This window comes from Sorex fumeus, unplaced genomic scaffold (assembly GCF_029834395.1).
Source record: "Sorex fumeus unplaced genomic scaffold, SorFum_2.1 ptg000265l, whole genome shotgun sequence".
Classification (NCBI taxonomy): Eukaryota; Metazoa; Chordata; class Mammalia; order Eulipotyphla; family Soricidae; genus Sorex; species Sorex fumeus.
The window spans coordinates 33,962,691-34,251,048 of NW_026606322.1; positions in this window are offsets into that span (position 1 = coordinate 33,962,691).

Below are 288,358 nucleotides of genomic sequence, written 5' to 3' on the forward strand. Positions count from 1 at the left end.
TTAGGTTGGCTGAGATATTACTATAATGTCAAAACCTCCTGGGTTGCCAGTCAACCTCCTTACAGATTTTAGACTTGCCAGCTCCCGCAATTACATGAGCCAATTCCTTAATGTAAAAAGAAGAAATTGAAGGTAAGTACAATTTTCTTAAAATTACATAATTCATACATATGTTTATATAAATTTACATAATTATACATATTTTACATGTAATCTATATCATTTCCTGCCCCCTATTTCTCTGGAAGATACATCAAGTTTTCTTGGTTTTTAAATCAAAGAACTTTTAATCCACAGGCAATGTTTAGATTTTTAACTTAGACATTTACTGTATTGTTATTCCCCAAATTGATTTGTTTTCTCCTTGGTTCTTAGACCATACCTGGCAGTACTCAGAGCTTTCTCCTGATTGTTCCCTCAAGGATTACTCTTAGCAGTGTTCAGGGCTTTCTTCTGGTTCTGCAGCCAGGGATTTCTCCTGGCTGTGTTCAGGGATAAAGTCCAGTTGGGCTGTGCTCAAGGAAAGCAACCTATCTGCTATACTATCTAATCCAGCCCACAAATTCATTCGTATGTATATATTCTGTTTGGTATTCATTTAATTAACAATTGAAAAATAAACTTTGCAGATTTAGTTTCCAGATGAGAGTATAAAACATACACAGAAATCTAGTTATTCATTTATGTCCCAATTCTAATTTGATCTCTGTAAAATTGATAGAATTAAAAAAAACTATCATCTAAAGTTTCATCATATGCTTCCCACTTTTTTCACCCATTTAATCCCATAGAGGACCCCTTTTAGAGATAAATTTAAGGAGTGTATGATATATGGAATAAAAATAACTTGAATATAAATATTCTTCATAACTGAACGTTGTGATTGAAAAGACTCATATGATTCCTTTCCACTAACGTTCAACTCTGTTTATTGACCCCTTCAGGGGTTGCTTTGCCCTAGATAGTACAGTGTTTTAGTTGAATAAATTCTACCCTACATACTGAAACTTAAATTTTACCTTCAGATTCCAATCTCCTATGTCAGCTCATGTGGAATCTTTCCTGTATTTGTAATTCAGAAAAGTACTGGGGAAAAGCCATTTAACATGCTTGTCATTTCTCTGGTCACTTTTGCGCAGGTCCCTTTCAAACAGGAATGACAAAGGGCTGGTGCCATATAGCTGACCTGTACCTTACTACAAAGTCCTTCAGCTTCAGTAATTTGTTACCCCAAGTTGTTAAAGGAATGAAAAAATATATTATCAGTGGAAACTGGGCTCCATTCTCATTATTTATTTGCTCCTCTTAAATGAAGAAGAAACCCTATAAATGAAGCCTCCACATAGTTTATATCTCAAAAGTTGGGAATTTTCGGGTCTGGAGCCATAGTACAGCAGGTAGTGTATTTGCCTTGCACACGGCTGACCCAGTTCAATTCCCAGCATCCCATATGGTCCCCTGAGCACCACCAGGGGTAATCCTGGGTACAAATTCAGGAGTGACCCCTCTGCATTGCCAGGTGTGAGCCAAAAAGAAAAAAAATCTGGGAATTGTCTTATATTCTGAAAGTAAATAGTCCATATCTCATCATGTAGCAGCACTGTAGCACTGTCCTCCTGTTGTTCATTGAGTTGCTCAAGTGGGCCCAGTAACGTCTCCATTGTGAGACTAGTTGTTGCCGTGTTTGGCATATGGAATATGTCACAGGTAGCTTGCCAGGCTTTGCCATGCGGGCGAGATACTCTTGGTAGCCTCCTGGCTCTCTGAAAGGGGCAGGGGAATCAAACCTGGGTCGGTCACATACAAGGCAAATGCTCTACTGCTCTGCTATCACTCCAGCCCCCAAAAATCTCAACTGGAGCGATAGCAGAGTGGGTAGGGTGTTTGCCTTGCACATGGCCCACGTGGTCGACCTGAGTTCTATTCCTCTGGATCCTCTCAGAGAGCCCGCAAGTTACTGAGAGTATCTCCCCCTTATGGCAAATCCTGGCAAGCTACCCATGACGTATTTGATATGCCAAACACAGTAACAACAATTCTCCTGATGGAAATATACATTACTGGGCCCACTCAAGCAAATCTATGAACAATGGGAGGACAGGACAGTGCGATCTCGTCATGTAGCCCAACTAATATATAAATAATGCTGTCACACACAAAAACATGGTGATCCATGTTGTGCTGGATTTATTTGACTGACAATGACTTTCATTTTACAATAAAAAGTCTATATTATCCAGTCATGATATTTACAACATGGCAAGAACTAATGAAAGCCGAGATGTACGTGATAAGCAAAATATATTTTGTAAAATACACTTCACTAAGTACTTGATTGCTTTGGGCATGTACTGCAAAATTCAAAATTAGATAGATAAACTTGCCAAACCCTTAGATTTTTCCTCTACGAACAATTTAAGAACCGAGGGCTTATTATGTTTACTGTATACAAAGTTGGACTTATTACTACATTAAACAGTAATAAAATATGTGGTTTTGAATTCACAAAATTCACTAAAACAAAATTCCTTTAAACATTTTCAGTTTGCCTTTTGTGGTATCTGTTTGTGAAGTGAGGTGTTTGACCAAAAACTACACACAAATCAAGAAATGAGTGAGAGAAACACTTTCATTAGCCTTAGTGAAAATTCAATCCATTGACTATTGAGTTGAGTAGTCTTGAATTTAAAATTTCCAGTTACTCCTCATTGATATAAAAATGTGAGATATTATTATAACTATATCTGTGGGTTTTTTTTTCTTTTTGGATCACACCCAGCAATGCACAGGGGTTACTCCTGGCTCTGCACTCAGGAGTTACTCCTGGCGGTGCTCAGGGGACCATATGGGATGCTGGGATCGAACCTGGGTCGGCCGCATGCAAAGCAAAAACCCTACCTGTTGTGCTATCTCTCCAGCCCCCCCATATATGTGTTTTATTCAAAATATATTTTTCTAGATTGTTAATAACTTAAGTCATATATATAGATTCTTGACTTTATTTTAGTTTTACCATACATGTTCAGTTTGATAAACTAAATCTTCATTTTCAGAGACTTTGACCATTTTTGTTTTCTTATTATGTTTCCTTTTTACCCATATATAGGAGAAATCTTGTGTGTGTATATATGTATGTGTGTAAAATTGATGACAGCTACACACAGATGATACACATACATACACACATACATAGTTAATCTCTTGAAATTCAAAAATGTTGTAAATCAAATATTTTACTTCAAAAGCGACATCATTTTTTAGAGTTAGGTAAATGTAAAGAAAATTATGATTAATTCTGGCCTAATCCATTTTAGAGCTTGAATAACAAAGGCAAACCCTACAAATATGAAGTCCAATAAGAGTGTAAACTTCATTTAGAAAAACTATCTGAAAAGAATATGACATAGAAAAGAAAGCAATATAATGTAAGTAAGGGCTGGAAAATTTTAGTGAAAGAGCTGAACACTCAATATTTTAAACAAGACCTCAGGGATTACAGCCACATCCAGCATTTTCTCATTTTGAGACTTTGAAATAGTCATTACTCAGACTCAATTTCCTGGTGCTCATAAGGTGGGCATTACAGGATTGTCATAGTTAATTAGGTAATGTATTTTTAACAATATCTTAGGCCACTATTGTAGTTTATTGTAGGTAAGACCAGGAGCAACCAGTAATGCTCCCAAATCTCACCGATTGGGGAAAACTAAAGTGGAAAAATAAAAATACTCTTAGAAAAATGGGAAAATATGAGAGGGTGAGAAGTTACAAAAATTAGAACTAGAACTTTTTTTCTGAAGGGAAATACTATGAAGATTTTAGTGTTCAAAAATAACAAGACAGAAATAGTCCTTGTGAGTCTTTCAGCAAAAATTGGAATTGGCTGCAGCAGAAGACACAGTAAAAACATGTTTAGTTTGGAGTTTACTTGGATTTAGTAAGGAAATCTGCTCAAATAAAGAACAGGAACAAAATAAATGTTACAACACCAGTATAACCTGCTTTGCAAAGTGGTGTTATTCCTTTCCTTTAAAAAAATCATGAAATCAAAAATTAAGTATAGCTTAAATATTTTGTGTTTGTGCATTGTATTTTTGGGAATTTTCTTTGTTTTACTGGTATTTTTTCATTTTAATTTACTATAGTTTAGGTCACATGTCTGCAACAGTGTTAACAGTTATGCATGTTTTCTGTTTTCTTATTTTTAGTTTTGTTGTTGTTGTTTGGGCCACATCTGGTGGTATTCAGAGCTTAATCTGGTCTCTGCTTTCAGGGATCCCTTTTGTTTCTCTGCCGTACAGTGTTTTTGGAATCAAACCCAGGTCGGTGCGTGCAAGACAAACACTCTATCTGCTGTATTATCTCTCTGACCACAATATATATGGTTTTGGTGTACAGTTATCTCATTGTTTTATTCTACTTGGAGACAACCAAGAGGAAGTCCAGGGGATAGTTGATGCTAACTTTATATCTCAAATTTAAATGACACTAAAATGGAGAGAAGTGGTGGAAGTGGACCAGTCACTTCTCTAAGCACTAATTTTGACAATTCCCCTACAAGGTGATTATGATTATATTCACCATTTTACAAATAAAGAAGTTAGCTTACATAGAACAGCCGTCATTTTTTATTATATAAGCAATGGCAAAGAGGTGGCTTTAGTGTTCACATCAAATGTTCTTTTATTTTATAGAATAGATATAATGGCACAAATATCTAGTAGGCTATATATTCAAAAGGTAAGTGTGTATTTTTCCATATGATGTTTCAATTGTTAAAGTGCATATGACAAGAAAAAGTTCACACCAAGAGACTTTCAAACAGTTTTTTGAAATACATTCCCCAAAATATATTAGTCATTTAATGACATGCTGTAACCAAGAAAATTGATTTCTTAGTTTTTTTCCTTATAAAATAATTATAATAGTATTACTACATTAGCATTCATTCCAATATAATGATGAAACAATATTTTCCAAAATCCTAGCACATATCCATGGTATTTGCTTACTAAATCAAAGGTGACCTTCAGTTTTATTTCTTGTGATCTGAAACATTTCAGAGTTACATAGAATTTTGTTTCACTTAAATGTTGAATGAATAAACCTTAAACCATGTACTCTTTTACTCTCTCATGTCTTTTATAAAAAGCATGGATGGAATTTTCTTTACTGATAGAACCTTTCAAATATGTAAGCACACACACACACACACACACACACACACACACACACACATTCTATTGGATCTTTTTCCCAGGAGAAGCCTAACTAAAGATGAAACAGAAGAAATAATCATCAAAATTATCAAAAAAAATTGAGTCTACCTATATTTAACAAATCAATTTTGTGGATATAAATAAAGTGGAAATAAGAGGTTTTTTTTTTGTTTTGTTTTTGGTTTTTTTTTTGCCAGAAATTGGAATTTCAAGTACATCTTAAAGAGTAGATATCATCTGAGTAAAGTTATAAAGGAGAAGATGAAACATGTCTGCAGATTCTGAAGATGAGAATTCTTTGCTGAGGATAATAAAGTTAAATGACCTTGAGATCAAAGAGGACAATGTTCAAGACACAATGAGCTAAACTGACTAATTTGCCTGCATCCACATAAAGAAGAGGCAGTGTTGATGAAAAGATATCACAGATGTGGGAGGGACAAAATCAAAGAGAAGTACTTCAGAAACTATTGGAACATTTGCTTTATTGTGGACGAGTTGGAGAACTTCTAGCTTGGAATAGTGGATGATGTTTCTAAAGATAATTCTGGCTGCTGAGTTGAGAATTACCTTAAAAGTGGGGGCAGAGAAGGTGAGTCTGAAGTCAATGTCAATCTCTTCTATATCATGGGATTTATTGCAAAGTTTACATACTGTGGCAAATGAGTAAGAAGTGCATAGACAGATGGCAAGGGAAGACCATGAATCTTATATTCAATATATAATATTGGCACAGACTGAAGCATATTGTTCATGGACAGTTAAGAAGGGAGGACCAAGAACTAGAGGTTCAATGTATAATATTGGCACAGGCTGAAGCTTATTGTTCACAAGTAGTTAGGAAGGGAGGACCAAGAACTAGAGATGCTCATATGCTTAATTCTTCTCCACTACAGAAAGCCTCTAACAGCAGATTTTTAAAAGTTTTCAAATGATTGATTGTCACCCACTACACACACCACACACACACACACACACACACACACACACACACACCTATCCAAGATAATGTTCTAATTTAAATAAAATGATTACGGTCATTAATCTTCATAAATATGTTCATTACAGCACTGATAATGTTATGGATTGATTCACTAGTAACTGTGGGGAGCTCTATTTCTCTACACAGTGGAGGCTGCTCACTATCCAGCTTTTGTCTCCTACATGAGACCATCACTCTCACTCTTTCTGTCCAGAAGGATACTGGATATTCCTAGAAATGAGTGGAAATAGGCAGAATCTAAAGGGGTCAAGTTGTTGTACCATAAAGATATGATTGATGTAAGAAAGAAAAGCAGTGACAATCATTAAAATGATATCACAAGAAATCAAAAGAGGAGCTTATGCTGGCAACAGAAATTTGTTGCAGATAGGAAAGAGGATGAAATATCTCTTGAAATACGTACTTGGTGGCCCCAAGTTTTGCAAGACTATAAATATCAAAAGAAAGGTAAGGATATTAATAATTATCCAGAACTTATGGAAATTTTTGTTGAATTCTCAGAGACATGAAAAAATTATATATATTTACATACATATATGTGTGTATATATTTTTCATACATAAATATATATATATATATTCCTCATACATCTATATAAGGGCTGGAGCAATTTCTCAGCAGGTAGGGCATTTGCTTTGCACATGACTGACCAACTGGAGTTCAAATCCTCCACCCCTCTCAGAGAGCCCAGAAAACTACCGAGAGTATTTTTACCGCAGAGCAAAGCCTGGCCAGCTACCCGTGATGTATTCGATATGTCAAACACAGTAACAAGTCTCACAATGTTACTGCATCTGCTCGAGAAAATTGATGAACAATGGGAAGACAGTGACATCTATAAAATATACATATTTATATATATGTGTATATATATATATGCATTCTCATTTAGGAAGCTCCTGGGGGTCCCCAAGACCTCTCTCCAGCAAGGGCTTCAACTGTAGCTCTCAATACTGATTTCTAGTTTCCAGAAATATGCACTTAAACACATGAACACAATGATTTGTACATAATTTTCAGTTATCACTACTGCCTTGAAGTCATCAAATGATTTATATTGAGGATTTCTTCAAGTAAATGGGTTTCACTTCCATACAAGGTTTTATGTTTTTTGTTTCTCTTTAAGTTTAAGCATTAAAAGTTTAAAATTGTTGAGGAACTAGAATGTGGTCAGGCCTGAGCTTGGAAATCAATAAAATTCAGTTTGAATCAAAACATTGTGGTCTTCTATGGCTGGGCAATACTGATTTCTTATTCTCTGAGTACTGAGCATGTATTCTAGGATTCTTTGAGGCACATGGATCTATTACTTATAAAGTAAACCTTTGATTAATTGTATGCTCCCAATGAATGTTAATTTATTTTCCCTCTGATATGAGGACAGGAGAGATATTGCAAACTGCAGACAACCAATGAAAGTCCAACAGAAGTCCATTTTCTCCCTCCTTTGAGCTGGCTAAGGGGGACTGAGGCTCTCAATGGGGAAGAAAACTAAAGCTGATGCTGATTCCAGCAACCAAAGTTTCCTTTTCTCAGAAGAAATCTTTCCCCACTAGGAAATTTCTTTTTTTCCCTTTTTTAACTGAATCACTGTGAGATATAGTTACAAAGTTTTTGTGATCGGATTTCAGTTGTACAATGTTCTAGCACCCATCCCTCCACCAGTGTACACTTCCTACCACCAATACCTCCTCCTATTCCTTCTGCCATCTCCCCTTCTTTTTAGCCTGATTCTATGCTCTATGGCAGCTACTTTTCTTCTCTCTGTCTCTCTGTCTCTCTGTCTCTCTCTGTCTCTCTCTGTCTCTGTCTCTGTCTCTCTGTCTCTCTCTGTCTCTGTCTCTCTGTCACACATACACACTATGGTTTGCAATACAGATACTGTGAAGCCATCATGTTTGGTCCTTTGCCCACTTTCAGCACACATCTCCCATCCACGGTGATCCCTTCCAACCATCATTGTCCTAATGATCCTTCTCTATCCCAGCTTCTGTCTCCTCCAGACCTTGAGGCAGGCTTCCAAGTATGGATCATTCATACATTTTGTGTCATTGTCCACAATACACATGGATTAAGAGATTTAATTGGTTAAGCTTCCTCTAACAATCATTTCCCTGTTGTATTTTATCCCACTATGTCTTAAGAACATGAGAGGCCTTGATTTGGCAGATTGTGTATTATTTGGCACTTATCTGCTATTTGTCTTTATTAAATCAATTCATTTTGATACTGAGTTAATACTCCCATATTATTGTGTGTACTTGAAGCTATGGGTGTCTTCTTGACTCTTTGTACTTCACACTACTTTTTTTTTTATTATTGTTTCTGTTATTCGAGAACTTTCTTCTTTCTACAGCTTCAATGAACTGTTTAATACCCAGGGCTTCATCTTTTGTTTATTTGATGTTTAAAACTATTTTATTTAAGCAAGAGATAAGAAAGCATACAATCATCTACTTGAAAGGATGAAATCGTTCGTTTTGCTACAATATGGATGGAATTAGAGGGGATCATGTTAAGCAAAAGAAGTCATCATCAGAAGAAAAACAAATATCCAGTGGAAAGCTCACTCATATTTAGTGTACATAAAAGCAATGCAAGAGAATAGACTATGCCCAATAGAAACAAGTCCTTCTAGTACGACCACAGAACTCAGGTTACTTAGCAGAGAGAGTCAGGTGGAAAAAGGGAAGGATTCTACAGAAACCGTAAAAGAATATAGGCACTTTGGTGGGTGTTGTGATATAATATTATACCCCCCAAACATAAACATTTACATGTCTATAAACCACTGTCACTTCAACAGAAGAAAGTAAAAATGTACTTTGTGAAAAATAACCTCATTGCCTTTCTTTTTTAATTTTCTTTTTGTTCTGAGCCATGCCATGCTGAATCCTGGCTCTGCATTTGGGGATCAGTCCTGGTGGACTCATGAGACCATACTGGATGCCAGGAACTGAATCCAGATTGGTCATATATAAGAGCACTGTCTGCTGTGCTGTTGCTTCAGCCCCTAAAAGGACCACATTTAAAAACTAATTTCCAGTTCCATCCAGCCCCACAATCCTGCTCCCTTGGCACCCGGACAGGGGCCTGAGGACACTCCCCAGAGTTACGGGGCACATGCCCACAAAGCCCCCGCTTTTCCTCTGCATAGGCCCTTGGTCCCAGGTCTGGGGATTAGCATCAGGACCAGCTGGGGGTCTCCACGTACAGGGTACAGCCTCCTCAAAAGTAGGTGTGGCCTTCTCTTAGGCAGGTGGCTGCTCATGCGGCTGCAGATATATTTCCCACTCCCAGCACTCTACTCACATCCCAACCTGTATCACCTAATTCTTTGGAAAAAGTCATAGCCACCTCAAACACAATACCACAATAATCCACTGGCCTACTCCAATTCCAACAAAAGGCCAGTACACAAGAAGTTGTTCAAGCCCAATAAAAAAGAGCACCTACTCCAATGCTTTACTACATACCTATCAAAAGCCACAGATTAATGTCTAAGAAGAAGGAGATATTCTAGAAGGGGAGGAGTTTGAGCACCATCAATTTACCTTATTCAGCATTCTTTCCCACAATAAGAGGGAACACTGCTAGTGAACCTCAAGGTTTTACCTCCATACAACCACAACAGCATGAAGAAATAGCACAAATCTCCACTAGAGGAGAGGATGAAGAAAAGAGTGCCAAACCCTCAACAGGGATAACCCACAAATATGATCTCTCCAATAACAAATTCTGATGAAATGCTGAAGATGTTCAAGGAACTACTGAAAAAGTCAATGCCAAGGGTGGGGAGGTGCAGGTGTTGACTGGGAAGGGAACTCTACAACAATTGAGGAAGAAAATCATCAGTGAGAAGAAAGAGACAGAGAGAAGGAGTTAAAGGGTAGTAAAGCATTATGCATGAAACCCATTTAGCAACAGTACTATGTACCTTAATGTCAAAAGCTATCAGAGAGGTGCCTTCATAGAGGTAAGGGTAGGCAGAAAGAACGTAAGGTTGGGGTGGGAGCATTAATAGAGGGAAGAGGACACTGGTGAAGAAGAGATAGATGTTGAAACATTGTATTGCTGGAACATAAATCATAAATAACTTGGTAATTCATAGTGAAGTAATACAAATATTTAAAATATAAATATATGCATATATTTGAATGTGTATAATAACATCGTATGACTTTACTTCCTGGAGATGAACATCATCAATATAGTAAAGCAACCAATCAGAAACCAGGAATATTGATGTATGCTATGATATTGAGTGACATGCATTTTATATATAAACTTGCAGAACAGTGGTTATAAAAACTATTTGAAAAAATATGTTATAGTCAGTATACAAAAATTGAAATAAATATTTACATGTGGAAAAAAATCAATGGAGCAGACATCAGGAAAATTAAAGGAAGAAATGAAAGAAATAGTGGAATGGATAGTCGAGAAACTACAGGAAGAAAAGATAGCAGAAATAAGAAAGCTACAAAAAGAAATCTCCCAAACAAAGGATTCGGTAGCTGAAAATAAAAATTCAGTGGGTGCCCTCAGCTGTAGAATGTCTACAGCTGAAGACAGAATTAGAGATCTTGAAAATGAGCAAAAGAAATCGAACAGGCAACAGCAAACAATCAGAAATGACCTCAAAATAGCTCTAAGGCAAATCTGACTGGGGATGCCTTAGACATTTAATGTTGTTCCTCTTAGGGATGGTTTCAAGAGGAACAACATTAGAATCATCAGAGTACCAGAAAGACAGGAAGGCAACCCCAATGAAAAAGCCACAGTGAAAGAAATATTTGCTGAAAAGTTTCCAGAGTTAAAGAATGTAGACATCCAGATCCAAGGAGCCAGAAGGGTAAATACTAGTGAATTTACAGCTAAAAGAGACCCTAATAAAAACACTTCAAGGCATATTGTAGTCAGAAAGATGGATGCTGTGGACAGAGACACAATACTGCAAGCAGCAAGGTCAAAGAAAGGAATTACATAAGAAGGAGCAGCCATTTGGTTTACAGCAGACCTATCAGAGGAACCTCTCCAAGACCAAAGACAGTGGTGGGATATAATGAAAAATCTCAATGAAATGAACTCCTCAACAAGAATACTTGACCCATTTAAACTCTCACTCAAAATTGATTGAACAATTTCATTCATTCATTCATCATCCTGTTATTCGTCGATTGCCTCAAGCAGGCCCCAGTAACGTCTCTTTCATCCTTGCCGTGAGATTATATTCAAGGCTCTTTAGGAGAATGAGACCCATCATTGTTACTGGTATTTGGCATATTTGGTGCGCCACGGGGAGTTTGCCAGACTCTGCCCTGTGGGCAGGCTACATTCGATAGCCTGCAAGTATGTCCAAAGTAGGAATGAGATGATAAGATGTCATAAAAAGATGTCCTGATAAGATGTCGCGTGGCCGCAAATGCGGCCGCGCGGTTCCGGGAGCTGGATTTTATAGTCTCTGAGTCTTGGCCACTGATGGGATTACACGGCGCCAGGGGGCCAGGTAGTGGGTGTGACCCCCGCCTACTGGAATTTGGAGGATCTGGGTGGAGGATGCTCAACTCCAATCCGAGTAGGCTTGGAGATCTTGGCCCCGGAACCCACGTGGCTTTGTCCCTCTGCCAGTACCTTCATGTGTGCAGAGAGTGGTCTTGGCATGGTGGTGGCTAGTCCTGGAGGTCTTCGGCTGCCGGAGCCCTGGTCGGGGCGGGGAGGAAAGCTCAACCCGCTCCCCTCCAAGGGACTACGGCGAGGAACAGCCAGGCGCAGGGGCAGGAGACTGCACTGGTCTCGTCCGGGAGCTGGATTTTATAGTCTCTGAGTCTTGGCCGCTGATGGGATTACACGGCGCCAGGGGGCCAGGTGGTGGGTGTGACCCCCCGCCTACTGGAATTTGGAGGATCTGGGTGGAGGATGCTCAACTCCAATCCGAGTAGGCTTGGAGATCTTGGAACAGTACACCATTTTATAAATAAACAACAGTTCAGGAACTTCATAGACTCAAAGCCAAACCTAAAACAAGGACTAAAAGGGCTCCTGTAATTCCAGAAGGAAAACACCCATAAGCACAACAAACCCTTACATAAAGATAGCACAAAACCCATGTCAATAATCTCTCTCAATGTCAATGGTCTAAATGCACCAATCAAGAGACACAGAGTGGCAAAATGGATCCAGAAACTGAAATCAACATTCTGCTGCCTACAAGAAACTCATCTGAACAGTCAGAGCAAACACAGACTCAAAGTTAAAGGATGGAAAACAATCCTGCAAGCAAATAGCTCCCTCAAAAAAGCTAGGGTGGCCATACAGGTATCCGGCAATATAGAATTCAGATTGAAAAAGATTAGAAGGGATAGCAAAGGCCATTTACTATTTATCAAAGGGTATGTATAAAAGGAAGAAATCACACTCTTAAATGTACATGCACCTAATGAGGGACCAGCTAAATACTAAAACAACTAAAAGATTTTAAGGAGGACATTGCCTGCAATACAATAGTAGTCAGAGACTTCAACATCACCTTATCACCTCTGGATAGATCAACAAGAACTAAACTCAGCAAGGAAACACTGGCTTTGAAGGAAGAAATAGAAGAGAGAGGGTTAATAGACCTATAACAGGGCTATTATTATATAGCCCTGGGCTATATAACTCCAGGGTGGGCTACACCTCAAAAAAGAAAGAATACACATTCTTTTTCAGTGCACATGGAAGATTCTCTAAAATAGACCATGTGTTGGGTCACAAAACATACCTCAATAGAATCAGGAAGTTAGAAATTGTATCAACTAACTTTTCAGACCACAATGCACTGAAAATAGAAGCAAATCACACACAGACACGGAGAACCAAATCAGTATCTGGAAATTAAACAACTCAATGGTGAACAATGAGTGGGTCAGGAAGGAAGTCAAGGATGAAATCAAAAGATACCTGGAAAAAATGAGAATGAAGACACAAGTCACCAGAACCTATGCCATGCAGCTAAAGCCGTGTTAAGAGGAAAATTTATAACCTTGCAAGCATTCCTCAGAAAGGAAGAAAGGCCTACATAGAGAACTTGACTTCAAAGCTGAAGATCTTAGAAAAAACCAACAAAAAGGAGCCTAAGGCAGGCGGAAAGAAAGAAATAATAAAACTTAGAGCAGAAACTAACGACATGGAAACGCAAAAAAACTATTTGAAAGGTCAATGAAACCAAGTGCTTGTTCTCTGAGAAAATAAACAAGATTTATAAACCACTAGCAAGACTCACAAAGAAAGAGAGAACCCTAATAAACTGAATCTGAAATGAAAAAGGGGACATCAAAACAGAAGCCAGTGAAATTCAAAAGATTATCAGAGACTACTTTGAGAGTCTGTATGCCATGAAACAAGAGAACTTAGAAGAAATGGATAAATTCCTGGATTCCTACAATCTACCAAGACTGAGCCAAGAAGACTTGGAATGCCTGAATAGACCCATTCATATCAAGGGAATCGAAACCATAATTAAAAGTCTTCCCAAAAACCAAAGCCCAAGCCCAGATGGATTTACTAGCAAATTCTTCCAAACATTTAAAGAAGACCTGTTGCCAGTTCTCCTCAAGCTTTTCCAGGAAATTGAAAAAAATGGAACTCTCCCAAACATTTTCTATGAGGCATATCTCCCTAATACCAAAAGCAAACAAGGACACCACTAACAAAGAAAATTACAGGCCAATATCTTTGATGAACATGGATGAGAAGATCCTCAACAAAATATTAGCAAATAGAATCCAACGACTCATCAAAAAGATCATACACTATGACCAAGTGGGATTCAACCTTGGGATGCAAGGATGGTTTAACATTCGGAAATCAGCCAACATAATCCATCATATCAAAAAAAGTAAAGATAAAACCATATGATCATGTCAATACACGCAGAGAAAGCTTTTGAGAAGATCCAGCACCTGTTTATGATGAAAACTCTCACCAAAATGGATTTTGAAGGAACTTTCCTCAAGACAGTCAAAGCCATCTATGACAAACCAATGGCAAGCATTATCCTCAATGGGGAAAAACTAAGGGCCTTTCCTCTAAGATCAGGGACAAGACAAGGATGCCACTATCACCACTTCTGTTCAATATAGTACTAGAAGTACTTGCAATAGCGATTAGGCAAGAAAAAGACATTAAAGGCATCCAGATAGGAAAGGAAGAAATCAAGTTCTCACAGATAATATGATACTATATCTAGGGAATCCTAAATCCTCTACCAAGAAACTCCTAGAAACAATGGACTTAAAATTAATTCCCAAAAATCTATGGCCTTCCTATATGCAAACAATGAGATAGAGGAAAGTGACATGAAAAAAAAAACCCGTTCACAATTGTGCCCAGAAAATCAAATACCTTGGAATCAGCCTAACTAAAAAGGTAAGGGACCTCTACAATGAAAACTACAAAACACTACTCCATGAAATAAAAGAGGCCACGGGGAAGTGGAAACATATCGAATGCTCATGGATAGGAAGAATTAACATTGTCAAAATGGCAATACTCCCCAAAGCATAATACAGATTCAACACTATCCCTATAAGGATACCTATGAAATTCTTCAAAGAAATAGACCAAGCACTCCTGAAATTCATATGGAGCAACAAACGCCCATGAATAACTAAAAAAATTCTTGGGAAAAAGACATGGGGAGGCATTACCCTCCCCAACTCCAAACTCTACTACAAGGTTTAAATAATTAAAACAGCATCGTACTGGAACAAAGGCAGGTCTTCAGATCAATGGAACAGGGTGGAATATCCATACACACAGACCACAAATGTATGAACATCTAATCTTTGATAAGGCAGCAAGAAATGTGAAGTGGAACAAGAAAAGCCTCTTCAACAAATGGTGTTGGCATAACCAGACAACACATGCAAAAAAAAATAAAATGGGCTTAAACCTCGACCTAATAGCATGCACAAAAGTCTGATCAAAATGGATTAAAATTATCAACATCGGGCCAAAAAGCATAAGGTACTTTGAAGACAAGGGCAGCAAAACCCTCCATGATATTGAGGCTAACAGTATCTTCAAAGACGACACTCCACTGACCAACCAAGTCGAAACAGTGATAAATAAATGGTCACTGTCCTTCTGTTGTTCATCAATTTGCGCAAGCAGGCCCAGTAACGTCTCCATTTTGAGACTTCTTGTTACTGTGTCTGGAATATCGAATACGTCATGGGTAGCTTACCAGGCTTTGCCTTGCGGGCGAGATACTCTTGGTAGCTTGCCGGGCTCTCCGAGAGGGGTGGAGGAATCAAACTCGGGTTGGCCATGTTGGCTGCGTGCAAGGCAAACGCCCTACCTGCTGTGTTGCTTCAGCACCTCAAAAGATACAGTGCCCAGAATACAAAGACACTCTACAGAATAGGAGAGGATATTCACCCAATACCCATCCAATAAGGGGTTGATATCAAGGATATACAAAGCTCTGGATGAACTACATGAGAAGAAAATTTTCATCCCCATTAAAACTGGGGAGATAAAATGAATAGAAACTTTCACAAAGAAGAAATTCAAATGGCTAAAAGGCATATGAGAAAATGCTCCACATCAGTAATCATCAGGGAGATGCAGATCAAAACAACAATGAGATATCATCTCACACCACAGAGACTGGTCCACATCCAAAAGAACAAAAGCAACTGGTGTTGGTGTGGATGTGGTGAGAAAGGGACCATCCTTTACTGCTGGTGGGAATTCAGGCTGGTTTAGCCCTTCTGGAAAACAGTATGGACGATTCTCAAAAAATTAGAAATCGAGATCCAATTTGACCCAGCAACACCACTCCATTGAATATATCCCGGAAAAGCAAAAAAGTATAGTCGAAGTGACATCTGCACTTGTTTGTTCATTCCAGGACTGTTTACAATAGACAGAATCTGGAAAAAACTTGAGTGTCCGAGAACGGACGACTGGTTAAAGAAACTTTGGGGCATCTACACAATGGAGTTCTACACAGCTGTTAGAAAAGATGGAGTCATGAAATTTACATACAAGTGGTACTACATGGAAAGTATCATGCTAAATGAAATGAGTCAGAAATAGAGGGGCAGGCATAGAAAGATTGCATTCGTTGGGGAATATAAAGTAACAAAATAGGAGACTAACACCCAAGAATAGTTGAGATAAGTTTCAGGAGGTTCACTCCATGGCTTGGAGGCCAGCCGCACATGCTAGGGGAAAAGGCAGCTCAGATAGGGGAAAAGGTAGCTCAGATAGGGAAGGGAGCACCAAATAAAGGGTGCTGGGAGGATCCTCCCAGGATGTGAGTTGCATGCTGAAAGTAGACTATTGATCGAACATGATTACCACTCAATCCCTCTTTTGTAAACCACAGCACCTAAAAGGAGAGAGAGAATAAAAGGGAATGCCCTGCCACAGAAGTGGGATGGAATGGGGGGAGGGGAGATGGGGGTATGGGAGGAATACTGGGATCATTGGTGGTGGAGAATGGGCACTGGTATGATCATTGTATAACTGAAGCCCAACACAAAAATGTCTAAGTCTACAACTGTACCTCATGGTGTTTACTAATAAAATTTTAAAAAATCTAAAATTTCCACTATTGAAATATTTAGTGCCTTTACATTTTAGAGTGTTGTGCCCAAGTTTCAGATTGCCAATTGCAGAGTGACCAAGTCCACACATGATAATGCAAAAGCAAAGGGACTTTATTACTAGTGCAAGCCATCGTTAGCTCGAGCATGGGTCCAAGTGTCATCAAACACAGTGAACTCTTGACAAGGACTTCAACTCCTAATCACAAGCGGTTTATATGGCTTCAGAGTTAAGATACCATCTATAAACTGGTCTTTTAGCATTGGACCTATTACAATGGTAGTCAACAATTAGACAATGGTTAGTAACAGTTTCTAAGGAAGGTGCAGTGACCCTTCAAGACCGGCCAGACCCAACTACCCAATTCCTTTTCTAGGAACATTACTCAACTGGGATTCTACCAGAAACTGCAAGTCCTGCTTCGGGGAAACAGAAACTGAGGCTTGGTTGAGACTTAATATTAGCTACAGCTTTTCATGGTTGGTGAATAGCTTGCTTTTGGGCCTTACAAGAGAAGTTGAGTTTATCATAAAAATGCATGAAAAACACACAGGATGCACATATCCTCCTGACCCCACACATGTACACCACCTATAGTGAGTTCCTTCCTAATATGGTTATAGTTGGTAAACATAACAATCCTACAGTATTATCATCAAAGACCACAGTTTACAATGGGTTCCTTTTACGCTTGTACTTGCCACAAGTTTTGATGAATAATTATATGTATCTAGGAGCAAAGCAAAATTGCTCCGGGTAAGTGTTCAGGGGACCATGTAGGATGTCAGGATTGAACCCCTGTTGACTGCATGCAAGGCAAGTATTCTACCTGCCACATTATTGCTCCAGCCCCTCATATTATGAGTAATAATTCCTTCATGATTCTAAGAACTTTCTGATTTCTGCCTCCCCTTAAGCCTTGTGTTGTTGAACTTCTTGAACATCCTTAACTCTTCTTGCTTTGTTCCTTTCTCCTAATGAAACTGGGAAAATTTCACGTCTTTTGTTGTCAGTAGAGTTTTCTTTCTTCTGGAAGGTCATATCAATTGGAATTATGTATATCCTTCTCAGACAAAGTTTGCTCTTTTTTTTTTACTATGTAATCTTTATTTAACTTGACTCCATATGCTTTTAAGACTTGATCACTCTTTTCTGTTCAGTACTGAATAATATTCTGTTTTTATTACCAGAGTTTATTCATTTATTATTCAATAAGTTTCTTCATTTATTATTAAATATCTTACAAGAAGATATTTTGATTGCTTATGGATTTGGCAATTATGGAAAAATTATAATACACATTCATGTATAGGTTATAGGCTGTTTGTGGACAAAAACTATCAACTCATTCAAGAAAATACTAAGGAACATGATGAGTGTTGGGTCACTAAAAGATTTTTTGGCTTTCAATTTACTAAAGGCTAAGTATTTTATTAATTTTATCTTAAACTGAATTTTCATTTGCTAAAATTCTCATTTGGCAGATTATATGAATCTTCCAACACATACATCTTATCAATCAGAGACCGTAATGTTTTATAGAATATTATATTATCCTTTATTTGATATTTATTTTAATCAGCCCTTAAGGAAAAAAGGGTAATGAATTTAAGTGATCTTTCTTTATGACAGTGTGATTGAAAAAGAAATTAAAACATAAATGATTAGTTTTTGGTTACTTTTTTCCAACATTTTATAAAAACATATGAAAAGCTAAGTAGTTTGATTCATCCTTAGAAGTAGAAAGATTTTAATTCAGAAAGACTGAAATAATTTATAAAAACCCTGAATGTCTGTCCACCTCTCTGACACTAGGTCTTTGCTCCATTTTCCGGGCAAAAATACAGAACTGTGAGGAATATTTCTGCTTTATTAGCTTATCTCAGCTCATTTTCCACAATAGAGCTTTTAAATCATAAAGCCCATGAGTCTAGTCCATTTGTGTGAACTTTCTCTGTGGAAGTGCAGGGTTGGGCTGCAAATGATTTCATAATACACATTTCCAGAATCTAAACCATATGGCTGCACTCTATGGTGTACAAAGCAATCATGCTCTCTCTGTATAACAGTAGCAGTACATATGTGATTGCATGTTCATACAGTAGTCCTTACAGCCAGTTCTTACTTGCCACAAAGCAAACCATGACCATAATTATTTAGAAATTGTATGTGACACTCTTCTATTTATTTTTTGCTTATAATATGAAAGTAAATCTATAAAAATGTAGAGTTCTTGGGAATTGAAGACTGTTGCAAATGCAAAGTATGTTAGTATTTAAAAAGTCATAATAATGTTTTTGTAAAAATGAATCACCCAGACCTGGTGATTCTCAGGACTTACTCATGGCTATATGCTCAGAGGTGACTCCTGGAAGTGTTAAAAATGCACATGTGGTACTCAGTATTCAACCCATTATCTACATGCAAGGCAAATGTCTTCACCTGCTCTATTTTTCTGGTTCCAGAATGCATATTTTAGGAAAACTAAAGCACAACTAAATTTTCTATTTGCAGCATATCATGACATTCAAATTTAGAGTTGCTAGAAAAATGCCAAGCAATTCTAAATTTCGATACATTGAAAATTATTTCTAATATCAGAGTAGCTGCCAAATTTTTTCAATCTTGTCTAAATAAAGGAAACTACCTATAACATAAAACAAAAAAGGTAAAATACCCACTTGTGTATTTGGGCATAGAAAGAGATCTAGAAAGGCCTACTCCATAATAGGATTCTCTCTGTGAACGAAATCTTATTTTGTCTGCAAAGAAGAAATGATAACTCAGATTCAACAGAATCCACAAATAGCAACAAACTGCAAAATAAGAGATTTCTACAATAACATGAGTTTGTTTATTTTTTCCCTAGACTTCTTCAAATTCCAAAGACATATCATAAACCTGGAAATAGATAGTCTATATTGAGTGAAGAAACAAACCAAGTATTCTCTAAGATGTTTGTTTGCAAGTATTTTGCAGAATACAATCAAGAGAATAAGACCATCTGTTGACCCCAGAACTGGACCTTGGCAACTGAAGGCCCCTCACGCCTTCCCCTCTAGGAATGTGCATTCAGCTTGCCTTCACTGCTCCAAGAAGCTCCCCAAGGACAAGCCCCCAAGATAAAATGTGGTCTAGAGAACATCTGGATAGTACACATGATTTAACTCAGTTTATTCTCTCTATAGACTTCTAAGATTTGGGACGTGGGTGCTAAAAACTCTCTTGTCATAAAGTCACCAAACACTAGCTCTCATCAATGAGTTCCCTTGATTAAAATTGTTATCTAGAAATAAGAATCCATCCACATTTTTCTCTACTTGCTTTCCATGTATAGGAACAAATGTCAGGTTATAGCTTGCAAGAATTTAAAGATATGGTCCAATAAATGACAAAATAGTAAACTTCTGTGTCAAAATAATAGAGTGACTTATTCAAGAAGTGCTCATCATAAGCGAACATGTTTACAAAAAATTCATGTTCTGGTACACTTTTCCATATTTGCTAAATAAAATAATAGTGTCTTTCAGATATAGTGAGTGTAATACAAATATCAGACCAGAAATAATTGAGGAGTGAGGATTTGCTCCTGAATCTGTGCTTCAGGCTCATTCTTGAGGTTCTCAGAAGACCACAAGGGATGCCAGGGGTCAAACCTAGGGCATCCTCATGCAATGCAAGCAATCGACCTGCTCTAGCCCTGAGCTTATGATTTTATAGTTGCAGAGCTAGTACAGCAAACTCTGTGCTAGTTTCATTTTATTAATTTTATTTTTCATGAATTTTTTCACAATAATTGATTACATTTAATATTTCAACACCAACCCCACCATAATTACACCTTCCCACCGCCATTATCTCAAATTTTCCCACCACCACTCAAGCTTGCCCCACAGGCAAAAGCTAGATAATTTATTTTGTATTGCTTGCTATGAATAGCACGAGATGCCATGCTCCTGGAATTCTAAAATTTTTATTTATTGGGGTCCAGGAGACATCTCTGCTGCGAGCTGCTCAGTTCCGAGATTCATTTGTGAGTTTCTGGATCAGGGTCGTATTAATGAGCTTAAATGGCGCCTGAAGGCAGTTCATGGTCATGACAGCCAGGACCCCTAAAGGGCTGGGAGATAGGAGGGAGTGACACCAGTCCCTGATCCCTTGAAGCCTGGACCTGATCCCTTGAGGCCTGGAGTTTTCAGTCACTGGTCCTGCATACCTGGGTTTTTCATTAGGTTCTGGAGGTTTGCAGTCACTTGAATTTATAGGGGGCAAGTGGAGAGATGACACCTGCTCCTGCCTGAGACACCCAAGGAAATCAGCCTGGTGCAAGGTTGGATCTCTGGGTGAGCTGCTTGGTTCTGAGATTCATATCTGAATTAATCATGGCTGTTAAACTCTGTCAGTTTCTTGAGGACCCTTTACCATTAACCCATGGTCCCTTCCTTTGCCCTTCCCCAGCCTCGCTGTACTAATCATGTCTCAGGGTTTGTTTGCATTGTAGATGGTATAATCGTTGTTTTCAAGAGATACTTCAGTGGAGACACCCTGGAGCACTTGAATAAGTTTTGCCACTGGTTAGATTTGTTGGTAGGACTGTTTACAGGACTAAATATGAGTTGGTGATAGATAAGTTAAGCACTGAGCAGAGGATTTTCCCTAGGAGGCCAGGAATGTGACTCAACAGCAGCCTTGCTTGAGTGAGGCTCTGAGTATGATCACATGCCTGTAGCACAAGAATAACAGCCTTTACCTAGTAATGAGTGCTGGAGTGATAGCTCAGCGGTGGGGCATTTTCCTTGCACTCAGCCACCAGGCCAAGCCGGATTCAATTCCTCCACCCCTCTCGGAGTGCCCGACAAGCTACATCTTGCCCGCACGGCAAAGCCTGGCAAGCTACCCATGACATATTCAATATGCCAAACACAGTAACAACAAGTCTCACGATGGAGACGTTACTGGGCCCGCTCGAGCAAATCGATGAACAATGGGAGGACCTAGTAATAAACAGTTAATACATTAAAATGATGTATAACTGCTAATAAAGTGTAATGTATTTAACTGATAGAGCATTCAAAACTAAAGTAAAAACAAATATTTGGAAATAAAATATTTAACCCAAGAGCAAGTTATAATTTTTGCATTAATTGCATGGATATATTATAAATAAATTTATATCTTACACATTTATAAAATGACCTCTGTTTCTAATGGTCAGGATATTTTGAAGATTAATTTGATGATTTAATTGTAAAAGGTTCCAAAACATATGGATTGCATTTCCCAGTTCCATTACAGTCCCATTGGGTTTTTAAATAATGGGAAAACCTCTAAAACGACGGACACAAAACATATAAAAAATAGCTTGAACATTTTAACAAACTCCAAAGTCAACAGATTGGATCCTCCCAAGAGTATAATTGACCTAAATCATAGGATTTCTGTACAAGTAGATTTTTTGTCACTGTGTTAGATTATCTGTTGGGCATAATAGTACCCAGTAATTTTCTAACTACCCCCCTCAGTTTTTTTTACATAACTGTATAGTCATTTGAGGAAAGAAGTGTTATTTTAAAAGCACTTGATAAATGGAAGATTACACATAAACTCAATAATTTCGGGCCACTCTGGTGATAAATGCTTTAAAAAAATCTATTAAAAGAATAAGGTAAAGACAAATTGTTACTTATTCTTTACCATCTAATTTTTATTCTAAATTTGTTCCCATACTCTGAAAATATTTTATTGAAGTGCAATTACCTTTAAATTTTATTTTCAGATTACCCAAAAAATGGAATTTTGGAATTTTGATAACTTCTACTTTATTTGCAAGAAGTCATTAGGATTCTAATTAGTTTTCATATAATATATTACATCATGTGTAATCACTTGTTAGCCCGTTGTTCATTGATTTGCTCGAGTGGGCGCGAGTAGCATCTCTATTCATCCCTGTCGAGGGCTAGTGTAGACCAATGGCGTCTGCTCGTTCCAGGAACATGAAGAGTCAAATATATTATATAGAAAGTAATATCTATAGATATATAAATCTATTTTTCATATATATATATGTGGAAAAGAGTGACAGGGACCCAATGAGGAAGGGGTGCCCCAATGGTAGAGCAGGTTCAATGCTGTGAGACTGATCTCCAGGACCTTCCACACAAATCATAGTTTAATCCTAATGTGTCTGCTGTTATGCGCCCAGGAAGTGTGGGTTAAAATGGCAATCCCAGAAACAACACCAACCATGAAGGGAAAGAGGGGCAGGGGGTTGAAGAAAAGGAGAAACCACTCAACTTACAATGATGTCCAGACTCCTTTGCTAATATGCTTAGTATCACTTGATCACTTGACTTCCCGTTAATCGTCGATTTGCTCGAGTGGGCGCCAGTAACATCTCCATTTGTCCCTGTCGCGTGCTAGTGTAGCCCAATGGCATCTGTTCACTCTAGGAACACGAAGAGCCTCAAGCCAATCATTCATGATCTTGATGAAGAAGTCTGACCATCTGGCAGGTGGGTGGTCATGCAGTCTTTTGACATCCCATGGAATCCAGACGGTAACAGCTCTAGTCCAGCGAACAAGTGCTTAGTATAGTGCTTCTTTTAATAATCTGGGAAAAAAATGTGTTTATTTTGCTTTGAGTTTAATAAAAGAATATTTTTCTCTTTACTTATGGAATAATTATAACTGTTAGGTAGAGACGGCACATTCATCTTGCTATGGTTTGCTTCTTAAAACTATCACGCATTTCCCGATAACTATGAGATAGACACTCATCACTAGTTTTCAGGTGAATCTACTGTCATCTTGTGCTATCACTTTTTATCCACTCCCCGCTCCCAATCACATTTCAAGGCCTGTTCATATTTCAGATTTGAGAGCTGATATTTCCTTTTTTTTCCTCCCATTGTCACTCTAGTTTATATTCACATCATTTTGTGCTGAGATGCTTCTTTAGAGCTTACACCAAATATTATGATTTACTACTGTTTTAACCTTTGTTCCGGATTGATTTTATCGTTTGGCATAATGTCTCTCAAATGTTTCAAACTTTATAAAAAATGATTTAAATCAAAGTATCCTTTAAGGCTAACTATGTTACTTATCACACCTTAGGTGACTAAGGAAAGAGGAATGAAATACTGTCTTTTCACATATTTTGGATGACCCAAGATAGTTGAATTTGATTTATGATTCTTCTTTAAAATTTTTATCATTCTCATTGACTTATGCAATAGCCTTTAGAAATTGACATTCGACTTTGATATATTTAGAACTGCATAGAACATATAATGCTGAAATCTAGAATTTTTATTAATACTGACAGACATACAATAGTCCACATTAACAACTGTGAAGTTACCCTAATCAAACACATTTGTTTTCATATCTTACTAGGTTTTGTTGGTTGACTTGATGCATCACCTGTACTACCATCTGAGAAATAGCACATTGTCTAGCTGCCTGAATTCTTAAGACCACGAGTTAAAGTTTATCAAAATTGTTAATGGAATGAATATCAAACTGGTTGAATATTTTCATTATATCTTAAGCAAAAGAAAAGAGAAAAATTGTTAAATGCCCAGCCTTTAGATTCCTAAGTCACTTAGAAATACTAAAATGCTTTCAGACTATTTCAGGAGCTAGAGAGATACTGCAGGAGTTAAAGCACTTTCCTTGAGTGTGGCTGACCTACTTATATCTCTAGCACTGCATACCAGGAGCAAGCCCTAAGTATGGTCAGATATACCTCCCAAATCAGTAAAAAAGTTAATAGAATAAAATTATTGTATGCATTTTTAGCAACTATTTGAGCATTTTTCCAACCACTCATAAAGTTCAGGGCCTAGAGTTGTGAAATATAGTACATTTTTATCTTTAACACTAACTGTTATAGATGTTAACACTAACTGTTATAGATGACTTTGAGAAGAACACTCAAAATTTCAGTCCATGCAGATTATAGGGTTTTGTAGACACAATTTCAAGACTTTTAAGCTTCAAAGCTAAAAGATACACTATTCCAAGTCACTCACAATGCCTCTGGAATGTTTTAAAATCATTACTTTTAAGCTGAAGTACCTGTTTGTATGACAATAATCAAGAAGTGTGAGATTGTTGGAGTACACGGAGCTTAGGTTTATCAGGTTGCACCCATCACAGTGCTCCCGAGTCACTCCCATTACTTTGTCTGTCTGTAACCTCTTCTATGCTCTCTTCCCCAACCAATTTGTAAGGTCTCATCCTGCTTAGACACTGAAGCTGTACTGTAAGTTAATATTGCCTTTCTCCTCTCCTTATGTCTTTTGAGCAGTTTACTTTAATGCAATGTCCTTTTGTATAGATACAGGAAGACAATTAATTAATATGCTCGGTAACTTAGGAATTGATTGGCTTTGAATATTATTCACTCCTGGGCATCTGCCTTCTCAACTTAAGCCTCAGTTGCCCTCACTTCCTAGCACCCCAAGGGCAGGGTCCCGACGTGGGACTGGATGGAACCAGGGCAAGCCGGTAAGTTATGTGCTACCCTGGCATCGCGATGGGCCAGGCCTAGGTGCCACGATTCTTAACTATAAGTTAAGAGGTTGATCATAGGCAAATGATGTCATGATCCAAAAGTAACGACGAGACTAGGGCCCTGCTGCTAGGAATAGGAAAGATATCTGGCCTGAGCACTGCAGTCTGAGATCGAGATGGCCCTAGGAGAGCAATTCTAGAGGCTCAAAGTATTTCTCACTGTGTCCATACAAAATGATTAATATTATGTATGCTTATATGTTGGTTGGACAAGGAGAGGAGAAACACGTCCTAGAAGCAGTTTTCCTTTGTGTCCTGACTAGCTTGGATGAGACTGAACTTTCTCCCCTTCAAACTGCCTTCAGTAAATGATTTCAGTATATTGAGGTAGTTTCTCTTATCTCACAGGAACCTAGCTGGCCTTAGGTATACAGATCCCAGGTGCTAAACCAGGCCTGATCTTTGGGATGTAGATGTCTGGCTCCAGGCTGGCTGATTTTGGAGATGTAGATTCCAAACTCTAGCAGACTGGTCTTTGTTGTGCTAATCTAAGTGCTTGTAGTTTGTAAAAAGGTGAGGCCAGGATTACTGGCCTGTGGATGTAAAGAAACAATGTATGTTTTGCCTCAGTGTTCTTTCTGTAACTCCTTTTGATGACATCACTATATTGTGCCCTTTAGAGGTACTATGATCTATATAAGGGAGATTTCAGGGCTCTCTGGGGGGACACGTGCATCAGAGAACCTGGGAAGATGGGGCTGAGGACAGAAGCTGAGAGAACAAAGGCGCACGTGCTTGAGGATTCCTGAGGCCTCCATGACATACATCTCTTCCATGTAATAAACTGCTGCTAAAACCAACCAGCCTGGCCCTCGTTTCCTTCCTTCACCTGACCATCGCCATCGACCTCCCTGGAATGGGGAAACGGCCTGACCGCTGGCCTTTTTATTTTTTGTGTGTTTACACAGAGATAATGCTAGAATCATATTTAAGAGAGGGAAAGGATTCATTGGATTATTCAGCTGGATTTTTAATGTTTTTTCACATCTGCTAGAACAATGAGTTTTTTAGTTATTTGGACAATACATTTATTCTGACTAATATTTGTGGTCCTCTAACAACAGTAAAACTTTGTTTAAATCTGTAACACAAAAGGACCAAACTTACACACACACACATACACACATACAAACACACTCACACAAATATACACACATACACACAAAAAAACATGCACTTCACTAAACCCTACCTAATAATACAGGAAAGAGTAACTAAGAAACAAATTTAGTTTTAATATAGTATACATATTATTTAAAGTACATATAATCTTAATATAGTGTTGGGATCGGGAGTTCCCTAGCCCTGGGAGGCGCGGAGAGACCAGATAGACACAATTCCTGCAGAAGTAAAAACGGGGTTTATTTAGACCAGCATGCTGGGGCTCCGCAGCATACCCCAAAAATGGGCAGTGGCTGAGAGAGCCCTGAACTTCCTCAAAGGGGATCTTATATAGGCCTTCACTGGCCGTTACAGCAAAGCCCGCGCATTTCATAGCCAATAGATTTGTAACAACATATACTTTCTTAACCAATCCATTTAAAAGTACCTCACTCCTTAGCCTATAGATTCAAAGATCAGCATTTATGTACATCGATTGTCAGCACAAGCAAGGTTATAGCTGGAATCATTAAGCCTTAGGTAATCTCCCTTGACCATCCTCTTGAGTTACCCAAGTCTGCAGGGTGCTTTAGTGAGACAATACATTCCAGGAAAGGGCAATTTCCCCCAACCACCCGCATCCTGAGTTATCCTTTACCCAAATCTGCAGGGTGCTTTACTGAGACAATACATTTCAGGAACAGTAAATACACCTGAATCCTGTCACACTTGGTTTAGAAAGAAGTTATGCCCTGTTCACTTTCCAAGTCCCCTCTCCCCCAGCTGCAAAGCAGTCAAGCAGTTTTACAAAAAGCAATGTTGCAAGTTAGCTGAAGTACACAAAAATTTGATGCCCTAATATGGATTCTTTCAATAGATGCTACTTTAACAATAGTAGAATACTTTTCCCCCAGAATACAGATATCCCTTTCAAAATTTCTTCAAACAATATTGGAGCATAAGTTAAAAATGAAAGAGCCGTAGTGAAGTCAAAATTTTCTGAAAATTCTATAAGAAAGTAGACTGCATATTACTGATCATGTGCATAATCAGATTGAAATCATACCATGGCTTGTGTGCATTATAGTCTCTGTCTTGAGGCTTTCTGATTTCTCATTCTGCACTGTTATAGAAAAAATATATTACACGGATAAGCAATAAAGATGAATAATGAACTTGTCAAACTAAACCCATCATCGAAGCATTTGGTGAAGAAAGATGGCTTGTTTACAGAATATAAAGTGGTTCACTGGGATTCAAATGGAAAATGTATGATGTGCAGGATTTTGGAAGATTTAATATGAGTTAATTACAACATGTTGACTAGGAATTAATAATGAATAACCCAAAAGAATTTATAGTCAGAGTTCTGAGACTAGCTGTGGATACAAAAATTCGACAACACTAATCCCCAAAGAAAAAGTAGCAGAAAGAGTATAAGTTGTCACTGTAATGAAATAAAATACTTGTTGCAGATGGATTATTAACTAATATTGACTCTTGTTCTAAAGCTGTCAGAGCTTAGCTATGCAGCACTAAAACAGCTGGGAATGTCCCATCAGAAAATCACAAGAAACAACATTTTAGTCGGTTTTAAAGACAAAGGCTAGATATTTGCTAACAACGTAAGAGCCATGTGTTTGCTTATGGGTCAGACAAAGTAAACAGTTTAAAAACCCATTGTTTGCTTCTTTTACTCATCAAATATTTATTAAACACTTAGAAATCAATAACACTGTAAGTCTGGGCAGTTAAGAAGTAGCACACTAATTTTAACTATTACAGACATTATAATTCAAAAAAAAACACACACTAAGTTGACCATTTAAAGTTTTCTTTTAAGATTGGCCAAAAATTAAAAATGTCTCAAGAGTAAAAGTAGTTTAACTGCTAAAATAGAGCAAAGATACAAAGACTCAATTTAACATGATTTACACTTTGGTTGTGTATCACTCTGGTGAAATGTTTAAGCTGAGGAGTTTACATTCATTCATGTGGCCTTTCATGAATCAACATGTCATTTACTCTGTCAATCCACTTCTTTGTAGGGCTTCTCACCTACCAACAACCAGATTTATAAAGGGACAGATCTCTAAAAGGGCAAAGTCAGTTTTTGCAAAATCGTTGTCCCAAAGTGTCACCTGCCACTTCCATTTACATTCAGTTGGGTTGTGAGTTGTACAATGATTCCTCCATGTTGAATAAGAGGAGACAGAAAGTGTGAATAATTGGTTTGGGCAGCTACCTTCCAGTTAAATTTTATAGTACAAATGAGGGTGTTAGTTTTCAATGAATAGACTACAGTAAGAGCAAAAGAGAAAGAATCATTTGTAATTAACACATCACATTTGAGCTTTCATCAAAAGCATTAATAGATAAAATGATGGCTTACAAAGTGTCAAAACATGATTAAAAAATTACAATGATTACAAAAGCATTGCTAAGTATTTCATGAGGCAGATTTTTGGATCAAGTTGAAACATGAAGCATATTTTCATAGGTAAATGTTTGGTTTGGAAATTTAGATAACAATTATTCCCTTTAAACAAGAGCGTTTCCAACACTAGAATGAGTTTCATAAGACAATTTTAATTTTTTTAATTTTTATTTTTATTTAGTTTTTTTGGGTCATACCTGGCAATGCTCAGGGGTTACTCCTGGTTCTGCATTCAGGAATTCCTCCTGGCAGTGCTTGGGAAACCATATGGGATGTTGGGAATCAAACCTGGGTTGGCCGCGTGCAAGGCAAATACCCAACCCGCTGTGCGACTGCCACAGCACCTCATAAGACAATTTTTAAAGATGTTGAATTCCATAATAAGAAATCAAACAAATACAATAATTTTAAATATAAAACCAAATTTCTATATTTTAGAAATTGCTATTTGGTGGGAAAAATCACTTTACCATCAAAAGTATTTTGTATTATATATCTCTAGACTATCTGTGTGATTTAGCCAGGACTCTGAAGCAGTGATGAAATACATTTACTGCTTATATGTAATCTGGAGTCAATCCCTAGCAACACATAATAAAATAAAAGAAAACTATGATAAAAATGAAAAACCAAGCCATCAGGCAAGTATAGAAATCAAATGAGAAGACCAAATTATAGATATCATATATCTAGAATTGCATCTTCATTTCCCTCAAAGATCTTTGAGATTTATTGAATCCTGCCATTTCCTGTCTATTAATCCATATATTTGCATTAAGTGTTTTATTTGTAAACATCGGTGGCCAAAATCTTGTAGAAATAGAATTACATGTGGAATAAAATTACACACAGCAGTAAACTAATCAAAATATGTTTGCTTGTTTTGGGGGCGACACCTGGCAGTGCTCAGGGGTTATGCCAACTCTCTGCTCAGGATTTACTCCTGGTACTGCTCAAGGGGCCATATGGGATGCCAGAGTTTGAACCCGGGTTAGCTCTGACTTCCAAGGCAAACACCCTACCTTCTGTACTATCACTCTGGCCTTAAGTGTATCACTCCAGCCTTAAGTGATATTTTTTCAATAGACTTATCATTCTATTTTTATATGTGCTAACTTAGCATCTTTTTCAGGAAATAAATATACTAAAACAGGATATAAAAGAGTCAAAATCAATCATGTGATTCTCCCTTTCAAATTATGCTTTTATTTGAAGTTTGGGTGATCTTTCATTATCTTCAAGACCGTGAGCCTTGAGTTGAAGTCCATTAGTGTGAAGTGGGGTAGTGGACCAGATAATAATGCCTTTCTATATTCTTTCTTTAAAACTTATCTTTCTTTAGTTTTTGAGGATATACCAAGAAGTGCTCAGAGCTTTCTCCTGGCTCTGCACTTAAGCATCCCTCCTGGTGGGGATGGGGTACCATATGGGATGTGTTGTGTTGCCCGGGTCAGGTGCGAGTCAACTACAAGGCAAACACTTTTCCCACTGTGTTATTTTACCAGCGCCAAGATTACCTTTTTCTTTTTCTTGCTGCGGAGAAGACTTTTAATGAGTGCGTAGGGCCTCGGGTCTGGAGCAAGTGGTTGGCGGGATGGAGGAGCCTCCTGAATTTTCTGTTTAACTGGATCCGTGATTCTAGGTCCAAGAATACATTATTTGTTAGGACCTTGTGCTGCCAGGATTTGCCTGGGATATCCCAGTGCTACTTGGGGGACTCCAGTGTTGGATCTGGAGGTAATGGAGGTGCTGGAGTTCCCCAGGACTGTATTTGGTGATGTTTTGAGGTCACTGTGACACCAGGGATAGAGTCTGGGTTAGGTATGTATACGTTCACCTCTACCCTATTCCTCTGGGCACCTTCATCAAAAGAGAGAGAACTGAAAAGAAGTCAAGGAAGAACTCTTCACATGTCCACATTTTCTTCTTTGAACATGGATTCTGTTGCTGTATAGAGAGCTCAGAAAACAAGTCTGGACAAATTAATTGGTTTGAGTAATGGAAATTTGTTGTCTTCCATTTTGCAGGCTTAGTGAATGTCAGTGTGCCTAGAATATAGATCTCCTCTGAGGTTTTTGGATTAACAGATCTGCTTTAGACCTTCCTCTCTCCTTGGCTTAGAAATGGTTGTCTTCTCCCTGTTTCACATTTGTTTCTCTCCATGCATATCAGACTTTGTGTCAAAATTGCCTTTGACTTTTATAAAATATTTTAAATAAAACACTTCTAGTATGGACAAGTTAGTGGCCACGTGTTTAGTGGAGTTTAGTTACCGTATCTTTTAGTATTTATAAAATACTTCTACTACGGACAAGTGAGTGAACATATGTTACTACACTCCTACTATAAATACTTCCACTATGGACAAGTTAGTCACCATATGTCTAATGGAGTTTAGTCACCATATGTTTTAGTATTTATAAAATACTCTCTTACTAAAATACTCTTACCATGCGAGCAAGCCGGGTTCCGCAAAGGATTCAGCACCATCGACCATATCCACACGATAACCAAGCTCATTGAGGTTTCTCGGGAGTTCAAGATGCCGCTCTGTTTAACGTTCCTTGATTTAAAGAAGGCCTTTGATTCTGTTGAGACGGAAGCTGTCATTGAAGCCCTAGCCAATCAGGGCATTCAAGCCCAATACATCAGGATCCTCCGTGAGCTGTATTGTGGATTCACTACCAGGATCTCACCATTCTACAAAGAAGTGATCGTTGACGTCAAGAGAGGGATGCTGCAGGGTGATACCATTTCACTGAAACTCTTCAGTGCCACCCTCGAGAACATCATGCAACGACTGGAATGGGAAAGAATCGGAGTGAAGATAGATGGTCGGCAACTACACCACCTCCGCTTTGCTGATGACATTGTTTTAATAACACCAGACATCAGCCAAGCGGCACAAATGCTGGCCGACTTTGACCGTGAGTGTGGAAAGGTAGGACTACAGCTGAATCTTACGAAGACAATGTTTATGAGAAACAGCCTCGTTCCTGACGCCCCATTCGCTCTCAACGGAACGACCATCTCCGAGTGCAACAGCTATGTGTACCTAGGTCGAGAAGTCAACATGACAAATGACCTGGCACTCGAGCTGCGCAGGAGGAAGAGAGCGGCTTGGAACGCCTTCAAGAACGTCGAAGAAATAGCTAAGAGGATGAAGAACCTCCAGCTCCTGGCACATCTCTTTGATTCCACTCTTCTTCCTGCATTAACATATGCCTCAGAGACCTGGGCCCTACGCAAACAAGATGAGAACGCTATTCAGGTCTCCCAAAGAAGAATAGAAAGAGCTATGCTTGGAATATCACGTTTCACTCAAATAAGAGAAAGAATCCGGAGTTCTGACATCCTTTGACGATCAAGAATCAGGGACGCTATCTCATTTGCCAAGGTGTCGAAAATCAGATGGGCTGGTCACGTAATGAGATTTAAAGACGACCGCTGGACAAGAGCTGTTACCGACTGGATTCCACGGGATGTCAAAAGACCGCATGGCTGCCCACCTACCAGATGGTCAGACTTCTTCGTCAAGATCATGAACGATCGGTTTGAGGCTCTTAATGTTCCCGGAGAGAACAGATGCCATTGGGCTACACTAGCACGCGACAGGGACAAATGGAGACGTTACTGGCGCCCGCTCGAGCAAATCGAGGACTAACGGGAAGTTAAGTGATTAAGTGATTAAGTGATGGATGAGTTAGTGACCATATGTTAGTCATCAGATGTTCACTAATTTGCGTCTACGGTTCTCATTTGCCTTCCAATATAAGACTATGAAGAATTATTACGGTTTCCATCCTATATTGACTCGAAGAATATTTGTTTCATTGGTAATATGTTTATTAGTATTGCTGGCAGTACTTTATTTAATCTTTTATTCATTGTTGAATAATGGGATCTTCAGTTTCTCTACTGATTTTAAACACTGTTTTAGTAAAGAAGGGATAGATTTGTTTTACTAAAGCTATAATCACGGTCATGGTCACAGTCCTCCCGTTGTTCATTGATTTGCTCGAGCGGGCCCAGTAATGTCTCCACTGGAGACTTTGTTGTTACGGTATTTGGCATATGAATACATCATGGGTAGCTATAATCAATATTGATATTTTCAATTTATATTCACGTGTAACATATAACACTCTGGACAGTGCTTTATGATAACATTAAATTTAAAATACATAATTTTTCTGTATATTAATGAGCATGCCAAATACCATTTATTAGGAAATGATTATCAAGAAGTATAATAATCCCACTAAGAAAACACATACCATTTATCTTTTAATAATTGGCACTTCAAGAACAATGGTTTGGATCAATTTTTGATCTATTACTAGTGGAGAACAATGTTAAGGCAGAATGATATTAATTCCCTGATCAGGATTTTATTAATTAGAATTTGAAATGACCTTGCTATGCTAACTATTTTTTTAAAAATAAAAATGCCACTGTCCTCCCGTTGTTCATTGATTTGCTCGAGCAGGCCCAGTAACATTTCCATTGTGACACTTGTTACTGTGTTTGGCATATTGAATACATCACGGGCAGCTTGCCAGGCTTTGCCGTGCGAAAAAATAAATAAATAAATAAATAAATAAATAAATTTTAGAATACATGCTGAGCTTAAATGTAATGTAATGCTGAGCTTCCATTATCCTTTTTCTCAGAATCATTTTCTCAGTTCTAAATTTCCTGGATCCCAAGTAAAGGATGTGTAATAAAGTATTTCTGCCAAGCTTGATTTTCCTGTTTGAAATTTAGTAATAGAGCAAGCATTTTTTGATTTGTAGGAATCTGATCTGTAGGAATAAGCTTAGTTTCACTTTACCAGGCAATATGATTACTGCCTAAATCAGAATTATACTTTGGTTAATTTGTAGAGTTCCTTCTAAGTTGACATAAACCAGGGGAAGGGAAACTTTTGTATGCCAAGGGCTATTTTTATATTTATAACATCATATGAAAGCCATATCATATAATCAGATGGACCACAGATAATCAATGAGAAATATGTATGTCTGTCCCATCATGTACCAGGGCCAGGTCACATGATATTATGGGACATATAAGACCTAAGGGATGGATATTCCTCATCCCTGACATAAACAACTTGAAGTTAAGTGCATTGTTTATATGAACAAAGGGTATAATTATACCAGTAAGTAGCTGAAAGAGTTGTCGATATGCCCTTTCATTAATCCCACCACCTCACCCTCTGTTCCTGAGCAATAATTATCTTTTAAAAATTCAGACCAAGGAAAATATTTCAAACCTATCAGTGATAATATGAGACATACAACTACCATGAAGCATAAGCAGAAATTGAGTCATGTCAGGGGGTTAAAATAACAATTGTTTAAAATTGGACCTAACAGTGGTTTGACCATTAAATAAGATTTCTTATGTTTTTCTGTTTTTTCTATCTTCAAAATAGCTTATCAGTTTTATTCACATTATTCATCCCACTTATTATTCATTCCCTTTACTCTTCTTTTCAGTCAAAGTTTTATTTAACTTTCAATAAGTCAAGGCTACCCTATATTTTCTACACATTCACATTACTTATTGGTGTCCACAGCATCCATCCACTAATTCCCACAGTAATATTTTCCAGAATTTACACATAATTCCATATATCTTGACTTATTCAAGTATTGCTACAGTACTGGAAAATGTAGCAACTGAGAAAACGTATCTCCAAAACACTTCTAGAAACCACATAATAACATATGGTTATACGCAGATACACACACAGCCATCTTTCAAACTCTTTTCTATCAAGTTTGAGCAAGTTGAAGACAGACCATGTTAGGGAGTATATAAAATTGTAATTGCAAAGTGCATTTCATGAAGAGATTAATTTTTAAATTTTAATATTATTGCAATAGGGAAAATTGCTATGTTCACAGGGAAGCACAAAATTATATATGTAGACATATATATGGGCTGGAGTGAGAGCACAGCGGTAGGGCATTTGCCTTGCATGCACCCAACATGACCGACCCAAGTTCGATTCCTCCACCCCTCTCGGAGAGCCAGGCAAGCTACCAAGAGTATCTTGACTGCACGGCAGAGCCTGGCAAGTCACCCATGATGTATTCGATATGCCAAACACAGTAACAACAAAGTCTCCAAGGGAGGCATTACTGGGCCTGCTTGAGCAAATCAATGAACAATGGGAGGACAGTGACAGTGACAGTGACAGACATATATACACACACACACACACATATATATATATATATATATATATATATATCACAATCACATTGTGGTATAAATTTTGATAAAGGAATCAGTTCTAGTCATATTGTCCTTAAGCTGTGACATGTATCTTTCCCAAGAACATAGTATTTTATCACCTTGACCTCTCTCCATATATACATAATAACTCTCAATTTTTCTAACATCTTGTGTAAAATGTATCCTTTCTATTTTTTGTTTCAGTTTTCAGTTTTGAAGTTTTTTAATCATGCTTAGATAGCTAGAGCATGTAATAAAATACTTTCTAAACATGTTTCCATAAATTGAATGTTTTATTTTTCACAAGTATTTTATAAGCGCAAATGAACAAAAATAAAAACAAAAAACAAAAAAACACCTACTGATCTATAAGTTCTTTTTTAGCTATAAACAGAAAGCTGAAATGATTGCAGCTTGTTTCTGAAATCCAAATGACAAACATTTGGAAAAACTGGAAGTCACATATCCTGAGGAAAGTAGGTCAACCACTCGAACATTACTGGCATCTGTGAATTTGACATCATTCCCAATGCTTCTTTTAATAAAGTTATCTAAGTAGTAGGAAATACTATCCCTCAGTATTTAGTCATTTTATGGGCTTTGGAAATTTTACAAAATTATTTTGTAAGCATTAATAGATATATTGAATCAGAGATGAATTTTCCAATAGAGTCAGTTTTATTTATGTTTTATATAATTTTCAATTTTTTCCAAGAACTTCTAAAATAATTTTTAATGCCATGGAAGATATTCAGGCCATAGAGGATAACATGTTTTGTTTAGTCTTTGCATTAAATGAGTTTTCCAGCAGCTATACTACTGTAGTTAATACATTTTCCATTTCAAATCAACTTAAGATATAGTTTTGTAATTAATAAAATGCTTTACATACTAAAATGCATACTGAAAACTGAAAAGAATATGGAGAATACAAATGCAGATCACAAATGAACTAGCTTTGTAAGTAATGGATAGAAAAGACTTTTTTTGGAAAATAGATGTGGAACTTCATATAATTTTCATTTTAAAGATCTCTTAGTATATAAGTCAGAATGATATTTAGGGCAATCACAATTGTATTTGTTTAAAACAGGCATACTTTTTATAAAAATTGCACTTTCGACTAGCCAATAGAGAATAGAATATTGTGTTAGTTCAGTCAATGCCAATTTACAACCAATGCTCAACCAACAATTGCTCAGCTGAATGATCTAAAAGCAAAATTATCTTTTCTTTGTGAAATCAGTCTTACTTCCACTAACACCTCACAATTTATTTCTCTTTCTTTTAATAAAAATCATAATTACTTGTTTTAATCATAAACATGGGACTGGAGCTATAGAACAGCGTTGCATGCGGCCAACCTGGGTTCGATTAGCCTTGCATGCGGCCAACCTGGGTTCGATTCCTCCATCCCTATCAGAGAGCCCTGAAAGCTACTGAGAGTACTCCCTCCCGCATTGCATAACCTGGTAAGGTCCTCATGGTGTATTCAATATGCCAAAAACAGTAACAACAAGTCTCACAACGGAGACCTTTCTGGTTCCCGCTCAAGCAAATCGATGAACAATGGGAGGAGAGTGTTATAGTGCTACAATCATAAACATATACAATTCATTTAATTTTTTAGCATATACAATTTAAATGATAATTTCTACAATAGTATCACAATGCTACAAACTGAACATGTATTGTCAGAATTCTTATATTGAAACTTAAAACCCCAAATGGGATGCATTTAGCAGTGGGAATATGGGGAAGTGATAAGATCATGAGGTCAGAACCCCAATAAATAGGGTCTTTGCCAATATTAAAAATGAACCCAGAGACCTAACATCTCCCTTGTCCAATTCCCAATGTGAGGCCATAGCATTTTTAAATGAGGAAGTGAAGAAGTGGTCTTCACCAGACTAGGAATTTCTGATCTTGGATGCTATGGCTTTTAAAACTGTGAGAAACACATGAACTTCCTGTACAAACCACCCATTTGCAATAGTTTGTTATAGCATCTGGAATAGACTAAGACACACAATATTGGCTTCATATTTTGGCATAAAATTCAGGAACTTTCTGTTCATAAAGAAAAAAGCCCTTAAAACAAAGTTCATTATATTTTTTTATGAAAATTGAAGTGCTAGAGATTTGAACAATGCACTTATTTTACCTTAGGTTCTCAATTTACTTTCATTTTCTATTTCTGAAATGTGTGCTTTTATAAAGTAGATATATTTTGTAGAATAAGCATGCATTATATTTATAAAACATTTTTTAGCTAGGCAAAACAGTTGATTGTATTTAAAGTTAAACATTGTTAAGGGAGGCAATAGTTGAAGTGGAGTGCAATGATTTCGGGTCCTCTGAGAAGTAATTAGGGAAGAATAATTTAGATCTGTAACAAGTTATTTCCAAAGCACTTCCATTAAACATGCTGAAATGATTTAAACTTAAAATTTTTCAATTAAAAGTCCATTTTACTAGGCTTTAGTACAAATTCCTAATATATTTACTTTCCTTCAATGTTTATTGTTTATATTGCCATTGTATATGGTTACTTAGTTAAACTCTCTTTTGCTAACATATCTCCGTAATCAGCCAAAAAATGTTTCATCGTCTTTGGCTCCATCCAAAGATAAACCATCCATTCAACCCATTAATCTTCCCTAAATTTGGTCACTCTAGGGACCAATATTTATTGGGTATTTAATATGTCTATTGTATATCAACTAGTTGAGATTGCCAACTTTGATTTTAATCCCTAGCAATGCAAATGCCAGGAGCACCACCAGGATTGATTCCTGAGTGTGGAGCCTGAAGTATTAAGCCCTGAGCACTACCATGTTTGATATAAAAATCTCACCCTACCCCCAGTGCCCTGCCAAGTAATCTACTCTATGCTCCTTTTCTACTTACCCAAACCTATTTTAATTGTTTCCTGTTGTGTTGGCATTGTTCTCATTTCCTTGCAAGACTTTGGAAATAGATCCTGCAAAAGGGGATCATATTTCCTGCCAACTATTTCTTTTCCTAGATAAATCTCTAGTGCAGTAGATCATTATACATTTGTAATTCATCAACAAACAAATATCAATATTCTTTTGTCAAAGTTGTCAATTGACTGTTAGAACACAGTTGTACTTTTAGTTCTGGAGTCACACCTGTGCACCAGGCTTATGTCTGACTGTACTCAGGGTTCAGTTCTGGAGGGCTCATGAGACTCAAGAGAAGCGAGCAAGTGCCATACCCCCCGTACTACCTCTCTAGCCCCCACATTTGTACTTTTACTAACAACTCATTCACCTATTTCTTGGTTTTACACAATAACTTATAATGTGATTGATAAAATTCACAAAGAAATACAATTTGTATATTAACATGTTTTAGTAAAATAAGAGGGCCTTATGAAAACTGTTATGCAAAGCAGGTGACAATATAGCTTATTCCCTGAGAAAATTGTACCAAGGCAAACTTGGCCCAATATCCAAAACTCATGCATTCTGTACATTCTGTAGTACACACATTCACTCTCTCCCCCTCTTCCTCATCTCTCTTTTTTGTGGGGGGGGGAGTCACACACCTTCATGCTCAGGGGTTACTCTTGGCTCTGCACTCAGGAATTACTCCTGGTGGTACTCAGAGAAATATGTGGAATGTCAGAGATGGAACCTGGGTCTATGCGTGCAAGGAACATGTCTTACCTATTCTGTCCCTATTCTGTAGAACTCTTGAAAACCCCATGGAATTATGCAAATACAAATAGAATCAGAAAATTTTCTACTCTAATTCCTTCACCTTCTACTCCATTGAGAAACAATTCTGCTTACTTTGGTACTGAGCTAGACTGTTGATTTAAATGCAAAATGTTCATGTAAATAAGTGCTGTATAAATACTGGTCAGTTTCTACTATAGATTTTTTTTTTATAGACTAGAATTTTTTTTAATTAGGGCGTTTGCCTTGCACGCAGCCAATATGGTCGACCCGAGTTCGATTCCTCCGCCCCTCTCAGAGAGCCTGGCAAGCTACCGAGAGTATCTCGCCCGCACGGCAGAGCCTGGCAAGCTCCCCATGACGTATTCGATATGCCAAACACAGTAACAACAAAGTCTCCAATGGAGACATTACTGGGCCCGCTCGAGCAAATCAATGATCAACGGGAGGGCCTTTGCTTTACTTTTTATTAGTGAAACACCATGAGGTACAGTTGTAGACTTACAAATTTTTGTGCTTGGGCTTCAATTACACAATGATCAAATACCCATCCCTCCCCCCCCCATCCTCCCCATCCCATCCGCCTCTGTGGCAGAGCATTTCCTTTTGTTCTCTCTCTCCTATTGGGTGTTGTGGTTTGAAAAAGAGGCAATGAGTGGCAATCATGTTTGGTCTATAGTCTACTTTCAGCATGCTTCTCCCATCCTGGGGGAATCCTCCCAACACCCTTTATTTGGTGCTCCCTTCTCTATCTGAGCTCCCTTTTCCCCTAGCATGTGTGGCTGGCCTCCAAGCCATGGAGCAACATTCCTGGTACTAATCTCTGCCACTCGGCTGGAGCAATAGCACAGCAGTAGCGCGTTTGCCTTGCATGCAGCCAACATGGCCGACCTGAGTTCGATTCCTCCGCCCCTCTCAGAGAGCCCGGCAAGCTACCGAGAGTATCTCGCCCGCACATCAGAGCCTGGCAAGCTCCCTGTGACGTATTGGATATGCCAAACACAGTAACAACAAAGTCTCCAATGGAGATGTTACTGGGCCCGCTCGAGCAAATCGATGATCAACGGGAGGGCCTTTACTTTACTTAATCTCTGCCATTCTTCGGTGTTAGTCTCCTATTTTGTTACTTTATGTTCCTCAGATGAATGCAATCTTTCTATGTCTATCCCTCTTTTTCTGAGTTATTTCGCTTAACATGATACTTTTTATGTAGTACCACTTGTATGCAAATTTCATGACTTCATCTTTTCCAACAGCTACATAGTACTCCAGTGTGTAGATGAACCAAAGTTTCTTTAACCAGTCATCTGTTCTTGGGCACTCAGGTTTTTTCCAGATTCTGGCTATAGTAAAGAGTGCTGCAATGAACAAACAAGTGCAGATGTCATTTCAACTATACTTTTCTGCCTCTCTGGGATATATTCCCAGGAGTGGTATTGCTGGGTCAAATAGGAACTCAATTTCTAATTTTTTGAGAATCATCCAGACTGTTTTCCAAAAGTGCTGAACCAGTCGGCATTCCCACCAGCAGTGAAGGAGGGTCCCATTCTCGCCACATCCGCGCCAGCACCGGTTGTTTTTGTTTTTGTGGATTTGGGCCAGTCTCTGTGGTGTGAAATAATATCTCATTGTGGTTTTGATCAGCGTCTCCCTGATGATTAATGATGTGGAGCATTTTCTCATGTGCCTTTTAGCCATTCGGATTCTTCTTTGAGAAAGTTTCTATTCATTTCATCGCCCCATTTTTTATGGGTTTGGATGCTTTCCTCCCCGCCCCGACCAGGGCTACGGCAGCCGGAGACCTCCAGGACCAGCCACCACCATGCTGAGACCACTCTCCGCACACCTGAAGGTACTGGCAGAGGGACAAAGCCACGCGGGTTCCGGGGCCGAGACCTCCAAGCCTACTCGAATTGGAGTCGAGCATCTTCCACCCAGATCCTCCAAATTCCAGTAGGCGGGGTCACACCCACCACCTGGCCCCCTGGCGCCGTGTAATCCCATCAGCGGCCAAGACTCAGAGACTATAAAATCCAGATCCCGGACGAGAGCAGTGCAGTCTCTGCCCCCGCGCTTCGGTGTTCCTTCCCGGAGTCCCTTGGAGGGGAGCGGGTTGAGCTTTCCTCCCCGCCCCGACCAGGGCTACGGCAGCCGGAGACCTCCAGGACCAGCCACCACCATGCTGAGACCACTCTCCGCACACCTGAAGGTACTGGCAGAGGGACAAAGCCACGCGGGTTCCGGGGCCGAGACCTCCAAGCCTACTCGAATTGGAGTCGAGCATCTTCCACCCAGATCCTCCAAATTCCAGTAGGCGGGGTCACACCCACCACCTGGCCCCCTGGCGCCGTGTAATCCCATCAGCGGCCAAGACTCAGAGACTATAAAATCCAGATCCCGGACGAGAGCAGTGCAGTCTCTGCCCCCGCGCTTCGGTGTTCCTTCCCGGAGTCCCTTGGAGGGGAGCGGGTTGAGCTTTCCTCCCCGCCCCGACCAGGGCTACGGCAGCCGGAGACCTCCAGGACCAGCCACCACCATGCTGAGACCACTCTCCGCACACCTGAAGGTACTGGCAGAGGGACAAAGCCACGCGGGTTCCGGGGCCGAGACCTCCAAGCCTACTCGAATTGGAGTCGAGCATCTTCCACCCAGATCCTCCAAATTCCAGTAGGCGGGGTCACACCCACCACCTGGCCCCCTGGCGCCGTGTAATCCCATCAGCGGCCAAGACTCAGAGACTATAAAATCCAGATCCCGGACGAGAGCAGTGCAGTCTCTGCCCCCGCGCTTCGGTGTTCCTTCCCGGAGTCCCTTGGAGGGGAGCGGGTTGAGCTTTCCTCCCCGCCCCGACCAGGGCTACGGCAGCCGGAGACCTCCAGGACCAGCCATCACCATGCTGAGACCACTCTCCGCACACCTGAAGGTACTGGCAGAGGGACAAAGCCACGCGGGTTCCGGGGCCGAGACCTCCAAGCCTACTCGAATTGGAGTCGAGCATCTTCCACCCAGATCCTCCAAATTCCAGTAGGCGGGGTCACACCCACCACCTGGCCCCCTGGCGCCGTGTAATCCCATCAGCGGCCAAGACTCAGAGACTATAAAATCCAGAACCCGGACGAGAGCAGTGCAGTCTCTGCCCCCGCGCTTCGGTGTTCCTTCCCGGAGTCCCTTGGAGGGGAGCGGGTTGAGCTTTCCTCCCCGCCCCGACCAGGGCTACGGCAGCCGGAGACCTCCAGGACCAGCCACCACCATGCTGAGACCACTCTCCGCACACCTGAAGGTACTGGCAGAGGGACAAAGCCACGCGGGTTCCGGGGCCGAGACCTCCAAGCCTACTCGAATTGGAGTCGAGCATCTTCCACCCAGATCCTCCAAATTCCAGTAGGCGGGGTCACACCCACCACCTGGCCCCCTGGCGCCGTGTAATCCCATCAGCGGCCAAGACTCAGAGACTATAAAATCCAGATCCCGGACGAGAGCAGTGCAGTCTCTGCCCCCGCGCTTCGGTGTTCCTTCCCGGAGTCCCTTGGAGGGGAGCGGGTTGAGCTTTCCTCCCCGCCCCGACCAGGGCTACGGCAGCCGGAGACCTCCAGGACCAGCCATCACCATGCTGAGACCACTCTCCGCACACCTGAAGGTACTGGCAGAGGGACAAAGCCACGCGGGTTCCGGGGCCGAGACCTCCAAGCCTACTCGAATTGGAGTCGAGCATCTTCCACCCAGATCCTCCAAATTCCAGTAGGCGGGGTCACACCCACCACCTGGCCCCCTGGCGCCGTGTAATCCCATCAGCGGCCAAGACTCAGAGACTATAAAATCCAGAACCCGGAACCGCGCGGCCGCATTCGCGGCCGCGCGACATCTTATCAAAACTTTTCTTTATGACATCTTATTATCTCATTCCTACTTTGGACAAACTTGCAGGCTATCGAATGTAGCCTGCCCACAGGGCAGAGTCTGGCAAACTCCCCGTGGCCTACCAAATATGCCAAATACCAGTAACAATGATGGGTCTCATTCTCCTAAAGAGCCGTGAATATAATCTCAGGGCTAGGATGAAAGAGACGTTACTGGGGCCTGCTCGAGGCAATCGACGATTAACAGGATGATGAAATGAAAATGAAATGAAATGATGTTTTCCTCTTGTGGAGTTCAATCAGTAATTTATATATCCTTGATATCAACCCATTGTAGGATGTGTATTTGGCGAATATCCTTTCCCATTCTGTAGACTGTCTTTGTATTTTGGTCACTGTTTCTTTTGAGGTGCAGAAGCTTCTTAGTTTAAGATAGTTCCATTTGTCTACCTCTTTTTTCACTTGCTTGACCAGTGGCGTGACATGTTTGAAGATACCATTAGCTTCAATGTCATGGAGGGTTTTGCCAACTTTTTCTTCAATGTACCTTATGGATGTTGAGGTCTTTAATCCACTTTGATCTTACTTTTATACATGGCATTAGGCAGAGATCTGAGCCCACTTTTTTGCATAGTTTCTATTATAGATTTCTTGACTTTGCCTCAAAGGATCCAAAGTTCTCCAAGACTTCTGTAATTAAAAAAACAAAGAAAAAAATATTTGGGAGCCAAAAAGATAGTGCAGATGGCTGCATATGCCTCACATGCAGCGGACCCAGGTTCAATCCCCAGCACCTTGTATGATGCCCACTCCCCCTGAGCATCGCCAGAAGTAATTCCTGAGTACAGATCTCAGAGTAAGATGTGGCCAGAGTTAAGTGAGGCTCCAAATCCCAAAAACAAACAAACAAACAAACAAACAAAAGTATATTGTTCTTTGAACAATGTATGTGTTTTTTAAATTAAAAAAAATCATAATCTTGGCCTAAAATAATTTTTCTGACTTTCAAGTCAGTAGGCTTAAAAAATGTAATACCTTTATTTTTCCCACTGTGTTGACTTTTAACTGACCTTCCCGGTAAAAATAAAAAAGCTCTGTTTTATTCATCATATTGCTGTTTTCCCCATTCTTGCTAGTAGTAGAACTTTATGTAATTCAAACATTGAATGCTTTTTGAGTGTGGCTAAATGGAGATGTCCTGGAGATGATTTTCTTCAACTTGAACTCATGATAATCTCATAAATGTTAGTGATTATGGTTCTTTTGCTAATATGTTAGTAACCAAAACTCAATAAATTTAACTCATTAACAACCAGTAAAGTATCTCCTCTGTCAAATTGCAAAACATAATGGTATCTTTGTAACAATATCAATATTTTCTATTGTGTAGTGGTTTTGATAAAAACAGATTCCTGTGAATAAAGTCTCTAGAAAATAAAAGTCGTAGAATTAATCTAACGGGATTCTAGATTATACATGATTAATTTGAAATATATTTACCGATGATTTCAAAAGCTGTGTTATTTCAAATCAAAATTTATACAAAAATCAAAGTTAATACAGAAAATATTCAATTTTTGTCATTTTTGGACCACACCCAGTTTGTTCTCAGATATTGAATATTAACCCCAAGTATTTTAGGCTTTATCAGAGAATTGCCCCTTTCCTTCCCCAAGAGAAACTTACAGTGCTCATACAAGCACTCCTAATCTCGCCCACCCCGAGTTTATCTTTAACCTTTCTTTTGTGCTTTACCTGTCCTGGTGTTAGCTACTGTATTTCCCAACTTAGGCTTGATAATTTATAAAGTGAAACCTTCTGGTGATTCTGGTCTTTGTATCTATAGTGAATTATTTGCTTTACTCTTTCCTCTCTAACCTTTTCATATTTTACTATAGAGCAGGGATGGAGTGATAGCACAGCAGGTAGGGCATTTGCCTTGCACGCGGCCAACCCGGCCAAACCAGGTTTGATTCCTCTGCCCCTCTCGGAGGGCCTGGCAAACTACGGAGAGTATCTTTCCTGTATGGCAAAGCCTGGCAAGTTACCCATGATGTATTGCATATGCCAAACACAGTAACAACAAGTGTCATAATGGAGACATTATTGGGCCTGCTCAAGCAAATCGATGAACAATGGGAGGGCAGTGTTACAATACTACTATAGAGCAATGTTTGCTTAAACACAGAAAGACCTTTAATGGTATGCTCCTGATATTTGGAAGTTGATTGTCTCTGAAACATTTCTACTCCTGGTCATCTGTCAAAATTACTTAACTTAAGCTTCAGTTGCCATACTTTCTACACTCTAAAAAGCTGGGTCCCAAAGAGGGATCTTTGGGTGGAACCAGGGTAGGTAACAAAGCTACACTGGATTTGATATGTGACAGACTAGAGATCATAAAATATGTTCTTGATACAAGCCATAATAACCTAAAAGACAGGACCATGATTAAGAAAAGTTAAAATGGCCTGAGGACTTAGTCTGGGATTTATGGTAAAAACCCAAACAGCTTTTAAGACTTTTAACCTCAGCCCCTGGAGCCCAGAGAACAACATTATTATTTTTTGTTGTTGTTGTTTTGTTTTGTTTTTGCTTTTTGGGTCACACCCATAGAGGGGTTATTCCTGTCTCTGCACTCAGGAATTACTCCTGGCAGTGCTCAGGGGACCATATGGGATGCTGGGAATCGAACCTGGGTCAGCCGCGTGCAAGGCAAACACCCTACCCACTGTGCTATTGCTCCAGCCCCCTCACAGAACAACTTTGGAATCTATATTTCTTACTGCTTTTATCCAAATAATGATAAATATTAATAAGAAGTAAAGTTAATTTTTAATATGTAGTAGCAGCAAGGGAAAATAAAAGCAATATAGATCCTTCTCACCCAAGTGAATTTCTCAGTATAGTCTTAGAATGTTTCCTTGAGTTAATCCCTCCATCCCCAAAGAATTACCTCTGTAACTATTTACCTCTGTAAATAAATCAATCACACATGCTGTCTTATACCTCGAACCCCCTCATCTGATCTATAAGCATGTGATTTGGTTCTGAATTAAATATCCACTGTACACTGTCTATTGGCCTGAATCAGTCTGTTGTCCATCCGTTCATTCCTCCACCAGGAAGGCAAGGGAGGCAGCTCTTGGCCACCGAAAATGTTGTACTGAGAAACCAACCAACTCACTTCTTTTCACATTCAGGAACTATTCCTGACTCTGAATGCAGGAATAACTGTTTGCAAGGCACAAGGGTCTATTGGGGTTGCCAGTGATTGAACCTTGGTTGACTGCAAGCAAGTCAAGTGCTGGATCCACTGTACTGTATCTCCAGCTACAAAATTACTAATATTTTAAAAGTATTATTAGATGTATACAAAAATTTTTAGAAGTAATGTACTATTAATTGTACTATAAAGTACTATGAATATATATCCCACACTTATTTTTAAATGAGCACACCTAATCAAAATAGTTGATAGCCATAAGGAGGGATAGATATATAAATAATTATGTGGAAAGAAAGCACAATAATATTAAACTTGTAAAATCTGTTACAACTCTTTTTTCTTCGAGTCATTACTGGTAATGCTCAGTTTGATGGTGTCAACTTGACTTTCACACCAACCCAGCAAATCTAAATCTCTCAGTACTATACTACATGGTACCTGGGAGCCGAAGGTGGTGCCAGGGCTAAAACTAAGGGCTTTTGCTCTACCTCATTAACTATCTCTCCGAACGCCAATGCATATTTTTATATATGATTTTACTAGAAATGTTTTGCAATGTTTTCCCTTTCTTTTTTTAAACTATTTTGTCTTTTACTTCTTGCTTATTTTTTCAACACTTTTTTCCAAAGACTATGATTTACAAACATATTCATAGTTCAATTTTAGATATACAACATTGCATCACTGATCTCACCACCAGTGTTAACGTCTCTCCACGATTTCCCACCATTATGCCTGCCCTCTTGACAGACACCTTTTTAAGTTTGATGGTTAAATGTTGTGTCTATTGATTTTAATGTCATTGACTACGTGATTTAAAAATTTGACTCTATCACTCCTCAATACCACCTTAGTTACTGACTCAACTGACATGGACCCATTGCTTCTCTTCTGTGTTTCTCTCCCTCTCCAAAACTCTTTTTTTTTCCTTTTTCTCCTCATTATACTGTGGGGCCAAGGTTGATCTGGGCACCCTCCCCCTTTAAAGTATCACATTACTTCATCCAGTTGTTCTAAATACACATATGAGTGATAGCATTCTGTGTTTATCCTTCTTCTAGCTTACTTCATTACCATGTTGTCATCCAGCTTCATCCATGTTGCAGCAAAATGCATGATTTCATCATTATTAACAGCTGTGTAGTATTCAATTGTGTATGTGTACCACATCTTCATGATTCACTTATCTGCCGTGGGACATCTAGGTTGATTTCATGCTTTAGCTTTCGTACTGAGTACCACAGTGAAAACCGGTATGTATATGTTCTAACATATTTTTATATTTGGACATTCTCATTTTTATGAAATACTTTATGAGTATTTCACAATCACGATCACAATCATCCTGTTGTTCATCGATTACCTCGAGCAAGCACTAGTAATGTCTCCTTCATCCTAGCCCTGAGATTTTAAAAAGTGCCACATTCAAGGCTCTTTCAGGGTTAGGAGAATGAGCCCCATCATTGTTACTAGTATTTTGCATATTGGGTATGCCACGGGGAGTTTGCCAGACTCTGCCATGTGGGCAAGTTACATTCGGAAGCCTGCCGGGGGGGGGGGCAGTTTATGGATGTGACCCCTACCTATTGGAAGATGGAGGATTTGGGTGCAGGATATCAGCCCTGAATAATAAAATATTTAAAAAATAGCATTTCTATGTAGTTTATATAAGCCATTTATCATTGTATGTCACATATTTTATTTATTTGTTTGTTTGTTTGTTTGTTTTTTGCCTTTTCGGTCACACCCAGAGATGTAATGGGGTTACTCCTGGTTCATTCACTCAGGAATTACTCCTGGCCATGCTCAGGGGACCATATGGGATGCTGGGAATCAAACCCAGGTCTGGCCGCATGCAAGGCAAAGACCCTACTCTCTGTACTATTACTTCAGTCCCTGTAAGTCACATGCTTTACAGAGATAAAAATCCCTCATATGCACAGGAATCCATACAGAAAAATTCTATAAACATTTAGGTTTGTGTGAAATCATGAACAAGGCCAGAGACCCAGGGATTGGATTGCGCACAGAAGACCCACCCTACCCCTACCAGGACCAGATAAATACCTCACTGGCAGACCTCCACTACTGACACTACCTCCACTACCCAGCCGCTGCCACACTCCAGGACGTTTTCTGAACCCGCGCGGCTGCTCCGGCTGAGACTCACGCATGACTGAAGTCCCACAGAACAAGATAAGCAGAACTCTCTGAGACCTTGGATTCCAGGCTCAACGGACCCAGGGACAGAGATTCTCTGCTTGCTCCCACCAACCACAGGTGAGGAAGGGATTAAAATCAGGAGCCCCACCCTACCCTGCCCTGTCTGCTTCCACCAACCACCAGAGACCCAGCGATTGGATTGCACACAGAAGACCCACCCTACCCCTACCAGAACCAGATAAATACCTCACTGGCAGACCTCCACTACCTCCACTACCTCCACTACCCAGCCGCCGCCACACTCCAGGATGCTTTCCGGACCTGTGTGGCCGCTTTGCGGCCACATGACACATTGTAAGACACTAAATACCCATCTTCCGGAATTGCCGTACCATTTTTGATAGGGTTCAAATATGTAACACCTACAAGGGCGATTAGAGGTCGCCCCCAAAGCCTCTATCACTCTCGGAAAGCCTGGCAAGCTACCGAGAGTATTCTGCCCCCATGGCAGAGCCTTGCAAGCTATCTGTTGTGTATTTGATATGCCAAAACCAGTAATTACAATGGGTCTCATTCCCCTGACCCTGAAGTCTTCACCAATAAGGCAGCATTGAGAAGGATGAAAAAGGAGAGGCTGATAAAATCTCAAGGCCGAACTAGGCTGCCACAATGAAGGAAGACAAAAATGATCGTCTGTATATTCAATGCACATATGCTAGCATCAGATGCATCCATTGAGGACCTGATGGTACAAGCACAAAAGATCAAGTACGACATCATTTGTCTGACCGAGACAAGAAGGCATCAGTCTCATCATGCCGTTTTCGACACTGTAAAAGAATTTTTCGTCAGAACATGCGATAAAAGAGGTGTCAGAGGCGTCGGTGTCCTTGTCAACACAAACTTGGCCATGAGCATTGATTCATTTGAATGCCTAACAACCTGAATTGGATGATTACACGTAAATAGATGTGGCTCACTGCCAGCAGTTTCTATCTTCGTTGTCGACGCACCAACATCTAATTATGATGAAGGAGAAATTGAGAAGTTACACATGGAGCTGGAGAAGTTCTATAAGGACCACACCTTCTACAAGATCATTGTCAGTGACTTTAATGCCAATATAGGACCGAGAAGATCAGCCAAAGAACTTCACATCAGGACCCATGGCCTAGAATGGAAAGAACAGGGTGAGAGACTGTCTGAGTTCATCATGTTGACCAAGACCATCCATGGTAACTCACAGTTCCAGAAGGCCGAATCTAAACGTTGGACATGGGAGTCTCCCGGTGGACGATTCTACAATGAAATAGACCGCATCATATTCAATTGACAGTTTTGCCTGACTGATGTCGCTATTGTCCCAAAATTCCAAACGAGATCGGACCACCGTCTCCTTCATGCAAAATTCTACTTCACAGAGTGGAGAGAAAGGGCTGCAAAGTTTAAAAAGAGAACTCCCAGAACGATCACCAACTGGGAGCTCTTTGGCCCTATTGTGGCAACATGGAAAGATGCCATTGTTGACAATGTTGACGAGGAATACGATCAACTGGTTCAGCACCTCCATAATTGTGTGAGGATCGCCAAGAGAGAGATAGCCACAAAAAAATGCCTGTCTTGGAAACTCTTGAGCTTATTCACCAACGTGGTTTGGCGCATGCCTCAGGCAACCGCAAGTGAATGTCCGAGTTAGAAAGCAGTGCAGAGATGCGGTCAAGGAAGACCTCAAAGAGAGAAGAGCATAAGTGCTGGTAGATGCAGCAGAAGCCAGGAAAAGTATTCGTAACACCCACCTGTCCTTCGCCAACTACAAGACCAAGATGACTGCCCTCCGATGTCCTGATAGATCTATCACATCCTCCAGAATGGCAACAAAGAAGATTATCCATGACTTCTACTCAAATCTCTTTGATAGCCATATCCACTTGCCGACATACCAAATTCCACAGGATGGATATGTCGTTCCCAATGTTCTCCCTTCCGAAATTCAACGCGCCATTTCATCAGTAAAGAAATGAATAGCACCCGGCCCAGATAAGGTCAGACCTGAACACCTGAAGAACCTGCTGTCAGTACTCATCAATATGCTGGCTTGGCTCCTCACACACTACCTGTCTGACTGCAAGGTTCCATCCCAATGGAAAACCAGCAGGACAGTACTACTGTACAAGTAGGGAGACATCCATGACATTGGCAACTATCGCCTGATCTGCCTATTGTCTGTCATCTACAAGTTTTTCACTCGAGTCATCCTAAATAGGATTGGCAGAACACTAGATGAAGGACAACCATGCGAGCAAGCCGGGTTCCGCAAAGGATTCAGCACCATCGACCATATCCATACGATAACCAAGCTCAATGAGGATTCTCGGGAGTTCAAGATGCCGCTCTGTCTAATGTTCATTAATTAAAAAAGGCCTTTGATTCTGTTGAGATGAAAGTGGTCATTGAAGCCCTAGCCAATCAGGGCATTCAAGCTCAATACATCAAGATCCTCCCTGAGCTATATTACGAATTCACTACCAGGATCTCACCATTCTACAAAGATGTAATCTTTGATGTCAAGAGAGGGGTTCGGCAGGGTGATACCGTTTCACCAAAACTCTTTAGTGCCACCCTCGAGAACATCATGGGACAACTGGAATGGGAAGGAATGGGAGTGAAGATAGATGGTCGGCAACTACACCACCTCCGCTTTGCTAATGACATTGTTTTAATAACAGCAAACATTAGCCAAGCAGCACAAATGCTGGGCAACTTTGACCGTGAGTGTGGAAAGGTAGGACTACAGCTGAATCTTACAAAGACAATGTTTATGAGAAACAGCCTCGTTCCTGACACCCCATTCACTCTCAATGGAACGACCATCTCCGAATGCAACAGATATGTGTACCTAGGTCGAGAAGTCAAAATGACAGATGACCTGGCACCTGTACTGTGCAGGAGGAAGAGAGCGGCTTGGAATGCTTTCAAGAGCGTCAAAGAAATAGCTAAGAGGACGAAGAACCTCCAGCTCTGGGCACATCTCTTAGATTCCACTGTTCTTCCTCCATTAACATATGCCTCAGAAACCTGGGCCCTACACAAATAGGATGAGAACGTTATCCGGGTCTCCCAAAGAGGAATTGAAAGAGCTATGCTTGGAATATCACCTTTCACTAAAAATAAGAGAAAGAATCCAGAGTTCCGACCTCTGTCGACGATCAAGAATCAGGGATGCTGTCTCGTTTGCCAAGGTGTCAAAAATCAGATGGGCTGGTCACGTAATGAGATTTACAGACAACTGCTGGACTAGAGCTGTTACCGACTGGATTCCATGGGATGTCAAAAGACCGTGTGGCTGCAGACCTACCAGATGATCAGACTTCTTCATCAAGATCATGAATGATCGTTTTGAGGCTCTTCATGTTCCTAGAACAAACAGACGCCATCGGGCTACACTAGCACGCAACAGGGACAAATGGAGACGTTACTGGCACCCACTCGAGCAAATGGACTATCAACGGGAAGTCAAGGGATCAAGTGGTCATGAATGGGGCTGTGATTTTTAGTTCTTCATCATCAACAATTGAGAGTCAGTTCATTCTCTGAATTCTCTTTTTTTCTGTTTTCAGGGTCCATACTCTGCAGTACTCGGGGTTTACACCTGGCTCTAAACTCGGGAATTATTCCTGGAAGGGCTCAAGTGATCATATGTGGTGCCTAGTGATAAAACCTGAGTCAGCCAGGTGCTAGGCAAACACCTTGTGCACCGTACTCTCTCCAGCCGCAATCTCTAAATCCTTTCATCAGCACTCAGCATTCACTCTCAAGAAAAGTAAATTCATTAGGAATTAGGACAGAGCTGGAAAAAAAGGAAAACTGTCCCTCATGGTTCAACTTCTTGTGAAACACCAATAGAACAGCACAAGACAAGATATCAGTAAGGTGACAGATGTGGGATAAAGGGGAAAAAAACACAGAGAAAGTGAGGTAATGAAGAGGGAGCTATGCCTGCAAAGATTACAGCTTCATTATGGAAGGTGATTAAGTAAATTTACTGTATTACAAGTAGTCACACTAAGATTACTATTAGAAGGAATATAGGATGTACTAGATAAGATGGCATCACTTACCCGTGGTAGAGTAACTGGATGAGGAAATGCAATGGTTTACAGAGGGTATGTATTGATTACTCTTGGCTCCAGCGTATAGAAAAGAGACGGGAAGAAATGTGGGGAAGGGACAGGGAGAAGAGGTAGATAACAAGATTCAGGGGGAGGTACTCAGGCACATTGGTGGTGTTAAGGAATGATAGAGCTAAATATCCAAACCACATAATCAACAACATTGACTTTACCAACAAGACCTAAACTTTCATGACCAAATTTAAAAGATGCCTGTCAAGATGGCAGGCTGGTTTAGGGCAAGGGTCGGGGGTGGGAATAGGAGAGGGAACCTGGTATCACTGGTGGAGGGAAGTTGATGCTGGTGGCAGGATCAGTGATGGAACGTTTTATGTCAAAAACCCAACCATGAATAACTGTGTAACTCATGGTACTTTAATAAATTAGAATTTGGGAAAATATGGGAAGAGATTAAGTTGAAGGTTTTATTAGAGCAATATAGGGGATTCCAAGTTAAAATAGAATATTAGGGGATAAGTCTTAATGTGAAAATATTTTTTTTCTATCTCTGTAAATAGGCAGTCCCTAACTAATTCAGGCCACTGAATTTCTCCCACCAGATTACTCTGGAAGAGAGAATGGGCTATTCAAGTTTCCTTTCTCATCCAAACCCTGACCCATCACCACCCATGTTTTTCTCACTGGACACATACACAATGTTCAACAACTATCCAAAATCTAAGACTTACGTAAATATGTGCTCTGTCAGATTTGAGTTACCACTAAGGGAAAAATTGGTTATCAAATTGCTTTTTTTTAACAAAGTCAGAATTTTCAACTCTTCATAAAAGTGTTACTTAAACTCCTCTAATCTTACAATATATATTTTAAAAAACAATTGGGAAAGCTTGTTATTAAAAACTAAAGAATGGGGTTTAAGTATTTTATATTGGCGAAGGTTCTTAAAGTTCCAGCTCTTTTACTACTAAATGAAACCATGCTGAGTGTTTGAGAAATGGAACTTCATGACAAATTATTAGGCATTAACACTTGCATTTGCATAATGTGTTTGAAAAAACACTCTTATAAGCATATTCACCCAAAAATAATGTAATACACTTCTTATAAATGACTTTTCACAGACACATGAAGTTTTTGTTACACCCTTTGGGGAGTTAACTGAGAAAGTGTTCCTGTTAAGACTCTCAAATATTTGGGATGCATTTTTTTGACATTAATATCTTACTGGCACATGCCTTCTATTACCTCATATGCTTTTTTGCCTAAAACTTGATGATATTTCAGGCGGAGAAGAACAGAGTAGCCTATCTGCTATGTAATATCAAACTTTTTAGTGTTATGAATCAAGGCAAGTCGAACTCTTGCATGGAGTCTTAATAGTGAATAACATGCCAAAAACAGAATACTTAGGGGACTCAAATTTGGGAGAGGATGGTGGATAAAAACCAAGATTTTGTCATATTACAAACATTAGTAAAAGTCAGACATAAAAAAGCAAAAAGGAAAAAGACTTTTTTGGGCTCCCCTTAGTAGCGAAATCTCTGCATTCCAGCTTTCTTTTTCTGGCAGCAAATTTTTTACACTGTGTACTTCAGTGCCAGGCTAGAAGATAACTAACTCTTTATATCTGCAAATTCCTAAAGTATGGACTATATCCAGTTATTTGTGAGGTTTTTGTTATCATGAAATGATTTCAGTTTGCTTATACTTCTCTTTCAGCAAAAGACATGTTTGTAATTTCTTGTTTTGTTTCATTTGCCCTTTTAATGTACGTGCTTTGAGGGCATCTTGCAAAAATCACTTGTGTGTATTGACAAATATATTTCCCTTTAAATTGGACAATGCTTGATCGCTTGTTTCTTTGGCATCAAATAGAAACTAAAACAAATTTCACTCTCAAGTTTAGTATAGTAAGCCCCACCATCAACCCAAATTGAAAAACAAATTAATTTAATTAGGCATAAAGGCAATGATGGAAAGGCCAACTAGACAGGAAATTTGAAAATTCCAACTTTCAAAACAAATTCCAGCTCAACAAACAATAGCTATTACGGTCATCATGTAATAGCTGTGAACTCAGCAACAGAAATGACTTAAATTATTTTCTCCAAGAACAAAATATATGAAACCAAGTGAAATTGAAGTCTACGACAATTTGGATTTTAGCAATTTCTGATGTTAGCAAAGCAGAGGGTAAGACAGGTTCAAAATCTCACTAGGAAAATCAAAGAAAGAATCAAGGCTTCATAAAAATGTCAGATGCTGACTATGAGTTTCCTGTAATTGCTTATAAAATATTTTTTCCTTTTAAACTCTTTTTAAAAAAAATGTGTCAATTTGGAAGTGTAAATAAGGATTCATGTTCAGTAATATAGATAATAAATGATATCTGTTTAATATTTAAAGAGAAAAACACCAAGTTTCCTCCAAGATTCTGTGCTTCAACAAATCCCTGTGACTAGAGATGTTTTAATTTTCTATCAGGAATGGAAATTTTGTAAATGAAAACCAAAGTGAAGGCAATGTTTAGTATTTCTATATGTGAGTTCCAACTCTGAGACCTAAATGAAGTCATTAGTATGGTGTCGATTTTTTATTGTACAGTGCAACGTCAGGTTCTTTGTTCCCAAATATGGTTAAGAAAAACAAAAAGCTTATGAAGGAGGAAGCCACCATTTTTTAGTGATCAGATATTACACATTTCCTCACAGTTTGTGCTTTATATACAAAGTCTTACAACTATTTGTAAGCTCCTGATATAAGTTGTGACATTTGTTTGCCAAATATTGAGGACCTTTTTAAGTTAGTTGGTAGTTTAAAGAGGCCGTGATGGTATATTTTCACAGTAAATAAAAAATGCCACGAATCAGGGGATAAGGGGATATCCCACCATCTCCCAACCCCACCCCAGAAATTCAGTTTCACGATCACGACCACAATCATCCTGTTGTTCGTCGACTGCCTGGAGGAGGCACCAGTAATGTCTCCTTCGTCCTAGTCCTGAGATTCTAAAAAGTGCCACATTCAAGGCTCTTTCAGGGTTAGGAGAATGAGAACCACCATTGTTACTGGTATTTGGCATATTGGGTACACCATGGGGAGTTTGCCAGACTCTGCCATGTGGGCAAATTACATTCGGTAGCCTTCCAGGTTGTCCAAAGCAAGAATGAGATAATAGGCCATCTTTACAGCATACAGCCGAAGAGAAGGGCCACATGGAGGGCTGGCTCCACAGCCCCCCGGAGAAAAAACCAGGTTCCAAAAAGAGCCGAGATCATCAGGAAGTCCCAGATAGGGTAGGTGCCGCATCCCGCCTCCCCCAGATGGAACCCCGGTGACCAGAAGCCTCTACAAGCATAGCTCGAGTATGCGGGAACTAGTACTTTTCCTCCAAACTGCCGGGACTATGGCTCCCAGGTAACCTCTGATTCCGGAAGTCACGCCCACAGCCCGCCCCCCAGCGCCATCTTTACAGCATACAGCCGAAGAGAAGGGCCACATGGAGGTCTGGCTCCACAGTCCCCGGAGAAAAAACCAGGTTCCAAAAAGAGCCGAGATCATTGGGAAGTCCCAGATGGAGTAGGTGCCGCATCCCGCCTCCCCCAGATGGAACCCCGGTGACCAGAAGCCTCTACAAGCATAGCTCGAGTATGCGGGAACTAGGATTTTCCTCCAAACTGCATGGCCACTCATGCGGCCGCGAGACATCTCTCTATATACAAAGTGATCAATGGGAAGTAAATCACCCAATGTTTCTCCCTGAAAATCATAGTTAAGTTTGGAACATGGCCACAGCCCCAGAAACACTAGGACTTAATGCAGAACCCAGCAGCTTGGAGCAGAAAAGTGAACGAACTATGCGTTAATCCAGACCATCATGTCTGCCCGGAGGGGAAAGGGTGTTGCTCCCTTCTGCCCTCCTCCCTCTGGAAAGAAAGATGGCGACCGCATGGGAGCCTTGTGGACAGCAAGTATGAGCTGGGGGTGTGGGGGCAACTAAAACCTCATGGGAAGGGGGGCGTGTCTGTCCGCCCTTCACGCCCTACCGAGGTCACCAGTTGCCCCCCACGAGCGGCTCTCCGGCACGGCCACGACTCCCGAGCACAGAAACCAATTTCTTAATTATCTGACTTTCAGTAGAAATACTTCCAGGGTTAATAAGTAAAATAGCAGAAATCCAAAACCAACATTTAATTCTTGAACCCAGCTGTAGAAAGCAAATCACTTCACAATGCTTTTTCAGCATGTCTGATTTTGGGGGGGGGGTAAACTCTAAATAATAGTGGTGAATCTTTTATTGAAACAATGAACCTAATCAAAGCAGATAGAGTTCTAACTAGAATTCATCTGCCTCACAGGAACTGGGAAGGGTGGAGGGTGGGGTTTTATTGGGGTTCTTCATGGTAAAAAATAAGTATTGGTAAAGGGAAACGTGTTTGATATTTGCATGACTGAGACCTAAACCTGAAAGCTTTGTAACTTTTCCCACAGTGATTCAATAAATAAATAAATTAAAAAAATATATTAAAAAAAAGGTAAAAAAAAAAAGGTAAAGGCCCTCCCATTGATCGTCGATTTGCTCGAGCGGGCCCAGTAACGTCTCCATTGGAGACTTTGTTGTTACTGTGTCTGGCATATCCAATACTCTCGGTAGCTTGCCGGGCTCTCCGAGAGGGGCGGAGGAATCGAACTCGGGTCGGCCATGTTGGCCGCTTGGAAGGCGAACGCCCTACCACTGTGCTATCACTGTGCTATCGCACAGCGGGTAGGGCGTTCGCCTTCCAAGCGGCCAACATGGCCGACCTGAGTTCGATTCCTCCGCCCCTCTCGGAGAGCCCGGCAAGCTACCGAGAGTATTGGATATGCCAGACACAGTAACAACAAAGTCTCCAATGGAGACGTTACTGGGCCCGCTCGAGCAAATCGACGATCAACGGGAGGGCCTTTAGATATTAAAAAAAGAATGAGATAATAAGATGTCACTTCTGGGAGCTGGGTTTTATAGTCTCTAGGTCTTGGCTGTTGATGGGATTACACAGCGCCAGGGGCGGGGCAATTGGTGGGTGTGACCTGACCCCGGCCTACTGGAAGATGGAGGATTAGGCTGGAGGATGCCCCAATCCGAGCAAGCTTGGAGATCTCAGCCCCGGGACCTGCATGCCTTTGTTCCTCTGCTGGTACATTCATGCATGTGGAGAGTGGTCTCAGCATGGTTGTGGCTGGTTCTGGAGGTCTTCAGCTGGGAATATCTACCTATGTTTTTCAAATATTATCCTCCTATTTAGTAGATACATTATTGGCATAAAAGATAATGAGAAAAAATTTCACTACAAAATCGAAAATCTAATGCCATTAGTGAATTCATTAAATGGCAGTTTACTATGGAGTTTGAGAGCTTTTGCAAAATTTAATTGCTTTAGCTTAATTTCCATTTATACAGCATGCCATTTTTTTTTCAGGTAGGAATAAAGCAATGTGTATATCATGTTTCATGTATCCTTTCATTTTCTTTACACAGAGAAAAATATGTTTTAACCATCATAAAAATATCCATAAGTAATAGATTCTCAAACAAATATCCTTCCCAGAAGTTTGGAATTATTTGGGTATTACCACGAAAGACCTATAGAAAGGGATTTTTTTTTACAAATTAAATAAATGTGTCCAGAGAAGTGTGACAATCATAAAAACAAGTTATGTTTTGTAACCTCTTGCTCAAACAAAATTGTCATTGTCCTAGGTTTAAGTAAAGTACTTTTTTTGTAATTATGTCCACGTTGCTAAGTTCATTAATTTATCAGTCAGGATTAATTTGGGTACCAAAAAAAGTCAATGATATATCAAAATGTGCAATTAATTGTCGGGCATGAGATATCCTTCTCTACAATTCTCATAGAGCTGCCTTAAACCTTAAGTTATCTTAAAATTATGAGCATGAATTGGAAATATTTTCATAATATTGCAAGTCTATAAGATTGAAAGAGCTATTTATTCCCCTATTATCTTCTGGAACTATCATTCATAAGCCGATGAGGACACTTACTTTGAGTAAAAAATGCTATACTGAGGTAAATAATTTTCAAATAATTTCATTTAGAGTTGAGCCAGACTTGCTTCAAATAATTTCATTTGGAATGAAAAGAAGGTAAAGGTAAAGGTAAAGGTCCTCCCATTGTTCATCGATTTGCTCGAGTGGGCCCAGTAACATCTCCATTGGAGATTTTGTTGTTACTGTGTTTGGCATATCGAATACATCACAGGTGGCTTGCCAAGCTCTGCCGTGTGGACGAGATACTCTCGGTAGCTTACCGGGCTCTCCGAGAGGGGCGGAGGAATTGAACTCGGGCCGGCCATGTTGGCTGCATGCAAGGCAAACGCCCTACCGCTGTGCTATCCCTACTGAAAATCAAATAACTTTGATCATGAGCGTAAAAATATGACAAATGTAAGTCAGAAAACTGAAGATTCAGAGGAAACTAAATATAAAGTTTGAAATAATTTTAGAAATATCATCTATCTTGTATTATCTTGTGATCACATTAAATACCTTTTATTGTTACCATTTTCTATTTATCAAGGAATACATACAATGAGAAAAAACCACGGTCTTAAATGTATATGAACCTAATCATGGAACAGCTAAATATTTACAACAACTACTGACAGATTTTATGGATGACATTGATAGCAACACAATGTTAGCCAGAGACTTCAACATTGCCTTATCACCACTGGAAAGATCAACAAGAACAAAACTCAGCAAGGAAACATTGGCTTTGAAGGAAGAAATAGAAGAGAGAGCGCTTATAGACCTATACAAGGCTTTACACCCCCAAAAGAAAGAATACAGTTCTTCTCCAGTGCACATGGAATATTTTCCAAAATAGACCACGTGCTAGGCCACAAAACATACCTCAACAGAAATAAGAAGATAGAAATAGTATCAACACTTTTTTCAGACTACGATGCACTGAAGATAGAAACAAATCACACGCAGACACGGAGAAACAAATCAAACATCTGGAAATTAAACAAGTTTAATGTTGAACAATGAGTGGGTTGTTCAATGTTGAACAATAAGTGGGTCAGGAAGAAAGTCAAGGACAAAATCAAAATATACCTGGAAACAAATGAGAATGAAGACATAGGCTACCAGAACCTGAGGGACACAGCTAAAGCCATGTTAAGGGGAACATTTATAGCTCTGCAAGCATTTCTCAGGGAGTAAGAAAGGGCCCACATGAACAACTTGACTTCACAGCTCAAGATCTTAGAAAAGGACCAACAAAAAAAGTCCAAACCAGGCAGAAGGAAAGAGATCATAAAACATAGAGCAGAAATCAATGGCATGAAAACAAAACAAAAAAAAAAAAACAATTTGAAAGATCAATGAAACCAAGAGCTGGTTCTTTGAGAAAATAAATAATAGATAAACCACTAGCAACACTCACAAAGAAAGAGAAAGAGAACCCAAATAAACCGAATCAGAAATGAGAAGGAATATCACAACAGAAACCAAAGAAATTCAAAAGATCACCAGGGACTACATTGGAAGTCTGTATGCCACGAAACAAGAGAACCTAGAAAAAATGGATAAATTCCTGAATTCCTATAATCTCCCAAGATCAAATCAAGAAGATCTAGAATACCTGAATAGTCCTACTAACATCAAGGAAATTGAAACTGTAATCAAAAGTCTTCCCAAAAACAAAAGCCCAGGTCCAGATGGATTCACTAGTGAATTTTTCCAAACATTCAAAGAGGACCCACTGCCAGTCCTTCTCAAGCTTTTCCAGGAAATTGAAAAAACAGAACCTCTCCCAAACAGTTTCTATGAAGCCCCTATCTAATACCAAAAGAAAATAAAGACACCACAAGAAAAGAAAACTACAGGCTGATATACTTGATGAACACAGATGTGAAGCTTCTTAACAAAATACTAGCAAAGAGAATACAACAACTAGTCAAAAAGATCATACACCATGACCAAGTAGGATTCATCCTGGGGATGCAAGAATGGTTTAACATTTGGAAATCAATCAACATAATCCATCATATCAACAAAAGAAAAGATAAAAACCACATGATCATATCAATAGATGCAGAGAAAGCATATGACAAGATCCAGCAGCCATTTATGATGAAAACCCTCACCAAAATAGGGAGAGAAAGGACTATCATCAATATAGTTAAAGCCTACAGCAAGCATCATCCTCAATGGGAAAAAACTGACAGTCTTCCCTTGAGATCACGGACAAGAGAAGGATGCCCACTCTCTCCTCTGATGTTCAATATCATACTGGAAGTACTTGCAATAATGTTTAGGCAAGAAAAGATATTAAAGGGCTTTCAGGCAGGAAAGAAAGAAATCAAGCTGTCACTATTCACAGATGATATGATACTATACTTAGAGAACCCTAAAACCTCCACCAAGAAACTCCTAGAAACAATAGTCTTGTATAGTAAAGTTGCAGGCTTTAATATCAATACCCAAAAGTCCATGGCTTTCCTATATACAAATAGTGAGAGAGAAGAAAGTGACATGAAAAAAATAATCCCTTTCACAATTGTACCCCAGAAAAATCAAGTACCTAGGAATCAGCTTAACTAAGGATGTAAAAGACTTGTACAAAGAAAACTACAAAACGCTATTTCAGGAGGTAAAAGAGGACACAAGGAAATAGAAAGATATCCCCTGCTCATGGATTGGAAAAATTAACATTGTCAAAATGACAATACTTCCCAAAGCATTGTACAAAATCAATGTGATCCTTATAAGGGTACCGATAACACTGTTCAAAGAAATGGAGCAAACACTCTTGAAATTCATATGGAACAATAATCACCCACGAATAGCTAAAGAAATTCTTGGGAAAAAGAACATGCAAGTAATCAAACTCCCTAACTTCAAACTCTACTACAAAGCGGTAATAATTAAAACAGCATGGTACTGGAACAAAGGCAGAGCTGAAGACCAATGGAAGAGAGTTGAATATACTGACATCTCCCCCAAACATATAATCATCTAATATCTGATAAGGCAGCAAGAAATGTGAAGTGGAACAAGGAAAGCCTCTTTAACAAATTGTCCTGGCAAAACCAGAGCTACATGCAAAAAATGGGCTCAGATCTCTGTCTAACACCATGTACAAAAGTAAGATCAAAATGGATTAAAGACCTTAACATCAGACCAGAATCTATAAGGTACATTGAAGACAAGGTTGGAGAATCATCCACGACATTGAAGGTAATGGTATCTTCAAACATGTCACGCCACTGGCCAAGTAAGTGAAAACAGAGATAGACAAATGGGACTATCATAAACTAAGAAGCTTCTGCACCTCAAAAGAAACAGTGACCAAAATACAAACAGAATCTACAGAAGGGAAAGGATATTCACCCAATACCTATCCAAAAAGGAGTTCATATCAAGGATATACAAAGTACTGTTTGAACTCCACAAGAAGAAAACATCCAACTCCATCAAAAAATAGGGCAACGAAATGAACAGAAACTTTCTCAAAGAATAAATCCGAATGGCTAAAAGGCACATGAGAAAATGATCTACATCATTAATCATCAAGGAAATGCAGATCAAAACAACAATGGAATATCATCTTACACCACAGAGACTGGCCTACATCCAAAAGAACAAAAGCAGCTTGTTTTGGGCAGATGTATTGAGAAAGGGACTCTCCTTTACTGCTGGTGGGAATGCCAACTAGTTCAGCCCTTTTGGAAAACAGTATGAACGATTCTCAAAAAATTAGAAATTGAGTTCCTATTTGACCCAGCAATACCACTCCTTTGAATATATCCCAGAGAGGCAAAAAAGTATAGTCGAAGTGACATCTGCACTTGTTTGTTCATTGCAGGACTGTTTCCGATAGTCAGAATCTGGAAAATCCCGAGTGTCTGAGAACAGATGACTGGTTAAAGACGCTTTGGTACATCTACACAATGGAGCACTATGTAGCTTTTTAGAAAAGATGAAGTCATGAAATTTATATACAAGTGGTACTGTATGGAAAGTATCGTGCTAAGTGAAATTAGTCAGAAAGAGAGGGACAGACATAGAAAGATTGCATTCACCTGGGGAATATAAAGTAGCAAAATAGGAGACTAACACCCAAGAATAGCCAAGATAACTACCAGGAGGTTTACTTCATGGTTTGGAGGCCAGCTGCACTTGATAGGGGAAAAGGCAGCTCAGATAGAGAAGGGAGCACCAAATAAAAGGTGTTGGGAGGATCCTCCCAGGATGGCAGATGCATGCTGAAAGTAGACTATAAACTAAACATGATTGCCACTTAATGCCTCTTTTGCAAACCGCAGCACCCAAAAGGAGAGAGAGAACAAAAGGAAATGCCCTGCCACAGAGGTGGGGTGGGATGGGGCTGGGGGTGTGGGAGGGATACTGGGATCATTGCTGGTGGAGAATGGGCAATGGTGGAGGGGTGGGTACTCTACCATTGAATAGCTGAAACCCAAGATCAAAAATTTGTAAGTCTACAACTGTACCTCATGGTGTTTTACTAATAAAAATTAAAAAAATAAAATAAATAAACCCCAGCATCTCATATGGTCCCCTGAACATTACCAAATGTTGTCCTTAAATAATCAAGACACCAAAAATACCTCAGTAATGCATTTAGTACTGAAATGTGAAATGTAAAATAAATTATTAAAGAACTATGATTTATAAAGTTATGGATAGTTGTTTTAGGTATATAATATTTCAACACCAATCCTACCACCAGTGTCAATCTCCCTCCACCAGTGATTCCATATTCCCTCCCCACTTCGATCCCCAACCCTTCTGTCCACCTGACAGATACATTACAAAGTTTCAGTGGCTGAAGATTATGTCTCATGTTTTTAGTTATGTTGAGTTTGTGCTTTGGATAGATGGCTTACCTCTCACTCATATCACCACCATAATTGAAGCCCTGATGCCTGTTCATCCATTACTTTTCATTTCTTCTTCCCTCTTGATTTCTTTCCTTCTCTGTCCTCCTCTCTTGTACACTAGGATCAAGGGTGATATAGGCATGCCCCCTTTAATATAATACATGAAGTGTGAAACTTTAAAAAATTGGATTTTGGTAAAAGTCCCTTATGAACAACAGCATTCATTTGAGTTCATGCTCTCTTTGCTACAATGCTAACCTGAATGAGTCATCTTATTCCAAAGAAAACTAATGTTTTCAAAATTTGTTCATAATTTCACCTTCTTAACATTACCCAATCACCCCCAATCCAGTGGAACAAGATTACATGAAATGTATTTTTGTGAGATGGAAGTTCAATCTCTAGTTTAAAAGTTCCATGGGAAAATCATTATTGGGGTATGACTCATTTGAGAAATCTTGGTTTTCTCATTTTTAAATTGACTGAGAAAAAAATTGATAGTTTCCTACAACTTCTGGACAGAGAATGTATTGAGTTTCTCACGCTGCTGAAACTCTTGGCATTCTCAGCTTTTTGTTCTCAATACTGTTTGATACGTGGAAGCCAAGGCTTGAAGCCAAACTGTTTCTAACACAAGTTAGAACACAAGTTTGGCATTTTTAATAGACCGAGGTATTATCCTGAACCACTGTTTTAGACTATTCGATTCAACATTCTGTAGAGCTTGATTTTGATATATTCTTCAGCCTGAGTACATTTGTCTTTTTAGAGTTACTTTTTAAAGAAAAGAAATAAGTGCTGGAGATTATGATACTCACAGATATTATTTGTGACCTTCTAAGTTGGAAAGGCTGTCAATAGTTATCTAGTTTTTCAGTAATTTGTAACTTACTTCGGAATAAATGATGTACCAGGCAAAGCTGATAACTTCCTGTAGGATTGCTGTATCAACTTCAAGTCATGCATCATTATAAGAATATTTATTAAAATGAATAAATTTGGTTTATTTTTCTACTAATCTAATACAGTAATTATCTTGTGTTGTCTATGAAGTGCATTTGAGATGCAATTTGATTTTATGCTCTCCTTGCTACAATGCTAACCTGAATTATCATGAATACATGATGAAGAAAATATTAAACCTTACCAGTGGCACTATACAGATTGATTAGAAAGACCTGTGGTTAAAGTACTTAGGAGGCAGGAAACAGATATAAAAATAGGGTAAGAAAAGAGAATAATAACAAGAATCTATCATGATCAAAGAGGGATGATCAAACATCTAGCTTATGTAGTCATTTTGACCATATTTTTTGCTGAAAAATATGGGAAATGGGTTGTTTTCCTGCTCCCCCGACCAGGGCTCCAGCAGCCGAAGACCTCCAGAACCAGCCACCACCATGCTGAGACCACTCTCCGCACACATGATGGTACCGGCAGAGGAACAAAGGCATGTGGGTCCTGGGGCTGAGATCTCCAAGCCTACTCGGATGGGGGCTGAGCATCCTCAACCCAGATCCTCTAAATTCTAGTAGGCGGGGGTCACACCCACCAACTGACCTTCTGGTGCCATGTAATCCCATCAATGGCCAAGACTCAGAGACTATAAAATCCAGCTCCCGGACATCTTATTATCTCATTCCTACTTTGGACAAACTGGCAGGCTACCGAATGTAACCTGCCCAACACGGCAGAGTCTGGCAAACTCCCCATGGCGTACCCAATATGCCAAATACCAGTAACAATGATGGGTCTCATTCTCCTACAGAGCCTTGAATATGGCGCTTTCTTAAAAATCTCAGGGCTAGGACGAAGGATACGTTACTGGGGTCTGCTCGAAGCAATCGACAGATTTTTTGCTGAAAAAATGAGAGAGCCCTTTTCCAAAAAAGGAAAAGGCTAACTCACATATCCAACAAGTGGCTGACTATTTTATTTGTTGCCTTACTCTTTGTTTTGTGTATATTTCATGTGCAAACCAGAGCCACATGCAAAAATATGACCTCAATAAACTTAATAGTTTATTAAGCAAATGATATTTCCTTTCATTATGAATAGTTTCATTGTAAAAGCTTAGTTTTAGGATGACTTACAGGTCTCTTTTTTCCAATATAGTGATGATTCAATTAGCATATTTTAGGTTAATTCACTGGAAAGTTCCTTATAATCCTTTCAGCCAATGTGCACACCAGCTTTTGGAAGTAGAGCTAGTGAAGTAAGTGATGCCACCCAGAAAAGGAAAACAAGCTCAGTGCCAGATTTTGGAGGAAGAAATAAGCGTATTTGTCAAGAAGCATGGAAAAAAAGAAAGACAAATGAGAGTAGAGGGCAGCCAATAGGGAATTCCAAGGTTAACGAATGAAGGGAAAAGAAAATATGTCACATTCATAGTATACTTCCCGGAGTCCTGCAGAGAGATTTCTCTCTCTCTCTCTCTCTCTCTCTCTCTCTCAAACACACACACACACACACACACACACACACACATACACACACACACAATAATGGTGCCTTTTTTATTTCTACCAGTAATAGGTCATTGGCCCAGGAATGAACTGAACATTAAATCAAGTACTGACAAATTCTGAACTGACCAGAATATTCTTTTGGGTAAAATTGTACAAAAACTTTTGTTAGATTCCTATGATTAAACTTCATCAAAATGTTCACAATTCTAAATTCCAGATAGTGAGTAGTGACTGAAGACAATGTAAGAAAAGCGACAATAGAAATCAGGTGCAAATAAAACCTGATGATCCTTTCAGAAATACTGACTGCTAAGACAGAAAGGAGACAGACATCGTATTTGAAGAGAGCAAAAAAAGAAGGAGGTTATGTGGTCTGGTTCTCCTGATGAGATAAAGCAAAATGTTGCATCTAGGTCTAAAATTAAGTTCTATGGAAAGCAGAGAGATAAATGACTTTTCTACAGGTAGTGAAGTGCAGAATGATTTTGAAAATAGCTCCATGTGAAGGAGTCAAAGATAGAAAGCTAAGCAGAGCAAAGAATTAAAATTTTATGTATTCACAACAGTTTTCATGATTTCTGAAAACACATGGACCCTTCAATGTTGTATTTGAGGCAAGAAGCCAATATTTTGGTTTTGGTCAAGAGAGAGTATCTCCAGTATGTTCAAAATGTTCCCTCTTATAGCTAAACATCCTTCGAAATAGCACAACAGTTTTAAGGAGAGTACATTTGAAACACAAAACAGGAACTGGAGAGACCTCGGGGAGTTGAGGTGCTTAACGTGCAAGGAGACCGACCCGATTTCCATCCCAGGCATCCTCAGTCCTGCATCTTCTGGCCTTGAATTAAAAAAGTCACTGGCCAGGTTGGGTGAGAATTATTGGTGAAGTCCCAGGATTTTGCTGAGCACTGTCTTCCATGAAACTAACAGTTGGCTGGATGCTTATTTTAATGTATCCTTATAATTAACTCAATAAATGGAGTTAAACAGATGAGTTTTTTAATAATTGCTATATTTTTGATATCATACAAATCATGCATTACTTTATTATCAACATATTAATGAAAATTTATGAAATTTTTACTAGGAGATGATGTGTTGTTTAAAAAGGTAAAAGGTGGGGCTGGAGATGTAGTACAAAGGGTAAGGAGACCCCAAATGGATCCCCCAAAGCACACCAGGAATGATTCCCAAATGTTCTCAGATGTGACCCCAAAACAACAATAACCAAAAAAGATAAAAAATAAAACTGTTATTAATACTTCTGTAATTCTTGTTGAAATTATATACATAAAATTTTCCATAAGTGTTATTTCAGATTATACATATATAGTTTATTGATTTCAAGAAACTAAGGGAACAGAACTATTAAAAGATGTGCTCTATAGATAACTGAAGAGAGTCTGAAAATCACAAATATAGGTCATAGATATTTTTTGCTAATTAATTAAAAAATTAGCCGGCATCTAAACCAGTATTTTTCAAATGTCAGGAATGTCAATTAGTGGTACATTTTTAAAATAGTTTTCTCTTTTTTTAATGCTTTTCTGTTTTGATTATATATTTACAAATTAGATTTTAGCAAATTAGCAAGTTGAAAGATTTAGGTGCATCTTGCAAATATGTGAAAAAGAAATAATTGGCTCCTTTTATCATAAGCATAACATATATTTCTTCAGATGACAGTTATGAGAATATATTTATGTATTCATTTTAAAACATATTCATTCATTAAAATGAAATTTTAGAGTTTATTAATGATATATATTATAATATGTCTTAGTATTTCAAGAGTTCAGTTGTTTGCATTTTCACAGACTAAATGTTTTCTTATCCTTAAATGGCAGATACCTCTAGGGTATTTAGGTTTTCTGGGAGCCATTTTCATCCCCTTGGATCTTCATCAGATATTGAGTATCCATCCAGGATGAGACATTAAGAATCTCATCCTGGATTCAAATGTATATGAATAATATAGCATCACTCTTCTACATAAAACTTTTTAAAATTCACCATTGTGTTCATAATGATCCTCCATTACTTCTGTGTATTCTATTTAATAGTTTTTTTTTAATTTGTAGGCTACTCCAACTGTGCTCAGGGCTCTACACTCAGGGATCTCTCATGGCTAGCTCATGGACCCTTTAGGGTTTCTGGATTGGAACCCAGCTAGACTTCTTTCAAGGCTAGAGTCCTACCTGATATACTATCCCTCCACTCCATTCAACAAATATTTGATCATTTACTTGGGCTCTGATACCATCCTAACTTCTCATTTTTCATTTCTGCCCTTCTGTGCCATTATTAATGATTTTTATTTGGTATCCACTTGCCCTAAGTGAATAATAGAACATCAAGTTACAAAGTTGATGAAATCCCTTGAATTAGAAGATTTGGTAAGTGAAATTATATTTTCACTGACCAAGTTGGCCACAGACCATTTTATACTTGACTATGTCTGAGTTTTTAAATCACCACAAAATGGAGAACAATGTATTTTGAACTTGCCAAGTAAAAGTAGTATATATATATAATTTTTTTTTCTAGCAAAGACAAGACATTTTCCAGAAAATAGCTGTGAGCAGATTTATTGTTGAAGTCAACAGAGTTTGGAAACTCATTTGGAAAATTTAACACAATGTCTGCTGAGTCTAGAAATCAAATCAGTGCTACTATCAGACCAAAAGGGATTGTGCTATAGAGAGCAACATCACAAAGAAATTTATTCCATGAATCAAAAGCCATTTGGAAGAGGCAGTCAAAGTGCTATTATACAGGTCTTTTTTTTACTAGTTACCAAAATGTATAGTGCTTATTGATAAAATAATAGTTATTCAATTTGTTCAGAACATACATTATGTAAGCGACTAGGCAGAATGTAGGTGTTGAAAGGAAAGAACAGAGTAAAGAAATGGGGCTTCTTGTTTTTAAATATAACAGAAATGCTTCAGCGTCCCCTCAAAAAAAACACATGGATAAAGAATACTGTATAGCCTATATTCAGTTCTATGTTATAAGTTAAAGTGTGGTACGAATAACCAACAAACCCGTGAAAAAAAAGTTCATTTAAGGAAAATGCAAGTCAAAAAAGCAGGGCGCTACCAACTCACACTTGTTAGAATGATGATTTCACAGAAGATAAGAACAAGTCTTGGAGACACGGAGGATGTCCTTGTACATTGTTTGTGGGAATGGGGGGTGAGTGATAGAGCAGTGGGTCGACATTTGCCCTGCATGCTGCCGACTTGAGTTTGATCTCTAACACCTGATACGGTCCTCCAAACACTGGCAGGAGTGGCCCCTGAGCACAGAGCCAAGAGTAAGTATCTGAGCCCTGCCAGGTATGGCTCAAAAATACAAACAAAAGAAATATTGCTTGTGAGAATCTAAATTCATGCAACCATAATGGAAAGTAGTGTGGAGTCTCCTCAAAAAATATATAGAAGTAAAAATTTCACACCATCCAATTATGACACTTTTGGACATTTTCTCAAATCCCAAATTGAAAGAAAAGTATGCAATTTCATGTTTGTTGCATCACGAGCTAGAAACAACCTAAATTTAGTGAAGATAATTGAATAATTATGAAGTGTATATATATATATGAAGTATATATATAGAGAGAGACAGATGCAGTATGCAAAATGAAATAACATAAATATATAGATTCAGTATATAGTGATATATATAGTATATAGTGATATATATACACAACAAAAAAAGGTGAAATTTAATTCATAACAGCAACAAACTATTATGCTTAGTATAAGTAGCACTGTCCTCCCGTTTTTTATTGATTTTCTGAGTGGACACCAGTATCATCTCCATTGTGAGACTTGTTATTGTTTTTGGCATATAGAACATGTCACGAATAGCTTGCCAGGCTTTGCTGTGTGGGTGGAATACTCTTGATAGCTTGCTGGGCTCTCTGAGAGGGGTGGAAGAATCGAACCCAGGTTGGCTGCGTGCAAGGCAAACACTCTACCAGTCATGCTATCACTCCGGTCCATGCTTAGTATAGAGTCTTCTGCCCCGCGCCTGGGTGTTCCTTCCCAGGGCCCCTTGGAGGGGAGCGGGTTGAGCTTTCCTCCCCGCCCCGACCAGGGCTCCGGCAGCCGAAGACCTCCAGGACCAGCCACCACCATGCTGAGACCACTCTCCGCACACATGAAGGTACTGGCAGAGGGACAAAGCCACGCGAGTTCCGGGGCCGAGACCTCCAAGCCTACTCGGATTGGAGTCGAGCATCTTCCACCCAGATCCTCCAAATTCCAGTAGGCGGGGGTCACACCCACCACCTGGCCCCCTGGTGCCGTGTAATCCCATCAGCAGCCAAGACTCAGAGACTATAAAATCCAGATCCCGGACGAGAACAGTGCAGTCTTCTGCCCCGCACCTGGGTGTTCCTTCCCAGAGCCCCTTGGAGCGAGCGGGTTGAGCTTTCCTCCCCACCCCGACCAGGGCTCCGGCAGCCGAAGACCTCCAGGACCAGCCACCACCATGCTGAGACCACTCTCCGCACACATGAAGGTACTGGCAGAGGGACAAAGCCACGCGGGTTCCGGGGCCGAGACCTCCAAGCCTACTCGGATTAGTATAGAGAGATAAAACATTTGATTTTGCCTCTATGTGGTCTGGCAGAGAAACAAATAAAATAAATAAAATAAAATGTATACCTTTTAAACTGTCAAACCAACTAGTGATTCTCAGATGGGAAATTGTAAGCAAGACAAAGAAATTAGTAAATTAAATCGATTATAGGTATAAAATAGAGCTGGACTTTTAATGGTAGACTTCATATAGTACATATACATGTATTACTAATGTATGCTGGAATACATATTTTAGAGGCCAGAGAAATTACAGCATAAAGGGCTTTGCCCTACACATGACAGATCCAGGTTCTTTCCTTCACACCCCATATGGTCCTCCGTGTCCCACCAAAAGTGATCTCTGTGTGCAGAGCCAGAAGTAAGCCTAGCATTGCTATAGATGACCCCAAAACCAAAAATCAAATAAAAACTAAAACAAAAAACATGTATTTTAACCCTATGTAATTTCTATTGAAAATAAAAAAGTTGGAAAAAAATTTTAAAAATAGTAGTGGGAGATATGGTAAGTTAAAGGATGGATCCAAACTTAAAGTGCTAAAATATGAATATGCAACTAGATGCCATGAACTGTTCAAATAAGCCAATTAGTTGTTTATAGAGCTTCTGGTCACCTACTTACTTCCTGGAAGAGTTTGGGAATTTAGGAAATGTCATAGATGCAAGGAAGTATTGTTAGCTGGAGGTACAAAAAAAAGATAGACAGTTTGGAAATTTGAGAATGAGTAGGGGCAGTACTCCAGAAAATGAGACCACAATGTGGGAAATCCACGGAGCGGAAAGTCCATAAATTCAGTAGAAGTCAAGCAAACTGAAGGGCCAAGACTATAGGAAAAGAGAAATAAAGATGGTTTGGGAAGCAGCAAAATGACACTTCGCAAACGGATCGCCACCTAAGTGAATTCGACTTTGATCTTGAAATTAATGAGAACTCCAATAGAATTATGTGATCAGATTTGTGTTGCTAAAAGTGAGTAACAAATTCCTAAGAAGGAAGAAGAGAAAATGGGAGTAGCCTTTCTGTATTTCGTGAGGCACTCAGTTGGCAGAATGTAAAGTACTAAACATGAGTTCCTGAGCTCTGGGTTTCAGGATTTTCTCCCTAGCCTGACTAAACTTAGTTTTAGGTTCTTCAAGGGTAAAACGGAAATAATCCTACTAATATCGTCATCAATAAAAATTGAAATAAGAAGGTAAACAAATGGCTTTCTTTGCTTAACAAAACTAAGAAGCTGGCTAGTTGCTATGGTAATTAGGCAATAAGCAAAGTTTAAATCTTGCCAAGAATAGACAAGTTTGCCATGAATAGTTCAGCTAAAGTTAGAGCAGAAGATGAAAGGATTTCAATTTTCCTAAACAAGTATTTCAACAGTTCATTAAAAAGTTATCAAGGAAAGTTTAACTAAAAACTAAAATTCTCAAGACCATTAATTGGTAACATCTAAAAAGAAATTTTTATGCTTTTAATACATACAAATACACATACATACTGACTCATACTTATTTTCCAAGTGTTAGCAGTTTTAATTGTTTTTCTCCAAATAAATATATTAATTCAACAGATTCAAGAATAATTTACTTTGTTTTGGATAATGAATCATGTATAGAGTCTCACATTGACTGAATTTGTACAGTCATGTCAAAGAAAACTATACAAACTCCATGAGGTCCAGCTGATGACACTTCATTTTAGCTATTTTCTTTGGACACAAAATTTTCTCAAGCAAAACTGTTGGCATACCATGAAATAAAATATATTTTTGAAAGGGATCTTAAAATTGTTTTTTCTCATAGAGTTAAGTGGCAATGAGCTAGTAATATTAGATGAAAAAAAAGAAAAATGGGGGGAAGCCAATTGCCCAATGTTTATATATGACTAGGACTTTATTGATGAAGCAAAACACATTTCATTTTACTTTCTCTAAAAAATTTAAGTGTTTACCTATTAATCTTTCAATAGGAAAAGATTTTTCTATATTTAAGTATCTAAAGAATATTTTTGATTAGTATCAGTGTTGTGTTATTGCTCATTTCAAATGTAAACCAAATTGGCCTTTGCATAGAAGGTTGTTTTTATTGTCACTATATTTTATTATTATTATCATGATAATGATAAATGAATGAATAAATGAAAAATTAAAGGAAATTAGGAAAGTAGTAAAGCAAAAAAGCAATAAAGAAGAAACAGAAGAAGTGAAATAAAGGTAAGGAGGAAAAAATACATATTGCTAAGTGATCAACATCATACGTCTATTAATATGCACTTAGATATAGAGTTACAGAACATTTTATTTTCAATTTTTGGTGATTTTATTATTAAACAAGATAAGTTTGATATAGTAAGGAAAGGAAAAACCTATATTGCAGATATATGAAACAATTTATCCTATAATTTGGGTTGACAAAAAAAGTAAAATATTTTTCTTTAAGTTTTCCTCTAACAATAGCTACAAGAGCAAAATAACAACAACAACAACAAAAAAAGGTAAAGGTAAAGGTAAAGGCCCTCCCGTTGATCGTCGATTTGCTCGAGCGGGCCCAGTAACGTCTCCATTGGAGACTTTGTTGTTACTGTGTCTGGCATATCGAATACTCTCGGTAGCTTGCCAGGCTCTCCGAGAGGGGCGGAGGAATCGAACTCGGGTCGGCCATGTTGGCCGCGTGTAAGGCGAACGCCCTACCCGCTGTGCTATCGCTCCAGCCTAGAACCTCCAAAAAAAAAAAATCCCCCAATAACTTATTTCAGTAATGCATTGTGGTACCTTGGAAACTAAGAAAATTCCTAAAAAGATTTTTACTGAATCTTGACAAGATTTTTATTTAACATCTAATGCATTTATAAATTATATAAATTATATGGTCAGGACAAACAAATAAAATATAAAAAAAACATGGGTAGTTACTATTTCAAAATTGGCTTACATTGTATATTTTGGATATTATAGAATTTTGTGATGTTGACTGTTGAATTTTCTGTCTCATAAAATTCTTCAATACTGAAATTGATTCTTAAATTAGTTTATTCATTGACAAAGAAAACAATAAAAATACAACATTAAATAAAAATAAATATTTTTCATTATTTTTTAAACTCAGTTTTATTTGGGGAATCACCACCAGAGATGCTTAGAGCTTACCCACAGCTCTGTTCTCAGGAAACACTCCAGGCTGTTTTCAGGGAAGCATGTGTAGTGAAGGAGATTGAACTGGGCTCAGCTATGAGCAAGCAAGCACCTTAATCTCTCTTATCTCTCTGATTCCCATATCATTTTTTTGGTTGCTATTTTTTATCTTGGGCCGGAGCGATAGCATAGCAGGGAAGGTATTTGCCTTGCATGCAGCTGACCCTAGTTCAATTCTTCTGACCCTCTCGGAGAGCCTGGCAAACTACGGAGAGCCCACATGGCAAGGCCTGGCAAGGTAACCGTGAGGTATTCGATATGCCAACAACAGTAACAAGTCTCACAATGGAGATGTTACTGGTGCCCACTCGAGCAAATGGGTGAACAACAGGAAGACAGTGCTACAGACAGTGCTATTTTTATCTTGTTGATTCTGATCTCGTAACTTGATTTTTTATTATCTACTTATATCTCATTAGCTTTCTTCTATCTTAAGAATAACATCATTCCTATAACTGATTTAGTAGAACATTCAGGTTCTTACTCTCCAGTGATTTGTAGACAATTTGGGGTTTTCTCTTTTAACAATGTGTCTGATTAATATTCAACAATAATATTCTATTTAATGTCTAAATATTATTTTATTTTATCCACTTATACACCTTTCTTATAATACGAATCCCCTTTTTAATGCCACTTGAAATATTTCCAATTATCTTTTTTTTATGATGAAATGATGAAACGAAAACCATTATCTTTTCACTTATTTACTTATATACCAAAGTATATAATTCCAGAGCAGGATTTCATTGTTTAGTAAATTTGCACAGAGTAATACATAATGTTAAAGTGTTGTACTAAAACACTTAAATGCCTAAATGAATTAAAATAACAGCATTAATATATTTATTTTAAAACAAAAAGCATAGAAATATATAATAAAATGAAAGAATTGCTAATCTTAAAAAGAAAAGTAACATAATCACTCAAGACAATTCCCGAAAATATTGCTGTATTATAGGGGCTTGTATGGCCGTAGACGAGCCTCACACATGAATAACCGGCATAGGAACTCAAGTGTGCGGGATCCGGGGCTGAGATCTTCAAGCCTGCTAGGTTCAGGACTGGGCCTCCTCCACCCAGATCTCCCATCTTCCAGTAGCTAGACAGTTACACCCACCAACTACTGTGTAATCCCATCACTGGCCAGGATCCAGAGACTATAAAATCAAGCTCCCGAAAGAGAACAATGCAGTATCTCCTGCCCTCACGCCTGGCTGTCCTCACTGGGGCCCCTTGGAGGTGGGCGGGTTGAGTTTCCCTCTCCATCACAAGCAGAGCCCCAGCAGCTGAAGACCTCTGGAACCCACAGCCATGCTGAGACAACTCTCCACACACTCAGATGAGCCACACACATGAAGGAACCAGCAGAGGAACCCAGGTGTGCAGGACCCGGGGCTGAGATCTCCCAATCTGCTCGGTTTGGGACTGGGCATCCTCCATCCAGATCCACCATCTTTCAATAGCTAGACAGTTACACCCATCAACTGCTGTGTAACCCCATCAACAGCCAAGATCCAGAAACTATAAAATCAAGATCCTGGAAGCTTATTGCCTTATTGCCTAGTTCTCACTCTCAGAGAACCCAGCAGGCTACTGAGAGTATCCTGCTCACATATATGCCTGACTGGGAACACCTGCAAAGGTGATTAGAGGTTGCCCAAAAGCCTCTATCCCTCTTGGAGAGCCAAGCAAGCTACCAAGAGTGTCCTGCCCGCACGGCAGAGCCTGGCAAGCTATCCATGGTGTGCTCGATATGCCAAAAACAGTAACAATGATGGCCCTCATTCCCCTGATCCTGAAAGAGCCCCCAATCTGCCATTGGACTACACTATCATGTGACAGGGATGAATAGAGATATTACTTGCACCCACTTGAGCAAATCAATGAACAACGGGGTTATAGTGATAGTGATATGGGGACCAGAGAAATAGTACAACGGGTAGGGCATTTGCCTTGCATGCGCTGGACCTGGGTTCAGTCTGTGGCATCCCATATGATCCCCCAAGCACTGCCAGGAGTAGCTCCTGAGTGTAAATCCAAGAGTAACACCTGAGCATCGCTAGGTGTGATCCCCTGCAAAAATTAAATAAAATATTGCTATATTTAGCTACATTTAAGATTTGTATGTAGGTAACAACTATGAAATAAAGTGAATATTCATTCTATTTTTTATGAGCGTAGATAAAGTATAACATCATAGAATAAATATGTTCCTACGATTTTTCATAAAAGTTCTCATATTGCACCTTTCTTAGGATTATGCACATTTATGCTACAATAACAATTTTTTTAAAAAAATACTGTTATGTGTGTTTATGAACTTGTAGTAGAATTGTCTTCTAGAGAAAGGTGAACTTCTCTTATCATTTAGCCCAGTAGTTAATAACGCACAAATCAAGAAAATTAAAAACAGTTATTGCAAACCCTTAATTATAAAATAATCGGTCTATTGACCTATAAATATGTTGGTACATTGGGACTATACAAAATGCATGCATTTCATGGATTTAAAGATATTGTAAAAATATGTATTGAATGTCCATAACAATTAGCAAATGTGTGAAAGAAATGTTAAAGTATATTATATAACATTCCTACTCTACTTTTAAAAGAAAAAAAATTAGAAAAGGGATGAGTTCCTCTACATGATTAAAAGAATAATCCCAATCCATGCAGATTCTAAACAACATATGTGCATACACTAAAAGATGAAAAAAGTAAATAATAATAATAATAATAATAATACATTTATTGAGGATGCATGTTGTGCATACAAACACCTAATTAATTCTGTCCGAGTATTTTTGAAACAGGGTTTTCCATCCTCTTTACAAATGGTCACGGTCACGGTCCTCCCGTTGTTCATCGATTTGCTCGAGCGGGCACAGTAACGTCTCCATCATGAGACTTGTTGTTACTGTGTTTGGCATATCGAATACATCACGGGTAGCTTGCCAGGATCTGCCGTGCGGGCGAGATATTCTCGGTAGCTTGCCGGGCTCTCCGAGAGGGGCAGAGGAATTGAACTCAGGTCGGCCATATTGGCCGCTTGTAAGGCAAACGCCCTACAAATAAGGATAAAAAATCAGAAAGTTTTATTTTCCTCAGATTACATAATTAGGTATTTTTGGCTAAAAAATAATGTGATGTTTACACCACATGAGGTATAGATCTCCTCTCTGAGGAATAGGTCTCCCTTCTGATTGTCTTTAAAAAAAAACTTCTGAATTTATTTTATGTAGCATAAAAAAGTGACTGTGGTTAATTCCAGGACCATATAACATTTTATCAGAAGATAGTTATAACTTTTGGAAACTGGCAAACAACTCAACCAACTTTACATTCCCTTCCCTCCCTCCCACCCCCCATCCCACTCTCATTCCTTCCTTCTTCCCTTCCTTCCTTCCCTCCTCTTTTTTCTCTTTGTGTTTTTTTCTAATTAAAAAATGAATAATCCAATAATAAATTTTCTGTGGATTTTTATAATGAGAGCCCGGCAAGCTACCGAGAGTATTCGATATGCCAGACACAGTAACAACAAAGTCTCCAATGGAGACGTTACTGGGCCCGCTCGAGCAAATCGACGATCAACGGGAGGGCCTTTACCTTTACCTTTTATAATGAATACTAATCTCCATTTGAAAACTTCAACAAAAGTGCTCTGTATTCGTGATATCTGTTCAGTCAGTGTACACACACACACTAACTCCTAAGATCTAAAAAAAATTAAGTAAGTTGATTTGAGTGTATCTTCTTTTTAAACCTGGAAGTCTTACCTGGGGAAATGAAGACCCAACTGTGTTGTCCTTATGCTGGTGTGTGGATTGAGGGAGGAAAGAGGAAATGGGAGGGAAACTGAGGACACTATTCCTGAGAAATATACACTGGTGGAGAGATGGGTTTTGGAAAACTATATGACTGAAACCTAATCCTGAACAGCTTTGAAAAGGTCTATCTCACAGTGATTCAATAATAAAACCTTAAATAAATAAAAGGACAATCTATATTGATATATAAATCAAAATAACTACATTAAAACTGACATTTTTGTTCCAAGAAACAAAAAATCATAAATGAGTGTGAAATAAAAATATTTTGAGACCCTACAAATGAAAAAAAAAGAGTCTGGTACCATTTTGCTAGTTGCTCTTCACTTCTTGTCTACATCATTTGGGAGTTGGGGATAAAGAGAGAGCTCAAAGGGCTGAGCGTATGTAGACATGAAAGAAATATGATTTTGATCCCTGGTACCACATGGTTCCCTGGCACCAGAAAGAAGGATTCCAAACTTGGACCCTAAACCAAATAAATGCATAGACCACTACCATTACATAAATGAAAGGATCATGGGGCCTATGAAATTGTACAGCAGATAGGGCATTTGCCTTGCATACAGCCAACCCAGGTTCTAACTATGGCATCCCACTTGGTCCTCAGGGCACATCCAAGAGTAATTCCTGAGTACAGAGTCAGGAGTAACCTCTGAGGTGTGGACCTGAAACAAACAAAAATAACTAATGAATGATTTAAGGAACTATGGGGCTACAGATAAACGTTTGTTCTGTTTTGTTAATAATTGCTACACACTTAGCCCTTCTTCCAGCTTACTGGGATCAACTACTGGCTAACTTGATCAATGGAATTTATACCTATGGTTTACACTTCCACTAATACTGTACCCAAGGTGGACATTATGACTGACAATTTGAGCAAAAACTTCATTATTGGCCTATCTACTATACTGGTTGGGATGGACCAATAGCACAGCAGATAGGGTATTTGCCTTGCACGCTGCTGACCTGTGTTCGATTCCTCTGCCCCTCTCAGAGCCCGGCAGGCTATTGAGAGTATCTCACCCGCTCAGCAAAGCCTTCCAAGCTACTCGTGATGTATTCAATATGCCAAAAATAGTAACAAGTCTCACAATTTGTTGTGAGACATTGCTGGTGTCCACTGGAGCAAATCGATGAACAACTGGAGGACAGGGCTACAGGACAGTGCCACAGTACTATTATACTGGTTACAATTTGGAAGAAAATTGTCTTTTCACAAGTAGGATAATCAAGGACAGGCAGGAATTTGTAGGAAAACAAAATATCCAAAGCAAAGAGGAACTGCATGCTCTTTGCATATTGGCTCCAAGAGGTGGAACCCCACCCTCTCAGTGCCAATATGGCCAAGATAAACCTTATTAGAGAAAGACGGGCAGCCAGTGGAAGGGAGGCACAGGCCTAGGACCATAAACATGTGACTGTGCCAGGAGTGAATTATTACTTCAGGCTGCAAAATAGGAGAAGACTCATATTGGGCGATGGTAAAAACATGAACTTTGGCGTTGTGCAGTTGACATGAATTGTTTATTTAAAGAAAGACAGTGTTGATTTTTTTTCCTTTGTATATTTGACATCGCAAGTACTTAAATGAGCGTCTAAGACAGGCCTAGCTTACCCTATAGAATACAGAGCATTTCTATAACAAATGCTTCTTTTTCATTTATCTTTTGGTATAATTGTTTTTTGTTAATTTTCAGAGTCAAATCTATCATTTAGAACCAAAAATATATCAGCATGAGAATCCTTCAAAAACATATTTTACATTGCAATACTGACAGCGATTATTTTAAGGCTATAGTTATGACAGTGGGAGCATTAACTTATTCAAAATGATTGGTTCCTTTAAAGTAACTCGGAGCTACAGTATTTTCTGAGTTTTAGATTTAATTTTAATTGCTTTTGTTTGCCCCCTCATACGTTCACACTCGAGGTAAAAATTTTACTATCCTTGCATTTTTCAGCACTCTTATTATGTGATTTCTGTTCTTAAGAAATCGTATCATTAAGAGACTACATGGGAGGGCATTTGAGAGACATAGGGAACCTTGTAGTTCTCAAATAATAACAAGTTTCTTGATAGTTTAAAGTGCAAATTAATGAAAGCTTCAGACAAACTCAGTGTTCTGTGCCACAGGCATCAGAATAAGATAGTCCCACTTTTCAAGTCCCATTGTTATCATTTCTAGATGGGATCCTTTATGAGATCATTACATTCCTAAGATTTGCCTTACTCCCATATAAAATAGAGATAATACAGAGTTTGGCTCATGGAATTTGTAAGATTAAATAAAATAATGCGCATAGAATCTTTTGCTTAATATCAGACAGAGGATGACTGCTGAAATAATTTTTCCTAGTAGTGTCACAGAGGAAGAGAGTGCAATGCTTTAACTTCTCATAGATTTTTTTATCTTATTACATATATACTGTAGTGAGATTAATTTACTGACCATTGAAATCCACACTAGAAAAATGTATTCCATTTTAGTATTTAAATAATTAAAGCTAAGTCAACATATTCATGACAGATACAATACTGATTTTATCACACTTTAACAGTTATAAAACAATTTTATCATGTTTCATTTTAAAGTTGTTTTTGCATGCTTCATATAGAGACAAATATATCCTTATATATCCACAAATGTAGCATAGTAAAATATAAAAAATTTAAATGTGTATATCTTAACAATAACATAAAATGAAAACTTAATACTCAATAGGAAGATTTAGCACCTATTTTAGACTAGAGTTGGGTAACTAAATGAGGAGAAAATTGGTAAACAAAGTTCTCTTAAGTAGCTTAAATTAACAGTAAATAACCAAATATTATTTAAATTTTCCAAAGAAAAAATAAAACAAGTATTGTTTTAAAGATCAAATACATATCTAATATAGAGAAATGTCCAAATTTCTTACTGAATAATTTATTACTGAATATTTTTTTGCATAATTTTACCATCCTGGCATCCCTGAAAAGCCACTTGGTTATAATTGGCCTACTCTGGTTTTTATTTAGTTTTATTTTTATTTAGATTTTTATTCTATTCTGGGCTGGTTGACACACAGTAATAGGGCGTTTTCCTTGCACGTGGCCGGCCCAGCCAATCCGGGTTCAATTCCTCCATCCCTCTTGGAGAGCCCAGCAAGCTACCGAGAGTATCTTGCCCACATGGCAAAACCTGGCAAGCTACCCATGACATATCCGATATGCCAAACACAGTTACAACAAGTCTCACAATGGAGACATTACTGGTGACCGTTCGAGCAAATTGATGAACAACAGGAGGACAATGCTACAGTGATATTTTATGGTCTATTTATACAATGGAAATCTATAGAGTACTGGTAAATATTCAATTTCAGCAGCATGCAATCTTATTAATTTGTTGATTAAGTGTAAGAACACTAGTAAAAGACCAAATTAGAAATGACATAGGTATAAATCATTAATATAGTTAATTATCAAAAGGTGATCAAAGAGGCTATAGAAATAATTTAGGAGCCTCCCCATCAGTGTTCAGGGGGATACTAGCAATACTCAATTGGTTTTCAGGGATCATACAGTGCTCGAGATTGAAGTTGAGGTCTCTGCATGCAAGATATGAGTCTCAAGGCGTTAAAGAACCTATGGTGTGAGACATGTTGTGAGGCATGTTTAGGCATGTTTAACTAGCATTAAAAAGAAAATGTTGGTAACCACTAAAATACACTAAGAGGTAGACCTGCCACACCGCTACAAACTTAATTAACGAAGACCCTAAATGTTAGACACCATGAAACCAACACGAATTTCTCCACTACGCAATTTATGAGGCAATTATTTTTTTATTGTGTTAAGTTTCTATGTTTATGGTAACGTGTCACAACATAGTACAAAAGTAACAAGCTTTGCTCTATTTATTTGGTTTTCTTGGCCATTGTGATCAGAAATAGAAAATATCAGCATAGAAAGCAAACAGTTTGATTGACACAGTAAACACTTTTTTAAAACATTTGTCAAGGGGCTGAACTGCTGGAGGCAGTGTGGAGGGACATTGGCACTGGTGTTGAGTGTGGAATTTGAACATTGTATGTCCCAAATTTAACAGCAGTATTGTCAATCATGGTGCAGACATAAAAAATGTGATGTTCTCCTTCAATTTATTCTGCACTATATATATATATATATGTGTGTGTGTGTGTGTGTGTGTATATGTATGCGTGTGTGTTTTACATACATATGTATATACATGTATATACATATGTAAAAGCAGTGAAAAAGTTATTTTTTAAGAAGCCCATTAAAGTTTTCTTGTCATATTGCTCTGTTTTTTCAAAATTTGTTCAGAGCATATTAATTCTTACACCATTCACAAGTACACAATAGTCTCAAAATATGGGCACAATAAGCAAAGAATCATAGAAAATGTTTTAAAATGCAAACTTTGGAGCAAGTCATTGTGTATAATCTCCGGGCAGCTAGGGAAGGCCCTGAAGGCTCTTGCTCTAGTCCCTGGGGTTTGGTGATGGTGGGCCATTCCCCCACTTGGGGTGGCCCATGTCATGGGCAGACGGAGGAGAAATGAGGGCCAAGCTGGTTGATTGATCAGTTGCCATTTATTCCATTCTCCCCACATGCCTGTTCCAGTCTCAGTAACCTCCCCATTCTAGTCTCACACTGCCCCTCATTCCTATATCCTAGTGTCTCTCCCTCTCATATCTCCGTGCTACACCTCAAAGCCTAGGCTCTCTCCATGTGCCTGCTCCTGTATTCTTCTACATTCTTCTCCTTCTGTCTCCCTTGCTATTCTCTCCTCACTCCATCTTTCTGCCCTGCTCTCTCCTCTCATCTCTCCAACTCCCCAGCACTGGGGGTCAATGCTAAACACAATATGGTGTAGCAAAATCAACATAAGAAAACCCTTCCTGACCATCCATCAGGCTCAAGGGAGGAAACACCACCTAGGGGTGTGCCTCTTCTCCTTAGTCCAATAACTTAATTGCCATCTTAATTTACATCTTAATTCAACTTCTTAATTAGTTATTTTGTATGGACACAGTAAGAGATACATTGAGCTTGTAGGGTGGCTCTCCTGGAAACATCTCGTCACAGACTCAGACTCCAGTGTGCAGTCTAGATTGTTCTTTCCCAACCCTAGCAGAGTCCTAATCTAGTTATTGCTTTTTGGATCATGACAGCATTTGTCCATGAGCATGCTCTTAATTTATAGTTAAGTTTTATGGCACTTTGGCCAGGTCCATTTCAATGCCTGGGTAGCATATAGCTCACAGCTTGCCTGAGTCCATCCAGTCCCTCATCTGGACCCTGCTTTTGTGGTGCTAGGAAGTAAGGGCAACTGAAGCATAGGTCAGGAGAACAGATGTACCGGAGGTAATATTATCTGGAGTTAATTAATTCCCATGTTACAAAATGTTAGCATTGATTGTCTTCTTGTGCCCATACAAAAAGGTTGCTCTGAATTAACTATGCAAAGGACTTAAGGAGAAGAGAAAAACAATATTTACAAATCAACAGAGCACTAAGAAAGAAGTTACAAATGAAAACAGAGGAATGGGAGCTCTTTGATGGGAGTAAAGCAATAAACCTAAACTCTGAGGAAAGGCATAAAGAACAAACCAACGTTATCCTACAGATTCAATCTTTTATCTGTAAATATTCAACAAAAGGAGCAATATTCTCACATATATTCCTGCTATATTGCATGGAAGGCATATAATATGTACATAACAGTGGTTGGCATGTAGTTTCTCTTCAGCATCTCAGCACTGAATAGTTATTACAAACAGATGATGCAGGAAACTATGTATGAGTACAAAAGAATGTCTTTACTAAAACTTCATAATAGTCATAATTCTCTGCCTATATGTCTAAACTTATCTTTCTGGAGTTCTGAAGCACAGAAGCTACTACATATAAAATTTCACAGGATTGCTACATCCAGATTAAAATCACAGTAACAATTTCTTATAATATTTTCTATCATAAGCAATCATATTTTTGTTTACCTTTATTTTTCTTTATCAAATAATGTTTTCCAGAACTTTTCTATGACTGGATTTGAATTATTTTATTTCTTTTTATGTATAATATTTTATCCCCCCTCAACATCCTTCTTTTATTTCTACTTCTATGTTGGATTTCTTAGTGTGTTTAATGTTTTGAAGTAGCATTTATTATTAATTCTTAAGTTCATAAGTAAACTATTTTCCTTATTAATATGTTAACGAAAATGAGACACTCCAATGTACACCAGTGAGGTACCAGACATAAGGCAATCCAACCACATCCAACAATATTTCCTGAATTTTTGTTTAATATCCTTATGCAACTTCAGAATCAAAGACTTTAAGATTTCAGGGGATCATGGCAGTCATCTACTAAAAACTCATTTTGACTTCTTATTTATAATTCTTTTACAATTAAAAAAAGTCAAGACCTGCATAATATAGTTAAATAAACAAACCAGGATAATACATGAGACCTATTGATCAAATCCTGAATGACTTGTGTTAAAGCACAGTTTTTATTTAATCACATAAGCAAGATGCCACAAAATATGACAGATTCCTATATAGAATTTTTTTTTAATTTAGAATAGTATATATGACATATTATTCTACAGGTTAAATGTTTTTGTTTACACATTAGACAATATATCTTGAACTCCATGAGTAAGATTCAACTACTTGTTAAATTTGAAGAGGAGAGGGGGTTTTAAAAGTTTGCTATTTTTATTCTTACTAATTTTGTGGTGAGATTTGGTTCACACTCAGTGGTGATCAGGGTTCACTCTTGGCTCTGTGCTCAGGAATCCTCCTCTTATATTTACAAGAATATAACTGGGGTAGAGTATGAAAGTAGGATCAAGGAAAGTACCTAACAGCTTTACTATCTACCCAGTTTGATAGGTGTATGCTTTAGAGGAGAAAAATAAGTAGCAAATATTCTATAAGAGCAAAACTGTTGTATTATTCTAAGAAATAACTATGCTACTAATGGCATTAACTTTCTGATGATTATATAAACACCAATATCAGATTCCAAGACATTAATTTTTCCTTACTGTCCATATTCATTGATTTATCTACTATTTTCTCAACATAAATTCCCAAGTATCAGATTGCTTGAGGATCTTTGTGTAATGTAATATAGTGAATGCACACATTTTTATGTTCTTTTTATTTCAACACTTCAGATTCCCTAAATAGTAAGTCATTTTATGAATAATGTCAATAAAGCATTCAGTATCTGTTTCATCTATACAAAGATGTTAGCAGATTACATATATTTTATATTTAATATTTAAAAAATTATTTTCAAAATTTGTTTCAAATCTGATTTTATGACAAAATTTTTCTAGATCAAAACTAAAATTTTAATAAAAAAACTATTAGAACTGACATGAACATAAGATACAAAAAAGATTATGACCATTTCTATCAACAATCTTTTCCTACTGACTTGGGTCTTGAGAAAATATTATGTAAATTAATGACTGTCAAGCATTATATGCAGATTTCTTGCTCTTCTATCCTAGGCAAACATGGAGTAAGTTTTCTCTGATATAGATACAATATTTGTATAGAATTTTTATGATATTGAATTTCCAATGATAGTGGTATAGAGGTAATGATGTTGATCACTTGACCTGTTACGCATCGAGGGGGCACCAGTAATGTCTCCATTCATCCCTATTGTGTGCTAGTGTAGCCGAATGGCATCTGCTCATTCTAGGAACACAAAGAGCCTCAAACTCTCAGTCTCTCACCCTGTTTGTTCCATTCTAGGCCATGGGTCCTGATGTGGAATTCTTTGGCTGATCTTCTCAGTCAGATTTTGACATTAAAATCACCAACAATGATCTTGTAGAAGGTGTGGTTTTTATAGAACTTCCTCAGCTCCATATAGAACTTCTCAATTTCTTCTTCATCATAATTGGATGTTGGAGCATAGACAACGAAGATAGAAACTCCCGTCAGTGAGCCACATCTATTCAAGATGGGGCACCAGTAAGCCACATCTATTCAAGATGGGGCACCAGTAATGTCTCCATTCATCCCTATTGTGTGCTAGTGTAGCCGAATGGCATCTGCTCATTCTAGGAACACAAAGAGCCCCAAACTGTTCATTCAGGGTCTTGACGAAGAAGTCTGACCATCTCATAGGTGGCGGCCACATGATCTTTTGACATACTGTGAAACCCAGTCAGTAATGGCTCTAGTCCAGTGGTCATCTCCAAATTTCATTACATGTCTAGCACATCTGATTTTTGACACCTTGGCAAATGAGACAACGTCCCAGATTCTTGATAGTCCGTGGAGGTCGGAACTCTGGATTTGTTCTCTCATTTGAGTGAACCATGATACTCCAATCATAGCTCCTTTGATTCCTCTTTGGGAGACCCTAATAGCGTTCTCATCCTGTTTTTGTAGGGGCCAGGTCTCTGAGGCATATGTCAATGCAGGAAAAACAGTGGAATCAAAGAGATGTGCCCAGAACCAGAGGTTCTTTTTCCTCTTAGCTATTTCTTCGACACTCTTGAAGGCGTTCAAAGTTGCTCTCTTCCTCCTGTGGAACTCAGGCGCCAGGTCATTTGTCATCCTAACTTCTCGACCTATGTACACATAACTGTTGCGTTCAGAGATATTGCTTCCATTGAGAGCAAATGGAGTGCCAGGAACGAGACCATTTCTCATAAACATTGTCTTTGTGAGATTCAGCTGTATTCTGACCTTTCCACACATGGTTGAAGTCAGCCTGCATTTGTGCTGCTTGACTAGTGTTTGGTGTTATTAGAACTATATCATCAGTGAAGCGGAGGTGGTGTTTGTGCAGACCATCTATCTTTACTTCCATTCTCTCCCATTCCAGTTATTGCATGATGTTCTCAAAGGTGGCACTGAAGAGTTTCAGTGAAATGGCATCACCCTGCTGAACCCCTCTCTTGACATGGATGATCACTTCCTTGTAGAATGGTGAGATCCTGGTAGTGAATCCATAATACAGCTCACAGAGGATCCTGATGTATTGAGTTTGAAGGCCCTGATTGGCTAGAGCTTCAATGACTGCTTCATTTTCAACAGAATCAAAGGCCTTCTTTAAATCAATGAATGTTAGACAGAGCCACATCTTGAACTCTCGAGAAACCTCTATGAGCTTGGTTATCGTGTGGGTATGGTTGATCATGCTGAATCCTTTTTGGAACCTGGCTTGCTCACAAGGTTGTCCCTTATCTAGTGGTCTGCCAATCCTATTCATAATGACTCGAGTGAACGGCTTGTAGACGACAGACAACAGGCAGTTTGGGCAATAGTTGCCAATATCCTCGATGTTTCTCTTCTTGTACATTAGTACAATCCTGCTGGTTTTCCACTGGGTCAGAACCTTGCATTCAGACAGGTAGCATGTGAAGATCTGAGCCAGTGTATTGATGAGTACTGGCAGCAGGTTCTTCAGTTGTTCAGGTCTGACCTTTTCTGGGCCTGGTGCTGTTCGCTTCTTTACAGACCAAATGGCGCGTGTCGGATTTCAGAAAAAAGATCCAAGTAGAAGTCATGGATAATCTTCTCATTGTCCTTCTGGAAAATGTGATAGATCCATCAGTGTAAAAAACTATGCACGCAGAAGGTTGTGTGTTTGTGGGCTCTCTGGACGGCTCTATCTCACTGCCCACATTCGGTGCCCTAGAGCCGCTGTGTGTGGCCTGGATCGGGATGGCTGTTAGTCAAGGGCAGATGAACGAAGAGAAGAGGGCCAGACCGGTTGATCTTTGTAGCAGTTTATTACAAGGAAGTTTATCCCATAGAAGAAATTTATGTTATGGAGGGCCTAGGTTCTCTCAAGCACAAGTTCTCCTTGCTAGTCTCTCGGTAGTCCATCTTTCAGCCCTGCTCTTTCATTCTCCAGCTCCCTTCTAGTCTGGGCTGACACCCCACCCAGTCAGATAGCCAAATCAACATAAGAAAGCCCTTCCTGACTGCTCAAGGGCAAGATACCTCTTATGGTGTTTTTCTCTTTTCCTCAGTCCAATAAACTATCAACTATTCCTGGGGTTATGGAGGAAGGACAGAATAATGTTATCCTACACATCAGGACATCAGAGGGCAGTCATCTTGGTCTTGTAGTTGGCGAAGGATAGGTGGGTGTTGAGAATGCTTTTCCCAGGTTCTGCCGCATCTGCCAGCACTGTTGCTCTTCTCTCTTTGGGTCGTCCTTGATTGCTTCTCTGCACTGCTTTGCAAGTCTGAATGTTTGCTTGTGGTTGCCTGAGGCTTGCGCCAAGTCACATTGGTGAATGAGCTCAAGAGTTTTTGAAGACAGGCGTCTTTTTGTGGCTATCTTTCTCTCAGCATTCTTCACACAATAGTGGAGGTACTGAAACAGTCGATTGTACTCTTCATCAATGTTCTCAATAACAGCATCTTTCCACGTTGTCACAATAGTGCCAAAGAGCTTCCAGTTGGTGGTCATTTTCTTCTTAAACTTTGCAGCCCTTTCTCCCAGCTCCATGAAGTAGAATTTTGAATAAAGTGGTTCGATCCCGTTTGGAATTTTGGGACAACAGCGACAGTGGCCATGCAAAACCATTGATTGAATATGATTTAGTCAATTTGTTGTGGAACCATCCACCAGGAGACTCCCATGTCCAAAATTTAGATTCGGGCTTCTGGAACTGTGAGTTACCATGGATGGTCTTGGTCGACATGATAAACTCAGTCTCTCACCCTGCTTGTTCCATTCTAGGCCATGGGTCCTGATGTGGAATTCTTTGGCTGATCTTCTCAGTCAGATTTTGACATTAAAATCACCAACAATGATCTTGTAGAAGGTGTGGTCTTTATAGAACTTCCTCAGCTCCATATAGAACTTCTCAATTTCTTCATCATAATTGGATGTTGGAGCATAGACAACGAAGATAGAAACTCCCGTCAGTGAGCCACATCTATTCAAGTGTAATCGTCTGATTTGGGTTATTAGGCATTCAAATGAATCAATGCTCATGGTCAAGTTTGTGTTGACAAGGACACCGACGCCACCAACACCTCTTTTGTTGCATGTTCCGAGGAACAGTTCTTCTCCAGTGTCAAAAACGGCGTGATGTGTTTGATGCCTTCTGATCTCGGTCAGACCAATGATGTTGTACTTGATCTTTCACGCTTATACCTTCAGGTCCTCCACTACCTCCACTACCCAGCCACTGCCATGCTCCAGGACACTTTCCAGATGCTCAGGCCAAGACTCAGGCAGAAGTGAAATCCCACAGAATCAGGTAAACAGAACTCTGTGACCTTGGACTCCAGGCTTAATGGGACCCATGAACAGGGATCCTCTGCCTGGTCCCACCAATCTCTGGCGACCAAGGGATTAAAACCAGAAACCCCACCCTACCATGCCCTATCTGCTTCCACCAACTTCTGGAGACCCAGGAATTACACACAGAAGACTCACCCTACTGGTACCAGAAAAATACCTCATTGGAAGAACTCCCCTACCTTCACTACCTCCACTACCTCCACTACCCGGCCACTGCCATGCTCCAGGACTCTTTCTGGACAGCGCAACCACAAAGCAGCCATGTGACACATCATAAGACACTTAATACCCATCTTCCAATATTACCGCACCATATTTGATAGGGTTCAAATATGGTTTGAACCATGGGAACACCTGCAAGGGAGATTAGAAGCCACCCTAAAAGCCTCTATTCCTCTTGAAAAGCCTGGCAAGATAGCAAGAATATCACACCCACAGGGCAGAGCCTGGCAAGCTATCTGTGGTGTATTCGATATGCCCAAACCAGTAACTACAATGGGTCTCATTCCCCTGACCCTGAAAGGCCCACCAATATGGGAGCATTAAGAAGGATGAGGACGGAAAGGCTGAGAAAATCTCAAGGCTGAACTAGGCTGCCAAAACGAAGAAGTACGAAAATGACTGTCTGTACTTCCATGCATGTATGCTGACATCGGATGCATCCATTGAGGACCTGATGGTATAAGCGTGAAAGGTTAAGTACAATGATGTTAAAAAGAAAATAATTAGTTTTTCTCTACTTGTCATTAGATCAAAAACATTATGTTTTAAATATAATCACAACTGGAACAGCACTTTTGAATAAAGGTTTAATTTTACCATGGTTTTATATTCTTTCTTTGCAGCATGGTTTTGACCAATATATTTTCATGTTTCAGAAAATAGACAAATAACATTCCTTTTGCTAACACAATAAAACCAACATTGCAGTAGCAACCTTATTTTCTTCTTGACTATTACATTCCAATTTATTACACTGATAGGCTGAATCAAAATATGGAATTACCTTGTTCATTTTGTTTGGGGCCATACTCTGTGATGTTCAGACTATTATTGTTTCTGTGCTCAGGAGTGACCACTGGCAATGTTCAGGGGACCATATGCGGTGTCTGGGACTGAGTTGTGGATGACTAAATGCTAAGCTAGCTTCTGTAATACCTCTCCAGCCCTGAAATTATCTTGTTTATGTGATGGTATATTTGTCTATGGTCATCTTCTTTCTACTAGAAAAAATGAAGTCAGACTATTTTCTGGCTTATTTGCCCTAGTACTCAGTCAGTTTTCTGGCTCTGATTTAGCTTTTCATTTGCATTTGCAGAAAAAGAAAATTCTGTACATAGAAATATGCTGAGTAAAAACAATTTTTTTACAGAATTTTGGTTTGTTGGCATGTATGTCTCTGGTCATCCTTTATAAGATGAAAGCAATGTCTGTACTTGTGAAAGAAAAGATCTGTTATGATGGAATAGCTTTCTTTATTTTTATGCCCTTCCTTTTAAATTATTTTTTAGGATTCATGCCTACCGATTGGTGCTCAGTGCTTACTCCTGGCTCTATGCTCAGGAATCATTTCTGGCAATAATCAGGATACATTTGGGGTATATGGGAAAACTTTGCTATTGAGTAAAAATATGAGTAGGTCAAACTCACACATTTTTGTTTTATTAGCCTTCCAGTTAAAAATATGCCTTTCTGTATTTATCAAATACTCAATTTTTTCTATGTTGCTATTCAATATCAGTTTTTTTGGTGGGCAGAAAGGATTCCACATATTTCTTCAACCATAATATTCACTACCCTTTCCAAGAATTGTTTTGGAAACTCTTTACTCCCTTCTGGGAAGGTTCAACCATAAAGTCTAAGATACTGAAGTAAATACCTAGTAAAACTATGGATTAACAAATAAAAAGCACAGTAGTGGAAGGTTAGAGAGGATTCACTGACTCTTCATGTTTTGAAGGCTTTGGAGAAGACAGGATTCTAAAACCCAGGAGTGGAGGGAAAAACTCTCTAACAGAGATGCTGTAGAAATAAGAAAATAATACATATGAGACTATAATATGCTACTCTTAATAGAGGAACACACTGATTTGTGATGTTTTTTAAAAAGACTCTTCATAAAATAGATTATGTCAAGGACACAAAGGTGAAGTGAACCAGTTGTTGGGAAAAAATTGAGCAATTCTAAGAAAATAGAGTACAAGGAAATTCTGAGAAGGGAAAGAAAAGGAAATGAGTTTGTAAAAGTGCATTAATTTAAAAGGGGGGTTCTGTATTAAAAATCTAAAATGTAAGATAAGGAAAGATCCCAAATTCATGTTTACTCCATAGAAAAATACAGCTTATAAGAAAACAAGAACATGCCTTCAATCTCAAAAACTAAAATGAGGGCCAGCAGAAGCAGGAAGCTTTTTTTGAACTAATGTATTTTTTTAAAAAAGCAAACATTGTTTTATGCTTCTGAGGGATTTATATTGGTTATTTTTCAGATTTTATGCTGATTGGTTTCAAATAGGACTATTCTTATTTTTTAGAATAGATACAAGTAGAGAGATGTTGGTGGAAATAGTAAGGTAAAGTCAGATCAGGCAGTAAGTGGCAAATTTCAAAAATAGCAAGCATGGTGTGAGGTTGTAAAATATAGATACAGGTAAAGGATTTGTACATAGCTGTCATATGTGGGTTTCACATAATAGAATTAAATGTACTTGTAAAACAATGAAACAAGTAGATAAATATTTTTAAATTAATATTTTATCCATGCAGAAATTTCCCCTTATATAAAGTAGCAAGTTCTCAACTTTTCCAGGCAGAGTATTATCACGCATTGCAAAAATCTATCCTAACTTAAAGAGAAAGAAAGTATAACAAACTTCCATTTTTCTTTTCATGATAAAAACTCAGATTTCTTTCTTGTGGCTGCTTGCCATCAGCTATTTTTCTAAGTAATGATAAAACTTCCTTTGGTATGGAGACATTGTAAATTGTGGTGTGCTGTTGCTGACAGTGGAGATTCTTTTTGTGAAAGTCCAGTTATTGTACACAGGCAAAACAATATCAGCTCCTGAGAAAGATTTGGAAGTTGAAAGCCTTATTCATTTCTTTGGAAGCTGTATAATTTTTATGTTAATCAAAAATTCTTTCCATTGGTGGGGGGGGGGTCATCTCTAGGAATGTGCTTTCTGAACACAGAATAAAAATTAAGATAATTACCATTACAGTTTATCCATTTCTTTTCTTTGTTAATAAATGAATCACTGACTGTTACTGCAAGCATTTTCAAACAGAAACAAGGCTTGAGTTGTCTCACGAGGGAAATTCCAGGACCTGAGACAAAGCTGAGTAATAAAAATAAGACAGTGAATTTACTTTCCAAATGGAGAGACTAAAGCAAAAGCAAGACAAAAGCAAGATATCAACAATTCTTTCTCTGTATCATTTGCAAGCAATATGTCCTTTGTCCATTAAATGAATTCTGAATTAAAAAAAAGTCTGCAATTTATAAAAAGGCTCATAAGAAAAAGCTATGTGCAGTTATGAAGCAAAAACGCTACAGGAGTTTTTAAGTGTTACCATTTTTATTGTTTTCTAAATATCATTAAGGCTAGTTTTCATTACAGCTTTCATGTGGCACATAAAAGTTACTTTCAAAAAGCAGCATTTCCAAGATCTTGCTAGGTAGACAGTGTGATAACATTAAAAAACAATTTAAAATACTAAACTTAATTAAAAGAACTGATTGCAAAATGTCTCTCATTCAAATTCTCCTTTTAGTGAAATAACAAAATTGCTTTAAAAAGGAAACATATTCCAGACAGAATGTCAGTTTTCCATTAAAGAGCAAAGATATAAATTGCATTGCCTAAATTGAAATGCAAGAGAATCTGAAATGAAATTAACCTGAAGATTTAACTTTTCAATTCTGCGTTGGGGGCCACACCCAGCAGTGCTCAGGGCTTAGTACTGACTCTGTGCTCAGGGATCAATCCTGGTGAGTTCTGGGGGCCGTATGAGGTGCTGGTATCAAACCTGGGACAGCTGCAAGCAAAGCAACTGCCCTACCTGCAGTAGTATCTCCCATGTTCTTTAGTTTCAAAACAGTTACCCAAGGAATATTTAGAATGAAAGACTCTTAGTGAAGCTGTGGGATTGGACTCTAGTTCATTGGCATGACAACAGCAATGGCATGCGGGAGCCGGAGGGCCACTGAGAATCTCTGCAGACTCATTCCAGTTCTACAGATTCTGAAGTTTCTGAACCTTGTGGTTACATATGCGACCAACAGACACCTTGAATTCCACAGTACTAAAACTCACGATAGCACAGCAGTGAGGCGTTTGCCTTGCACGCAGTCAACATGACCAACCCGAGTTCGATTCCTCCGCCCCTCTCAGAGAGCCCGGCAAGCTACCGAGAGTATCTCGCCTGTACAGCAGAGCCTGGCAAGCTCCCCGTGACGTATTCGATATGCCAGACACAGTAACAACAAAAGTCTCCAATGGAGACGTTACTGGGCCCGCTCGAGCAAATCGATGATCAAAGGAAAAAAAAAACTCAAGTAGGACCACACCATATTAGGTGAGAAAGTAACACAGAAGCCAGCTAAACTCAACAAACAGAAACACATACAGAGGGCTCAACTAGACACAAACAACAGTAAATCCTCAAAGACTTAACAACCCATGGTGAGATTTAAAACTTCTCACAAATTTTCATTTACTGATTTTTTTTTGATCATTCCTTTAGCCACTTGGTTGGAACAAATAATATAAAACGAATTATTACGAGTCGGCTAAAGGGACATGCTTGAGGGGTGCTTGGGAAAATGAGGGCGATAGTAGAGGGAAGTTCATTCAGGTAATGGAATTGGTTTCGGAAAATCAAAAGCCCATAAGAACTGTAGTACTACATTGTAGCACTGTCCACCCGTTGTTCATCTATTTGCTCAATCGGGCACCAGTAATGTCTCCATTGTGAGACTTGTTGTTACTGTTTTTGGCATATCGAATGTGCCATGAGTAGTTTGCCAGGCTCTGCTGTGTGGGCAAGATACTCTTGGTAGCTTGCTGGGCTCTCCGAGAGGGACGAAGGAATCAAACCCAGGTTGGCTGCATGCAAGGCAAATATCCTACCCGCTGTGCTATCTCTCCAGCCCACTATAAGTAACTTTGTAAACTGTGGTATTTTCACAAAGTAAAAAGACAAAGACAGTCTCTGACAAAATCCATAAGAAAGTGATTATAGTTTGTGGAGCCTTACTGTCTGTGTAAGGTGGGAGAGTCTTCCGAAGCAATGCTTTAACATGCACAGCCAGTCAGCCCAGAAGGTGCTAAATGTCAAGTCTCAGGATAGGGCCTGAGATTCTGGATTTCCAGTAATAATGATGCTCTCCTGAAGAATTTAGCATATACAAGTCATTGGATAACTGCCTTATGGTCATCACTTTCCATAGCACAGGCCCATTACTTCAAGAAAAAGCAATTTATGTGGACAAGTGAGACAATATAGTGGGTAGAGCACTTTTTTTTGTATGCTGAAGACTTGGTTTTGAACTCCAACACTACATGTGGCTGCCCAAGACCTACCAGAAGTTTTCTTTGAGTACAGAGAAAGGAGTAAACCCTGAGCACTGCAGAATGTATCAAAGAATAAAACAAAACAGAACAAAAGAACAAACGAAATGCAATGTACAAGAGGATGGGCCACCAAGGGGTTAGCAGTCAAAGAGTTTTGTCTTTCATTTGGTCAAAATTTGCTTTTTAGTATCTTCCTTGCATTGACCATAGTTTCAGTCTCCAAAATTATAATTAGCCATTTTGGGACTTGTAAGCATCACTTAGAGTAGCACTATAGCTAACAAAACCAAATATAACACCATGAGTCTTTTCTTTCTTAAAATTTACATTTCCAATACAATTTCCATTTATGATGCTTTATTTTTTTAAATTAAAACTATTTATGACTTTGTATCAAACCCATGGCACAGTTCAAAACTGACATTGCCTGTGGTTAATAATTCTTCAGAAAAAAGCTCCCATTTATATGGAAAGAACTAAATAACTGTCCTCCTTTTTATTTATTTATTTTTTTGGTATGGCAAACTTTCAAAAACATTCTCACTGGCTTCATTTCATCACCTGGCTTCCAATGTCATTCTCTAACTTTTACTGTCATTTTTCTCTCTCCATGGTCTCACTTTTTTTTCTTTTGCTCTTTGGGTCACACCCAGCGATGCTCAGGGGTTACTCCTGGCTCTGCACTCAGGAATTACTCCTGGCGGTGCTCAGGGGACCATATGGGATGCTGGTATTCGAACCTGGGTCGGCCACATGCAAGGCAAACACCCTACCTGCTGTGCTATCGCTCCAGCTCTGGTCTCACATATCTTAAAACGATTGAACTTCATTGACCTACGTCTCTGCTCCAATTCAGCCATTTACTGGGATGTCCATACAGTCCTTGTGTCATTCCTTGTCATGGCTTCTGAGTTCTCACATTCTGACCACTGTTTCAACCTGAAAACCACATGTTCTGACATAGTGTCCACATAACCTCATTTGTGTCTTAATGGTAATTCTCCTGCCTTTGATCTCTCCATGCTACCCCAGTCCATCAAACCCATCTGATTTCACTTTTCTTTTAACCCTGTTTGCAGCTTCTTATTCAAACAATTTGAAGAGGTTTTGGCACTGTATCTATAATATTTCCTGCAGGGCCCATGCTTGCTTCCCCTTATTCTAACCATGGGAATTCTCCATTATCTCTTTTCTTCACTCTGACTACAAAAGTACAGAACAACTTCAAGGTGGGGGTGGGGGGGGGGCGAGTCTTCCAATGTACTGATTCCATTAGCAATGTAATTGACTTGAACTTCATTTTTCTAATATATTTCACTACTGTTGCAATAGATTCAATCCTCTTAAGCCTCTTGAAATGCCTGGACTTCCCTGGAATCATAACTTTTAATAGATGAACTAAAGATCTCACAGTTCACCAATATGATCAAGACCACCTGACATATGGCCTTTCAACTTTCTTGCTCCCGTAAGTGTGTCTTTGTATTGTCACTTGACTTGTCTTTCATCAGTCTGCCTCCTGGGAGAAATATCCTCACGTTTGTAAATCTTAAAGTTAAAGGGTATCCACATTTCTGTTTAACACCTTACTCACTGTTCTATCAGTTTCTTTTCTGTCTTGATTTTTAATTAAGTACAGAATTTATTGTCTATCTCATAAATTTGACCTAATCATCCCATGTTTGTTATAATTTATTCTCTCCTTAGCATTATGTCTTTCTCATTTTCACCCCCATTATCAATGAAACAAGTCATTGTTCACTTTGTAAACCTGTGAATTTGAATATTCTTCATCTTCTTCATCATTATCTCACACAATAAAATAAATGTCTTGAATGTCACCTTTAATCAAATTTAATAAAAATTTATTGAAGCATGGTCTTTCTTACCTTCTTGTATTATCTTATATTCTTGAATTGCTGTTTTTTTTCTAAGCTATTTTTTTTTCTTGATTTCATTATATTGTACTATTCTGGCTGCTCTTCAATCTGCTTCTGTATATAATTAATTGTAAAACCTACTACATAGCAGATGCTGTTTGCCCTATCACTTTCCTTTCTTATTTAAAACTACATGCTCAGTTATTTCTCTCTACAATAATCTGTTGTTACTGATTAATCAGCCAGGTGGTAGGATAATGACTAAAATACTCATATTTTTAGGCCACATTTCTCTGTTTATTTTTTCAGAGACAAATGAATTAATTTTATGCCATTATTCAAGGTGAAAAAGTAAGAGGTTCTGCAATACATTGTAGTGTTTACCTAACAAACTTTTCCCTGAGATCCCTAGTTATGTTTTATATCTTGATTGAAATTTTGTCACTAATCCACTACCTTGAATCCTATTACATATAACTCATTTTCTCACATAAATATTTTAATTAATTCAGTTATTCTATGTCCTCACTATTACTCAAATCTATTCTATTCATTTAACACATATGCTTTATTCCTTTATTCTAATTAGCTCTTGGTAGATGTATAACTATTATCTCTTTAGTAGCTTTTAGATTTACCATCCTTGAATTATGTCTCCATTTTGATACCATTATTATCTTCTAAATCAGTTCTATACTACTGTTTGTGAACAGATGTTCTTCTGTGGACTGAAACTCACTGTATCAATAAACATATCTACCATTTACTGAGCTTTTTAACTATATACTCACCTTTCATTCCCACTCTTCCTCTTACTAAAACTGTTCCATTCTTAATGCAAGTAGCACTGTAGCACTGTCCTCCCGTTGTTCATCGATTTGCTCAAGCGGGCCCAGTAATGTCTCCATTGTGAGACTTGTTACTGTTTTTGGCATATCGAATAGATCACGGGTAACTTGCCAGGCTTTGCTGTGCGGGCGAGATACTCTCGGTAGCTGCCGGGCTCTCTGAGAGGGGCGGAGGAAACGGGCTAGGCCCATGGTTTGCAAGGCAAATGCCCTACTGCTGTGCTATCGCTCCAGCACCCAATAGGCATTTCAAATTATCTTTTAAAATTGCATTTCAAAGTGTAACAAGCAATAGATATTTTATTTTTCTCTGCTGGTTATACCAATTCTTGGTAACACCTGTAGATTCTGCTTTGAAGCATCAATTAGGTAACAAAATTATTATTGCATATGCTATTGATGTTTACATTTAGATTTTAGCCATTCTAAAAATGACATCTTTCTAAATTGTCTCAACATGTTAACCATTATTGATAAAATCTTTAAGCTTAAAATTGTGCAGAAAATGTAACGTTTCATCGAAATTCTACAAATGTGGCCATTATAAATCAAGCTGTGATGTTATCTTAAATCATATATTAGATTTTTAAAGATTTAAAGTATTCAAATAAAAACTTTCCCATAATTATTCTATCAGCTCTATATTAAACTATTAACTGTTGCTTAGGGGTACATAAAAAACAATATCAAAAATTGAAAATTGACATAAAGTATGAAAGAAGGGAATTACAGATGATGAAATTTATCTGTGAAACTTTCTCCTTTAAATTATTCATTGAGATACTCCAAATACAGATGGCATACCAAATAATGCATTACATTGGGACTAGAAAGTCAGAGAGTATAAAATTTCTTGAAATAACATGTATTTAGTTTCCCTAAAAAATTTCAAATCAGTCTACTGTAAATCATCGAAGAGTTTAAATAAGCAGCTGCTCTTTTACAATGCAATTGTTTTTCTCTGAAGTAACAAGAGAAATAAGAATGTCCTTTTTCAGGTGGAAGTGGGTCACAATGGTATAGTTTTCTACTTTCATCTTGGGCCATAACCACCTCTGTTATTAACCATTTCTATGTTTATTCTTGCATTGTACTAATGAAGAAAAGGAAAATCTCTAAGTATTTACTCACTTGCATAGATTACTTTCTTCACAGACAACATATTTCACACTGATTAAGTAAGAGATTTGGCAATTGTCTTCATTTCCTTTCTCCTAAAATGTATAGTAGTTTGGGTATGGGGTGGGGGTGGTGGGAGGGATGCTGGGACCATTGGTGGTGGAAAATGGGCACCGGTGGATGGATGGGTACGTGATCATTGTATGACTGAAACACAAGCACAAAAGTTTGTAAGTCTGTAACTGTACCTCACGGTGATTCACTAACTAAAAAAAATATAGTAGTTCATGAAATATTGATTGTACAGTCTGAGTATTATTTACTTCTACCACCACATGTAGTATGTGTGCTTGTATGTTTATTCGTGCATTTGCAGGTACACATGAGATACTATCTTAAAAATTCTTGTCAATTGTGGAGAAATATTAGCAAAGACGAGTATTTCCCAATTGTGGAGAAATATTAGCAAAGAATAGTATTGCCCAGTGTTGGAGGTAAGCAAAGATTGAGGCAAAAGAATTTTAGGGAAATTTAGTTTTGTTTTGTCTTGTTTTTAAGTGAGTACAGACCAAATAGTACTCCCACTTTTTTATATTAAGTTATGTATATGTCTATATATATATAATTAACTTTGATTAGAAAAAAAGAGTCACACCATTTGTCTACAATGGTAATAGAACCATGTATACCAACTCTGTCTGCATGCCTATCAGGACTCAGGTCTCTCATTTAAGCCTAGAAGACAGTGGGCAAAAATCTCACTCAGAAAACTGACAAACTTGAGTTTGAATTCATTATAGGTACTTATTCCTAGTAAATTCTCTGTCAAAGTGGACAAATGTTTATTATTTATTAATAAAAAAGTGGGAGTGCTATTTAATCTGTATTCATTTAAAAACAAGATGAAAACAAAACAAAACAAACCTTCCCTAAATTATTTTGCCTCAATCTTTGCTTACCTCCAATACTGGGTAATACTAGTTTTTGCTAATATTTCTCCACAATTGACAAAAATTATTAAGATCTCATCTCAAGGAGTCTGAATGTAAGTTATCATGAAGGCAACTATAGAATTCTTCATAAATTTTTTTTTGTGTGTGTATGTGTGTGTGTGTTCTGACTGGAGGTTGAATAAAGGGTATCATGCATGTGAAACCTGCTCTGAATTATGTCCATGGAACTACAATAACCCTTGAAATGTGATAATAGAGAACTCATTTATTTGTTTATCTTGTATTGAATACTTTGCGTATACACATTTGTAACTTTTCAGTTAATTTGCATGCCTTGCTGTTAACATATCTACAAACTGAGAGAAAGGGAAAAATTAACTCATACTGGCTGATGCAGAACTCTGAAGAGGTTTCCCTGAGGACCCAGCAGAGTAGTTTTATTTCACAGAATGTCTTTCTGCATGACTGTGAAGGGAACAAACAGCTCACTAATGATCCTCATCAAGGATTAAGTGTAAATACCACTGAGGGAGATGATAATAAAAAGTAAAATATAAATGCTGAAAATCCAGATTAAACAAAAGTGAAAAGAATCTAAAACATGTGAGCTAATATATCTAGAGGGGAAAAAATTAAAGTCCAAATACTCGTGAGAAAACAAGGATGTGGAATTTTTTTTTAAAAAAAGCAATAATGTTAAATGAAGTGATTGTGTGACCATCTAAAAAATAAGAGAGAGTTTTCAGATAGTTTAAAATCAGAGTTAAAAGTGACAGGATAAATTGTGAAGACAGTATTTGCTCAGAATATCTGAAAAAACATTTTCTAGTAAAATGTATTAAGGCAAAAAATAATTTCCCCAGAGAACCAAAGTCTCTTCATTTGATTTTTAAAATATTAGACCAGACAAACTGCTGGGAAATGACTGGTTTGGGGTTAAACCTATCACAATTTGGTCATGAAAGACATGCAGGATGATCTAATCAGTTGATCCACCCAGTATTCTTTAAGTTTGCATTAAAGACATCTAGCCTCTTGTTTTGTTCATATCCTTATTTTCCTTGCAGAAACTGACACTTAAAAATATAAATTTACACATGGGATACACTAAATACACTGATCCATAGATAATCTCATCCTCTCAGATCAAGTAATTAAATGATAAAAATTAAAATAAAGTTAGAAAGGTAGAAGGTAGAATTAACTTCTACCATATTTCTTTGAGTAAAACCCTTGCACATTACCAAGATAACAATATATCCCATTTATTGAAGTTCACATGCTTCCAATTTCCCCCTTCACTTTCCTTGGCTAGTCACATTATCATGTTCATTTCATCTTTTAATCCGTCCAGCATTTGGCACCCTCTAATCATTCACTTACTGCTCCACAGTAAATGAAAAACACTTTCTTTAATGGAAACTTTTGCTTTGTAAATAGCTAACACTTCCAATAGAGAACTTACATCAATTCCATGGGCATAATTAAGGCAGTAGTTTTATATGCTCTCATAATCTCTCTGAATGAAATACTTGGCTGCCAGCATCATATTCTATGATAATAAACTGAAAGTCTAAACTTGTTCAAAGGCAAGGATTTCTACTTTCTCTACTTCTACTCAATATAGACTTGGAAGTCCTTACCATAGTAACAAGACACGAAAAATAAATCAAAGGCATCCAAATTAGAGGTCAAGTATTTAAACTATAATTATTTGCAAACAATGATTCATATCACTGTATCACTGTCATCCTGTTGTTCCACCTTTTTCCCTCTGGAAAGAAAGATGGCAGCCTCTTGGGAGCTTTGTGGAAAGTCAGGTATGAACTGGTCGTGATGGGGCGACTAAAATCTCATGGGAAGGGGGGCGTTCCCAGCTCATCCTTCATGCCCTACAGAGGTCATGAGTTGCCCCCCATGAGCGGCTCTCTGGCACGGCCATGGCTCCAGAACACAGAAACCAATCTCATAATTATATTACTCTCAGCAGAAATACTTACAGGGTTAGTAAGTAAAATACCAGAAATCCAAAATCTCTATTGCGTGGTCGCTTTTGTGGCCACGCGACATCATTTAATTCTTGTGACCAGTTGTAGAAAACAAATTATTTCATAATGCCTTTTCACCATGTCTGATTTGGGGGTGTAAACTCTAAAACATAAGGGTGCATCTTTTGTCGAAACAATGAATCGAGTCAAAGTAGATGGAGTGTTAACTAGAATTCATCTGCCTCACAGGCATTGGGAGGGTTGGGAGGGGGGTGTTTATTGGGGTTCTCCATGGTGAAAATTATTAATTGTTAAAGGGAAATGTCCGCCTGTCCTTCACCAACTACAAAACCAAGATGACTGCCCTCCGACATCATGATGGATCTATCACATCTTCCAGAAGGGCAAGGGAGAAGATTATTCATGACGTCTACTCAGATCTCTTTAATATCCACATCCACTTGCCCACATACCACATACCACATGATGGATATGTCATTCCCAATGTTCTCCCTTCCGAAATCCAACATGCCATCTTGTCAGTAAAGAAACAAAGAGCACCTGGCCCAGACAAGATCAGACCTGAATACCTGAAGAACTTACCATCAGTACTCATCAATACATTGGCTCGGCTCTTCACACGCTACATGTCTGAATGCAAGGTTCCATCCCAATGGAAAACCAGCAGGACTATAGTACTATATAAGAAAGGAGACATCCACGACATTGGCAACTATCGCCCAATCTGCCTATTGTCTGTCATCTACAAACTATTCACTCGAGTCATCCTGAATAGGATTAGCAGAACACTAGATGAAGGACAACCATGTGAACAAGCTGGATTCTGAAAAGGATTCAGTACCATCGACCATATCCACACGATTACTAAGTTCATTGAGGTTTCTCGGGAGTTCAAGATGCCGCTCTGTCTAACGTTCATTGATGTAAAGAAGACCTTTGATTCTGTTGAGACAGAAGCAGTCATGGAAGCCCTAGCCAGTAAGGGTATACAAACTCAATACATCAGGATCCTTCGTGAGCTCTATTGCGGATTCACTACCAAGATCTCACCATTCTACAAAGAAGTAATCATCCATATCAAGAGAGGGGTTCAGCAGGGTGATACCATTTCACCAAAACTCTTCAGTGCCACCCTCGAGAGCATCATGCGACGACTGGAATGGGAAAGCATGGGAGTGAAGATAGATGGTCGGCAACTATACCACCTCTGCTTTGCTGATGACATCGTTCTAATAACACCAAACATCAGCCAAGCAGCACAAATGCTGAACGACTTTGACCGTGAATGTGGAAAGGTCGGACTATAGCTGAATCTTATGAAGACAATGTTTATGAGAAACAGCCTTGTTCCTGACGCTCCATTCGCTCTCAACAGAACCACCATCTCCGAATGCAATAGTTATATATACCTAGGTCGAGAAATCAACATGATGAATGACCTGGCACCTGAGTTGCGCAGGAGGAAGAGAGTGGCTTGGAATGCCTTCAAGAGCGTTGAAGAAATAACTAAAAGGGCAAAGAACCTCCAGCTACGAGCACATCTCTTTGATTCCACTGTTCTTCCTGCATTAACATATGCCTCAGAGACCTGGACCCTACGAAAATGGGATGAGAACGCTATTCGGGTCTCTCAAAGAGGAATCGAAAGAACTATGCTTGGAATATCACGATTCACTCAAATGAGAGATAGAATCCGGAGTTCTGATCTTTGTCAACATTCAAGAATCAGGGACGCTGTCTCATTTGCCAAGACATCAAAAATCAGATGGGCTGGACATGTAATGAAGTTTACAGACAACCGCTGGACTAGAGCCATTACTGATTGGATTCCATGAGACATCAAAAGATCACGTGGACGGCCACCTACAAGATGGTCAGACTTCTTTGTCAAGACCCTAAATGATCGGTTTGAGGCTCTGCATGTTCCTAGAACGGACAGATACCATTGGGCTACGCTAGCACGCAACCAGGATGAATGGAGACGTTACTGGCACCCGCTCGAATAAATCGATGAATAACGGGGATTAAGTGATTAAGTGATTAAGTGATTAAAGGGAAATGTGTTTGATATTTGTCTGACCGAGACTTAAACCTGAAAGCTTTGTAACTTTTCAGTGATTCAATAAATTAAAAAATAAATTAATTAATTAAAAAACATGGAAGAACATTATTCAGTCATCAAAAATGCCATACAAAAATATTTACTTAAATGAATGTTTGTAATGTAATTTACAATTTGAAAGCAGAATACAAAAGCCATGTGATCAGAATTACCCCATTTTTATGTCATTGTTTATCATAATCTTATATTTATGTAAAATTTTAACTTGCTGATTTTCTAAAAACAGACCAATATAAATAGCAAAAATACTTTGCTGCACTGTATTATAATTATTCGCCTTTTGTCCTTACTACTCTCTAGTTTATAGTTGTGAAATACGTATCTCTCATATATTCTTTTTCATTTTAACATCTGCTACATTCATGATTACGATCACAATCATCCTTTCATCGATTGCCTTGAGCAGGCACTAGTAACGTCTCCTTCTTCCTAGCCCTGAGATTTTAAAAGAGACATATTCAATGCTCTTTCAGGGCTAGGAGAATGAGACCTATCTTTATTACTGGTATTTGGCATATTGAGTATGACTCGGGAAGTTTGCCAGGCTCTGACGTGCGGGCAGGATACTTTCGGTAGCCCGCCTGGGTCTCCAAAGTAAAAACAAGATAATAAGATGTCGCACGGCCACAAATGCGGTTGCGCTTCCGGGAACTGGGTTTTATAGTCTCTGGGTCTTGGCCGTTGATGGGGCCACCTGGCAGCAGCTGGTGGGTGTAATGCTACCTACTGGAAGATGGGGGATGTGGGTGGAGAAGGCTGAATCCCAATCCGAGCAGGCTTGGAAATCTCAGCCCTGGAACCCGCACACCTGGGTTCCTCTGCCGGTTCCTTCATGCATGAGGCTTATCCGGGTGTGTGGAGAGTGGTCTCAGCATGGCTGCAGCTGGTTCCAGAGGTCTTCAACTGCTGGCGCTCTACTCGGGGCAGGGAGGGAAACTCAACCTGCCTCCCTCCAAGGGGCCCCAGTGAGGACAGCCAGGCGCAGGGGCAGGAGACTCTGCTACATTATATATCTAAAAGGATTTCTTAAACCTATGTAGTCATGTTTTCTATTGCCATAGCAACCCATATAACAATCTATTCTAAAAAATAGTAGCTTGAATCTTTTTAATCATGCTGCTGGTTAGTTGAAAGTTGGCTAACAGAGCAGCTGGGTTTGGTTAAGTTTAGAACCAAGCTACAAATTGGAATCCTAATCTAATATTATGATTAACATACACTGAACACATTTTCAGAAATAAGTAAATATATTTGCATTTTTCTATATGTGTATATTAATGTTATTATTGTGCATTGCTTGACTTGAACTTTTTATCATAAAGACATTTTGGGGGTTGGAGCTATTTTGGGGCTGGAGTGATAGCACAGCGGGCAGGGCATTTGCCTTGCATGTCGCCGGCCCAGCCGAGCCAGGTTCTATTCCTCCGCCCCTCTCGGAGAGCCCTGCAAGCTACAGAGAGTATCTCACCCGCACAGCAAAGCCTGCCAAGCTACCCATGACATATTCGATATGCCAAACACCATAACAAGTCTCACAATGGAGATGTTACTGCGCCCGCTTGAGCAAATCGATGAACAACGGGAGGATAGTGCAGTACAGTGCAGATATTTTTATTCTCTACCAACATGGAACAACATACACTTAATTCATATAGAAACAGCAAAAGCAGACACAAGATTAAATAAATTAAAATAAGGAGGATACAATTCTAAACCATGAACAAATGCCCTCTTTCTTTTCTCTTTGCTTCCTGTTTTTCAAGTTTTGGATTTATTCTAGGCCAATTAAAAAGATGAAAGATGTTTATTTCTTTGAACTCAGGTTTCATTTTGAGCTCACTTTGATTTTTATATATTTATATATAAATATTTATACATATTTATATATATACTTATTTTGAGTGCATGTATATATAGTTAAAGTATCATATGCATACATATATAATCCTTGCATATATTATTTGCATTCACCAAGACATAGTGTTCTTTGAAAATAGAATCTCAACCAAGTCTACATTTTCTTTGTTAGTACCTGGTGTTATTATAAATCAAAAGTGCAGATTAAAGTTTCATTTGCAATTTTCAGATTTTCCTTAATAGGTGAATTTAATAAATGATTTAAATTACAGGATCACATTGCAACATTGAAAATATATAAAAGGAAATTAGCAAAAATAAAATAAGCATACTTATATTATAATTAGAAGGAGTAGCTCTACTCTCCTTGCATGATTAGTAATGCTTTACCAAAACATTTTTAGCCCACGGTTAAAAATTAAACTCAAAGTACTAAAAAATGAATTAGATTTAAAAAATCAATATATGTTACCAGAGAGATAACACAGCAGGTATTTGCCTTGCACATGGCCAACCCAGGTACAACTCCCAACATCCCATATTGTTTTCTAGCACTGACCAGAGTAATTCCTGAGTATAGAGCCAGGAATAACCACTGAGCATCACTAGATGTGGCCTAAAATCAAACAAAAATCAACATAGTTATGGTAAACAAAATTACCAATTAAATGATGAAAAGAAAATCTAAAATGTTAACATTAAATTATGCCCATGCAAAAAAAAAAAGCAACCCTGCTGTTATAATGGTTCAAAATTTTTAAACGGGAAACAAGAATTGGCCCAGGTAGTAAGATATTGATCTGAAATTTTTAATGAAGAACGAAGGTCCAAGAAAACCCAAGTCTTCAAAAAGTATAAACTAGGAAAATAAAACAGATTCTATTTTAATTGATGACAGAGAAAATTTTTTATATCATGCATGGAGGTAAAGAGGAACTTTTTAACGAATTATTTACCCATGTGGAAAATATTTATGACCATTGATATCTATTTTTATTTGTAGACATTCATATCTAACAATGTAATATATGGAGAAAGACTTAATAAATGCTACAAAAGCAAAATCAAGAAGGAATGATTGATGACTATAATATTTAGGATTATATTACCTCTGAATTTCTGTGAATTTAAGAGAAGAATTATCTATTAGTCTCTGGAAATTTATTTTTTCCTTTACATAAATATGGGCTAGAGCAGTAGCACAGCTGGTAGGGCATTTGCCTTTCATGAGGCCTACTCGGATTCGATTTCTCCGCCCTTCTCAGAGAGCCCGCAAGTTAGCAAAAGTATCCCACCTGCAAGGTAGAGCCTGGCAAGCTTCCTGTAGCGTATTCAATATGCCAAAAACAGTAATAAGTCTCACAATGGAGATGTTACTGGTGCCTGCTTGAGAAATCGATGAACAACGGGAGAACAGTGGAACAGTGTTCCAGTGCTGCATAAATATAGCATTTCCAATCAAAGGTTTAATCATATGGGCATAAATTTGGGTTTATCTTACTAAATTTAATTCTCTTGTTCACCTTTCGTGATCATAAGCTCTTGGTTTTATATTTTCTACTGGGTTTCTGTTTCTTATTTCTTTGGTACAATGTTCTTCTGAGACCCATTTTATTTACTGGAGTTCCGACCTCTGTCGACGGTCAAGAATCAGGGACGCTCTCTCGTTTGCCAAGGCGTCAAGAATCAGATGGGCTGGACATGTAATGAGATTTGGAGACAACCACTGGACTAGAGCCATTACCTACTGGATTCCACGGGATGTTAAAAGACCACATGGCCGCCCACCTACGAGATGGTCAGACTTCTTCGTCAAGACCCTGAACAAACGGTTTGAGGCTCTTCATGTTCCTAGAACAAGCAGATGCCATTAGGCTACACTAGCATGCGGCAGGGACGAATGGAAATGTTACTGGCGCCCACTTGAGCAACTCAATGAGTAATGCGATGTCAAGTGAATAAGTGATCAATGTTCTTCTGATCCACAAATACCAGTATATGGTTTTAGACCAATGAAATGGGGTGTCATCTTAGGAGAGCGAATGGGTCAGGTTTGCTGTAGTTTCAGTAAACAAATTTTGAAATTGCTGACATAAACAAACTTTGTCAGTCTTCAATTTAAAAACATGCTGTTACAGTTTACGTAAAATGGTCAAAATATTGTTAACATTCATGATATTTATTGGAAAGTTACTGCATCTCATTACTACCAAAGTGCCCAAGATGCTCCATCAATGTCCTTATGTCACTTCTGCTGCTTCGCCACCCCTCACAATCACTTTTTTTCCTACACTGCTTCATTTTGTAATTCGGAGTTTTATAATCTAATCCAACGTCATTATTTAATATTACCTATTTCCTGTTGTCTGTCAGTATATGTGTGTATGTATGTATTTATCTATCTCTCTATACCACAACTGGTATATGGAATTTGTCCTCTCCCTCTGACTTATTTCTAAGAGTTCCCTTAACTATCTGTGCACTGTGCATTTGTAGAAGGGTGTACAGATATTGACATTTCTCAGAATTCTATAAGATTATTGATAGTTTTAGAAAACTCCATATTTTGGATTTTTTTCTGCTTTCCCAAAAGAGTGCTGAAATAATAAGAGAAAATATATCATATCCCAGGTGAATGTGAAACTACAAATAATCTGCAATTTTCCTATCTTCATGTAATTCTTCGTTTTTTGTTTCTGTTTTTGTGGCTTTTTTATGGTCTGTTTGTTTTTTAATGGAATCACCTTGAGATAGATAGTTACAAAGCTGTATACCCGTTGGATTTCAGTCAATGTTCCAACACTCATCCTTTCACCAGTGGACATTTCTCACCAATGTCTCCAGCTTTTCTCTCACCATTACCTCTGTCCCCAATCTGCCTTACTGACAGACACTTTTCTTTTCTCTCTCTTTTTTTCTCCTCTCACTTTTTCATTCTCACTTTCTCTTTCTTTCCTTTTGGGCATTATGGTTTTCAATTGGCCCTTTAAATCACATGTTCATTTTTATTTAAGCAGATTATTGGATGCTATAATTGATTTAGTGACTCACCATGAAAAATGAGATCAACACCTGAATTTGAGGATCTACTGTGTGAAAAACACTTTGAGAAAATGAGAGTAAACAAGTCTCAATCCTTGCTCTTGAAGATTCACAGATTGCTCTCAGTGACTCTGATAAAACTATGATGATCTGCAATGGTTAATGCAATGGCCAAACAATAACATATCATATTTTAAAATTAATGTAATGTTGCTATGGGAACCCAACCATTAGAATTAGATTTCTGATGGGTTATGAAAATCATTGGATAGAACAAACAATATCTGGTCGACTTCTATACCACACTTTGACCTGTACCTAATCTTTAAAAAATGTTCCCGACTCACACTTCCTGCAAGCATATATCCCATGAGATCGACCTTTGTAATGATAAACAGAACTGGGAAAAGTATGTAATGTGTTGGACAAATCTAGTTCTTAAGAGACGTCAGCGGATCTGGGAGCTTCTCTAGATTCAGGGAATTAGAACATCCTCACTGGGTTAGATTCAGGTTACTGTTATGAATCAAACATTTATTTTTCCTGAAATTTAAAGCTTTTGATTTCTAATTCTAATTGAGTTAGAAACCTCAATCTCCACTATGGGAGTATTTGGAAGATAGACCTGCAGGAGGTAATTAGATCCTGAGATTGTCTTCCATTAAAACACACACACACACACACACACACACACACACACATACACACACACAATCACAAACCAGAAATAGGATGCTTGCCTCACAAATCTGTAGGTCCTTGAAAATGGACTTCTCAGGCTTCAAAACAGTATGGAATAAATGTTGTTTAGACCATCCAGTCTATGCCAATATATTATAGTGCCCGGGCTAACTAAATACTGCTGCCTTGTGATGGCTTTTAAATTTTTAGCACTTTCTTTTCTAAGATTCAACTTATATTTTCACTTAGAGTCTATGAAACAACAGAAAATAAACCTTCCCCTTTTGAGTATCACTTTCCCTTGCAATTTAGTCATCACTAAAAAATAATATGTTGCATAAAATAATACAGAAAAGTGTTCATATGACCTTTTATTACAGTGGGATAATCCTTATCTAGATAAGTAATTTTAATCCGATTGGGACCTTTGGAGATTTGTGAGATAAAATGGCATTGCTACTGCTCTTTTTAAAAATATTATGAAAGCTATTCTATTTGAAATAATAAGATCATAGTGGTAGCAGTTTGAGGTCATTTAATCAAGATTCAAGGTCAGTTCATATTTTCAGGAAGTAAAGAAGGAGCAGGATGGGAGGTTCAAGACAAAAGAGAGTCTAAGATGTCATCAATTTGTTCCTATTGAATGAATACAAATCATAATCTTTCATTTCATCCCAACCAGACAAAGTATCTCCTGTGAAAAGTACTCTAGTACACCAACGCAGTACTGAAACAGAATATTTAATAACTCTCCATCCTGAAGTAATAGGAACTCAATATTTTGTTATTAACAATGTATAGGACAGGACCATGACATTGGTCTGTTTGAAGCATTGTTTAGTACTCTCATTTTATTATTTCAACAGTACCATTACTTACAAGGTAAACGCTGCCCTTGTTTCTCTACTTGGTTCAATTACTTGTCTGTACTTTATGTGCATATTATTCAAAGACAATCATAGAGTTATCCATCCTAATTAATTCTTGTTATAATCAAAAACTCTTCCCTCTTCTCAATGTTTATTCTACCAAACTGAGGACATCTTAAACTTTATTTTTTAAAAAACAAACATTTTTTTATTACTCAATGGATATTCTCAGCCCTAGGCACTCTTCTCAGCATTTAGTAACTCCTTCACCTTTGGAACAACTTATTTCCTTTAAGCTACATTTTAAATTCATGAGCAAATGGAGCAGCCAGGAGATTAAAGGCATTTCAAAAGGGTTGCATTGTTAGGAAATGAAGTCAGAAGTCAACTGTACGCTCTTGGGTAAAAGAGTTTATATTTCTTGCCATCACTCAATATTGTGTCTGCCTTTAAACCTACTAGTGATAACTGCTCTGCATTGCTCCAATTGCAAATTTTGCTACATTCAAGAAACTTGAAATAGCAGAGTAACTTGTGGATATTAACAGATGGAGCAAATGAATGATGAGCTGTGTTTCTATTTTGTGCGTATGTAATTTTTCTCTAACCATTAAGAAAAAAATAGCAATGATCTAAAACTGCTCAGCAACATCATAGCTTCAATATCTTGATTTACTATCATAGTTAAAGGTGCACATCAACAAACTTTTTACATATATCCAAAATCTATTGCAACTTTTGTGTTAAAGTCCTACTTTTTAGCTTTATAGCCAAGATTAAAAAGTTTAATTAATTACAAAAAGAGCTGGAGCGATACACAGCTGGTATGGCACTTGCCTTGCACACAGTCGACCCAGGCCAACTCTGGTTGTATTCCTCTGCCCCTTTCAGATATTCCGGCAAGCTACTGAGAGTATCGCACCTGCACAGAAAAGTCTGGGAAGCTAATCATGACATATTTGATATGCCAAAAACAGTAACAAGTCTCACAATGGAGACACTACTGGTGCGAGCTGGAGCAAATTGAGAGGACAGTGCTACATGCTACATTGCTACAATTACAAAAAAGTAAAAGATTAAGCCCCATCCCACATCCCCAATTGGGGGAGGGGGGGCCCTGAGCGATAATACACTGGGTAGAGCACTTGCCTTGAATAACAACAACCTGGATTTGATTCCAAGGTCGTTCCCCGGAGTCTCCATGAGGACTGATACCTGAGCACAGAGTCAAGAGCAAGCCCCGAGCTCTGCTAGATGTGATCCCCCCCCATGGAAAAAAAAAAGACTAACTAGAAATGGGATGATTATTTTTATTGCTGACCTTGTAATCAAAGCCTACTTTTGTAAGCAAAACACATAAATACCCAAGTTTCACAAATGACATACTTTAGGGGCTTGTGAATCACATTATCTACTGATTATATGATTAGACATTTGAGCCTATGATTGTATATTTCTCTACATTTGCTGAAGTAAATATCAGCTATTATAATTTTAAATTATATTTATACTACTTCTGAAAGGTTTTGTCCTTGTTTGTTTTGAACATGGTTAAACATATATGTGTATGTGTGTGTATAGTTACACTAAGTAAATATTATTATATTATAGTTTGGTTTAAAGTAAACATTTCTGGAAATTGTCAGAAATAAACTTCAGATGTAGAAGCGATTTTAAAAATGGAGTATGTGCTTTGGTAAATAAAGCTGTTATTCAATTTGTATAAAGTTTCAGTTATGCAATATGTAAAACTTCTAGAGAGTTACTGTGCATAGAGTTCACTCAGAATTATACACTTAAAATTTGTTAAAAGGGCAGATTTTGAGTAATTTTTACACAGCTAAAAAGATAAAAGAAATTTTCATTATATTTTGCAAATTAAGAACTAAGTCTCGGAAATGTTAAATCATATCTGCAGGATTAAATAGTAAATAAATTATATATCAAAGATGATAATTCACAGAACATGACCAATCTCGTACCTGAAGCACCCTAGGAAAGGAATTTACTATAAATGTCAGTTTTTTTATGCAGGAAGAATTTGTTTTCTTTTTCATTTTTAACCTTTTGTACTTCTTTTCAACTATATGATACTTCAAGATTTCAAAATAATCCCAGAAACTGGCTTCCACCTACATAGTTCTGGCTAAAAGTCAAGTCAACAAACAGATCTGCAGAGAGTGATAAGTATGTAGAGTTGAATAATTTGATGTGTGATATCTTTACTTCCCCAAACAGCTGGATAAAACCTGTATCAAGAAAATAAACAATTGACTCAAATGTCCAGATGTTTGATAAAGATGTCCAAATGATTAAATGAACATGCTATTTCCATTATAATGTTTAAATAACCCAAATCATTGAAAACTATTTTATAAGTTACAACCAATTTAGACATTTTAAGAAGACACTAACAGATTGTGTTTTGTTAATTTGTTATCACTTTCTTCTTAGAAAATACTTTATAAAACCTTATATAGAAAGATGATCACATGAGTCTGTAAATTGGCTGCATTATTTACTGGCGAGAAAAATATGACTTAGAAGAACCAAATGTCCCAGAGTCCAATTTTGAAATATGTTGCTTCATTCTGCAAAAGAAAAGTCATGGAGAACCACCATTCCACATAATTGTGATTACTAATCATCCGGAGAAATTTAGTCATTACCCAAGAGATGTGATCTTTGAAAACAAAATTATTTGAGACTAAAGTCATTTTGAAAAATCTTAAATTAACGCTTTATAGGACAACTTATACACAGACCTATCTAAATAAACAGATTTTTTTTCTAGTAAGGACTTTAGCCCAAAAGATGCAATAGATTTTGGAAATATGTAAGTAGTTTGTTAATGTGCATCTTTAACTCTGTGAGTAAAACAAGATATTGACATTTTTTAAACATTCAGCAATAAATATTATTGTTTTAAATGAAGTAGGGTTGCATATATTATGAATTTTATCAGAAGTATAGCCTGATCATTAGATATTGGAGAGTCATATTTTATGGCAAATATGGAGGAAAGATTCTTAAAGCCTGTTAAAAACCTGCGTTTGGATTAACCTACTTGAAAAGTCTAGAACTCATTTGTGGGATTTTGAGAATCCCATCAATTGAATTACTAGACTCTGTAAGCTATAGCCTGCTTCTTTAGGTCTTTATAAAGAATTAGATGTTTGTATTAGGTTACTTGGGATGTTAAAAACATTTATTTACCTAAGGCGAAAGGCACTTATGATAACATGAAACAGATTTTCTCATTAGCTTCCCTTTATGTGGTAAAATAAAATATACTGGATAGTTTAGAGTTTTTGAAATATGATCATATTACTTTCTCTCCTACTTCCTTATTATTAAATAATAATAATTATAAAATTAGGAAAAAAATTTTATTCTATTTAAAAATATGATTAAAAGTGAGTTAATCAAAATATTCAATGCAGTAGCAAAGATATATGTGTATATATACATATACATATATAAAAGTTGTAGGATACCTTACACTAGATACCGATTATACTCATAATTTGTACACTTTTTTTAATGTATTGGTTGTTTCTCTTTCATCAAATATTTTAGATTTTGTATGTTTGTGTATTCATCAAGAATTAGTGATTTGATAAAATGTGATAGAAAGGGAAAAATTTACTATGAAACTAAAAGGTATTATTTTCTGAACTGATCCAAACACTTTGCAACTATAAAGCATTTTTTTACAAACTGTGTTTTCATCAGCCTTATTTCTTCAGAGACCTCCCAAATGCCTAACTGTTTCTTGGTTTCATGAACAAAATTTTTCAACATATTGGAAAAATTGGGGATTCTTGCATTAGACATAATGAGAAAACACATAATTATCAGATTATTTCTTTATCTTTTGGAAAAACAATTTTTGATGTGTTGAGATAAATTAGCTTTTTTTAATATTGACCATTCTGGGAATAATTTTGTTTTCGAAAGTCTAAATATAACTTGCATTTTCCAAGGATTGAAAATCTTTGTTCAGTTTCCCTCTGTTCTAAAATTTACAACCACATCCGAATAAAGGTAACCAGAAAATGCTGGATTCAGGCCCTGTTTTTAGAATTTTCCAATATGCTGAGTTTACCATATCTCCCGTTAATGTTTATGCATTTAGGCCTTCAGCAAAATATTTTGGAAAACTACTAGCCTACAAGATAAAATGAAGGAATATTAAACAAAAGTAAGAATAATTTGAAACTTATTGGGCGAAATAACTTTCTTCATGTACCTTAAAATATGGCTGAAATGTGCCCTATACTCATATTTTCATTGTGTGTGTATGGCGGGGGGGTATGTTTAGTGTTTTCTAGGACCTTCTCTTTAAAGATACTACTATATATATCACTTTAAATTAGCATCCAAAATGTCTGACTTTTATTATTTTACCAAATTGTTTACAAAGTAGAGTAGAGGAAATTGGGAGAAGAGACTTCAGAATAGGAGATTTTAATCAAGAACAATATATCCAACATATTCATGATTATGCACTACTTGAAGAAAACTTGAAGTATATGTCACACTCTTAAATTGAAGACCCGTATTGCTGTAGATGTATAGAATACAGATGTCTGTGAGAATCTGTAAAGGCAATATTACCTAATCATTATTTTTATTGAATACATATGTAATATACAACTTGCACATCTATTAATTTGTAGAACTTTGAGAACTACATAGTCCTTGTTCTCCAATCAGTTCTGAATTGGGTGAGATATGTGAACAGTTTACAAAATAATCAGTTTCAGAGTAACACATAGTAGAAGTAGACAGAGAATAATTCATTTTTATTTGTGCCAAACAGAAATGTTTAGCAAGCAAATTAGGATTTGAATTAGATCTTGAACCAATTTGGGGTGGGGAGTGGGGGAAAAGCAAGCACAAAACAAAAAACAGAGCTGTATAAACTGAACTACAAAATACTGGTGGTGGAAGTGTGAATGATCCAGACATTGAGTTAAAAATATGTAAATATGGAGAATACACAGAAAATTTTATTCTAGTTTAGGTGATAAAAAAACTCCACCTGAAACAGTCATTGAATCATGAGGAACATATTTTTTTACGTTTAAAAGAAATCACTTGCTGAAAATCATGGGAACTAGGTGAAAGGCTATAAAATGCAATTGAATACTGTTCATTCTTAGTTTATAACTTAAGTTAAATATCTTATTAAACTATAGAATGCTTGCTATAATAATAACTTATGACATTCTTGTATGTTATTCTGACAAATGTAATCAGTTTTTAAATACAAAAACTACCTGAGGAAGGGCTGGAGCGATAGCACAGTGGGTAGGGCGTTTGCCTTACAAGCGGCCAACATGGCCGACCTGAGTTCAATTCCTCCGCCCCTCTCGGAGAGCCCGGCAAGCTACTGAGAGTATTCGATATGCCAAACACAGTAACAACAAACACAGTAACAACGTCTCCAATGGAGACGTTACTGGGCCCGCTCCAACGGGAGGGCCTTTACCTTTACCTTTACCTGAGGAAATAAATACTTCCTTCTCAGCTTGATACTACTTAAATATGCTGCAATTATGTTATAGAAAACTAATTTTGGATAAACTGATCAACTGTTCTTTTATAAGTAAAATATAAATGATAAGCTTCAACTAAAGATATCATTTTCCCACACATGAAGCTGTTTCACAATTGTGAACCCAACAAAAATGTCTTCATGCCAAATTGGCAGAAAATAGATAATAGATAACAAAGAAACATACAAGAACAATCATAATACTACAAAGGCAAATGTGTGATTTTTATATAGTTTTTGGTCTTTATTTTATTGCTATGCCACTATTCAAATTTTTACTTAAGTTACATTTATTTGTGAACGATAGCACAGCCGTAGGACATTTGCCTTGTGTGAGGCCAGCCCAGCTTTGATTCCTCTGCCCCTCTTGGAGAGCCCAGCAAGTTACTGAGAGTATCTAGCCCACACGGCAAAGCTTGGCAAGCTCCCTGTGATGTATTCGATATGCCAAACACAGTAACAAGTCTCACAATGGAGATATTACTGGGCCCGCTCGAGCAAATCGATGAACAACAGGAGGACAGTGCTATATTTATTTGTTTATTTCTTTCATCAAGTGTTAGTTGAATGTCTGCTATACTCCAGGTACTCTCTTCCATCAGAGATACCAACAAGAAGATATTCTGGTAAGGTTGATCAACATAATGAACTGAGAGTTGCGCAGTTCTGTGAGATGTGCAATTTCTAAGAAAGAGCATGCATACATACAGTTATATCAACAGAGAAGATAAAGAAGTGTCCAGAGATGCAAGAAAGGTTATCATTCTCTAGAGGAAGAAAAGCATCCAGGGGTATAAACTTCTAGGCATTGATCTAGGCAGTGAGTTTCAAAAAAAAATTAACACCAAAACAAAGACTATAGAAAATAGCTAGAAACCAGTGGAACTACAATTTTACTAAATGCATTAACAAGCTTCTGTATATCAAAGAACATCAACAAAATGAAAAATCAACCTGCTAAGTTGGAAAAATTATTTACAAATCATATATTTTAGTGCTAAAAAACAAAATATCTATGAACTTAAGAGTAAAAGAATCTGAGTAGAAATACGAAGAAACAGGTATTGGAGCACTGAATAATGGAGACCCAATCATGATCAGCTTTGTAACTCACTGTATCTCACTGTGATTCAATAAAAAACAAATAACAAATAACTAAAAAAATGAGCCATGTTTAACTTAGTCCTGTACTAAGTCTCTCCACATGGGGAGTTTCTTTTCCTTTCTCTACTACACTTCAAGAAACTTTTCTAATTTCCAAAAATAAATAAATAAAATAAGAAAAAAAGCTTAATAAAAATACATGAATGGGATCACAAAAAAGATGCTGAGCATCACTAATCAACAGGAAAATGAAGTTTAAACCCACCATGTTATATCTTTACAATCATTTTAGAATGCTCATTATCCAAAATAAGCAAAAATAATCAACGTTGACATGGACAGAAAGAAAAGGAACCCTTCTTTACTGTAGATAGGATTGCAAATTTGTGAAATCCCTATAAAAATTATAAAAATTTCATAAATAAACTAAAAATAAATCTACCATGTGATACAATTACACTTCCTCAAATGTATTAAAAAGAAATAGAATCATTGCTTATCTCAGAGATATGTATCCCATACTCATTGCAGCATTATCAGCTAAGAAACAGAACAATCCAAATGATTCAGTAGAAAAGATGTGATGAATACATACACAATTTAATGACTGTATGTTTATACACATATATACACAATGGAATATTATGCAACTAAATAAAATATGAAAACTTTACCATTTGCATATATGTTGATAGATGGAAAATAAGGGCATTACAGTTAAATAAGTTAAGCTTATTCAAATGTGGGATATCATTTATAGGTGGATTCTAAGAAAACAACGAAAAAATTATAGGTTTAAAATCGAATTCTTTGGTAAAGAAAATGTAGTAATTGTTCCCAGAGGACAGCACTCACTTTATGTGAGTGGCATAAAGTATTTGAAGATGGTCAAAGAGTACAAGCTTCTTTATGAGTAAATGACCTTATGAGTTTATGCTCCAGGTTTTAGAGTGCTGACTTTTCCTTGAGCCCTCACAGAGCAGAGAAAACAAAGTTTGAGAGAATATAAAGTGGGGAAGCAAGGTCACTTGTGCTTATAAAGACAAGAATCTCATAATGGGAACTCCACCCACATGATCTCATCTAATCCTAATTATTCCCAAAGGCTGCATCTCTAATAACATGACATAATGGCTGTGGAATGGTTTCAACATATGAATGGGGAATGGGGGGAGGCACTAAGTCTATAACATCTTCCATTCCACTGCAGAAACAAATTTCTAAACCTATTGTTATGATAGATCAAAATATTGTTCCTGATTCAATTAGTGCCCAATTGGTTTCAGTCTCTCCTTTGCACTTTCTTTCAAAGTCTCCCTTTTCTTTCTTCCATTTTTGTTTATCCAGATGGAGCTCAGTAACAGAATGGTAGCACATGTTTATGTCTCTGGTTTTAACTTCCATGAACTTGGGTTAAAAATGAGTTGAAATGAAAAATTTGGAGGAACAGAAAGCATTCTCAGTAAAATGCCATTTTAGTTAAATTATTAGTCAGTGATTTAGTACCCAAGTCACTATCATATCTCGATATTTTGATATATTTTTGTCATACCACAACAACCAATAGAATCAAAATAAGCTCAGCATGACAACCTGAAACCTTTACAAGACATAAAGAAGAAAATTATTAATGGATGTTTTATGTGCTACCCTGTCAACTTCTATAAAATGTTCCATGCTTTGGGGGCTTATTATATTTTGAGACTCAGAACTGCTTTCAGGATACTTTTCCACATTTTAAGAAAAAATAAAATTTTATTTATTTTTATTAATTTTTAATTTTTTTATTGAATCACCATGAGCTAGAGTTACAGAACTTCCATGATTGAGTTTTAGTCATTCAATAATCGAACACCCATCTCTCCACCAGTGTACATTTCTACCACCAATGTCTACAGTAATCCCGCCCTCCCATCAAACCCTTCCCCCTGCTTCTATGGCAAACAATTTCCCCCATACTCTCTCTCTACTTTTGGGCATTATGGTTTGCAATACAGATACTGAGAGGCCATCATGTTTGGGCCTTTATCAACTTTCAGCACACATCTTCTATCCTGAAAGATCCCTTCAACCACCATTGACTTAGCAATCCCTTCTCTATCCCAGCTGCCTTCTCTCCCAGCTCACAAGACAGGCTTACCACCAAGAAGCAATCATCCTGGCCCTTGTCTTTACTGTCCTTGGGTTTTAGTCTCATATAACGATATTTTTATTCCACAAATGAGTGAAGCCATTCTATGTCTGTCTCTCTCTTGCTGACTTATTTCACTAAGCATGATACTCTCCATGACCATCCACTTACAGCTAAATTTCTTGACTTAATTTTTCCTAATAGCTGCATAGTATTCCATTGTGTAGATATACTGAACTTTCTTTAACCAATCGTTTGTTCTCAAGGACTTGGGTTGTTTCCAGATTCTGGCTATTGTGAACAGTGTAGCAATGAACATACATGTGCACGTGTCATTTCTTTATTGGTTTTTTACACCCTCAGGACATATGCCCAGAAGTGATATTGCTGGGTCATATGGAAGCTCAATTTCTAGTTTTCTAAAGAGTGCCCATACTGTTTTCCAAAAAGGCTGGACCAGTCATTATTGCCACCAACAATGAAAGAGAGTCCCTTTCTCCCCACATCTGTTCCAGCACTGGTTGTTCTTGTTCTTTTTGATGTGTGCCAGTCTCTGTGGTTTGAGATATCTCATTGTTGTTTGGATTTTCATCTGTCTGATGATTAATGATGTAGAGCATTTTTTCACTGCCTTTTAGTCATTTGTATTTCTTTGTTGAGTAAACTTCTGTTCATTTCTTCTCCACATTTTTTGATGAGGTTGGAAGTTTTTTTCTTGTATAATTCTAGTATATCCTGGATATTAACCTCTATAAGATGGCTATTGGGTAAATATTTTTCTGCATTCCATGGACTCTCTGTATAAAATGTTATTTCTAAAGTACTGATATTTTTTAGGTAGTCCTACCAGATGAAAAAAAAAGTTATGGAAACTTAAATATTTAAAAGCAAAATTGTATTTTATTTTTAACAAAAGTACAATATAAAAGCAATTTCTACAATGATGGGAAATGTATGCTTTAAAACATCTAATAGATTCTGATAGAGTAACTGTGGTTTACACTGCAGTATATTTTAGAGGGCAATTTCAAACTTTTTAAAATGATGTTACCATGCTTCAATCACCACCAAAGAACCAATAGCACTTCAACAGCCTCTTACTCCATCAACCCCCCTCCTTCAGCCTCTTGGTTATCTCAGTCCTGAGTCTATGACAAGGGATTTAATTGTTTTTGACTATTCCTTTACATTGCTTCTCTATATCCTATAGATAGGTGAGATCATTCAGCATTTGTATTTCTCCTTTTTCACTTGGCATGCTCCTCTTCATTCTGCTAAAAAATTGAGAAAATCATATCAAAACACCAAAAATAATATATTTAATTTAAAAGTCTTTACCAATATGAAGAATACATTTGGCTGAAAGTTATACATTTCCCATTTTACTTTGAGACTTTTCTAAAATCATAAAAAGCTGTTATGTGAAATTTTATTTGGTAAATGGTATTCTACATGGTGATTATTCGAAAAAATATTTCTTTTTATAATTAATAATATCCAATAAATAAAAGACCATTAAGTGGCTAGACATTTAAAAGAACTGATGTAAAGCTATAAAATTCAATGTAAGATATTTCATCACAGAGAGGAGACAGAGAAACTTTAAACATTAAAGATGCAGAAAAGCAACTGCTCCCAAGCATTACAATAGTTTTATTGTAATCTGTGGTATTTTCCCTCCATAGGCAGTCATGTAACATAGCCTTCTTTATCTGAAACACAACTGTGTGAGAGGTGACTTGACGTGACAACAAAACAGTCCTACCATTGAAAGACAAAGAGAAATATGTTCAACAAATGATGCCAGTGCATTGCCTCTCCATTTCCTATTTTTTTTAAGAAAGAAATAACTGTCCAGAGGACTATCTGGTGTGGTAATATTAAAATTAAAAAAAAAATCTAACCATTTTGTTCCATCATATAATGAAACCGTCACCAGGTGTGAATTTTCTATTTATTACTAGAAGACACTCTCTAGTAGTAAAATTATTAGACTACCTAACTGGAATTGTAGTCTTTAGTATTGAGGAAGCAAGATTGATCACCAAGAGACTGAAGTAAAATGAGTCAAGCATTATGCTATTTTAATTTCTCCCCGTAGAGCCGATAGAATTAGACACCTTTGTTTATGCTCTGCTCGATTCTGGTGAGTCACCTTGTTCTCCAGTCATGACTGAAAACACCAGTTGCACCCAGATGTGTAAACTGGCTGATTTCATCTCCGTTGCCTTGCCTGCCTTTCAACCTAAAGTCTCCTAGCCACTTGGTCTTAGGAGAGAACCCATGTCCTGTGAGGCAGCATTTGAAAAACAGAAACAGGTGTTCTTAGATGAATGCTCCTTTCTCCAGGGGGCAGTGAGTGGCTAGTTCCTTGAGAGCACAATTTTAAGGCCTGTTTTAAAGAGTGCTCAAAAATTACCTGGCACAATCCAAGCCCAATTGCACACAGTATCAATTAACCTCAGGAATGTCTCCTGCCTGGCTCCCATTCCTGCCCTCCTTTCACTTTCCCCAGTTACGGTCCAAAATAAACTACCTGCATTCAAGTCTTTATTTCAGGCTCCTCTGTGGGGCCAGCAGGATGGAGGAAATCCAGGGTAAAGAGAAATCACTAAGGGATTAATTAAAACATGTTAATAGAATGGTAGCTCTCAGCATCCAAAGGAGACAGACACACTATTACTGTATCAACATTATAATAAATGTACTAAAAATAATAAATTTTTAAGATGTGCAAATTTACAAAATGAAGTGAAAATTCATAAGATACATTTAAGCTCACTAATCTGCCACTATTCTAAACAATAGGGTGTGCTAGGTCCAAGTTGACATATGCTAACTGTGGAAGCTCTTTGTTATTTTTCAGTATATCCATATGGAATGAAGCCAGGATATTCGGGAGTTTGAAAATTTCCTGACTGCTTTGCTTGGCAGAAATTTGAATCTACCTAACACCAATTTGTGCTTTATCTTTTATATACATCATGTATATAGTTTCAGAGAGACATGAGCTATTGGAAAACATTGTTACTTTTACCCGTAAAACTTCAAAAAAACACAGCTACTCTCTAAGCTATTTTTTCTTTTTCTTGAATTCTTAAGAAACAAGGGAATTTTAATAACTGTAGATTTTATTTATATGCTCCCTTGTGCCATTTCTACAATGGAGGTGCTCTCTTTTTACCATTTTAGTCACGTTTCATTAAAAGCAGTTTTTTTTTACCCAGAAGCAGATGTAAATAATGGCCTTGAAACATTTTTCTAAGAAAGAGATGACTTAAACATCATATCTATACTACCTCTTGTTTGACACTAACAAAGTCTACCATAGTGAGACTGTTTTAATATGTGGAATTGACAATAATGCTTATTTCTTTCCAGCCTATTTTATTCTCAATACAAAATAAGACAACCTCATATCACATTTATTATGGTAGTTCAAACTCTAAGATCTTTGTAAGGGTCCTCAATGACAGCCTACAAGAGTGTAAAATGGAGGTGGAGAGTCATCAAATGACTTCCCGAATTACAGGTTTAATGAATTCTGGAGAATTTTGAGACCTCCATCCAGCTTTTTTTGTTCTTGGTACCTACATTCTTTACTATATGTTTTCTCTCTGTGTAACTAAATTTGCTGCCAAACTAAGAAACTTTTCAACATAGAGGAAAAAAATCAAAAAGTCAGGTAACAGGTACACAGACATAAATGTAGCTCTATGGGGAAATAATAGCCACAAAGTCACTGATTTAGGATAAGAACTCGTTCTATTGAATCAGCAATGTCCAAATATGCAAAGAGAATGAGAATGGAAAAGATTCCCATAGTGTGAAAATGTCACAAGAAGTTAAGGTGCAAGAAAAACTGTAGACAGTTCGCTCACCTTCCCAATTTCTACCTTTATTTCTACATGATTTACATATCAGCTCTTGGCCATACAATGAAAGGCAGGCCACCCAAATTTGATGAAATTCTTAGAAAATTTGGCAAGTTTTTGAAATCATTTTACGATTTATATCAAAGGAATTTACAATGTAGCTCCTCTTTCATTTTACATGCACTTTTACTTAATATACAAATGTAATACACAATGGTGATCGAATCCTGCATTTATAATCTGAAGTTCTACGTGTGTGTGTTTATGATTTGGCTGTGATATTGCCATTGAACCTTAAAAGGACCACCCAAAATATATACAGTTATAAACAGAACTGTAAGTAAGCTGGGTAGTACCCTGTTCTGTCAGTTTCCTGTGGAGAGAGAAAATAATACCACTAAAACAATAGAATGACTAGAACAAATGAATTCTCCCTTTTCTACTGAGCCGTGTCTCATTAAAAATTTGACTTGAAGAGAAATTCGTTATGCAAGTATATTACAACAGGCACCAGAAATTCTATGGGTGGAAGCAGTACAGGAATCCTAAATACCTACTTTTTACATTGGGACTCCAGTTTCATCCCTGGAACCACACAGTTAACCAGAATTGTCAGCTGTACCCTTGAAACCATGTATGAGCACAGCCAGTTCAGGAAATGCTCCCTCTGAAACCAAAAGAGTCTGACTTTGGCACTCTGATGATAGTGGTAGTATATGAACTTTATACAAGTATAAAGTTATATGAATATAAAATATTGTAATAACAAATTATCATATTGAGTATATTATAATCATGTTGCAGCTAATATGACAAAAAAAGAAAAGAAAAAACAACAACAGAGCCTACAACCAAAATAAAAGCAAAATTTAGACTTTATGGCTCGTAAGTTTTCTTAGTTAGACATCTCTATAAGTAAATTGGGTAGAATCTCAATTGACTATATTGAGTAAACTGACATATCACTGGAGGATGGAAATTTAATGCTATCCTGAGGTGCCAGTACACCTAGCAGAGGGACTAAAAAATTTAAAAACTGACAGTACCAACTGGTGGCAAGGAAAACGTTTAATCAGAATTCTCATTCATTGAGAATATACATTTAAAAAGGTATAGTCACTTTAGGAGATTTTTTTTCTGAAGCCCAAATAATCTTATTCTACCATTCATCTTTTTTGCTTCAGTGTATTTATAAAAAATTAAGCTATTAATGTTGATATCTACACCAATTTTATAGAAAATTTATTCCTGATTGTCAGAAACAATCAATATTCCTTTCATAGATGATTAAATAATTTTGGCATATCTATAAAGTGGAATACTTTTCAGGTTAACACAGAAAGAAACTATAAAGATATGAAAAATATGAAAGATATGAAAAATAAAAAATAGATGAAAACTCCTAAGTGAAAAATCTAGTCTAAAATAAGTTTTGCTCCATATTATCCCAGAAAAATAGAGAAGGCAAAACTTTATTGAAAGAAAGGCATAAATCTACAGAAAGAATGGAAAGATCTATAGAAAATGCCTAGAAAATGCAAACATAAAGAGAAAAAGAATACAGGTTCAGGGTTTTTAGGAAAATGGGCGAGGAAAGCAGAGGTGAAATAGAAGATTTTAATACAAATGTAATGTATAATACTGCAATTTTGAGCACAGTATGATAATGTAAGACATTGTACCCCTAAAGCACATAACAATTCAAATAGATGTACAGAAATGCTATCAATAAACTTTATAGAAAGTAGATGGTTAAAAGTGGGGGATTGGACAATTAGAAAGTACAAGATTTTTTATATCCTGAGTGACTTGCCACTTCCATTCTGATTAAGGCCCATCCAACTGCCAGGGATATTAGGACACTTAAGTAATCACTGCCTCATCCAAGCTCTGAAACAAGGGAACCAAAACCACCAGTTTTCTCTGATTTTTTCCAATTAAATGTTGTTCCCAAATGTTGAGCCTGTCTGTCGCTCAAAACCTGATCCTTAGGGTATCAAAGGAAAAAATCAAGGGGGAGCCTTTTTATTGAATCTCAACCATCTGCCACTCTTCTGCCTGGCTAGTTTTTAACTTATGTTCCTTATTTCTATAACCTTTCTCTGAAAGAGTTGAACCGACCCATGACCTTCCAGCTGCTTTCGAAGAGACAACTTCCTCCTACCCCTTCCCTTTACTGCGTGTAAAATACAGATTATATATATTGTGTCCACTTTTGCTATGCACCACCATCCTCAGCTGAAAACTTTACATTGGATTCCTCAAATTCTAATAAGAAGCATAAAGAGAGTCAAATTATTTTCTCAACACTTAATTCTCTCTCGTAATGCTTCTTTCTGATGAGACGGATTTCTCTCTTTGGTTTAATCTTGCTAAGTTTTAATATTTATATTAGACACACCTCGCTATTCTTTCTCTGGATATTTGGCTATGTTGTGTGGCCAAAATAACACCCTTTATTATTTTAAAATATCTCTTGTGTGTTTCTTGTGCTCTTCGTACTATGCATTTGGGGTTGTACCATTAAGAACTAAAAACAAATCTTCATCCTCAGTGAGCTTATATTTTGTAATGGAAAGGAAAGACAAACCTAAACAAAACAAAATCCACAGAAAGTATAGTGACACAGATTATGAACCTTTTTATTTGTGTGCTTTTTCAGATTTTGTTTCATTTGGGGGTCAAACCTAATGGTGCTCTAGGAGTACTTATGACTGTGTGCTGAAGGATCATTTCCAGTAGTACTTGGGAGACCAGGCAGTTCCCATGTAGAAGATCCTAAAAGGGCTTCTGTATGTAAACCATGTACTCAACTCACTGAGCTATCCTTCTAGTCAAGCAAGAAGGGCTAAAGAAAAACACAGCTAGAGACAAAAGATAAGAAGTCTCCGGGGTGAGGAGTTATTATCTCATGCATCATGGTCAAAGAGTGTTGGAATGGCATTTGAGCAGAAATCAAAGGAAAGGAAGCAAACATTTTTATCAAAATCATAGCACAATTAATTATTCAAGCAAATCAATATTGAATAATGTCTTCCAAGACATAACAAAATTAAGTCATAGCTGAATTTGAATGATAGCAGAAGGTGAAGTTTTAAAATACAAAAGAAAAATGCATTCTTAAGTCTCTGAAGTTGATAGCAAAATAAGTTACTGAGATAAAATGAAAAACGTATGCTAGCATCAGAACTAAACCTCAAAACGAACTCTGTTGGTCCATGATTTTAGTTCATTGTATAATGAAATTCTTTGTCTTTGTCATCAACTTTTATTACTATGAATGCACGTTTTGGATAGAAGCATGGGATCACAATGAATACACTGTGCTTCCATTAGCCTAAAACAACTAGACCATCAACCCGTCTTTGTATTTCAAAAAAAAAGTATAATGAGTCTTTCAAGAAAAATTGAAATACCGGTCAACAATACATATCACATACAGGTGCTTGGATTATCTTCAGCACAAAAGTGACACATAAAAGGTTGCCACTGACAATGCAGACATATTCTTCTTCCAAAAACACAACCTCAGAGGTAAAGATTCCAGGCCGGCTGGCTGGGTCCCAACTTCACAAGCAGCAGACTGCTTCAGAAACTCCCACTGGCACTCAGTCAGCTATTTATGTACCCCGTGGAGGGATCCCACAAAGTTGTGCATGGCTCTTTGCTGTGCTTGCTCCTACCACCCACCACAATCCTTCCACGAGCATCCCCTCAGCTGTATCTCAACTATAAAACTAACAAGATCACTCCTCATGGGAAAGCGGAATGTGCTGGAGACATAGTGTGTCTGCTTTATCTGGAGCATATAAGAAAGTGTTAGAAAATAGACTGTATTATGCCCCCGGCCAGATCCACAGCCATTCATAAAGGTACACAAAGAGAAATCAATATTGGTTTTCAATATTTTATGAAAAAAAGCATATATTTTATACAACCCATCAAGTATTTGTCAGCAAGGTGTCACACATAACTCCATAAACTGGCAGAATTCCTTTTTTTTTTCTGTCTTGCCTTTGAAATCAAAAAACAGTACAGAAATATCATGAATCATTCCATCTGATCATCGATTGGGCTGGAGCGATAGCACAGCGGGTAGGGCGTTCGCCTTACAAGCGGCCAACATGGAATCCGCTTTCGATTCCTCCGCCCCTCTCGGAGAGCCCGGCAAGCTACCGAGAGTATTCGATATGCCAGACACAGTAACAACAAAGTCTCCAATGGAGACGTTACTGGGCCCGCTCGAGCAAATCGACGATCAACGGGAGGGCCTTTACCTTACCTTTTATTCCATCTGATTCTCAAATCACATGTCATCGGTACAACTGCCATTCTCATTTTGCGTATCATGCAAAGAAGTTAGGCACCCAACCTTAGTGTTTGATGGTATCAGGATTTGATCCCAGATAGTCAATCAGCAGACCTCATCTCTACGATCAAAAAGATCAAGCTGTTCTTTACCATATTCTTTATCATGCACAATGCTGACTCAACCCCACAGCAGGGCCCAGGGACAGTCAACATGCAGATTAGGTGACCACTGCTATTCATGTGCATTAGACTGCTTAAAAATGTAAACTCTATGTCAAAGATTGTTGACACCGTTGTGAGCTTTCAAAGAGGTGGTTGATGATGTTCCTGTTACTGTAATGCACACTAAAACAAGGATAACACACTATTTTTGTTCTGAAATTCACAATACTTTAATTTATAATGCAGCCTTCTAAATCCCAAATTTCTCAACCTTGGAAGAAGAAATGTACAAATATATTCCCTGATCCCTCATAAACCCATAGTTGGCTTTCAAGATAGAATGACATACTTAATAATTCTTCTGCCAAAGTTTGGAAAAGAATATTGTGATACACATACATAGTATCCACTCATTTTTATTCCAGTAGACATGTGGGAATCCACCAAATATTTGCTTGAAGAAAGAAGCTTTTGATATGCAATCCTTTTCCCTCAACATATTAGATTCTTGATTTAATGCCTAAAGTAGTAAACCATAAGGGATATTAAACTCAAAGAGAAAGTAAGTTCATTGTTATACAGAAATAAATATATTTATGTGTAGTGCTATTTTTACAAGGCATTAAAAATGTTCATAAAATGCATTCTGTTACCCAGACTTCTCAAAGTTCTAGAAACATGTAATTCATAATATTTTACATTTTTCAAATAGAAATTTTTATGAACTTTAGAATCAAACAGAAAAAATTACATCACCTAATCCTTCCTCTCAGGTTTTTATTTCTTAACCTAGTGAAAAAAAAAGACACTTTCAACACTGAAAACCTGAATTATTTTCAAGCCCAGCTGTGAAAGACTATATGCAAACTCCTATAAGTCAGCTTATATAGGCTTTATGTTGGCAACTTGAATAGTCAGAAATAATATAGTACATTTGGGATTTTTTTTGTTGCAAACAAATGAGATTATAAAAGTCCAAATTGATATGATAATTATTAATGCGTAGACTCTCATTTTCTAAGATTAGCTATTTAGTAATGGTCTTGCCTACTTATAATTTTTTGTAAACCACATTCAGGAAAGAATAAGTACAGAAGCTGTTCATTTGACTTAGTCACTGAGATGAAAACCAGTTAATATGATAAAGGGGAGTAGATAGAAGAAAGGCCCAGATAATCTAGGTAATACAGCTGGTCACTTTAAATCTTGCTTACATGAGATGGTGCTAGTCAGATAATGAAAAATGTGAAGAGGAAGAGACACAAACACTTTAAAGGGGAACACAGGTTGCATTACTTCCTTATTGGCCCTGAACTCCTGTCTGGAGTGAGGGTATAGCACCGTATAGCACGGTTGTTCATTGATTTGCTCAAGTGGGCACCAGTAAAGTCTCCATTGTGAGACTTGTTACTGTTTTTGGCATATTGAATACTTCACGGTTAGCTTTCCAGGCTTTGCAGTGCAGGCGCGATACTCTCCATAGCTTGACAGGCTCTTCGAGAGGGGCGGAGGAATCCACCGGGGTCACGCAGTCAGCTGAGTGCAAGTGTCCCACCCACTGTGCTATGGCTTCCTAATACCACCCAGAGCAGCAGAAAAAGGAGCAAGTTGTCAGAAAACAAGCACACAACAACAACAACAAGGCAAATGGATCAAAACCAACAAGCACCAGCTAAGAGATGGAGATCACAAAACCTGAGTAACAGAGCAGTCATTAGTCAAATCATTAAATGATGTGCTTTTTACAAAGGATATAAATATGTAAATAAAATATCCATCAGTGCTCTTTAGATGAGTTATTTTATTCTTTAACAGTACTCAACTTATACTTGGGTTAGAATTCCTATATTTTTAATCTATATCAACAAGTCAATAGTTCCCCATGTCCAGTGAATTTTTCTAGCACATTCTTAAATTAACATTTGCGGTCAAATAATCTTAAACTTCTTGATATCCACAAAGATCTACCCGACCAAAAAAAAAAAACCACATTGGTATTGTATATATAAACATTCTTTCCCCCAAATTCCACAGTTTTGTATATACACAATACATCTAATGAGCAGTGAAAATTGGAGAGAGGCAACGTTTGGTTCCAAGTTTGCCTCTTGAACTGCTCCTTGTTTTAATTTCAGTGACCGAGGTAGCAGTCATAAAACTTAAGTTGTATAAAGTAACTTTTCTCCTTATTGAAAAGCAAAAGAAAACAAACAGAAAGTGATGTGGTACTTTAACATGAAAATTATAATCACATTTGTGTAACAAAAGTCTACATAATCCAAGAACAGACTATCTCAGTATCTCAGAGGGCCCATTTTGCTAATCACCTATCTTGTCAACTAAATGTAGAGCAGAGAAAATTTCTCAAAAGTTAATTTCACTATCTCTATGGAAAATAGAAACATGAATTCAATACATATGGTTTTAAACATACAGATAAAAATACCCACCATTATCAAGTATCCACGATTTATATGTGCTATAAATATGTCAGTAAGCCTTTGCAACAATAAGACAAGATTACTTTGCGCAAAACTGGGTGGTGTAACAAAGTCAGCTAAGCAGTTCAATGCAAAGCTCACACTAATGACCAGAACTTGACCTTCCTTTGCATAGCTCCAAAGCCTATTTACCAGATCCATATGCTCCCTGGGACAGTACTCTAGCATTTACCACTGCAAAATTAGAACCTGTCTGTCCATTACTTTTTTTATATGATACTAATTCATCCTAGAAAAAAAATCATATGAGGCAAATCTGTGTGGTGATTTCCAAGTAATGTCAAGCTAGAAAGCACTCTGTGTACATTAAAAATGATAATAAAATTAAATGTGAAACAATTTGCATTAAGACAGAAAGACCATTAAAATAACAATTTGGAAATATAGAAGAAAAACTAAAGTTGGAAATGGTATAGAAGATAGAAAAAAATTAAAACTCCTATGTCTAAAGATAAGAGTGTAAGATATTATTTATGTATTTATTTATTTATTGGCATTTGACTGACAGGTCTTGATCTAACAGGATGATTAACCAATTTAAGATGCACTAAAGACAAAGTAAAGCAGCATAGTCCAAAAAGAAGGTTTTGCCTTTTAAGTTAGTTTCTCCCCTTGTCAGCTGAGTTTCCTTAAAGGCTTTACTGAAGCCATTGAACCCCCATTTTACCCAGATATAAAAGATAAACTAAGCACACACAATTACTCCTAGGGAGAATGTTTTGTTACTTTCATGAAGAAGTGTAGAACAAAAAATGGTACAAAATCTCTTATGGTGCTAATTTTTTATAATCATTATAGGGGATTAAAAAAAAACACTTGGGAAAACAGTTAGGGATAAAACATCAGGACCTGGACTGGAGCTATAGTACAGCAGGTAGGGCCTTGCACGCTGCTGTCCCGGTTCAATTCCCAGCATGCCGTATGGTCCCACAAGCACCATCAGGAGTAATTCCTAAGTGCATGAGCCAGGAGTAACCCCTTTGCATCGCCAGTGTGCCCCCCACCAAAAAAAAAAACACTTCAGGACCCTGAGAATGACATAGACTAGTGGTATGAATATATATGAGTAACATCCATGTTAATATTAACATACACATCTGAAACAGTAGCATTGTCCAGTGTATCAACTTCTCTGCCTTCTACACCTATCCACCACTAAATACACATTCTCTCCATTTCCATGCTGTATGTGGTTGCACACACTTAGAAGGAGGCAACTCAAACTTCATTACTTTTTTTTAACTGATGAATCAATGTTTTTCTAAATTAATGATTCAAACTAATATGTTTGGCTTCTTTCTGTTTTATGTTGGAGTTGGAGGGCACTCCCAAGTGGTGCGCAAAAGATGCTGCCTCCTACTGGTGATTCTTGATTTTCATCCAATCAGTGGATTCAATGCAAGGGCCCAAGGAGGTCATCCTGCCAGAGGCCCGTAGTACCAGAGATACCCTGGCCACTCTCTGGTACCGGAGGGTCTCCAGGGCTGCATCTCACAATGTTCTGGGGATCATGTGGTAGGATGAATCAAACGAGGCTGGGCAATGAGCATGTACTATACCACTGGACTATCTCCTAGTCCCATAGACTATCTTTTAATCTGTGTGCATCGCTAGGTGTGACCCAAAATTTTTCTAATTTTCCCTGATCACGGATATTTGAAAAATTTAAATACCTACCAAGAAAAATATGATGTGACTATTATGTCTGTGATGCTATAAATGTATTAGCATTTTTGCAACATTGCCAAAAGGGATTTTATCATGTTCATTTGGCAAATAAGCAATGGTGTGGTGAATAGCAACCTCCTTCTAGTGGAGGAAACATCTAGAGTTGAAGAGACAAACCAAGTCTGATGTCCAGGTGCAGTTTTACCTGTACTCCTTGCCAGTTTATGCAAGTATTTCAATTTCTGTGGGTCTTTCACCAAGAAAAATCAAAGTTCACCCATGAAATGCTCTCTCTCTCTCATGAGACACAGGCACTGTCTTTTTCATTTAGGAGATTAAAAGTAATATTAAAGGTCTGTTCTAAGTTTTCAGCATACTTCCTAAATCTTCACTGATAATATCTTGCTGTTATTTTTCTTCCTGCACCATCTCCTCAAAAGGCTATTAGAACGTGAAAATATTCATAGAGGATGCACAGCTCAATCTAAATATCATAATGAGTACTCCTTTTCAATCTGTCTGTCTCAAATATTACTTCAGGTATGCTTGCACTAAAAATGCTCTTTATTTGAAATTCATATTTAACTGAACAGTGGAATCGAAGAGATATGCCTGGAGCCAGGGGTTCTTCATCCTCTTAGCTATTTCTTTGATGTTCTTGAAGGCGTTCCAAGCCGCTCTCTTCCTCCTGCGCACATCAGGTGCCAGGTCATTCATCATGTTGACTTCTCGACCTAGGTAAACATAACTATTGCATTCAGAGATGTTGGTTCCGTTGAGAGTGAATGGAAGGTCAGGAATGAGACAGTTTCTCATAAATGTTGTCTTCGTGAGATTCAGCTGCAGTCCAACCTTTCCACACTCACGGTCGAAGTCAGCAAGCATTGTGCCACTTGGCTAATGTTTGTTGTTATTAGAATGATGTCATCAGTGAAGCAGAGGTAGTGTAGTTGCCGACCATCTATCTACACTCCCATTCCTTCCCATTTCAGTTGTCGCATGACATTCTTGAGAGTGGCACTGAAGAGTTTCAGTGAAATGGAATCATCCTTCTGAGCCCCTCTCTTGACATGGATGATCACTTCCTTGTAGAATGGTGAGAACCTGGTAGTGAATCGGTAATACAGCTCATGGAGGATCCTGATGTATTGAGTTTGAACACCCTGTTTGTCTAGGGCTTCGATGACCACTTCCATCTCAACAGAATCAAAGGCCTTCTTTAAATCAATGAATGTTAGAAAGAGTGGCATCTTGAACTCCCGAGAAACCTCAATAAGCTTTTTTATCATGTGGATGTGGTCGATCGTGCTGAATCCTTTTTGGAACGTGACTTGCTTGCATGGTTCTCCTCCATCTAGTGTTCTGCCAATCCTATTCCGGATGACTCGAATGAACACCTTGTAGATGACATAAAAAAGGCAGATCAGGCGATAGTTACCAATGGTGTGGATGTCTCCCTTCTTTACAGTAGTACAGTCCTTCTGCTTTTCCATTGGGATGGAACCTTGCATTCAGAAAGATAGCGTGTGAAGAGCCGAACCAGTGTATTGATGAGTATTTGTGGCAGGTTCTTCAGGTGTTCAGGTCTGATGTTGTCTGGGCCAGGTGCTGTTCGCTTCTTTACCAACAAAATGGCGTGTTGGAATTCGAAAGGGAGAACATTGGGAATGACATATCCTTCCTGTAGAATTTGGCATGTGGGCAGGTGGACATGACTCTCGAAGAGATCCGAGTAGAAATCATGGATAATCTTCTCCATTGCCCTTCTGCAAGATGTGATAAATCCATCAGGACGTCAGAGGGCAGTCATCTTGATCTTATAGTTGGAGAAGGATAGGCGGGCATTGCAAATGCTTTTCCTGGCTTCTGCCGCATCTGCTCTTCTCTCTTTGAGGTCTTTATCGCTTCTGCACTGCTTTGTGAGCTCGGATGTTCACTTGCGGTTGCCTGAGGCTTGTGCCAAGCCACGTTGGCAAATGAGCTTGAGAATTTCTAAGACAGGTGTCTTTTTGTGGCTGTCTCTCTCCTGGTATTCCTCGCGCAATTATGGAGGTGTTGAACTAGTCGATCATATTTCTCATCAATGTTGTCAGCGACGGCATCTTCCCGTGTTGCTGCAATAGTGCCAAAGAGCTCCCAGTCATTCTGGGAGTTCTCTTCTTAAACTTTGCAGTCTTTTCTCCCCGCTCCGAAGTAGAATTTTGCATGAAGGTGACAGTGGTCCGATCCCATTTGGAATTTTGGGACAACAGTGACATCGGTCAGGCAAAACCATCAATTGAATATGATGTGGTCAATTTCATTGTGGAACCGTCCACGGGAAGACTCCAATGTCCAACGTTTAGATTCAGCCTTCTGGAATTGTGAGTTACTATGGATGGTCTTGGTTGACATGATGAACTCAGACAGTCTCTCACCCTGTTCATTCCATTCTAGGCCCTGGGTACTGATGTGGAGTATTTTGGCTGATCTTCTCAGTCCTATCTTGGCATTAAAATCACCGACAATGATCTTGGTGAACGTGTGGTATTCTTTATAGAACTTCTCCAGCTCCATGTAGAACTTCTCAATTTCTCCTTCATCATAATTGCATGTCGGTGCATACACAATGAAGATAGAAACTGCTTGCAGTGAGCCACATCTATTCAAGTGTAATCATCCTCATCTTATTTGGGCTGTTAGGCATTCGAATGAATCAATGATATGGCCAAGTTCATATCGACAACGACACTGACACCACTGGCGTCTCTTTTGTTGTATATTCCGAGGAACAGTTCTTCTCTAGTGTCGAAAATGGCATGATGTGATTAATGCCTTCTCATCTTGATCAGACAAATGATGTCGTAATTGATCTTTCTCGCTTGTACCATCAGGTCCTCGATAGATGCATCCGATGCCAGTGTACATGCATTGAAAGTACAGACACTCATTTTTGTCCTTCTTCGCTGATAAAATTTCAGCCTAGCTAAGAGGACGAAGAACCTCCGGCTCTGGGCACATATCTTCGATTCCACTGTTCTTCCTGCATTAACACACGCCTCTGAGACCTGGACCCCATGAAAACAGGATGAGAATGCTATTTGGGTTTCCCAAAGAGGAATCAAAAGAGCTATGTTTGGAGTATCATGCTTCACTCAAATGAGAGAAAGAATCCAGAGTTCTGACCTCCATCGCTGGTCAAGAATCAGGTACTCTGTCTCCTTTGCCAAGGTGTCAAAAATCAGATGGGCTGGACATGTAATGATATTTGGAGATGACCGCTGGACTAGAGCCATTATCGACTGGATTCCACATGATGTCAGAATATCGCATGGCCACTCAGCTATGAGATGGTCAGACTTCTTCGTCAAGGCCTTGACCGATCGGTTTGAGGCTCTTTGTGTTCCTAGAATGAGCAGACAACATTGGCTACACTAGCACATGACAGGGATGAATGGAGACATTACTGGTGCCCGCTTAAGCAAATGGATGAATAACGAGATGTCAAGTGATCAAGTGATCAAGTGATTTAACTGAACATGCTGGGTTTTATTTGGCAAACTTCCTCTCCTTTTATAACTATTCTATAGAAGAAGGGTATAAAATTTGTAGATTATTTTCCTTAATTGGTATTGAAAAAATATGGAGAAAATTTATTGCTAGAAATCAAGTGTTACATAGAACAATGAAAGAGTAGGGAAAATGCTAAATCACGTGGATAAATCAATTTATTTACTTACATCTGCCAAGTAAGGCATTCTTCCTACTCCTATATAACAAAAAGAAAATAGCTTTTCAATGAAAATGAAACTTTTAAGTGACCTTCCAAAGAATTGATCATGAAAACTGATTTTATTTTCACAGAACACTTCTAAGTTGAACTTGTCAAATTATTTTATTTTATGTCTGAGTGACTTTTTTATTTAGCATTGGAGAATGATAGGATTTGATAACACAACTTGTGTGCCAAATATTCAACAATAGGCAGAGACATTTGTACCAACTTGCATTTTTCAAAGGACTTCAGCTTTTTTTTTTTTCTGAAAAATAGCTCTGTTTTGGAAGTTCATGTGTATTAAGCAACATCACACAAGAATTATCTACAGAAGTCTATGGCACACAATTAAATGATTCAAAGAATTTTATTAGTAGTAAATGATATAAACAGGAAATATATTGACCACCAGTTAACTACCTTGGAAGGTATAAATGGTAATTAATAAATTCTTGAAGGAGGAGAAAATTGCATAAATACTCTAATTCTTCGCCATATTTATACTGCAGCACTCAAATGATTTGCTTCAGTTTTTTTTTGTATGTTTGTTTTTACTGGTTTTGGTTTGGTTAGTTGGCCTTTGGCAGAGTTAACGTTAGACAAAAATACCTTCTAGGACCAAGTGAATGATTAATCTTGGAATAAAAGCTTTCTTACTCTGGATTCCAAAAGCATAGACCACGAGAATCACGAAAACAAAAAGAACACAATGAAAGTGTAAATGTTTAAACTTAAAACTTATTTTTGTAGAGAAATTCTGCTAAGAGAAACCCTCATAGACTTTACTTAGTATCACCTATAATTTCTAGGAATACACCATAATCACCTTATTGTAAGGGCAGAAACAGTCAAGATATTCTAAGAAAAGAAAATTTGAGAAAATTATTTGGAAAGACTTTTCTAAATATCAAAGAGAGAAGATAGAATTATCCTAAACCAATAATAATGAGAGCATTTTATTCCGCATGAAATAAAAACCTCTAGATAGAGAATGAGAGAGAAAGAATGAAAACACACATATACATAGAAATAGATATGTCAAACTGCCATGAAATTTAGCCATTCAAAATTAGGGTATGGTCAAACAATGAGATTAAGGATTTGGGAGCAGAAGAAATAACATGCAACAATATACATTAAATATTTGGGTTAGAAAGTAGTTTAGAAACATAAGAACAGAGGTAGATTTAAAACTATATTCAGCAACGTTTAAGGTTCTAATCAATAAATATGCATAGTTGAACTACAGCTATATCTAAGAAGGTATCTAGAAAGAATAAGGGATTGAAAAATAAGTTTTCTTGTCTTCTTGGCTTATCTCCTATCATCTGGTTATGATTTGTAGATCTGGCCATTATATGTCCACAAATAATATAATACACAATCTAGAGATAACATGGATCATAAAATGTATATATATATATATATATATATATATACATTATTGCCTCAGAGTTTGTTTTCTAAAGGCCTTTTATTGTGTTATCTCAAATTTTCCACAGCTACTTATACAAGGCAGGGCTTATAGTTTTAGTTTGTTTAATGCCAATTGGTTTGGTAGCTTTGACGCCAGCCTAGCAGATGTTGGTCACAGAGAAGGAAACAAATAAATATATAAGGCTGCCTGAGCAGCCCTCATTAGTCTCACTGGCCATTTATTCAATACAATATGACTCCCCCAACAGTCCTCTGGGACCCAACAGTGCCCACATTGTTGACAGAAGAATCAAGGACAGAGCACAATATTCAATAGGTCCATGAGGATCCGAAGCTGGGGTATTTCACTAAGTTATCAGAAAGCACCCATATAATATAAAGTTCTGATAATTTCCTATTCCATACTTGAGGATGCCGGCTTTATATATAAAAGACCCCAAACAATCTTATTCTATGTTTGTTTGATGCATTTTTGCAACAAGCAGAAATTTGTCATCTATTCTATTATTTACAGCAATATTATTCTTTTCTGTGTGCAAAATAGCAAACATTTTGCATTCTAGTACCTAAACTACATTACCTATGGAAATATCTGATCTTTACAGGGTTTGTTAGAGGACCGAAGTCCCACAAGTTAGAACCTTTTTATCAAGGTCTTAGTTTGTGCTGGTATAACAAAATGTCATGCCCTGAGCAACTTACACAACAAATATAATATTTTCCTGTCAGGAGGCTGGACACTCCAAGGTCTTTGTGAGAATTCATTTCCTACAGACTCTTTGTACTGTAATCTTTTGGGTGGAAGAAGTAAAAGGCATAAGGTTCTCTGGAAAGTCTTTTTGTGAGAGAATCAATTCTATTCTTTTTTTTTTTTTGCCTTTTTTGTCACACCTGGTGATGCACAAGGGTTACTCCTGACTCATGCACTCAGGAATTAATGCTGGCAGTGATCCAGGAACCATATGGGACGCTGGGAATCGAACTTGGTTGGCCATGTGCAAGGCAAACACCCTACCTGCTGGGCTATCACTCCAGCCCCTTGATTCTATTCTCTCTCTCTCTTTTTTGTTTGTTTGTTTGTTTTTTAGGTCACACTCGGCAATGCACAGGGGTTATTCCTGACTGTGCACTCAGGAGTTACTCCTGGCGGTGCTCAGGGGACCATATGGTATGCTGGGAATCGAACTCGGGTCGGCTGCGTGCAAGGCAAACACCCTACCCACTGTGCTATCTCTCTAGCCCCTCATTCTATTCTTGAGGCTTTCCCTTTACAACTCATCATTTCCCAAAGCTGCAATTTCAAATAGCATCACATTGGCACAAGTAGTCTGTAGGAGATTTAGGGTACAAACTTGGGGAACAAAAATATAAACATTGAGTGTATAATAACTAGACAAAAGGGTACTCAAAAGAATTCAGTCATTCTCCTCAGTTCTCAGTCAGTGAATCTAGTGAGAGTCCAAAGCCAAGTGTTTTGATGACAGTCATTCAATAAAAGCACTTTTCAGGGTCCAGAGCAATAGTATAGCAGGTAGGGCGTTTGCCTTACATTCCTTACACTCGGCCAACCCAGGTTAGATCCCTGGCATCCCATATGGTCCCCCAAGCACTGCCAAGAGTAATTTCTGATTGCAAAACCAGGAGTAACTCCTGAGCATCGCTGGGTGTCACCCAAAATGAAAAAAAAAAAAACCTTTCCAAATGTATTTGACAAATCTCTTGATGTTGTCTTTGATACATAGAAGGATTAAGAAGAGAAACATGGGAAGGTTGGACTTCTGTAAGAACTCATGTAGCTAAGGAAAGCGGGGTCCTGAAACTAGGTTGCTAGTCTTTCATTTTTTTTTCATTTCATCATCCTGTTAATCGTCGATTGCCTCGAGCAGGCCCCAGTAACGTCTCTTTCATCCTAGCCCTGAGATTATATTCACGGCTCTTTAGGAGAATGAGACCCATCATTGTTACTGGTATTTGGCATATTTGGTAGGCCACGGGGAGTTTGCCAGACTCTGCCCTGTGGGCAGGCTACATTCGATAGCCTGCAAGTTTGTCCAAAGTAGGAATGAGATAATAAGATGTCATAAAGAAAAGTTCTGATAAGATGTTCCGGGATCTGGATTTTATAGTCTCTGAGTCTTGGCCGCTGATGGGATTACACGGCGCCAGGGGGCCAGGTGGTGGGTGTGACCCCCGCCTACTGGAATTTGGAGGATCTGGGTGGAAGATGCTCGACTCCAATTCGAGTAGGCTTGGAGGTCTCGGCCCCGGAACCCGCGTGGCTTTGTCCCTCTGCCAGTACCTTCAGGTGTGCGGAGAGTGGTCTCAGCATGGTGGTGGCTGGTCCTGGAGGTCTCCGGCTGCCGTAGCCCTGGCCGGGGCGGGGAGGAAAGCTCAACCCGCTCCCCTCCAAGGGACTCCGGGAAGGAACAGCCAGGCGCGGGGGCAGAGACTGCACTCTTCTCGTCCGGGATCTGGATTTTATAGTCTCTGAGTCTTGGCCGCTGATGGGATTACACGGCGCCAGGGGGCCAGGTGGTGGGTGTGACCCCCGCCTACTGGAATTTGGAGGATCTGGGTGGAAGATGCTCGACTCCAATTCGAGTAGGCTTGGAGGTCTCGGCCCCGGAACCCGCGTGGCTTTGTCCCTCTGCCAGTACCTTCAGGTGTGCGGAGAGTGGTCTCAGCATGGTGGTGGCTGGTCCTGGAGGTCTCCGGCTGCCGTAGCCCTGGCCGGGGCGGGGAGGAAAGCTCAACCCGCTCCCCTCCAAGGGACTCTGGGAAGGAACAGCCAGGCGCGGGGGCAGAGACTGCACTCTTCTCGTCCGGGATCTGGATTTTATAGTCTCTGAGTCTTGGCCGCTGATGGGATTACACGGCGCCAGGGGGCCAGGTGGTGGGTGTGATCCCCGCCTACTGGAATTTGGAGGATCTGGGTGGAAGATGCTCGACTCCAATTCGAGTAGGCTTGGAGGTCTCGGCCCCGGAACCCGCGTGGCTTTGTCCCTCTGCCAGTACCTTCAGGTGTGCGGAGAGTGGTCTCAGCATGGTGGTGGCTGGTCCTGGAGGTCTCCGGCTGCCATAGCCCTGGCCGGGGCGGGGAGGAAAGCTCAACCCGCTCCCCTCCAAGGGACTCTGGGAAGGAACAGCCAGGCGCGGGGGCAGAGACTAGGTTGCTAGTCTTAACACTAAAAATACAGCACACAGTTCAACTGACATTTCAGATAAACTACACATTTCTTTCTTTGTAGTATAAGCATGTGTTAACACTTCCTGTAACTATATCCAAGGCTTGGTACTTAGGTCATTTTATACTGGCATTTTATTTGTTCTAAAATTCAAATAGGAGTGATCTTCTGGATCCTTATCTCTGCTGTCCTTAGATGTTAGTCTCCTATTATGTTAAGTTATATACCACAAATGAATGCAGTCATTCTATGTCTATCTCTCTTTCTGACGCTCTATCTCGATTTCACTTAGCATGATACTCTCCATGTCCATCCATTTGTATGCAAATTTTATGATTGGGAAAAGGCAGTTAGGATAGAGAAGGAACCACTAAGTAAATGATGGTTGGAGGGTTCCCTCTGGGTGGTAGTTGGGAGCTGAAAGTAGATTATGGACCAAACATTATGACTTCTTAGTACCTGTATTGCAAACCACAATACTAAAAGGAGAGAGAGAGAGTAAGAGGGAATGTGCCTATCACAGAGGTAGGGGGTGAGTAGGGGTGGGGGTGGCGGGAGGGATACTAGGGATATTGTTGGTGGAGAATAGGCACTGGTTGAGGGATGGGTGCTCCATCATGACTGAAATGTAATCATGCAAGCTTGTAAGTCTGCAACTGTTGCTCACTGTGATTCATTAAAATTAAAAAAAATAAATAAAATAAAATTCAAATAATACTGTACATGGTGGGCTGGAGCAATAGCACAGCAGGTAGGGCATCTGCCTTGCACACATCAGACCCAGGTTTGGTTCCTCCGCCCCTCTAGGAGAGCCTGGCAAGCTACCAAGGGTACCTCACCCAAACTGCAAAGCCTGGCAAGCTACCCATGATGTATTTGATATGCCAAAAACAATAACAATAAGTCTGATAATTTGTTGTGAGATGTTACTGGTACCCGCTTGAGCAAATCGATGAACAATGGGAGGACAGTGACAGTAACAGTGAATGGATATGGTGGATTTTACCTGATTCCCCCTGGAAAGATTGAGATGCTTCCAGCTTCAGGAGGGTAGTTCATGCTCCATAACCCATTTAAAATTCGCTCTCTCTCTCTCTCTCTCTCTCTCTCTCTCTCTCTCTCTCTCTCTCTCTCTCATGTGTTATAGATTTTTGGAACACCTCTCTACCTTTTAATTGTAAAAGAAAGAAATTGGAAAGTTCTCTCTATATTTTGGATCACAATATACAGTGGAAGAAGTTTCAGCCTCTAAAGAATGCTGGCCTCTAGACGGAAAGTATTGAACTTGAGCAGAGAGGAAATGTACTCTGGAACAATTTCTCTAAGAGGAGAGAGGTGTGGTCCTCTGGAAGGCCCCCTCCCTAAAATTTCCACAGTCACAGGGGAAGGGGTGCGGGAGGGGACTAGTGAAAGACTGGCTGAATTATTGATCTCTAAAGATCAAAAGAGAAGGAGCCCTACAAATGAATAGAACTTCCTTTGACATTTGAAAGCTCTCTTTGTTTAATACACCACAGAGACAGTGCTTGTCCAACCCCTTAGAAAAACAGAGACATCAAGAGGGTTGGTGCAGGCAGTTAGTTATTCACAGTAAAGTTTATTGTCTGGCTTCCAGGAGTTCTTAAACTTTTACATTCCTCACAAGGCGGAGAAACAATGTTTTTCATAGTCAATTTACTCCTAGATCTAGTTTATTCATCTATAAGATGCAAAGGAATCTATTGTAATTACAGGAGTATGAGAAAACTACATTTTTGCACTCCATGACTGCACCCTCAACGTTCAGTGACTCTAAATTTGATCAAGTCAATTGTTTTGGAACTCTTGGTTTTGTGTAAGTTTCAGAAGTGAGTTTCCTTTGCACCCTTCATAATCAAACACTTTATGTTTAAGGCTGAGAATATTGAGCAGATATTCAAAGTCATTAGCAAAATCTCACCAGAATTAGAATTTCCTTCAGAACTGGAAATGGTAACAAAACAAGAAAAAGTCAGCTCTGAGACTTAATGATTTTCACTGAAAGATTAAAATAAGAAGACATGGAAATGTTAAATTTAGATACACAAAGGAAAAGATCATGAGAGAGATAATCGTTGTGCTCATACAATCTACTAAGACAAAAAAAAAAAGCTCTGTAATTACCTGATTCCCACCTTCCCACGCTTTCTGGTAGAGAGTTAAAGAAAGACAGATCATTGAAAAGAATGTGCAAAGGGAAACTTGTTGAATTACTCACCTCAAAGCTATGAGCCTATAAACCAAAGTGGAACTTAGAAGAGCATGTTGCTTCATTTACTATATTAAAATGAAAATAAGAAAAGTTAAACACCAATAAAACACTTCAAAATCTTAGTAAAGAGTTCAAAACTGATAGGTTATACATTACAATGTTTAAAACTCAATTTTAATCATTTGTTATATAGATTTTTGTATAAAGGTGTTAAGAATAATTGATAAAATAGTCAAGATGTAGCTACAACTGAAATAATGTGTCAAACTTGAATTATAAAATGAATAATAAATTTACCTACATTATTTTGAAGATATATTTTATATTTTTATATTAATTTAGTCATAAATATATCTGTCCTAGCTTGACTAATGTAGTTCTATTATTTTGTAGCTTAACTGATTGCCTTTTAAGTTGTTTAAAATGGAAAATCATTAAATAATTTTTAAAATCTTGCAGTGGTGTGTTATAAAACTACTATAGTCTACCTTCAGATGATTTTCAAAGTTTTTTTCAATGCTTTTTTTTAAAGTTGCTTAAATTTAATAATCTTTGAGAACTCTATTCCCTATGTAGTACTATGAAACATTCAAAATTTTCCAAATAAAACATTACTTCCTACACTGCAAACTTTTAATCACTTAGAACTGAATGCATATGATTACTTATATTATTTTCATTCATTTTACAATTTACTAATTTTCATTTTATAACGATAACTCTACTACATAAAACTTAAAACATAGATTATCAGTTATATTTTTCTCCAACAATATACTGCAACAAAACTATGTTAAGTACCAAATGAGGCACTTTTTTAAATTTTAGAATTTAATAATCACTCTCCTGCCCCTGCGCCTGGCTGTTCCTCGCCGGGGTCCCTTGGAGGGGAGCGGGTTGAGCTTTCCTCCCCGCCCGGACCAGGGCTCCGGCAGCCGAAGACCTCCAGGACCAGCCACCACCATGCTGAGACCACTCTCCGCACACATGAAGGTACTGGCAGAGGGACAAAGACACGCGGGTTCCGGGGCCGAGATCTCCAAGCCTACTCGAATTGGAATCGAGCATCCTCCACCCAGAACCTCCAAATTCCAGTAGGCCGGGGTCACACCCACCACCTGGCCCCCTGGCGCCGTGTAATCCCATCAACAGCCAAGACTCAGAGACTATAAAATCCAGCCCCCGGACGAGACCAGTGCAGTCTCCTGCCCCTGCGCCTGGCTGTTATCTCATTCCTACTTTGGACAAACTTGCAGGCTATCGAATGTAGCCTGCCCACAGGGCAGAGTCTGACAAACTCCCCGTGGCATACCAAATATGCCAAATACCAGTAACAATGATGGGTCTCATTCTCCTAAAGAGCCTTGAATATAATCTCAGGGCTAGGATGAAAGAGACGTTACTGGGGCCTGCTCGAGGCAATCGACGAATAACAGGATGATGAATGAATGAATGAATGAATGAATAATCACTTAAATTAAAAGTTTTGGATTTAAAAAAAATAGTGCCCTTGAGATGTGTAGAAACAATAAACCATTCTATCAAATATCTGTATTTGTAGGTGAGAAGGTGCTGCATTCAGCTGTGTTCAGGGACTACCCCTGCCATGATGCTCAGTAATCACTTCTGTGGGGTTGATGTTTCTACCAAGTGCTGGGGACCACATTTATGACTCTTACATGCATATCATGAGCACTAACCCTTTGAGTGATGGATCTCTCTGGTCCTTATCATATAGTATTTAAAGTCATCAAATTATAGGAATATATTGAAACTTAACTTTTTTTTCTATCCTTCAAAATATGTATTTTCTACAAGTCTTATCTCTGCATTTGGCCTTTTCTACTTGAGAATAATTGCATTACTTTAAAAATAAATACCATATCACTTTCATATAAGCATGTCATCATTTATACTAATATCTTTAATTTTAATAAAATGCTTAAATTTGATCTCCAAAGTATTTAATAAACTGTTTTTAATTGGATTACGATTTGGGGGAGCACATGGGAGGGGTAGGGCCACAGCTACTCAGGAGCTACTTCCTGCTTTATTGTTGGAGTCACTCCTGATGGTATTCAAGGGACTATGTGGGGTGCCAGAGACTGGACCAGAAATACGTACATGGAAGGCAACTGATTTCACCCCCTCAACTACCTGGCCTTCCCTTAGATATTTCAAACAGGGCTATTTTTATTCTTTCATTACACGATATATAATTCATCTGGAATGCTATCTTGTTCTCACAACTTTTTCTAAACAATCTGGTACAAAATAAGATACATTATTAATATCTACAAAGTACTTTAATGAGTACCTTCTAAACACAGTCTCAGTGTGCTGAGTTTAATTCCATGTTTCACGTATATTGCCTCTAATTTTTATAGCTATGAAAAATAGTATTATCAACATCATAGCAAAACACATCTTTCTCATTTTATATCTGAGATCTAATCCTAACAATAGGAAGTAATTTGTGGAGTGATCATAAATAATAAAAATGAACAAATTAAAGAAGATGGTTGAACATTAACACTCAGAATTATACTTTCTTCTGCATTCTACTACTCAGTCCTCTGAATTTCTTACTTTCCCAAATACATGGTATCTTTATCAATAAAACTGCTGCTGCTACTCTGCACCCACATGCAAAAACTGAAAGCTTATATTTGACAGACACATTTCAAAAAAATCTGCTTTTGCAATTGACTTTAAATGATTATCTGATACATTGATCACATGATCACTTAATATCCTTTTACTCATCCATTTGCTCCAGTGGGTGCCAGTAATGTCTCCATTTGTCCCTGTTGCATGCTAGTGCAGCCCAGTGGCGTCTGCTCTCTCCAGGAACATGAAGAGCCCCAAACCATTTGTTCAGGGTCTTGACGAAGAAGTCTGATCATCTAATAGGTGGGCGACCATGCATTCCTTTGACATCCCATGGAATCCAGTCGTTAACAGCTCTAGTCCAGTGGTCGCCTTCAAATCGCGTTAAGTGTCCAGCCCATCTGATTTTCGATGCTTTGGAAAATGAGACAGCGTCCCTGATTCTCCATTGTCAACTGAGGTTGGAACTCTGGATTCCTTCTCTCACTTGAGTGAAGCGTGATACTCCAAGCATAGCTCTTTTGATTCCTCTTTGGGTAACCCGAATAGCATTTTCATCCTGTTTTCGTATGGGCCAGGTCTCTGAGGTGTATGTTAGTGCAGAGAGAATGGTGGATTGGAAAAGATGTGTCCAGAGCCATAGTTTCTTCATCCTCTTAGCTATTTCTTCAATGCTCTTGAAGGCGTTCCATGCTGCTCTCTTCCTCCTGCACAGCTAAGGTGCCAGGTCATTCATCATGCTAACTTCTCGACCTAGGTACACATAACTGCTGCATTTGGAGATGTTCGGTCAGTTGAGAACAAATGGAATGTCAGGAACTTGTCTGTTTTTCATGAACACTGTCTTCGTGAGATTCAGCTGCAGTTCAATCTTTTCACACTCACGGTTGAAGTTGGCCAGCATTTGTGCCACTTGGCTAATGTTTGGTGTTATTAGAACGATATCATCAGTGAAGCAGAGGTGGTGTAGTTGCTGACCATGTATCTTCACTGCCTTTTCTTCCCATTCCAGTCGTCGCGTGATGTTCTCGAGGGTGGCACTAAAGAGTTTCGGCGAAATGGAATCATCCTGCTGAATCCTCTCTTGACATGGATGATCACTTCCTTGTAGAATGGTGGTGAATCCATAATACAGCTCATGGAGGATCCTGATGTACTGTGTTTGAACACCCTGTTTGGCTAGGGCTTCGATGAACGCTTCAGTCTCAACAGAGTGAACAGAACAGCTTGTAGACAACAGACAACAGGCAGGTCGGGAGATAGTTGCCAATGTCGTGGATGGCTCTCTTATTGTACAGTAGAACAATTCTGCTGGTTTTCCACTGGGACGGAAACTTGCATTCAAACAGGTAGTGTGTGAAGAACCGAGCCAGTGTATTGATGAGTACTGACGGCAGGTTCTTCAGGTATTCAGGTGTGACCTTTCCTGGGCCAGGTGCTGTTCGCTTTTTTTAACCAACCAAATGGCGTGTCAGATTTTGGAAGAGAGAACATTGGGAATGACATGTCCATTCTGTGGAATTTGGTATGTGGGCAGGTGGACATGGCTCTCAAAGAGATCAGAGTAGAAGTCATGGATAATCTTCTCCATTGCCCTTCTAGAAGATGTGATATATCCATCAGGACATCAGAGGGCAGTCATCTTGGTCTTGTAGTTGGCGAAGGACAGGTAGCTGTTATGAATGCTTTTCCCGGCTTCTGCCACATCTGCCAACACTGCTGCTCTCCTCCCTTTATTGCTTCTCTGCACTGCTTTGTGAGCTCCGACATTAGCTTGTGGTTGCCTGAGGCTTGTGCCAAGCCTCATTGGTCAATGAGCTCGAGAGTTTTTGAAGTCAGGAGTCTTTTGTGGCTTTCTCTCGGGTGTTCCTCGCACAATCATGGAGGTGCTGAACAGTCGATCATATTCCTCATGGGTGTCGTTAATGACAGCATCTTCCCATGTTGCCGCAATAGTGCCAAAGAGCTCCCAATTGGTGGTCATTCTGGGAATTCTTTTCTTAAACTTTGCAGCCTTTTCTCCCTGCTCCATAAAGTAGAATTTTGCACAAAGGAGATGGTGGTCTGATCCCATTTGGAATTTTGGTATAACAGCAACATCGATCAGGCAAAACTGTCGATTAAATATGATGTGGTCAATTTCTTTGTGGAACTGTCCACTGGGAGACTCCCACATCCAAAGTTTAGATTTGGCCATCTGGAACTGTGAATTAACATGGATGGTTTTGGTCAACATGATGAACTCAGACATTAATAGATAAAAATAGTTTATAATATTTAAAAATAGTTTATACTATTTATTAAAATCCTTTTGAAATTAAAATGGATGCAAATAAAAATGTAGCACTGTAGCACTGTCCCATTGTTCATCAATTTGCTCGAGCGGGAACCAGTTATGTCTCCATTGTGAGACTTGTTACTGTGTTTGACATATCAGATACATCACAGGTACCTTGCTAAGCTCTGCCATGAGGGTGGAATACTCTCGGTAACTTGCTGAGCTCTCCAAGAGGGATAGAGAATTCGAAACTGGGTTGACCGGGTACAAGGAAAACACCATACTTTCTCTGCTATAATTTTATACTCATTTTGGTTATCATAAGATTTTGTTACTTGTGGTCTCATGATAAAGAGCATGGCTTTCCACTTGAAATTTTGAAACTGCCCAAGTTATTTGATTATAAATTATAACATATTGAATTATCTGCTAGAATTAAACAGAACACTGAAAACTGTCAGGCTTATACATCTTTCAATTTCCAAAATCTATCAAAATTTTGAATATTACTTCACTAGAAATCTTTTACCACTTCACAATATGATTACTGATATTATTCAATTCTTATAAATTTATCTGTATGGCCAATTTTCTTACCTTGGCACACTAATATTAACTTACTTAAAGAAAATACCATGTTTGGTGTTATTGCTTGATTTTACTTATATGCTTGATTTTACTTATATGATTTTGAAAATGATGAGAGATCTTATAAGAAATGAATGTTGTTGCAACTCTAAATTAAATTTTATGAATCTCTAACTATATATATATCTTTTCTCTCCATAAATAAAGGCCCCATAGAATCACTAATGCACACAGTATTTGAGAAGCTGAGATTTTCTAGAAACTTAAGTAAGTCAACATTTGATTCCTTCCATAGGCATCCTATTTTGTCCTCAGGGCTTTGGTGACTATTTTTTTGAGTAGAAAGATGAAGAACACTACTGAGAACCAAGTTTAAGAAAGTAGAAAAATAGATAATAGCATAGGTATAGAAAAGTAACATTCAACCTCAGAGCTGACAAAGCATTCAGTATTTGCGTCTAGACAACACATAGGAAAATATAGAGGGAAACAATGGAGATAAACGGATTGAACAATTGGATGTTTGTCATTTCGACATATTTAGCAAATTGTTACATTTTGTAATGCATGAATTTAAGAAGCCAATTCAAAAAAATCACTGAATTTCATAGGCCAGAGAGATAGTACATCGGGTGGAGTATTTGCCTAGGATGGTGCAGTATTCAATTCCCAGCACCCCTTATGATCATTTCCAGCCTGCCAGGAGAGATCCCTGAGCATCTCAAGTATGACCCCCTAAAAAGGTTTTTTAAAAGTCATTAAACTCCACACTGAAATTTTGATGATAATATGATGGTACTAAGAAGACAAGTTTTGATGAGACCAACGAAGTAGGTTTTCAATAAAGAAAGGAAGGAAAAGGAAGCAACAAAGAAGAAAGGAAGTTTCTTCCTTTCTTGGAAGATGAGATATGGAGGATAAAATATGGAGAATGGAAAGCAGGGAGAAGGTGAAGGCAAGGCAGGAAAAAAGCAGAGCAGGTAATGAGGGGAAGGAAAAGAAGGGGAAGGCAGGGTATGTAGGGAAGGGGAGGGGAAGGAAAGGGAAGGAAAGGGAAGGGAAGCCTAAAACTGTTCTTAAATGTTTATAGCACTCCATCAGCCCTGGCACTAAGCCCTGGTGTTTGCTTCAGGGCCAATGTCAGAGGGGATGAGACTAGAGCTATCTCACAGAGTATCTGACATCAATTAGTAGATATGGTGCATTTTCTCTTGTTCTTTCTCCATCTTCGTCTTCAACTTTATGTCTCCTGAATTTGTATCATTTTAAAAAGAAATTTTACAGTAGTTAACTAAATCATTTAAAACTGAAAACATACCTTACAAACCTAAAAAATATACACTGATTCTTTGTTAAAAAAAACTCATTAGTTTAAATTGCTTAAATAAAGGTACTATTTTTCATAGAATCTAAAAATATACTGAATCCTATTTTTTAAAGGGAGGATCCTATATTGATATAAAATATTTATTCTGAATTATGCAAGGAAAACGGCAAATGGATTTAAGAGACAACCTAAGTATAGCTACATGAATTCAAAGGTACATGCAGTGCTGTGAGTGGAGAGGAAAGAATTTAGCCAAGTTATTCTTTCAGTGTAATAGACATTTTAATGATTCACTACTTTTCCCCTAACTGTTCAGTACTGTTATTTTAGAAAAATTATTTCCTTTATCTAAAACACATAATTCGAACTGTTCAAGTGCATTATTCTATTTAATAGAGAATAAGAATTTTTGAGTGAACCATTTTTCAGAGAACCTTAACTTGATTTGCCTTCAAGAATAGGAGAGTTGTGTCAGGTTACCTACAAGTGGTCTGTATAGAATTCTCTTATTTCCCTCAAATTCTATACAAAACAAATAAGCAAAAAAGTAAGAAGGATATTGTTCTGTAAGTAAGTATAGCACTGTACTCCCGTTGCTCATCAATTTTCTCAAGCGTGCCCAGTAACATCTTCATTTTGAGACTTGTTGTTACTGTGTTTGGCATATTTACTATGTCACAGGTAGCTTGCCAGGCTTTGCCATGAGGGCGAGATACTCTCGGTAGCTTGCAGGGCTCTCCGAGAGGGGCGGAGGAATCGAACTCGGATCGGCCATGTTGGCCGCTTGTAAGGCGAACGCCCTACCTGCTGTGCTATGGGCTGGAGCGATAGCACAGCGGGTAGGGCGTTTGCCTTATAAGCGGCCAACATGGCCGACCTGAGTTCGATTCCTCCACCCCTCTCGGAGAGCCCGGCAAGCTACCGAGAGTATTCGATATGCCAGACACAGTAACAACAAAGTCTCCAATGGAGACGTTACTGGGCCCGCTCGAGCAAATCGACGATCAACGGGAGGGCCTTTTTTTTTTTTTATGGTGGATAAGCTAATGAGACTTTCATACACAGTCTCTGATAAACATTTTCAGTTCAAATTACCAAAACTTATGAAAATGTTGCATTTAGAAATCTAGTGCTAAGAAACCTATCATTAGGTCATCTAGATTCTGTGTTATTTTTAATGAGTGAGTGTTGTCTATTTAACAGTATCAGATATAAATACAGGACCTTGCATTATGAAATATACATGATAGCTTTTGGGGAGCTAGGTGATCTTTTAAAAATCACTGTATCGCCATATCACTGTCATCTCGTTGATCTTCGATTTACTTGAGCAGTTTCCAGTAACATCTCTGTTCCTCCCAGCCCTGAGATTTTAGCAGCCTCTTCTTACTTGTCTTTTTCCAATGATTGGAAGCTCTTTCAGGGTCAGGGTAATGAGACCTATTGTCGTTACTGTATTTGTCATATCAAATACGCCATGGGGAGCTTGCCAGGCTCTGCCCGTATGGGCAGGATACTCTCTGTAGCTTGCCAGGCTCTTCGAAAGACATAAATGGGTAGGAAGTGTCTTATAATGTGTCGCGTGGCCACATTGCAGCAGCACGGTCTGGAGAGTGGCCTGGAGTGTGGCGGTGGTTGGGCAGTGGAGATCAGCTGCCAGGGCTGGGTCCCTTGGGGTGGGGAGGGCTCTCACTCGCCCCACAACCTGGCTATTAAAAAAATATATTTTTAATAATTTTTTTAATGATGATTGAAACTAACAAGCTGCGTTATTATAAAATATCTAGTGACCCAAGTCCCGCACTGGGACTCTGGAACAGGACTATCTCTAGCTCAGTGATATCTATCCATTTTTTTGCAACTTGTTATATTTTATTTTCATAAAGTAGTTCACAATAGTTCATTGCAGATGATATTCAAAACACTAATCCCACCACCGAGCACCTTCCAATCACAATAAGAGGGAAGTCTGTGAAGGTTGTTGTATGTTGATGTATTTCAGTCTGGAGCCATTTAAGCCCATATATAAGAGAATACAAGCAAGTATGTTAAAAGCAAACAAATGTGTGCCACTTTTGGCACATAAGTGGGCTAGAGTATAAGAGGCTGTGTGGTCATGGATGCAGCCGCATGCTCCAGGATATTTTGTGGCGCTGTCTTCTGGGGCTTTAGTTTATATAGTCTCTGGATCTTGGGCATTGATGAGATGGTGCTGGGGCCAGTTTATGGGTGTGACTGCCAAGCTACTGGAAAACTGAGGAGCTGGAGGGAAGAGGCCCAGTACTGATCTGAGTGGGTTTGGAGGTCTCAGTCATGGGACCCATATAACTGGGCTTTTCTGTCCAATCCCACTTGGGTTAGGCTCCTCTGGGCAAGTGGAGGGTGGCCTTAAGCATGGCAGTGGTTGGGTTCTGGAGGTTTTCGGTGGCCAGAGGTTCTGCTTGGAGTGAGGAGAGAAACTCAAGCTGCACCCTCTGAGGTGTGCTGCAAAGTCAGTCTGAGGCAGGGTCAGGACATTCTGCCATGACATCTATCCTTGCCTAGAAGGACTGACAATTACATAAAGGCAAAAGACTCATGTTTAAGAGACCCAGATGCAAGAAACTGACACTTGGAAACTTGAAAACAAGAAAGAAGTACACAGAATTATGAAGAGAATTATGTTTTATTCATGGTCTCAAGAGACTAAGAAAATGCATGAAGACTGTTTGGATGACATCATGTTTTTCCTGAGATTTAAGTGTAAATGTGAATTCCATGGGATCATATTAGTGAGCAGATTCTCATTCTCAAGTTCTATAAAGAACCTAATATTTTTCATTTCTTTACTTTTTTGTTTCTCTTATTTTTGTTTTGGAGCTTCATTCTGCAGTACTCTGGGATTACTCCTGGATCTGCACTCAAGAATAAGACCCTGTCGGCATTGGGGACCATATGTGGTGCCAGGGATAGAAACTGGGTCAACTACATGCAATGCAAACATCCTATCCACTGTACTATTGCTCTGGTCCCCAGATTCTGCATTTCAAATTAGCTTCTAGGAAGGTCATTGCTGTTGGTTCTGAAGCCACACACTGAGGAGCAAAAATGTAAAAAACAAATAAAATTGTATTTATTGTACTCTTCTTAGTTAAAAAAATGTAGTCGGAGAATATAGAGTCATTTGAGATGATACACAGATAACAAAATGCAGTGCACACTTAGAAATAGAAATTTAGTAGAATGTCTATTACAACAAGTGAATAGTCGTAAAACTTTTTTATTCCATTTCTAATTTACTTACTAATTTTCTTCTAAATTTTCTTTCAAATCAAATTTTTTTTCAGTTTATAACTTTATCACCTTCTCCCTGAGTTATTGTAATAGCTTCAAAATTGGAGATTATTTTCTTAGCTTCTTTCACCAACAAATAATTACTGGTAGTATGGAGTGAGATGACTTACAAGAACACAAATCCTTGAATCTAATTTATATCAATAAAAGACAAATGCTGACATAGAGCATCATTCAGATCTCATGCATCATTAGTGTTCTATGGAGTCTCATTATTCTCTGATTTATAGCTACTCTCTAGAGCATACCACTAAGTGATTTAGAGGACGCTTACTTAGTCATCTGCTTTCAAGTTATTTCATATATATGCATGCCTTTTTTCCAGATTAAAATACACTTCCTCTAAGTGTATTTGGAATACACTTAGAGGAAGTACATTTTGGCAACTTAGACAATTTTGTACACATTTCAAGATGAAAGTATATGATTTGATAGAGTTATCTCCTGCCTTTCTCTCTCCCTTTATTTTTTTTCATGAGAAAAGATGCACTTCTCTTTTGTTATTCATGCTTTTATTCAGTTCTTAATATTTGAGCATCTGCATATCCCAAGTGGTAAAATTGATAACTTGAGGCCCCAACAACTAGTCTTACAGCCTCTCGAGAATGCAGATGTTAAACAAATTATTACATGCTATAAAATGGAAAATATGCATGTTTCTCTTGAAAAAAATGTGAACAGTCAGAAAACAGTGACCCTTTATTCATGTGTGAAACAATCTACCAAAGCTAAACAGTGACTGCATGTTTAGAAAAGGTAGCACATACTCTATATTCCAATAGTTCTGAACACATCATGTGTCAGTCAGATCTTGCCACATTTGGATCCATGACAATTTTTTTAAGTACAAGAGTAAGGCAAGACAATTTTATGTTTGTAAGATAACTAGTTTAGAAGTATGAAAATAAATTGAATAGTGATAAAGATTGTGGCATATCATTGAAACAGTTATGAAAACAAATGAAATTGGCATAGGCAAAAATGAAGTGAGTGAGAATAGTGTTAATGGATGAATTTTAGAGATATTTATAGGTTGACAGCATTAGCTAATTATCTATAGTATCTAGAGCATGACATGAATAGGAAAGCAAAGAATGATTCACAGAATTCTGCTTGAACAACTGGTACCTACTTGTCATATGAGAAGAAACAATAATGCATCTGTTATAAAATATGCTGAGGTCATAAAGAAATAAGATTTATAATAATGAAAATGAAGAACATGGGACATTGATAGAGAGAAGCAAAAGCTCCAATAGTTTGTGTGGTATTGAAATATTTTATGTAAGAAAGTCTGTCATTATTTAAATCATGATGACTTTGGCAGAAGTTCTTAGAAAATATTCAAATATTCAACATTGAATAACTGTTAAACGGAGACAAAGTAGCCTAAGAAACTCTGAAAGTGTTCTTTCCCTAAAAACAAATTAGAAGTAAAAAATTTTTTAACAAAAAGAAAATTTAGTAATTCAAGGAGAAGTTAGTAATCTAGGAAAGGGGAAAGGATAAACAGGTGATCCAATAATCTTGATATAAAATTTTCTGGTAGAGTGCTAAAATGGAACTAATAGATTCCATTCTTGATAAAAATTCAAGAGGAGACATATGATTATAAATCAGAAAAATGCAATAAGTGAACAGCAAGAAGTAACGGAGAAAAGCATAAAAATGTTTTTAGAAAGAACAATTGAAAATAAATTTGGCGCAAGTTAAAGGATGGAACAATCAAGAGAAAAAAATGTTAAGACTGAAGAGATTTGACATTTAAAGGCCAATAGACTATGCTAAAATGAAAGGAAGAAAAATGAATGTCCTCTAAAATATGAGAAAGGACAGTATAGAGAGCAGAGTGCTAACCTCAGAAAGGTCAAAGATACAATAACCTCATTATGATAAAAAAAAATTGGAATGCATGCATGGTTGCACAAGTAAACATTTTCACTGAGTGATAAGTTCATCCAACTTCACTTGGAAGACTTCCGTTTTCCCCGATGTATGAGATAGATGATTTCCCTAGAAGGTTGGAGGGAATAGCAATGTTTCCTGAAGTATGAATGTCAATTCTGAAAACAGATTGATTGGGATTGTAAATATGATAGGTCTTCATAACAATGGAAAACCAGTATCTGCTGTTAACAGGTTACTTCAAATTCTTTTTAAACATTGAAGCTTAATATCACTAATAGAGAAGAAAATCTGAGTCTTTCTTTTTGCGAGCTTGTCTAATTTTTCCTTAGAAAACTGTCCAGAGATATTGCTTTGAACTGTAGGCCTCGGGTCACTCATCTCTCTTTGTTCCCTTCTAAAGTAGGAATCTTTGTTTCTTTTTCAGACCGTGGCATGTGCTCTACCAAATGTGGTCAGTCCTCGCTTCAATCTAGGCCAATTCAGATGCTGCATTTTCCAGTAAGAGCTGGTAATAGACTGATCATTTTCTCCACCCAGGGAGGTGCCCTTTCTCAGCTTTGCCCTGATTGGCTCCTAAGAGAGAGCCTAGATGTTATTTCCTTTCCCTTTGCTACTTTCTTCATGGTCTATCATGATGCTTTCTAAAGAGATGACTAGAGCAAATAGACTGTGTTTGATAACTTACCATCAAACAGAGACAGTTTTGCTCTGCAGTTGTTTTGCCAATAAGACAAAGTCATAATTTTCTTCAACTCTAGATGTTCTTCAATTTTTATAGCTTTGCTGTGAAACATTTATTAAAAAGAAAGAACCACATTTTTTTGACTTTGTATAATGATTGGCATAAAGCCATCATATAAAAATAAATATAAATCATATTTACTGAGCTTTATTTTAATGTCTTCTTCCCTCTCTCCCTGCTCCAACTGGGATCCACCAGGGCAATTGGAGGTGTTGTTCAATGGACTCAATATTACATTGAACATTTTGACTGGTTGGCCATTTATCATTAGTAGTGAACCTTATTGCCCTAAGTACTACTTTGAAGGTCCCTCAACAAAAGTAAAAAGATGGCTTCTTTTATTACTTAGTCATTATGTTACTCTTTCAATAATGAGTAGAGGGTCTGTTGTGGAATTTTTTAAAAAATTTTCTAACTCTGAGGATTGAAAGGACTCTGGGTTATAATATTTTTTTCAGTCGAATACTCAGAGGAAACAAAAAAGCTTTAGATTCTCTTTAGAACTGCAATCATTATAAGCAAAGGCAAGATCATTCAGAGGATTTGATATATATATTATACTATATAATTAGTATGCAAGTTAATGATTTATCTATTAAAGAAATTAATCTAAATTAATATAAATATGGTTAGGAGAATGAGACCCATCATTGTTACTGGTATTTGGCATATTGGGTACACCGTGGGGAGTTTGCCAGACTCTGCCATGTGGGCAAGTTACATTCAGTAGCCCGCCAGGTTGTCCAAAGTAAGAATGAGATAATAAGATAATAAGCTTCCGGGACCTGGGTTTTAAAGTCTCTGGGTCTTGGCCGTTGATGGGATTACACTGTGCCAGGGGGCCAGTTGGTGAGTGTGACCCCTGCCTACTGGAATGTGGAGGATCTGGGTGGAGGATGCTCAGCCCCGATCCGAGCAGGCATGGAGATCTCAGCCCCGGGACCCACATGCCTTTGTTCCTCTGCCGGTACCTTCATGTGTGTGGAGAGTGGTCTCAGCATGGTGGTGGCTGGTTCTGGAGGTCTTCGGCTGCCGGAGCCCTGATCGGGGCGGGGAGGGAAACTCAACCTGCTCCCCTCCAAGGGGCACTTTTTAAAAAACCTCAGGGCTAGGACAAAGGAGACATTACTGGGGCTTGCTCGAGGCAATCGACAAACAACAGGATGGTCGTGATCGTGATCATGAATATAAATATTTTATGCTACATAATAGTATATAATAATTTTTCTAGCATAAGTTCAAGCTCCCCGTGAAGTATTCGATATGCCAAACACAGTAACAACAAAGTCTCCAATGGAGACGTTACTGGGCCCGCTCGAGCAAATCGACGAACAGTAAGTTATATTATACTATATAATTAGTATGCAAGTCAATGATTTATCTAGCATAGATTGCCACATATCTGTAGAGTACCGTTTACATGAATAATTTCCTCGATAAAGAAGATAGGCAGACCCTGGCAAGCTCCCGTGGCACATTTGATATGCCAAAAACAGTAACAATGATGTGTCTCATTCCTCTGACTTCTGAAAGAGCCTCTAATGAGGCACCATTGGGAATGACAAGTAAGGAGAGGCTGCTACAATCTCAGGGCTAGGACGAATGTAGACATTATTGGTGGAAGCTCGAGCAAATTGATGAATAACGGAATGACAGTGATGAGTGAAGATGACAGTGATGATAAAGAACAAGAAAGTTAACCAAGACCATGATGCAAAAAGGTCCTCAGCATTTTAAATCTCCATTTGCAGATGGAATCTCTACAATTGAGACATTTGATATGGCATGAAAAATTATAAGAAGTCTCAAGGCAACATGGGTGAGGTAGTGGCCAGATCCTGTTCATTCACTTATAAAAGGGCTTGCCAATTAATATTTTTTGACCCATGCCACCTGGCTTCTAGAGGTCCACATATTTTTGTTTTTAATTTTTCCATTTCTTTTCTACTTCTACCTAATAAATCAGAGAAAGAAAAATTACAGAGCTCCAAGAGGGCTAAATGAAATATTTTTTTTCCAAGGATGATTACTACCCTAGTTGAGTATGAATGGAAACAAAAGGAGGGTTATATATGTGTATTTGTATTTTAATTTATATAGGGTGTATATGTTTGTAAACATAAAGATAAAGAACTATCCATCATTCATCCTGGAAGCAGTGACATAAATATGTAGAAAACACCATTTCCCGGGAAGTGAGTCTGTATTACCTACTTGCCCTCCCAATTTAGTTTCTTCTGAGACTGGAACAAACCAATATCAGACAGATTAACTGGAAAAAAATCATAATAAATGGGTTAATGGTAATAAATGAGTTTTAGTAAGTTTTAAATAGTTCATTTGCATCATAATTTACAAATTTAGAAAAACATGCCTACAACTTCACAAATACATCCATATAAAACAAGTAGCAATTATTTTTCTTTAGAAACTACTAGTAGATGAAAAACAGTTACAGTGATAGCACTTTAAAAAACTGAAATTTTAAAATTCTAAGCAGAATTGAAGCTTGTTTTATATTGAAAAAAATAAATGCAACCAAATGCTCTAATTATAGAGAAATAAATGGACTCAAATACATTTGGCAGGTGTGAGTTACTCTTAGAAACTATTGAATTAGTCACAGCTGCTTTCCTTAGAGTGGCACCCGTATGCTCTGTAAAAAGAGAGATTAATTTTTATCATAAAGCATTGTAGGATAATAATATTTAAGGAGCCATGTTAATGCAAGCTAACTTCATTTGTATCTACTGCACTAAAAGTCCAACACAGTAAAAATGTGCCATATGTGAAGGGAATTATGTTCCTAACCTCACAAAGCTAATAACAAGTGACATTTTATAGTGCATGGTTACTGTCTATAAATCCTGATAAATTCTCCTAACTGCTATAGATAGTTTTAACTAGATACCTGGTTATTTAACAATTATTTTATTTAAATAGAAGTCAGTTTCATAAAACAATTAAAATCTGTGTTTTCTTCTTAAAATTAATACATTAAAGATAAATTTGGTATTCACAGGAATAAGTTATGTATTTGTTTTGGTGTATGAATTCACATTTTAACCATTGTCATCCAAATACTGTTTTTTACCAAGTCAGTTGTGCTTCATCTCTAGGTGTTTAAAGGCATTATCAATTTAAGCTTTATTCTATCATGATGACAACAGCTAATAAATAAGAAGGAACAGAAGAAATGAAACAATGCTTGGATGTATTAAAACGTGTTATTATGGACATAAACAAATGATTGCTAGGTAAAGTTTATATAATTTAAATCACCATTCAATGTTCTTTTAAAGTTTAAAATAACTTTGGAAACTTTTTTGGTCCCATGTGGACACAAATATTCCAAAAACCTGAGACAAAGGGTGAAAAAGTTTGTTCAATAGATGAAACCATGCATGTTTTTATGTAAAATAAATAGCTGTGTTAAATAAATAATTGTGAAGGAGAGTTTTTAACTAAATATATCTTATTTTGTAAGAAGGAAATCTATTTTCTTCTCCTTTTAAGAAACTTTTATATAGATAATGACTGTTCTGTGCCTTCTCTGAAATCCATAGTTCTGTTTAGTTTCTCCAACGAGGAGAGAGAGAGAGAGAGAGAGAGAGAGACAGAGACAGAGACAGAGACAGAGACAGAGACAGAGAGGAGAGAGAGAGAGAGAGAGGATAGGGAAGGAGAAAGATCTATACAGTGAGGTAACAATAACCTAAAGGTACAACATATTTACAAAAATTTCTTATGAATGTGTTATTCTGGAGTCAATGTGTCTCATTGTTATGACGTGAATCTAGTTATAATAAACAATAGTTTGTCTTCATGAAGAAGCAATATTTTTTGTTGTTGACTAATTAAGAGAAACTAAATATGAATTTATCTTCAGGGGATCTCATTAATTCTAAATTTTCACGCAAATATTTATTTTGGCACTAATGCAGGAAGTGTTCTTCACATTCTAATAATTGCCAAGTTATCATTAAATTTTATATCATTTACTCATGCAAGATTGTGATGAAAATTTTACTATTCTCATTCATACAACATAAATCAAATTCTATTTATGGACCATATAGATCCATTAAGATAAAGAAAAACTATCTGAAAAAGTGATAGTTATAATAAATAAATGAAAACTTGATATGTTTTTGTTCTGTTTTGAAGACTAATTTCCAGGGATTTTCTAAACTTTTTCATCTAAGTCATTTAAAAATATTTAAAAACTAAATTATCTAAAATTTCTAAGCCTAATAAGAATCTTGTTCCAGTTTCCATCCTTATTAGAACACGGGAACTTCTTTAGACATGAGATGCTTTTACAAAATTTATTTATACACAAACATGCACTTATGTTCAACAAAAATTGCTAATTACAATTTCCATCTCATTATAAAAAAGTTAAAGACTGAGAAGAGAATCTAGCTTTTGGCTTTTAAATTTTGTTTTAAATAACAACAAAATCAGAGCTAATGGCACAAATAGGCAATCTACTAGCAGTTTCTGCTCCAAGACTGTATCAATGTACTCTACCACACCCATGAAAATGCTATTTCGTTCATGTTTTACATAAAGAGGCCCTTTCATAGTTCAGGATTTAATGGAATTGGTGGAGATCTTATTTATAGACCCGATAGAATTTCCCTAATGCTTGAAACAGATGTACTATTCCTTAACATCCACACTCAACCAATATGGCTCTACCAGGAGGTCTTCTTTGTCTTTCTAATAGAAAAAGTAGAAAACCAAAAAGTTCAAGATTTAACTTGGGTTTCCGAGTTTAAACTATACAGTTTAAAAAGTAAAATCAAAACTCCAAAGTGTCTCAATAATACTGTTTCTACAGTTCCCCTACCCTTCCAATATCAAAGTACTCTTACTTTTCACTAACTTTTGTTTAAGAATCCAGCAGCAAACACAACAACAAAAAATGAAAGAGTAGCAAAGGCTCTTTATATAACCCAGAACCAACGACCAACAACCAGGATTCCATGGAGAGCTGAAATTCTGATCTGAGGAACAGTATAGCATTAGTTTGTTAAAAAGTCTAGTTAACAAGAGAGCTGGAGCAATAGCACAGTGGGTAGGTCATTTACCTTGCACGTGACCTACCTGGGTTCGATTCCCAGCATCCCATATGGTCCCCCCGAGCACCACCCGGAGTAATTACTGAGTTCATGAGCCAGGAGTAACCCCTGTGCATTGCTGGGTGTGATCCAAAAAGAAAAAAAAAAGAGTTAACAAATGCACTTGAATATAAGAAAATCACTGTCCTTATAAACTGCCATGGTCTATTTGAGTGCAATAAATATGTTATCTGAAGGTAGATATGAATAAAGAGGGCCTGCTTTTACTGCCAAAGTAACAAATCTAGTCTACACTGAATAGTAGTCCTGTGTGAAGTATTCAAGATTCTTAGGGACCTTTGACTTCCTGCAGGCCACAGAGAGCTTTTGCATTCTGTTATCACCAAGCATTGTCTTTGCTCCATGGGTAGATATTACCACTGATGAAATAATATTTTCAGCTTTTTTGCAATTTTTATATATTTTATTTTCATAAAGTAGTTCTGAGCAGAGTTCCGGCAGCCAAAGTCTCCAGTACCCAGCCACAGCCATGCTCAAGGCCATTCTCCACACGCACAGAGAAGCCTCACACATAAAGGAACTGGCAGAGGAACCCAGGTGTGTGGGACGAGGACTGAGATCTCCAAGCCTGCTCCAATCAGAATTGTGCCTCCTCCACCCAGATCCCCCATTTTCCAGTAGCTAGGCAGTTACACCCACAGACTGCCCCCAGCGCCATGAAATCCCATCAATGGCCAAGATCCAGAGACTGAAACAAAGCTCCTGGAAGCTCCTATAGTCTAGTTCTCATTCTCGGAGAACCCTGCAAGCTACTTAGAGTATCCTGCCTGCACAGCAGAGCCTGGCAATTTCCTGTGGTGATTTCAATATGCCAAAAATAGCAACAATGATGTGTTTCATTCCCCTGACCCTGAAAGAGCCTCCAATGCGGCACCATTGGGAAGATGAGTAAGGAGAGGCTACTAAAATCCAAGGGCTAAGATGAATTCAGACTGGTGCCCACTCAAGCAAATCGATGAATAATGGGATGACAGTGATACAGTAACAGTGAAAGTGGTTCACAATAATTCATTACAGATAATATTGAAACACCAATCCCATCAACGAGCACCTTCCCACCACAATAAGATGGAAATGTGTGAAGGTTGTTGTATTTTATTCTGGAGCAATTTAAGCCTGTATACAATATAATACAAGCACATATGTTAAAACAAAACAAACGTGTAATACTTGTGGCACAAAACTGAGCTAGCGTATAGGAGGTAGCAGCCGAGCACTCCAAGAAATTTTGCAACACTCTCTTCTGGAAGCTTTAGTTTATAGCCTCTGGATCTTTGCCATTGATTAGATTGCATGGCAAGGGGGGCAAGGGGTAGTTTGTGGGTGTGACTGCCAAGCTACTGGTAAAGTGGAGAGCTGGGGGGAGGAGGCCCAGTCCCAATCCAAGTGGGCTTGGAGATCTTAGTCCTGGGTTCACATATACCTGGGTTTTTCTGCTGGTTCCCTCTTGAGATATTTTCAACTTTAAAGAGAGTCATCACAAGGGGTTGATATCAAGGATATACAAAGTACTGGTTGAACTCCACAAGAAGAAATCATCCAACCCCATCAAAAAGTGGGGCAATGAAATGAGCAGAGTCTTTCTCAAAGAAGAAATCCGAATGGCTAAAAGGCACAAGAGAAAATGCTCTACATCACTAATCATCAGGGAGATACAGATCAAAACAACAATGAGATATCATTTCACACCACAGAGACTGGCCCACATTCAAAAGAACAAAAGCAACCTGTGTTGGCACGGATGTGGTGAGAAAGGGACCCTCCTTCGCTGCTGGTGGGAATGCCGACTGGTTCAACCCTTTTGGAAAACAGTATGGATGACTCTCAAAAAATTAGAAATTGAGCTCCCATTTGACCCAGCAATACCACTCCTGGGAATATACCCCGGAGAGGCTGAAAAGTATAGTCGAAGTGACATCTGCACTTGTTTGTTCATTGCAGCACTGTTTACAATAGCTAGAATATGGAAAAAACCTGAGTGCCCGAGAACAGAGGACTAGTTAAAGAAACTTTGGTACATCTACACAATGGAGTATTATGTAGCAGTTAGAAAAAAATGAAGTTATGAAATTTACATACAAGTGGTACTACATGGAAAACATTATGCTAAGCGAAATGAGTCAGAAAGAGAGGGACAGACATAGAAAGATTGCATTCATCTGGGTAACATAAAGTAACAAAATAAGAGACTAACACCCAAGAACAGCTGTGATAAATACCAGGTTGTTCACTCCATGGCTTAGAGGCCAGCTGCACACTCTAGGGGAAAAGGGAGCTCAGATAGAGAAGGGAGCACCAAATAAAGGCTGCTGGGAAGATCTGCCCAGGATGGGAGATGCCTGCTGAAAGTAGTCCATGGACCAAACATGATTGCCACCCAATGTCTCTTCTGCAGACCACAGCACCCAAAAGGAGAGATAGAACAAAAGGGAGTGCCCTACCATAGAGGCAGGGTGGGATGGGGGATAGGGGATGGGAGGGATACTGGGATTGGTGGGGGTGGAGAATGGGCACTGGTGGTAGGATGGGTACTCGATCAATGCACAACTGAAACCCAAGCACAACAACTTGTAAGCCTACACTGTACCTCATGGTGTATCACTAATAAAAATAAATAAATAAATAAAAAATAAAGAGAGTCATCAGGGTGTTTAAATGTGACTCAGGTGTTAGTCTACATACTTTGCATTTGCAGTGTTCTGGATTTAATTCCAGATATGCACCTACCCCTAAGGACAACTTGATGCAACCCCAGTGTGCCTAGAGTACTACCAGTTTGACTCCTAGGTTTAAAAAAAATTATGCCTGAATATATGATAATTATGCCTAAGATAATAAGATAGTCACCAAACAGTTACTAAGAAGATATAGACTGATATAGGAAGAATATTTAGTACTCTTTCAGAGTATTATAGTGACTATTTTATAAAGTCTTGCATTTCTATCTTGCATTTCCTTTATATCTTTCTTTAACTTTCCTTTAGTATTTTTAAACCTTTTTATCAATATTTGAATTTTCGATATTTTTATCAATATTTGAATTGATTCAGTTCTGATTCTCATTCTCCCTTTGTTCCAACTTCAATTATATTGAAATTACTATTTAATGGATATTTTGTTAGGATTATGTATTTTCAGTATTCCTTTAAGGAAATCTCTTCATCCTTCACTTGTCTCAAGTGCCTTTTGATCTATGCACAAGGAAAGCTACAAGAAATAAGGCTAAGTGCTGGTCAATATTTCTTTACATTCATAAGCACATTTAATTAAACAATACAAAATTAGATACTGGGGGTTGGGGACAGAGAGATCATACAGTGGGTATGGTGTTTGCCTTGCAGTTGGTTACCTAGGACTTGATCCCCAGCAGCCCATATGACATGCTGAAGCCTCACTGTAATTGATCCCTGAGCACTCAGTTAGGAATATGCCCTGAGCACTGTTAGGTATGGTCCTAAAACCAAAAACTTAAAATAAACTAAATAAGTGAAATTAGATACCAGTCATTTTTTTTTACCATTTTCTTACCCATTGTTATACATCATCTTTTAAAAAGTGTCTGTGTAGCCCCAAACATCTACAAAAATACTAGATTGTCACATTTATTTATTATGCACTGGCATTTGTTCACACGTGCATAGCCTTTAAGAAATGTCTTCCTCATCCTAATTTTAGAGTCCTTAAAATGACTATCCCTAAAAAAGTTTAGTTCCTTTCATATGACATCATAGAAATTCCATGTTGCATCTGTGCCAAAGTACTTGAGATAATAATTAACAACTAAAAAATATCTGAAATAATTTGTGTCATTTTAAAATTATTTCTTGACAGTCTATTTTCACATGTGAAACCAGTAGCTTTCTATACTTATAGATCTCTTTCATATTTGGAATTTCCTGAAACACGTCTATTAACTTGAAGTCTCTGGATGGAGCAGACTTCAATATACACTTTTGCTATAGGCAGAATTAATACACTTAATCTTATTTAAGGGTTAACTTTAGAAAGCAGACACAATCTACTTGGTGTTCTACTTTATTTGCACTAGACAAAGTGTACTTTTTACAGTTTGAGAAACATGCTCTACAATGGTCAATCTAAAAATATGTGTAAGATTTCCCTTCTGAATATATCCCACATTTTGTACTGTATTCCTGGATTCTTATACTACCTTCTATGTGCTTTGCCCCCAAAATTGTTTCCTTCAACAATCTTCAAAAGACATTCCCTGCATTTCCACATCTCTTAGGGTAACAAATATCTGGAAGTAGGTAGGGTGATTGTACAGAATGTAGGGCTCTTACATGTGGCTGACCTGGATTCAATCTCTTAGATCCCATATGGTTCCAAGAACCCACCAGGAGTGATCCCTGAGTGCAGAGCCAGGAGTAAGCCCTGAGCACTACAGGGGGTGCCCCCACCAAAAAAAATCTGAAAGTTTATATTCTTTAAGCCCCTTTAGGTACCTCCTTAGACGAAATTTGAGTGCCCTGGAAGAAAACTGAATTTCCTTCTCCTAATGAGTGGCAAACACTGATATGTGATTTATATTCCATTTTGGAAAGGAATCTTTGAGCCCCCTCTCCCTCCAGAGATCTATCTTTGTTCATTTTTTTCTCTTCTGACTAGTTACTGGATTTGAGGAAGTAATGGCATATGAACATACATTTTCTGATTAGCATCTGGGAGCACCCACTGAAAAACTCCATTAAAAATAGGAGAATGAGGAGGATTAATGGTTCAATACAGAGCCAGAATTAAGCCCTGAGCACTGTCAAGTGATACCCCCAAAACAAAACAACAGCAACAATATAAAACATGTAAATAAAAATACATCCTCCAGACATACAAAAGAATCTTGGAACTGAGCAATTTTCTGCAGAGATGCTTCTGGACTTTGCATCAGGCTGAATTTGCCAGGCTACTCCAGATGGAAGTAGGTGCTGTCTCTCCACCTGCCCCCTAGAATTCCTGGTGACGGACTGGAGTGATAGCACAGAGGGTAGGGCGTTTGCCTTGCACGTGGCTGACCCGGGTTCGATTCCCAGCATCCCATATGTCCCCCGAGCATGCCAGGGGTAATTCCTGAGTGCATGAGCCAGGAGTAACCCCTGTACATCACCGGTGTGACCAAAAAAGCCAAAAAAAAATAGAATTCCCGGTGGCTGCCAACTTCCAGAATCCAATGAGAAGCCCAGGTATGTGGGAGCTGTAATGGCAAACACCAGGTCTCACAGGATGCGGGGGTGGGATGGTTCCTCTCGTCCCCCTGCCCCAATGGGACCCTGAGATGATACTCACAAACTGCTTCCAGCTACTACTTAAGCACCTTAACAGCCAAGATCCAGAGACACACAAAAGAATCTCGGAACCGAGCAGCTTGTTGAAGAGATGTCTTCATATCCTAATTATTAAAATTTTAGAATTTCAGGAGCACTCTCATGGCCACATGACATCATATGTTATTCATAACAAGCAATCCAAAATAAATTGACTAGTATTGCCTTTACAGCAGGTTTGAGTGGTGGTGGGAAAATTCCAAATAATAATGGTGGCACTGGTGTCAAAATATTAAATGTAATCAAACTAGAGAGAGTGTTTTGTAGAAATTTTCTACTACAACATAGGCAGGTGAAAGGGTTGTTGGGATGGGGGGAGTGTATACTCAGAACTTCATTAGTGGTGGAAAATGTGCACTAATGAAGGGATGGGTATTTGATCATTGTATGGCCAAAACTCAAACATGAAAGTTTTGTATCTGTATCTCATGGTGATTCAATAAAAAATGAAATAATAATAATTTTAAAATCCTCCATTGATATAACAGTACCTAAAAAATAAAAAGAATGTCACAGATGGGTATCAGCATGAAAATCTCTGGTATTTCAACAACAGAAGCCAATAATTTAGTTCCCAAAATGTATCACATGCCATGAGATACTATAGTACAGGGGTTAGGGCATATGCCAAGTGTCTCACCCAGTTTATTCTCCAGCACTACATGTGTAGTGTCACTAGATGTAGGCCTGAGTGTTTCCAAGCTCTTCAGGAGCGGTTCAGTTAGGTCTCAAAACCCCAGTGTGCTAGGAGCATGGCAAACACAGGTACAAGTTATATTCAGAAAAGCAAAATTGTTCTGTCAGACAAGAATCAACAGATTTAATTTAGAGTATTAATTTTTGTTTGTTTTTGTTTTGTTTTGAGGAGACAAAGTCACCAGTGCTCAGGAGTTTCTCCTGGTCTGGACTCTGGGATGACTCCTGGCAGGACTCCCGGGACTAATCAGTTTATAGGGGAATAACCCAGACCAGCCATATCAAGACAATCACCCTACTTGCTGTGCTTTCACTCCAGGCCACTGATTCTTCTTTATTCTCAAGAGAAATAGACTCCAATACTCCAATGTAAGAGATGAAGAGGTAAGTCTTCTCCCTCAGAGCCAAAGAATGGTGTGATATGATATAGAGAAAATGTATGATTGGATTTTTATGGAACTAAAAACCAATGTATCATGTATCATTTTAATACCAAAAAAAAGTAGTCAAAGCCAGAAGCATATATAGCTTTAACTAGCATTATGAGAAAGAATGTTCAAGTATACATAAAAAGTCCCTAGGAATTGATTGATAAATTGTGATTATCCTTAAGATATATAGGACAATGAAACTCCACTTCACTTGTGTAGAGTGAAGCTAATTTTAATCTCTCTCTCTGTCTCTCTCTCTCTCTCTCTCTCTCTCTCTGTGTATGTGTGTCTGTGTGTGTATCTGTCTGTCTGTCTCACAGATACTCAATACATTTCCTCTTATGTATGGTCACTAGTTATTTTCTTTCTTACTGAATCAAGTACGACTTCAAATAAAAGAAAATCCTCCAATATCTGCCAGGTAAAGGTATAACCCTTAATGCCAAAAATATACCCAGTAACTAAACTGTGTTTTTGGATATGGACAGACACTTTCAAAATGTAGCTATCAATCTGTCACTGAAATGGGGGATAGGTAGTCTTCTTCTCAGAAATATTAAATATTAAAACACTCATCTGAGTTAATTTTATCACTTCTCTGTCTTGTTCCTGAGTAGTTTAATAAAACAAAAGTGTGGGTTGATTAATTCTTTTTGTTTATTGGCAGGGCACATCTAAATTATTCCACCACTAACTCCCTAGGTTTATAACCTGTCAGAGATGTCTAATATGTTTTGAAAATCCATTATTTAGGAATGGAGAAGAAAAGTCTCCATCTTTTATGTGCCAGGTCATGAAAGAAAGTGATCATTGAAAAATAAAACACAAGCAGTCTTTGTCCTAGGTAAGTTTCACATGAATCTCTGGATGCTGGAATTTGAAATTGCTTTGGGATCCTGCCAGACAACAGCCCGTGGGGTGACAGGACAAAGTAAAGGAGGAAATACCTAAGTTTAATATGTACATTTCTGAAAATGAGTTCTAGCTAATGGAATACTGAATACCTACCCATTGGGGTATTTCCAAACTCTAGTTATATTTACTGAATAAACAAGACCAGTTTGCTGTCATGTGTTAGATTGCATTTCAAAGAACAAAGCTATTTTCTGCCGGAGCTGAAAAACCGAATTTCATTGAAGTGTTTTTCTGATTACCATATTATTGTAAACATATTTCTCTATTAAATGGTGAACTGATTGAGCAACTGATTAGAATTTTGAAATGTTGTTATTGTATAATTAATTTTTAATGTGAATATTTAGTGGGTTAATCAAGAAAATTGGACGATTTTTTAGCGGGTAGGGCGTTCGCCTTACAAGTGGCCAACATGGCCAACCCGAGTTCGATTCCTCTGCCCCTCTCGGAGAGCCCGGCAAGCTACCGAGAGTATTCGATATGCCAGACACAGTAACAACAAAGTCTCCAATGGAGACGTTACTGGGCCCGCTCGAGCAAATCGACGATCAACGGAAGGGCCTTTTCTCTTTTTTTTTAGTCCAACCCACTTTTAAAGTCCCAAACTCAATGCTAACAGTCTAAAGGTTAAAAGACCTCAAATTCATGAAACACATATTAAGGTAAAATATGCAAAAAATATTTTATATCCATCATCTTAAAATTAAGGTTTCTACAAAATATGAGATTAATACCCAAGAATAGCTGAGATCAACACCAGGAGGATTACTCCATAGCTCAGAGGCCAGCCAGGCATTCTAGGGAAAAGGGCAGCTCAGATAGAGAAGGGAGCACCAAATAAAGGGTGTTTGGAGGATCCTCCCAGGAGGGGAGATGCATGTTGAAAGTAGACTATGGACTGAACATGTTTGCCACTCAAAGCCTCTTTTGCAGACCACAACACTCAAAGGGAGAGAGAGAACACAAGGGATTGCACTGCCACAGAGGCAGGGTGAGATGGGAGGGATGGGGGTGGGAGGGATATTATCCATGGTGGTGGAAAATGGGCACTGGTGGAGGGATGGGTATTTGATCATTGTATAATCGAAACCCAAGCAAAAAACATTGTAAATCTACAACTGTACCTCATGGTGTTTCACTAAAAATAAAAAAATAAAAATAAAAAAAAGTTAAGGTTTCTAATTAGCATAGTAAAATAGGTAAAAATCAACATAAAAATTTCGAAAAAGACAGCTTTCTCCAGGTGGAATCCTGGTGACCATGAGCTTCTACAACCATGGCTCTAGCATGCGGGTACCAGGACTATTTTCTGAACCACAATGGGGCTGCCTCGGCTCCCAGGCAACCTCTGATTCCGGAAGTCACACCCATAACCCGCCCCCAGAACTATCTTACAGCACACAGCAGCAAAGAAGAAAACTGACTGGAGGGTCCCACAACTCCCAGAGAATTCTCTGGTCCCAATACAGAGCCGATATCGCCAGGAGGTCCCAGAAGGGGTAGGTGCTGTCTCCTGACTTCTCCAGATGGAATCACAGTGACCATGAGCTTCTACAAGCATGGCTCTGGCATGGGGGTACCAGGACTATTTTCCTGATATGCAAAGTGATCAATGTAAAGTAAATGGTCGAGCATTTGTCCCTGAAAAACAAGCTTGAATAGTGGTGGGAAAATCTGAGCAAAATATAATGCTCAATGAAATGCATCTGGACTGTGTATTTAACTATGGTGCTATGCCGCCCTGGGAGGGGAAGGATGTCTGTCCCTCTGCCTGCCCCCACTTGCGACGGCAGCATGATGGTCTGCATCATTTACAGCCTAATGAACAGCCAGGTATGAGATTGCATTGACAAGGCATGTGGAGCTTCATGGGATGGGGGGGTGGAATCGGCCCTGCTCCCCGCCATGACAATGTTCCGGGTTGCCACCCTCAAATGCCTCCTCCGGCTTCTGAGTGACCATGAACCCAGAGGCACACATACCAATCTCAGAACCCAGGACATCTGGCAGTAATATCTCTAGGTTTATTACTAAAATATCAGAAATCCACATTTACATGGCCAGTATTATGTCAACATAACATCATATGTTCTTCATAATCAGCAATAGAAAACAAATTATCTAATTATGCCTTTGTGGCAGGTCTGAATGTTGGGGAAAATTCCAAATAACAATGTTGGTTCTTTTGTCGTAATATTGAATGTGATCAACGTAGAGAGAAAGAGACAGTAAAGTGGAAATCTGCCACACAGGCAGGGGTGGGTAGGAGGTGGTGTATACTGGGGTTCTTGGTGGTGGAAAATGTGCACTGGTGAAGGGATAGGTGTTAGATCATTGTATGACTGACCAAGACTTGAACTGAAAGGCTTTGTGACTGTTCTCACAGTGATTCAATTAAAAAAAAATTTCGAAAAAGAATAATCTCACTTATAAGAAATAATAGCATATTGTATATTTAGAAATCAACTAGCTTACAATTTTAATGCATATAATTTCAAATTTCATATCTTTATTACTTTAGGTTTTAAAAAGCTATTTTGTGGGGCTGCACCTAGAGCTTTCTGGGGCTTTCTCCTAAATCTGTGCTCATGAATCACTCTTGGTAGGGCTTGGATCAAACTGTCACCAACAAAATCAAACACCTTGTTTGCTTTACTATCTCTCACCCTCTGCTTTAGATTTTAATGAATATAATAAGTATTTTGTAAGAAAATAGACTTATAAAATTAAAATTGTGCAGTTAGAAAAGAAACAAAATTAAAGATTATACCTTATTTCAGTTATATTTATTTTTATAAATTATTATACTTGTGGGCTAGAGCGATAGCACAATGGGTAAGGCATTTGCCTTGCATACAGCCAACCCGGCCGATCCCAGTTTGATTCCTCTGTCCCTCTCAGAGAGCCAGGCAAGCTACCGAGAGGATCTAGCCTGCATGATAAAGCCTGGCAAGCCACCTAGGACATATTCGATATACCAAACACAGTAACAAGTCTCACAATGGAGATGTTACTGGGCCCACTAGAGCAAATCAATGAACAATGGGAGGACAGTGCAGTGCTATAAACCTTGCATTTTTCAACAGTTCATCAATACCCTTTCTACCTTACTTGTAGTTATTGATATTTCTCTTATCTGAAGCTTAGTTAGTCTTTATTCTCATTACTGCATGATTTTCATTGCTGCCTTAAATCAATAATAATAATTTTTCTTTTGATTTACAAAATAGTCATTATGCAAGTTTCCTTTCTGAACATGTTCTACATTTATCACCACATGCCACACAGATCTTTTTCTGGAACCTCTTTGTCTTCCTTTAATTATAGCTCTCGCATGAGCATCAGAATCATATAACATAAATTGCCAATCCTTTTGCCATGTCATGCAGGAACCTTTTCTCCCCTAGTCTGTCTGCCTTGGAGGTTTTTCATAAGCATTGGTGTCTTACCTGATACTCTTAGCTCTGTTTCTCTTAAATTGCTAACCACCTTGAGACATAAACTCCTTTCTGCCTTTATTGTTTGCAGTTTTTTTAACTTTCCAGTTCCTTTCTCCCTCCCACTACCCATCTTGTAGGAATTCTTCACATATCGGATCTTTTCTCAAACCACTTTCTTCTCACTACTTTTTAAAACCTACTATTCTTTTTTTTTTTGAGCTACAACTGTGCCTTTTATTTTTTTTATATTCTTTTTTATTTTTATTAGTGAAACACCATGAGGTACAGTTATAGACCTACGAATTTTCGTGCTTGGGTTTCAGTTATACAATGATCAAGTATCCATCCATCCACCAGTGCCCATCCTTCACCACCACGGGTCCCAGCATCCCTCCCACCCCCCATCCCCCCATCCCACCCTGCCTCTGTGGCAGGGCATTCCCTTTTGTTCTCTCTCTCTCCTTTTGGGTCCTGTGGTTTGCCAAAGAGGCATTGAGTGGCAACTTTGGTACATTTACACAATGGAGTACTATGTAGCTGTTAGAAAAGATGAAGTCATGAAATTTACATACAAGTGGCACTACATGGAAAGTATCGTGTTAAGCGAAATGAGTCAGAAAGAACGGGATAGACACAGAAAGATTGCATTCATCTGGGGAACATAAAGTAACAAAATGGGAGACTAACACCCAGGAGTGGCCAAGATTAGTACCAGGAATTTTGCTCCATGACTTGGAGGCCAGCCACACGTGCTAGGGGAAAAGGAAGCTCAGATAGAGAAGGGAGCACCAAATAAAGGCAGATTATCGACCAAACATGAAACCTACTATTCTTAATCCCATCCCCAGGTAAAAGAAACTGCTTTCTCCTTTGTCTCATCTTCATAAAAGCATACCCACCAAATATCTCTTCTGCTTGCTAACCATCATGGTCTTAGGACATAAAACAACTGAATTCACAATTTTTTCTCTATTGAGTTATGGGGTGGGAGGGTGGGGAATCTTACAAATAAGGATTTAGTTCCAAATTGTTTTAATTTACATCATGGAATGCAGAACTACAGAATCCAGTTCCATGGCATGTAATCACCACAAAGAGAACAGAGGTGCCAAAAATGTACCAAAAGGTATATTAAGAGATTTAGAGGAGTTTGAATGTTTTCAAGTAATGGATAAAAGAACGTTCTAAATTTTATCTCGGAAAACATAATTTAAGAAGAAGTGTACTATGCTGTGATTTTGGATATAACAGAATTTGATATTTTGCTATTAATATATACAGTAAAGATAAAGAGGAATGCAATTTAAGATCATTTAAAATTCACTGTAAAATGACCTAAAGCAAATGCAGGTCCCCAAAAAATGTTAGTCCATTCAATACGGACTTTCTTTCACTTCAATGTCATGAAGATATTATTCAAAGAACCTGATGTACTTTATCTTTGCTTTGTTTGCTTTAGGCGGGAAAGTAATATGACTCTATTACTTCATTTTGTTTGAGAATAGAAGTTCCCTTTCTTTTTCATATGACACCATAATTTATCCAGAAAGAAAGTATTATTTTAAATTCATAGTCCCAGTGTGAAATCAAGGTCTTAAGCTTTAAAGCATTTTAATCTTAATATATCAGTCAAGTTGAATCTCTGTTCTATATCTTTTTTATTTAATATAGGAGTGTTGCTATTTATTCAGCCATTGATTAGGCTGATTGAATTGGGCATGAACTCCACTCTGTTCTGTATCTTAAACCACCAAAACCATTCACATTTCTGTTCTACTGGTATAGATGGGAAAATTTTTAAGTTCTATTTAAACAACTCTTCATTAAATTTTTAAATTAATTAGTCTTTCTTAGGACTGGAGCGATAGCACAGTGGGTAGGGCACTTGCCTTGCACGCAGCCAACATGGCCGACCTGAGTTCGATTCCTCCGCCCCCCTGGGAAAGCCCGGCAAGCTACTGAGAGTATCTCGCCCTCTCAGCAAAGCCTGGCAAGCTACACATGACGTATTCGACATGCCAAAATACAGTAACAACAAGTCTCACAATGGAGATGTTACTGGGCCCGCTCGAGCAAATCAATGAACAACGGAAGGACAGTGACAGTGACAGTCTTTCATGTTGCTCTTCTTAAAAATAACAACCTAGGGGAGAAATAAAGAAGATCACACTGTTTTTGTTTTAGGAAAGCGTACATTAATTCATACAAATAATGACATATAATAGGACTATATATGTATCTACATATGCATGCATGTATGTTTAAAAGCAGAAAAAAAGGACAGAGGCATAGTATATGTCTATTATATAGTGTAGTATATTTGAGACTTTACTTTTCATGTATATGAACCAAGATAGATTCCCACTACTACATTGTTCCCAAAGCACTGCTGGCAGCTACACCCAATCGCTGAATTGGGGGCAGCCCCTGGGCACACCAAGTATGGACATCCAAAAAAAATAAACAAAAATAATAAAAAAAAAACCCATAGGTACTCTTGAAAATTTTCACTAAACACCATTTTTCTAGATGGGATTATAGTGGATGCAAAGTTTCTAGAATATAAAGCAAGTAGAAATTTAACATTTTGCCATGAAATAGAATATATTTTTCTTCTTCAGGCCTTGTGAAAAGATTAACAAAATCGAAAGTGAGTACCAGACAATCATACATTTTAACATAATTTTTTAAAATGCTACCAAAAAAGTACTCTGTAGCACACCACACTAATTTGTTCAAGTTTTCAGTAATGAGTTCAAGATGTTTGAACCACAGATCACTGATTTCTTGCAAATTTAGTATTGTCTGTCTGACAACAGCATTGCACTTCTACAATGTGTTTTGCTTTAGGAAACCTCAGAACCCAGAGTCTCTCTCCACTTTTCAAGAGACACACCAAGGAATGATTCACCATGGGTGGGGAGCTATAGATATCATCCTTCTTGAGCCCACCAATGCGGTCTTGGCAGTAATTTGACTCTCTTGCAAAACGGATCATAACACAAGGAATCTATCATTTTAAATATATATAGTCATTTTATAGATATATTTTACATACATATGTCTACATACAAAATGATGAATTCCTGATTATATACATGTGTATAAGCATATATTATAAATATATACTATATTCCTGCAGAGAAACTGGTTTTGCTACAACATATGGCATCAGTGTAAAAATATATTCTTATACTTTGTTTTATCAAAAAATATCAATAATAAACTGTATCTATTAGATATTAGAAACATCCTCTAAGACCACCTCATTTCTATTTTAATAATTTAATCCTAGTGCAAATTTTTTTTGAAATCAATTTAGCACATGTTAATGTGAGCCATCTTCTGGAATTTGCAAAAAGGAAAATCACAAAAATATTGTACTAACCTGCTCTCATGCTGTGATTTGGGCCTTAATTGTTTGTTATAAATGACCAGTCCCCTTTATCTTATGATGCTCAAAAATTCACAAAATTGTGGCAGAAACAAACAAAAAAATTGTTTATTTTACTCTCATGTGAAAATCAAACGGAAGCAGAACTGATAATAATCATGTACATTTCATGCTAGGAAAAAATAAGCAAATATATTTGTAATTTTCTCTTGGCTATATTTAAATTACCTTTTTCAAAAGTCAGTATATCATATTTAGAGTGTTTATTAATCATTTTTGACACCTTGGGTAGAAAAAGAAAAATTACCAACTATATTTTCTTCCATGTATGGAACTGGCAGTCTCCATTTATTTTTTCTTTATGGGCTTCAGTTTTTAATTTAATAAGAATCTTTTTTTGCTTCTTGGTTTCCATACTTCTCTCTTGCTCGTGTTTTTCCTCTCAAGTGAATAAGAGACTGAATAAATATCTGAGACATGAAGTCGTATCAGCATCATAGTACTGATAAAATATTAGGTCAGAAAAAATGTCTTAGATACACGGTCAGAACAGATTCTCCAAGAGAGAAACTTACTTCATTCATCCTCTAAACCATTGATTTTCCACCCTCATGTAAGGAACAATGCTACTAGTGTAAGATTGGTGTGAAATGAGGCATCTGTAGGAACTAAGCCTAAAGTTATGGGTTTGCTGTTGTATTTGCAGTGGAGAGTAGGAACCTTCTAAACAGTGCTTAAGGGGCCTGGTGCCATTCCCAGAAATTCTCAGCCAATTAGACGGAATGCTTGAGTGCCAGCACCCAGCAATAAGTGACTTCTCTGGCCCTGTGCTGCTCAAGGCTGTCAGGATCTCACTTAGTGCTACCTGACATTTCCAAAGTTATACCCAATTTTCTTAGGAAGTCATGTGGGTGCTGGGGATCAAACTCAACACTGCACTTACATGGATTGTGTCACAATCCTTAAGCTATCTCCTCGATCTCTGCTTTGATAGCTTTTTTTTTAAAAGAACAAAAAAAAAAAACCTCAAAGTGGGTATTACTTTTCACCCTTATTGTGCAATGTACTTAACCACACCAGTTAAAAGTCCACATGCTGTCTCTCATTTTAATCCCGAAAATCTAGTTTTCAACAGCTCACATGAAACCTCAGTAGAGAAAAACAGCTGATTTTCCCCTGTAAGTAGAGGCACTTAATAGATAAATTTCACATGATGAAAAATGAGATTTCATAGCCTATGAGTTCTTAGTGATATCAAATATAAATACCTCCACCAACAAAGGACGAAACTGTAACTCAGAAAGATTAAGCTGGGTTTTCCAAGCTTTTAGTGGCAGAAATGGCACTGAATCACAGGCTCCTGACTGACATATTTTCTTGTGTGGTTTACCTTCTATTCTCTTTCAAAATGACTTCTCCTTGAAGCTATCCATTAGGAACAAGAATAAAAGTTACAAAAGTCCCTTGAGCATTTAGAATAATCTCTTTGTCCGTCCCTTCCACTTTGGGCCACATTCCTTTTGATCCACAGCATGTATATATTCCACAGATTTCCAATGGGCTCACTTCCAAAGAGTGTTAGAAAAGGAGACGAATGGGACTTGCAAAGCTGGCTCTCCTTCTTGGTCACTTCCAAGAGAGTACCAGTCCATTAAAACTCACTTCTTCTATTTCATTAGGCTCAGAGCCAGTCCATTCCAAACCAAGTGTGGTACCAAAGCCCAGATTCCAGTTGAGAGTTCAAGAAATTTCCCTCTTCTCACTCCTCAATTCATTTCCAATGCAGAAAAAAACTTACACTGGCAGGCTAATGCTAAGGAGTCATTGAATTTGAATTAAATCTAGGGTGAACCTTTTATTCATGAATAAATGAAAAGGATATCTGCTAGTCCCTGTTTTGTGGAAGCACCAAAATGACTTAAGCACAAAGATTTCTGCTTGTATCTGGGACCTAAAATATGTGTGTATAGGAGTGTGTGTGTGTGTGTGTGTGTGTGTGTGTGTGTGTGTGTGTATGTGTTGGGGTGGGGAGTGGGGGCGTGGATCATGATTGAGCAGAATGGCAGGCGAAACAGAAAGCACCAAAATCATTCAGTTTCAACATCAGAGATGCTCTCTTGAATAGTTCCTTCCCAAGCACTTGGATGACGCCTAGCAGTAGTAGATTTATCTGTAATTATTAGGTTTTGTTTGGGGGCCATGCCTGGAGATACTTAGGGGATTATATGAGGTGCCAGGGATGGAATCTGGGTTGGCCACATAAAAGGCGAACACCCTGCCCACAGTACTGTCAGCCTAGCTTCACAAAATGAAATTATTTTTACTTTAATAGACTGAGGGATTTGCCCCCAATAATTATTTGTCACATTTAATATTGTCAGAGTGTGTAAGAAATACTTGAAGGTTCTCATGACAAGTGATGAAGATGTCATATTTTGTTTTGTTTTGGTGGAATATACCTATATCCTTCCAGGCACTGCTATGCTTAAACATACATTTAATAAAACAACAGAAATGAAAATGGAAATAAGAAGTACTTTAAAGTTTCTGGTAAAAAGTTACCATACTTCTAATTTTTTTTTACTTTTTGGGTCATACCCAGCGATGCTCAGGGGTTACTCCTGTTTCTGCACTCAGGAATTACTCCTGATGGTGCTTGGGGGACTACATAGGGTGTCGGGGATCAAACCCAGGTTGGCCGCATGCAAGGCAAACGTCCTACCCGCTGTGCTATCGCTCTGGCCCCATACTTCTAATTTTAATACAAGATTTTAATTAATTTTTTAGTGACATGGTCCTATTTCTGTTCTTTGCTTTTGTTTTGTTTCTTTTTGGGGGGAGGTGGGGCAGGGTGGGCACATCTGGCTCTGGCCAGGAATGTACTCCTGGCTTTGTGCTCAGGGATCACTTCTGGCGGGATTTAGGGAACCACATGTGGTTCTGGGGATCCAATCAGGTTTGTATGAATGCAAGACAAATGCCCTACTTTCTGTATTATCACTCTGGCCCTGACATAGGCCTATTTCTGAGATTATAACTGTGTTTTTATTTATAACTGTGTTTTTATTAAATGTGTGGTTGATTCATTAATCAACACTCATGAGCCCTTTTTTGCTACCCCATAAAAAGATGTTGTAAAAATAAAATACCACTTGTGTCATTGTTTAAATGCTACTCACATAAATGTATTTTGGTGTGGTGCTTAAAGTCGCATAGAGAAGTCCTGGGAGTGAGGGCTTTCATTAAGGAATGCTCAAGGATCTGTGGTATTAGGGTATGAACCCAGAGTCCCACACATTGTAACACATGTGCTCTATACTTGCGCCACATCCCTGGTTCCACATCTGACACCAAAACCATATTATTCTTAGAGTATATTTGACCTAACTTACTGTTCGCTTGCTATCATAAAAGGAAAATTTAAAATAATTGAGCGCTCCTGGGAACAGATTGTCCATCTCATGCACATAAACTCAAAAATACGTCTTCAAAGGACTCAAATAAAACAAGTCAGAATATTGTTTCCAAGCAAAATATAAAGCAAAAGCAATGAATGATTGTTTCAAATATGAGAAGTCTGAAATTGTATCCTTTTGCAAACTAATAAGTTACCCTTTCAGTTTCATGGATATTGGCAGAAGATATAAGGTTCCTGGGTTAGAAATGAAAGACAATTTATTGCTCATAATGTTAGCAATAGATAGAATATCATTTAAAAAAAATTAGATCCCCAAATCCCAAATCTCACAAGGCTACAAAAACTGGAGCATATGGATGTTAGCAGAGGCTGAGAGCTGCATTATAAAAAACAATCTCTGAACTTCAGGAGATGGAATCCTTCATAATGAGAACTAGTACGTAACTTGTTGCTCTGGGAAGAAGAGAAAATGCTATCTCCAAATATCAAGGCGTTTTGAAATAAAAACATCTTTGAAAACACTGTTCGGTTAAAAGGCATTGATTTGTTAGCATTTCTGCATGTAAATCATGTTCTTCCCTCTCTTGGGAATGCCCTCTTTTCTGATTTAATTTCATACTCAAATGTAAACTCAAGTACCACACACTCTTAACAAGTTTTGTCTGACTTTGTAAAATCATGTTTTCCCATTTTAGGGGAACTTCCTATAGCTGTCCTATTATTTTTTTTAGTTATGCCTTGGTATAACTTGGTATAACTTGATATAACCTTACATAAATTGAATCATACATTATGTTTCATCTGCATCTTATTTTGTATCAGGATAGTTTACATTTTTTGATACAAACATATTTCATTCACTCTTAATGCTATATGTGACCTGACCATAATTTCTTCTTGATGGGGTAGGGGTGCAGTTTTGGGACATATCCAGCAGTACTGAGGGCTTACTACTGGCTTTATATTCAGGGATCACTCCTGGCATACTTGTTGGACCCAAGGGATGCTTGGACCCAGTTATCAAATCTGGGTCAGCCACATCCAAGGCAATCACCTTTTCTACTGTAGTATTGTTCAGGCACATTCTAATTTTTAATTTTAGAAATCTGTATTTCTCTTTCAACTTTGGGGCTATTTTATATCTTTGAAAATTTGATTATTTTGGTGTAAGGAAAATCACATTATAAGTTATCTTCAGTGTGTCTGACAGTATTGCTTATCCTTATGATTTTTTTATATATGCATGTGAATTCATACACACAAATATATGTTACCTGTATTTTTAAGTGTCATAAATTTTTCCTTAACTTACTCTGAATAAAATAAGTATAACTTCGAAATCAATAAAAAATTTGAAATGCAAATAGGATTTTCATTGAAATCCTTGATTTTATGTTTTCAAGCCTATTGATTGAAGTGTATTAGATCTTCTTACCATCTCCTTAGCACTTTATGCTCTTTCTGTTTCTTATATTGGTAATGTCATTAATTCTCTCTCATCAACCATTTTAGTTCATTTATTTTTATTTATCTATTTATTCATTTATTTATTTTTGCTTTTGGGGTCACACCTGGCAATGCTCAGGGGTTGCTCCTGGTTCTGCACTCAGAAATTACTCTTGGCGGTGCTCTGGGGGACCATATGGGATCCCAGGTATCGAACCCGATCAGCTGCTTGCAAGGCAAACACCCTACCCGCTGTACTATTGTTCCAGCCCCTCATCACTTGATCACTTAATCACTTGACATCCCGTAACTCATAGATTTGCTCGAGGGGGCGCCAGTTATGTCTCCATCCCTGTCTCATGCTAGTGTAGCCCAATGGCGTCTGTTCGTTCTAGGAACACAAAGAGCCTCAAACCGATCGTTTAGGGTCTTGATGAAGAAGTCTGACCATCTCGTAGGCCACACAATCTTTTGATGTCCCATGGAATCCAGTCGGTAACAGCTCTAGTCCAGCAGTCATCTCCAAATCTCATTATGTGTCCAGCCCATCTGATTTTCGATGCCTTGGCAAACAAGACAGCGTGTCTAATTCTTGACCATTGACAGAGATCGGAATTCTGGATTCTTTCTCTCATTTGAGTGAAACGTGATACTCCAAGCTTAGCTCTTTTGATTCCTCTTTGGGAGACCTGAATAACGTTGTCGTCCTGTTTTCATAGGGCCCAGGTCTCTGAGGGACGTCCAAAGACCGAGTGGCCACCCACCTACAAGATGGTCAGACTTCTTCATCAAGACCCTGAACGATCAATTTGAGGCTCTTCATGTTCCTAAAACAAACAGACGCCGTTGGGCTACACCAGCACGGGGCCCCTCATCAACCATTTTATATGATGATGGGTTTTATTAAATCCTCAGATTAACCGCTGGAGACAAAGAGTAGGGCCTGGTGTACATGGAAGTCAATTGTGTGGATTCAGAGATCAGCTCTGCCACTTAGCACAACTCAACGCAACATGTGTTCTCTCATCTTCTTCATCTTTACAAGATACCTAATTTGTCATCTAAATTTGAAAATAAAGGAATACTTGTTAAAAACAAAACGCTTTCTGACACATGCTAAGTACTTGCTAAACATTAGCTCTTTGTTGTGTTTGTCTCCTTTATGACTATGACTCTCTGGTATGGAAAGAACAAAACAGCAATATACATAAGGACCAGAAAAGCTAAATCACTAACCCCAGTATAATCATTAAAAATTCTCACCAAAATTATTTTTATGTTGATCATGAGTCTTCTGATAGTCTTAATTTCTCTCCAGTTTAGCACTAAATGAAGATTACATTTCATATAAACCCAGACAGAGTGCTCTCATGGGTAAACCTTAGAAGAATCATTTATGGGTGAATTTTTGCTAGTAATATATTCCAGATTCCTGGGAAGACTGTGGACCTTTCGTTGAATCTAACAATGCACTGTGACTTAGGCCAAACTGCTCAGAAAAAAATGCTAAGAACACATATGTGGGTATGGACAATGACCAAAATAAAATATACTTACTTGAATAAAGTTATCGACAGTCCAGGCAAGCTTAAAACAGGTACAAGTGTATATTGCCTACATGCACTTATACATGAACATACACTCATACACACACCACTGCCTATCAATAATGAGTGATACATGAATAGCATCACACATAATTAAGTGGATACTTGGTAGGACCAGGTCTCTCAGCTTTTTAAAAACTCTGTAAACTTATTCAATCTTCTTTTACCTTATAAATTATGGACAATATTATTATGAAACCAAAACAATGTATTTAATGTGACAGTTCACTTAAAATACAGAATATTTTTAATTTAATGTGAGTTATCATTACGCTCATTAAAACTTGCACTATAGTAATAATATATATATATCTATTGTCACTGTTAATTGTGGACAATCTCATTTGGATGTTTTCTGGGGGTCAGTGACTATGTGCTGGTGTGTGAGTGTGTGTGTGTGTGTGTGTGTGTGTGTGCACATATGCACTCATGCGTGCACATTGAAGCCAGGACTTCACATATGCATTTACTTTTGGTTTTGAATCATGTGTCTGGCCTTAAGGCTAATGTTAAAGCTTTATTTGTTCCACAGAAAATATGAGAGGGAAGATGGATTTATCATATACCTCCTGCCCTCACACATGGGTAGCTGCCCTTTTTCAGCATCCTCCACAAAACTGGTATATCTATTACAATCAATTAACCTATAGTGACATAGTGCTGCCACCAAAAGTCCACTGTTTGCGATCAAGTGAACTCTTGATCTTACACATTCATGGGCTTGAAAAATGACAAATGACCATACTCTGTCATGATGATATCATATTTTCTCTACCCTGAAAATACTCTGACTATTAATCTCTTCTTCATAGCATAGGTCTTTTTTCTGTCCCCAGAGTTTGATTTTTCAGAATGTCATATAGTTGGAATTAATCAAAATGTCATCTTTTCAGATCAACATTTTTCATATAGTAATATGCTTTGAAACTTCCTCCACATTCTTTGATAGCTTGGTGTCTCAATGATGTTTAAGGTTAAATGATATTCTATTGTTCTATATGACATATTACATTCTTTAATATTTATAGATAATCACAGTCTATTTATTCTCATGTAAGTTTTAACAAATTGTGATTTTTCTGTATTTTTATTTAGAAATTGTGATTTACAAGCTTTTAATAAGAAAATTTTAGACATTCAATGCCCCAGCTTCAAACCCATCACTATGTCTGTGTTCCTCCACCAACAAAAACCCCTGGTTTCCTTCCTCTTCCCATTATAACAGGTTGGATCCTGTGTTTAAATACTGTTGATTCTTTTGTTTTTTGTTTTGTTTTTAGTTTTGGTCCACACCTGATCGTGCTCAGGGATCATTCCTGGCTCTGTACTTAGGAATCACTCCTGACGAACTCTGGAGCTGAAACAGGGTGCTTGAGATCTAACCCTGGTCAACTTCATGCATACAAGGCAAGTGCCCTACCCACTATACTATCACACTGGTCTGTTGACCTTACCCAACCTTTAAACAATTAAAATGTCCCAAGACTCTTGACCAATGTCCTCATTTTATTTTCATTCACATTTTCATTGTCCCCAGCCCAAATTTGTGTCTTAAAAATGAAAGCTCTTTGCTTCATTCAGTGCATAAAATTAGTGATCTTATATTAGCTTGTAATTATCTTTGAATATTCTTCATCTCATCTTCAAAATCACTGAATTTCTCTTCAGCTGCTCTTACTTAACTTTGAAGATATACACTGAGTTATCATTTCAGCTACCAACTTTTTGTTACTGACGTTTCTGTCTGTAGTCTTCTTACTTCTGCTCTCATATCCTCCTCTAATTTATTGGCTGTCTGACCCACTGTTTCTTTGAGCTCATGAAACATCTTCACCATTTTAACTCTGAATTCTTTATCAGAGAGAGTATGTGCTTTAGTGTTCCTTGTTGAGGTTTCAGGGCTTCTATCTTTGTCCGTTCCTCATGGTAGGGTTCTACTCTCTTTGTTCACGCTGCCCTTGGTAGTCTAGAGGTGGTACTTCCAGTACATGATGATCAGCGTCCCTCCCTCACTGCCAGGGAGGCCTCTGGGGGATCTGGGTGGGTGGTGATCTTTTCTATCCTAGTCAAGGATATTCCCTTCTCCTTTTGTGCTTGTGTGTACTTGTGTGGAGTCTCTTGCACTGATTCAGGGAATGTGTTCTTTGATTTCAACTCTTTGCTACTTTGTGATTAGGGTTGTATTGTTTCACTCTTACTTTTGTGGGTTTTCTATAATATTCTTTTTAAGATCTATGAATTTGTACTGATTGAAATGCATATCGGCTTAATCATATTATTTATCATGATAATAAGATAAGTTCTTCATTGATTTTCTCTATTGACTTTTTAAAATTTTTTGTCACTTTCATTGATTTCTGCTGTATTTTTTATTTCGTTTTATGCTTACTTTGAATTTAATTTTTTCGTATTTTGAAAAAATAGAATATTGAATTAAATATTTACCCTTTCTCATTGTATGCACTCAATGTTATAAATTTTCCTCTAAACATTTCTTTCACTTTAACAACTGTTGTTGTTATACTTTGCTTTACATTTAATTAAAAATACTTAAAATTTTTATTAAGATTTACTTTTCCCAGTTGTCTATTACATGGAATATATATATATATATGTATGTAAATAAATGCAATCTCAGCATATTTGAAGTATTTAAAGCTTCCTATTAATGATTTTTTAGTTTAATTTTAATGCAAACACATTTTATTAGTTTTGTATACTTTTAAAATGAAGAGTTTTATTTTATCCAGAATGTACTTTGTCCTGATAAAATACTCCATGTGAATAAAACTTTGTATTCTGCTGTTGATTATGTGGCCTATAATGTCAATTACATCTAGTATTTGACTGGCATGATGAACTTCAATTTTATCCTTCCTTAATTAAGGTATTGCTATTCAAAGAAAGGAGACAAAACTTTCTGTGGGGATTATTTCTTTCTAGCACAACAAAAATTAATTACTCCAATAAACCTAATACTCTTCTTCACTATGAATGGAACTTTTGTCATCACCTAACCTTGACAATTTTAAAAGTTATCCCATATTTCAGTTAAGAGTTCTCATAGCTATTTGAAGACCAGTATGCACTACAATCAAATTTACCTTCACTCTTTCCTTCAAAACCAAAATTACTTCTAAATGTATCATGTTTAACAAAAATAAAACAGTTGAGAAAACTTTAAGTTTCTTATGATTTATAAGAAATTTATGATTTTATTCACAAAGTTCTTCAGAATTTCTTTTTAATGAACCACAGAGATAATACAGAAGTAAAGAAATTTGCTTACGTATGCCTACCTGGCTGTGATCACTGACATCACCTATGATCCCCTGAACGCCATCAGGAGTAAGCCCTAACCACTGCTGGCTGTAGCTCCTAAAGCATATATATATATATATATATATATATATATATATATATATATCACTGTCACTGTCACTATCGTCCCATTGTTCATTGATTTGTTTTAGCAGGCACCAGTAACGCCTCCATTGTGTGACTTGTTGTTACTGTTTTTGGCATATCAAATACCTCACTGGTAGTTTGCCAGGCTTTGCCATGGGGGAAGAATACTCTCAGTAGCTTGCCAGGCTCTCCAAGATGGGCGGGGGAATTGAACCCAGGTCAGCCACCTGCAAGGCAAATACCCTACCCACTATGCTATTTCTCTGGCCCATATGTATATTATGTATATATAGACCAAATATATATTATGGTCTCATTCCTCATTCCAATAATTGGGAAAAGACGAGGAAGAAGAGGCTGCTAAAATCTCAGGGCTATTGGGGGTATGGTGCCACCAGTAGGTCAACCTGTACCTATGAGGTGAGTGCATCAGCAGCCTGATGGCGCCTTCAGACTTCTAGATACCCCAAAATTGCTGCTATGCCTTTGACCAGACCCCAAAAACTTGGGACAAAGTTTATCAAGAAAGTCACTGTCACTGTCCTGTTGTTCATCGATTTGCTGAAGCAGGCTCAGTAACATGTCCGTTGTGACAACTGTTACTGTGTTTGACATATCGAATATGTCACGGGTAGCTTACCAGGCTTTGCTGTGTGGGCAAGATACTCTCAGTCGCTTGCCTGGCTCTCCGAAAGGGGCAGAGGAATCAAACTCAGGTCTGCCATGTTGGCCGCTTGCAAGGCAAACGCCCTACCCACTGTGCTATCTCTCCAGCCCATCAAGAAAGTAAATGGCCAAAAGTTAGGTATGTGGGAGCCACACATATAAACCACCTCTGGCTCAGCTATATAATTGGAGGCATGTACTCTCTGGTTCCTAATTGAACTGCTTAACGGCCATGGTCCCAGAGACTGAGAAACAAACCTCGAAACCCAATGGCATTTGGCAGAAATGCATCCAGTCCCTGCAGTAGGCTACCGGCTCTGAGCCACCCCAGGTGGGAATAGGTTTCATGCCTTGGCCTGTTCCCCCTGGTAGCCCGGTGGCCATCATCCTCCAGAGGCCACTGGACAGTCAGGTTTGGGCCCTCAGTGACGAGACACGTGGGGCCTCATGAGATGGGGGTGGAACCGGCCCTTTCCTCCCCAGCCCAGCGAGACCTCTATTCGCCGCCTGCAAACAGTCTCTCTGTCTCCTAATCAAGTTGCTTAATGACCATGATCCCAGAGACTGAGAAACAAATCTTGAAACCCATTCCACCCAAGCTGGACCTTTCTTCCCCGTCCCAACAAGACCCCAAGTCACAGCCCACAAACAGCCTTTCTGTCTCCTGATCAAACTGCTTAATGGCCATTAAGCACATCATGGGATGGGGGTGGAGCTGGACTTTTCCTCCCTATCCCAACAAGACCCCGAGTCACCACCCACAAACAGTCTTTCTGGTTCCTGATCAAGCTTCTTAATGGCCATGATCCCAGAGACTCAGAAACAAATCTCAAAACCCAATGGCTTTTGGCAGAAATGCATCCGGTCCCTGCAGAAGGCTACCAGTGCTGGGCCACCCCAGGTGGGAATAGGTTTCGTGCGTTGGCCTGTTCCCCCTGGTGGCCTGGTGGCCGTCATCCTCCAGTGGCCACTGGACAGTCAGGTTTGGGCCCGCAGTGACGAGATACATGGAGCCTCATGGGATGGTGGTGGAGCCAGCCCTTTCCTCTCCATCCCAATGAGACCCCCTAGTCGCCGCCCACGAACAGCCTCTCTGGCTCCTGATCAAGCTACTTAATGGTCATGATCCCAGAGACTCAGAAACAAATCTTGAAACCCAGTGGCTATTGGCAGAAATGTGTCTGGACCACGCAGTAGGTTACTGTTGCCAGGCCATCCCAGGGGGGAAAGGGTGTTGTCCCTCCGCCTACTCCCTTTAAGCGGCTCGGTGGCCTCCATCTTCCAGAGGCCACTGGACAGTCAGGTTTGGGCCCATGATGACGAGACGTGCGGGGCCTCACAGGATCGGTGTGGAGCCAGCCCTTTCCTCTCTGTCCCAATGAGACCCTGAGTCTCCGCCCACAAACGGCCTCTCTGGCTCCTGATCAAGCTACTTGACAGTCATGATCCTAGATATGCAGAAACAAATCTCGAAACCCAGCAGCTTTTGGCAAAAATGCATCCAGTGCCTACAGTAGGTAACCAGTGCTGGGCCACCCCAGATGGGAATAGATTTTGTACCTTGACCTGTTTCCCCTGGCGGCCCAGTGGCCACCATCCTCCAGAGGCCAGTCAGGTTTGGGCCCTCAGTGACAAGACACATGGGGCCTCATGGGATAGAGGTGGAGCCGGCCCTTTCCTCCCCATCCCAACAAGACCCCGAGTTGCCGCCCATAAATTGCCTCTCTGTCTCCTGATCAAGCTTCTTAATGACCATGATCCCAGAAACTGAAAAACTTATCTTGAAATCCAGCGGCTTTGGGCAGAAATGTGTCCAGACAGCGCAGTAGGTTACTGTTGTCGGGCCACCCCAAGGGGGAAAGGGTGTTGTCCCTCCTCATGCTCCCCATGGCAGCTTGGTGGCCGCCATTTGCCAGAGATTATTGGACAGTCAGGTTTGGGCCCGCAGTGATGCGACACGCGGGGCCTCATGGGATGGGTGTGGAGCCGGCCCTTTCCTCTCAACCCCAAGGAGACTGCAAGTCGCCACCCACTAACGGCCTCTCTGGCTCCTGATCAAGCTGCTTAATAGTCATGATCCCAGAGACTCAGGAACAAATCTTGGAACCCAGCAGGTTTTGGCAGAAATCCCTCCGGATTTAATTGTTAAAATTTCAGGATTTCAAAATCACGCGGCCACTGCTACAGCCACGTGACATTGTGTTATTCATAACCAGCAATAGAAAACAAATTGTCTACTGTTGCCTTTGCAGCAGAATTGAGTATTGGGGTAAAATCCCAAATAATAATTTTAGGTGTGGTGTCAAAATTTTGAATGTAATCAAAGTATAGAGAGAGTAATTTGAAATCATCTGCCCCACAGATAGGGGGAGGATGTGGGATGGGTGGTATACTGGGAATTTTGGTGGAGGAGAATGGGCACTGGTGAAGGTACAGGTGTTTCATTGTATGACTGAGACTTAAACCCGAAAGCTTTGTAACTGCTCTCACGGTGACTCAATAAATAAAATTATAAAAAAAAATTAAAAAAATAAAATCTCAGGGCAGGAAGGAATAGAGATGTTATTGGAACCTGCTGGAGTAATTCAATGATCAACTGGATGACAGTAATACAGTGATATATTATTTATATATGTGCATAAACATATATCTATAATAAGAGTTGTATTTATGTTGAATACATAATTTTATTAACCCTTTCCTATTGTTCTAATTACAAATTAGTCCATTATTAATATCATACATTCAAAAATAACTAACCACAGATTATATCCAAATAATTTTCTCAGTCTTGGAGATAAAATGATAAGCAAAAATAATAATAATATCTAATATTTATAAGGACTTACTCTGCCATGTACTATTGCAAGCGTTTTATAAAATTCAATTGGTTTCTCACAGAAATTCTAAGATATTTCAAATTAAAAAAACCCAGACTCTATGACTATTGTATAGGTTGTGTGATTAAATACTAGAATTTGTTTTAGGACCTGACTTCTGAGTGTTCACTCCATGCTTTTTAAGTGGTCCTCTTATATTGACCAAACTGACTAGCCAACACAAAACACTACAAGTAAATAATTCTAGAGTTAAAAGCAAAATTGTGGACCGATAATTGCTATAAAAGATAAATGTGACCATTTCAGCTGTTAAAAATGTTTCTTGAAGGAACCACTGAGTAAATGATGATTGGAGGAATTGCCAGGGGTGGGAGATGTGTGCTGAAAGTAGACCAATGGCCAAAAACGATGGCCTCTTAGTATTGTATTGAAAATCATAACATCCAAAATTAGAGAGAGACTAAGAAGGAGCCATATATTGCATCTATCTTAAATTATTTTAAACTCCTCTGTTATTCTTAACAGTCGGGCTGGAGTGATAGCACAGCAGAAGGGCATTTGCCTTGTGCACAGCCGGCCTGGCCAAGCCAGGTTCAATTCCTCTGCCCCTCTCAGAGAACCCAGCAAGCTACGGAGAGTATCTCGCCTGCACAGCAAAGCCTGGCAAGCTACCCATGATGTATTCGATATGCCAAACACAGTAACTACAAGTCTCACAATGGAGATGTTACTGGGCCTGCTCAAGCAAATCAGTGAACAACAGGAGGACCATGACCGTGGGCCGTGATTCTTAAGAGTTACAATCCACTAGGGCCAACAACTGCTGGTACACTAGAGACCAAAAGCTCTCTCGGAGGCTTTAGGGTGGTGGAGGGGAAAGCGTGGGTGAAGGGGGTTGTTGAGTTTGCATGAAGTATAGGTAATAAAAACAAAGTCTCACACTGACACAACGCTGGTCCTATTTTAAACATGTTTTTGCCAAGATAAATAAAAAATTCCATATGCAAAATCATTACATCATCTTGATTCTAAAACATTTTCTTTGCAGTGAGGGAATGACTACCCCCAGCAGTGCTCAAGACTTATTCCTAGCTTTGCATTCAGTGCTCACTTCTGGTGGGGTTTTGCAGAGCCATATGGGATATAGGGGGTTGAACCAAGTCAGTCATCTGCAAAACAAGCACTCTGCCTGCCGTACTCTCTCTCCGCGTCCCCACACCCATTCAAATTTTAAGATCACCCTTGCTCTAGCATCCATGAAAGAGGAAAAGTATTGATGTGATTTGACATTTTAGGAAATCAATGGCAAAACATCAGGTGCGAGAAGCCTGAGATAAACTTGTGGCAAAGATAATGGTAAATACATAAATTAAAATTAAATACAAAGGGTAGGACAGTAAGCCTGGAAGCTGATTGCATTGCATGAGTGAGAGAAGGTGATGCCAATGGCAATAATCTAATAATAATCTAATAAACTGTCCTACAATGGTCACATTGTCACTTTTGGAGAGTCAACTAAACAAGCCTAGTGGAAAGTAGAACTATGTACACTGGATAGAAGCACTTAGAAATCACCTATGCTAGATTACAAAGCCAGCATTAAGGTCGGAATTGGATATAGCAAAAGCATTTTCTATAGACTTTTCTAGAGGACTATGGCAGGAAGAGATCCAATGTATAAGTATAGAGCTGTTTTATGCTTTGGGGAATTTAGCCATTGATATGTGGCAACAATGAGAAAAATAGAGGGTTATACAAGTTCTGTCTGGTTTATTGCACATATCTTCACACTTTATTATCTTAATTATGTTTCTCCCTTTACTGTATTTCTACATGTGTGTAATCTTATTTAAATATGCCTATCAAATGTCACCAACTCTACATGTTACTGTTTATTTATACCTACTAATGCACATATTTTTTAATAAAATATCATATTATATTTCACTATAATAATCCTATTTAGGTAAAAGAACAATCAAATGTGAGCAGAGGCTAATAAGTAATTTCATCATTTTTGTATCATCTTTTAGTTGTTCTGGAAATTATAGAAATATCATTTTCAGTAAATTAAAAAGGTAATTAAAAAAGAAAACCACGCTATACTTGCCTTTATCTTATGGTTCATTGTTAAACCTTATACTTATAGAGTCAATGACAATTTTGTTATATAAAAATACCTTACTTGAAACTATATTTTGTTTCTCTCCAGCCATAATTGAATTCAACTAGACAAAGTAAGTGTCTAGACAGATATTCAAAGACACTACAAAGAACAAGAATAATTGTTGTGGTAAAAGAAAAATGATAATATAGAAACTAAACACTGAAGATCAGTGTGGAATGTTTAACAGCATTTATTAACTCAGCAGACCATTGCTCTTATCTTTACAGCATGATGTGTTGTAAATCTATCCCATCTCAACCACATATTACCTAGTTGACTAATTTACCTTTGTCTAGACAGGATAGTTCATCTTTCATATACGTAAAAATGAACCCATGAAAAAATCAAAATTGATTTTCTCTATAACAAAACAAAGAAAAGAAATACTGTTTCCTTTTATATTCTCTACATAGTGGCACTGTGAGGAATGAAAACAACAAATGGAATAGGAATTGTTCATGAGATACTTTGTAGTAAATGTTCAAAGCCCCTTGATTCAAAAAGTATCTGTTAAGTAGGTTTCAATTTCATGTACTTTTCCACCTCACTAGTACCCTGAGTTATGAATTTCACATTAATATCTTGATTATTTTATTTTAATTTGGGGTTTGGGGCACACCCAGTGGTGCTTAGAGCTTGCTACTGGTTCTGTGCTCTCGATCACTCCTGGAGGTGCACACAAGACAATATGAAATTCTCAGGATCAACTGGAGTGTTCAACCATATGACAAGTAAATGTTTTAATCCCTCTTCTATCTCCTTGGCCCCTATGTTGATTATCTTCAACAAATTTTGCTTTACAACTGTTGGTGATGTGGGCCCAGATGACACAGTTAAATTTTTCTCTCTGAAATATTATCAATTTGAAAGGAACATAATTTGGCAATATGTGCCCATGGTTACTTTTTTATCCCACTTTAACTTTTTTTTTTAATTTTGGATCACACATGACAGTGCTTATGAATTCCTGGATCCCTGCTGAGATATCACTCCTGGTGGCACTTCTGTGACCATTTGTGAGATGAGGTCCAAGATTAAATTTAATTCAGATGCATGAAAGGTAAGCCTAACCACCACCTTATCCAATCCCATTTTACTTCTATTCAAACAACACACACATATTGAGGAGTTCACTTCCAGTGATGCGGGGGGGAGATCACATTGGCCTCACCTGAGAGATGGAAAGGTAGCATATACTGCTGGGAATTGAAGGCAGAGCTTCACAATTGCTCATCATTCTACTTTTTATAAAGTGTTCAGCATGCATCCAAGTCACAGAGGAAATGTGAAATGTATAAACTTTGAAATGTATAAACTTTGTAAATCATATATTGACATAACTCTTTGTGTAACTACATAAATACAGAGCTGAGAATCAAAGGAAGCCAGGTGATAACCAAATGTCTGAGTTACCAGATGCCCACTAGTCACACTGCCTATATATGTAAATGCTGATCTTTGAATCTATAGGCTAAGGAGTGATGTACTTTCAAATGGATTGGTTAAGAAAGTATATGTTGTTACAAATCTATTGGCTATGAAATGCGCGGGCTTTGCTGTAACAGCCAGTGAAGGCCTATATAAGATCCCCTTTGAAGAAGTTCGGGGTCTTGCCTCACCTATCTGACCTGCGTGTCTATGTAGGCGGCTCGGCCCTGGCTAGCCAGTCTTACAATGAACCTTGCTTGCTGTTTGCAGTCTCTGGAGTCTCTTTGTCATTAAAGGGAAATCACGATCCACGTCCTAACAGGACCCTGCTACGGTTAGGAATGATTAATCTGGCCTGAGTGCGGTAGTCTGTCTGAGTCTGTAGCAAGATGTTCCCAGGAGAGCTGCCTACAAGCCTCAATGTTATCTCTTACTGTGTGCATACAAAAATAGCTAGTATTTGTTGATAGTTATTGGACTGAGGTAAAAAGAAAAACACTTTAAGGGGTATTTTGCCCTTGGGCAGTCAGGAAGGGCTTTGGAATATCCTAGGGGTGTTCCCTATGTTGATTTGCTACCTAACTGGGGGAGTGTCAGCATGGAGAGATAAGGGAGTTGGAAAGACAGGCAGAGAAGAGACAGGAGTGAAGGAAGACAGGATTGAAATAAACTGCAACTAAGACCAACCAGCCTGGCTCTCGCTTCTTCCTTTGTTTGCCCTTGGCCAACAGTTGTCCTCATCCAGGCCACACACAGCGACTCTAGAGCACGGAATGCGGACGGTGAGACAGAGCCATCCAAAGAGTCCTCGAACACGCAACCTTCAGCATGCATAGTTTCTTACATTTGTTTTCATTCCTGTTGCCTATAATAGTTTTTCATGTTGGAGCCAGAGAGATAGGACCCAGGATAAGGCACTTGTCTTGCATATACCTGATCTGGGCTCCATCACAGATACCCCAGGTAAGCATAGAGTGGGCACAGAGATAGAAATAAGCCCTGAGCACAGGTCAGTGTGGCCCCAAAGCAAAAAACAAACAAACAAAAAAATCAAAAAACTTTAATCTGTGGTGTCTTGGAGTACCCTTTTCTTAGTAGGTTACATGCAGCCTGATTCATCAATTCCTGAAAAAAGTTACTAAGACCTTTAAAATGTACTCAGTTGAATTTTGTTTTTGTAACATTCTAATGAAGTAGTGCTTAATCTAAAGCATATTCTCAAACTTGGTCTACAGGAACCTTTTCCGAAAAAAAAAAAAATTACTCAAGATTCCTCTTGGAGCAATGTATTTGTTTTAGGAAACAAGCTGAAAGTACCCCACCCAACTGAACCACCACCCGTTCCACACCCAGATTTATTCAAGCCCCCCATCCCCAACAGGGGGGCTATATCAACTGCTTTTGGAAATAATGATCTGTAGGAAAAGAATTTCTGTTTGATTTGTCAGCTGAGTAGCCACTTTCTTTCTGGAATCCTATTTTCATGTGTAAAATAATTACTGATAGACACATTTTGGTTATTTGAATTAGAATCTTTGGCGAACATTACCAGGAATACAATGAACCTGTCAAATGAAAATATCAGGCAATTTTTTCATATTATCTAAGTAAGAATTTTTTTCCTGTCACATTGTTTGTTGACATTCTTGCATGTAAATGGGGAGGTGGGCATTGGTGATAGTGTATTTTGGGGAAGTAATAAAATTTAAGGGGACCTCTCAGCCTTGAAAAGCCCGAAACACAAAGTGTACATTTATTTCACAAACAAATCCTATGTTCTTTGGAGAGGAGAAACTGAGGTACCCTTCATATGCCCTACCCAGAAAAGAATGCACCCCTAACACAAGGAGAAGCTGCAGAAGAATCTGAGATTATGGAGACTATCAACAGTGTAAGGGATGAGATTATGAGAAGATTGTCAACAGTGCCAGAATTCCTGTATCAATACCGAGATGAAATTTTATGCATGCAAAACTCCAGAAAAGAAAATTGGAAGAATTGTTCAAAAGAGTCCCCAGAAAGCCATTCGGGGCTTGCACTCTAATCCCTTATTTCTCCCTTAAATATGTATCTCACTTGTCTCTATGTTTCTTTCCTTGCTTATTATCACTCTGGAAAAGCTTTGATTTTTCTTTCTTGAACACATTTCCTTTCTCTCTCTCCTCACATCTTTCTCAGCAAGTTCCCATCAATAATAAATAAATAAATAAATAAAGACCTACATTGCTTCGGACTGGAGCTATAGCCCAGTGAGTTGGACAGCTACCTTGCACTTGGCTGACCCGGGTTCAATTCCTCCAACCCTCTTAGAGAGCCCAGCAAGCTACCAAGAGTATCTTGCCTGCTGGGCAAAACCTGGCAAGCTCCCTGTGATGTATTTGTATTCGCTATGCCAAAAACAGTAAAAACAAGTCTCACAATTTGTTGTGAGATGTTACTGGTGCCTGCTCGGGCAAATCTATAAACAATGGGACGACAGTGCTACAGTGCTACATTGCTTCACTATTTCACCACCTTCTGAAATTCTCTTCTGTGAGGGGAAAAGACAGACCTGGAATGTATGTGCTGAGCTCAGATTGATGGATTGACGGATCTACGCCAAGCATTTTTCTGAGTACTGGTGACTAAAGTGGGTGGAACAGAAATATGGAAGCCCTGTTCTCTCGAATCTACCTTTACTCCCCACTCTACCAAGTCACCCACAACAGGACATTCTTTTCCTGCAAAGAGCAATTCCTGACTCCATCCTGAGTGCGGGGTGGGGGGGGCACCAGACCAAACCTCCAGCTGAGGAGGTGGCCCTAGGGTCCGTAGGTGCAAGGAGGGACTGACCGAATGAACACAAGACACAAGAGACAGAGTGCAGTTTAGAAACAGAGAGAAAAAGGGACAGGACAGAGCAGACAGGACAGCAGACAGGATAGGACAGGACAGGACTTTATTCAGGGCAGCAGGGGTATTTTATACCTTGCAGGAAACTATGCATACATCACTAGGTCATGTCCATATATGGTTAGGAAAGTTACAAAGTCTACACGTTTTCACATACCAGGCAATGAGGTAGTTACACAAAGGGTTATGTCAATATATGATTTACAAAGTTTATACGTTTCACATACCAGGTTAATCACTATCAGTTACTTCTTGTTTTTACTAACAGCCATGACAGATGTTTTCTCATGATAACCATACATAGCACAGGCATGTAGGCCCTTGGTCAGTTAAAGGGCCAGCTTCCCACACCTGAATCTATGGCTCCTCAAGTAATTGGAAAGCAAAGATCTTCTCCCACGCCACACAAAATAAGTTGAAATTCAGGTGCAGATGCTGGCTGCCTCCTAGGGCTGGCAGGAAATGAGCATTCATGTAGCTGGCTGCAGACCTTACCCCTTACCTGTCATGATCTGAACAGGACATTTCTCCATGTGACCAAGGGGAATCAAGCCGAGAGGTTGAGAGCATTCTTTTCCCAGGGCTGCCTCCCTCACTCCCCACTTTGCCTAACCAGTGAAAACGTCACCTTACTAATGAAGAACACTTTTCATGTGTGATTCCTATTTAGATCATTTATTATTATTATTAATGATCTTGTATAAGAAAATGTTTCAACATTTGGAGAAAATTAGTGAAATAATAATAATTAAAATATTGGGTTTTTTTCCAGCTATCTATATTTTATGGATGGATTTTCTTTATCTAGTCATTATAAAAACACATATTGAGTGGCAAGAGCAATAGGGGGATATAGCACTTGGAAGAAACTGACCCTGTTTTATGGTTGGTACCACATATAGGCCCTCAGTGTTGTCAAAATGTGGTCCCTGAGCACAAAACAAGGAATAAACCCTTAACACAACTGGATTTGGCACAAAGTAAAAGAAGAAGAAGGAAAAGAGGAGGAGAAGGAAGAGGAGGAGGAGGAGGAAAGAAAGAAAGAAAGAAAGAAAGAAAGAAAGAAAGAAAGAAAGGAAGGAAGATTGCAAATTGAACATAAAAGCAGGTAGGAGTCTCCAGTTTGCTTATATTACAAAAAAAAATTCAGAAAACCAATGTCAGTCTCATTTTTTAGAGAATAAAATTGTTTCTTTATTAAAATAAGTAATTCACTTTAACATTTAACAGCTTAAATCCAAGTACTTTTTAAAATAAATTGATAAGTACATTTCCTTAAAACATTTATTTTTAATATTTTCTCTAAACAAAAATACCAGATTTCTTAAAAATTTAAAAATTATAAAACGTTTGGGAATGATAGTTGCATGACAATAATTATAGTAAAACACTTCTCCTTAAATCTAACAATGAAATGAAAAAGGAATGAATTGTTATATTATTATTATTATACTATTATTCATAAATTCCTATAGATGAGAAAACTAAGGTAAGAATCAAAATTCAGATTCATTTCAGTTGTTTTGCAGAATCCTTACAAGTGAATTTCTTCAAGTTTTATGCGCACTGTGTAATGTTTTATCAGTCCAGCCGGGAAGCTACCTCATTATGTAGAACTCTCAGAAAGCCCTAAGAGGAGCAGAGCTTATCAGTTACAGCTGTAAAGTGACTCTCTGAAAAATGAGATTTTGAAACCAAAAACAAATACAATGTGAACTTAAAACTCAGCACAGTCTTATGAAATATACCAGTGTCAAAAGCGTTTAAAGCAGGCTCGAGATTGTTTTCATTTGTGAAATAAATTTGTAATTTCACCATTTTGTATTTCCTCTCTCAAATTTGTAATTTGATCATTTTGTATTTCCTCCTAATTTTCTTATGGTAGGAGTTGTGCCCTCTCAGTTTCAGTGCTCACTGTGGGTTGCACAAGTGCTTGCCAGGGGTTATATTCTAACTGGCATGCTTTTGCACATTTTGCTTACAGTGCTCACAAGGAATCATACACTTGCTTTAAGGGCTCCCATACTTATTTGTAATCTTTGTATATACTTTGTTGCTGTGTTCTAGAGATGACTTGCTTTGCTCTGGTAACAGGAATTTCAAACAACATTGTTCTCAGAATTGCATGTGATACATGTGTACTAGCTCCAGGGCTCAAACTTGTGCCTCAGTATTTTGACACTGTGCAATACCCAAGCCTCCAGTTGGCAAATTTTGAGAAATCTATGCGTATCACTTTTGAAGAATTCTGAAAATGTTAAAATAATTTTGACGTTTTAAAACTCAGGAAATAGAAATATATACATGCAAATAGGGTAGGGCGTTCGCCTTACAGGGTAGGGCGTTCGCCTTATAGGGTAGGGCGTTCGCCTTATAGGGTAGGGCGTTCGCCTTACAAGCGGCCAACATGGCCGACCCGAGTTTGATTCCTCTGCCCCTCTCGGAGAGCCTGGCAAGCTACCGAGAGTATTCGATATGCCAGACACAGTAACAACAAAGTCTCCAATGGAGACGTTACTGGGCCCGCTCGAGCAAAGCGACGATCAACGGGAGGGCCTTTACCTTTACCTTTACATGCAAATAAACAATGAATATATGAAGGTTTAGACACTTATCCAAAGAAGACAGGTGACCAAATCACAGATAGGGGAGAAATGTTAAGTTCATTGATCAGTGGAAAAAAGCATATCAAAAGTTTGCTATACAATATTTTTTTAATTAAGCATTTCATCTTGGGCTGGAGCAATAGCACAGCGGGTAGGGCATTTGCCTTGCATGCAGCCAACATGGCCGACCTGAGTTCGATTCCTCCGCCCCTCTCGGAGAGCCCGGCAAGCTACCGAGAGAATCTCGCCCACATGGCAGAGCCTGGCAAGCTCCCCGTGACGTATTCGATATGCCAAACACAGTAACAACAAAGTCTCCAATGGAGACATTACTGGGCCCGCTCAAGCATTTCATCTTAAATGTTAAATTTAAAGTCAAAACATGTTTACAGGACTCAAGTACATATGATTTTATAGGTATGACCATTTTTCAGAACCATTAATTTTATGGTTCTAAATTCTGTGCCAGGCTATTTTCACTCAGGGCGGCCTAGAGTGGGGCGGGTGAGAGCCCACCCTGCCCCAAGTGACCCAGCCTCAACAGCTGACCTCCACTACCACCACCATGGTCTGGGCCACTTTCTGGATACATTATAGGAAACTTTGTACCCATTTTCCATAATTGCCACACCATATTTGATGGGCTTCAGACAGTAGGCAAAAAAATCATAGAGAGAAATATATAAAAATATGCCTCTTGGACAGCCCGACAAGCTACTGAGACTATTCCGCCCATATAGGCAGAGCCTGGCAAGCTACCCATGGTGTATTCGATATGCCAAAATCAGTAACTACAACAGGTCTCCTTCCCCTCATCCTGAGAGCCTTCAATCATTGGGGAAAAATGAGTAAGAAGAGGCTGCTAAAATCTCAGGGTTGGGAGGAATAGAGACGTTACTGGCACACGCTCAGGTAAATCGACGAACAACAGGATGACAGTGATACAGTGATTCATGGTCACAGGCCTCCCATTGTTCATCGATTTGCTCGAGCGGGCCCAGTAATGTCTTCATCATGAGACTTGTTACTGTGTTTGGCATATCGAATACACCACGGGTAGCTTGCCAGGCTCTGCCGTGCGGGTGAGATAATCTCGGTAGCTTGCCGGGCTCTCCGAGAGGGGCAGAGGAATCGAACTCGGGTCGGCCATGTTGACCACTTGTAAGGCAAACGCCCTACCGCTGTGCTATCGCTCCAGCCCATACAGTGATTAATTTATGTTTTTATTTTAGTATCTTCCCAAGTTATGAGATATACCTACACATATCGTGATGCCTTGTTGACTAAGAAAACTTTCATATTGTTGTAAGTCTAGGAGGAATTGTGACTCTATTTATAATGAACCTGCTTGAGATAAACAGTCATATTTTGTGAACAAACTTTCAATCACATAAAAACCACTTCCTCTTTTCTACCATGTCGTCTACAAATCTAATGTGTTTATCACACACATTACATATATATATACATATATATATATATGTTTGCTTTCATTTTATACCTAAGAATCTTTTTCTACTTAAGTCAATCACTTTCTGTCAAGTCCACGTCTTCCACATCATATTACTCCATTTTGAATCCCCTTTGGTATTCTAAAATTCTCTCTATCATTTGGTTTCAACTGAAGAATTTATGATAGGGAGGAAAATCAGAGAAATTCTTTCATATGAAAATAAACAATTTATAGTTAATAGTTTCGTTCTATTGCTAAAGTTACTTTAAAAGTTACAATATAGAGGGGCTAGAGAGATGGTAGAGAGAAGAAGGTGCTTGCCTTGCAGCCTACTAGGGTTCAACCCCCCAGGTTTGATCCCTAGCATCCCAAATGATCCCTGGAACATTGTGAGGAGTGGCCCTAAGTGCAGAATATCACCTGAGCACTCCCAGGATGATCCAAAAACACACCCCCACCTAAAAAAAAATTAAAGTCTAGAGATGTTCTTAATACACACGGATTAACTTCGTATTTCACCAACCACTCAAAGATGGATATTTTCATTTATTTTTGCCAGTAAAGTTTTGCTTTTGAATTCTTTTTCATAGGGACGATACTTTCCCCAACATGTCTAATTTTCTAAACTGGAACATTGCAGACATTACCTGAATTCTTGTCTACAAACTGGGCACTTACCTCTCTGAAACTCATTCTTTCTTTAGCTTTGAGGACACCTGGAGTTTCATATTTTTCCATTCTATAATTGTGAAATTGGCTTATCTCCTTCTTTTAATCATTATATGTTGGCTCTCTGTACCTCTGTGCTGTTCTCTCTGACTCATGATTTTTACCAGGTCTATACTTATTTAACTAGCCTGAATGTCAACTTGAATGTGTTTTTGTGTTGTTCTGATGATCCTTCTCCACTTGGATGTTAGCAGGCATATTAAAACTGTTCAAAATGTTAAGCAGAACTGTTTATTAAACCCCAAAATATTTATTCCCCACTCCCCCTGAAAGCCGGTCTACCCATTCTCTTTTTTCAGTTACATTGTAGTATCTTTAAATCTTAATTTGGTGGCTGGCAGAGACCTAGTTCCAAATCTAGATTCATGTACAGTCTGCTCAGAGAACATCATTTTATTTGTACACAACAGTCAAGGCTTTTGCCATGTGCTTATTACACCCATTATGCCAACCAATATTGATTTCTAGATCAAGTATTACTTTCTGTACTACATACACATAACATTAACTGACTTTCTTCCTTCTTCTCTTCCTACCACCATAAGACCAGCCACAAGAATACAGTGTAAACAAGTTACAGTGTATTAATTCTGAAGGCAGATTACTCAGTACAATACATTCATTTCACCCTTACCAACAATAGACCTGGGCAATTTGCTCAACTTTTCTAGTATTCACTTTCTAAAACTGCAATATACACTTGATAAATTGACCATCTCATGGGTTGTCTTGAGAATGAAATTATAGAATTTATATTATATAGCACAAAGAAATGCTATTTCACTGGTGCCAATTTTGTTCAAAAAATTATTTTACCCACACAAAGAAACCAAGAGTTTTAAGTCCTTTCCCTATTCAGTAAATGCCAAGTACTTCCTAATAATATTAAACTTAAGATTTAAAGTTCTTCAATAATGCTTTTCAAAAACAGATTATTAAAAGAAAATGAAAAAAGGGGGGTGGTTAATAAGGTTGAAGTAGCTTGCAATGTTTATTTCCTTACCTCATTATGATTCTGGTAAAATTTCTGCCAATGTAAAATCATGACAAAGCTATTTCATGGGTGTGAACCATGAGAAAACTACTTCGACATCACAATTTTCAAAATATTTTGGCTTGTTTGCTTTTTCAGGTCATTGCAGGGGGCAGGCGATGTTTAATACTCAGTGATTTCTTCACAAAGTAATCTAACCTCTTGAACAATTATGTCTATTTGTAAACCATGGAACTATTGGTGTTTTGATTAAAAAGATATCATGTCAATAGTTTAAAAATGCCCATATACAGTGTTTTTCTTTTATTTTCTTTTATTAATTCCTTAATACATATTTCCCAAGAGGTATTTAATAAATAATTCTAAATGAAAATGCTTCTTTTATATATAAACAATAGCACCTTTTCCAAATTTTAAAAAATAATCTTCTATGCTTTAATGTGAGGAAAGTTTTGAGCTGTTATAAAACTTTAGGATATTTTATGTAGATTACACTAATAGCATGTGGAAATTATTAAAATTTACATTGTGTCAGCAAAATAACTTTCCATTCATGGTGGGGAAGTTGGAAAGCAGTAGAAAATAGATTTTATGTTTATGCTATATTATCTGAAACTATTTTGCAACAGTAATATATATTTCATATTAATGCTCTAATTTTCAATATGAGGAAAAATACCAGTGATATGCCAGCAACATGTTTGCATTCAAAATAAAAAATTAACAAATGAATCTATATCAAATAAACAAGTTTTTGCATGGTGAAATAAATACAGGCTAAAACCAAAAGACAGCTATCTGAATGGAAAAAAATATTCTCATTCAACACATCAGAGAAAGGGTTGATATCCAAGATACATAAAGTATTCACAAAGACAAAAAAAATCCTCATCAAAAAAATGGAAAGAAGTAAACAAACTTCAGTGGAAATAAGATGGGTTGCCAATCGGCACCTTAAAAAGTGCTCAGCATGACTTATTAGAAGGGATTTCCAGATCAAGGTGACAAGGAGATTGTCTCACACTTGAAAGAATGGCACATATCATAAGTAATAGGAACAAGCTGTGCAGGTGGGGATGAGTCGAAAAAGATAATCTTGTCCACTGCTGGTGGGAACATTGAGTGGTTCAATCACAGGATGATCTTACTTATCAGTGATATATAGAAAAAAATGGATGAGAAAATTTATTTATAAAAAAGGGGGGATGCTTATCATCCTTTAGAGTTTATACACACTTAAAACAAATCAACTCAGGAATGTTACACTCTTTGGCACTGAATATAATTCGGTCACGGTCCTCCCGCTCTTCATCAATTTGCTCGAGCAGGCCCAGTAACGTCTCCATTGTGAGACTTGCTGTTGCTGTGTTTGGCATATTGAATACGTCGGGTAGTTTGCCAGGCTTTGCCGTGGGGGCGAGATACTCTCAGTAGCTTGCCAGGCTCTCCGAGAGGGGCGGAGGAATCGAACTCAGGTCGGCCATGTTGTCTGAGTGCAAGGCAAATGCCCTACCCACTGTGCTATCGCTCCAGCCTGAATGTAATTCATGTAGGAAAATCCACCACATCCGAAGTCAGGTGCTTCACACACAAAGAATCACTTTCAGAAAAAAAATATGCAACCATTCCCTGCCCTCGCCAGTTCAAGTTAGATGCTTAACATTACTTGAACAAAGTGTTGTTTGCGGGTTTAATTTCCATTCAGCTCCACTTCTTAGAACGGAAGTGGTGCAACTTAGTATTACAACATAAAACTCCCAGTCACGTGGTGAAAGTTGATCCAAAAACAAATGAGTAACATCAAAATCAAGCCAAAAATCATATTAAAAGAACCAAATAAAAGAGAGAAAAAAATCATAGTGACTTTACTGAAAATTGCTGCACTGGTTAGGTTCATAAGCAGTAAGTGAAAGGGAAAGCGAGTCTGTCAGTAAGTCTGCTTCAGTAGGAAAATCTAAGGACCAAGGAGAGCTTTCTGTTTCTCAGAGGAAAAGCAGGGAGTTTATAAATTACAGGGCACTTTTAGTGGCCTCTAAAATTAAGGGCTATTGGGAACACAGTCATGCCAGTTGTCAAGGAACTTTCTGTTCCTTAATTCCTTTCCATCACTTTTTCTTTCTTAAAAGCTAAGCAGCATCCTCTTTCAGGCTTGTTATCATCTATTCCTTCAAGTCAAAGAAAAAATCATCCAGAAAGTATGAAGACCATTACAACAAATAAGAAACTAAATAGACACATACAGTTAGAATTAATATACATATTCTGCAAAGTTGCAGGATCTCAAGATGATTATATCACAAGATCATATACTTCTATAAAATTAAATATATTGAAAAGAAAACAAATTTATCAGTCTTTTAACCAGAGATAGCTAGTAAATTTACCTAGTGTGAATGTTCTCAACACTAAGTATTTCACTTTCAACAACCATCTTTAATTCCAAATGAAGGGTGGAATAGGACCATTTGCTGTATTGCTAAAGACCTACTTTCATTTCGCTATGCTCTTGAGCTTTTAGTTTTCATTGTTTCAAGTCACTTTTCATGCTATCAGAAATAATTCTAATAGCTGCTGTCTTCCTGTAATTGTGTTTAAAAGCTTTCTGTTTCTAATTACTTCTAATCTACAGAATTTCAGGAGCCGAGCCAGCAAAATGGTGAAACAAGGCAGTTTTTATTGAAACTTACTTAGAAAGACAGGAGGGGAGAGAAAGAGAGAAAGGATGTGAAAGGATGTGTTCAAGAGAGAACAGGGACTTCTTTAGAGTGGAAAAAAGCAAGTGATATTTTCAAGAAAGTGAGGTCCTTGTTCAAGAGAGAACAGGGGTGGGGGAGGGGGGCTTTAAAGGTAAACCCAAAATAACATTTGGAGGATTTTTATGTCATTTCTCCAAAGTTTTTGTTTCTTCCTGGAGTTTTGCACACACACAAAAATTCATGTGGGCATTGGTACAGGAAAGGCTTAATGATTTTGTCATAATCTCATTGTTGCCCTCACTATTGATAATAGTCCTTAGATAATCTCATAGATCCTGCTGCTTCTTTGCTGAGGGATCTATTCTTGCCAGGGGAGGGGGGAGCATGGGTGAGAGGGGGATAGAGGGGTGGGAGAGTAGGGAGGTTGGATTTCTTTACCTGGGTGGTTCTTCAGGATTTGCAAGTCAAAGGGACAGGGTCTTTGTGCTTTGAGGCTACTTCAGGGCTAGGCAATATCTTTTAAAAAAAAAGTTTTTATTATCTCCCCAAAATACTTTCCCAAGGCCTCCCTACCTGCCTGCTGGCAACACCAGCTATTGCTCCAGTTAGGATTCTGGTTTATAAATACTTTGAGAATTAATAAAAGTCAGAAAAGCCGTGTACTTTACTTTCTTGTGCAATTTCAGTTAGGTTTGTAGAAGATATAGCCACAGGAGAAGGGAAATGTATGAACATGTGTTCAATAGCTTTATTTAGAAAATATGAGAGAGAAAAGAGGGAATCATTTAAAGCAAAAGAAAGAAATCATATTTGCCAAACTGAGATTCCAAAGTGGATTATATGGCAATTGCTTTTGCAAGGTCTTTTTATAAGATTTTTATAAGCAATCATGTTTGGGTTTTTCTATGTAGTTGAGAGGTTTTTGCTAGCATGAGCATTGTGAATGAGAAAAGGAGTTTTGAACCCTAATGATTTGCATTTAGAGTTTTCTCAGGTCTTCAGTCCTGCTGAATTGTCTGTATTTTCTCGGCCATTGAATTTGAACTGAATTTGGGGTCATCTGTAGTTGGAGCCTCAGGCAGATCTTCAAGCAGGGTTGGGTCATTAGAATCTTGAACCTGGGACTAGGTAGGGCTAGATAATTCCTTTACAAGCATGGCTTTCTTTTATTTTCAAAACTCACTGCTCACAGAAGCCACTGTATGACAGTCTCACATAGGTGTGTGTGTGTGTGTGTGTGTGTGTACACACACATATATAAATATACATATATAAATTTAATAGGTTAAATTTCTAAAGCGACTTTAACAGAAGAAAAAATTAAAATTCTGGTAGCTAAGTAAATTAGTACTGAAAAAAGCACTACTCCCAAGGGCATGGGTCAGGTTTCCCACCTACCATCCCAGTCCATGGGAAACCTCCTGAGTGCAGTTTTCTAAAATGCAAGAAACATGGAGAAGATTTAAAGGTGAAACCAAAAGAAAATCCAGCAAGCTCTTGGCTTGTCTCCACTAAGATATTGAAGGAGACTGACTCTGATCTTTTGGCATTGCTCTGTCTACACAGACACATAAGCCTAAAACCACAGCAGTCATAGCAAAGCTTGCCCACACAAGTAATCATAAGCATTTCAGAGTCTCATCTTTCACTTTGGATGTGAGTTTATAAGAAAATACTCCATGCAAAGTTTGCAGAATGAGAAAACCTAACTAGCCAGGTGGAGTTTTCCAAGCTGTCAATTATCTCTAGAATCTAGGAGGCTATTTTTTTTTATTATCACTTTTAAGCAAGGACACTTTATCAATGGAGTTTAGTTTGTATTCATTCTTTCTGATCAACTGGCATTTCAAAAGAATTGAAACTTAGAACTTCCTTGAATTTTTTTTTTGTTGCCAATCTGTAGGATAACATTGGTTTGTCCTTTCTGCCTTGCCACAGGGAATTTAGGTTTATTGGGTAACTCCCATCACAGTGCTCCCATTCCTCTGTGTTTATTTGTAACTTCTTTCTTGGTGCCCTGTTGACTTGTAAATACTATTTTTCTCTTCTCCTTAAGTCTTTTGCATAGTTAATTCAGAGCAATGTCCTTTTTGTACTGGCAGAGTAAGAAATAGACTGAGCGTGTAGGGTGACTCGCCTGGGAACATCTGGCCCCCAACTCAGACGACAGTGTTCAGGCCAGATTAATCTTTCTCAACCCTAGTTACTAGTCTGAATCTAGTTATTAGTTTTTGGATTATGACAGAATTTGTCCATGACCATGCTCTTAACTTATAGTTAAGTATTATGGCGCTTTGTCCAGGCCCATTTCGATGCCAGGAGAGCACATAGCTAACAGCTTGCCCTGGGTCCATCCAGTCCCTCATAGGGACCCTGTTTTGGGGTTCTAGGAAGTAAGAGCAACTGAGGATTAACTTGAGTGAACAGATGTCTAGGAGGTAAATATCATTCAGAGTCAATTAACTCCCAAGTTACGAAAGCATAGCATTAACTATCTTGTTGTTTCCTTACAAAATGGACGTTGCTCTGAATTGACTATGCAAAGGCCTTAAGAAGAAGAGGAAAACGATATTTACAAGTTATTAGAGCACAAAGAAATAAAATAAAAATAAGCACAGAGGAATGGGAGCACTGTGATGGGAGTTACCCAATAAACCTAAGTTCCCTGTGGCAAGGTAGAAAGGACAAAACAATGTTATCCTACACCAATCAAATTCAATGCTCTAATTAAGTGCAATTTTCTCTTTAATTTATATCAGTGCTATTCTCCTAGAACTAGTTCATAATGCACAACATCTACTTTTAGACATAATTAGTGAAAATTAGAATTAATTTCATAGTTATCATAATATCTTCCATTGATCTTTCTTCATATGTCATTCCCATAGGTTGTATTGGAAACAAATTTGGGTTGACCCTGATACAAAAGGAATGGTGTCTTATATCAGTAAATTTGGACATGAATATGTGCAGAAGGAAGATTATATAAAGACCCAAGGAGAAGGTGGCTCTGTAGAAGATACAGGGGTTTCAGAAGAAAACTTCATCCCAGACTTTTAGTTTTTGTGATTATGAGAATATAATATTTTATTATTTAAGCCACCAACTCTGTGGTACCAAAAATACTGATACAAGACAACGCTTTGGTCTTTATATGTAGTCTCTTCCATTTGTGATCTGTTCTTACATTTTTATTCTTTATGATTTTTATTTCTGCTACTAGCCAGAGAAAGCTTTCTACTTTTTTGTCACATCACTTCAGGAGACAATTCCACACAAATTTCAATCACTACAAACAAATATCTCTGTTCCTTTTGTATCAAATAACACTTAAACCTTACTTCCTTTTTGCATCCTGATGAGAAATTTCCATAAAAATCTCTCTTTCTGGCCAGGGTATAGCTCAGTCATGGAATAGTTGTGTTGCATATAGAAGGCCCTGGATTTGATGCTTCACACTGGAAAAAATGTAAGTAAATGAAAATAATATATGTATATGTAGATATATGTGTAAATATGGATATTTTAATTATAACCCATTGATTCAATATATTCATATTTGGGCCAGAGCGATAGCACAGCGGGTAGGGCATTTGCTTTGCCACATGGCCAACCCAGGTTCGATTCCTCCGCACCTCTCGGGCAACCTGGCAAGCTACTGAGAGTATTCCACCCGCATGGCAAAGCCTGGCAAGCTACCCGTGACATACTCAGTATACCCAAAACAGTAACAACAAGTCTCACAATGGAGATGTTACTGGTGCCCACTAGAGCAAATTGATGAACAATGGGAGGGCAGTGCAGTGCAGTGCTATTCATATTTATCTCAGGCTTTACCTTCTTTATTCTAAATCTGACATTGACAAATTATGTATTATTTACTACAGCAATGCTTACTTCTAGGTACCAAAATATCCTATACTGGTTAGAATTCAATCAAAGATGTATAGCCTATAGATGGTTAGATAGTATGTGTGTGTATATGTGTGTATGTATGTGTGTGTATGTGTGCGTGTGTGTGTGCACTTCCTAACATATGTTAGTGTTAGGAAATATTTTCATCACCAGGAAGTACCTTCAGCCAATGGCAAATGAAACTTGTAAGATACATACTCCATCTTCTTTGTACTCTGGATTTGAAACTCTTTTCCCAGAAAGACTAAAATCAACTGTGCTCAGCCATGGTGTGGTGGTCACCTTCTTCCCCTTTGTCTCGCCTTCCCATTTTCCCTCCAGTGCTCCTGAAGTGGCATTTCAGATAAACCATTAACATTCAAATGACACTCAGCACAGAGCCAGAAAAAGCACCCGCACACTGCCATATGTAAGCACTCTCCCTGCCCCACCAAAATATAAGTGTATTTCTACATTTATTTCACCTAACATCCACATGCTCTCCAGGTCATCAGTATAATCACTTACTTTATAATCACTTGATACTGAATGTATCTTTTTCAAATTTCCACATCTCCCAGGCAGAATGTGTTAGAAAAAAGGTCTAACACATTGTTAAATTTATCACTTTAGATAATTTGAAAGAGTTTTAAGAAACTCACTCACAAATTTATAAAATCAAAACAACAAAACTTAGTTCTTTACTAAATTTCATTTACTAAATTGTGTCTGGGGAGGTTTCTATCTACTTTTCAATAAACTTTTCTATTCCAATTCAAATGAATAAATAATAAGAAATTCAAAGGGTGTATGCATTTGTATCAAGGGCTTAGCTCAGTGATGGAGTGATAAAACTAAGTAAGAAATGTCTTAATAAAAAATGTAAAGCCTGGAGAGACAGCACAATATGTAGGGTGATTGCCTTGGATGGGGTTAACCTGAGTTTGACCCATGGCATCAATATCTCCTAAACACAGAACCAGGAGTATCCCCCGAGCACTACCAAGAATATTTTCCTCTTGGACTACCAAGTGTGTCCCCCAAACCAGAAAATACAACAAAACCCTTAAATATGGGTCTGGAGAAATAATGCAAGGATTGAAACATGTATCATGATTTGATCCCCCACACTACATATTGTTCTCTGAACACTGCCAGTTATGCCCCCATACCTTTCTCCAAAAACTTATATTGTAAAGAAACTTACAGTTTAAATAACACGTATACCAATGATTACAGCACAGATGAACAGATTTCTCCAGAGCCATGGATGGTCAAATCTGTGATGGAGGAGTCGCCTCCTGTAAGTATCAGAGTGGTGGGGTGTAAGATAAAATTGGTTTGTCCTTTCTGCCTTGTCACAGAGAACTTAGGTTTATTGGGTTACTCCCATCACAGTGCTCCCATTCTTCTGTGTTTATTTGTGCCTTCTTTCTTTGTGCTCTGATAACTTGTAAATATTGTTTACATCTTCTCCTTAAGTCCTTTGCATAGTTAATTCAGAGCAATGTCCATTTTGTATGGACACAGGAAGATAGTTAATGCTATGCCTTTGTAACTTGGAAGTTAACTGACTCTTAATATTTTCCTCCTGGATATCTGTTCTCTAAAGTTAAGCCTCAGTTGCCCTTACTTCCTAGCACCCCAAAACGGTACCTATGAGGGAACTGGATGGACCCAGGGTAAGATGTGAGCTATGTGCTACTGTGACATTGAACTGGGCCTGGCCCAAGTGCCATAATGCTCAATTATAAGTTAAGACCATGGTAAATGAACAAATTCTGTCATAATCCAAAAATTAATAACTAGATTAAGAACCTGCTAGAGTTGGGAAAGATTAATCTGGCCTGAGCAAAGCACTCTAGTCTGAGTCTTTGACAAGATGTTCCCAGGAGAGCCGTCCTACAAGCCTCAATGTATCTCTTACTGTGTCCACACAAAAATAACTAATATTAAGAAGTAGATTTAAGATGTTAATAAAGATGTTAATTAAGTTATTGGCCTAAGGAGAAGAGGAACACCCCTAGGTGGTGTTTCCACCATTGAGCCTGAAGGGCAGTCAGGAAGGGCATTCTTATGTTTATTTTGCTACTGAACTGGGTGTAGCTTCTTCCCAGAGTGCTGGAGCATGGACAGACTAGCAAGAGGGACAGAGGAAGAAGAATGTAGAAGAATCTACATGTGCTCAGAGAGAGACAAAGAGTTGGAGGGGAGGAGAGAGAACAGGGCAGCAAGATGGAGTGTGGAGATATGAGCAGAAGAGACAGGAGGAGACGGGAATGAGGGGCAATGTGAGGCTAGAATGGGGGTCTCAGAGAGACTGGAACAGGCACGTGGGGAGAATAGAACAAATGGCAACTGATTAATCAACCAGCTTGGCCCTCATTTTCTCCTCCATCACCACCACAGCTGGGCAAGTGGCCCGACACCACTGAACCCAGGCGGCGAGGGGGAGAGTCATGGGGGCTCCCCTGGCCTTCCTGGAGATTAAACAGTGGGGAAAGTGAAACCTAAGCAAAGTCACTGAATCCAAGAATGTGGAAGATGAAGTTCTAAAATCTATGGCTGAAGATGTAATCAGCAAACAGTGTGGAGGAAAGCATGGATGTCAAGGAATGTGATCATGAAGAAATGGCATAAAGCAGTTGCAAGATGTTGAACATTTAACTAGAAATTAATATTTGTAGTTTATATGGAAAGGGGGGTTGACATTTGAGGGCCCTAGTATCTAGGAACTCCGCACTAGGCTGTTTTCACTCTGTGTGCCCCAGAGTGGGGCGGATGAGAGCTCTCCCTGCCTCAAGGGACCAAGACCTGGCATCCGACCTACACTACCCAACCACCACCACGCTCCAGGCCACGTGACACATTATAAGACACTTCCTACCTATTTCCTATAATTACCATGCCATATTTGTTGGGGTTCAGACAGTAGGCAACAGATCACAGAGAGAAATATATAATATATACCTCTTGGGCAGCCAAGCAAACTACCAAGTGTATCCTGCACACACAGGCAGAGCCTGTCAAGCTCCCTGTGGTGTATTTGATATGCCAAAACCAGTAATGACAACAGGTCTCATTCCCCTGACCCTGAAAGAGCCTCCAATCATTGAGAAAAGATGAGTAAGGAGAGGCTGCTAAAATCTCAGGGCTGGGAAGAATAGAGATGTTACTGGTGCCCGCTCGAGTAAATTGACAAACAACGGGATGACAGTGATGATGATGATGATGATGATGACAGCATCTAGGCTACTCCAGCATGTGCAATGAGAAAGAAGTTGGAGGAAGAAAACAGGAGGTATAGATTTAGAAATACAGATGTCTTGGTACAATGATTTTGGCATTTACTTAGTACATGGTTGACCTGGGTTCAATTCCCAGCATCCCATATCCTGAATGCAAAGCCAGTACTAACCTCTGAGCATGGCAGGGCGTGGCCCAAAAAGTAAAATACACAAAAAAGAAAGAAATACAGATGTCCTAACTTTCTGTTCATTAGTTTTTACTTCACGATGATACCAAAGTGAAATGCATTGGGCATGGAAACTGTGAGTTTGAATTTAGAGCTTTTCTGATGATGACAAAGTCCCATGACATCCTCTTGTAATATTGGGGAGTGGAAGCAAGCTGCAACACTCACCTGGCCACTTGATCATCAGGATTAACAGTGCCATTCTACAGTATTCTGGGTAGTCAATAGTTTGGGGGTTTTGAAAATTGCAACTCACCATGTCAATAAAACATTCATCTCTATCTGGGTCTGAGATATTTTACACTGTACTACAAGACAGGCCCTGGGTTCAATGATTGTGCCCAACTGTAACATGATGTATATATCCCAAATACATGTAAGTTAGATCAGGTTAAGCCACTAGTAAGTTGGGTGAAAACTTACAATATTTTCAATTTCTGATAGGCTTCCTGGGACATAATTTTAATTTTATTGTAAGATGGAAAAATCTGCATTTAAAAATAGTTCCAAAAGTGGTGTACAAAAGTCAGGTGGTGGCTCAAATGAAGAGGAAAGTACTCAGTTTTCAGACAATCCCGAGTTTTCTAGTTTGGCAGTTCTCTCTTCGGTGTTGTACCAATGCTGTTCCAAGGAGACTGAAGCAATTAGTGTTGTAGAACAGGAGTGCCTATTCATCTCTGACCTTGTGGTTGATGATGTACCTGTGTCCATGAAAACAGTTGGAAAGCCAAAGGGGAGGTTGCAGCTAGAAGCGAACACAGTGTTAGCAACAATAAATACCTCCCCTGAAATCTCTGGAAACTGTGACCATACTACTCTATCTGGTGAAAGAAATTTTATGAATGTGATTTATTTGTATATCTCAGGATGAGAGCATTACTCTAGATTGCCTATCAGGCAAAATTCAATTATAAATGTTCTTCCTAAATATAGAGGCAGTAGAGTTAGAGAAGGAGCTGTGAAGTAGAAACCAAAGAGCTGATGAAGAGATTTGAAGATGCCACTGTTGAGGCAGGTGGAGAGATTTGAAAATGCCACTGTTGAGAGGTGGAGAAATGTACACAGGTAAAGGGACAGGCATTGGGACATTGTATGACTGAAACCCAATCTAGTGTGTGAGATGCACATTATGATTCAATTAAAAAAACTGAATAGAAATAAAAGTTAAAATATAATTAAGCTGGCTGAAGGGGACACAAGATGGCAGGTTCTGGAAGTGTCGGAGAGAAGTTAGCATTTGGATTTGGAAACTTCTAACCTTCCTGATTTGTGTGCTTTGTGCCGCTAAATGTGTGGTGTCTTCTAACAAGTGCAATAGGAAAGAAATTCAAACACTGCATCAGAGTTAGACAAATCCATAATTTTAATTTGAAGGAAAGGGTCAATACCAAGAGAAATGGGCAAAGCTAGAGCATTGGAGAAAATCTTTAAGAAAAAACGTGGAAGGAGGAAAGTGATTATCCAATTAGCAATTTTACAAATTCAGTATGTGTGAATATCCCTATTTCAATCCTAGATTCAATTTTGAGACAGAGGATAAGGAGAGAGGAGAGGAAAGTTAGAGAACTGCTGCTTTTCTTGTGACATCACTCAGATTCACTTCCTAAAACTTGTTTTATCTTAGAAGTTAACTAATCTCACACTTTCTTCTTCAAAAGTAAATGAGAACAAAACCAAAGATTATCCACTAGACACACTTAACAATTATTATTGGACGGTGCTCATTGGACATGGCTTCTTGGGATCTTTGACTAGGTCGATATAATTCCTCAATTGGAAAATTACAAGGGTAGGTTACTCACCCCCATAATGATATCCCCCCTCCACCCATGGAAGACTCCTCTATTTGGTGCTGTGTCCCTGCCCAAGAAATTCTATTTAAATAATTATTTTCAGTTAAGTACAAGTCAGAATTCTGTGGTTGTGGCTGCTGTATTCGGTGGCTTTCCCTCACAGGTGGGAGAAAAGATGTCATCTATAAGGAAATATGAAACACCAAACAATTCTCCCATTTCTCCCATAGGCTTCAAATATCCCTTTCTGACAGCACAGAATTCAAATATGTAGAGTGGGCATCTGAATGGCAAAATCTCCAGAGGCCAAGAAAAATATGACCTAATTCTGTAGGTTTTCGGGTCATTTGCAAAGGAAGAAGCAGCCTGAAGGTGAAAGAGTGTGGAGATGGTCTTAACAATGGGCTCAGAATGAAAACATATCATCCCTTTGTCCTTAATATTGACATTTGCATCCAACCATGGAACAATCTTCCTGGCCCTTATTTCTATTGTCCTTGAGTTTTAGTCTCATATTGTCACTGTCACTGTCACTGTCCTCCAGTTGTTCATCGATTTGCTGGAACGGACCCGGTAACATTGTGAGACTTGTTACTGTGTTTGGCATATCGAATACGTCACGAGTAGCTTGCCAGGCTTTGCCGTGTGGGCAAGATACTCTCAGTAGCTTGCTGGGCTCTCTGAGAGAGGTGGAGGAATTGAACTCAGGTCATATTATGATATTTTATATTCTACAAATAAGTGCAGTCATTCTATGTTTGTCACTGTCTGACTCATTTCGCTTAGTATGAAACTCTCCATGACCATTCACTTATAAGCAAATTTCATGACTTCATCTTTCCTAATTGCTGCATAGTATTCCATTGTGTAAATGTACCAAAGTTTCTTTAACCAGTCGTCTATTCTCAGGCACTAGGATTGTTTCCAGATTCTTGCTAGTGTGAACAGTGCTGCAATGAACATACAGGTACAGATATCATTTCTACTGTGCTTTTTTGCACCCTTGAGATATATTCACCTGCCTTATGAACTGTGGGAGAAGGCAGCTGGGATAGAGAAGGGATCATTAAGTCAACGATTGTTGGAGGGGAGGGATAGCTAGGGATGGGAGATGTGTGCTGAAAGTAGATAAAGGACCAAACATGATGGCCTTTCATTATCTGTATTGCAAACCATAATGCCCATAAATAGAGAGTAAGAGGGAATCTGTCTGCCATAGAGGCATGGGGAGGGGTGGGAAGCAGGGTTGAGGGCTAGGGATACTGGGGACAATGGTGGGGGAAAATATATACTGGTGGAGGGATGGGTGTGTGATCATGTTTGACTGAAACTCAAACATGTAAGTGTAGTTCACTGTCAGGCACTGTCACTCTCCTCTCATTGTTTATCGATTTGCTCAAGTGGGCCCAATAACATTGTGAGGCTTGTTACTGTATTAGGCATATTGCATACATCACGGGGAGCTTGCCAGGCTTTGCCGTGAGAACGAGATACTCTTGGTAGCTTGCCAGGCTCTCTGAGAGGGGAGGAAGAACTGAACTCAGGTTGGCCATGTTGGCTGCGTGCAAGGCAAATGCCATACCTGCTGTGCTATTGCTCCAGCCCAAGTGTAGTTCATGGTGATTCAATTATGTATATATATATGTGTATATGTGTATATACACATATATATATATTTGCTCCTCGATGGAACTATTTCTTTTGCACAAATAAGATTATTTATGGTCATACTTCTTCGTCAAGACCCTGAATGAACGGTTTGAGGCTCTTCCTGTTTCTAGAACGAACAGACGCCATTTGGCTACACTAGCACGTGACAGGGACGAATGGAGATATAACTGGTGCCCACTCAAGCAAATCGATGATTAACGGGAAGAGAAGTGATCAAGATTATTTGTTCTACTATCACTAGATCTGTGAGACATGATACTACAGGCTACTTGGGGGGATTAAGTGTTGTTAGACGGAAATTATTTCGGTGTAAAGTTGTAAGCTGGGCTCAGCCCAGTGTGAACCCTTTCATCCTTCTCTTGTGCCTCTCCTCCAGGTAGTCACCCAGTGTGACTTGATGCTCTCCAGGAGTCTACATTTCTCAAGGTCTGCGTGTTCTCTGTGGAGTCAGCAAGTGTCTAGGAGTGCCTGAGAGTGCAGAATGATTCTCACCCTGCCTCTTCATGCTTCCCCAGGCCACCTTCGCTGCTCAGTGCTAATGACAAGAGTTGAAGAGCGAACATCTAAGGTGAAAATTTTAAAAGTAGGTTAGGTTTTCATTATTTACTACGCTTCAGCTTCTCATACAAAAATAAAAACTTTGGATCAAATTTTAACTTCACAATTGGTTTCTGTGCTGATCTTGCAAAGAAAATTGCTGCTTAAGCCACTTGATAGTTCATCCGGATCCCTTCATCACTTGTATCACTTGTCACTCGTTGTTCATCGATTTGCTCGCACAGACACCAGTAACATTTCCATTCGTCCCTGTCCCATGCTCTATTTAAAGAGATATATGCTGATATGAGCTAATGCACTTGTTTCATATTTTTTGTGTTTTTTTTGTTTTGTTTTGTTTTGTTGCTTTTTGGATCACACCCAGTGATTCACAGGAGTTACTCCTGATTCACGCACTCAGGAATTACTTCTGGTGGTGTTCAGGGGGACCATATGGGATGCTGGGAATGGAACCTGGATTGGGCTGCATACAAGGCAAATTCCCTATCTGCTGTGCTATCACTCCAGAACCATTGTTTTGTGTTATTTTATCACTAATATCTCCCTAGAATGTGGCACCAAAATCACAGATAAACATTTCTCTTTTACTTTTTATTTTTATACCTTTGACATATTTTATCTTTGTGTTTTAATTGCTCAACAGATATGTAATTTTTCTCCCACATAAAATAGTATATTTCAGTGTCCCACTGATACTGAATTTGCCACTATCAATTGTTCTGATCAATGAATTATGGGTGGACATGATCACAAGACATTTTAACACAGAAGCTTTTCTCTATCAAATGTGCATAATCATAGTAGTTGTTGGTTTGGGTCTATATTCCCAGAATGATATACAGATATAGTGGAACTGGATTCTACCAAACCTAAATCCAAACTCAATGAAGCCCACAACTCTAAAAAAAGCCCAGAGCTCTAAAAAATTCCCTCAGATCCATGACTGGGGCATAAATGCTGATGCAACCCACTAGGATTAAGATTTACTTGTTTTGTAAAAGGACACAAGCCAAGAGCTGAGTGATGCATACTCCAAGAAAGTAACTTAACACAAGAGATGCTTGACAAATATCTAAGTTAGTAAAGTAGCATTCAATGATATTATTAACTTTTTAGTACTATTCTTTGTCATTCTGAGAGTCTGGCATTCAAGGCATAATTCACTAGGACTAATTTAAGTACTTATATAGTTGCTTAACAGTATTCAAGTAACTCAATTATCACTGAATAAATTATTATTCAGGATGCCAAATGTTAAATAAGTATTTCAACAAACTAAATGAATATGCAAATCTAATAACTGTTCGTTCAAGTGATAGTCATTTGAACAAAACAAACCAAGCACTTGATTTCCTTACATTTTTTAGCCACTAACTTCAAGTACTTCAAACTTCAGCACTGTTTATTTTTTAAGGAAATAAAACATAGGAAGAGGTTGGTGGTCCTGTCATTTGAATGATCCTAACAGCTGAGACGAATCAACTATTTAGTAATTGAATCTGCTTTAGTATGATATTTATTATGATGTGAGTCACTTTCAGTAACTTACACATTGGGCACATTTCCTGTGAAATAAATATGGATTTTTTGGAAGATGTTGTTTCCATGGTTTGGTAAAGACTGGATCCTTGTATGCACTCTTACTCAATACAAACCACTTTTATCATTGGGGGATTGAGCCTTCCTATAATGCTTCCCACTATATTCCACTCTCATGCTTCCCCTCTTTTTTTTCCTTTGTTTGACTTCTCTGCTTCTTAGCGTTGTAACTTTTCTTACAACTTTCTCCTTTGAAAAAGGCCTTGTTAACACTTATTAATGAGTATGATCCAAAGCTCCAAAGCAAACAAGCAGCAGAAGAAAGGGGATGAAAGAACTGAAGTTTGGCTTTCCTGCCAGGTTTCAATGGATCTCAACAGCAGCTGGGGATCTAGCCAGTTTTTGTAGGAACTGCTACAAGGCCACCACCCTTTAAGTCTCTATACAACCAGAATTGCCAAGGATTGTCCAAACAAATAAAAGCCAGATTTTCTTAGTATTGATTCTCTAAAATATCCAATAACACTTTGTCTCTGGGAAGGATTTAACTCCCTCTACACTGAGCATTTTGTTTCCCCATAAAAGACAGTTACCCTCAAATTACTATATGGAGGAGATTCCCTGGTCTCAGTTTCAGTAAAAGTTATAATATGAAAGTCATTTTCAAAAACCTTAGCATCTAACTAATATCAAAATAACTAGGAAAAAGACCTTGTGTGTGGTGTGTTAAGTAATTTTATTTATCTAGGGTATTTTGATTTTTGATTTCTTTTTCATGAAAGTAACACCTATTTACTATTTGCCGTGTTTAGTGTAAGACATAGCCTTTGTATTATTTATATATCTCACGTACTTTGAGCATTTCTTTTTCAAAATATGTTTATATTAACAAAGTTCATAGTACATATCAGACTGTTGGCTGTAGGTGCTAAAAATATTAATGAACAGATTAGGAAATAATTCTTACCGCTACAAAGCAAAATATCACAGATTCAAAAAGAAATTTGATAAATACATATATATACCACATTAGATAATGGTAAGCCTGAAAAAATTGAAAAGGGGAGAAGTTTCCTAGGTTAGGAAGGAATTTAAATTTTCAATAACATGTCAAGGAAACCCTACATGATAAGAGAAAAACATAAAGGACTGATGCAAAAATATTGATAAAAATATTTTTAAAGTTTCAAAAATATATATAGTCACTAAATGAAAAAGAACAGCTCAGAGAATTCCAAAGAAAACTAATATAATCATCTATTATTCTATCTTTCACATATTTATTATAGTTTTATCAATTTCTAGTTAAAGCTTGACATATATTCATTCTAGACTTTGTAAATAAATGACAATAATTATGACTGTGCATGTAAAAAAGAGAATAAAATAAAATATGAAGATTATTTACAGAATTGAACACAACTCATTCAATATATAATGAATCCAATTCTACTATCAAAAGTCATACTTTTCAAGTGTTTCAATGATGCTTTCAACTTTTGAATAAAATTGATATTTTGAAGAAGTTTTTGATTATAAATTCTTAGGTAAATCACTTTTTTGTCAAGTAAACTGCAACTGTAGATACTTTTGAGAGCAGTAAGGGAAGATCTAACTTAAAGGACTTAGTGTAAACTATGAGCATAAACTGATAACTGAAGTTTTAGGATTGCATCTTTGGAAATTTTGCATACTTTTCCCACCCTTCTATCCACATTATAATGGTTTTGTCCTCAAGTTTTTACCCTGTCCTGGCCATCAAAAATTATGTATTTGTTTTGAACTTGTGATCCAAAGGTTGGAATCCCAGACGCCACATTTCTGCCCATTTTGATGGCCCTTGTAAGCTTCAACCAGCAGGAAATTTAAGAGGAAGATTGGAAGTGAGAAGTGAAGAAGAGTTAATCTTCTTGCTTGATCAAGACACAACTTAGAAGCTGGAGAGACGGTACAACAGATAGGGTATTTGCTTTGCCTGCCATCAACCTCATGAATCCCCAGCATCGCATGGTCCCCAAGCACTAGCAGGTTAATTTCAGCACACTGAGACAGGAGTAATCCCTGAGCTGAGCTGGGTGTGCCTCCCAAACAAACAAAAAAACAAAAACACAAGTTGTCTTGGTTCAAAATGGATCTATAGAATTCTGTTAATGTCATTGCCTCTCTTGTTAATTACTCTCCATGTTCCAGTGAGTATCTTTAGGAAATGTGTTTTTGAAATTGTGGGTCAGCTGGTAAAATTCTGTTCAGCCTTAATAGAAACTCGCAAATTTTCCAAAGTGATCGTATGCTTTACATCTCAGTGTAATGGATTTCAACTTACTCCTCTTACTTTCCAATATACAATAGTGTCTGTTTTTGTTCAACTTATTAGCAAGTTTTCATCTGTGGTTTTGCATAGGCTTTTAATATGCTAAGCATTTAAGTGGAAAACTATTTTCATAATTATATTAATTTTAACAGAGGGTTTGATGTAACATTTTAATTTTTCTCTTTCTTAAAATCCCATTTTAATGATTTTGCTCTTCATTTCTTGTTTTAACTCACATGTTTGGCAAAACATTTTTTAAATATTACATAGAAAAAACAAATATCAAAGTGAAAATATGGCATAGTAAATGGCAATATTTTTTAAAACTTTAATAGCAATACTAATTTCTATATTCATGCCAAGTACAAAATTACATCTGGAACTCTTCCTAATTAGCAGGGGATTATTCTATTTCCTATGGGAACTGTTTTTCTCAAAACTTGATGTGATGATATGAAAAGAATGTCTAATTTCAGGCATATTCTAAAGTTGAGTCTATCAACACACATCAAGGGTACAGTTTGGAGGTATTTTCTTGTAAATTATTCCATTTATTCCACCAAAAGGAAAACAATAACAACAAAAATGCTACTTGGCAGTTTTTGTTTTTGCTTTGTTACAAATGAGATTCAGAAAACTTGTGACTTCTGCAAACTTACATAGGCTGTTGACAAAGAGATGAGTTCTGAACTCAGATCTACTAATTCAGCATTTTCCTAATTACTTGGCCAAAAAAGTATCTCTTTTCACAAAACACTTGTAAACATCTTGCAAGACCTGTTTCCTACAGACAACAGTTTGGAAAACATTATTCTCATTTCAAATCCAATCAACTTTCCATTACACCACAGATGTCTTTAACAAGCCATGATTAAGCTATATTTAAAACAGTACAGCAATTCAGGCTATAAAAATTAAATTAGTCTCTACATTCCATACTATTACTGAAGGTGAAGGACACAGTTAAAAGGATTACCTCAGAAATGTCCATATTTAAATATATTTAGCTATTTTCATTCTAAACATATTAGTTTTCATAATGTGATTCAGAAGCCACTAGTTCATATATCTTTAGCTTTTAAAGATGCAAAAAAATATCCACCATCTCAAAATCGCATCTTTGTTTCCTTAATTATTTGAGTCAGATGTTAGGGCTAGCTGCCAAGCCAGATCCACATGCATCCTTACAAATGTACACAAAATGGGAGGGAGATAACAGGCCATACTGTAATCTTAGAAAATAGTGTTAGAAAACAAGCTCACAAGGGAATATACAAGGCAAACATGAGCAGGATTGCCTACTTTTCCATAATAATGACATCTAACACTTATGTAGAGCTGACTAAATGCCAAGTGGCATTTTAAGTGCTTTCCATTCAATAGCACTGTAGCACTGCCCTTCTGTTTTTCATGGATTTGCTTGAGCGGGCACCAGTAACATCTCCAATGTGAGACTCGTTGTTAAAGTTTTTGACATATTGAATATGCCACTGGGAGCTTGCCAGGCTCTGTTGTGCGGGTGGGTTACTCTTGGTAGCTTGCTGGGCTCTCCTAAAGGGACAGAGGAATCGAGCCCGGGTCCGTCGTGTGCAAGGCAAATGCCCTACGTGCTATGCTCCAGCCCTCCATTTAATAATTTTTTTAATATCACCAAGCATTAGGGTAGATTCTATTATTATTATTGCCTTTTTTGAGAAGTGAAATTATTGAGATATGGTATATTATTACCATGACAAAGCAGTGAAGTTCTGATGTAAATGAAACCTAGATGCAATCAGCCCTGACGTATACTTCCAAATTGCCTCACAGGAACTTCTTCCTTTCTAGTTTGAATTAATCTCTTCTCTTTTAGGTCTCAGATATTTCTTGTTCCCAGTCACTCATCTCTGCCTTTTGAGGGGGAGAGAAGACTGACAAGCCTAGTGTGGAGGAATTTAGCCTTGGTATCGATTTTCATTAAATTGGTCATTAGTGAGTGAGGGAGCAAGCAAAACTAGAAACGTGCCTCCTTTTCTCTCCCTGGGGTCTGTAGGTAGTGTTTTTGCAGAGCAAGTCAGCTGAGATGAAAATACAAATTAAAAGGTCATGGAAGATGCTTCAATTTATTTCATTTTCATGTCTTATGTCACATGAACTGAAACAATGATGAGGTCAATGACACATATTTAAGCAATTCTTCTAGTTGACTTCGTATTCCTCTTCTAGCTACCTTTCTCTTAAGGCATATTTGCCATTTATAGTCTAAGAATTCATTTCTTCCTTGGAAAAACTACTCAGTCATGAAATAACAAAAATCTAGAAACAGAGAAGGAAAAAAATGTATGCAATATATGTCAAGATTTTAAAGCTATATTTTTTTTCATTACAACCTCAGTTAGGAAGAAGTGTAGTGAAATACATGGTTAAATATTCTCTTCTCCTGGACAACTAAGTATGTTTCCTTATCTTTTAAATTAAGCCCATGGGCAGGATCTTTATTTCTGATTCCAATGGATATATTTGATTTTTGGTTCATTTCCTCTAGAGTCTTCCCATGCCATGAAGTCCCAAAATATGACTTTTGAGAGCAACTGACAGCCTAAGACCTCCAGAACCAGTCACAACCATGCTGAGACCACTCTCCATATGCGTGAAGGAACCGGCAGAGGAACACAGGCCTGAGGGTCCTGGAGCTGAGATTTCCAAGCCTGCTTGGATCAGGGCTGAGTATCCTCCAGCCAAATCCTCCATCTTCCAGTAGGCAGGGATCACACCCACACTGCCCCTGGCGCCAGGTAATCCCATCGATGACCAATACCCAGAGACTATAAAACCCAGCTCCCAGAAGCGACATCTTATTATCTCATTCTTACCTTTGCAACCTGGCAGGCTACCGAATGTAACCTATGATGTAACCCAATATGCCAAATACCAGTAACAATGATGGGTCTCATTCTCCTAACCCTGAAAAAGTCTTGAATATGGCACTTTTTAAAATCTCAGGGCTAGGATGAAGGAGACGTTACTGGGGCCTGTTCGAGGCAATCGATGAATAACAGGATGATCATGATTGTGATTGTTGAGAGCAACTGGTACTCACTAGTTGCTTACTTAGGTGCTTGCCACTTTTGTGGTGTGTTTTATCAAAATAAACAAGGGCAGATACTTTCAAACATATTGAATTGCCTCAACTTCCTGGAAATACTGGGCTACGTTAATTTCATATGTTGAGAAAAAAAGAGGTTTGTCTTTATTTGTAAAGAACAGACTTTACTGGCATTCTGATGGTCAATTCTTTGAAAATAGAAATTGAATCATCTTAAATGTGGACAACAAATTCATGTTACATTAGCTTTCATAGCAAGTAGCACTGTAGCACTGTCTTCCTGTTGTTCATCAATTTACTCATATGGGCACCAGTAACGTCTCCATTGTTTAACTTCTTGTTACTGTTTTTGGCATATTGAATACATCGCAGGCAGCTTGCCAGTCTCTGCCGTGCAGGCGTGATACTCTCGGTAGCTTGCTGGGATCTCTGAGAGGGATGGAGGAGTTGAACCTGGGTCCTTGAGTCACCCACGTGCAAGGCAAATGCCCTACCTGCTGTGCTATCACTCCAGCCCTTCATAGCCAATACCACAACAAAATGGTTCCTCAAAAAAGCTGCATAAAAATAACACCACACATTTTCTATACAACCACTAATTCAATACATACGTGACACACAAGATGCAGGACAAATGCATGCAGTTATAAAATTACATTTTTTAAAATATAAAACCCTGGCAGATAACTTTTCTTTTTTTTCCTTTTCATTGATTATTTCATTTTTTTCCACTTCCAGGACAATCAAATACCTCCTTTTCCCATTATAAATAATAGCGATGTATGTGGTACGTTCATTTTATTATATTTATTTATTTATATTTGCTTTTTGGATCACACCTAGAGATGCACAGGGGTTACTCCTGGTTCATGCACTCAGGAATTACTCCTGGCCATGCTCAGGGGACCATATGGGATGCTGGGAATTGAACCCGGGTCGGGTCGCGTGCAAGGCAAACGCCCTACCCGCTGTGCTATCACTCCAGCCCCGATTATTTCATTTTTTTCCTTGAGAGTATGTACGGAGTGAATTTTCTAGGCTGTGTGCCTTACCGGGATTTATTTTTATTTTATCCTCCAGCAAGTAAACCTCCACACAACCAATCTTAGTGTAGATGAGAGAAGACTTCAAGAGGATGAAGAATTTGTCCAAAGTCACGTAACTAGCACTGAAGTACTTAGGTTCTCAATCTATCCTCTTACCATTCTGTTTCAGTCACTCAAACCCTTCTTGTGTGGGACTTAGAACCACTCATGCTTTCCCTCTGGAGACTCTCTGACAGCTTAACGTGAGCTTTCTTTCGCACTGCTGTCAACTGCTCCTCACTGCCAGGTCAGTCTTGTTGCTCCATCACTCGTGTTATGACCAGATTGCCGCTGCCACCCGAGCGGCCGTTCCTGCAAGAGCACCACAGTGGAAAGAATGTTTTCCCTCTGAGTGATTTCAGGTCTATACTTACGTCTGCCCACACTCCCCACATGTTCATCCAAGGAATATGGTTCCTTCTGTTTCACAACCGCCGTTCTCACAAGAAAACATGACTGGCTTCTTAGGGCAAAAAAAAAAAAAAGTCATAATATTATTATTGAGTGCTTGCCATATGACTTTGCTATGTTTAATCTTCTCAGCAACCCTGTTAAGTTATTTTACAAAGCAGAAACAGAGGGTTAAGAAAGAAGGAGAAAAGTGGGATGTTAAAAAAAAAAGTAGAATAAAATAAAAACACCACTTTTCCATTGACTACAGCCTGGCATTTCCTGTTAGGAGTAGCCAACTGTTTCCCTGGGAGGTGTGGGGATGTTGGGAGGTGGGGAGTAGAACCTACTTTCCCAGGACTCGTCTTTTTTTTTAAGTTGACCATAGATTATTTTCTTCATGTATATTAATTTCTTTTTTTTTTTTTTTGCCTTTTGGGTCATACCTGGCATTGCTCAGGGGTTACTCCTGGCTCTGCACTCAGGAATCACTCCTGGCGGTGCTCAGGGAACCATGTGGGATGCTGGGAATCGAACCTGGGTTGGTCGCGTGCAAGGCAAAAGCCCTACCCGCTGTGCTATCACTCCAGCCCCAATATCTATGTTTTAATAGCCTCCTTAGACTTGCCAATAAAAATATTTTATGAATCTATCTCTTGGTAATAGAGAAAAAATTAGTATTTCTAACATCCCAAGCCATATATAAGACTATATTGTTTCAAAGTGAATGTCCAATTGCTACATGACCTTGATAATATAGTTCAAGAAACTAGGGGCCAGAGCTATAGTGCAGTGAATATGGAACTTGCCTTGCATGAGGCCAACCAAGTTTTCTCTAATTTGAATTTGTATATTCCTTTCTAGCCTATAATCATTTGTATTTTATTTTGTAATATCCAGTTGGCTTAGTATTAAATTAAATCATACGTTTTTCTATAAATGTTAACATATTCCTTATAAAATGAATGGAAACAGGGCAAAAGATAGTCAACAGGATGAAAAAAAGTAATGTTACTGAGAGAAATATGAGATTTATATATAAAATACATAAATATATACATCACAATTGATCACGACCATCCTGTTGTTCATCGATTGCCTCAAGCAGGCCCCAGTAACATCTCCTTCGTCCTAGTCCTGAGAATTTTATAAAAAGTGCCATATTCAAGGCTCTTTCAGGCTTAGGAGAATGAGACCCATCATTATTACTGGTATTTGGCATATTGGGTACGCCACGGGGAGTTTTCCAGACTCTGCTGTGGTACCCTGCCAGTTTGTCCAAAGTAAGAATGAGATAATAAGATATCACGGTCGCGCGCTTCCGGGAGCTGGGTTTTATAGTCTCTGGGTCTTGGCCGTTGATAGGATTACATGGCGCCATGGGGCCAGTTGGTGGGTGTGACCCCTGCCTACTGGAGTATGCAGGATCTGGGTGGAGGATGCTCAGCCCCGACCCGAGCAGGCTTGGAGATCTCAGCCCCAGGACCCGCATGCCTTTGCTCCTCTGCCGATACCTTCATGCTTGTGAACAGTAGTCTCAGCATGATGGTGGCTGGTTTTGGAGGTTCTCGGCTGCTGGAGCCCTGGTCGGGGTGGGGAGGAAAATTCAACCCGCTCCCCTCCCAGGGGCCCTGGCGAGGATGGCCAGGCATGTGGGCAGGAGACTATACATATAGCAGAAGCTATACATATATAGCTATATGTAAAGAGAGAAAGAGAGAGAACAGAAAGAACAGTGTCAGTTAATTCTAAATATCCTAAAATGCTAGGATATCTGAAATTTTTAATAATTTTCCTATGCTTTCTACTTTCACTGTCACTGTCCTCCCGTTGTTCATCGATTTGCTCAAGAGGGCTCTGTAACATTGTGAGACTCATTACTGTGTTCTGGCATATCTTGCTGGGCTCTCTGAGAGGGACGGAGGAATCAAACTTGGGTTGGCCATGTTGGCTGCCTGCAAGGCAAACACCCTACCCTCCGTGCTATAGTGGGTAGGGTGTTTGCCAGGCACGTGCCCAACTCGGTCAGCCCAGTTTTGATTCTGATTGGCCCCTCTCAGAGAGCCCGGCAAGCTACTGAGAGTATCTTGTCCGCACAAAAATGCCTAGCAAGCTACCCATGACGTATTTGATATGCCAAACACAGTAACAAGTCTTACAATGGAGACGTTACTGAGCCCCCTTGAGCAAATCCTAGAATGATAAAAGAAAAAAAAAGGGTCCTATGTCTGTCACCTTACATCACTGTCATCCCGTTGTTCATCTATATACTTGAGTGGGTACCAGTAACGTCTCCATTCGTCCCAGCCCTGAGATTTTAGCAGCCTCCCTTACTCATCTTTTCCAGTGCTTCCATATTGGAGGCTTTTTCAGGGTCAGGGGAATGAGAGCCGTTATTTTTGCTGCTTTTGGCATATCGAATATGCCACGGATAGCTTGCCAGGTTCTGCCATGTGGGCAGGATTTATATTTTCTCTGATATTAATCATTATTTTCAAAAACATTATCTTTTTGAATTTATACATAAATAAATTAGAATTATTTAGCTTATGCTTGAACAAACTATACTTAGGTCTAAGTAAGCTTAATTGAAATAAGTATGATGCCTTTGGAGATGGGTTAAAGGTTGAAGAACATGCTTTGCACAAAAGATCCCTAGGTGTAACCCTCAAAATCCTTTTTCCTTTACAGATACTAGCTGAGCACCACCTGAGCAATGAGCCAGGAGTAGCCTCAAGCACCACCAGGAGTCAGAGAGATAGTACAGGGGATAAGATGCTTGCCTTGCATTTGGCTGACCCTCTCAGGAGTGATGCCTGAGCATAAAGCCAGGAGTAAATGTTGAACATTGTTGGATATGGTCCCCAAATCAAAGAAAAATCAATTAAGGTTATACAAAGGAACATGAATGTATTATATTCAAAACTTTTAATTTGATGCATGAGTTTTCAATAATATGCCAGTGACAGATAAAACATAAATCCTATGCTTATGTATAAGTAACTTGACAATTAAAATCTTTATGATAGTCCCTTGCTGCCTCCCATAATAACACAAGTTAATCTAATATCTTCAAAAAGTCTTTGATTATCAGCATAACTCAAAGAATAAATAGTCTTGAAACAAAATGTACTTTGCATGAGGCCGCAGTGTATGCAAGGCAGCATTGGATGTGCTATTGGGCAAACCTCCAGCTTGATAAATTTGAAAAAGCAAAACAAAAGACTGAAAAAAAATAGTCGGATCATCATTTTGCATGTGGAGGGAATTTTCACCTTTTTCCTGCTGCGTCACTAAAGCAGATTAATTGGAAACAGAAAGCACCACAGGTCAAGCAGACAAACCATAGTTTTCAATTCCTAGGAAAAATGAGGGTTACCGTTGATGCTGTTAGAAACCCTCAAATCAAGATCTGATATAAAAATAGATGCAGTAAGCAGGAATTAAAAGCTAAAATGCAATTGGACAGATGAATCCAATTACCCAATTCATGTCATTAATGGAGATTTCATAATATCTGACACTGAAGTTTGTTTGTTTGTTTTTGAAAAGTCCTATGCTAGAACCTTTCAACTACAACTACTTAGTTCATTAAACATATTTTGCAGTATGTGCAAGAACCTGCCTAGTACCCTCCTTCCTTCCTGAATGGAATGGATTATGCTGTGTTATGTAAATGTACTTTATGGCTCAAGGGAAGCAGGATTATCTTATTTATTTATTTATTTATTTATTTATTCTTTTTGGGTCACATCCAGTGATGCACAGGGATTACTCCTGGCTCATGCACTCAGGAATTACTCCTGGCAGTGCTCAGGGGACCATATGGGATGCTGGGAATGAGCCTGGGTTGGCCGCGTATGGTCCAGCCCTGAAGCAGGATTATTTTAGACCATGCTTGTTCTCTATCACCAGACCTAATTCAAAATGTAGAACAGTTACATCTTACAATCTGGTTCTAAGAGAAGCACTCATCCAGAACTCTAGAAGAGCAGAGAATTTTAAGTAGTTCTAAGGGTCGGACTTTGAACAGGCACAGTTCCGTTTAAATATTTCCATCCTTTGGGTTCAAAGTATTTTTACCAGGAATCAGTACTCAATTTTCCATCATTCCTTCACTTTCATGGTTCAAATCAAGATTCTTGATTTTTCTCTTTGAAATGCCAAAGGTTTTCACTCCACCCAGTGCTCTGTGCCCTCTAAACTGCATTGCTCTTCCGATTGCCCATTTGTATGATGGGAAACCAATGTCTAAGTATATAATTTTACTTTGAGTTTCCGTATGCCACCCAGGGACCCAGATCATGCCTTCTCAACCATCTTGTTGACTTTCTTTTCCTGCATAGACAGACCTCCCACAGTCCTGACCTCAGACTAGCTGAATTCCTGCAAAGACCCACACACAGAACTGGTTGACCAACCCAGTTCTGCCCTTTCTTGGAATTACATCTAAAATTTTTGTGCACTCTCTAAAAATGACCCAACACCACAATTGTCTTCCCTTTTAAACAATTATCTCTGGCTAGATCAAGTTTTCTTACCCCTAAGACTCTTATCACCCAACTGAAATGTTAAAAAAAAGTCTCATCATGCAAATTTTTTAGCTTATGCCTGGTGTCAAAAAGGACATAAAGAAAATATAGACACATATACACTCATAAACAAAATTTACAGGGATCATATTTGTGACCTGTTCTCATATAGATTTGAAATTTTCAATGAATGTTTCTAAGAGAAATGTCTTATTTGTTCACTTCAATTATAGTAGCCATCTCTGCAAATTTGAAAAATGTAATTTATATTAACATAGTATTTAACTCATCTGTATACATAATTAGATAATAGATGCAATACAAATATTTTAACTAATTCCTATAAAAGATTTCAATGGAATAGTTTTAACTTCATTTTTAACAACGTTATGTTAATAACATTTGAAAGTATCCTGAGAGTAAATTCACATTCACAGTGAAAGGATCTCTGCAGCATCAGATAGAAAATCCTCTGAAATCTTTTAGAAACTACTCAGAAACTGGAAGAGCAGATGTTAACTTGGTTCTGGAACAGGATGATCTTAGACTTACCAAAATCGCCTCGCTAATTTCAACTAACCCAACCAGTAAATAAGTAAGCAGATTTTTTCTACTTTCCACGGAAGCCCTGCACTGTAGCACTGTCCTCCTGTTGTTCATCTATTTGCTGGAGTGGGCCTAGTAACATCTCCATTGTGAGACTTGTTGTTTCTGTGTTTGGCATATCAAATATTTCCCAAGTAGCTTGCCAGGCTTTGCTGTGCGGGCAAGATACTTTTGGTAGCTTGCCAGGCTCTCCGAGAGGAATGGAGGAATCAAACCTGGCTAGGCTGGGCTGGCCACACTCAAGGCAAACGCCCTACAGCTGTGTTATCACTCCAGCCCTAAGTGAAAACAAATGAGGTTACTGTATGTACCTTTAAGGAAGATAAAGATGACTTAGGCTGGGGAGATAGTCCTGCAGATAAGATGCTTGCATGAAGTTGACCTGTGTTCTAACCCAGACATTTCATACAGTCCCCAGGATCCTTCTAGGAACACTTCCTAAGTCCAGATCTAGGAGTAACCCCTGAGCATTGTCAGGTATGCCCCCTCTCTATGAATTCTTTTTTGTTTTTAGAAGCGACTATCCTGAACACAATTCAGGGATTACTTCTGTCTCTGCACTAGGGAATCACTCCTGGTGGTACTTAGAAGCCATATGGGATGCTGAGGATCAAGTCCCAGAGAGTTACGTGCAAGGTTAGTGCCCTACCCCTGTACCCAGGTCCTACCCCTGTACCCAGGCCCCAAGCACCAAAAGTGACTTCAAAAGCCACTACTACCTGTCAATTAAAAAAAATTAAAAACAAAATACTGGATTAGGAGTCATTAATTTTTTTTTCTGTAAAGGGACAAATAACAAACATTTTAGACTCTGAAACATAAAAGTGTGCAACAATGAATTACATTGTTGCAGCATGAATGAAGACATACAAATTAAGTAGGAAAGTGACTGTGACAGTGAGTCAAAAAAACTTTACTACACAGATGTGGTGACAAAGAGACTCTCCTTCGCTGCTGGTGGGAATGTCGACTGGTTCAGCCCTTTTGGAAAACAGTATGGACGATTCTCAAAAAATTAGAAATTGAGCACCCAGCAATACCACTTCTGGGAATATTTCCTGGAGAGGCAAAAAAGTATAGCCGAAATGACATCTGCACTTCTATGTTCATTGCTGCACTTTGGAGTACTATGTAAGGTAAAGGTAAAGGTAAAGGCCCTCCTGTTGATCGTCGATTTGCTCGAGCGGGACCAATAACGTCTCCATTGGAGACTTTGTTGTTACTGTGTTTGGCACATCGAATACTGTTGGTAGCTTGTAGCTGTTAGAAAAGATGAAGTCATGAAATTTACATACAAGTTGGTACTACATGGAAAGTGTCATTCTAAGTGAAATGAGTCAGAAAGAGAGGGACAGACATAGAAATATTGCATTCATCTGGGAATATAAAGTAACGAAATAGGAGGTTCACTCCTTGGCTTGAAGGCCAACTGAACATGCTAGGGGAAAGGGCAGCTCATACAGAGAAGGGAATGCCTACTAAAGGGTCTTGTGAGGATCCTCCCAGGATGGGAGATGCATGCTGAAAGTAGACTATAGACTGAACATGATTGCCACTCAATGCCTCTTTTGCAAACCTCAGCAACCAATAGGAGAGAGAGAACAAAAGAGAATACCCAGTCACAGAGGCGGGATGGGATGGGGGATGGGGAGAGGGATCCTGAGATCATTGGGGGTGGAGAATGGGCACTGGTGGAGGGACGGGTACTCGATCATTGTATAACTGAAATCCAAGCACAAAAACTTGTAATTTCCACAACTGTATCTCATAGTGTTTCACTAATAAAAATTAAAAAAAAAACTTGAGTACAAAGAAATAGTGGACAGTCCATATGACGTACTTTGCAGACTTCAGACTATGAGACATTTTACTCTATTAGGAAAACATTATTTTAAAGAAATGTATTAGACATACTATGTATATCTATCTATATATGGAAGTGTATTTAACACTTCCATACAGAGAATTGTGTATATAAATTCCTTTTAATCAGTCATTAATTATTGAAAATATATAGAAAACTCCTTAGCAAGCTAGAAATAAAAATACATTTCTTAATCTAGGAGAGGGTGATATTTCTCAGCAATCATGTCTTAAAATTGAAATTGGCTTATCTGTGACCTCAGCTGACAGAGAGAGAGACAAGTGAAGAAAATAAGAGAAGTTTATTGAGGTGTGCTGCTGGGCACAACTTAACAAATCCAGATTGACCTGTGCTCTGGGAGCGACTAAAGGGGCTTTTATGTTGTCTTGGGTGGGGAAAGGGGAGAAGGGAGCAAAGGCCAACTGGTGTGCTTGATCTGGCTTGTCATCTGTAGGGAATGGGTATGAGGAAGCATGGAATGCAACCTGGTGGCTTCCAGGAGGACCAGTCCTGTCTTCCAAGCTGGGGGGAGGAGACTCCTCATTCTAGGAATGTTGTGGTCTCATCAGTCAATCACTACTAGGTCTCAGTTGCCATTTTGTCCAAGCAATCCTCACAGATATATTAAAAATTAGCTGTAAAGAAATGGAGGTGATATATTCTTGAAACGATTTGACTGAGCATGGTGTAATACACACTTCTAAGTTTCTGGGTATTTTTTGTTTTTCTACCTCAGTGGTAGAATTCATTAAATCCAAGGCAGTTTCTTCAAAAATAAGTAAATGGAAAATAAAGAGGCCATTTCATTGAAAAATCTTGTGTGCAATGAATGTTGTTTCCCTTTCTTTCTTAAACATTAAATTGGCTATATTATCTAATTAGCAAAGTTAAGGAGATAACAATTAAAAGAACTTTCCACTTTTGGTTTTTTAATGGTCGATTTACAATCTTCATTTCCTTTTTTACTTTTAAAACTAAGAGAATAAATTAAGTAAGAAAGATTCAATGGACTGAGTATGAACAAGAACATCTGTGATCATCGTACAATACAGTTTAATCACCTTGGAGCTTCACATTTGTTGCTCAATAGCCCTCGGATTCCACGGTTGTTTCATTCAAGTGTTTGTGCTCATTAGGCATATTTAGACGTCTCTTAGACAACCCAAAATAAGACCATAGAGGCAAAAACTCCCAGTCTCCAATGAAAAGACTTGACTATCCTCTGTTGTAAACACCTTGATAATATGCAAGTTTATAGGTCATGGATCATGAAAACATTAACTATACAGAATATTAGACAGATATGATATGTAAATCATTAAGAACATTAGTCCAAGGCCCTCTGGAGTAATTTAAACTTCTGTCATAACTTTAAAACTCATAGCAAAGGAGGAAAGCTAGTTACTAATAGCAAGGCTTAGGATAAAGTATCACATTACTTTTTTTGACAGCAGATTCAATTGATTTTCCCTTCTTCTCCCAAACTATTCTCAGAGGGGTTTGAGACATCTTTCTTGGATCAAGATAATCTTCTATCACCTTGTCTTAATTTGCTTGGTGAAAAAATAAAAATCAAAGATTTTTAGGAAAATCTGAAAATTTACCTTTTGGGTTTTAGTCAGACATTTTAAAGAATGAAAACTTTATGAATGAAATAAGCCTCAAACATTGCCTAGTTCTAATATGCATTGAGTTATGGAAAGTGATTAAAAATATAATTATCAGTTCTCTATATCATCCAAAAACATGACGAATGTCGAGAGAGTATCAGATCCTGTTAGACTGGTAAGAAGCTCACTTAGGTACCAGAGCTAGGTAGTCTAATCCCAGCAGTGCTCATAGCTACTTATCTAATGCCTTATAATTTCTGGTCACAGATGACATAACCTTATTCTAGGACATGAAGAATTTTAATTACAAGACTCCTTTTGAAATTTGCTGAAGATTGTACATGCGCATTTTTGTTTTGTTCCTAAACCACAGATACCCTAGAACCAGGTGGTTTATTGAATCATTACTCCTTAATGATTCAATATTGGTTTATTAGTCCTATAAGTAGGACTATGTATAGCGTCTACCAACCCATTCCTTATTCCTCACCCAAATTGCAATCCATGACCTTTCACATCACTTAATTAATAGGTTGGAGTAATGAATTTAAATGTGGACTTGAAGAAGTCTATCAACAATGCTACTGTTTTATTAGAAGGAGATGCAAAGATCAATAACGCATCACTGACTTTGGAAGAGATATCCTGAGTTGTCCCAAACAACAAGAGTTTTAGAAGCACACCAAAGTAGTAGATACCATCTTCTGGAGTGCATAAACTCCACCTAATCATCAGGAATTAGTATTAATTGCTTTTGTGGGGTGCAGGGGATGTGGTCAGACCATGCAGTGATAGTGGCATACTCCTGGATTTGCATTCAGGGATCACCCTGGTGGGGCTCAGAGGACCATGCCAGGGATAAAATCCTGGTTGATATATGAAAGATAAATACCTGCCCACAGTACTATCTCTTCTGTTCCCGCTTATCACTTTCAACCAACATGATGGCATCAACAATGTTGACCAAGAAGAGTCCTATGGAATAAACATATAGATGAAGTAAGGCTGACTTGAATATTTGTGTTTGTTTGTTTGGGGGCCACACCTTCAGGTGCTCAGGAATTACTCCTGTATCTGAACTCAGAAATCATTGCTGGTGAGCTCATGGGGCCATCTGAGGTGTCAAGAACCAAACCCCTGGCTGGTTGTGAGCAATATAAGTGCTATATGTGCTGTACTATCACTCTGGTTCCTAGAATATATATTTTGATCAAGAAAAGTTTTAGCATACCTGGGAAATACAATGAAAAATACACATAATATTAATCACAAACTACTTCTAAGTTTAATTTTGTATCACTGGAAAAAAACAGAAAAAATTCACAGCCTCATTCATAGACTACATAGCTTCATCAGAGGCTGTGTTAATTCCCTTTTTTAAAAAAACCACCTTTGACACTAAGCTTTAATTTTGCTTACCATTTAAGTTTATGTTTTACTTAATGTCCTGGTTATAGGGAATGTATAGTGGAAGATAAGTGATCAAGACTTGGTCTGCAAGTCACCTGACACATTTGAGGGGTCCTGGGTGGTCTTCAAACAGAAGAATGCAATGAAGGTGCACTCTCACACTCTCCAACAACCTTTGGTGAAGTAATTTCTGTTGCCAAGAAGTAAAATAGAATATTCAACTGCAGAACCCTTTCCTTGGGCACTACTACCTAGGATACTCCTTGAACAAACTGTCTTATGTTAGATTTCTACAATAAGAGATTACAGCAGGCTCTGATTTTATACTCAACTCTCTTTGGGGAAAATAACTTGTAAGGTGAGAGAAAAAATGTGAAGGAAAAGGGGAAAAGGCTAAGCAAGGACATCTCAGGAAAAAAATCTAACAATAAGTGGATCAGGGGTTGATTTTGAGCAAAACTAATACCATCGAATTGTCCTTATGCTACTTCTGTGTGAACTAGTGACAACTAACAACAGGTGACCCTAGACATAAAAATTAAATTACTGTTTTGGTGACATTTTTTTCTACCCTTCTACAGAGGTAGAAAGAAATTGTCAATATTGTCTCTAACTAAACTATTAAACATGTCAATGACGCATATTTATGACAAAAATACATTGAAGAGAATACAATGACTGCATTTATCACTGCTCAACACATTATTAACACGTCAATCTCTTCATGTATTATATAAAAGAAACCGTAGCAATAGTAAAGAAAAGTGAATTAACATGCTTCTCTTCCCCACTTAAAGAATTAGACTCATATGGAAATGACACCCAGTGTTACTAATTCTCACCTCCAAGATGCAAATCGAAATCATAATAAAGCTCAGTAATAAACTGTATTAATACATTTCTATAAAAAGGGGAAAAGGAAAAGGCAGAAGAGCATAAATTGTTAGTGTATAAAAAGTTAGCTTCAGGACTGCATAAGTAAAAACAATAAAATGGGATATTGTTAAATTAATTGAATACATAATTATATATAATACATTTTTAATTTAATTTGAAGAAAAAGGATCTTAACTTCTGTTATAAAGGCATAGTCATTTAAAAATGTTTAAACACTGTGGATTACAAAACTACTCATGATAGAGTTTCAGGCATACAGTGTTCCAACACCAGTCCTTATCGGTGTCTACTTCTCTTCACAAATGTCCCCACCCAGTTTCCCTCCTGTCCCCTGCGAGCCTCAGTGGCAGACACAACATTTTTTCTCCTCTCCTCTTCAATTTAGTCACTGTGGTTTATAATACTAATACTGATAAGGCATCATGCATATCACTGTACCCCTTTTCAGCACCTAGTTCTGGTACCAAAACTAGGTACCATTTCCCTCTGTCATTGTCTTAATGGCGTCTTCCCTGACCTAGCCCACCTTCCTCCCAGTGGCAGGCCTCCTACAAAAGACCTGATTTCCTGCTTTTTGTTTCTTCTGCCTTTTAGCGATTTAATTCCCCTGCTGATTTTTTTTATATCCTACATATGAGTGAGACCATTCTGTATCTGTCCCTTTCTCTCTGACTCATTTTACTCAGCATGATGCTGTCACATTGAATATGAGAGTTTGAAATTGTAGCTTTATATAATACTCTCATTACTAATATGGTATTTATATTCTGTTTTCTGAATTATTTTCAAATTTATATTGCTACAATTTTCAAGGAAAGATGCCTTGATCTCTCTCAAGGAGCACAGCAAGGGAAAAACAAATGGCCAAGGCAACAGAACCTGAAGGCTGTTCTCTAGAACTGATCTTCCCATGGCGGGGAGATGATGGAGGGGTGGGGGAATATTCACCTGGGATCCTGAGATAATAATAGAGGTGAGCAACCACTCTGGTGGAGTATATGGATTTGGAACATTAAATGCATAAAACCCTAACAGTATTAGGAAGGAAGGAAGGAAGGAAGGAAGGAAGGAAGGAAGGAAGGAAGGAAGGAAGGAAGGAAAGAAGGAAGGAAGGAAAGAAGGAAGGTTGGATCTTTAATTTGAGGGGGTGTTCCAAGCAAGGCAATCCTGGGGATGTGCTCAGGAGGTGACCCTCGGGCAATTCTTGGCCAGTTAGGCTTGAGGCTTAATGTGAGTATCTAAGAAGGTGATGCTTAGGCCCTGCCCTACCAGGGATTGCTCAGGTGTCACCTTCAGTTCTCCAAGGATCATGTGGTTCCAGGAACTAAGCCTAGGTCAGCCACATTTAAGGCCTGAACCTTTACTCCTGTACTATCTTGCCAGCCCAAGGACTGGTATCTTCATGAAAATAATAAGACAAGAAAGTTCCTACAAGTAAAAGTAGCAAGTAAGATTAATTGAACCAGAATTTTTGCCTTTGTTTATCTTGGAGACAGAGAGATACAAAATTCAACACTTCAACTTGAGGACAATAAATTTTAATGAGCTGTTATAAAGAAAGCAAAATCTCAAAGAATATTAGACAGGAAGTAGAAATATGTACCTCTACCATACACTGCTTATAAATTCAACTCAAATGTTTCTTCCTACAGAGTAACTTCTCTTTTCAGGTTATTTTGGGATGCTAATGTTAGTTGAGGTTATTTTGGTTTCTTTGTTCAGAAGCAACAGAATTCTAAATATGACCCATAACTAAATTCATTGGTAAGGTTTAGAATAATTCATGTCATCAGAGGAAGTGGTAAAGCATGCATCCTGACATTATCATACTGTGACTGCTGTCACATATCAGTTTTCCACAGAAGCATATTTTACAGTGGGAGGAAAACCAGAGATGAGTCAATGATTCCTGCTTAAAGGATGCCATAAAACTCTTGCAAAAATCTCCTTCAGGAAGGAAGGGGTTGCAACAGAGAATCATATCTTATTGATCAATGAAATAATTTTAAGAAACAGAAAAGTCCAACATTGCCAAATGCAGCAAAGGGGTGCTGAGATATGGTCCAGCTTTACTTGCCCATTTCAGAGAACTGTGATGGAGTTAAGAACATCACACCCCTTTTTGTTGAAGAGCATTGGTTTGTCCTTGCTCCTCCTGCAGGGAGCTTAGGTTTATTGAGTTGAACCCATCACAATGCTCCTGAGCCACAGCCAATTCCATCAGGTTGCAGCGGGTAGGACGTTTGCCTTGCATGAGGCCGATCTGGCGGACCTTGGGTCGATTCCTCCGCCCCTCTTGGAGAACATGGCAAGCTACCCGAGAGTATCTCACCCACTTGGCAAAGCCTGGCAAACTACCTGTCACATATCCAATATGCCAAACACAGTAACAAGTTTCACAATGGAGATGTTACTGGGCCTGCTAGAGCAAATTGATGAACAAGGGGAGGACAGTGCTACAGTGCAACTCCTAATCCTATATCACTTTTCTCTTTTTTCTGTGTTCTTTGCATAGTTTAGCAATGTTCTTTTTGTATAGACACTGGAATACAGTTGATGCTATGCTTTTATAACATGGAAGCTAATTGACTCCAAATAATATTTACTCCTGGGCATCCAATATATTTACTTGACATAAGCCTCAGTTTCCCTTTCTTCCTAACAACCCCAAAAGAACAATCCCAGTGAAGGACTTGGATGGACTCAGGGCAAGTTGAGTTCCCTGGCATCGAAAAGGAACAAGCTAAGTGCCACAAGAAGTACAATAAATTCAAAGCATGGTTATAGAACAAATTCTGTCATGACCCAAAAAGATGTAACTGGATAAGTACCCTGCTGGGATTAGAAAAGGCTAACCTGGTTTGAGGACTGTTATCTGGCATATATAGAGAGATGTTCCCAGGAAGAGCTAACCTCTGAGCTTACTATATCTCTTACTGTGCTCATAAAAAATTACTAGAAATATTAGTAAAAAATATATTTAATGATTGTTTAAATGGATTACTAGCTAAGGAAAAAAGAAAGGCAATATGCCTTTAGGTGGAATCCTGCCCTTGAGCAGATCTCTTAGTAATCTAGAGTGCTGAACCCCCAGATGAGATTGTGTCCTTGAATTAATCTCCTAGAAGAACTCCTGAAGGAGGGGCTTTACATCTGTTTATTGTTATGGTAATGTTCAACACCATCTATGTGTACCCCTGTCCTGTCCTTCACAATTTCTATCTAACTATGCTGTAAGAAGAGAACAAATAGTCACTGATTACCAACCAGCCTGTCACCCCATTCCTTCTATTCACTCTACTGGCCAGCCTGAGAAGGTGGCTCTTGGCCACCAAACAAACGCATCACACATCCACCCCTCATACCTTTTAATCTTGATACTTATGTTTAGGGCTGGAGCCATAGCACAGCGGGAGGGTGTTTGCCTTGCACGCGGCCAACATGACCGACCAGAGTTCGATTCCTCCGCCCCTCTCGGAGAGCCCAACAAGCTACCGAGAGTAACTCGCCCGCGCGGCAAAGCCTGGCAAGCTCCCCGTGCCATACTCAATATGCCAAACACAGTAACAAGAAGTCTCACAATTTGTTGTGAGATGTTACTGGTGCCCGCTCGAACAAATCGATGAACAATGGGAGGACAGTGCTATAGTGCTACTTACTTTTAATCTTGATATTTTAAAATTACATTTTAATATATTTCTTACTTGTGTCTGTGTTTAGGGTCATTTTGCACGGGAGGAAACTGATGTTTATACAATGAATAGAGTATGCTTTTGAAGCTGAACCACTCATCCTGATTCATTAGTTATATATATATTCATTATATATATATATATATATATATTAGTATATGTAGGGCTGGAGTGATAGCACAGCAGGTAGCGCATTTGCCTTGCACAAGACCAACCTGGCCAACCTAGGTTCAATTCCTCCACCCCTCTCAGAGAGCCCGGCAAGCTATCGAGAATATCTTGCCCGCACAGCAAAGCCTGGTAAGCTCCCCGTGACTTATTTGATATGCCAAACACAGTAACAAGTGTCACAATGGAGACATTACTGGGCCCGCTAATGCAAATTGGTGAAAAATGGGAGGACAGTGACAGTGACTATATTATAAACCTTTCTTAAAATATTTAACAAATCTGGGTCAAGAGAAATAGTATAGCATGTAGGGTGATTAGCTTACACACAGCAGACCTGGGTTTCCATCCCTGTCATCCCATATGGTTACTTCCCCCCCCTCCTCCCATGCACTGCTAGGAGTAGTTCCTGAGTGAAGTCAGGACTAAGGCCTGAGCATCGACAGGTGTGGCCCCCAAACAAAGACAAAAACAAAAACAAATTTTAACAAATTTGTCTTTAATTACCATCAACATGTATATGATGCAATAAGTCTTGAAGGAGCCTACTTCCAAGGCATATAGCATACTTCCAACGACATGGTTGACCCTTGAAAAGCAGAAATTTTAACTATTGTTCAATTGTACCCAGATTTTCATTCAATGATCTACCTGTTCCTTTCTTCCTCCTCTTCTACCTATACCACCTCTCCTTCCTCTGACCTCTGATACAAGGGTTACTTAACTCCCATTCCTCATTTTCCTTGGCCTATAAAATATAGAGAGAATAAAGCCTTGGGTGATGGTCACTTCTATTTAGTGAAAACATACAAACTACATGATAATCCACTCTCTATGTTATCATAAAAGATTCTAGTCAATAACAGCCCATTAGTAACTTTGTTCTATAAAACCAAAAGTTCTACTTGGATTTTTGACTGTGAGGGAGACAGAATCCTTAAGCTCCACATAGTTAAGAATATAATATATATTAAAATTTTCAGTTTTCTGAAGTTGCAATGGAAGTAGCACATATACAAAAGCAATATTAGCATTTGGAGTTTATATATTCATATACAGTAATTCAAGATAGGCAGACTCTCCTGCCCCCGTGCCTGGCTGTCCTCATAAGGGCCTCTTGGAGAGGGGCGGGTTGAGTTTCCCTCCCCACCCCGAGCAGAGTCACGGCAGCTGAAGACCTCCAGAACCAGCCACAGCCTTGCTTAAGACCACTCTCCACACGTTTGGATGAGCCTCACTCATGAAGAAACCAGGAGAGGAGCCCAGGCATGGGGGACCTGGGGCTGAGATCTCCAAACATGCTTGGATCGAGATTGGGCCTCCTCCACCCAGATCCCCCATCTTCCAGTAGGTAGGCATTACACCCACCAACTGTCCCTAGTGCCATGTTATCCCATCAATGGCCAAGACCCAGAGACTATAAAACCCAGCTTCCGGAAGCATGTGGTCGCATTCGTGGCCGTACGACCTCTTATTATCTAGTTCTTACTCTTGGAGAACCCAGCAGGCTACCGAGAATATTCTGCCCGCACAGCAGAGTCTGGCAAACTCCCTGTGGCATATTCAATTTGCCAAAACCCAGTAATAACGATGGGTCTCATTCCCCTAACCCTGAAAGAGCCTCGAATGTGGCCCTTTCTAAAATCTCAGAGCTAGGACGAAGGAGACATTACTGGTGCCTGCTTGAGGAAATTGATGAACAATGGGATGACAGTGATACAGTGATACAGTGAATTCAAGATAGAAAAATTGCTCATAGATGAAAAGAGACAAAACACTGTTACAAAACATTGACAGGAGTATAAGTATTTGTACAAGTATCTTTAGAAGATTATGGTAGAGAATTATTGGGCATCGTGCTGTGATTTTCTTGGAAAGGATAAGATTCCTTAAGCTCATCATTATATTTTCTTGGAGAGATTTAACAGTGTCCACACTTTAGGGAATTAAAAACTCTAATTGAGTCCCTTGCCCTTAGAGAACTTATTTATGCAAGAGGAGATAAGATCTATTCCATCTGATATCATAAGATACACTGCACTGTACTGTCCTCCCATTGTTCATCGATTTTTTCGAGCAGGCCCAGTAACATCACCACCGTGAGACTTGTTGTTACTGTGTTTGGCACATCCAATACGTCACAGGTAGCTTGCCAGGCTTTGCCGTGCAGGCGAGATACTCTCGGTCGCTTGCCAGGCTCTCTGAGAGCGGCGGAGGATTTGAACTCAGGTCGACCACATGGGCCACATGCAAGGCAAATGCCCTACCCACTCTGCTATCACTCCAGTTCTATAATAAGATAAAAGTATACAAATTAAAGCAAATTAAAAGCTATTATTTTATTCATGAGGAAGGATAACAATGAGTGATAAAGGATAGGAAAGCAAATGGGGGAAGGGTGACTTACATGGAATATTTTTGTTGATATGACAAAGGAGAGTTTTATCATAGCTATTTGAAGAAAGCATGGATATCAATTTTTTTTACTTTATTCAAACACTGGTTTACAAAATTGTTCTTATTACAGTTGTTTCAGACATTCAATGTTCTGACACCAATGCCATTATCAATGTCACCTTCCCTCCACCCCTTAAGCCTGCCCTCTGAGAAGGCACAAACGATTTTATTTTATATTGCTTCTTTCAACTAAATGGCTAATAAAAAATACTTCAGTAAAAGAAAGGTAAAGGTAAAGGTAAAGGCCCTCCCGTTGTTCATCGATTTGCTCGAGCGGGCCCAGTAACGTCTCCATTGGAGACTTTGTTGTTTCTGTGTCTGGCGTATCGAATACATCACGGGGAGCTTGCCAGGCTCTACCATGCGGGCAAGATACTCTTGGTAGCTTGCCGGGCTCTCCGAGAGGGGCAGAGGAACCGAACTTGGGTCGGCCATGTTGGCCGCTTGTAAGGCAAACGCCCTACCACTGTGCTATCGCTCCAGTCCAGTAAGAGAAAGTTTGTGAAAATTATTATATCTAACCTTGGGGTCCCTAAGTCCTTGTCTGAGGGTTACCAAGTGGTTTGTTGCTACTTGAGCCTTCTGTTACTGTTTTTGTTTGTTGAGCTTAGTTTTGTTTGTTGAACTTACTTTCCCATTTTTTTTTTTGGTGTGCTTCTTCTGGGCTGTCAGTTTGTGGAATTTGGAGGTGTCATTCTCCCTCTAGGAGCTCCAGGATCTGTAGGAACTGGACTGATGGGTTTGCATGACAATGGCCGTGGAATGTGGATGTGACTGCTGGGATTTCTGAAAGTACAGGAGGATGGGGGAGGCTGTCCACTCCCACCCCAAGAAGAGTATTCAGCCTGAAGACTTGTGTCCCTGGAATTTTCATAGGTCTGGTATTTTAGTAAAGATTAATGATGAAACAGTGGAATTGGGTGGCAGCTGTAGGGTTTGGTTATGGCTTTCAGGCTTTAGCCAGGTAGGAACTTGGCCTGGCTACCTCCAGAGAGCACCCAGAGTTTTCAGCCTAAAGATCTGTGTTCCTGTGAATTTTAGCAGCTTGTCTTGCATCTCTAATGAGATTAGTCCTATCTAGAAAGCTGAGTTTCCATGGCAATGGCTGTGGGAGATGGGTCAGATACCTGAACTTTGAGAGAATACTTGTTTTACAGTCTTCCAGTCAGTGGAAAAGTTTCCTTTTCTTTCCCACAACTATTTGCATTATTTTCCACAACAATTTAGTATAGCATACCTTCCTGAATCAATGCCTTACCATCATAATGGAGAATTCATGCTTAATTTTGAAATTCTGTCTGCCATAAATAATCTCCCAGCATCCAAATATCAAAAGTGAAATGCAGGGAAATAAATCAACATATTTTCGAGTTAACTAAAATTAAATATAATGGTTTATAACCAAACCATTATCTTTATCATAAAAAGGGTTTTATAATTAAAAGATTATTTGTCTTTATAGTCTCTGGGTGGATAAATTCATATTGTAAACCAGAATTTGTGAAGTCATTCCCTAAGAAGTATGTACAAATATTATGCTCTGATATCATGAAGGGGGATCATTATTCTCATACTAAGAATGATTTCTTTGCTCTATGAATGTGACATGATCCTGGTATAGTAACTCCACTATTTTGAATTGAGATCATAGGCTATGAAAATTTATGCCCCACAATAATATAATCAATAAACTTTGCTGAAAGTGGAAAATGGATAAAATACTATTTCAGTACCTAAAATACATAAAGTTTAATCACTAATGTTTTGGAAATGTGAATGAGAGCTTGAGGGTGGTTGAGAAACTAAGAAATGAGGAAAAATAAGGAAAGGAAACAAATAAAAAATGACAAGCTGTTGGCCATAACTATAAAGAAAAACAAAGTTGCTAACAAATGAAGAACTTCTCCAGAGAGACATCTCTAAATCTCGTCACTGTCTTTTTGGAGGAGAAAGGAGAACAATGAATGTACTCTCTGTCACTCACTCACCAATCAAAATCAGCCCCAATCAGTGCCAATGCCTTAACCACACTTTAAAATTCTTAATCCAGGGCTCGAGCAATAGCACAGTGGATAGGGCATTTGTCTTGCATGCGACCAACCCGAGTTCAATCCCCACCATCCCATATGGTCCTGTGAGCACTGCCAGGAGTAATTTCTGAGTGCAGAGCTAGGAGTAGCCCCTTGTGCATTGCCGGGTGTGAACCCTCCCCCCCCAAAAATGTCTTAATCCTACTTTTGCAGTTGCCAGATCTCACTTTCCATAGATCCATTTGATCCAAGAAATGGATGCAAGAACGCAGTCAATGTAGTGGCAATGGAGTGAGATCAGGATACCAGTACACCAACAGATTCCATATCAACAGGCACAATGGGGATCACGGTGAAGACCCATATCACTCCTTTTAGACTGCTTCTGCAGTTGCCAGATCTCACTTTCCATAGATCCATTTGATCCAAGAAATGGATGCAAGAACGCAGTCAGTGTAGTGGCAATGGAGTCAGATCAGGATACTAGCACACCAACACCTTCCATATCAACAGGCACAAGTGGGGATCACAGTGATTCCATATCACTCCCAGAGAGGCAGAGATAAGCACACAACAAAGATAATGATCTTGATGAGCAGGGGCCAGGAGCAAGGGAAGCTGGGGCCAGCTTAAATTGGGTCAAATCCAAATGAGACAACCTCCAGACAAGTCTCATGATGGAGAGGTTACTGGGCCCGCTCAAGCAAATATTCTGCAACCAAATTAGTACCTTAAAATGAAATCCCAGAGCATCTAATAATTCATTAATTGAGATGATTTAATCCTGACAGAAAAGCACATTGATTTTCCAGTGGCACACTTCCAGTGAATAGGAGGAGTTTATTAGACAGGCATTCCCACCCCACCCCCCACCCCCGCCTTCAGCACTTTCTAAGGTCTATGAAATCAAGTTGAAAAGTGAAATCTGGAATCATGTGCCTGAAAAAAGATGTGCTACAGAGGCAAGTCTGGCTGAGGCTCTGAATTCCATAGACAGTCCCTTATTGTTAACAGCTGTGCTGGTTTGGGTTTACAGCGCAGCCCCACATTCCCCTATATATAAAACACCATAAGTGCTAACACATAAAGATGACTTTCTTGTCTCCACTAGATATATTTTTGTATAGAACTGAGTGATGGCACTCTTACCTCAAAAAAATTTAAAAAAAGAAAGAAAAAAGAAAAAAAAAAGAAACTGTGTTTGAATGGATGAGCTTTTTGAAATTCTTAGGTGTATAATTCTGCCCTAAATCATCTTTATGACCCCATATAAATCCTTAATTTGGGAGAATCCAAAGAAGTCAAACCATTTAACAAAGCAACGTCATTTAACATACTTAATGTCTTTTGTTCTCTCTTTCAATTTGGATAATGTGCACAGAAAAATTAATTCAACTGATCATGCTTGATTATTCGAGGTGGCATGCTTCCCGAGAATCCAGCACTTGTTCCTTAGTTCACTTTTTCATAAATAAAAAGAGGGAAAAGAAATAGCCCTATTGGCATAGATCTCTAAAAGCTGTATCTTTGAGTTGTACGGTGCAAACTAGGATAGTTTGGGAAAGAAAGTTCATGAGCCCTGTAGGCCAGTCTGTGATACATTCTGTTTTGAAGTATCCACAAAAAGCAGAATGATTTGTTTCTAAAAAAGAGGGAGAGAATAAAAACTAGCCCAATTCTTCTGACCCTTGTTCCACTCTCAGAAAAAGGGACATTTGGTGAGGTATTTCTAGCAAGATGAGCATTAATTACTCTGTGTTAATTACTATTACCAAAATATAGATTTCAGGTCAAAGGATGATCTCTTTCCAAGCTGCAGTATCATCTCAGTCCTGCTGCCCCCAAGAACCATACATCTTCCCTTCTTTCCTCACAGACAAAATTTTCTTTGAAGAAAAAGAAAAGTTTTTTGTTTATTTTTTAGGGATACATTTATTTAATCATATTTTTATATACCAACATAGTTCTAAGGTAGACTTGTTGTGTGTTTTACTGTTGTCATTATTTAAGAAGTGAATATCCAGCAAATTACAGAAAAATAAAACCACCAATGAAATATTAAGAAGAATAAAGGAAGATAGAAGAAAACTTGTTCTATTATGCTACATACAATGACCTTTACATAGGAGAGTTGGAAACCATTAATATAAATGATGACCCAAACAACAGTAAAAAATAACAATAATTAAGGTCAATATAGAGCTAAAGTTCATTTGTTAGCTAGCATGCAACTATGTGCTTAACATACATCACTGAATTTTTTTTTGAGAAACAGCTAGAAATCATTACCTTTCTTTAATAAATGAGACCATAAAGTCAAAACTAAATAAATAAAAAGAAAGTTCTCCATATGCGCAGGAGTAGTTCAACTTCATCTACCATTATATCTCTACCATAAGGCGAAACAACTTAACATTCTCTGTTGTGTGAGACAAAGAAATATGAGATATAATTTACAGGCTGAGCCATCTGGAATCTAGGGAATTAGAGAAGCATAATCTTGTCGTATTATCACAATATCCTATTATAATGAAAAATGGATGATCTAACTATAAAACACAAACAATCCACAATTACTCCAAACATAAGCAATAGGTGAAATTTAGCAGTCCATTAAAATTTTTTAGAGAAAATTGTACTTTAAATAAGAGCATAATCATAATGTCTCTTTGACCACTTTTTGCTCAAAAATAAATGGACATTTTAGAAAACGTTAAAATTTAGAAGCTAATCTCTTCTGAACTCATCACTCATTTTATTACCCAAAGTTCTCTTTTAAAAGACATGAAAAGGAATTTAGAAAACATTAACTAGAAAAACTAGCTTAACTCACCACACTAAAGTATCAGGTATCACCTAAAAGATGTGGTTTTGAGAAGTTGATGGCTGATAATGATAAAGTTGATAATGATTATGGAAAAATCTTGTTTAGTGACACAATGGTTCAAATCTCAAACAGGAAAATGAAGAGGGCTAGAGGTGGAAATTTGGACTCCATTGAAATGTAAACAGCCACACATTCAAATCAGAGTTGTGTATAGCTGAGGAATATGATGTGATGTTCTTATATATGTAGGAGAATCCAGGCATACCCTGGATTCAGGGTAGTTAAAACCACTTGACAGTTGAATAAGAGTCTGTTTAATTTATTTAGGTCATGAACAATCCCAGTGATCTTGTTCCATTACCTCATTGCCTTTGATATTTAAGAGGATGACACCACTTTACAACATTTTGAGTTGATTATTTTAAAGTTGTTTTACTATTTTGGAGAAAAGTGGAGCATGTTAGTAAAAAGCGTTGAGACTAATAAAATAATATTTTTATACAACTAACAAATAGCAGGATCTTTTCCTTCCTTTACAAGGAGAATAGTAGGCAGACTTACTAATTGCTTCCATTAATTTATGCTATCATATAACTCTTTGAGAATACAAAACTGGTATAATTGCACAACAAGTAGCAAGATCTTTTTCTTCTGTTACAAGAGGAATAGGAGGCAAATATACCAATTGCCTTTATTAACATATACTATCATATTATACTTATATTGCAATTAGCATGACCAATCGGATTTCATTATATCATTTGCAAATAAATATTTATTATAGCTAGTAGTCAATAGTAGAAATAGTATTGACTCACTGTTTCAAACCAGTAATTCTCAAAGTTTTCAAAATTCATTAGAATTTACCTACCAGGTTCTACCCCAGACCCACAGTAGAAGAAATTCTTAGGGGTAAAATTAGAAATCTGTTTTCACAAACTCTGCTGGTTGTGTTATGAATGCTGAAGTTTTCTTATCACTGTTAATTCTCTAAATATCAGAAGGTTGGAAGGACTGTAAAAAAAAAATCAGTGTCTCCACATTGGTTTCCTAGAATTTCAATCCCCAATTAAAAGCACTTCCATTCTAATTTTGAGGGTCTCTACATGGGTCAAACAAATTTTGTTTGCAGAGAAAACTGATTTTCAGTCTAAATTTGGCTCTCAGTTTGCAATTTGGGTTTGAAAGGCTTAAATATTTAGCAGCATAACTTCAGAAAAGATTTACAATTTTAAGCCTTATCACAGCACACATGAAAGTAAACCTATTACGTATAGTTTATTCTCCTGGGCACACCTTGGGAACTTATCACATACCTTTACATACCTCAAAAGACTTCTACCTGTTTATACCTGTCAGAATTTTTTACAAGTTTTATATGTCCAAAGAGCATATTTTAATACAGGAAATTATGACTTCAAGAGTTTGATAACCAAAAGCATAGGGGAATTGATCCAATCATGACAACCTAAACTAATTTTAGAAGTCAGCAGAAAATGGAAAAAAAATTGACATTATTTACTGACAACCAGACATGACCTATAAAGAACAAAATTTGTCAATCACTTCAATGTCTTAACAAAGAGCATGATTAATGAAAAAATTGTGAAGCATTTCAAGATGGCTTTGAAAGAGTGGAAGCCACTTAGGCTCAGAAGCCTGAATGACAGCCCAGGTGACATCATCTCTGAAGTAAACCTGGGTCCAAAGATCTCTTCTTCCCCTTCTGTGAATACTATATGCTTCTCTATCTTGAAAATGGATAAACAAATCAAAGAATTATAAAATGGGAACTAAAGCAGAATAATGAACTTGGAAAAGATTAATAAAGCTTGGAAAAGAATCACAACAATCATAGTGAACATTCACGGTCACAGTCCTCCCATTATTCATCGATTTGCTCGAGTGGGCTCAGTAACATCTCCATCATGAGACTTGTTGTTACTGTGTTTGGCATACTATCACGGGGAGCTTGCCAGGCTTTTCCATGTGGGTGAGATACTCTCGGTAGCTTGCCAGGCTCTCTGAGAGGGGCAGAGGAATCGAACTCAGGTCGGCCATATTGACCACTTGGAAGGCAAATGCCTTACCCACTGTGCTATCACTCCAGCCCATAGTGAACATTAAACATTTATAATACATTAAACATGTGAAGGCAGTGCTCACCATTATAGTTGCGTAAAACCAGCCAAAGTTGAAAATTGCATAAGGATATGAGCTTTCCTCTCCTTAGTTATTTCCATAATTGATATTAATAATGCATTCAATTAGGAATAACATTTGTTAGTCAAATAAATTATAGTGCCTGGATTTACTTCCTGCTACCGCATGGTTTCCCATTTGAGTCTAGCCCTCCTTGACTTGAGCACTGCAGGGAGTCATCTCCTGAGAAATCTTCTTGCTTCATTGTGAGATATAGCTTTGCCTACAACCTAAAATGCCTTTCATAGGGATTCTTCTTCATTGTTGGTGGGAATTCCAAAAGGCATCACCTTTTTGGAAAATAATATGGGAATTCCTCAAAAAGCTAGAAATTGAGCTTCCATGGGACCCAGCAATATCATTTCTGGGCATGTATCCCAGGGGCCCAAAAATAGATAGCAGAAAAGCTATCTGCACTTATATGTTCACTGAAGCACTATTCGCAATAGTCAGAATCTGGAAACAACCCAAGTGTCTGAGAATCAATGACTAGTTAAAAAATCTATGGTATGTATAAACAATGGAATACTATGCAGCTGTTAGGAAAAATAAAGTTATGAACTTTGCTTATAAATGGATGGACATGGAAAATTATCATGATGAGTGAAATGAGTCAGAAGGAGAGGGACAGAAAGAATGATTGGAGTCATTTGTGTAATATTAAAAAAAAACATGTTATGAGAACAATGCCCAAAGGACAGTAGGAACAAAAGCCAGGAGGAAAGGACCATGGTTGGAAGCCTGCCTCGGGGTGGGAGAGAAGGCAGTTGGGATAGAGAAGGGGCTACCATGACAAAGATAGTTGGAAATGATTACTCCAGATAAGAACTGTGTGCTGAAAACAGGTAATGAACAAACATGATAACCTCTCGCCACCACCTGGCCCCCTGGCTCCGTGTAATCCCATCAATGGCCAAGACCCAGAGACTATAAAATCCAGCTCCCAGATGAGAACAGTGCAGTCTTCTGCCCCCGCGCCTGGCTGTTCCTCGCCGGAGCCCCCTTGGAGGGGAGCGGGTTGAGCTTTCCTCCCCGCCCAGACCAGGGCTCCGGCAGCCGAAGACCTCCAGGACCAGCCACCACCATGCTGAGACCACTCTCCGCACACATGAAGGTACTGGCAGAGGGACAAATCCACGCGGGTTCCGGGGCCGAGATCTCCCAGCCTACTCGGATTGGAGTCGAGCATCCTCCACCCAGATCCTCCAGATTCCAGTAGGCGGGGGTCACACCCACCACCTGGCCCCCTGGCGCGGTGTAATCCCATCAACGGCCAAGACTCAGAGACTATAAAATCCAGCTCCCGGATAAGATGTCTTGACATCTTATCAAGACATCTTTTTATGACATCTTATTATCTCATTTCTACTTTGGACAAACTTGCAGGCTATCGAATGTAGCCTGCCCACAGGGCAGAGTCTGGCAAACTCCCCGTGGCATACCAAATATGCCAAATACCAGTAACAATGATGGGTCTCATTCTCCTAAAGAGCCTTGAATATAATCTCAGGGTTAGGATGAAAGAGACGTTACTGGGGCCTGCTTGAGGCAATCGACGAATAACAGGATGATAACCTCTCAGTACCAGTATTGCAAACTGTACTGTCCCAAAGTGTAGAGACCAAGACAGAGAGAGACAGAGAGAGAGTGAGAGAGAGAAAAGAGAGAGAGAGAGAGAGAGAGAGAGAGAGAGAGAGAGAGAGAGAGAGAATGAAAGTGCCTGCTATAGAGACAGACTGGGTGGAGCATGGCAGTAGGAAACCGGCAACTTTGGTGGTGGAAAAATACATTGGTGGAGGGATGGGTGTTGGACATTATATGACTGAAACCTGACAATGATCAGCTTCTTAACTCTATATCTAATGGAGATTCAATAACAATTAAATAATTAATTAATTAAATGCCTTTCACTGTAAAACCACTAACTCAATTTAAGCATTCCATTAACATTACATTGCCAACAAATGTTCCTGTGTCAGGGTAAAATATTATTTCAAAATTAAGCAAACCAGTGATCTCATGATAGTATCTCATGGATCTTAGAACAAAATCTGAACACCCCATGATGGCTTATGGATAGTTTTAAAAGTAGTCACCTTTCTATCTTTCATCCATTTCATCACACTCGATCCCTTGTGTATATTTTTCTGGATGCCCTACCCTGAGACATGTCAAACCATGTGCTCCCCAATTCTTCATCCAGCTGGATTTTACTCAACTTTCAAGTGTAAACAGAAAAATATTTCAGTGAGACATTCACTGACTTTCCTATCTAATAGAGTTCTCCTCTCGCCCACCTCTCGTATGCATGTATGAATCCCATCACTCTTCATTATCACCCTGATTACCTCTTTCATAGCAGTCATTACAATCAAAAATCCTCTCACTGACTGTTTATGTATTTAAATGTCTTTCTATGGTTTAAACTCCTTTAAGATAAGATTCTACCATATTATGCTTTGGTAAGTCTATAATATTAAGTCCAGAGTAGACATCTCATATATATAACAAGTGATGGGTAAATTAAGTGCATTTGAATGGTTCATGTGTAGGTAATTAGCAAAAGGAGATAAGTAACAGAGAAATCATTAAATGAATTAAGTGTTGGAGAGAAGTAGACAGTGTAAATCCAGAGGCTGGCTTTTTGCTATAAAAGAGAGGTTAATGGAGGTAGATTCTGTTTATTTATTATTTTTTAATTTTATTTATTTTTTGATTTGGGGGACACATGATGCTGAGAGTTTTATTTTATTTACTTATTTTTTATTTATCAATCATGTTTATTTTTATTTTAGGGCACTGCACAGTGCTCAGAGCTTATTCTTGACTTTATTCTTGGCTCACAGTATCATTCTAGTGAGTTCAAGGAACTATATGGGATTCTGGGGACCTTGAACAATGGTGGGCAGGATGACCTTGTACAATACTAGTACCCTACCCACTGTACTACTGCTCTTGCCCCAAAGGATGGTAGATTATTTAAGAAGAGCAGTATATAGGAGACAGAAAGACAGTACAGGGGTAAAAGGTCTACCTTTCATGCAGTCAACCTTGGTTTGACCTCTGCCGAATCCCTGCCTGGAAAGAAAAAAGAAAAATACAAAACAGCAATTGTGGTTGGACATCAGAACATGTGACTTTAAGATAAACTGAGCATCATAAAAGATAATTCAGAGGCAACTAAAATAATTGATTTTCTAAACACTCTATTCAGAAGACAAAGGAAAATATCAGATGTGCTGAGTCCAGCAAACCAGCACCCAAATCAGGTTTGAAACACAACCTACAGATTCAGAAAATATCAAGGAGTTGGGTTTACAGTGATTTTCCGAACAGAATTCCTTATCAGGGTCATATTTCAAAAGGAAAAGTCATTCTTCACCTCCTTTATGCTCCACTAGGCTTTTTTAAAAGTGCTTTTCAGAAGCTTTCCTTGTTTAGTCACAACTTGGGGAAAATTTATTTTTAGTTTTGACCTAAATCAAATAATGTTGAAACATAGTGGTTCTTGAAGTGGGAGGGGGAAAGGAGTGATAATCTTCCCTATTTTTAGAAATCTGAACTCTGTGTGCACTCAGAAACACAACCCCATCCAGAAACCTGAGCACACAAACTTCAAAACTTGGCAAGGTGCAAGTTTAAGATGAGACAAAAAAGAAAGCAAAGCCAAATTCAATGAAAAGGTGATTTTTTCCTTAAGTCATCCAGATTTAAAAAGTGTGTCTTGACATGAAATGGAGTTCATTTTCTCCATAGATTAAAATATATATTATCTACACTTATAATGGTATAGTGTAGTGCAATAAGTTTGGTTTCGTAAGGCATCACAACAGCCAAAGATAACACAACACTAAGTTAAGATACCCGTGGTACTCATGAAGAAAAACCTTTAGCTGTTACCTTTTCATCTTGTCTCATTAACAATACATGGTATTCTAGACCTCATTCTGATATTGCTTTTGCATCACAAAATCTGACCAAACTATCAGAATCGTTCAAATGAACACTTCATGTATTGACATTTGGAAAACAAACCGCTCAAAATATGCAAGCTGTTATTTCAGCACTGGGTATTATTCTAGGAATCAATGACTATTTTTCTTTATTCCTCTGTTATTATAGTTCATAAATTTTATAGATTTATATTGTATATACAGTAGTAGCATCAACAAAAGAATAAAGATAATATAGATAAATATTGTGAGAACGATTTTCATAGCAGAGAAGAGACTACAATTTGTTAAACAGAACTGAGTACATTTTAAGAAATATTTTATAAATGATAAAAGAGAATATTCCCTTTCTGGTTGATTGTGGACCTTTTGTTGAGTTTTAAAATGTTATCCCATTTTTATATCATTTTAGCAAAATGATTAAGCACCATAGCATAAAATTAAAAGAGACTTGAGTCCCAGTTTTTCTATTTCTCTTTCATGTGAATTTGGGAAGGTCACTCTGAGAATCTTGTTTTCTTTCATCTGAAAATTTAAATGACAAAACATCTTACATCTAGAGTTCTGAAAATAAAGGAAGTGTGCTGTAAGTCTTTTACATAAGATTCAACATCCTATAGTAAAGATGATTGAGATAACATTTCTTGTAACATCATCAGTGATACATTTAAAAATATATTTTACATCATGATTTAAAATAGGTACTGCAATTACAAAATAATCCAGATTTTCTTCAGAGATGTGCAATATTCTGTAGCACTACAGGATTCTTGCTTAACTGAACCCCAAGGAAGAATTCCATGTTGTCCTGTTTTAGCAAAATACTTCCTAGAGAAAAAGGGCAAGAAATGAGCAAACATGCATCATTTTCTTTAAGACATGTGAAGATAAATAAGTCAAGTTCTGTCATCGAATGAAATCCTCTTATCAGAAGACAATCTCTACTTTCATGAATGAAAAACAAATATAGATATTTCAAAGTACAAATGTTTCTACAACCATTTCTATAATAAAATGGTTAGAAGGAGGAAATGGACTTAATTTGGTGGAGTAATCAAGAAATCATACAGGAGGAAAATGTGAGGTGCGTTTTGAAAAACTGAGAAAGGAAGCAGAAGTGTTAATAAAGTCTTCAATACGGCCTTAGAAGCTACAATTCTAGGTGAATCGACGGATGATGATAGGAGGCTCTCGGTAGCACCATTTAATTAAACGTCTGGCACTGGATGTCTGAGGTCAGAACCATTTCCTCCAACTCAGGACTATGCAAACAGCTTTGGGAGATATTGTTTCTTCTTATAGTGCAGAAAACAGTTTGGTTAGCTGGCCAGTTGAAATTAGAACCATATCTCTCTCTGGGGCACAGGTGAGGCAGGTTTGCTGGCAGTTCATTAGAAAATATGTGATGTCTTAAGCTTAGAATTTTTGAGTCTGATGCAGATCTAATGTGTGCAGTGTCCAAGTAAGCCTCTCCATGTCACCTTCAAGGAACTTAGGGCACAAAGATTATTAGGATAAATGTACTGCACCCTGAAAAACAAGGTTAATTCATATTTCCAACTTCTGTTATCTCATTCCTAGATGCAGAACCATGGTAGACAGCTAAGTTAGTGCTTTGTGTCTGGAGATATTTTAAAACACTTTACTAATTCTGTTATCAGTATCTGTACTCATCAGGGCTAGTTAAATAGCAACAAAACACTATTCAAGTGATTCAAGAGTTTAATTTTGTCCTGTTTTCTAGATACGTCACTCCATCGGGGGTCACAAAGACTATCCAAAAGAACTCAATTTTATTTGGTGATTCAAAAATTGAGGCTGTTCCATCTGTGTTATTTCCTTTATGTCTCACTATTTCCCAAGTGAATGCTGGATTCTCACAAGAAACAAAAGGTTATTCTTTCCACAGACACGTCTCACTTCATATAACTAAAATGACGGAGAAGCATGACCCCTATTTATATAATTGATGAGAGAATTGAAGATGAATATCTTATCTAAGATCATTAAGGTTAAGAAACTTAATAAGACTATTTTAAAAATATTTATTTCTATGTCCTTAAATTCTATTGCAAATAACAGATGAGGACATTAAGAATGGGCTAGGCATTGTGATACCTGTGATGATGTTTTGGTACCTATTCATTTGGTCCTTATCCTGAACCTGGGTTAATGTTAGATTCTTGTCTAACTACTCTCCCACTTGACTGTTTTCTTTTAGTACCAATAAAAAGTCAAGTATATTCAACTATTTTTAGTAAAATTCAGATAGTTGGTAGTTTCGTGCTGACTACCAGTATAATTGCCACTTCCTTCCTTCTTTGGCAGTATAAAATTGTTGCACATTTTCTACAAAAATAAAAAAAATTAGCACAAAGTTAACATATTAATCATAAATAGAATAATTAATATTTTAAGCTAATTAAAATATTTTATGACATAGCTGATATGAGAATAAATAATTTTAAGATGTTATTATACTGAACATAATATAAGCTTCAATTTTAATATTTTCTTTATACAATCTAATATAACTATATACATAAACAATTTTAATAGCAGTAACATAAAATAAATGTGTTCTTAAATATATTATTCAAAATGATTTTGAAAATTATATTTGCTGAAAGAACAAATCCATTAAGCAGTCCTAGTGTCATAAAACAATTTTATTTGGTAAAATAAAATAAGAACATATTTGCTATTTTTATTTTTAACAATTTGCATTTGAATATACAACACCATATTTAAATTCTAATTAAACTTTAGTCGATATTTTAAATGTTCTTTGAACTTAAAATCAAAGTTGTCTGCAACTAACAAAAATGGATGACAAATACTTCAGTTCGACAAAGTGAAAGGGTGACTTGGTAAAAATCCAACAAGAAAAGTGGTAAAGGAATGAAATGAGAGGATGTTCTCAGCTGTCTCCACCAGTAGACATAGATAGTAGAAGGACCTGTCAGATATATTGACATCCCTTGCCTTGCAAGAGATTAGAACATAGAAATGAAGATGTGACTACCAACAACTGCCAATGTTTTTATTTCGACATCTTTATCAGATTCTCTTTAATGATTGGTTCACTTTATTGTCTGTCTTTATAAACCATATTTACTCAGATATTTTGTGTGTGCAGCAGTTTGGTGGGAAATGAGGGAAATGCAACTTTTCTTCCCACATTTCTTGGTAAGCCATCCAGTCACAGTTGTAAACCAAATGTAATGATTACAACTTTTTAGATACACAATCTCTGGTTTCTTCAGTAAATGATCTTTCCTATTTCCAGTCTTAAAATTTAAGACCATTTGGTATGGTTCACCACCTGGCAGAGATGTTGGCTGTAAATAAATTAGAAGTCATCAGAGAAGAGTTTTAAGATTTTCCTGAAATTCACAAACCAATACTCTGAGTAATTCTTGCCTTAGTAAAACAAAGGCAGTGATGACTACATAATTAACCAAACACATCTACTTTTTGTGATTAAATGGACATTCATACACATAATGAGTTACAAATTAAGTTACAAATTAAGAAAACTTTATGGAACCAGAGCCTGGCTTTTGACTTGAGCATGGATGACCTGGGTGTGATGGATGACCTCTACTTGAGCATGGATGATCCCCAGCATCACATATAATCCCCCAAGCATCACCATGAGTAATTACTGAGCACAGAGCCAGGAGAAACCCCTGGAACTGCCTGGTGTGGCATAAAAGACCAAGCCAAAAAAATATGTAGTAAGAAAACTTTGCTAATTATTTGGTAGTTATGCAACTATTCCTCTTTTACTTATTTTGGGAGTATTTCTTAAAAATTGAAAAATTCATAGATGTTACTACATCATTTATTATGATTGTATAGTTTTAGTTCCAAAGGTTAATGAAAATTGGATTATTTATCATCTCTTAATTATATGCTTTTACCTAAGAGAAAGAAATGTATGTTTTAATTAGCATTGTCAGAAATAGATAAACCTTTCTATAAGCATATAACTATAACAAAATGACTATTTCTAGTGTATATATGTCCATACATATACACATATTTCATGGTACTAAAATCTTTGTTCACTGGTATATTTAATTACATGTCATTTTTAAAGTTAATTTTAAAAGATTTGTCATGATTAGAATAATATGAAACTTTGGCTCATTTTGGGCAATGTTAACCTGGCATCCCTTTACCAAGAATGGTCTCTCAGTAAGCTTCACAGAGCCCTTGGTTTTTACGGATCTTTATTTAAACATCACCTTATGAGAAAGGCCTTGTTATTCCCTCGCTACAGAGAGCAATCATACTTTTACTTCAACTCTGTCTCTCTCTACGTTCATGCTTTTCTGTTCTTTCTAGTACTTGTACCATTCAACAAAGAAGTCATTCCCATCTTTGAGTACTGCCTATAATTAAAGAAAATATACCATTAAAGTGAGTTTCAAAAAAAATTATAAGCTACCTATCTGGGGGAATATGTTCTCAATACTTCATTTTTCTGGAAATTGAATCAATTCTCCTTTGTTTGTATCTCAGCATGGAATACATGTGAACTGTGCTATGTTCCATTAGCTCACTATTCATTAATCTAGAATTTTCCTAATGTTATCACCTTAGACAGGATGAGCAGTCCCTACTCCACATTTCCTTCGGTAGACATGACTGATAAAAGTGGACATCATCATAAAAATGGACAGCAAAACCATTTAGGAACTGTAGCAAATCAAAAAGTCCTTCTCTTCTGTGTGGTTAAACTTTCAATAGTTAAAGTTGCAGAGCTGAAGAGATTCTGATGAGTTCATCAGCTAGTTGATGTGTTGTGAGAAAACCCAAGGAAACCTAGAAAATATCATACAAAAAAAGTAGTATCTCAAGTTAAAGTCTAGAATCTTGATTTCCTGCAGAGCTCACTGAGGGACCATAAGTAATAAGAGAGTTTTCAATAAATTCTGTGACTAAATAAATTAGTACTTAATTCCTGAGCTAAAAAAAATAGAAAATCATGTACTTTTGTACTTTTACTGATTGCAGTAACTTTTGTCTTCTTTGGTGTGTCTCTTTAAATATGGGTGTGACTATTTTTCAACTTGTTATAAGTTTTAGTTCCAGGTCAAAAGAATTAGGCCTAATCTCAATGGGGATATAAAGATTGAGGATTTTATTTTGTTGAGAAAACAGTTTGAAACAGCTTCTCATGTAGCCAACTGAATGCTATATGGTGAGAGAGAATTCATTTCTGTGTGATCAAGTTATTCATGGATTTTTTTTTAATCTTACCCTAACCTAAGGGCTAAAATAAATTGATAAATAATGATCTTGATTCTTCTCTGGCAATAAGATAATAATATCAATGATTTTATGGTCCAGAAAATAAGCACTGAAGGTATGAGGCTATAAACTCGTTTTAGCTGAAGAATTTATAAACTAAAATGTATTCTTCAAATGGAAATTTGTCATTTCTCAACATGGGGAATATATTGGAAGGTGATGCAAAATTTTTGCTTTATTCCTTGTCAGGCAAAATATTTGCTTTATTCCTTTGTCAAGGCTAATACATTGTTATAGTTGCTTGGAGCCCTTTTTAATCTTTTATTTTCCTTCATAGGTATTGAATGTAGATGAAGAGATTAATTATCCCCAACCAATATGTTTGATTGAACAGCTTAATCACCTCTTTTAATATCTCATCTGCATTGTTCTATGGGTTGAATTGATCCCCCAAATACCCAATGTTTATGTCCTAACCTATAGTTCCTCCAGAATGTGACATTATCTGTATCTTTATGTGCATGATTGAGTGAAAATGAGGTCATTAAATTGAACCTTAATCAATTTGACTGACGTCCATACAACAAAGATATTTGGATGTGGAAATATGTATAGAGGGAAGAAGATAAGGATATAGCAGAAATAAAATTATCTATAAGCTAGGACAGAGACTTGGAACTAATTTCTCCACATGTCCCTCATGAAGAACCAACCCTATTGAAATCTTGATATCTAACCTTCAGTGCATTTCATTTCTTGTTTTCTTAACCACTTGGTTTGTGGTACCTTGTTGAGTCCTCAAACATCAATGCACATAACCTTCCATGCACCATGCAAGTCTCATTTTAGGCCGTCACCTCATTTCCAGAGCTTTGTGTCTATCAACCTGCTTTGAATCTCCACCACACAGCTGCGAAATGTAGGAGGGGCTTCATTCCCCCTTGGCCAAGTTACAAGTTGTTCCATTGTTGAAGTCCAGGATATTTGTCTCCCTGCTCACCCATCCTGCCCTGCTGTGGACCACTCCGTATTATTTCTAACCACCAGGTATGAGTGACACCAAATATTTCTCATTCCACAAATGCTCACTCTTCTTTTTTCCCTATTCTTTGCAACTTTTCTCAGCCAGGAATCTTCTAAGTCCTCTCCTATTCTTCTCTTTTATCTTACTGTCTTACTAATCATATGGTCTCAGTTTGTACAATTTTGTCTTGAGAGGTTTCCTTGAATTTCAATGATATATATGTGTATATATATGTATATATGTATATATATATTATTTACTCTTTTCAAAACAAAAATGAGGGGCCAAAGTCATAGTACAACAGGTAGGGCATTTGCCTTGTATGCAGTCAACCCGAGTTTGATCCTCAGCATCCAATATGGTACCCCCAGCACCGCAAGGAGTAATTCCTGAGTCCAGAACCAGGAGTAACCCCTGAGCATCACTGGGTGTGACTCAAAAGGCAAAAAAAAAAAAAGAAAAAGAAAAAGAAAATTATCCTCCTTGTAGCTCTATTTACTAGACTTTGTGCCTCCAAAAATAAATGTCTTGTAGGGAAGGGTGTATTTCCTTACCCGTTGTTTTTCTACAACTGAGTACAACAGTAGGCAGCAACACGTAACAGATGTTTCAGACTAATTCAGACAAAACTATCTGAATCTCCTATAATGAATATGCTCCCATATGAATATGTGTATGGCTGCTCAAATGTTGGATGATACTTGACTTTTCATATGCAATTATTGTTCAATTATGTAGTGCAAATACCTTACTATGTAGGTAGATATATGAGAAAATCATGTGGAATTTACCTTTTTTTATGTTTTATTGCAAATTTCTGGTACAGGACTTGTTATATTGTAATCATTCATGATTTTAATTTATGAAAGCAAAAAAAAGATCCAATAAGGAAAATCTCTACTTTGGCAAATAGATCTTAACATCCATGAATGATTTAACTTCCTCTTCATTCCATTCTAACGAAGCTTAAAAATCCAAATCAATAGACTAAAGTTACTCTTTAAGTAATTTACCTTCCTACTATAAAACCAAATTTCACATGGCTTACAGAAACACAAAGGACCATATTTTACAATACATGTCACCCAAACAAGAAGCACAACATATTTTAAAAAGCATGGATATATTACCAAAATGTGGAGAGAAAGATTCACAGAGATGTTTGAAAGAATCAGACATTCTCAACTGTAGGATAACACCCTTTTGTCCTTCCTTAGGTAGCTTAGGTTTATCAGGTCACATCGATCTAAGGACACTGAACTTGTATTGTAAGCAATGTCCTTTCTGTATGGACACAGGAAGACAGTTAATATTATGCTTTGTAACTTGGGAGTTGATTGACTCCGAATAATATTTACTCCTGGGCATCTGATTTCTTGACTCAGTTGCCCTTATTTCCTAGCACCCCAAAAGCAGGGTCCCGATGAGGGACTGAATGGGCCCAGGGCAAGCAGTGAGCTACCCTGGCATCGAAATGGGCGAGGCCAAAGAGCCACGATACTCAACTATAAGTTGAGGGCATGATCATGGACAAATGCTGTCATGATCCAAAAGTAAGTAACGACGAGATTAGGACCCTGCTGGAGCTAGGAAGATTAACCTGGCCTGAGGACTGCGGGATGTATAGTGAGATGTTCTCAGGAAGAACCAAACTAAATTTATATCTCTTCCTGTGCTCATACAGAATGACATTGCTAGAAATATTAGAAGTAGATTTATTACAATTATTTAAGTAGATTACTAACTGAGGGAAGAACACACCCTTGTTGGGATCCCACCTTTGAGCAGATCTCCTAGTAATCTGGAGTAATCTCTGTAGATGAGATTTTATCCTTGAATTAATCTCCTGGAGGAGTGATCTCACCTCTCTTTGTTGATTCGTCAATATTCAACCCACCTTTATGTCACCGCCTTATGTGACTGCTATATAAACTAAGACTGTAAGCTCGGGGAGAAGAGAGTCAGAGCGAGAGGGACTCAAGCTTGAGAGAAAGAACAGCCGTCCTGATCCAGGCCACACACAGAACTCAAGAGCACCGAACATAGGCGGTGAGAAAGAGCCATCCAGTGAGCCCGTGAACACACAACCTTCGACGTGATAAAATTTTACACTCAACTTCATATTTTCTCTTTGAATCTTGGTGTCTCTAGTGGACAGTATCAGCCAAACAGTATAAGCTAATGCCTCCAGAATCTGCCAGTTCCCTAAGAACAGGAAAATTCTTTTCTACTTCTCTGTGATAGTGACAACACAGGTAAGGCGTTTGCCTTGCACACGGCCAACCTGGGTTTGATTCTCTGGTTCCTCCTCGAGAGCCCAGTAAGCTACCGAGAGTATTCTGCCCACATGGCAGAGTCTGGCAAGTTCCCCATGGCGTATTCGATATGCCAAAAACAGTAACAACAAGTCTCACAATTGAGACGTTACTGGTGCCTACTTGAGCAAATCGATGAAACAATGGGAGGACACTGGAACAGTGCTACTTCTATGCAGGTCTTTCTATTACATACAATCTAACTAATCCAAAGCCTGCCCCCCCCCCCCGTCCCGCCCCCAACCACCTTCCGGTGGACTTGCTCTAAAAAACACTCCTCATGTCTGGGTCATGGACTTGACAATAAACAGTGGCCCTTGTGCCCTTCTGAACACCAAAGTTACCAAACTAGCCAGTCCCGATGCTGCTCACTCTGCCACATCCACTCCTTCCTGCTGAATAAGACACAGGCTCTCACTCCTGTTCCCCTTACTCCCTCTGGCACCTGACCATCCTGCCTGACTCCGCATGGAGCGCTGTGCCACTTTCCCTTGAGATTAAAAATACAGTAAATGTAATAAATTCTGTCCTTAAGGGCAGTTACCCTGCTCTGTGGGTCTTTTCATACCTAAGTAATAAACTTGCCTTTGAAAACCATGCAAGTAGCAATCAAGCATGTCAAAACCGTTTTTATGGCTATATTCTAATATTCTAACATATGAAAGAATAAATAGATATATATATATGAAGAAGAAAAGAGAGAAATTGTAAAAAAAAAGTGGAAATAGAGCCTGAGTCATAGTACAGAGGGTAGGGTACTAGCCTTGCATGCAAATGACCTTGTTTTAATCCTTGGAATCACACATGAATCCCCAAGCCCTTCCCGGAGTGATCCCTGAGTACAGATCTAGGATTAAATCATGAGCACTGCAAACTGAATATACTACTAAAAATAAAATATAGAGATAAAAGGCTCAGCAGAGTCTTACTAACTTCTAAAAAATTACTAAGTATTTAACATGCAATAATGAAAGTACCTGAAAGGCAAGTAAGTAGAAAAAGCAAAATTTAAACAAAAACCTTGGAACTAAAACAAATAATGGTAAAACCTTTCTGAGTTTAATCAAAACACTCAAGATATTTTTTTTTGAGATGTTCAAATTTTCAAGATGTTCAGAAAGTGCCAGGCAAAGTAGCTATTTACAAAAAAGAAATAAAAGTAATAATATACTGTTATACAAGCCTGAAGAATTTTTGGTGTTCAAGCATATAGAATATGAGTATATATGTATCTTGCATACATAAAAAAATGAAGTGAAGGGGCCAGAAACATCTCCCAGCAGTAGTGTGCTTATATTGCTTGCATGTGTGAGATTGTAGTTTCAATCCCTGCATCACAATAAGAAAAGAAAAGAAAAGAAAAAGAAAAGAAAAGAGAAGAAAAGAAAAGAAAGGGGGAGAAGAAGAAGTGAAAAAATGAGGAGGATGAGGAGGAGGTAGAGGAGGAGGAGGTGAAGAAAGAGAAGGAGAAGAAAGAGGACAAGAAAAAGAAGGAGAAGGAGAAGAAGGATAAAGAGAAGAAAAAGAAGAAGAAGAAGAAGAAGAAGAAGAAGAAGAAGAAGAAGAAGAAGAAGAAGAAGAAGAAGGAGGAGGAGGAGGAGGAGGAGGAGGAGGAGGAGGAGGAGGAGAAGGAGAAGGAGAAGGAGAAGGAGAAGGAGAAGGAGAAGGAGAAGAAAAAGAAGAAGGAGGAGGAGAAGGAGGAGAAGGAGAAAGAGAAGAAAAAGAAGAAGGAGGAGGAGGAGAAGGAGGAGGAGGAGAAGGAGGAGAAGGTGGAGAAGGAGAAAGAGAAGAAAAAGAAGAAGGAGGAGGAGGAGAAGGAGGAGAAGGTGGAGAAGGAGAAAGAGAAGAAAAAGAAGAAGGAGAAGGAGAAGGAGAAAGAGAAGAAAAAGAAGAAGGAGGAGGAGGAGAAGGAGAAGGAGAAAGGAGAAGAAGAAGAAGAAGAAGAAGAAGAAGAAGAAGAAGAAGAAGAAGAAGAAGAAGAAGAAGAAGAAGAAGAAGAAGAAGAAGGAGGAGGAGGAGGAGGAGGAGGAGGAGGAGGAGGAGGAGGAGGAGGAGGAGGAGGAGGAGGAGGAGAAAGAGAGGAGAAAGAGAGGAGAAAGAGAGGAGAAAGGAGGAGAAAGAGGAGGAGAAGGAACAAGAAGGGGAGGAGGAGGAAGGAGAAGAAGGAGGAAGGGGAAGAAGAAGGAAGAAGGGGAAGGGGAGAAGGAAGAAAAGAGAGGGAAAAAACACTCAACTTTTTACAAATTGCAGTGATGTCATAGTACAAACAATAAAATAAATAAATTTTAAAACAATCAGAGATTGGGACTGGTGAAATAGTGCAGAACATTAGGCATTGACCTTGCATATGACTGCTTTGACCCAGACCTGATTAGATCTCTTGCACCAAAAATGGTTCCCTGAGCACAGCTAGGGGTCAGTCCTGAGCACAGAGCGATAAATAGTCCTAAGCACCAGCAGGTCTCTTCCTGAAACAAACAAGTAAAATACTACTGGAGATCAAATGCACATTGCTTTCCAAGTAACACACATGAAAATAATTGCATAAAATTAAATATATACTACTGAATACCAGGAATAACATCTTAAACCTGCAAATGGTAAAAGACTGTTGATGAGGAACTTTACATTCAGTCTTCCATACTTATAGAAATTAAGTGCCCTACTTCTTAACCTGAATGTCAAAGGAAGGGATCCTGGCAAGGAAAATGGCCATAAACACATTGCCCAGAGAATGCAGGCAAAATAATTGAGAACAGGTCATTAACTTTCAAGCAATAATTTTGCATAATTATCTTCCAAATATTTTGTATCATCATAATAACTTATAGAGGAAATAATGTATCTTTTTAGTTCTTAAACAATTAGTGATTAGACCAAAGTAACAGTTGATATTCTCTTTGAATATTGCATTTATCCTTATTTCATATGTATAATTGTTAGAAAGAAGCCCCTGTGTCAAAAGACAGAACAAAACAACAAATATTTTAATTTGGTAAATAAAGCAACAAAAAATTATTTATACTTATATATATTCAGAAGATGTTGAGTCATTCAATAATTACCTTAATAAACATTAAACTTCTAGCAAGAAATATCAGATTTAAATTATTAATTATCTTATTTCATCCACAATTATTTCAAAATAATTTTGTCTATTATATTTATTCTATATGGCACCACACTTCTGAAGATGCAGATGAAATAGACTCTAAAATAGATGTTGTCAGATACTAAATTGGGTTCAAACAAGGACACCCTACTTGGGTGCTTGTTTGAGTTCTTTTTTGTTTTACCGTTTCACAATTCTCTGATTTTGGCTAAATTATATGACTTCTCAAGTCTGGTTTTTTATCTTTGAGATAAGAAAAGAACAGTACAATAACTTTTGCTGAACTTGCAATTAAGCACTTTATGTACTTTAGTAAGACATTTTAAAAGTGCAAAATAATAAATAATAATAATTACTGTAGCTACTATGATTACCACTTTGATTATTGCTTTCACTATTGAAACTGACCTAGAAGAAATTAAAAACTGAATTAAAAATTAAAGACCTTTAAGTTACTGTCTGCAACGATTGTTCAGGACGTAAATAATATCTTTCTTGGGGAGAAGGCATTTGGGATAGATAAGGGACCAGTATGACAAAGATAATTGAAAATGAACACTCTGAATAAGAACTGCATGCTAAAAATAGGTAAGGAAGCAAACATGATAACCTCTCCGTATCTGTATTGCAAACAATAATATCCAAATGGGGGGGGGGGGGAGGGAGAGAGAGAGAGAGAGAGAGAGATAAAGAGAGAAAAGAGAGAGAGGGAAAAGTGCCTGCCATAGAGACAGGCCAGGGTAAGGTAACAGAAGGGAAATTGGGGACATTGGTGGTAGAAAATTGGGAAATATACACTGGTAGTGATTGGGTTTTGGAATGACTGAAATTAATTTAAATATATACTACTGAATAGCTTTGTAATTCTGTATCTCATGGTGATTTAAGTAAAAAAAAATCAAAAATAAATAAAAGAAAATCAATTTTCTTAAGAATATCTTCCTTATCTAACCCTCTTTCCCATATCCTGGGCAAGATGATATTATGTAGACTGAAGCCTTGTCTACTCAGAGGACTACCCACCTTGAAATTTATTTCCCTGCTCTATCTGTCAGCAACCTGCCCTTTCTAAAGTTAGACTTCCTGTTATTTTACTACATTAACTGCTTCTTTTAACGCTGCAGGCCAGATGGTTCTCTAGAACATGAGTCCACCATTATTTAACCTGCCTGTGCCTTGCTAATCAAGAACTTTCTCTACCTTCCATCTTATCTCTCACTTGCTTGGTGCAACGCTAGAGGCAGTAGAGCTGAACACCTGTGGCTACACTATTACCACTGCGAAGCATGAAATTAATTTTCATCCTTTTTGAAATGCAAGAAGACACTTGTTTTTCTTTGGTATTTTTGAAACATTTCAATTTATGTACTTTTCTAAAAATTTTGAGTAGCCCATATGCTAGATATTTTGCTTATCCAGGTGCTTATCTTGAGTTTAAATTATGTTCAGTCCTATTCCTTCTCTTTCATGGATCACTTTTATCAGATAATTTGCTAGAAAGATGAGAGCTGTTTTGCTTTTAAATTCATAGCAGACTAAGAATGGTAAGTTTATCTCTTTCTCGTTCATCATTTTTTTTACAATGGGAAAAATGTTTGCATGACTTTATTCAATTGAGAGCATTTTTCCTTCCAGACATTTTAACATATACATATTAAAATATATCTGTATATTCTTATGTATAATTCTATGTATATATGAATATATCCATATAATAATTTTATGCTAATCTTTGCTGATCTTATTGCAACAGTTCCAAAAGATTAAAAATTCAATTCAAAATTAAAAAGCAGAATTATACCACGTAGAGTTACAACATCTCAGCAAACTCATCTCCACATCTCAGACTCTCTATTTCCTCTTCCAACCTCTCATATAAGGTAGATCTTCCCACTAACATCCAAAGGTCTTTTTTAAAATGCAAGCAGATTCCCCTCTCTTACAGTGTGTCTTCCTCAGCCTCCACACCATGTCTGACCTCTCCCCTCTCAAAAGACACAACTCCGTGTAACTTGATCTCTATTTCTCCTGACAGCTGTACTCATTCCTCCCAACACACACACACACCACACACACACACACACACACACACACACACAAACACAAACCACTCACACTTATACCTCCTGCCACAGAGTGAAGATAGACAGGAAAGGAAAAAAGAGCAAAGTCCAGTTTCATCCCTCAGAGACTCCTATAGGGTCTAAGCACAAAGATTCACCCTCAGCATGGCAGGAACACACCAGGCTTAATGGAAAAGCTACCCAGAAACCCACCAAGCTCAAGAAGGCTCAATGAAGGAAAAGAATAGCAAGGAAGTCTCCACCAATACCAACGAGTTCTGCCAACTCTGAGAGAATGACCTTAGTAACAACATGTTGAGGATGTTTAATGAACTCAAAGAAATGATGGCACAGATAGTCAATGAAGCACAAGAAATTATTAGAGCAGATATGAGAAAACTACAATCAGAAGTGATTGAAAGGGAAAGTGTGGTAGGTGGTATAAAAAAATTTAAAAAGAAACAAAACTCTCTCAGTAGAAAACCCAAGCAACAGGATAACACCAGCTGAAAAAAAATCAATAGGATCCAAGATGAGATACCAGAATAATAGAAGATGGAAAAAAAAAAGTCTATCAAGAAATGAGCAACACTAGACAACTATGGGGTGAGTTCAAGAAGAATAATACAAGATTCATAAGACTCCTTGAAGAACAAAAAGGCAAATTTGTTGAACAACCAATAGTTGAAAACATTATGGATAAGACTTTCCTAGATTTGAGGAGTGCAGTCAGCCAGATTCAAGAGACCCAAAGGTCCCAGTAAAAACAGACACAAATAGCAAATCTTAAGATGCATTTAATCAGAATGACGAGAGCCAAAGACAGAGACTTAACAATAAAAGCAGCAAGGTCAAAAAAGGAACTTACATACCAAGAAAATTCTATAAAATTCACAACAGACCTAATAAATAGTACTTTGAATCAGAAGAGAATAGTGAACTACAATAAAGAATCTCAAAGAAATGAATACCTCACCAGGAATTCTGTAAATTAGATTTAATTGACTAAACAGACAGCAGCTTACAGATTCATAGCATTAAAACCAGTTTTGCAGAAACATTAAAGGAACTTCTTTTAAAGACAAGATAAGGGGATGGAGAGATAGTACAGTGAATAGGACACTTGTCTATCACGCAGTTGACCCAAGTTCAATCCCCAGTTCCCCATATGGTCACCTGAACCTGCCAAGATGCGTCTTAACTGGAGATTTTTTCTACACAAAGGAGTTTAGCTGACAGAGTGTTGGAAGGGGGTTGAGTTGGATGGGCCCTTGAGACACAGGTGGAGGGAAGTGGCATTCTGGGGATGGGTGGACTGTTAGAATGACCTATGCATGAGAAGCATCATTAATGAGATTGTAAATCACAGTACGTCAATAAAAATAGTTAGGAAAAAATAAGCATCAACTCTTCTGAGCAGGGACAAACTCTCATTCTGTCTTTCCCCTTCCAAAACCTAAGGCAAGAATAAGTTGAATATTTACTAGCAAACCTTTAGTTTAGGTTTGCAGATCAGACAGAATATGCTTCAGGAAACCAGCTCAGAAAGAAAGTTAGTGGCTGCTTCTCACCAGTCCACAAACCACCTTTTCTCAAAATGTGCTTTTCTATTCCTCTTTCCTTGTAAAATCTGCTTCTTGTGATCACACAGACAAGATGACTGCTTTAAGGACCTGAGTCCACAGTATCTTCCAACTCTTCATCTCTTATTCCCAGTAAAGCTCAGTTTAGACCCATATCTATGATTCTCAACTACATAACCCTCAAACAGATCTTCACAGTCATGAATTAACTTTTCATAATAAAAAATCACGGTCATGGTCCTCCCGTTGTTCATCGATTTTCTCAAGCGGGCCCAGTAATGTCTCCATTGTGAGACTTGTTACTGTGTTTGGCATATCGAATACATCACGGGTAGCTTGCCAGGCTTTGCTGTGGGGGCGAGATACTCTCGGTAGCTTGCCGGGCTCTCCGAGAGGGGTGGAGGAATCGAACTCGAGTCGGCCATGTTGGCTGCATGCAAGGCAAATGCCCTACCGCTGTGCTATCGCTCCAGCCATAATAAAAAATAAATAGGATAAATTTTCTTTCTGCATGCCAAAAAGTTCTTGATATTTACTACTCATTTAATTTCCACAAAAAAATATCATTAAAATTTTGACTTCTATGGTGTATTAAATGAAAAAAATTTAACATTTAGAGATGGGAGAAAAATGATAGCATGGATCCACAGGTAAATGCAGTATCTGGGAATCAAACTTGGGCTCTGAACCCAAAACTGAAACTCAACTGCTGTGAAATAAAATAATTATCACTGTTGTATGGAAGGAAGGGGGTAAATCTTTTTCTTTTCAGAGTTTAAGTTGAGAACTACCCATGAAGCCAGACCAATGATCAATATTAGAGAACTACCTAACCCTTACATTGTTTAGGTTTGCAGATAAGACTATTGCAGGAGACCAGCCAAAGAGGTCAAAGAGGTGATTTTATTGCTTATTTTGGTGTACTCCATTCCTACAAACATACTTCCCAGTTCTCTTTCTCTGTATAACCCCTCTCCTAACACCAGTCATCCAAGATGATTGCTTTGAGGACATGAGTTCACCATTTTCCAACCTACCAGCTTGTCAATAATGCTCTTCTTCAATCGGTTGTGCATCTCCTTTGATTAATCTTTGGGAACTGAACTTTTCATGGTTACACACAGAGGAAAAAGTCTGGACGAGAGTTCTTGTTAGGTACTTCCATGCCCTCCATCTTCAGTGCAAATTCCAACATACATGATTCCCAATTTTTTTCAACTTTGTCTCTTCTTTTTCATTTCCAGCCCCAGATTAGAAGGACCCTTTGGGGTTAAGAAAGCTGGTGATGAGGGCTGGAGCAATAGTACAGCAGGTAGGGTGTTTGCCTTGCATGCATGGGTTTGATTCCCAGCATCCTATATGGTCCCCTGAGCACCACCAGGAGTAATTCCTGAGTGCAAAGTCAGGAATTACTCAGGAGTAACCCCGTTGCATTGCTGGATGCGACCCAAAAAGCACACACACAAAAAAAGAAAGCTGGTGGTTTGTGGGGTATGATAACCTCGGTCTGGGAGAAGCAGTACTGTGGGATTCTCTTGGAACCATTTCCAGACTGTATCAGCCAATAGAAACTGGATAATAGAATCCTTCATCATCTCTAAGTTGCTTATCCTTCAACATCTGAAAAGCTGAAAAGCTCATTCTCATGTCATTTCTCTGCCCTTGTGTGCATTCAGTGATATGTGTTTATTGTATGTTCCTCAGTTGTATGTGTTTGACATTCTCTCTCATGAATATGTATGAACTTCCTTTTAAAAAAACCTATTAGAATATGTATAAAGTATTTCATCACTTCCTCTCTGCTGAACATATAATCAGTCCTTTAGTCCCTTTTCTTTTTTTTTACTGTTTCATTCCTGCTTTATTATTATTTTTTAATGAATCACAGTGAGATACAGTTACAGGCTTACAAACTTCCATGATTATGTTTCAGTCATACAATGATCGAGGACCCATCTCTCCACCAGTGCCCATTCTCCACCAACAACCACCAATGTTCCCAGTATCTCTCCCATCACCCCCACCCATAACCCCCACCCCACCCCTGTAGCAGGCACATTCTCTTTAACTCTCTCTCACCTTTTTTTTTTTAATTCTCTCTCACCTTTTGGGTATTATGGTTTGCAATACAGGTGCTAAGTGGCCACCATGTTTGGTACATATTCTATGCATCTCCCATCCCGAGCAAGCTCTCCAAGCATCATTTACTTAGTAGTCCCTTCTCTATCCTAGCTCTCTGTATAACCCCAGCATGTGAGACCATCTTTCAAACCGTGGACAGATCCTTCTGGCCCTTATCTCTACTACCCTTGGGTGTTAGTCTCATATTATGTTACTTTACATTCCACAAATGACCTTACTTCCTTTTCTTAAAAGCTTATCTCCAACCTGTGAGGGTGTATATCTTTCCCAATTTAAACTGTTTTCATTATTAATAAGGTATGTCTTTCCCATCCAATCATTGATCATTACCCAGGATGACAATGCTATTCTCAATAAGAGGAAAATATTGCATTAAATTCATCTTTAAAGTAATAAACGTGTGTTCCTTTAACGAGCATGTGACAATTTTGAATATGCAAGATGAACAAGAAAATGCTTATTTCGAACTGAAGTTCATATCTCTGAGGCTGAAAATTTTCTAGGAGCTAAATGTGCAAATAAAAAAGAAATAAAATATAGTGGCCTTTTAGGGTAGGTCACCTTTTGGCTCTGAGCTTTATTGCTGCTGGAATGGGCCCCTTGCAGTAGCGGCCAGAGTCTAGATAGGTCAGGAACTCAGGGCCTTGTCAAAGCTTCTCTTGAACTGGCTGAAAAATCCTCTGCAAATTCACCTACTTTGCAGAGGTTTCATGAGTCATCAGCCATGAAGAGAATTTTTTTTTCTCTACAACTGTGAAAACTCTTGAGGTCTCCACCCATACACATTCCAGTACTTTGCCCATCAGCTTCTAAAAAGCAGGTTCTGTAGCAAAGAGGAGCTAAATGTCCATCTAGAATTCCTCTTTTGTGAATCTGTTGCTTTACATTTCCTCATACTTTGGTTCCTGCTTCAGCTAATGATTTCAGAGTCTGAATCAAGAATTTTTGTTTTCAAATGAAGTATTTTTAGTCAGGATTAGAAACGACCATAAACTTATTAGAGGCAAATGTTTTGTGACTTTGTCAATGCTACTTTGAAACTGCTTCTACCCTGTAAATTTTCTTCTCCTGAGAAAGAGCAACTTCTTCCAAATGCATGTAGGTTGCCGCCAGCTCTAGGAAGCTGTTATTCAAAGATCACACTCTGCCTCCAGGCAGCCGTAGCTTCTTCCTCCAGACAGTCCTAAATTTAAACACTACAAATTGATGTTTGCTTTTTTCTTCAATGCAGAGGTGATATCTTATTTTAGTTAATTCTACTACGCTAATTTATATACACCTTATTATAGAAATATCACTTAGGAACACTCAACTCTCCTCATTTCAGGGTTCTAATTTCTATTATAACAGTTAATTAGATACCATTTCTAAGTTTTATCTCATACCTTGGAACATGTTCTTTTTCAGAATTTCATGATATGGGATTAGTTTGTTCTATATATTTTAAAACCTGCCTTTCTAAAGATGGCACTTCTTGGACCATTTTTTTTCCTTCCATATCTTTATTATTACTAATAATAAAATACTATACTCTTTCTTCCCTAGTTCCTATCATTGTTTTCTGTTCAGAAAACAATCAGACACTCCGAACACATGATAATTACATGCAAAGATGCAATCTCTCTGATCCTTTATCCTGCCATCTTTCAAAAAGGATTGTAAAATACAAGATCTTTTCACTTCCTCCTTAATTAGTTGAAAGGAGTTTTGTACAAAAATATTACTGGGGGTGGGGAGGAGTGATAGTATACAGCAGGTAGGGCAGTAGTGCATTTGCCTTGCACATGGCTGTCACTGGTTCCATCCCCGACACCCCATATGGCCCCTGCCCCCATCTTTCAAGAGTGATCCCTAAGCACAGAGCCTGGAAGAATCCCTGAGCACCACTGGGTAAGGCCCCCAAACATCAGAAACAAAAAATAATACAAACCAAAAAAGCGGTGACTTCTCTAGATGCCTTAGAACCCAAGTTCAGTTTTGCATGTTTATTGCTTCTGTCAGGAATGCATCATTTATTTCTATTAGCTGGTTGGAAATTCAAAATGGAGTCAGATCCTTACTTCTTCTCGACTTTCTGTCTCCACATTTTACACTGGAATTATTCCTTAATCCCTATGCTCTATTGCAATTTTCTGCGGGAGTGACTGACCAAACCCATGCCTCTTGAGTATACTCAAGGCTCAGATGAAATCACTTTGGCTCAGAGATCCAGTCCCCAACTCTGGTTAGAAAATACAATCAATAGATAATTTTCCCTACCATGACTCAAAAGCAGTAAGAGGTGTCTAACAAACACGATTTTATTTTGTGTTCACACTTGGGCAGAGAAGATACTGTAACTATCTTGCCATGTCAGGGGCTCTGCCTAATGAACTGGTTCTCAGGCGAGTTCTTTCTGTTCTAAATCATAGTTTTCCCAGGTTCATCATCTTTCAGTGAAAGCCATCTGTCAGTGAAAACGCTCTACTAGTCAATGGGCTATGAAGTCATTCATCAAAGAAACCAGATGCCCTGATGAAATTCCTTACTGAATCTGCTTCTTAGTACTTATCTTTGGGAGCACACACTAGGCAAAGAATGTGGGCAGTGTAGAAAAATACATGATCTGAACAATGAGCAAGGGGTGATCTCACTAGCATGGAAAGACAGTGGTTGAAAAGGAGTGAGAACAGGAAAATAAAACTGCCAATGTTTCAGTAGAGTGGAATAAATACTAAGAAAAGACAAGGGGAAAAAATGGAATGTGTGTGGATATCCAAAGTACAAGGGAATGTTCAATGCAAAGAGACATTTGCTAAAAAGAGCTGAAGGGAGACAAAAGATCATTTTGAGGCAAGTTTCCCCCTTCAGACTGAGTTCTTTCCCATGAAAGAATATTGAATGGTATATTCCAAATCCTCAGAGCCTGGCTAGCTACCCGTGACATATTCAATATGCCAAACACAGTAACAACTAGTCTCACGATGGAGACATTACTGGGCCCACTCTAGCAAATCGATGAACAACGGGAGGACCATGACCATGACCATTCCAAATCCTCATTGCTTTAACGTGCCCATTATCAGCTCATTGTCTACAGTAAAACATGAGATGATCTTGTAATTTTTTTAGAGTATTATTTATGAGGAGGCAGGGAGGGAAGTAAGGTGGTATGTTAGGCTATTCTTGTGTTCTGAGTTCAGGGATCATCTCCTATAGTCCCAGGGATAAACCCAGGTTCAGTCATATTTAATGCAAACACCTTACCCCATGTATTAGCTCTTCAGCCCAAATACTTTTTTTTCTTTCTTTACACATTTCTCTTTTCACATTTTTAGTTATTGGCAGATCTGTTGTTTAAACAATTTTAATATATCATTATTTTATTAAAATGTGTTAATTTTATTTTATTAAAAGCTATGTTTTTTTTAATGTGATCAAACAAAATGATTCTGGGGAGAGCACAGCAAGATATAAAAATACAAAACATACCTTTAGAGAGAGAGAACAAAAGAGAATGCCCTGCCACAGAGACAGGGTGGGATGGGGGGGGGGATGCATGTGGGAGGGATACTGGGATCCATGGTAGTGGAAAATGGGCACTGGTGGAGGGATGGGTATTTGATCATTGTATAATCAAAACCCAAGCACAAAAAATTGTAAATCTACAACTGTACCTCATGGTGTTTCACTAATAAGAATTTTTTTAAAAAAGAAAAAAAAGCATACATTTAAAAATATTATCTTTATTGGGACTGGAGCAATAGCACAGCAGGTAGGGCTTTTGCCTTGCATGCAGCCAACCCGGGTTCGATTCCCAGCATCCCATATGGTCCCCCTAGCACTGTCAGGAGAAATTCCTGAGTGCAGAGCCAGAAGAAACCCCTGAGAATTGCTGGGTGTGACCCAGAAAGAAAAAATAAATATTACCTTTATACAAAAGTTGGGCTGGAGAGATAGCACAGCGGTAGGGCATTTGCCTTGCTTGTGGCCAACCCGGCAGACCCGAGTTCAATTTCTCCACCGCTCTAAGGAGAGCCCGGCAAGCTACCGAGAGTATCTCGCCCCCACAGCAAAGCCTGGCAAGCTACCCATGATGTATTCGATATGCCAAACACAGTAACAACAAGACTCACAATGGAGACGTTACTGGACCCGCTCAAGCAAATTGATGAACAACGGGAGGACAGTGCTACAGTGCTATCCATAAGTTATTCTTATGTAAAGTTCAACTCACTATAATGTTAAAGACTCAAATTTCTAATACATGATTCTTTCATTCAAATACAAAAAAAATAATAAAGTGAGAAAGATCAGGTCTTATCTCCCAACAAAATCTGTTTCTTTATTTGCTCTCTGGGGACATTTAAAGAATGTGACCACTGAAAGGAATACACTAAGGGCTGGAGCAATAGCACAGGGCATTTGTCTTGCATGCAGTTGACCCGGATTTGATTCCCAGCATCCCTTATGGTCCCCTAAATACCGCCAGGACTAATTCCTGAGTGAAGAGCCAGGAGTAACCCCTGTGCATCATCGAGTTAGCCCCCCCCCCAAAAAAGTAATACACTAATAATTGACATGCAATATTTTCTTATTGCCCTTTCCTTTAACCAATCAGAATATATGTTATAGGTTCAGAAAGATCAAACGGAATCTCAGCCTTCAGGAAGGGATGTGCAGAATATGCTCGTGCTTTTTTCATGACTTTGTACACAAGTGGAAGACCAAAGCAAAGATGTTAGTGATGGTGAGCCCTACAAACAAGACTTTCCTTCAAAGAAAGTCCAGCTTGTTTTGTATTCAATGTTAAATCCTAGTAAAGGAAGCATGAAAAGAAAGCTAAAGGAGAGGCTTAAAATTTGGATGAATGAGCTCTACACTTCAAAGAAAATGTTTAAAAAGCTTAACTTATTCAAGACAAAAATTAAGAAAAAAATAAAACCATGTGAAGTGAACTCATAGTAAGACAATAAGCTTTATTCTTTCAATATAATTTGCAAAATAACACATAGTTCCTAATTTCATCCTCAGACTAGTCTGCAATAAAAAATAATTACAATTGTTTTCTAAGAAAAATTATGCAATTGTATAGTCCAGTTTTCTGGTTTGCTATTAACCTTAAAGTCACAGTTGCTATGATGCATATACTTTATAAATGTGAGTTTGTCTTGAAATCAACTTAAGTAGGAGGTTGGTCCTCCTACTTAAGTTAGCTGCAGAGGAAAATATATACATTAACCCTAAAAGTCTAATACTAAGCATAGAAATCTAAAATCACATGTGGAATAAATTAAGAACTAAACCCATGCCATAAATAATATCAGTTTTCTGTATTAATAATATGAGTAAGTGTAGGATAACATTGGTTTGTCCTTTTAGCCTTGCCAAAGGTTTATTGGGTTACTCCCATCACAGTGCTCCCCTTCCTCTTTGTTTACTCGTAACTCCTTTCTTTGTGCTCTGCTTCCCCAACCAGTGAATCTCCTTTATCTCCTAATCAGACTCTGTTAACTTGTAAACATTGCTTTTCTCTTAGCATATCGGTAGGGCGTTTGCCTTGCACGCGGCCGACCTAGCCAACCCAGATTCAATTCCTCCGCCCCTCTCGGAGAGCGTGGGAAGCTACCAAGAGAATCTTGTCTGCACGGCAAAGCCTGGCACGCTACCCAAGCTATTCATGACTGACATACTCGATATGCCAAACACAGTAACAAGTCTCACAATGGAGATGTTACTGGGCCCACTCGATCAAATCGATGAACAATGGGAGGATAGTGCTAGTGCATAGTGCTAGTGCTAGTTAATTCAGAGTAATATCCTTTTTGTATCGACACAGGAAGACAGTTAATGCTATGCTTTTGTAACTTGGGAGTTAATTGACTCCGAATGATATTTGCTCCTGGGCATCTGTTCTCTCAACTTAAGCCTCAGTTGTCCTTATTTCCTAGCACCCCAAAAGCAGGGGCCCAAAGAGGAACGGGATAGGCCCAGGGCAAGCAGTGATTAGCTACCCTGGCATCAAATTGGGGCTTTCCAAAGTGCTTAACATAATGGTTAGCTCTAAGTTAAGAGCATGGCCAAGGACAAATTCTATCATGATCCAAAAAGTAATAGCTAGATTTGGACCCTGCTGTGGTTAGGAATGATTAATCAGACCTGAGCACTGTAGTCTGAGTCTGTGGTGAGGTGTCCCCAGGAGAGGCACCTTATAAGCTCAATGTATCTCTTACCTGTGTCCATGCAAAATAACTAATATAAAGAAGTAGAATTTGGCTGAGCCTGACAAGCTACACATGGTGTTAACCAATATGCCAAAAACAGTAACAAAATAGGTCTCATTACTCTGACCCTGAAAGAGCATCCAATATGGCAGTGTTGGGAAAGATCAGAAAGGAGAGGCTGCTAAAATCTCAGGGCTGGGATGAATGGAGATGTTACTGGCACCTGCTTGAGTAAATAGATGAACAATGGGATGGCAGTGACCAGGAATGACAGTGACCATGACAGTGAAGAAGTAGAATTAATATGTTAATTCAGTTATTGGACTAAGGTGAAGAGAAATACCTATAGGTGGTATTTCCACCCTTGATCCTGATCTGTGATCAGAAAGGGTTTTGATATGTTGATTCTGCTACCAGATGGGGTATGTTGTCGACCCCCAATACAGTCGACCCCCAATACAGGGCGTTGGTGAGAGACGAGAGAGATCAAGGCAGAAAGATGGAGTGCACAGATTATAGCAAGGGGGATAGAGGGAGAAGAATGTAGTGGAAGGATGCAGGAGCAGGCGTGTGAAGAGACAAGAGACACGGCTTTGAGAGGGAGCACAGGGAGATGAGCTGGAAAGACAGGAGGAAACGGGAATGAGGAGCACTGTGAGACTAGAATGGAGGGCTTAGGGAGGCTGGAACAGGCACGTGGGGAGAATGGAATAAAAGGCAAATGATCACCAACCAGCGTGGTGGCCTTGTTTCCTCCGTCATCTACCCATGGCATGGGTCGCCCTGGGTCAGGAAGCAGCTCAAGTCCACCGATCACAGGTGGTGAGAGAGAGGGAGAAAGAGACAGAGAGACAGAGACAGAGAAAGAGAGAAGAGGGAGAGAGAGGGGGAGAGAGAAAGAGAGAGAGAGAAAGAGAGAGAGATAGGGAAAGAGAAAGAGAGATAAGGGAAGAGAGGGGGACGGAGAAGGAGAGAGAGAGACAGAGAGAAAGAGAGAGAGAGAGGGAGAGAGAGAGGGAGAGAGAGAGGAGAGAGAGAGATGCCAGGGCTTTTCCTAGCTGCCTGGAGATTATACAATAAGTAGAAGTGTAAAAAGAAGTCACTTTCTGAATTATCATTATTATTCATTATTTTAGGAGTATTTTAATTCCTTAGCCTAATCATGCTATTTTCCACAATTCCTTTTCTTATCTCACCATCATCATTGTAATCATAATCATTCAAAAAGGAACTTAGATAATAGGTTTCCTCATAATTGTTCTTATTCATAAAAAATGAGAGGAAAGATATAGAACTGTCCTCTTGAGATCATAAATAGTTTCTTAATGACAATGAACTTCTCAAATAAAAATAAACATCCTTTTAAAAAATATGCTTTTAATAACTTATAACCGTATTTACTGATAGGCAGATACAATCAAGATTTAAAAATAAAGTTATTTTACAAAAATCCCAAGATGGAAACTTCATTTTTACATTTTACATAATAACATCATGCCCAGATTATTATTGAACTCTCGGTGTTGCTTTTAAGAATTTGTATCCCCCATGGCCAGAGTGATATCAGTGGGGTTAGGTTGCTTGTCTTGAAGACAGCTGACCCAAGTTCAACCCCTGGCATCACATATGGTTTCCTAAGATTGCCAGGAGTAAGCCCTCAGCACAGAGCTATGAAGTAAGCCCTGAGCACCACCGTGTATGCCCAGAAATCTATTTTACACAAAGATAATTGGCCCAAATCCTAATCCTAGAGAATTTGCTTATGTTTTCCTGAGTGGTTCCTCTTAAAATTGTCCCACTTGGAAATATGGCCATGCAAATTTTCAAGCACCAGATGTAACAAATCAGGATCTTGTGACTTATATTTTACCAAGCCATCAGGTAATTCTCGTATATGATAAAATGTGATATTAAGCTCCCTATAATATATCAAGAATATACATAAACTCAACATAGAAAACAAGGAGAAAATAAACACAAACTATTTTCTTTTTTACTTTAATATTTTTTAAAATCTTGTTTTTGTTACATATGGCTTCTGAAAGTACCTGTTTTAGCCACTGGATAACTGAAAAAGTGAGGGTGGGTTCTTGGGAAATAAATTCCTAATTAACTGAAAATTGTTTCTCGGGAGAAGATGTTTGCTTGCTAGATTGTGGTGATGATCAAGAAAATAACAATCTGTCTTACTACATCAATATGTGTGCTATTCAAGTGCCTCATTTGAATTGCTACCAACATCTTACTTAGTCATCAGTCATAGCAATGCCATTTGTTTTCCTGCTCTTCATGACTGCTTCTGAGTGACAGATGACACGGAGCAGTGTGACAGAGACCATATGGTCCACCAAGTCAAATACATTTATTATTTCACCCCATAAGAGAAAAGAGTTTGCTGACACAACCAAACCTAACATCTCCAAGAACAAACTGTCTAATTGCATTCCATGTTTTTTCTCTTAAGAGAAAAACAAAAGTACTTTCCTAGCCTTAAGTAAATTGGTACAAGATTCAGATTCCAGAAGAATGAAATTAAATACCCCATTTAGTTCCTGGCTATTTATAACAAACCTGGGTGGATTCTATTGACCATGCACACCCTGTTCTATTTTAATGACATGAGTAATTTAGGGTCTGTTCTGGGTGATTAGACCCTGTTCATTCCTAAGACGACTGTTGATGTTTTGATAAAAAGTCTATATTTCTCTCCATTGGAAACTACCTATTTAAACATCATCAAACCATGTTTATTCTACTCTTGAAGATTATACTGAGTGTACAAATTAGCATGGTGGATTTTATAGGTAACTGGTTCCACATTCTCCTAAGACCTCACAAATAGGTTAACAAAAAATTCTGCCTCCTCCCCAGTCATATATCCATACATGTAAAAAGGGGTGTGGGGGCAACTAAAACCTCATGGGAAGGGGGGCGTTCCGGTCCGTCCTTCACGCCCTACCGAGGTCACCAGTTGCCCCCCACGAGCACGGCCACAGTCCCAGAAGCACAAGGACTTAATGCACAACCCAGCAGCTTGGAGCAGAAAAGTGAACAGACTATGCGTTGATCCAGGCCATCAAGTCTGCCAGAGGGGAAAGGGTGTTGCCCCATTTGCCCTCTCTTCTCTGGAAAGAAGGATGGCGACCGCATGGGAGCCTTGTGGACAGCAGGTATGAGCTGGGGGTGTGGGGGCGACTAAAACCTCATGGGAAGGGGGGCATTCCGGTCCGTCCTTCACGCCCTACCGAGGCCACCAGTTGCCCCTCACTAGCGGCTCTCCAGCATGGCCACAGCTCCAGAGCACAGAAATCAATTTCTTAACTATCTGACTTTCAGTAGAAATACTTCCAGGGTCAATAAGTAAAATAGCAGAAATCCAAAACCAACATTTAATTCTTGAACCCAGCTGTAGAAAGCAAATCACTTCACAATGCTTTTTCAGCATGTCTGATTGGGGGGGGGGGGGTAAACTCTAAATAATAGTGGTGAATCTTTTATTGAAACAATGAATCTAATCAAAGCAGATAGAGTGTTAACTAGAATTCATCTGCCTCACAGGGACTGGGAGGGGTGGGGGGTGGGGTTTTATTGGGGTTCTTCATGGTAAAAAGGTAAAGGCCCTCCCGTTGATCGTCGATTTGCTCGAGCGGGCCCAGTAACGTCTCCATTGGAGACTTTGTTGTTACTGTGTCTGGCATATCGAATACTCTCGGTAGCTTGCCGGGCTCTCTGAGAGGGGCGGAGGAATCGAACTCGGGTCGGCCATGTTGGCCGCTTGTAAGGCAAACGCCCTACCTGCTGTGCTGGAGCCATAGCACAGCGGGTAGGGCGTTCGCCTTACACGCGGCCAACATGGCCGACCCGAGTTCGATTCCTCCGCCCCTCTCGGAGAGCCCGGCAAGCTACCGAGAGTATTCGATATGCCAGACACAGTAACAACAAAAGTCTCCAATGGAGACGTTACTGGGCCCGCTCGAGCAAATCGACGATCAACGGGAGGGCCTTTACTTTACTTACTTTTACATGGTAAAAAATAAGTATTGGTAAAGGGAAATGTGTTTGATATTTGCATGACTGAGACCTAAACCTGAAACTTTGTAACCTTTCCCACAGTGATTCAATAAATTAAAAAAAAAAACGCATCAACATTTGTGAATTAGTTGTCCACAAAAAAGCTGACCCCTGAACAAGCACTATGAAATCTTTCCTTAGGAAAGAGTACAGAAGGCCTCAAATCTGATGCCACAGAGAGAGGGAAGAGTTCAGGAAGTAGCTATCTGTTGGAATTTTATTTCAGCAGTATCATAGGAACATAGTATTTAATGTTTGTTTGAAAATACATGATTGAAACTGTTATGAGCCTCATGTATGACATCAGCATATGAATTTGTAATTATGACATTCGGAGGGAGTTGGGTCACACCTAGATATGCTCATGAATGACACTTGACTCTGTGTCCAGGTTGTCATATATGACACAGTGGATCAAATCCAAGTCAGCCTCATGCAAAGCAATTACTTTACACACTGTACTATTTCTCTGATCCTGATTTCTGAGACCTACTTCTTGATCGAACCCTTAAAAAACAACCAGAATGAAATGAATTATTTCTCTAGCAAGCCAGAAAAAAAATCACTCTTCGTCTATGCCTTTCTACACAAGTGTTTTATCTTAGGCCAGCAGATTCAGTCTGAGATTTTTAACTCTGCTCCTCCAACCTAGAAGGACAGCTAGAGTTCTGTGACTCAATACCACATCTTGAGTACATCTCTCTATGTATCTATATGCCTTAGATTCTATACTTCTGGAGAATCCTATCTCCAGTAAACCTTTCTAAAGACAGGGAAATAAACTTTTTAGACAAGACCACTCAAATTGAATTATAATGAACTGGCACAGCAGTAGGGCCTTTGCCTTGCCCGCAGCCGGCCCAGCCGAGCTGGGTTCAATTCCTCAACCCCTCTCAGAGAGCACGGCAAGCTACCGAGAGTATCTCGCCCGCACGGCAAAGCCTGGCAAGCTACCCGTGACATATTCAATATGCCAAACACAGTAACAAGTCTCACTGTGGAGACATTACTGGGCCCACTCGAGCAAATTGATGAACAATGGGAGGACAGTGCTACAGAAAAACGTAATTGGTATGGGGGGCTGGCACTAAGGTTAAGGTACATGTGAAGAATTCTAAGTAATGTATTAGGGACTCTTTTTTTTATATTAGTGAAACACCATGAGGTACAGTTGTAGACTTACAGATTTTTGTGCTTGGGTTTCAGTTTTACAATGATTGAGCACCCATCCCTCCACCAGTGGCCATTCCCCACCTACAACGCTCCCGGAATCCCTCCCATCCCCCGAACCCCCCATCCCACTCCACCCCTGTGGCAAGGCATTCCCTTTTGTTCTCTCTTTCGTTTTGGGTGCTGTGGTTTGCAAAAGAGGCATTGAATGGCAACCACATTCGACCTATAGTCTATTTTCAGCATGATTCTCCCATCCTGGGAGGATCCTCCCAATACCCTTTACTTGGTGCTCTCTTCCCTACCTGAGCTGCCTTTACCCCCAGCATGTGCAGCTGGCCTCCAAGCCATGGAGTGAACCTCTTGGTACTTATCTTGGCTATTCTTGGGTGTTAGTCTCCCAATTTGTTACTTTATATTCACCAGATGAATGCAATCTTTCTATGTCTGTCTCTTTCTTTCTGACTCATTTCATTTAGCATGATACTTTCCATGTAGTACCACTTGTATGTAAATTTCATGACTTCATCTTTTCTAACAGCTGCATAGTACTCCATTGTGTGGATGTGCCAAAGTTTCTTTAACTAGTCATCTATTCTCGGGTACCAGGGTTTTTTCCAGATTTTGGCTATTGTGAATAATGCAGCAATGAACATAGAAGTGCAGATGTCATTTTGACTGTACCTTTTTGCCTTTCCGGGATATATTCCCAGGAGTGGTATTGCTGTGTCAAATGGGAGCTCAATTTCTAATTTTCTGAGAATCGTCCATGCTGTTTTCCAAAAGGGCTGAACCAGTCGGCATTCCCACTAGCAGTGAAGAAGAATCCCTTACTTGCCACATCCACCCCAACATCAGTTGCTTTTGTTCTATTGGATGTGGATTTATTATGGACCCTTATTTGATCTCTGGAGCCACATGACCCCTAGAGTCCACTGCATATAGCCACATGGCCTCAGAGCACTGATGTTCCATGGCAATGCCACATCCCCTGATCTGAGCAGTGAACCATCAACCCAGTAAACTGAGTATTACTAGAAGTGGTTCCCAGAGCCCATGGACACTGCTTGGGAGGCCCCTCAAAAAATAAATTAAATCTTAAAAAACTTTTATTTAAAACAACAATGAGATATCATTTCACACCACAGAGACTGGCCCACATCCACAAGAACAAAAGCAACAGGTGCTGGCGCAGATGTGGCGAGAAAGGGACCCTCCTTCACTGCTGGTGGGAATGCAGGCTGGTCCAACCCTTTTGGAAAACAGTATGGACGATTCTCAAAAAATTAGAATTTGATCTCCCATTTGACCCAGCTATAGCACTCCTGGGAATATATCCCAGAGAGGCAAAAAGGTATAGTCGAAGTGACATCTGCAATTGTTTGTTCATTGCAGCACTCTTTACAATAGCCAGAATCTGGAAAAAGCCTGAGTGCCCGAGAACAGATGACTGGTTAAAGAAACTTTGGTACATTTACACAATGGAGTACTATGTAGCTGTTAGAAAAGATGAAGTTATGAAATTTACATACAAGTGGTACTACATGGAAAGTATCATGTTAAGCGAAATGAGTCAGAAAGAGCGGGATAGACACTGAAAGATTGCATTCATCTGGGGAACATAAAGCAACAAAACGGGAGACTAACACCCAGGAATGGCTCTGATTAGTACCAGGAATTTTGCTCCATGACTTGAAGGTCAGCCACATGTGCTAGATGAAAAGGAAGCTCAGATAGAGAAGAGAGCACCAAATAAAGGGTGTTGTGAAGACCCTCCCAGGGTGGGAGAGACATGCTAAAAGTAGTCTATAGACCAAACATGATTGCCACTCAATGTCTCTCTGGCAAAACACAGTACCCAAAAGAAGAGAGAGAACAATGGGGAATGCCCTGCCACAGCAGCAGGGTGGGATGGGGGGGCTGGGGTGGGGTGGGAGGGATGCTAGGACCCGTGGTGGGGGAGGATGGGCACTGGTGGAGGGATGGGTACTTGATCATTGTATAACTGAAACCCAATCACAAAAATTTATAAGTCTATAAATGTACTTCATGGTGTTTCACTAATAAAAAAAATGATTAAATAAAAAAAAAACTTTTATTTATCCCCCCACTAAGGGAAACAGGGAATGAAATGCACACTGGAGAAGGAACAGGTGTTGGAACATTATATGACTGAAACCCAATCATGAACTACTTTATAATTGTGTATCTTATTGTGAATCGATTAAAAAATAAATAAAATTAATTAATCAATTAAATCTTAAAAACTTTTATAAAACAGAAAGTATAAACAATCATAATTCAAATTTCATTTCTACAATGGTTAGATTTAAAATGTGAAAATTTGTAAAGTATTCTCAAAAATCTAAGTTGATTTGGGCTCATAGAAAAAATACAATATATATATCTATTAAAACCATTCTGTTTAATAACATGTTTTCAGACCTTTTAGTCTTCAGTCTTTATAGTGAGTAGAACTTTTAAGATTTGAGTCAGGATAGTGTTTCTGAGGTACAGACCTTCTCTTGTTATTTAATAAGTTGGGGTTCCTGAGAGACTACAGGCCTTATGAACTCCGTGCTTTGAAGTTCCAGGATGTGATAATCTAACAATATAATGATTATCACAATGTAAAGCTCAAATGAGAATTCAAAAGCCATACAACCAATATGTAAACAAGTTGAAACCAGAAAAACAAGACTAAGAATCCAATTCATGCCTGCATTTGCATTTCCCTAAGATATAATCTAATTTCATAGCATATAATCCCTAAATCTTTCCAGAAGAGTCATACATAGATAACTATGTTTTGCCAAGCAGGGAGAAACATCTGGAGGAAAATGTAAAGGAAAACTCCATAGTCTGAAATTAAAATACAAAAACAATCCTATTGGCTCTTTAGCCAAAATTCTCTGTGATTGTGTCAGAGTATTTAGAACACACATCATTGTAACTTGTGTGTGTGTGTTTTTCTATTCCTATTAATACATTTATCTACTCATGAACAACCTTGTAACTGTGTAGCTCACTGTGATTAATTAAAATTTTAAAAAATATGCCTATCAACTTTCCATCATCTGTTTCTTTTTCCATTCCTGGACACACAATTAATGTTTCTGACCTGATCCTTACATGTAGGTATCAGATCTGTGGCTGTAAAATAGTTCCCTGTGGCTCAAGCAATCCCACCTGCTAGAGAGGAAATGGAGTTTAGACCCATGGAAAACAATATATGGAGTAAAAGCCTATTTGGCTCAATCTCTATAATCCATAAGAACAAAACAACTCAGCAAGTGGGCGATAACACCCTCTTTATATACTATACAGCACTGATTCCAAAAACGTTAAAGAAAATCTTATTCCACACAGGGCATTGTTTTAATCAATGAAGGTAAAGGAATGAAATGTTTTTTCTAAGCTAAGAGGAAATTGACCCAGAAGTGAACTGCAGCAAGAAGCTTGATTTGGCACGTAGAAAAGAAGCTTTTCTGACCGCTCAGCCGGAATCCATATTTTCACTGCCAGATTAAAAAATAATAAGTATCAGAAAAGTTACACAGGTGCTGCTGGTGGGCTAATTATAGGTGCCAAGTCACATGAGTCTTTTTTGGCTTCACATTGCTTCAATTTTATTATGACTTGACTCAGTTATAAAAACACACCCCTCCATTAGCAGGAATGTTCTAAAAAATGTGCGATTCAGTAGTAAATGGAGCTTGATTTCGTATGAGGCATTTACCAGTTAACTTTGTATCTTTCCAAATTAGATCGCATTATTAAAGGTCAGGGATCCATAGAGAAATGCACCTTGAACAAAAGTGCCATCAGTCTAAATAAGGTTTTCTGAACCTCAACACTATTGACATTTATAGATCTGATGATCATTTGTATTGTACTCTCCTGTGTTTTATAGTTTTTTTAGCTGTATCCCTGATATTTACCCCACAGAAACCAGCAGCTTCCCACCAGTTATGACATTTAAAAGTAACCAGATATTGCCAGGATCTGTTAAGCAGAGAATCATTCTGGTTGAAAATCACCCATCTATACTTATCTCCGCTATTTTTGGATGTTAGTATCCCAATTTGTTACTTTATATTCCCCAGATGAATGAGATCTTTATATGTCTGTCCCTCTCTTTCTGACTCATTTTGCTTAGCATAATATTTTTCATATAGTACCACTTGTATGTAAATTTCATGACTTCATCTTTTCTAACAGCTGCATAGTACTCCATTGCATAGATGTACCAAAGTTTCTTTAACCAGTCATCTGTCTGTGGGCACTAGGATTTTTTTTCCAGATTTTGGCTATTGTGAATAGTGCAGCAATGAACATAGAAGTGCAGATGTCATTTCGACTGTACTTTTTTGCCTCTCCGAGATATATTCCCAGGAGGTTCACTCTATGGCTTGGAAGCTAGCCACACATGCTAGGGGAGAAGGCAGCTCAGATAGAGAAGGGAGCAATAAGTAAAGGGTATTTGGAGGATTCTCCCAAAATGAGAAATACATGCTGAAAATAGACTATAGATAGAACATGGTTGCTATTCAATGCCTCTTTTGCAAACCACAGCACCCAAAAGGAGAGAGAGAACAAAAGGGAATGCCTTTCTACAGGGGTGGGGTGGGATGGTGGGATGGGGGGGTAGGTGGGAGGGATAGTTGGAGCATTGGAGGTGGGGAATGGGCACTGGTGGGGGGATGGGTACTCAATCATTGTATAACTGAAATCCAAGCACAAAATTTGTAAGTCTACAACCATACCTCATGGTGTTTCACTAATAAAAATTAAGAAAAAAAAAAGAGAAGGAAAACCACCTGTCTAAAGTCTTCATGTCCCACAGCAAGTGCCTAAATAATTTTGAGTACTGGTGTTAAGGAAATGTATTCACAAATATTAAGAATTCCAAGATGGCTACATCAAAGTGTTCAACCCAAAAAACAGATATTTTGTTCTTGTTTTGGTTTGGGTTTGGGGGCCATATTTAGCAGTCCTTAGAGCTCTGGGCTCAGGGATCATTCCTTTGGTGTGATATGTATAGCTTAGGATCGAACCAGGGTCAGCTGCATGCAAAGCAAGTGACTTACCTGTGTGCTATCTCATCTACCCCCAGAATTGCATCTTAAACACATCAAGTACTTTGTAGTTGCATGTCTATTGGTTCATGATAATGGCCTTGACACTTTATCAGTCCCCTGTGTTATCATCATATTGCTAATCACATACAATTACATATTTTTGTTTGGTCCACATCTGGAGTTGATAGATCTAATCTTGATACTCAAAGGTCACTCCTGGCAGTGCACAGGGGATCATGTAATGCCACAGATCAAGTCTGGGACTGAAACCTGGATTATATGACTGAAACCCAATTGTGAACAACTTTGTAAGTGTGTATCTCATGGTGATTCCATTTAAAAATTAATTAATTCATTTAAAAATTAAAATCTAAAAAAATATGGGAGCCTAACATACAAAGCATATGTTCCAGTTCTTTGAATCATATCTTAGGCCCCCAGTTTGTAACATACAATGACTAGTTCACAGCTATCAACACTCCAGCCACTTCTCTAGGTATCTAATAGCTTTCTTTAACACCGTTCAGTACCGTTTATCTACATTCTATGATGTTTACTGTGCTTCCAACTGTTGTCTTACTTTCCCCCTCATTTCTTCACTCGTGACCTCATGAGAACAGGACAAAAACTAACAATGCACAATTCTTTCTTCCGGGAGAGAGAACCAACTCTCCTGTCATTATCAAGCAAATAGCTGAACTATCTTGAGCAACTTTGATTTGGTGTTCCCTTTGCTATCTTCCACAAAAATCTACTCTCATAGCACTGCACAGGGGAGGGTGGGGATTGCAAAATAATAGATCCAAGAAAAAGTCAAAACAATTCCACTAGTGTGACCATTTTGTATGACTTAAAGCTGCCAATCACTATCTTCTTTCTCAAGTGTAGATATTATTTTATTACTTATTTATTTGTTTTTATTTACTTTTTTATTTTGGTTTTGGTCCACAGCCAGCTGGGCTTATGACTAACTCCTGTCTTTGCACTCAGTAATTACTTCTGGTGAAGCTCGGGGAACCATATAGAGTACACTGGAAAGAACCCAGGTCGGCTGCATGCAAAACAAGCACCCTATCCACTGTACTATCTTTCTGGTCCCTCTCAGGTGTTTTAATGCTTTAAGTTGTATGACTTCAGCATTTTTCTAATGATTAAATCAAAGCTTTGAGAAATATAATAGAGGAACTAAAGCCTGCAGAATAGAACATAGTGAAATTTAGGATCTGAATTGATGCTATTTAACTCCAAAACCCTGAATCTGGACTATGATCTTACCTTTCTTTTCTTAACGTTTCTCATCATGGTGTGATTTTGACTATGATTTCTCTCCACCACACTTATTAGCTCTGGCAATGAATATCCCACAAAGCTACACCACCACAGAATTTTGTCATGATGTTACAGTGTGATTTTAACAGGACACCATGGCATCAGAAGTCTTACACTGATACTCTGATATGTCATTGTTTCTCGACAAAAGGCCAGGAATCTTAAGATTATTTCTTTTTGTTTATTTTATTTTATTTTGTTGTAGGGCCACATTTATTGATGTTCAGGACTTACTACTGGCTTTGCACTCAAGAATCACTATGACAGGTTCAGGGGACCTAATTGGAGGCCTGGGATCAAACTTGGGTTAGTCATGTGCAAGAAAAGTGCCCTATTCACTGTACTATCTCACCGACCCAAAGATGATCTTTTTAAAAGACACTTCTAAATGTTAACATTTTATTTTGACACCTAAATATACTTTTTCTGTTCCATGAAACATTGACATTAAAAATTGAAAAGGTCATAATGAGATCACTGATGAATGCCAAAAGTAATAGAAAAAGGTATTTGATTTCCACAGTAGTTGCAATGTTCAAGACTTTTTAGTTATTTTATGAAATCTATTATCTTATTATCCATTTTCTCTTTCAAATCAGGAGTTTCTCTTAGTAATTTTTACTTCCAAATTCTTTACATTCCAAAAGGGTTAAAGAAATAGTATAAAGGTTAAGATGTATGCCTTGTATGCAAGTGGCCCAAATTCAATTCCCAGTACCACACTGTCTGTGAGCATCACTGGGGTTGCCCAGGTAGTCCCCGGTATCTCATCCTGGAATTCTGTCTTGAATTATGAGCATCTTCAGCCACGGTTCCCAAGTGTCCTCAGTACCACTTGGGTAACCCCACCCCAAATGCAAAAGAAAAATTAAAATGTAGAAAAAGTTCTTCACAGAGCCAAATAAAACCTTTACCACTAAAATTTATGATTACCCTCTCTATAGAATGGTTTTTTGGAAGCCTATTCCACAGAAATAAATTTGTGTGCTGAGCTCCTAGGCCACCAATCATTTAATGCCAACTGCTAAATTTAGCCCTCGTAAAACAATCCCACAAAAGGAGATGAGAAAACATAGAATAATGCAATAATGAACATCTTTGTGTTTCTTCCAACTTATTGAATCTGCCACAGCCATCTATAGGTCACCGGCCTTCCACGGGAAAAAACACTCCATGGTCCAAGAATGTGTGAGAAAGTAAAGCCATTCAATCTCCAATGTCAAGAGTTACTTGTTTCAGGCATACAGCCATTCCAAAGTCTTGAGACGTTGGGGAACAATCTAAGAGGAAAAGAAATTCTTTTGTCAATTGAAACGGCTTCAATGTGAGAAGAGTCTTCAGGAGAGATCTCAGCTACTAGATCTTTCCAGGAGACAAATCTCAAAATTGTCCACACAGAAATAAAACTTGGGAGAAGAGCGACCATGTAATTGATTTTTTTGTTTTCATAAATTGCTGTGAAAAATAAAAGTGCAATCCTAACTGTTGTAATTTGGAATTATGTGGGAGGAAAAAAAAAGAATTACCCAAAGCTGGTTAAGGATCCCTTTTGAAGAGGGAAAATTCATTATCATTTTTTACAGTAGGTGTGTTATGCCATTCACTTCATTATCTGCTCCTGTTTTTCAGAAATTGTTGACATTTTACATTTTCTTTTAATCAAAAATTATGTGTTTATTTTACAGCAGGTAGGGCATTTGCCTTGCATGTGGTCGACCCGGGTTAGATTAGATTCCTCCTTCCCTCTTGGAGAGCCTGACAAGCTACTGAGAGTATCCTGCCTGCACGGCAGAGCCTGGCAAGCTATCTGTGGCGTATTCAATATGCCAAAAACAGTAACAAGTCTCACAATGAAGATGTTACTGGTGCCCACTCAAATCGATGAAGAATGGGAGGACAGCACTACAGTGCTATATAGCTCTGCTATTTTCATGAGAAAATAAAAATGCACATATTCTCTCCTCTCTCTCTCTCTCTCTCTCTCTCTCTCTCTCTCTCTCTCTCTCTCTCTCTCTCTCTCTCTCTCCCTCTCTCCTTTCCTTCTTCCCACTCCACTTTGTTCTCTTCACAATCTGTAGCACTGCAATTTCCTCCCGTTGTTCATTGATTTGCTCAAGTGGGCCCAGTAACATCTCCATTATGAGACTTGTTGTTACTGTGTTTGGCATATTGAATATATCTCGGGTAGCTTGCCAGGCTTTGCCATGCGAGTGAGATACTCTTGATAGCTTGCCAGGTTCTAAAGAATATTTTGGTTCCCTTTGTTTTGGTTTTGGTTGTGGTGGTTGCTTGTGGGCTATAACCAGCTGTGTCGAAGTGTTACTCCTGACTCTGGCTCAGAAGTCACCTTTAGTGGACTTGGAGAACCATAAGAGGTGCTGAAGATGAAATGCAATAGACTGCAAGGAAGACAATAGCTTTACCTATTGTATGATTTCTCCAGCATGGCTTTATTTCTTTTGTTTGTTTGGGGGGCAAACCTGAAACTACTCCTGGAGGGTTTCAGGGGACCATATGGGGTGCCAAGGATTGAACTAGGGTCAGCGAAGTGCAAGGAAACCTCCCTGCCTGCAGCTCTGTCTCCCTGACCCCCATCCCAGTTTTACTTTGTAAAAATTCCCATGCCTGGGAAAGCCCAAGTGGTATTTCCCTGAGACAGCTGTGCTTTCATGAACACAGGAAGATCACTGAGAAGGCCATGTGTAGAGGAAGAGATTCAGGCTAGCAAGGATTGTCATTGTTCTCCAATGTTGATAACTTTCCTTTTTCGAAAACAGTTAATGATTGGGACAGAGAGGTTGGTCGCTCAATGGGCTAAGAACATGGAAAACATGTTGGGGGCTCAGGTTCCATGCCCAGAAGTGTATGATTTGCTACTCCTAGTACCACTGAGCATTGAGGCAGGAGTAACTCCAAGCATTGTAAACTGACACCAAGTAACAAAAACAAAACAAACAGTAGTTAATGATTCCATTAAT